We start from the raw sequence: 284309 nt of genomic DNA on the forward strand, positions 1-284309 counted from the left end.
AAACTTCAAATTTACTAATGCTTCAAAGGAATCTGGGAGATACTTGGGAGTATTTGGGGGTTGTGGGGTTTTTTGGTGGAATTGTCTCCATTTCTTGTCACTCAAAGAGACGAGAGAGTTCAATCTGTCACCTCAAAACCACTCAGTGCCATTGAAAACTACTCAATCCCACCAAAATTACTGCATTCCACAGCCCCTCAGGGTGTGATGCCTCAAGTTTTAGCTTTCATATCTTTCATATTCTGCACTGCCTAGGTTTGTAGTTTTGAACTTCACATTAGGTGTTAGTGGGCTCTCTTCACAGAGTAGGTAGACAAAGCAATTCATTTTCTAGCTTGATACCAAGGACAGTTGTTAGAAGTTTCAAGCCCAAAAACATAAACAAGGGTGGACTGAAGAGAGAAAACAAGAAGGGTGGGACTTCATCATCTGAAGCTGTAACTGGACAATGAACCCAAATATGCAGATGGAACTAAACTAAAAATGTGAGACCTTGTGATCACTTGTCCATTTTTGTGACCATTTCTGGTTTATCTTGGCTGTAGCCCTGGCCTGGCTCTTGTACTGCCCATGGTGTATTTAAATTCTTCTAATAAACTTTATTCTCAACTCTGTCCAGCCTCTGTTCTAGGTCAGCCTTCTGAAGGCATCAGGTGGAATGGGGTTGGAAGGGGATTGGGTGAAGTGGGATGCAAATCAGGATGGGTGAGATGGGCATTGGGTGAGGCAGGATGGGTGGGATGGAGTTTGGGAGGTGTGAAATGGGGGAAATTGGGCTTGGGAAGGGGGTCTTGATATCCAGCAGGGATGGGATGGGTTGGGGTTGGGACTGGGGAGGTGGGGTGGGGTCTGCAATGAGACAGCCAAAGTTTGGGGATGATGAAGGGAGGGAGAGCCCATTACTGAGTGAGGTTTTGTGTGAGGTGCCCCTGCCCAGGGAGGCAAAGATTTAGTTTCAAATTAATATTGTTAAAATGAGAGGTGTGGGCAAGAGGGAATTCCATCCCTCTGCCTCAGAGGATGGGCCCTGCAAGCCCAGGGAGAAACTCCACCCTGGACCCCTCGTGGGGAGGCAGCCCAGGGATTTCTGATTGGGTTTGGGCCCCTGGGGTTTCTCCCTTGCTGTGTTCCCAGTGGTCCCTGACCTTGAACTCCACCCTGGTTCTCAAACCCCATCTCCCTGCCTCTGTTTGGGGCTGTCTCTGGATCTGAGTTTGTTCCTGAGCTGAATAAATGTTTTCCTGAGCAGAATCCCATCTCGTTGGTGTCCCATGCCTGTTCCTGGTAGCTGTGGCCTCCCTGGACATGATCCTGCAGCCCTGGAATGCAAGACCCTGCGAACTTGAGACCTGACCCTGGACCCCCCCAAAAATCCTAAAATTCCCTAAAACTCACCAAAATCCCCCAAAATTCTCTTAATTTTCCTAAAATGCCCTTTTTGTCCCCCTCTAGGACCAGGTGCCTTGTCTGGATCTCACGGACACCCCCAGGAATTTGGAGAGGGTCTCTCCTCCCCTGCCACCCCCAAGAACCTGCTCCTTTTGGGAAAGAAATTTCTCAAAAATTCCTTGGATTCAAGGGGGAATTCCCCCAGTTTTGATGCATTATTGGGGGTTTTCCCCTAAATTTTTCACCCTTTTTTGCCTTTTTTTTTTTGCTATTTTTTGGTGGTTTTGGCATTCTTCAATGTGGGCTTTTTTTGGAGGGGGTTCCCCCAGTTTTTTTGAGGGGTCCCTCAATTTTTTTGAGGGCCCCTCCCTCAATTTTTGCCTCTGTCCCCCTTCCCCCAAATTGGGGTGGGGGGGTATTTTTTTTTTATTTTATTTTTGCCCTCCTTCCCCCCCTTTTTTTTTTCCCCTCTTTTTATTTATGTGCACTTAATTTGGGGGGGCTGAGGGGCAGGAATTTTGGGGAGGGGTCGCCTGGGCTGCTGGAAAAGTTGAGGGCACCCCCCTCCTCAAAAAAATGAGAAAAATCATGGGAATTCTGGGGTTTTCCCTCACACCCAAAGTGTGAAAAATGTGAAATAAAAAAATTATGTTATCAGCTTTTTTGGTGATTTTTTGGGGAGGGAATTGCAATTTTAGGGGGCTTCTTGGGAGAGGTCACTGGTTTTTTGGGGGGGATCTCCTGAGTTTTGGGGTTGAATTTGGGAAATTGGGGGGAATTTGGTGGTTTGGGGGAAATTTGGGATTTTGGGGAGAACTTTGGATTTTTTAAGGGGCGGATTTGGGGTTTTGGGAAAAAAATTGGGTTTTGGGGAGAAGATTTGGGGGTTTTGGAGGGGAATTTGGGGTCCATGGACAATTTTAAAGAGAGGGGATTTTGTTGCTTGGGGGCACCCCCCCATATTTTTGGGGAGGAATTTGAGAGTCTTGGGGGGGAATTTTGGCAATTTGGGATTTAATTTGAGGGTCTTGAGGGGGGATTTGGGATTTTGGGAGGATTTGGTGGCTTTGGGAGGAAAATTTGGGAGGTGGGGAGAATTTTGGGATTTTGGGGGGAAATTTAGAATTTTGGGGGGGAAATTTTGAGTTTTGGGGGAGATTTTTTAGTCTTTGGATGATTTGGGACTTTTGGGGTTGTATGGGGTTTTTTTGGTTTTTGGGGGGATTTGTGAGGAATTTTTGGATTTGGGGGGAGGAATTTGGTGGTTTTAGGGGGAAATTCTGGGGTCCTGGGCAGGGTTCTGATTTTGGGAAGTGTATTTGGGGAGGATTTTTTAGGTTTTGGGGGAATTTCCATTGATGGGGAGGGGCATTTTGGGGAGGCGTCCTGAATTTGGGGAGGGGTCTCAGGGGGGATTCCCGATTTAAGGGCGGGGTTTGGGGTGGATTTGGGGGGATTTTCCAGCGATGGGGAGGCATCTTGGGGATGGGATTTGGGGAGGGGTCTCAACAGAGCCCCATCCTGAGCTGGAAGTGGGGGGGATGTTGGGAGTGGAATCTGGGGAGGATCTGGGGGGAGATTTTCCATCCATAGGGAAGGGTCCCGATCCTGGGGCAGTTCCTGAATTTGGGGAGCAGTCTGGAATTTGGGGGGGTCTCATTGGGGCAGCAGGAGGGGCTGGAAGCGGGGCACGATGTTGGCGAAGCCGCTCTCCAGGGGGGCCGTGGGCAGCTCCTCGGGGGGTGCCGGGGGTCGCGGCCGCAGGCGCTGCAGCAGCGAGGTCAGGAACAGGAACAGCTCTGCCCGCGCCAGCGCCTCCCCCAGGCACAGCCACTGCCCTGTGGGGAGGGGGCGTCAGCACCGCCCCACCCCAAAGGGTCGGGGATCCCAAAAGGGCTGGGGGTCTCTAGAGGGACTGGGGTCCCAAAAGGGGCTGGGGGTTTCAGGGGTTGGGGATTCCAAAAGGGCCGAGGGGATTCCAAAGGGTCTGGGGACTCTGGGGGCTACAGGATCCCAAAAGGGTCTGGGGTCCCAAAAGGGTCTGGGCTACCCCAAAAAGGGTCTGGGGGGTCCCTAAAGGGTCTGGGAGCTTTGGGATTGGGGTCCAAAAATGGTCTGGGGGTTTCAGGGGTGGGGGTCCCAAATGGGCCTGGGGTCCCCACCCCGAGGAATTTTTGGATTCCAAAAGAATGTAGGGCCCCACCACAAAGGAATTTGGGGATTTTGGGGATTCCAGAAGGATTTAGAGCCCCACCCCAAGGATTTATGGGATTTTTGGGGTGCCCACTGGCCGAGAAGGGCACAAAGGCCTTGTTGTGCTGGAACTCACCCTGCTCATCCAGGAAGTTCCCAGGGTCAAATTTTGGGGATTTTTGAAGGATTTGGGGTTGTTTAGGACCGAGCTCAGCAGGGGGTAAATGTCTGCGTCCTGTGGGGTCAGGTGTGGGGTCATTGGGGTCATTTGGGGTCAGGTGAGGGGTCAGAGTTGTCCTTTAGAGTAATTTGGGGTTATTTGTGGTAATTTGGGGTCATTGGTGTCATTTGGGGTTACTAGGGTGTAAGAGACAGTCTGAAGTTACCCTCATCTGCCTCACAACCATTGCAAGAACAGAGACCGAGACCCTGAAGACCCCGAGGGAATTTGTGCAGGGGTTCTGGCCTGGTTGAGGTGGAAGCTTGCCAGGTGATGGTTTGCAGGTGTGCTTGTTGTGCTCTCAAGGTACACTGCCTTCATTCCTGCTGCTGAGCAGGGACTTGTAAGGAGCGGCCTGTTCTGTACCTTACACCTGCTTCCCAGAGCAAGGGGTCTCATCACAACAGCCGAGGAATTTCCCCACCTCTTGGCCAGCTGCCCCTTGCTTTGAAACAGACTGTAAAAATGACTTTTCCAAGTTACTTTCTTCAAGAGAGATCTCCCCATGGAAGAAGACACCAGCGACCCTGTCTTGTCCATTGGTAGCTATAACCCCCTTTTTTTCTTTTTTGCATTTTGCCTCTTTATCCCTCTCTCCCTCTCTCTCTCCCTCTCATCTATCACATAACCCATGTTTTTGCACTAAAATAAAGGTGCATTAGTGCTGTTGTGATTTAAACTGAAATCCCTTGGTGTCCTTTTTGCACTCTGAGATCAAACAAACCTCTCACGACTCCCACTTGTGTTAGGGGATTGTGACACTCGGCAGCGGGGTGACCCAAGGTGTGGCTTAGAGCAAATGCTCCACGGCACAAGGATATTGGTAGGTGCATGGTGGAGACAAGGATGAGGAGGAGACCTCCAGTATGGGTTCCAAAGGCTTTTACTCGGCAAAAATATATACTCTGCTCAGTTTTGGGAGCTTGTCTTACAGCAGCTAGAGAAACTTGCTTTAAGCAAAAAGGTGAGGAAAGAACTAGAATGGACTCCTTTCAAAACCCAGTTGAGATTTTGCAAAAACAATTAGATGAAGAAAGGAATGAGATCCATCTCTTGCCAGTGGCCCAAAGAGAGGAATGGGTTAAAAATTCAAAGAATGCTTACTCACCAAAGAAACAGTGGAGAGGGAAACCCCTCTCATTAATCAAATTTACCCTCAAAAAGAACTAACTGATGAAAAATTGTGGGGAGCACTGCTGTCCTAGCTTGAAACCTTTCATTAAAACAGAATATAATCATATCAATGATGAAGATCTTGATTTGCATACAACCACTAAAGAAATCCCGTACACTGCTGCTGAATTGGCTGAGCTGAAAAAGGAGCACGGGCGTCTCCCTCACGAGTCAGAGACAGAACACATACTGCATCTCTCACCGGAGGAGATCAGATTTGACTGACAGAACAAGAAGCCAGTGGGTACTGGGGACATGGGGTCTTCTCAACAGCAGGAGACAGATGTAACCCGTGGTCCCTAACTCAGCACGCAGCTCATTGGGTAGCAGGGCTTAATCCATTGGAAAGGGGAGACCCTGTAGCTATAGTTGGTACTCCTGACCAACTACTGCAAGACATGCACAAAGCTGCCTGCTTGCAAATGATACATGACAGAAAATTAACTACTGGCTATGAATCACCAATGCAATTACCTGTGAAATGATGACCCCTTTAATTCGAGCCCTTCCAGAATCACATAAACCTACAGCAATTTTCCTTCAAAAAACCATAGCAGCTAGAACTCCTGTTGTTGGCACTAAAATAAAAGTGCACTATTGCTGTGATTTAAACTGAAATCCCTTTGTGTCCTTTTGCACTGGGAGATCAAACGAATCTCTCATGACTCCTGCCTGTGTTAGCGGATCATGACAGAGCCCTCAGCAATCCAGGCAGCAACACAGGCAGCAGGACACAGAGGGCACTTCCTGGCTGGGACAGGGCTTGTGGCTTCAGCAGAACCACCAAAGGCCAAGGGGCTTCTGGCCATCTTCCCTGCACCACTGCATGCCTGGGCAGCTTGCAGAGCACAAGCCCCCTTTTCCCCCTCTTCCCCTATGTCCCACACACCCTGGGCAGCAAAAGAAAGCTCCTGGGAGTCTGACTATTATAACATATCCTACATTATTTACATCCTAAAGCAAAACAAAAAAGAAAAGAACAATCTTTGAAGGAAACAAAGTCCCTGCTGGCTGCTCATGTGGCCCCAGCAGACACAGCCTCCCAGATCAGCTCTCTGCAGAGCTCCAGCAGCGCAGCCAGCTGAGGCCCGACAGACGAGGCCGTGACCTCCATGCCCTGCGGAGCTGATCTCGCAGCCTCTGGAAGGTGGAGATAGGAGCGTGGTCTCCTGCCCTGAGAAGGCACAAAGTCTGAAGTGCCAGGCTTCCAACCTCCAGGCTGCTGTCACATGCTGTGTCTTCAAGGGCTGGAAGAGAGACGGACAGAGCCACGGTCAGATCCCAGACCTGCGGGGGCCCACGGAGAGCTCCCTGCCAGGGCCATCCCAGCCGGCTCTTGCCATGGCCAGCAGGGAGCAGGGACCGAGGGGATCAGCCCGAAGCTGCGGCCACGAATGCCCCAAGTGCCCCTGAAATCTCGGTGTGCTCTGCCCACGCCACCCCTCATCCACACAGGGAGCAGAGCCCTCCACAGCCAGGCCAGGGCTTGCAGCTCCCTCCGACAGCCCCGCTGACAGCCCGCTGCCCTCACTCACCCTCACAAATGAGCAGCATCTCTTTCTTCTGCCCCCTCAGGTGCTGCCCGGCCATCCCTGGGAACACAGAGCCTGTCAGGGCCCCGGCGGCACAGCTCCCTGCCAGCGGCGCTGCCAGCCCTGTGGCCACACGCCCTCCCGCCCCGGCAGGGCTCAGCCCGGGCCCTTGCCGCATCCTGACTCAGCCCAAGGGCACGGCTGCCAGAGGCCGGCAGCAGCCCCGAGGGCAGCCGGGGCTCCAGGGCGCCGGGCCCGGGTGCCGCTGCCGGGGCAGCAGCCGGGGCCGGGGCCGAGCTGCGGCGGGGCGGGGAGGGAGCCCGGGTTCGTGGCTCACCGATGAACCTGATGGCCGCCTCTCGCAGGGGCTCCTGTGGGCTCTGCAGGTACGGCAGGGCCCGGCGCAGCTGCTCGGCCGCTCGGTTCCTGTCCTGTGCCAGCTGGAGAGAGCGGCAGGAGGGAAGGGTTGGTGCGGGCTCTGCCCCTCGGCCGGGCACTGCCTGCGGCCAGCCCCGGCCTCCCGTGCCCGCCCAGCCCTGAGGCCCGGCCAGCAGCCGCTGGCGCCGGGCTCTGGAGGGGGCAGAGGGCCGGCTGCTGCCCGGGGAGCCGCGGTGCCGCCCTGCCCGACAGGCCAGCTGGGCCGGGGCTCCATGGGCACACGGCTCGGGGCCACAGGGGGCTGGAGTAGAGCCCGCGGGGCCCAGGGAAGGGAGCAGCGTGTGGGGCACAGGCTGGCGCCCCTGGGTGCGGCACTGGGCAGGGCACAGCTGCCAGCCACACACACTGAGCTTCTCCAGCCTGGGGCTGGGGCTTCCAGCCCGCCCTTACCAGGCCCTCGCCGAACCTCCAGCTCTGATCCACCCGCAGCATCTGCTGGAGATCCTTCCTCTTCAGGAATCGGGCGGAACAGAGCAGCGTTTCCCGGGAGGCCTGGAGAGCAGCAGAGACCCAGAGATGGCACCACAGCCCAGGGCGCAGGACCCATGTCCCTGGACCAAGAGCAGGAGGGAGCTGCAGCCTGCGAGGCAGCAGAGCAGGAGGCACTGAGCGCCCTGCCAGGGAGCCACGGCAGCTGCCGAGTCCTCACATCAACCACGCGCTGGTTCTCGTCATGGCAGTGCAAGGAGAGTGGGAGCAGACTCTGCTGCACGTGGGACTTCAGGGCCTTTTTTCCCTCCTTTGGCAATAAATCCATCATCTCTTGAAAGATGAACATGGAGCACAGCTGCACCTGGCTATCATCCTGTAGGAAAGGAAGAAATAAAGACGTCAGCATCAGCTGCTTCAGGCCCACCTGGGCACAGCCTGAAAATGCACAGGGCACAGTGCCTAGGCAGCAGCCAGCGGCCATGGCTGGAGACACAGAGCCTTACATTGTCGAAGAGCGGCAGGAGCGCCTCAGCCAGCTGCAGGCCGAGGGGGATGGTTATCGGGCCAGCGTTGTACAGGAACAAACGGCTGAGGAGAGCGATGCTCATCCCAAGCACATCGCTGTCATCTTCCCACAGGAGCTCCACGAGCCTTTCATGCAGGCTCCACATTCTTTTGGCCTGTGTGGAACACAAGTGTGTGAAATGCCACCCTGCTGCCACAGGGCCCAGAGGCCAAAGGCCTGTGCCAAAGCCCTGGGGCAGAAGGCAAGAGGCAGGAGGCAGGAGAGCTGGCAGCAGCTGCCTCAGTGGCCAAAGGCCAGCCAAGCGCAAGCCACTGCCTTCCCCAGCCCCACGCCGGCAGCCGCTGCCCCCTTCTCACCATGGAGGAATTCTTGCCGAGCACCACAAGGCCTCTGAGTGCCAAGCGACGCCTCTCCCTGCACTCGCTCTGCAGTTTGTTTGATGTGATCTCCAGGACGCTGTCACGGTATTCACTCGAGTCCAGGCACTCCAACATCTGAAGAGCACAGGCCGGTGATGGGGCAGCACCGCACAGGGCTGGGCCCAGGCAGCAGCACAGGGCGTGGGCACCGTCCCGGGCGGCTGCGGCACCGAGAGGGCAGAGAGCTGGGAGACAGCTCAGCGAGGCAGCGCTGGCCTTCAGGCTCACCTCCACAAGGAATGCCATGGCGGCCAAATCCCCATGTGCCATGTCTTTGCTGAGCAGCCCCAGCAGGTAGAATGCAATCGCAGAACACAAGGGTAGGGACACGTGACGCATTCCTCTGACGGGAGGAAAAAGGAACCAAGACCCTGAGCCAGCGGGACAAACCTCTCCATGGACTGACTCACAGGAGGAGCTTGGCCCTTCTCCACCACCCTGCAAGGGGACCCAGGCCCTTTGGGAGGCAGCTGCTCTTGGGAACCCTCCTCTCTCAGGCTTTTGCAGTGTCCTTGGCCATCCCTTGGTGACAAGGCCCTCTGGCCCATGACCACGGGGACTGTGTGGGGCACCCCAGGCACAGGGCACAAACGCTGTTTGGGGGCAGCTCACCTGGCCAGCACACCCACGGCACAGTGGTGCGTGCCAGCACAGAGCAGCGTGTCCCAGCCACACTCGTCTTCCACTGCCGCCACCACATCCTCATAGTGCAGTCGGCAGAGCAGGGCCTTCAGGGTCTGCACTGCAAACCTGTGTGCACAGCAAAGCCCAGGTGATGCTGGGAGCACGGGCTCCTGCCCTGGGGACATGGCAGGGACAGGAGGACTGGCATGGAGCACCTGTTGGGGCTGATGGCAAGGCCGTGTTGCTCCTGGCATCTCTTCCAGAAGGTATCGACCTCCTCTGGCATATCCAGTGTGCTGAAGAGCACTTGCAAGAGCAGATGCACCAAGAGGCGGGGGAAATACACTGCCACTGCATGTGGGACACAGGGCAGCTGCAGCATCTTCCACATCACCACAGTTGCCTGCGAAGGACAGAGCAGCCCGAGTCAGCGCTCAGTGCCCAGGTGTCCATGTGGCAGGGCCTGAGCGTGGGAGGGAGAGGCCAGTGGAGATGTAGGGACAGCAGCCAGCCTGGTGGCCCTGGAGCTGCTCCTAGGCCAGGTTTGAGCCCAGTGCCTGATGCAGGGAGATGCCATGGGAGGAGGGAGGATGGAGACCTGAGGGAGAGGTGACCTTGGGGTGAGCAAAGGTCAGTTGCAGAAACTCACAGCCAGGGCAGGGACAGCCGTGTGGTCCCCATCGGAGGTGCACATGCTGTGCTCTGGCCAGTTGCCCAGCACATCCAGGAGTATCAGCATGGCCGGCTCTGCAGCCCTGCACGAGCACATGATGCTCTTCCACATGGTGGTAGCAGCTCTGTGGGGTCAGAGTTCTGTGTCAGGGGGGTCTGGGACATGTCACTGTGGCCTGGGCAGCAGCAGGGAGCTGAACTGGCTGCCAGCCCTGCCTCTGCCCCCTGCCCCTCAGTGGCAGCCCAGCCCTGTGGGGACTGGCCCCTGAGGGCAGCAGGCTCGGGGGCTGCTGTGCCAGGGCTGACAAAGGGAGGAGCCACAGGGCCCTGGAATCCTCTGTTTGTCAGACACCTGGGCCAGGTTGTGAAGGGTGATGCCCTGAGCCCTCTGGGCACGTGGGCCCTGTACCTGTCACACGATGGGGCCACACGCAGGAGAGCCATCACCACGTCAGCAGGCTGTGCCTCTGTCAGATCCAGAAGGGGCCTGCACAGATTGTACTCAGGAAACTCATTAGCCTCGAGCCACTGGTGGATGTACCTCACCATGCTGGGCACCTGGAGAAGGCACAGGGAAACTTGGAAAGCTGCCAGCGGGAGTAATGTGCCCAGCTTCCCAGAGAAGTGCTTCCCTTCCCACCACACTGCTACGGCCTCAAAAGCTCACAGTGAGCAGCTGGCGTGGCCAAGCAATTCCTGGGAGGATGGAAGCCAGGCCACAGGCTGCTTACTTGCTTTGGACTGGAAGGACCCTCCTCCACAAGCATGTCCAGCAGGGCAGCACAGGTCTTGGTTTTGAAGATGGGAGAGTATGCTCTGACCACAGTGCCCATGGCACTGGTCTCTTCCTCCCGAATTCTCTTCATGAATTTGCAAATCATCTGCAGCAGAAGGGCAAGAAATGAGGGACATTGCATGGAGTGCTCCAAGCGTGGTGCTGGGCTGAGCAGGGACAGCAGGCCCAGCCCAGCTGGGGATGGCTGCAGGTACCTGCGCTGTTGTGCGGAACAGGCCACGGCTGCGTCCCTGCTCTCGAGTGCGCTCCATGGCTGCTCCTGGCAAAGAGCGAGCGCAGCCAGAGCTGAGGGGCTGCGGGAGAGGCCGGAGAACACAGCCCAGCCCTGCACTCCCCAGGCAGGGACAGCCCCGGAATGCCCCAGGGCACAGAGTACAGCTCCAGGGTGTCTGCCCCAGCCCCACTTCTGTCCTGTCCATGGGCATGTCCCCAGGGGATGGGATGGGATGGGATGGGATGGGATGGGATGGGATGGGATGGGATGGGATGGGATGGGATGGGATGGGATGGGATGGGATGGGGCGAGGCCAAGCTGGCTGCAGGCACCAGCCCTGTGGCCCAGGTCTGCCGCTCACCCTCCTGCGGTGGCTGGAATTGCTCCAGCTCTCCAGGCTGCTGTGCTGGGGCAGTCCCAGGGCCTTCTTTCTCCTCCTTCACCCCGGTCACCTTGGGGACACTTGGAGGTCTCTGCTCAACAGCACTGCCTGGATTCATGGCTACTTGCAGCAGAGGTGGCTCGGAAAAGGTCTGAGTTGGCAAGTCCTGCAGCCGTGCCTGGAAGGCACCTGCAGGAGTGAAGTCTTGGCAAGGCTGCAGGACAGCAAGTCCTGCACTCAGGTCTCAGGGGCTCGTGCCACAAGGACAAGAGACTCCTTGTCAAGGACCGTGGTGAGGAAATGCCACGGTCTGGCCTCGAGCACACCTGAGAAGTGTGGTGCTTCACCTCACCAGAAGTGAAGCCTCGGGAAGGCTGCAGGTCACCGAGTGCTGTGGTCTGGCCTCGAGGTGACCTGCAGGAGTAACGCCTCGGAAAGGCTGTGGGTCAGCAAGGAATGAGTGCGCCGTGCGGGGGCTCCTCACAGCACCACTCTGTCCCGTCCTGCCCTGTCACGTGCACCAAGCACTGTGGCGTGGCTGTGTCACTGCCAACACTAATGTCACCCCATGTCACAAAGGGCCCTTGGACACCCTGTCCCGTTCCATTCCACGGTTACCATGCTGCACCGTGTCACCAAGGGCCGTTGCACACGCTGCCCCCTGCCCTGGGGCCACACCCAGCCCAGCCAAAGTGGCCCAGGTTGGAAGCAATGCCTTGGCCCAAGTGTCTCAGACAGCCCAACAGGATCTTTAGGAACAGCTCAAACCATCAGCAAAGGCTGCCCTGCTCTGTGGGCTCAGGGCAGCAGAAGGAGCCCCTGGGCTGCCGATGCTAAATTTGCTGATTTCCAAAAAATTCTTCATTCACATACCCTTTTCCAAAGTAACTAATTCTTTCTGCATCCAGCTTTTTGCATAGCTGAAGCATTATCTCACTGCCTCGGCACCAGCGTGCCTGGTGTCCAGCCTAGTGTCAAACTAGGACACTCCAATAAAATGGAACAAGCCAGTGTTGGTACCTCCAACACAAGAGTGGCAGTAGAAAACAGGGCTGTTGTTATCCCAAGCCAACCATTTGTGTGTATCCACTGGAGTCACAGAAGCACCTGAGCATTTCTGCAGCTCATTTAGGATACAACTGGGAGGCTCCAACCAAAGTAGCAGGGCTGCAGTTGATTTGTGCCCTGCTCTAGGAACATCTGAAGCCACGGATGGCTGCTGAGGAGATGGGGCTGTGATGCTCGCATGCAGCCAGGAGAGCAAGAGCAGCACCTTTGCAGGGTGTGAAAGGGCTACAGAGAAGTGGGAGAGTGACTCTTTGTCAGGAACTGTAGTGACAGGACAAGGGGAAATGGGTTCCAATGGAGAACAGGAGTGGATTTGATGTTAGGAAAATATTCTTTGGTGTGAGGGGGTGAGGCCCTGGCCAGGCTGTGCAGAGAGGCATTAAAGGACAGGCTGAACAGGGCCCTGAGCAACCTGCTGAGGTGGGAGGTTGCTCAGGGCTGAACAAGAGGACCTTTAGGGTCCAAAACCCAAACCAAACCATTCCAGGATTCCATCATTCCAGGCCCTAATGGAAGTGGTCCCAGGACTCCTGTAACATCACTGCCCCCAGAGTTGTGATGTCTCAGCCCCTGTTCCAGCAGCAGAAACGCAAGCAGGGCAGGATCCCCTCGCTTGGCTTTTGTCCCTTGAACAATCTGAGCAAAGCAGAGGAGGGCCAGAGCTTTTGGGGGCTCCAAGCCCTTAATATCAGCCCCTGCAGCTGCAAAAGCTGCTCCCCAGATGCTGGCTCCAGCAATTCCCAAGGCCATAAAGGCCTTCAGAGCCTGAATGTGGATTTTGCATCCCTGCAGCTTGATGCCAGCTCTCAGCCCAGGAGTCCCTGTGGCTGCAGCAGGAAGGGTGGCAGAAGGTTTCCTGCCTGCTTTGCATTGCTGCAGGGGCTGCTCCTGTCAGAGCCCCCTCTCTGCTGGTGACAGCTTTGCTCTTGGGGACAGCGCTCTGCAGCAGCCCAGGAACACGAGCGGTGCCCAGTGCTGGGAGCACCGCCAGTGGTTCCCTCCTGTGCTCGGGGACCCAGCCCCAGGGTGGCTGTGCCAGCACCCCCAGGGACCTCCAGCCTCAGGAACCCAGGGCAAGGGGAAACCACAACTGTGCAAATGCTGCCTGTGCCCAAAGCAAATGCAAAGACAGACAGCCTGTGACAAACAAGGACAATTTATTTACACAACAGCACCACCACCAACAACAAACTACAGAATGTATTTACTTTATAAGAACCTTCATAGCAACAATCTGTAAAACGTATTTACAAATTAAAGGTCCTCTATAACAATTGCAATCTAAGAAATGTATTTACAGAAGAATCTAACTACGGCCTATAGAACATACATACTGAAGGGACTGTGTCCATCATCTCTGTTATTCCTGCAAGAGAAGGAGGCATCCTGGCCACTCCAGCCCAGCCCTGAGGGCTGTTCCTGTGCACGCTCTGCTGCTGTTTCTGCGCTGTCCAGAGCCGCTTCAGCAGCAGCGACTCAGCAGCGCTGCTCGAGGAGACATCACCACCCTCCCCATGGAGGCAGAAGCTGTGCAGACACAGAGCTCTGTGTCAGGGGAGCCTCAGTCTCAGCACCGTGGCCTGGGCAGGCGCGGGGGCCTGGGCTGGCCGCCAGCCCTGCCTCTGCCCACTGCCCCTTATCGCAGGCACCCAGTGGCCGTGGCCTGGCAGGGCCTCCTTGCCCTCCTTGTCCCCAGCCAGCCCAGCCTGGGCACCTCGGGGCTGCTGAGGCCCAGCCTCGAGGGCTTCTGCCGCAGGCATGGCAGTCTCTCAGGGGAAGCACCAGAGCAGCGGGTGGCAGGAACAAGGCGACTGCCTGGGGGCTGCTTGTGGCCTCTGACACCCAATTCCTCAGGGCTTTGTCTTGGTTCTAGAAGACAGGTGTCTGCTAGGGAGAGCAGGAGCCTCCCTTGGGATGAAAGAATGTAGACCCCCTCCCTCCGAATTATTCTAAATTTGAAATCAAGGGGCTTTCAGGCAGAGATCTGGGGATAGGAATAACAGTTCTTTACTAGTAGAACCAGGCAAACCGACAAACAATAACTACAGCAATAACAAGAACACAGAACCAGGGACCCCGTGACAGCTTTCTCGGCTGAGATGGGATGGAGGAGAGGTTTTGTTTTCATAAACCCCCTCAGGCAGTCAGTCCCGGTGCTCCTGCAGGGCTCTGAGGAACAGTCGGCTGGAACAGCAGGGACGAGCTGAGATCCTGGGCTGGTGGATGAGGTGGATCAGCAGCTCCGCGGCGGTGCCTGGCACTGCCACACGTCCCGGCAGGACAGGGGGTGCGAGGCCACCAACAAAGAGGGGAGAAGGAGAAGAAGCAGCAGCTCTGTCTGGGTGATGGTGAAATTCCCTTCTCTCCACCACAGCAGCTCCACGACCCAGCACACAAACGTCCTTCCCCGAAGCCGAGGAAAAGCCAGCTAAAAACTGTCCCCACCCTCCTTTTCTGCCCCCTTCCCCCCCCACCCTGGGCCCGGCTACTATTTGTCCTTTGTGAGCACCCCTAAGTACCGGTAGTTAGGTTGTCCCAGCACATAATGGGTAAAAATTCCCTGGGCAGGCCAGAACACAAAATAAAACAAAAAAAAGAACACCTAACCCTCAACAAGCCTCATCGGGACCAACAGTAGAGAAAGTGCTGCCAACACTGCTCTGTGTGATGGAGGATTGGCCTCTGCACAGCATCTGCACCTCTGATGGAGACAACAAGGATGTTTTTGCTCTGGCTGTGAGTTCCTGGAGCTGGCCTTTGATCACCCAGACGTTGCTTCTCCAGCAGCTCTCCATCCTCTCCCTGCTTCAGTTCCTGAGCTGAAACCTGGGCTAGTGGCAGGCTCAGGGGGTACCAGGCCTGCTGCTCCCCCTGTGTCTCCCCTCGGGCCCTGCCCCATGGACATCTCGGCACTGTGCGCTGTCTTTGGGTGCTTCTTTTGCAGGCAACTCTGGTGCTCTGGGTGATTGTCCAGATGCCTCAGTGCCGCGAGGCGATGATGCTTTATTCCTCCCACCTGTTTGTGGCTCTGCTGTTCCATGTTGTCATCACCACCCAGCTGATGCCACCAGTGGAAGTTGATAACTTCTGGAGAGCATGCCGGGAGGAACACTGCCTTCCCAGCAACCCCAACAGGTCCCAGTCCTCCTGTCCTTCCAATGCCTTTGTGACCAGCACCAGTGCACCCAGTGTGACCTGGGCTTTGCTCTGCACACAGGTTTGCAGTGCAGGCCATGAAGGCTCTGCTCTTCCGACTGCGGTGTGACAGTGTGATCATGGAAATGCTGTGCAAGCGTGGCTGGGACACGCTGCTCTGTGCTGACACCCAGCACTATGCTGTGGGTCTGCTGGCCAGGTGAGCCTCACTTCTCCCAACTGCCTCTGAAATTGTGCCCTGTACTTGGGGTGCCTCACACAGTCCCTGTGGTCCTGGGACAGAGGGCCTTGTCACTGAGGGATGGCCAAGCAGACTGGAAAATGCTGGCTGAGGGTGCCCAGAAGGTGCCTCCCCCCAAAGCACCCCCATCCCCTCCAGTGTGGTGAGGAAAGACCGGATCTCTGTGAATCAGTCACGGTCTCTTGTCCCTCCAACTCAGGGTCTTGGTGCCTTTTCCCTCTGACAGGGAGATGCACGGTGCCTCCCTCTCTTTGTGCTCTGGGATTGCACTCCGCCTGCTCCGGCTGCTCAGCAGAGAGGAGCCACCCTGGGATCTGCCCTTCCTGGCATTCTTTGTGGAGGTGAGCCTGATGGCCAGCACTACCTCGCTGAGCTGCCTGCCAGCCCTGTCCCCTTGCATAGCCACAGCTGCCTGGGACGGCACCCGCGCCCTGTGCTGCTGCCTGGGCCCAGCCCTGCACAGTTCCAGGCTCCTGCCGGCCGGCTCCGTGTCCCTTGGCTGTCACTGCCCTGTCCCTTTCAGGTCCTGGATTGCCTGAACTTGCATGAATGTGGTGACAGCATCCTGGAGATCACGTCAAGGCACCTGCAGAGCAAGTGCAGGCAGAGGCGTCACCTGGCACTCAGAGGCCTCGTGATGCTCAGCGAGTATCCCTTGATGGTGAGAACGGGGCAGCAGCTGAAGCTGTGCTGGGGAAAGCAGTCCCTTGGTCTGGCTGGGTTTTAGGAGCTCAGGCAGCTGCTCCCAGCTCTCCTGCCTCACCTGCCTGAGTGCTTTGGGACAGGCCTTTGGCCTCTGGGCCTGGCAGCAGCAGGGTGGGGTTGCAGTGCCAGGGTGGTGTTTGCTCTGCAGCCGTTCATGGTTTCCCAGCACAGCCTTGTGTTCCACACAGGCCAGACCTACATGCAGCCAGTCTCGAAGCCTTCTTGAGCTGCTGGGTGATGCAGATGAAGATGTGGTCGGCATGTCCCTCTCTGTGCTCAAAAATGTGCTCCAGAACAAATACATCCTGATATCCAGGAGCACTGCCCCAAAGCTGGCTCAGGCACTCCTGCTGCTCTTTAACCATGTAAGTGCCTGTGCCCCCAGCCACGGGCATTGGCTGCTGCCCAGAAACTCTGCCCTGTGGATTTTTCAGCCATTGTTCAAGTGAGCCTGGAGTAGTTGCAGCTGAGTCTTTTTCCTATTCTACAGGACAACAGCCAAGTGCAGCTCCTCTCCCTTTACCTTTTCTGCAAGGTGATGGATTTGGTAGTAGCCAAGGGAAAAAAGCCCCTTGAGTCAATTTTGTGCCAGAGCCTATGTCCACTATTATTCCACTACCATGATGAAAACCGGCACGTGGCAGAGGTGAGGAGCTGTGGGCTGCTGGTGTCCCCCTGCTAGAGGGCTTAGCTGCCTCTTGCCCTGGTCACCACCCAGGCTGCAGCCTCCTCCTGGCCTTCTCAAAGGGACACGTAACACGTGTCCTGGACTGTGCTACTATCTCTACTGCTCTCCAGGTCTCTCGGGAAACGCTGCTTCATGTGGCCAAGTTCCTTAAGAGAAGGAATCTCAAGCAGCTGGTGGAAAAAGACAAGATGGTGAAGTTTGCCGAGTGTCTGGTAAGGACAGCCTGGAGAATCCTCAACTTTGAGAAGCCCCCCGGCCCCAGCACTCAGTGTGTGGGGCCGGCAGCTGTGGCCCCTGCCCGGTGCTGCACCCAGGGGCACCAGCCTGCGCCCCACACGCCGCTCCCTTCCCTGGGCCACATGGCTTCTTCTCCAGGCTCCTCTGGCCCCGAGTGGGGATGCGGGGAGGGGTGACACCGCGGCTCCCCGGGCAGCAGCCGGCCCTCTGCCCCCTCCAGAGCCCGGCGCCAGCGGCTGCTGGCCGGGCCTCAGGGCTGGGCGGGCACGGGAGGCCGGGGCTGGCCGCAGGCAGTGCCCGGCCGAGGGGCAGAGCCCGCACCAACCCTTCCCTCCTGCCGCTCTCTCCAGCTGGCACAGGACAGGAAGCGAGCGGCCGAGCAGCTGCGCCGGGCCCTGCCGTACCTGCAGAGCCCACAGGACACCCTGCAAGAGGCGGCCATCAGGTTCATCGGTGAGCCACGAACCCGGGCTCCCTCCCCGCCCCGCCGCAGCTCGGCCCCGGCCCCGGCTGCTGCCCCGGCAGCGGCACCCGGGCCCGGCGCCCTGGAGCCCCGGCTGCCCTCGGGGCTGCTGCCGGCCTCTGGCAGCCGTGCCCTTGGGCTGAGTCAGGATGCGGCAAGGGCCCGGGCTGAGCCCTGCCGGGGCGGGAGGGCGTGTGGCCACAGGGCTGGCAGCGCCGCTGGCAGGGAGCTGTGCCGCCGGGGCCCTGACAGGCTCTGTGTTCCCAGGGATGGCCGGGCGGATCCTGAGGGGGCAGAAGGAAGAGCTGCAGGCCCTCACTGAGGGTGAGTGAGGGCTGGCAGTGGGGGGTTGGCACTGGGGGTGCTTCAGTCCCTGCCCTGGCTGCGGAGGGCTTTGCTCCCTGTGTGGACAAGGGGTGGTGTGGGCAGAGCACAGAGAGATTTCAGGGAAGGGGGGCGGGGGGTTTGGGAGGTGTGGATTCGTGACCAGGACCTTGCAGCTGATCCTATTTCCCCCTCCCCTCTTGTGGCCATGGCTAGAGCAGGCTGGGATGGCCCTGGTAGGACTTTCTCCTAGGATTCCCACAGATCCGCGTTCTGATTGTGGCTCCGTTCCCCTCTCTTCCAGCACTTCAAGCCCTGAGGAGAGATGACAACCCTTCCCATTCAAACACAGCACTTCAAGAGATACTTAGTAAAAGAGCTGCAGAAGTACGCTCATCTGCTGGCTCAGAAGAACCAGTGTTCATTTAAGACCTTCTGATGCCATGGAAGATGAGACTACATTAGACCAGAAGACACCAGCTAGAGCTCCAGGCACCACTGGCACAGCTGAGCCTGTGGGAAGCTCGCATGGCTTCAGCCCTCTCCCTCCCTTTTGACAGCTCCCTGCCTGCAGCCCTCAGACACTCCCCATCCCCTTTTTTGCCCCTCTGCTCATCCCTTTGCTTCGCATTTCATCAATAAACAGTTTTCCTTTTTCACTTGACCTGCATTTGTGTGGAGCTGAAGAGTCACAAATCCAGAGCTCTGTGACACACAGGCCCCTCCTGCCGTTCTCTCCTGTGCCGTGTTTTGTGCAGAGACGCAGAGGAACGAGCGCAGATCAGGCTGGAAAGGTCCCTGTGCTGAAGGCCCGGTTCCACAGCATTGTGGAGTTCAAGGTGTTACTGAAGGCCAGTAGTGGGACAAGGAGCCTGTGTGTGTCAGGGAGCAAAGTTGTGTCTAAGGCCCTGCCGTGTTTGGTCCTCTGTTGTGCACGATGAAAGGTTAATGAATAAAGCCAGGTTCAAAAACCCTCCTGGAAAGGCAAAATCCTGATTTTAGCAGCTTTTTCCACTTCCGCATTGCAGGTATTGATGGATCTACTGGAGAGGGAATGTTCATCCCAAATTTCTGCCTGTTTTACTAGGAACACTCCAATGACAGTACAATGCCACGTGTACTGATTCAGTCTTCTGAGGTTTTTTTGGTTATTCTTTTTTGGGATTCAGGGGTCTGGAAGGTGGGGAGAGAGGCAGGACACAATCCAGATCCGAAAAAAATCCCATACAGCACTGGAAATGAGGAAAACATAGTGGAAACAAGCAGAAAGGAACTGGGGGAAAAAAGGATTTTTAAGAAGGAAAAATAGGGAAAAGTAAGGACAAAATTCCAGAAAAATCCACTAGGAAAGAATAATTTGGAGGTGGAATAGGAGAAATTCCAGCCCAGCAGGCTACCAGGGCCTGGGAGGGCCCAAATTTATTTTATTTGGGAACTTTTTAGGGTTTTTAAAAAATATTATTGTTTTTTTTTCCAGGAAGATCCCCCTTTTCCATTCTGATGGGACTGGAAGTCAACTCCTGCTCCTGCAGTGCTGTTTTTGCCCATCCTCATTCCTGAATATTCTTAGAAACGTCTGTAAAACGGTGAAAATGATGATGGACTGTGGCCTTTTTTCATTCTCAATACTTGTGATGCTATTGGAGTGAAAACAAGAGGGGAAAAAACAATAAAAAATGGGAAAAAATATTTATAAATCAGAATTTTACCATCTATCAGTGCCTGGCTTTTTGTTACAAAGCTTATTAAAAAGAAAAAAAAAGGTGGTTGTAGTGGGTGACTCCCTTCTGAGGGGAACAGAGGGCCCCTTATGCTGACTGGACCCATCCCACAGGGAGGTCTGCTGCCTCCCTGGGACTCAGCTACGGGGTATCACTGAGAGACTTCCTGGGCTGATCCAGCCCTCTGGTTATTATCCACTGCTGCTACTCCAGGCTGGCAGAGATGAGATTGAAAAGAGGAGTGCCAGGGCAATTCAAAGGGACTTCAGGGCACTGGCTCAGTGGTTGATAGGGCAGGAGCACAGGTAGACTTTTCCTCAGTCCCTTTGGTGGCAGAAAAAAAGTGAAAGGAATAGGGGAGCCCACATTATCAACAAGTGGCTCAAGGGTTGGTGTCATCGGCAGAATTCTGGGTTCTCTGATCATGGGGCAACTTTTCTGGCACCCGGCCTGCTGGAACTGGATGGGCTGCATCTCTCTTAAGGGTAGAAGAATTTTGTGTTATGAAGTGGCAGAACTCATTGAGAGGGCTTTAAACTAGGTTTGAAGGGGGAAGGGGATGCAGCTGGGCTGTCTGGAAGCAGGCCCAAGGGTGGTGAGCCTGAGGTAGGGGTGAAATCAGTAGCCCAGCTGAGGTGCACGTACACTAATGCACACAGCATGGGTAACAAAGAAGAAGAGCTGGAGGCTGTGGTGCAACAGCAAAGCCGTGATGTAGTCACCAAACGTGGGGGGATGACTCAGATAGCTGAGTGCTGCACTGGGTGGCTACAAGCTCTTCAGAAGAGACAGGAAAGGGAGAAGAGGTGGAGGAGTGGCCCTTTATATTAGGGAGGTTTTGAAACCGTAAGTATTGAAGCTGATGATGATAAAGTTGAGTGCCTGTGGGTAAGAATTAAGGGGAAGGCCCACAAGGCTGATATCCTACTGGGAGTCTGTTATCGTCCACCCAACCAGGAAGAAGAGGCAGACAACTTATTCTATAAGAAGCTGGAGAAGGTTTCAGCATCACCAGCCCTTGTTCTTGTAGGTGATTTTAACCAACCAGACATGTGCTGGTAACTTAATACAGCAGAAAAGAGGCAGTTCAGGAAGATTTTACTATGTGGAGAACAACTTTTTGTCGCAGCTGGTGAGTGAGCCCAGCAGGGGAGGGACTATGTTAGACCTGTTGTTTGCAAATAGAGATGGGCTGGTGGGAGACGTGGTGGTTGGAGGCTGCTTGGGACGTAGTGATCATGAAATGATAGAGTTCTCCAGATCTGGTGAAATCAGGAGGAACATCAATAAGACTTTTATATTGGACTTCACTTACATTGGAGTGCAGATTTTGGCCTATTTAGGAGACTTATTGTCCCTAAACCAGGACACTTATTCAAAGAGTTCCTTGGGAAGTAGCCCTTAAAGACAAAGGAGTCCAGGAAGGATGGGTGGTCTTCAAAACAGAGATCTTGAGGGCACAGGAAGAGTCTGTTCCTGTGTGCTGAAAGATGAGTCGATGAGGCAAACATCCAGCCTGGATGGGCAATGAAGTTTTGAAGGCACTTAAGAATAAAAAGAGGATGTATCATCTTTGAAAGGAAGGTCAGGTCTCTCAAGATGTGTTTTAGGGGGGTTGCTAGGGCATGTAGGGAAAACATTAGGGAGGACAAAGCTCAGTTCAAACTTAATTTGGCAACTTTTGTAAAGGATAATAAAAAATGATTTTACGAATACATTAATGGTAAAAGGAAGGGTAAGAGCAACCCTTGTTCTCTATTAGATGCAGGAGGGAACTTAGTAACTGCAGTGAGGAGAAGGCAGAGGTGCTTAACACCTTCTTTTCCTCAATCTTTAGTGGAAAGTGGCTTGTCCTCAGGACAGCTATCCTCTTGGGTTGGTAGATGGTGTCAGGGAGCAGAACGGACCCCCTGTTGTCCAGGAGGAGGCAGAGAACTGCTGAGCCACTTGGATGTTCATAAATCTATGGGACAGGTGGGATCCAGCCAGGGTGATAAGGGAGCTGGCAGATGAGCTTGCAAAACCACTCTCCATCATTTACCAACAGTCCTGGCTCACTGGTGAGGTTCCAGATGACTGGAAACTGGCCAGTGTGACACCCATTCACAAAAAGGGTGGGAAGAAGGATCCTGGTGATTATAGGCCAGTCAGCCTGACCTCAGTACCTGATGAGATAATGGAGCAGTTTATCCTGTCATCACGCAGCACTTACAGGATGGCCAGGGTATCAGACCCAGCCAGCGTGGGTTCAGGAGGGATAGGTCTTGCTTTATGACCAGGTTATCTGCCTAGTGGATGCAGGAAAGGCTGTGGATGTTGTGTACCTGAACTTCAGCAAGGCCTTTGGCTCTGTCTCCCACAGCATTCCCTGGAAAAGCTGCAGCCCAGGCTTGGACAGGAGCACTCTTTGCTGAGTTAGGAACAGACTGGATGGGTGGGCCCAGAGAGTGGTGGTGAATGGTGCTGCATCCAGCTGGGGGCCAGTGAGCAGTGGTGTCTCTCAGGGGTCTGTGCTGGGGCCTGTTGTGTTCAATATCTTTATTGATGACATGGATGAGGGGATTGAGTCCACCACCAGTAAATTTGCAATGACACCAAGCTGGGAGCGTGTATTTATCTATTGGAGGGTAGAAGGGCTCTGCAGAGAGACCTGGAACTGTTGGATGGGTGGGCAGAGTCCAATAAGATGAAGTTTAGTAAATCCAAGTGCTGAGTCCTGCATTTTGGCCACAATAACCCCCTGCAATGCTACACACTGGGGACGGTGTGGCTGGACAGTGCCCAGGCAGAAAGGGACCTGGGGGTGCTGGTGACAGCAGCTGAACACAAGCCAGCAGCGTGCCCTGGTGGTCAAGACGGCCAGTGGCCCCTGGCCTGGATCAGGAATAGTGTGGCCAGCAGGAGCAGGGAGGTCATTCTTCCCCTGTGCTCGGCACTGGTGAGGCCACACCTCGAGTGCTGTGTCCAGTTCTGGTCCCTCACTTTGGGAAGGACGTTGAGATGTTTGAGCACGTCCAGAGGAGGCAATGAGGTTGGTGAGGGGCTGGGAACACAAACCCTGTGAGGAACAGCTGAGGGAGCTGGGGTTGTTTGTCCTGGAGAAAAGGAGACTCAGAGGTGTTCTTATCACTCCCTGAAAGGTGGCTGTGGGCAGGTGGGGTTGGTCTCTTTTATTGAGAGACCGCCAGCTATTCACCAGTCTTCACAGAAGTAATTGTGAATGCCGTTTATTTCTATCTTTAGCACACCTTTTATAGGGTTCTACAGGGTCTGCAGGCAGAGCAAGCTACTATTGGCTAACACACACAGTTTACATTTTTTCTCCTACACACAAGGATATTGTTTTGCTTTACTCTCTCTTCTGCATGAAGGTTTCAAGGACTTTAGCCTTTAATATCAAGACTTATTTCAAAGGCTGGTTTGTGCAGACAGGCCTTTACTAATATATAAAATATAGCAACAATTCCCCCTTTCTCTTTTTCCACAAACCAGGCTTTGGATGTGACTCATTCTATACTTTTATGAAGACAAGATAAAATACAATTTTAACTGTCATCCCGATTAACATTATAAGTAAAGTCCATCCCCCTTCTAGCACAAGAGACCTCAACCATCCAGTGATGCCCCAGCTGGCGAACCAACTTCTAATAGGGTCACTATCTTCTTTCAGGGCATGTAACCCATCCTGTAGCTGTTGTAGTTGCTCATGGATGGAAGCTGAATGATCATTAAGATTCAAGCAGCACATGCCTTCAAACTCCCCACAACCATGTCCTTGTGCTAAGAGCAAAAGTCAATTGCAGCTCGATTTTGTAATACTGCATGACATACACTACTCACATCGGCTGAAAGCTCACTTAACATTGTGGATATTAAATTTAATTCTTTCTTAGTCTAACAAGCGAGCCTTTTTAGAGTTGCTAAGCCTTAATTCATTCAGGCTTCGCTTTGACTGTTTGATGTTTTTCATTTTATCAGCTACATTCAGCAATTGGTGTAAGCTTGGGTGGAACAAAGTAAGTTTCCCAAGATAACAGGGTCCTCTATGTAGATTAGCAGGAATCTCATTCCATGCTCTATCTCCACAGATTAGGAATATGGAACTAGGTGATCGTTTTGGTAATTGTCTTGTGAGATTGCACCACGAATAAAGGCTTTACTTTCAATGGTAGTAATGAGATCAGCTATAGGGTTGACTGCAGCCCAGTGCCGCATTACTTTGTTAGAATGACTTTTTGTCGGGGGTTCAAACATTATCCATCCACCTGAGGTATTGGTGGAACTTAACAAATCTAATTCTTCTGAGGGTTCTATGGTAACATTAAGAACTTTGGTAATTTTTGCTTGCTAACAGGCTTCAAGTTGTCTTAATGTGAAGCCAACAGTGCGACTGCACTCTTGCAACATTGCCAATCGATTCAGTCGAGTCTCGTTACTAATTAAACCTTTAAATGCTGGAGGATCCCATTCAGGGACTCCTGGGAGACAGGTGCGAAAGGATCTCCAGGGGTGGCTAGGCTCAGACACATTGACCTTTGGCCAGTTCAATGTGCCAGAGTGACCCATATGTTCTGTCACTTTTGGATGTTAGTTAGCAGACAGTTGGTCATGACTATACACAACACAATTACCATAAGCATTTTACCATGTAAATGACACCATATTTGCAAACTCACAGCTAAAACTTCAAGTGTTAAATGAACTTTCAAAGATGCTTACACTACCTCTTGAAGGGGGAATGCTTATACTTTATACTAACATAACAATTACTATATAAGCTAAATACTTAAAATATTATCTAACTACTTTTAACACAGGTGCTCTGGTATATGTAGTCTTAAGCGTGAAAGCAATTTGCTGAAAGGGTAAACACACAACTACAATTTGCCTTATATACAATTAAATGGAGTCTCTACACTTCTTAGATCTTCTACAGAATTTCTCCAGCACGATTCAGTCCTGGAACGTTCACTGCTCCCATGATGTCAGCTGGCAGTTGATTGGTGACTGAGGGCTTTGATGTTCAAGTTGTTCTTCAGATCCTTCTAAATCTTAAAACAAAGGATACCTGAAAAATTGGTAGAGACACAACATCATAATAACAACATAAAAGTTCTGTTGGCAACTGTCTGTATAGTGTTCAGACACAACTGTCTCCTGACAGGTCCATTTCTGATCCATGTCTGGAGTACCAAGGCTGTGTGATGACATCTCTGTTCACTGGATCTCATGTGTTCAGAGGCAGACAGTCTGGTCAGATGGACAGGTGACCTTTTTGAACCTGCCAACAAAACACAGACACTTCTCTCCTTGAAGTTAATGAATTATACTAATTAAATGCTTGTGGGGCATCCATTTTCCCCCGTTTTTCTTAAAAAAAAATAAAAATGAGATGTACTTCTATTATAAACAACAATATCAACACAAAACCATATACACAATTAATAAGAACTTATACTAGTTAAAAATCAATTAAATCTTAAACATTATTAATAAGGTATATAATATAAAACTGCTATTAATTACTAAAACACTGCACCAGCATCCCATAGTTAGCAAACAAACAGAAACAAAAAATCAGTGAAGGATTGGGTAATCACCTCCGGAAATGATTCTCCAAGCCCACTTCAAAATTGATCCAGCTGTCATATTAATAGGGTCAAATTGCTGAGTCAAAAGGTGACTCAAATACTGATTTGGGACAGAAAATATCTGGATCTGTTGACAAACATTCTATCCAGGTAAAGTCAAGGCTTGGCCAGGGCCTGGCTTTAAACTGGAAAGATGCCTCTTAACTCATTTCTAAAACAAGGTTCTCAATAGTAGCAGCTATGAGATGCTTACAGCACAGCAAACTGTTAAAATGCATTTGTACAAAGCGAATGATCAGGAGCCTTAGGTACCAGACCAATTAAACCATGCAGCAGTTGGTTTAATCTGAAGCCTCCCCTATGGCAGCTGATCCTCAGCAATGGCACATCTTCTTAAAATTCTGGAAACACTGAAAAATAAGAAAGCTATGACAAACAAAACTGCAGAGATTGCAACAACCAATAGAACTCCCAATGAAGTCAAGGGTGTCACAGACTGCATTCACTTCTATCCACAAGCAGGTGTTCATCAGTGTTCCATCACAGCTGTCTCAGCTGTGGCCGTCCTCTTCACTCTAGGAAAACAACTATACTTTGCAGTTTAAACAAGTGTCTCCAAGAAAACATAAAACAATTTCAATCAAACAATATCTAAACCCAACAATAATTATATATGACAAAAGGAAATAACAAACTTAACCTTAAAAGAATATCTAAGTTAGAAAACTTAAAAACATTCAAGCCTAAACATTATAAAACTCGACTGTCCTTAATTCTGTTAACACTTAATCTATATTAAATAAAAACTTAACTTAATCTTATTCTGTTACTACAAAAAAGCAACTAAAAGTTTGATATATACCTTTTAAACACAATATAACAATAACATGGATTCACTATAAAGATTATAAAAATGTAACAAATACATCACAATTCTATGCCATCTAGCTTTGAGAATAACCCACAATAACTGCAAATGTTACTAAAAATACTTATTCATAACAGGAATTTGCCTAGTATATGCTTAATTGGTTAGGATTTTAAAGTGTAGTTCTTCTAGAGAAAAACCACCACAACAACATGGGATTTAGCAGGTTGCCATCCAGCTTTTATAGCACTTTTCAGAAGCATCAAGTCCAATTTTTAAACTAAAACGCAAAATCCAAATTGGGATATATGCAGTTATATGTGTTTTATATAACAAAAGGACTCACATTAAAATTACCTTATTAAAATTGTGGAAAAAACAAACAAATAGATAATATATACTTTTAACTTTGTCTTGTACAATAAAGTTCTCTTAACTAATTATTTTTTAAACCACAAATCTCTTCTGTAGATAACACTAATTGGAAGAAGGTTTTCCTAGAAGCTGTAAATCATAACCTTAGGTTCTAAGACCAATTATTGCAAGGCAACTTCTGCTAAGCACTTTTTTCCCTTTTTTTTTTTTTTAAACTTTCAAAGAACCACAATAATTTCTCTAGTAAAACTCTAAAAACTGCAATTGCATAAACTCATAATTACTTAAAACACAAAATTAACTCTACAATGGTATATAAAAACATTTCGAAAACCCAATAAATCATGACTTTTTAACAAACTGGGTACTATCCCCCTGCTTTTTCTTAGAGAGGGAGTGGGGGGGGGGGGGGGGTGAGCTGCCCACTCTGCTGCCGCTGCAGCTCTGCTCTTATCTTTCTTCAGATTCTCTACATACTCTTGCAGAGAGGAAAAACGGAGAGAAAGAAAAAAAAAAACTCACAAAGTTACCTTTAACAAATGCAGTTTTTTCTCTCAATCTCTCTTGTTGTTCGCCTATAGAGGAAAAAAGGGCACGATTTTACAAAAGCAGGCGATTTTACACGAAAAGTCTCTCACAACCAGGTGCTAACAATGGCGATCATTGCAGCTTATCAGCGTGGCCTTGGAACTTTTCTTGCGCTGCTTCTACCCCCAGAGTGCCTTTGTTCTCTATGCCCACATCGCTCCCCCATGTCCCCCTGGTTCGGGTGGAAACCAGTCTAAATTTGGCTTCTTTTCTTCCAGGGAGGTAAAGATGGAACTTAAATAAGGTTGTAGTGTTAAAAGTGACTCCAAAAATGAAGCAAATATTTCTGGATGTATCACATCCTGCCGTAACTGAATAGATTCTGTTTGTTGTTTCAGCGTTCACTGTGGAACTTTTTTCTCATTATTTTCTTCTCTCTGACTCTCCTTCCCTCTCTCTAAGGGCAGCATAGATAGGAGTGCTTGCCCAGCAGTGGGAGGTAAAGGCATCTGCCGCTGTGACGCAGGTAGAATTACAGGGCTCACAGCCTCAGCATATCTCGCTTTTCTGTTTTCTAAGGTATTAATTACAATCTGCCAAGTTCGACCGAGAGACACAGTGTCCTTGCTCTTTTCCATAATTGCCATTTCCCATATCAGAACCCTTATATCAGTCCATTCTTCGGCCGCAAAAAGCAGTGTGAGCACTGGAAAATGCACATGACAATTAGCCCATATAATGAGCATATCCAGGTCATTTTCCTGGGCTGCTTTGCCTCGTTTAACGAGGATGCTAAGAAGCAGTTTTTCCACCGCCGCACATTCTGCTTCCATGCTAGCGGCAAACCACGAGAGGGAAGGTTGCGACCCTTCTACTATGGCCTTGCCTCTCGGTCCCCCGCAGCAACCTGAATTTCCACGTCCAACGGCACCACGTCTCACCGCGTTCAGGCTGCCTATCCGGTGCCGATCCGCGCCCACAGCTTCCCGCGCCGGGATCCGCTGAGCCGGCTCCAAAGCCCCTCTGCCCACAGGGTGTCCCTGGTCGGAGCACCAAATATTGCGAGACCGCCAATTTATTCACCAGCCTTCACAGAAGTAAACGTGAACACCGTTTATTTCTATTATTAACACACCTTTTATAGGGTTCTACAGGCTCCGTGGGCAGAGCTACTATTGATTGGCTAGTACGCAAAAGTTTACATTTTTTCTCTTGTACACAAGAATATTGTTTTGCTTTACTCTCTCTTCTGCAGGCAAGTTTCAAGGATTTTAGCCCTTACTATCACGACTTATGTCAAAGGCTGGTTTGTACAGACAGGCTTTTACTAATATATAAAATATATCAACAGAATCCAAATTTTGGCCACAGGCACCTGCAGAAGGACAGCTCCTTCCCATGAGAAGGAGGGCACTGAGCATTCCCAATATTTTGAGGGTAGATGAGAGGTGACCCTCCTGAACCACTGCCAGACAGAGTTTTCCTGGCAATATTCCCATGGGAAAAATCCCTGGATATCAAGAAATTTGGAGGTAAAATCCCATATCTGGACATGGGTTCAGGGAGAAGAAGGACAGTTCTTTTCCATAGGAAGGAAAGCACAGGGCCCCAGTGTTCCAGTAGCAGATGAGAAGTGACCCTCAACTTGCCCAGGTCAGCTGAACCAGCCAGGCCAAGCCAGACCTGTTCCATGTTCCCTTGGTTCCATTGGGCCCTGCAGTGTCACAATGGTCTCTGTGGTTCCACAGGTCCCAAAATGTCACAATGGGCCCTTGGTCCCATGGAGCCCCCAGTGTCGCTGTGGTCCCCTTGCTTCCATGAGGCCCCGTGGTATCACAATGGATCCTTGACTCCATGGAGCCACACAGTGTCAGAATGTTCTGCTTGGTTCCATTGGGCCCTGTAGTGTCACAATGGTCCCTTGGTTCCATGGGGCCCTGTGCTGGTGCATTCCCCCCTCCCCTCCTCAGGCCACCCTGCCAGCTGAGAAATGCTCCTTGGACCTGGGCCTTGGCCAACAGCCCCTGGGCTCAGCTCCTCTGCAGCTCATCAGAAACACTGTCTGCTCCCAGGCACTGCTGCTGCCCAAGCAGCTCCTGCTTGCTTCAGGAGCAGCCCTGGGAACTGTTTCTGTTCCCTGCGTGGCACAACATCCCTGTTCTCAGCCTTGCAAAGAAAGCTGTTGATGCCAAGTGCGGCCAGGATGAAACATTGCTGTGCCTGAAGCCCCTCTCTTGGGGCCCTACAAACAGCGCTCCAAAAGGAGCCCCTTGCAGCTCTCCTGGGCCAGCCACCTCCCTCTGAGTGGGGCCTCTGTGAGCTGGGAACTCTCCCGTTTGCTGCACTCGGGGCATCCGCGAACAAGGACGGAGCCTGGGCCGATCCCCCCACTCCTCCAGGCTCAGCCCCTCGCCCGCTGGGGAGATGCCAAAGCATTCGCAGGGAGCATTTCCCTGCCCTGCAGGGGAATTTCTCACAGCTGCCTTGCACTGCCTCTTTGTGTCTGTGTGCACACACCAGTGCTGTGCCCTGGCAAATGTGGCAGAAATGCTGCTCTCGGAGGGGCTGGAGTGCCTTGGAGATCTGAGTCAGTCAGGCCTGTGAGAGAGGGTAAGTCATGAGGTACAAGCTAATGGTGCTCAGTATTTTTTTTTTTTAAATTAAGTTCAATATAAGTTAGAAGCTAAGTTGAATATTTTAAGTGTTATTCCACTGTTAAATCATAAAGTCATAGGTTATAAGTTAGGTTAACTACTGTTAAATCCTGATCCTTTGCTAAATTGTGACATTTGAGGTATAGATTAAGGTACAGGTGAATCCCGTTAAGATTGAGCTCTGTTAAGCTTTTAGGCTGTATTCCTTCAATCCTTGAGCTCACTGTCCTTTGTCACACACACACACACACACACACACACACACACACACACACACACACACACACACACACACAGACAAACACAGAGACAGTTCTGGGTTTATTTCTGTTTGGTTGCCTGGATTTTGTTTGGTTTTGCTGTTGCTTTGTTTCCTTGCTGTGCCTGAAGTGTCCAGTCAGGAGCAGAGTGACTCTTGCCAAGGAACTTTGTGCTGCTGGTGCTTAATATTAAATCTGTTTTTTTCTGCTCCCTTGCTGGGGATTTTTTAAGCGCTCTCAAGCCCTCGTTGGTGACAGGGTGAAGGAGCCCTGGCCCAGGCTCTGGCCCTGGGGGACACAGGGACACTGTCAGGGGTCCTTGTCCTGCTGTCCCAGGCCCCACAGCACTTGGGATGTCCCAGAGCCGTTCTGTGATGTCCCAGCCCCTCTGAGATAGCAGAAGTCACTCTCTGATGTCACAACCTTCTCTCTGACATCACACACTCTCCTCTGTGATATCACACAGCTTCTCTGTGATTTAACAGCCTGCTGTCTGATGTCACAGAGCCATCCTCTGCGATTGCTCTGTGACATCACACCCCACTCTGCGATGTCACAACACAGTTTCACAGCCCACTCTGGGATGTCACATCACCACCATGTGACTTCATAGCCGGTTCTGTGATGTCTCAGAACCAACCAGTGATGTCACAGTCCATCCTGTGGTGGCTCTGTGATGTCATACAGCAACTCTGAGCTGTCACAACCTCCTCTGTGATATCAGAATCCTCTCTGTGATGTGCATTCAACCTCTGATGTCATAGTCATGTCTGTGATGTCACAGCCCACTAAGTGATATCACCCAGCCCACACTGTGATGCCACAGCCCACTAAGTGATATCACCCAGCCCACACTGTGATGCCACAGCCTGCTTTCTGATGTCACAGAATCCCCTCTATGATGCCATAGCTGCTCAGTGACCTCACACAACAAACTCTGTGATGTCACAGCCCCATCTGTGACCTCACACAACCCACTCGGAGCTGTCACACAGCCCCTTTCTGACATCACAGCTGCTCTGGGGCTCCAGGACACAGCCACAGAGGTGCCACTGTGACACAGCCCCCTCTGGCACATCCCCCAGCCCCTGCCAGTGCTGAGCCCCTGGGAGCTCTGTCTGGGCCTGCTGGTGTCCCTGAGCTGCCCTGGCAGGGCCCCAGCCCTGCTGGGCTGTGCTCAGGAGCTGCTCCTGGCCAGAGCTGTCTCTCTGCAGCGCTGCCCTTGCCAGGAGCTGCCTCTGGGCCAGGAGTCCGGCCCAGCTCAGCAGCACAGACACAGCACCAGCACTTTCATCACCCTCTCAGGCCTTTGGGGCTCTTGGCATCACACTCAGTCCCTCAGAGTGTGCTCCAAAAACTTCTCAAGAACTCCAAGTCAGATGGAAACACTGAAGTTTCTTGTAGTTGAAATGAGAGACACGAGTGAGAAAGCGTCCCCAGGTTCCAGGTAGAGCAGAAGACTGGAGGCCCTGATGGCAGCTGGGGACAAGCAAGGGAAAGGTGTCTGTGGTGCTGAGCAAAGCTGGATGTGTTTCAGGAATGCCAAGGGCCAAGGGCTGAGCCCCAGCCCCTGGCAAGGCAGATGCTGTCCCTCCCTCATTGCTCAGGGCTCTTCCCGGGGCACTGGCATGTGGGGATGTGCAATGCCAAGGGCAGCACCATGGGGCGGCTCCTGCCAGGCTGCTGAGCAGGGACAAGGAGGCAATGAGGCCCCAGGGCTGCCAGGGTCACTTGTCCCCTGCTGGCCTCAGGCCCAGGGCCAGCAGCCATGGCCAAAGGGCTGCACAAGTTGCCTCTGGCAGGGCCTTGCAGCTGCTGCCCATCCCTGTGCCCTCTCCAGCCCAGGCTGCCCTGTGGTGTCCATGCCCTGCACCTCTGTCCCTGCAGGCTGTCGTCATCCCCCGACTGCCCCACCTTGCTGGCCCCTTCCTTTGCTGACAGCTCTGTGTCCTGCCTGCCTCTGCCTGGCCACACAAAGCCTTGGGCTGCTCCAGACTCCATCTGGGGGATGTGTTGCACCACAGCCCTGCCCTGGGACACAAATTCCTTCCTCCTGGTGTTCATACTGGGCCTCCCCAGCTGCACTTGGCATCAATTCTTTCTTTCTCTGGCTCTTTTCCACTATGTCAAGAGGATCCACCATCTCTAAAACCGCTCTTTAAACAATCTCATGGCTCTCCTCCACCATCCTCAGTCTCCACCCCACGGAGCACAGAGCTCCTTTGTCCCTATAGAGTGGTCATGTGCCTGAGGCCTCAAAACCCCACCTTGGGAGATCTCTGGGCAATCTCCAAGGGGTTTTCAAATGAAAACAGGCTGCTTATAGTCGAAGAAAATCACAAGAGGACAAGGCCAACCTAACCCCTCTGTCCTGGCTGCTTTTGTCTTGGAGCAATTCTTAGATCTATGGAATTTGGGATGCCAAATTCTAAATGGTCCCTGGACAAGGAGGCTGGAGCTTTTCCATAGGAAGGAACAGAGCCGCACTGTTTCAGGGACTGATGTGAGGTGACCACCAAAGGCCAAGGCCAGCCAGAGCTAGCAGGTTTTTTCTGGGAGATACCCTTGAATAAAAGAAATGTTTAAGGGAGAGTACCAATTTTGGCAATGGGCAACAAAAAAGATGGATGGTATTCCATTGTTAATTCTGTGGGACAAATTGCATTACGGTTCAATTCCACCTGTCCAGTCTTTTACACATAAACAAAGCCTGGGACCGGGATTGGAGTGGACAGTCACCCCAGTCTCCTCTCTTAGAAGGAATTTAAATGTCTAGGCATCCTAGAGGGTTTTAAGGATTCCTGGTGGCTGTTGGGTGTCATTTCTCCACCTCATGACTCAGCAGGTGTTTCTCCAATAAAGAAATAAAGCTTTTGCCTGAAGCTCCCACTCTGCCCATGACAGGAAGCCCTGGGAGTGTCTGTGACATCCCGGCACTTTGGCAGCCTGGGGACTCCTGGGATGTCACCGTGGAGCCCCCGGGAGTGCCTGTGACAGAGCGGTGCCTTTGCAGCCCAAGGTCCCCTGGGATGTCACCATGGAATTGCTGGGACAGTGTCTGACCACACGGCTCTTCAGCATCCCCAGAAACCCCTGGGAGGTCTCCATGGAACCCCTGTCAATGCCTGTGACATTCTGGCTCTTGAACAGCCTGGAGACTCTTGAAATGTCCCCATAGAGCCCCTCGGAGAGCCTGTAACAAATCTGATCCTTGGCAGGCAACCATCACTAGCCCCTGTAGCTATGGTCTGTTTCCATGACAACCATCACAGCCCCTGTTGCTATAATCAGTCCCTTGGAAGCTCCATGGAGACCCCACGCCAGGGGTGGTTGCCATGGACACCAGCTCAGGCCTGTTGCCAGATTCTGTTGCCATGGCAACCATTTGCAGTCCCATCCCCAGGCTCATGGGATCCCAGAGCCACAGAATTGGCTGAGTTGGGAGGGACCCATGGGGATCCTCCAGTCCAACTGCTGGCCCTGCACAGGACACCCCAACAATCCCAGCCTGGGCCTGGCAGCGCTGGCCAAACGCTGCTGGAGCTCAGCCAGCCCTGGAGCTGGGAGCCTTCCCTGGGGAGCCTGTTCAGTGGCCCAGCAGCCTCGCGGGAAAAACCTTTTCCTCACATCCAGCCTAAACCTGCCTGCCTCAGCTCCAGCCGCTCCCTCCACTCCTGTCCCTGGGCACCAGAGGGAAGAGGTTCCCACAGCCCCCAGCCAGGGACCCGCTCCCAAGGCTGCTGCTATGGCAACCAGGCCTGGCACCAGCTGGGATGCTCGGTTTCCACGGGCTGGGCTTCAGGAATGGCATTCCTCAATTTCCTGGTCTTGCTGAAACCGCGCTTCCGCTCTCTTCCCTCTTGCCTCCCATGGAAAGCAGAAAAGGCAAAGATGCCGGGCTGGGATAAGAACAATTTATTGAGAACAGCAACGAGATAATGAATGAAGAGGAGCAGAAACAACTTTGTATAACAGAAGGGATAACATAAACTACTTACAGGGAAAACTAAAAGACCACCGTCAGCTTTTTCCTGGCCACGTATTTCCTCCTGACAGGAAATGAAAACCTTTTTCTCTGGTGAGAGAGAGGGAGTCCTTTTCCTGCACCTGGAAACGACCTGAGATGGGACTGAATATAATGACAGGGCCATCTCCAGACCCACACCTTCTTTGATACCACATCATGTCACTGCCATAGGCAGGAAAAGGTAAAGGTGTCTTCCCAGCATGGATCCCAGGGAACATGGATCACCAGGTCTCTTCCCAACGTGGGGCCCTCAATGGGGGATGAAGCTGGAGCTGTGGAGAAAGCTCTTCCTGCACTTTGGGGCATTTGCAGAGCTTCCCTTACTGGTGCCTCCGTTGGTGTCTTGTCAAGCTAGAGCTGTGGCAGAAACTCCTCCCACACTGGGAACACTTGTAGGGCCTCTCCCCAGTGTGGATGCGGCGGTGGGTGATGAGGGTGCAATTTCGCTTGAAGCCCTTCCCACAGTCAGAGCATCGGAAGGGCCTCTCCTCTCTGTGAATCCGCTGGTGCAGGAGAAGACTGGAGTTGGTCTGAAACCTCTTCCCACACTCAGGACACTCGTAGGGCCTCTCCCCAGTGTGGATGCGCTGGTGAATGACGAGTTTGGAGTTGTAGCTGAAGCCCTTCCCACATTCCCCACACTCGTAGGCCCATTCCCCAGTGTGGATCATCTGGTGGCTGACCAGGTTTCTTCTGTGGCTGAAGCTCTTCCCACACTTCAAGCACTTGTAGGGCTTCTCCCCATCCTGAAGCTGCTCCTGGACCACCAGCTCAGAGCCCTGGCTGGATCTCTGCCCACCTTCCTGGCACAGGGTGGGTCTTTCCTCCTCAGAGCACCCTGGCATGGGTTTGGAGCTCCTCCTCCTGCGGGATCTCTGGAGCTTTTCCTCCCTGTTGGACTCCTTTACTGTGGAGCTGCTCAAAATGGCCTCTTCCATGAGGTTCTGCTGCAGGGATTTGTCCTCCCTGGTCTCCATCCTCAGCTCCTTGTCTGGGGGAGGAAGGACAAGGAGAGGATGGGATTTGCCTCCGTGCCAGAGGGAAGGGGAAGGAGATCCCCCCAGTGTGTCCCCGACAGGACGGCGTTGGCAGTGGGGTTGTCCTGCAGCCGGGGGCCAGGCTGGGCTGGGAGATGGAGCAGGAGAGAGGGGGAAAGGGGCACTGACTTCCTCCTCACCTGCCTGCGTGTCCTGGGGCATCTTCCTCTTTCTCACAGCCTCCTTCTCCATCCAGCCAAGCTTTGGGATTGGGAAATCCTGCTTTGGGAGAAAACAAGGAATGACCACATTGAGTTTGAAGGACTTTCTGTTCAAGTCCCTCTCTAGAAATCACCAGGGCATCTGGGGTGTCTTGGTTTGAAAGGAGAGGTGTTTGCTAAGGAAAGCAGGAGCCTCCATTGAAATGGATAAAAATGTAAACATCCCATCCCCTCCGAATTATTATAATCTTGAAATCAAAGTGCTCTCAGGTAACGATATGGGAAAAGGAATATAAGTTCTTTAATAATGAAGGAAAATGAAAATGCAGCAGTACAAAAAAAAAAAAAAAAACAAAAAAACCAACAAAAAAAAACCTCACCAACAGAATCAGAATGCAGAATGCAACCTTACACACTGTTGGTCAGGGTTTTGGAAGTAATTTGATTAAATGGTGTCTGCAGTCCTCCTGGAGTGACACATATGGTTCTGTTGAAGCAATGATCTCGTAGAAGGGTGTATCTTACCTCTGAAGTTCTGATGCTGTAGATGGGTCTGGTCTCTCCTCTGGGAATCCTGTGGAGAAAGACTGCCTGTGGTGTTCTAATTCTGAAATTATATCCAGTCAGGAATGCTTGGCTCCTCCCCCTGGGTGGAGCATCTCACAATGGGATGATGTCATTTTATCAGTCCTGCAGTGAGACTCAATGGCCCATTAACAGAAGATATCCCCCTGGAGGGAGGATGGGTGGTGGAAGAGATAAAGAACACTGCCCCACCTGGTTTTAACAGCTGGCCCATTAACAGAAGATATCCCCCAGTTATGAGGGATGGCTCATGAAAGAGATAAAGAAAATAGCTCTACCAGGTTTTAACAGATGGTGAAAGAATACATACTTTTGGTTACATCTTGCACTGCAACCCAGGACATGGGGTCCATAAAAACCTCCCAAACACCAAGGTTCAGCCCTGAAAATGCCTCCCAGGAGTTCCTCATCTCTGGTCTCTCCCCTTTGGTCTTCAAGGGTTCCTCCCTGTCCCAGATGCTGGGGGTCCGACTTGTACTGGGGGTCACCTGTCTACTCAGTCCCAGGCTGATGGGAGTGCCAGGAATCCAAAAAGTTCCCCTGGTTCCATCTCTCCACTTAGGAATGCTGGGACCCCACAGTGTCCCCACAAGGGGCATTTTCCACTCAGCTTTGGATTTCTTCATTCTCCAAACATCCCCTCCAAAAAAGCCAATCCAGGGACACCCCAGGATATCTGGGCCAAGCTCCCCCTCCCTGGTCACCTGTGGGATGGGGGGTGATGATCCCATGGGTGGAGGCTGTGAATTCAGGGAGTGCTTGACCTCGTGCTTCCTTCTCCTTTCCCTGATCCTCCTTTGTCTCTCCTTCAGTCTGAAGAAGCTGCTACAGGTGTCAGAAACAAAACTCCAAGTCCCTTGGAGCTTCAATCGTTCCCTCTGAGGGCAGGGACTGCCAAAGGCTCCCCAGGGACTGGCGAGAGCAGATCCTGGAGGCCAGGATTGCCGGGAGCCAAAGGCTCTGAGCAGGGAACTGCAATGCTGAGCAAGCCCTGGCTGGGTTGGAGGAAGCAGAAAGGCCAAGCCCTGAGCCCAGGCCTGGCACAGCAGGGCCTGTCCCTCACGGGTGGCTCGGGGCTCTTTGTGGGGCAGTGGGATGTGAGGGGCAGCAAGGACAAATGCCATAAACCTGTGTGACACTCCAGACCCTTATGGAACCAAGGGGCCAGAGTGACACCATGGGAAGTTGTGGAACCACGGGGATCATTGTGGCACTCTTGGACCCATGGAACCAAGGAACCAGTGGGACACTCTGGGGCCTCATGGAAACAAGAGGCCACTGTGAGCCTGCAGGTCTGTAATACCCCAGAACACTTCAATGCTGGTGGTAACCAAAGGTTCCTGTGCTTGAGTTTGGTGCACAGGAGAAACAACAACCAGATCTTCTCAAGATGGACAGATGTAAAGAATATTCTTGGTAGGAAGGGACCCACAAGGATCATCAAGTCAAGCTCTTAAGTGAATGGCCTGACAGGATTTCAGTCCTGAAAGGATTGAACCCACAGCCTTGGTGATACTGGCACCATGGTCTAACAACTGAGCTAAAAGGTCAAAATGACACAAAATTTAACTGTTAAAATATAGACAATCAAGGAATTTTGGCAAAGGGTTTAATACAGCATCCAATCGAACACAAAACGCTTACCATAGCATTAACTTTGCAAACTTAGCTCATTTAACCTAAAAACTGCTTACCCTTAAGATTTTAGGTAACATTAAGATATCCAAAAATAATCCAGGCACATTGGATAAGAAGGGGAATAAAAAGAGACCAGAAACACATAAGATCCACAGAAAAAGACTTTCAGGATGATCCCAGTCACTCCCTCTACAGTCCCAGTCCCTCCCAGAATGAGCTGTTGCACCCACTCACCCCTAGATCCTCCCAGTATGATTCCAGTCATGGCCAGAGTGACTCCCTCTCACTCCCAGAATGGGCCCAGTTGCTCCCAGTCACCTCCAGCATGGTTCCAGTCATAGCCGGCACCTTTCCAATCACTCTCAGTATAATCCCAGCTAGTTCCACTAGGATCCCAGTATTACCCCAGCATGGGCACAGCTGCTCCCAGGATTATCCAGTGTGGTTCCAGTTGCTCCCATTTACCTGCATTGTGGTTTCAGTCTCTCCCAGTCTATCCCAGTTGCTCCCAGCCACTCCCAGTCACCCTGAGTGCAGTCCCAGTTGCTGCCAGTATGGTCCCAGTCTTGCCCAGGATGGCCCAGCTGCTCCCACTGTGATCCCAGCAGGATCCCAGTTGTCCCCAGCATGGTTCCAGTTGCTCCCCGTTCCTCCCAGTGTGATCCCAGTTGCACCCAGTTGCCCCCAGTATAGTCCTAGTCACTCCCCAGATGGTCCCAGCTACTCCCAGCAAAGTTGCAGTCATTCCCAGTTGCACCCAGTGTAGACCCACTCACTCCCAGTTGCTCCCAGTTTTCCCCAGCATGGGGCCCAGTTGTCCCCAGCGTGGTTCCTATTTATTCCCAGTGTGTTCCCAGTCATCCCCAGTATGGTTACAAACTCTCCCAGTATATTGCAGTTGCCCTCAGCATACCCATAGCCATTTCCAGACACTCTTAGTAATCCCAGTCAGGTGCTTGTTATTCCAGTATGATCTCAGTCACTCCCAGTCTATCCCAGTCCAGCACTCCCTGAACTCACAGCCCCCCATCCGTGGGATCATCACCCCCCATCCCGAAGGTGACCATGGTTACCGAGCTTAGCCCAGATATCCTGGGGGGTTCCTGGGTTGGGTTTTTGGGGGTGATTATTGGAGAATGAAGAACTCCAAAGTTCTTCAGTGGAAAATGAGTTCTTTGAGTGGAAAATGCCCCTTGGGGGGACATTTGGGGTTCCCTGTGGCAGCTGCTGACAGAGGCAGCCTGAAGGAGCAGAGCCCTGTGTCCCCCAGGACCCCAAAGTGGGGAGCACAGAGAGAAGGAGTGCCGCAATTCATGGGACCCTCAACAGCCTGGAGAGAGGGAAGGGTGTCTCCATGGACCACCTGCACCCCCCAGAAGAGAATAAGGTGAGCAGGGACCCTAGGACCCCCCAAAACTTCCAGCATTCCTAAGTGGGGAGATGGAAACGGGAAAATCTTCAGATTCCTGGCACTCCCAGCAGCCTGGGCAGGGCAGGGACTGACTAGACAGGGGACGCCCAGTACAAGCGTGAACCCCAGAAGCTGGGACAGGAAGGAAACCCTGAACACCAAAAGAGAGAGAACAGAGATGGGGAACTCTTGGGAGGCATTTTCACAGCTGAATTTTTGTGGTGTAAAATTTTTATGGACTCCATGTACTGGGTTGCAATGCAAGATGTAACCAAAAGTATGTTTTCTATCACCATCTGTTAAAACCTGGTGGAGCAGTTTTCTTTATCTCTTTCATCACCCATTCCCTCATATCTGAGGGATGTCTTCTGTTAATGGGCCGGCTGTTAAAACCAGGTGGGGCAGTGTTCTTTATCTCTTCCACCACCCATCCTCCCTCCAGGGGGATATCTTCTGTTAATGGGCCATTGAGTCTCACTGCAGGACTGATAAAATGACATCATCCCATTGTGAGATGCTCCACCCAGGGGGAGGAGCCAAGCATTCCTGACTGGATATAATCTGAGACTCTAAACACCACAGGGAGTCTTTCTCCACTGGATTCCCAGAGGAGAGACCGGACCCATCTACAGCACCGGAACTTCAGAGGTAAGCTACAATCTTCTATGGAATCACTGCTTAAACAGAACCACATCTGTCACTCCAGGAGGACTGCAGCCACCATTTAATCAGACTGCTACCAACACCCTGACCAACAGGGTTTCAGGTTGTATTCTGACACTGGGAGGGCTGGTTTTTTGTTGTTGTTTTTTTCTTTTTTTTTTGTACAACTACATTTTCATTTTCAATTTTTTTTAGTAAAGAACTATTATTCCTATTCCCATATCGTAACCTGAGATCAATTTGATTTCAAGATTATAATAATTCGGAGGGGGATGGGATGTTTACATTTTTATCCATTTCAGTGGAGTTTTCTGCCTTCCTTAGCAAACACCTTTCCTTTAAAACCAAGACACCTTAGATGCCTGGGTGACTTCTAAAGATGGACTTGGTAAGAGGGACCATCAAACTCCATGTGCTTATTCCTTGTTTTCTCCCAAACCAGTATTTCTCATTCCAAGACCTTGGTTGGATAAAGAAGGCAGCTGTGAGGAAGAGGAAGATACCCCAGGACACCCAGGCAGGTGAGGAGGAAGTCAATGCCCCTTTCCCCCTCTCTCCTGCTCCATCTCCCAGCCCAGCCTGGCCCCCGGCTGCAGGACAACCCCGCTGCCGATGCCGTCCTGCTGGGCACACACTGGGGGGATCTCCTTCCCCTTCCCTCTGGCACGGAGGCAAATCCCATCCTCTCCTTGTCCTTCCTCCCCCAGACAAGGAGCTGAGGATGGAGACCAGGGAGGACAAATCCCTGCAGAAGAACCTCATGGAAGAGGCCGTTTTGAGCAGCTCTACAGCGCAGGAGTCAAACAGGGAGAAAAAGATTCAGAGATCCCGCAGGAGGAGAGGCTCCAAACCCATCCCAGGGTGCTCTGAGGAGGAAAGACCCACCCTGTGCCGGGAAGGTGGCCGGAGATCCAGCCGGGGCTCTGAGCTGGTGGTCCATGAGCAGCTTCAGGATGGAGAGAAGCCCTACAAGTGCTTGGAGTGTGGGAAGAGCTTCAGCCAGAGGAAAACCCTGATCCGCCACCAGATGATCCACACTGGGGAATGGGCCTATGAGTGTGGGGAATGTGGGAAGGGCTTCAGCTTCAGCTCCCAACTCATTATCCACCAGCGCATCCACACTGGGGAGAGGCCCTACGAGTGTCCCGAGTGTGGGAAGAGGTTTCAGACGAGCTCCCATCTCCTCGTGCACCAGCGGATTCACACAGATGAGAGGCCCTTCCGCTGCCCCGACTGTGGGGAGGTCTTCAAGCAAAACTCCCACCTTGTCAAGCACCGGCGCATCCACACTGGGGAGAGGCCCTACAAGTGTCCCCAGTGTGGGAAGAGCTTCTCAGTCAAATCTAACTTGACCCGACACCAACGGAGGCATCAGTAAGGGAAGCCCTGCGAGTGCTCCAAGTGCAGGAAGAGCTTTGTGCACTGCTCCCGCTTCATCCACCCTTGGAGGATCCACATTGGGAAGAGACCTGGTGATCCATGTTTCCTGTGATCCATGCTGGGAAGACACCTGTACTTTTTCCTGCTCATGGTAATGGCATGATGTGGGATCAAAGAACGTGAGAGTCTGACCGTGTCCCTGTCATTATATTCAATCCCATCTCAGGTTGCCAGGGGCAGGAAACGGACTCCCTCTCTCTCACCTGAGGATAAGAGTGTCCTTTCTTGGCAGGAGGAAATATGTGGCCAGGATGAGCCAGTCGGTGGCATTTTAGTTTTCTCTGTGAATAGTTTGTCTTATCCCTTCTGTTATCCAAATTGTTTCTATCTCTGTTTGTTCCTTATCCCATTGCTCTTCTCAATAAATTGTTCTTATCCCAGCCTGGGATCTTTGCCTTTTCTGCTTTCCATGGAAGGCAAGAGGGAAGTGAGCAGCAGTGCGATTTTAGCAGGAACATGAAATTGGGGAATGCCGTTCCTGAAGCCCAGCCCGTGGAAACCGAGCATCCCAGCTGGTGCCAGGCCTGGTTGCCATGGCAGCAGCCTTGGGAGCGGGTCCCTGGCTGGGGGCTGTGGGAACCTCTTCCCTCTGGTGCCCAGGGACAGGAGTGGAGGGAGCGGCTGGAGCTGAGGCGGGCAGGTTTAGGCTGGATGTGAGGAAAAGGTTTTTCCCGCGAGGCTGCTGGGGCACTGAACAGGCTCCCCAGGGAAGGCTCCCAGCTCCAGGGCTGGCTGAGCTCCTGCAGCGTTTGGCCAGCGCTGCCAGGCCCAGGCTGGGATTGTTGGGGTGTCCTGTGCAGGGCCAGCAGTTGGACTGGAGGATCCCCATGGGTCCCTCCCAACTCAGCCAATTCTGTGGCTCTGTGATCCCATGAGCCTGAGGATGGGACTGCAAATGGTTGCCATGGCAATGGGCCCTGGCTCCAGGCCTGAGCTGGTGTCCATGGCAACCACCCCTGGCATGGGGTCTCCATGGAGCTTCCAAGGGACTGACCATAGCAACAGGGGCTGTGATGGTTGTCATGGAAACAGACCATAGCAACAGGTCCTGGTGATGGTTGCCTACCAAGGATCAGATTTGTTACAGGCCCTCAGAGGAGCTCCATGGGGACATTTCAAGAGTCTCCAGGCTGTTCAAGAGCCGGAATGTCACAGGCATTGACAGCGGCTCCACAGAGACCTCCCAGGGGTTTCTGGGGATGCTGAAGAGCCGTGTGGTCAGACGCAGTCACAGCAATTCCATGGTGACATCCCAGGGGACCTTGGGCTGCAAAGGCACCGCTCTGTCACAGGCACTCTTGGGGGCTCCACGGTGACATCCCAGGAGTCCCCAGGCTGCCAAAGAGCCGGGATGTCACAGACACTCCCAGGGCTTCCTGTCATGGGCAGAGTGGGAGCTTCAGGCAAAAGCTTTATTTCTTTATTGGAGAAACTCCTGCTGAGTCATGAGGTGGAGAAATGACACCCAACAGCCACCAGGAATCCTCAAAACCCTCTAGGATGCCTAGACATTTAAATTCCTTCTAAGAGAGGAGACTGGGGTGACTGTCTACTCCAATCCCGGTCCCAGGCTTTGTTTATGTGTAAAAGACTGGACAGGTGGAATTGAACCGTAATGCAATTTGTCCCACAAGTTTAACAATGGAATACCATCTGTCTTTTCTGATGCCCATTGCCAAAATTGGTACTCTCCCTTAAACATTTCTTTTATTCAAGGGTATCTCCCAGAAAAAACCTGCTAGCTCTGGCTGGCCTTGGCCTTTGGTGGTCACCTCGCATCAGCCCCTGAAACAGAGCGGCTCTGTTCCTCCCTATGGAAAAGCACCAGCCTCCTTGTCCAGGGACCATTTAGAATTTGGCATCCCAAATTCCATAGATCTAAGAATTGCTCCAAGACAAAAGCAGCCAGGACAGAGGGGTTAGGTTGGCCTTGTCCTCTTGTGATTTTTAGACTATAAGCAGTCTGTTTTCATTTGAAAACCCCTTGGAGAGTCCCCAGAGATCTCCCAAGGTGGGGTTTTGAGGCCTCAGGCACATGACCACTCTATAGGGACAAAGGAGCTCTGTGCTCCGTGGGGTGGAGACTGAGGACAGTGGACAAGAGCCATGAGAGTGTTTAAAGAGCGGTTTCAGAGATGGTGGATCCTTTTGACATAGTGGAAAAGAGCCAGAGAAAGAAAGAATTGATGCCAAATGCAGCTGGGGAGGCCCAGTATGAACACCAGGAGGAAGGAATTTGTGTCCCAGGGCAGGGCTGTGGTGCAACACATCCCCCAGATGGAGTCTGGAGCAGCCCAAGGCTTTGTGTGGCCAGGCAGAGGCAGGCAGGACACAGAGCTGTCAGCAAAGGAAGGGGCCAGCGAGGTGGGGGAGCCGGGGGATGACGACAGCCTGCAGGGACAGAGGCGCAGGGCATGGACACCACAGGGCAGCCTGGGCTGGAGAGGGCACAGGGATGGGCAGCAGCTGCAAGGCCCTGCCAGAGGCAACTTGTGCAGCCCTTTGGCCATGGCTGCTGGCCCTGGGCCTGAGGCCAGCAGGGGACAAGTGACCCTGGCAGCCCTGGGGCCTCATTGCCTCCTTGTCCCTGCTCAGCAGCCTGGCAGGGGCCACCCCATGGTGCTGCCCTTGGCATTGCACATCCCCACATGCCAGTGCCCCGGGAAGAGCCCTGAGCAATGAGGGAGGGACAGCATCTGCCTTGCCAGGGGCTGGGGCTCAGCCCTTGGCCCTTGGCATTCCTGAAACACATCCAGCTTTGCTCAGCACCACAGACACCTTTCCCTTGCTTGTCCTCAGCTGCCATCAGGGCCTCCAGTCTTCTGCTCTACCTGGAACCTGGGGACGCTTTCTCACTCGTGTCTCTCATTTCAACTACAAGAAACTTCAGTGTTTCCATCTGACTTGGAGCTCTTGAGAAGTTTCTGGAGTACACTCTGAGGGACTGAGTGGGATGCAGAGAGCCCCAAAGGCCCGAGAGGGTAATGAAAGTGCTGGTGCTGTGTCTGTGCTGCTGAGCTGGGCCGGGCTCCTGGCCCAGAGGCAGCTCCTGGCAAGGGCAGCGCTGCAGAGAGACAGCTCTGGCCAGGAGCAGCTCCTGAGCACAGCCCAGCAGGGCTGGGGCCCTGCCAGGGCAGCTCAGGGACACCAGCAGGCCCAGACAGAGCTCCCAGGGGCTCAGCACTGGCAGGGGCTGGGGGATGTCCCAGAGGGGGCTGTGTCACAGTGGCACCTCTGGGGCTGTGTCCTGGAGCCCCAGAGCAGCTGTGATGTCAGAAAGGGGCTGTGTGACAGCTCCGAGTGGGTTGTGTGAGGTCACAGATGGGGCTGTGACATGACAGAGTTTGTTGTGTGAGGTCACTGAGCAGCTACAGCATCATAGAGGGGATTCTGTGACATCAGAAAGCAGGGTGTGGCATCACACAGAGGACTGTGACATCAGAGGTTGAATGCATGACATCACAGAGTGGGTTGTGACATCACAGAGTTTCTGTATGACATCACAGAGCCACCACAGGGTGGACTGTGACATTACTGAGTGGGCTGTGAGGTCACAGAGCAGACACCACAATCCCAGAGGGCGGCTCTGTGACATCAGACAGCAGATTGTGACATCACAGAGCAGCTGTGTGACATCAGAGAGAAGAGTGTGTGATGTCAGAGAGAAGACTGTGACATCAGATTGGCTTCTGCCATCTCAGAGGGGCTGGGACATCACAGTCCAGGCTGGGACATCACAGAATGGCTGTGGGACATCCCAAGGTCTGTGGGGCATGGGACAGGGGGACAGGGAATCCCTGGCAGCATCCCCATATCCCCCAGGGCCAGAGCCTGGGCCAGGGCTCCTTCACCCCGTCACCAACGAGGGCTTGAGAGCACTTAAAATATCCCCAGCAAGGGAGCAGCAAAAACCAGATTTAATATTAAGCACCAGCAGCACAAAGTTCCTTGGCAAGAGTCACTCTGCTCCTGACTGGACACTTCAGGCACAGCAAGGAAACAAAGCAACAACAAAAACAAACAAAATCCAGGCAATTCAACCAGAAATTAACCCAGAACTCTGTGTGTGTGTGTGTGTGTGTGTGTGTGTGTGTGTTTGAGCTTAACAGAGATCAAACTTAACAGGACTTCACTTATACCTTAATTTATTCCTCAAACATCACAATTTAGCAAAAGAACTTAACAGCATTTAAGCTAACTTATATGACTTCAGAATTTAACAGTGGAATAACACTTAACAATATTCAGCTTAGTTTACTGTTGGAGCCAGAGGCACTGAGAGTGTGCCCCTATCTCTGATACCTGGCTCTGACATCCAAGAAAACACTGAATGTCATAGAACACCGTGAAAGCAACTGTTAATAGAAAAACCAGGAGTGTAAGTGTGTAGATTAAAGAGATTTCTTATGTCACTGAGTGAAAAAGTTAAAGTTTGGAGTTTAAACTAGTTTAGAAAATAGAGGACAAGATGGAGGATTCAGGGTGTTGTCTCTTGTCCTTCTTTCTTCTTCATCTTCTTCTTCTAGAGGTTTTTGGGTAGTAGTAGGTGATTGGATAGAGAATGCTGCAGTGCAGCACACAAGTGTTGGGTCATTGGGTCACTAAGAAAAAATATTTCCTTGGCATTTGTTAATTGGGTAAATGAACATATAAAAATCCTTGAAGAAGATCTTTGTTAGTCATTTTGCACCTTTCTATCTTAGTGCACATAGCTGCTTGTGGCTCCTTGTACCCTGTATACATGTAATGGAGATAAAAGAAGAATAAACAACCAAGTCCAAACAAGAGAAAACTGCCTCTATCTCATCAATCTTCAGTCCAAGGGGGAAAAAGAACCCAACCACAAGTGTCCCATCAGGACACCAGGGCCACACTGCACCACTGCAGACGGGAGCAAACCCTCAAGGACTGTGTGCCTTACAAATCTGCTAAACCCATGTCACACACATCCCTGAATTCAGACATTTAAAATATGTACATTTATCCATGGATACCTTTTCATCAGCAATATGTGCTATAAAACACCCAAGAGAAAAGGGTCGGGATGCCATTGCACACTGGCAGTCAGCCTTTGCTGTTTTGAGCATCCCTCATAGCATCAAAACAACACACATCTCACAGAAAACAAAACATTTCCTGCATCCCTGGAGTGTAACACACCACACTGGCGTTCCTCAAATAACAATAAAACAGGTCATTGTGGGAAGAGCACATGGCACTTTAACAGGAATTACTGAAAACCAAAACGGAGGAATGTGTGGTGGGACCCCAGAAAGCAAAGTAGCTAAGGCTGTTCATACAATAAATCATTCAGCAGTGTCAGAAGATCCCCAAACCCAGGCTCGCTTGAACTCTGCAATTCTAACACAAGTGAAAGACTTAGCAATGTGAGCTCTAACAAAAATTACCAACTTGTCAGTGCCAACCCAAAGCTATTCAAGTAGAAGATAAAACCCCCATGAGCTATATATGCAGTGAAGCAAGGGGTCAATTAATGCTACAATTGGCACGAGATAATGCAAACCAAGACTGTAGAAAAATTATAGCTGCATTAACTCAAGAGAATCCATCTCTGGAGGAGATGATTACAGCATGTGCTAAGGTTGGGACTGGATCTCATCACATGGATATGCTGGCCAATTCTATTACAGCTGCTGTTAAACTCACACCCCATTGCTACAAGTGTGGACAACAAGGCCACAGGAAAATAAACTCTCCACACAAGCCCATTCCACAGGAGACAGCTCAGGGACAAAGAAGTGATAATGCAAGCTGCAACCAATGTGAAAGAGTTGAACATACAGCCAAAGGACACAAACAACACCCTCCTGACAGTACCTCTACGGATGTGATAGAGCAGATTAAAGAAGAGTAACCAGAACAACTTATTCACCATGAAAATCAGACTCTTGAAAAGACAGTTCATTTAAAAACTGTTTGCTTACAAATTGTTTTTCTGCTAAGTTGGGTTTTTCTCACGGTTCTAAATGTTGAATGTTTTTTGTTTCTTGTTTAAAGAGTTCAGGATAATCTCAGTTCTAAATACTTTCTTGTTTTTTAATGTTAAGTTGTAACTTTTAACTATAAGTAGTTAACCTGTGGCTTGTTAGCTTAAAGGATTGTGATCCTGTCTGCCAGCTCCTGGAAGGGAGTGTTCCAAACTCAATTTAGTACACAAAGCATATTGCTTGCTGAAGAGAATTAATTGTGTCAAGTTAACTAGAAAACTTCATTCAAATTAAACCCATGGTGTCCCTGTTATCATGTCTGCAAAGGGCCCTTGCAGATAGGGTAACAGAGAGCATTTTCTATTTTTTAATTTAACCAAAAAGGGTGAATTGTCACAGTATGGTCACAGTAGAGCTGCTCAGGACTGGACAAGGTAAATCTAGACATAACACAAATCTAATTTAGCAGTAAATCTACTTTAGCCATAACACAAATGTAATTTAGCAGTAAATCTACTTTAGCCATAACACAAATCTAATTTAGCAGTAAATTCTCTTTAGCCATAGATTTTAGCACAAATTTAATTTAGTGAGCCTAATTCATGTCTGAACCACTGCACACCACTGGCCAGGATGCAGGGCAGGGAGGGAAGTATCAGCCAATGGCTGTCTAGCTTGGGAAATTTGAATTTGGTATTCAAGTGAGTTCTGAATAATAAACGAGGCTGTTTTGTCTGATGAGCAACTGGAGCATGAATCGTGGATTTTGTCTCCTCACTCATGACCAGCATGTTACAGATACACCTTGGGCAGTACAAGAGCCTGGCCAGGGCTACACCCAAGATGGACCAAAAATGGTCATAAAAATGAACAATTCATCACGAGGTCCCATATTTTTAGAAGTTTAGGTCCATCTGCATATTGGGGTTCATTGTCCAATTACAGCTTCAGATGATGAAATCCCACCCTTCTTGTTTTCTCTCTTCAGTCCACCCTTGTTTATGCTTTTGGGCCTGGAACTTGTAACAACTGTTCTTGGTATCAAGGTAGAAAAGGAATTGTTTTGTCTACCTACTCTGTGAAGAGAGCTCACTAACACTTAATGTGAAGTTCAAAACTACAAACCTAGGCAGTGCAGAATATGAAAGATATGAAAGCTAAAACATGAGGCATCACACCCTGAGGGGCTGTGGAATTGAATAATTTTGGAGAGGGATTGAGAAGGTTTCAGTGGCATTAAGTGGTTTTGAGGTGACAGATCGATCCCTCTCACCTCTTTGAGTGCCAAGAAATGGAGACAACTCCACCAAATAACCCCACAACCCTCAAATACTCACAAGTATCTCCAAGATTGCCTTGAAGCACTAGTAAAATGTGAGGTTTTAGATGCCTTTGATGAATTTGTTGATTTTTACCACCATTTGTTGGATTTAAAGGGATGAGAATGAATCAAAAGATAATTGAAACCAAAATAAAATGACCTCCAGCCCAGTGTGTTCCCAACACTGATCACTGGGAACGTGGGTCATCAGGGCTCTGCCAAACGTGGGTCCTCTGATGGAGGATGGAGCTGGAGCAGAACATGAAGCTCTTCCTGCACTTGGGGCACTCGCAGGGCTTCCCTTACCGGTGCCTCTGTTGGTGTTGGGTCAAGGTAGAGCTCCTGGAGCAGCTCTTCCCACACTGGGGACACTCATAGGGCCTCTCCCCAGTGTGGACGCGCTGGTGGGTGATGAGGGTGGAGTTTTGCTTGAAGCCCTTCCTGCAGTCGGGGCAGCGGAAGGGCCTCTCATCCGTGTGAATCCGCTGGTGCAGGAGGAGAGTGGAGCTGGTCTGAAACCTCTTCCCACACTCACCACACTCGTAGGGCCTCTCCCCAGTGTGGATGAGATGGTGGATGGTCAGCTGGGACCTCTGGCTGAAGGTCATCCCACACTCCCCACACTCATAGGGACGTTCCCCAGTGTGGGTCCTCTGGTGGATGATCAGGTGGGATCTCTGGCTGAAGCTCTTCCCACATTCCCCACACTCGTAGGGCCTCTCCCCAGTGTGGATGCGCCGGTGACGGATGAGGTTGGAGCTGCAGCTGAAGCCCTTCCCACATTCCCCACACTCGTAGGGCCATTCCCCAGTGTGGATCATCTGGTGGCAGATCAGGCTGTTGCTCTGGCTGAAGCTCTTCCCACACTCCAAGCACTTGTAGGGCTTCTCCCCATCCTGAAGCTGCTCATGGACCACCAGCTCAGAGCCCTGGCTGGATCTCTGGCCGCCTTCCCGGCACAGGGTGGGTCTTTCCTCCTCAGAGCACCCTGGGATGGGTTTGGAGCCCCTCCTCCTGCGGGATCTCTGAAGCTTCTCCTCCCCGTTGCATTCCTGCACTGTGGAGCTGCTCAAAACAGCCTCTCCCACGAGGTTCTGCTGCAGGGATTTGTCCTCCCTGGTCTCCATCCTCAGCTCCTTGTCTGGGGGAGGAAGGACAAGGAGAGGATGGGATTTGCCTCCGTGCCAGAGGGAAGGGGAAGGAGATCCCCCCAGTGCGTCCCCGGCAGGACGGCGTCGGCAGCGGGGTTGTCCTGCAGCCGGAGGCCAGGCTGGGCTGGGAGATGGAGCAGGAGAGAGGGGGAAAGGGGCACTGACTTCCTCCTCACCTGCCTGGGTGTCCTGGGGCATCTTCCTCTTCCTCGCAGCCTCCTTCTCCATCTGGACAAGGTTTGGGAATGGGAAATCCTGGTTTGGGGAAAAATACAATTCATGAGCACATTGGATTAGAGGGTTCCTCCTGCCCAAGTCCATCTCTAGAAATTCCAAGCTATCCATAAAAACCTCCCAAACACCAAGATTCAGCCCTGAAAATTCCTCCCAGGAGTTCCCCATCTCTGGTCTCTCCCCTTTGGTGTTCAGGGGTTCCCCCCGTCCCAGCTGCTGGGGGTCACGCTTGTATTGGTGTTCCCCTGTCTACTCAATCCCTGTCCTCCCCAGGCTGCTGGGAGTGCCAGGAATCTGAAAAGTTCCCCTCATTTCCATCTCCCCACTTAGGGATGCTGGGACCACCCAGTGTCGCCCCAAGGGGCATTTTCCGCTCAGGTTTGCAGTCCTTAATTCTTAAATATCCCCCCCAAAAAACCCAACCCAGGGACCCCCCAGGATATCTGGGCTGAGCTCCCCCTCTCAGGGCACCTGTGGGATGGGGGGTGATGATCCCACAGGTGGGGGACTGTGAATTCAGGGAGTTCGTGACCTCTTGGTTCCTTCTCCTTTCCCTGATCCTCCTTTGTCCCTCCTCTTCCCGTTGAAGTTCATTTAAAAAATTATGGTATGTCCCAAGGGAAGAACTCACCCTTGGTGTTGTGTAAGGTCAGTCCCTACCTAACCTCCCTTTTCTTTTCCCTTTCCCATTGGCTGTAACCCCCCTGTATCCCCTGGCCACCCCCTCCCCCAAGTTTAAGAGAGCACCCGAGGAATCTCAGCCTCTGTCTTGTCCCAGGCGATCCACATACAATAAACCCAGGACCACGTCTCATAAGTCTGAGCCTTCTTTGTCTAAAATACCTTAGGTCCATGTTGGATATATTTTGAGACCCCTTCCCGCCCGTGTTCTGAGAAGGGCGGACACATCCCCATGGGGGACAAGAATGAAGGGGTTTGTGGAGTATTTACAACATCTTCCTCCCTCTCCTCCCCTTCTCCTCCCTAACACCAGCTTCTTCTCCTACTTCCATCCCTTCACTCTCTCCTTCTTCATCCCTCCTCTTCCATCCCTCCTCCTCCTCCCCCAGGAGCAGTGACACCCTCGGTGCCCCGTTCCCAAACCCCTCACAGCCCACGGCAGGAGCGGGGATGGAGCCGGGACAGGTCGGGATGGGCAGCGCGGGGCTCTCCGCTGCTCCCACCTGCTGGGGACGGGGGGAACCCGGCCCGGGGAAAAGGAGAGGGAAACTGGGAAAATTGGGGGCTGCAGATCCAACCTGGGGCTGGCTGGGGACCCTGGCTGGGGACTGCCAGCCCTTGGGGCTGCTCTGGGGAGATGCGGGAGGGGGGAACACAGAGAGGGCTGGGGGATCCCAGGAGTGGCAGCACTGGCAGGGACTGGTTTGTACTGGGATCATCCTGGCAGTGGCTGGGATTGCACTGGCTGTGTACTGACATCATACTGGGATCATACTGGGAGCAGCTGGGCCCATGCTGGCTGAGACTGGGATCCCACAGAGGGTGACTGGAGTCATACTGGGATCAGACTGGGCTGATACTGGCAGTGAGTAGGAGCCTCCAGGGGGCAACTGAGACCAGGTTGGGGGCAAATGTGGTATACTGGGAGTGAATGGGATCATGCTGACGCTGACTGGGAGTGGTTGAGAGCAAATGGGATCATGCTGGAAGGAATTCGGAAGGACTGGGAATATGCCCTGCGCTCCCCAGAACCCCGGGATCGCCCCCCATAGGTCCCATAAGTGTTCCCCAAACCCTCCAGGATCCCCGAGTGCCCCCTCAGCGCCCGTTCGGGACCCCCCAAAGCGTCTCTGGACCCCCGAATGCTCCCAACCCCACAGATTCCCCTTCCAGCCACTGCTGGGAATTCATCTCCCATCATCCCACAACACAGTTCCGCGCCCAAACCTCCTGCCGTGCCCCGCGCCCTAAAGAGCCCGGTTACAGCTCCCCAGGTTCCCCCCAAGTGCTCCCGAGCCGTATACATTCGCCCCGAGCACCTGCAGCCACGGCTCGGACGCAAAAGTTTTCTCCAAGCGCTTCCCCACACCGCCAAACGCGCCTTCTGAGCCACTTCCGGGACTACAGCTCCCATCATGCTCCGCGGCGCCCATAGAGCGCTATTCCAGCCGGGACTCCATCTCCCGTCATGCCCCGCGCCTCACCAGAACCCATTGGAGCTGCGCCTACAACTCCCGTGATGCTCCGCGGCCCCATTAAACCGTATTATACCGGCGCCTACAACTCCCATCATCCCCCGCGGCCCATAGATTCCCTGTTACAGCCCCCCAAGTGCCCGCCCGGACCCCGAAGGGCCCCCAGATTCCCCTCCCTGACCTCCAAGCGCCCCCCTGGACCCCCAAGTGCTCCCCCGGACCCCGAATTGTCCCACAGAATCCCTAAGTGCCCCTCCAAGTGCCCACCCGGCTCCCCCAAGTGTCCTCCAGACCCCCAGGTTCTCTCTAAATTCCCTCCCCAGACCCAAAACTGCCCCAAATGTTCCCCAGAAAAGTCCCCATGGATCCCAAAGTGGTCCCTTTTATCCTGTCTGAGAAAATTATTAAAATATATGATCAAAGGACTAAAAATAGGTGTAATTAGGATAAAGAGGGAGAAATAGTGATCAATTAATGAAGGGAATTGTAGTACTTTGAACCAAGGACTGATAATGTTTTTAGTTGCTAAAATTGTATCAATTCTTTCATATAAATATAAAAATTAGGTTATAAAAATGCAGAATAATATTATTGTAAAAATTAAATTTTTATTTTAATTAATTTATTAGATATTAATTATAAAGAAAAATTTATAAATGTTCTCAATGCTTTGGGATGTCAATCCCAGGTGGGCGATGTCAGACATGCTGAGGCTCGGGGATGAGGAGCAGGTTGTCCAAACAGGGGCAGCCCACAAGGGGCTCATTCTTCTCTGTGACCAGACCTCCTAAGGAGACATTCAGCATCAGGATTGTAAAGAGTAAATCCTGACCTCCTGATCAGTACACAAAGATGTTTTACAGTTTGAACAGTAGAATGTTGTCACCGTAAGGGGCCTTCTTTGTTAATATACCTCATGTTGTGCCATGTTTGGTAAATACCAGTCTTGTTGTAACAGCCTTCTTTGTTAAAATATTGTTATAAATGAAATTAGAATTTTGACAACTAGGTCCCTTTGGTTAATGGCAGTTTAATTAAAAATGAATACAATTTACTAAATTGAATAGTAATGTGGTATAAAAGAATTCAGTTTAGTAAAATAATACAGTTTAATAAAAAATTAAAATTTATATATAATCTGCTAGAAATTAAGTATGATTAAAGCATAAGCAAAACTGACCAGGCTATGGAGGCTTCCCACATTGCCTCATGTTCAAAACAAAGCACTTCTGGCTAAACTTACATACTGTATGCTTATACATATTCATTAATGTTTCCTGTAAGTTTCCTCCTATTTCCGACTTTTCTGACTTTATGTCACTTTTGTTCATGGCGCACGCCTCACTTGTTGTTAGGGGGTCTTCAGTCTTCTTTTGGTGGTCTTTTGGCAAAGGCTTCACCTCTTCCTCATCGTCCTTTGGATAACCTTACAGGTTTGTGTGTGTGTACTAAGCGTTGTGTTATGTTAGTCTACTAATTAGCCTTATGTTTACTAATCTTTAGGCCCAATGCCTAAATTTGTTCTAATTTTGGTCCATCTCAAGGCCATTTTGGTCTTGAGACACCATTTATCTTCTAAACTACATCCTGTACCTTGAATTTGACATGCAACATCTGCAAAGGGGTACATCTGTTTTGTAACACTGATTCTTGATTTTTTCTAGTAATAACAACTTTAGTAACAGTTACACTTTTGTTAGCACAAACCAATTCCATTTATTACAACTGCAAATACCCCTCATGTCCCTTTTCATTGGTTTCCATGCTAACGGCCTTGCTTTCTTCCTTATTATGGATAAACTTGTATTTTCTCAATTTCTTCTTTTGCTAACTCAATTGTTTGGCCTGCAGATCAGCTGCTAAGCCCATCCACATTCACCTCTTAGTCTTCAGAGGGAAACTTTGAGCACAGTGAGAATCTCCCAGTGTGCCAGAGGGTCCCTGTGTGCCAGCTGCAGCTGGGGCCTCAGCCATCTCCTCTCTCAACAGGTTCCCCTCTGCAGCTTCACAAGTCCAGCCAAACACCTCCCTCAGGGACACCTGCACCACACATTTCACATCTCCATGCCCATACGTGATGTCCCTGTCACAGCTGCATTACCAGCTTGCTGCTGTGCAGATGCTGCCACCACCCAAAGCAAGGCCCTGTGTCCCTGAAGGGACCCGCCCTGCTCTGTGGCCTGGACTGAAGGTGGGTCCCTCCTGCCAGGGCAGGGCCCAGCACAGCTCTTCTGTTCCAATAAAGAGATGGAGCTCTCACCCCAGTGTCTGGCTGGTACCACCAGCAAAGCCCACACAGCACCAGCCCTGGCTGAGCTTCATGTCCAGGAGCAGGCAGGGCTGACCATGGTGTGGGCAGGCAGGAGCCAGGCAGGGGCTACTGTGACCAGCGGCAGGGCACTGAGGGGCTGGGGGAGTCTGTGTTGAGCATCCCTGGGATGAGGGCACATTTCCTTCAGTGGCATCACCTGGGCCTGGACCTCCTCCAGTGCCATGCCCAGGAAAAGAGGCATCAAGAACCATCAAGAGCATCTCCTGGGACACCGCCTGACCAGCAATGTCAGCAGGCAAAAACAAGGTTTTGTTTATCAATGACCCTTTGATGAAGTCAAAAATTTACAATCAGTCCAGTACAGACTGGAGTGCAGATGGGAGTACACTCAGGGGGTACAGCCAAGGCCATGAGGTCACAGCAGCCTGTGGGGTGACAGCAGGCTGAGGTGACAGCAGGCTCTGAGGTCACAGAGGTCCCAGAGCCCCGTGGTTGCACAGCACCACAAGGACCGAGCAGTCAGTCCTTGACCACGACTGTTGTGGCAGCAGCGGCGGCGGCAGCAGCGGTGCTGACATTGGGACAGCGGTGTCAGGACAGTGGTGGCAGCAAGAGCTGCAGGACTGGCAGAGGGCAAGGCACCATGGCCTTTGCTCTGCGCCTCCTCCTCCTGCTCCTCCTGGCAGTGGCCCTGCCTGACAGGGCTGCCCAGGCTGCTCCGTGGCGAGCAGGGCGAGCAGGTGAGCCGGCGGCCTGGCTTCCCTTTCCTGGGACAGCACTTCCTTCTCCCTGGGAAGCTTTGGGGATGGTTTTCCTCAGGGCTTTAGGGGGGGTTTCCTCTGTGGGAGGGACAGAGGCTTCAGGGGCCCTGGGCTGGTCCCACTGCCCCTCCAGAGATGTTGCACAGGGGCTGAAAAGAGGGTGGAGAGTGACCAGAGCCAGCCCAGAGCTCCCCAGGCCTCTCTGCAGCTTTGGCCATGTCCATTGACATCTGGCTCCCACAGCCTTACCCAAACCCCTTGCAGTGCCCAGTTCCCTGAAGCAGAAGGGGGTCCCAGCACATCATGTAATGGTTCTGATCTGTGCCTAGCACAGCAGGAAGGGATCCATGTCAGCCTCGCTGCCCCACTGCTGCTTTCATGGCCTGCAGGGCTGTTTCCCAGCCTGGCCTGGCTGCAGCTTCTCCCCAGCCTCTGCAGGAAGGCATTTGGCATCAGCTGACAGGGAGCCCAAACTGCACCATGGTCCATGCACACCCAGAGATCCCCTGCAATTTCCCAGTCTTGGGGCAGATGTGGAATGGCAGCTCTTTGGAGGAGGGAGGGCCCTGGCCTGGCTCCAAAGTTTTGATGGCTTCCTCAACCTTATCCATGACTTTGACAAGGATTGCCTTTTGAAGATGCCACCTTCCTGTTGGGGAACAGCCCCACCTGATCCAGCTGTGGCTCTTCCTTTCTCCAGAGATGAACCCAAAGGCTGTGCTGAAGGCAGCGTTTCCCGGAGGAAGCAGTGGCTCATGGGCAGCCTCTGCTGCAGGAAGGGAGGCCATGCCAGGCACAGTCACAGTTCCAGGAGGTAATTGCTGTGTCTCTGGGCCTGAGCCCTGCTGGGGCCTGAGCTGCCATCGCTGCTGCTTGGCTGTGTGAGCACAGTGCAGAGGAATTATCCTGAGCAGGCTCAGGGCACTTGGCTACTGAGCAGTCCTGCTGGGATCCCTCCATGGGAGACACGTCCAAAAACCTGGCAGCTGCTGCAAGGGGTGCCCATGGTGGGGAAAGGGTTGAGGGGGAGGGTAAAGCTCCAGTGTGCTCTGAGAGGGCCTGGCTCTGTCCCCTTGGGCTGGGGGAGCTGTCCCAGCTGAAGGACGGAGGGCAGGAGAGAGGGCAGGAGGGAGGTTGGGATATCGGTGGCACTGAATGCTGCGGCTTGGCCCAGGGCTTAAAGGTTTCCTCTGTGGCAGGGAGAGCCCAATGAGAGTCCCAATGCCCCACCAGGGTTTTGCACAGGGCCTGCAAAGAGGGTGGAGAGTGACCAGGAGCCAACCCAGAGTTCCCCAAGCCCCTCTGCAGTTTTGGCCATTTTTATTGACCTTTGGCTCCCACAGCCTTACCTGACCCCCTTGCAGTGCCCAGTTCCCTGAGGCAGAAGGGGATCCCAGCACACCATGGAATGGTTCTGATCTGCGCTCCTTTCTAGACAAGCGTGGTAGGAAGGCTTCTCCAGCAGCTTGGCTTCATGAAGATTTTCTGCCTCTGGAGCCCCATGCAGGTATGTTCTCACTGTCCCAACAAGGAATAATCATTGACAACCTGTCACAAACCAGGTGACAGAAGCTGCTGTGGCTGTTGAGTTACAGGTGTGTCTGCAGCAAGGACATTTCAAGCTCCTTTGCTGGTTGCTGCACGCAAGCCCAGCTCCCATCACAGGGGTGAGTTGTGTGTCCCTGCTGATCCCACAGGCTGAGCCCTGGTTCTGTGGGATCCATTCATCTGAAATGGAAATACTTTCTGTTAAGTTTCTCCTAGAGGGAGGAACAAACCTACGGGAGACAAGATGCTGAGTGAACTGGATAGACGCCATGGTGGGTCCATGTCCCTCAGCCTTCTCCTGAGACTCAGCAGCCGGGGGCTTTCTCTGCACATCTGGACACACCGTGCCCAGCACAGCAGGAAGGGATACATGTCAGCCTCGCTGCCCCACTGCTGCTTTCATGGCCTGCAGGGCTGTTTCCCAGCCTGGCCTGGCTGCAGCTTCTCCCCAGCCTCTGCAGGAAGGCATCTGGCATCAGCTGTCAGGGAGCCCAAACATGCACACCCAGAGGTCCCCTGCAATTTCTCAGTCTTGGGCTAGATGAGGTGTAGGGGCTGTTTGGAGGAGGGAGGGCCCTGGCTAGCCCAAATAACCTGGCTTTTCTCCTGATCCGTATCCATGACTTTGACAAATATTGCCTCTTGAAGATGCCACCTCCCCAGTGGGGAATGGTTCTGTCTGATCCAGCTGTGGCTCTTCCTTTCTCCAGATATGAACCCAAAGGCTGTGCTGAAGGCAGCGTTTCCCGGAGGAAGCAGTGGCTCATGGGCAGCCTCTGCTGCAGGAAGGGAGGCCATGCCAGGCACAGTCCCAGGAGGTAATTGCTGTGCCTCTGGGCCTGAGCCCTGCTGAGGCTTGAGCTGTATATCTCTACTGCATGGCAGTGCCTGCCTTTCAGGGATTTTGCACAGAGCATGGAAAAGGTGTTGAGAGTGACCAGAGCCAGTCCAGAGCTTTCCTCAGGCCCCTCTGCAGCTTTGGCCATGTCCATTGACATCTGGCTCCCATGGCCTTACCTGACCCCCTTGCAGTGCCCAGTTCCCTAAGGCAGAAAGGGATCCCAGCACACCATGGAATGGTTCTGATCTGTGCTCCCTTCTAGACTGGGATCGTGACATGGAGCATCTGCAAGTGCTGGTAGATGGTGGTTTGAAGACCTTGCCAGATGCTGGAGGCAAGTTTTCAATGTCCCTTTCTACACAGAATAATCAGTGTCAAGGTGGCAAGAGCTCACTCATGTGCCATTCCCTTGAGAGTCTGAAGGTTGATGGATTCTGGAAATCTCGCCCTGCTCCCTTCTGGAGCCCTGAGTGATCCCACAGCATCGCTGTCAGTGGGAGGAAGGAGCATTTAGCTGTCAGTCTTCTTCCCGTGTGCAATGCCAATGTTCATTGTTCATGAAGAAGTTCAATGTGCTCTGTGCAGCCACGGAGAAGAGCAGAGAGGAAGGGGCCGGGCCCTGGGCTGTGCCCCGGGGCTGTGCCTTGTGTGGCTCATTTGCCGGCCGCACGGAGCCTGAGCTGTTCTGGCTGCCACTGCCAAGCCCTGGCCCTGCCTGGGGCTCAGTTCAGAGCTGCTGGCAGCTCCAGGGAGTCCTTTCTCTCCTGACTGCCATGCAAGGGGCTCCTTCCATCCCATTGTGGGGCCACTGCAGGCATGTGGTCCCCCTGCCCCTGCTGCTGAGTGGAAGGCAGAGATGAGGGAGTGCCTTGGAGGGCAGCAGTCACCCAGGTGCACTCACTGCCACTCCAGCCTGAAGAAGAATCTTCAGCAGTGTCACAGGAGCTGTTCTGTCCTGCCTTTCGTTGCAGATGAACTTGATTATGAGGATGATCTGGATTCCCGATCCATATCAATTACTGAGCCTGATGATGAGGAATATTCTGAGGGTAGGTGAAGGCCTTTCCCCCTGGGAGAGCTGCCAGCTCAGAGCCCAAGGCTCGGCCAGGGCAGCATCACTGCAGGTGCCAGGACAGAGCCGTGCACGTGTGTGCCCTCGCTCTGCGTGATCCTCTCACTGCTCCTGTGGCTCAGTGCTGCCTGTGCAGATCAGCAGAGATGAGAGAAGCTTCTGTGGCTGTTGAGTTACAGGTGTGTCTGCAGCAAGGACTTTCCCAGCTCCAGAGCTAAATTCTGCAAGCAAACCCAGCTCCCTTCACTGGGGTGTGTGGTGCTTCCCTGCTGACCCCACAGGCTGAGCACTGGTTCTGTGGGATCCATTCCTGGGAAATGGAAATACTTTATATTATAGTCCCCTGAGAAAGAAGAACAAACCTATAGGAGATAGTAATGTAGCAATGGGGGAACTCAAATATCTGGACATAATCCTGAATGATCTGGAGGGATGCCGTGGTGGGTCCATGTCCCTCAGCCTTCTCCTGAGACTCAGCAGCCGGGGGCTTTCTCTGCACATCTGGACACACCGTGCGTGGCACAGCAGGAAGCAGATCCATGGCAGCCTCGCTGCCCCGCTGCTGCTTTCATGCCCTGCAGGGCTGTTTCCCAGCCTGGCCTGGCTGCAGCTTCTCCCCAGCCTCTGCAGGAAGGCATTTGGCATCAGCTGACAGGGAGCCCAAACTACAGCACAGGCCATGCACACCTGAAAATTTCCGGTCTCGGGCTAGTTCACATTTAGGGTCTGTTTGGAAGAGGGGTGGCCCAGGAGCATTTCCAAAACCCTGGGCATTTTCCTGATCCTTATCCATGTCCTTGACAAGTATTGCCTGGAGAAGACCAGCACAGCACAGAGAAATTGTGCCATTCAAGCTCAGGGGGTTGAGCAGTCTTGTGCCAAGGGGTGGCAAGGTGCCTGCAGGCCCCAGCTCTGGGGGAAACAGAGAACGTCCTGGCTGTATCCAGCGTGCTGCCAGCTCAGCAGTGGAGCACAGCACGGCTCACGCTGCCCATTGCTCCCACAGATGCAGCTGGCACCACAACACATGCTCAGAATATCTGGGAAAGCATGAGAAGAGTTTTCTACCAGGGAACACATGGTTTGATTAAGTTAATGGCCATTGTGGCTGGTGGAGCAGTTTTCCTGATGATGTGCTGTGCTGGAATCTGGTATTGCTGGAAGAGAAAACGGTGAGTGTTTTGTGATCTCGGCCTCAAACAGTTTATTGAAAGGCTGCTCATAGTCAGGAAACATTCCCAGTGAGGCTGCTGTGGACTTGTGGATAGTCCTTGGTTGCCCAAATAACTCTGCTGAGAGTTCTGCTGCTGCCCAGGCCTTTCATTGGCCTCTTAATTGCTGGGCCTTGTCCTGGGGAGCCCGCTGGGGCTGCAGCCAGTGCTGGCTGCCACTGAGGCTGCCTGGCCAAGAGCAGCCCCAGGAGCAGCGGGCAGAGGCAAAGCAAGGTGGGCAGGAGAAAGAGCGGGGACGAGATTGCCCTTGAAAGGCAGAGGTGCTCTGGGGCCCACTCCTGGCCAGGGACCCTGCCCAGAGCCATCCCCTGCTCTCCAGGGCCTTGAGGGGCAGCTGTCCAGCTGGGCCAAGCTGTGCCAGCAGCTCCAGCCGTGCTGGGGAGCCTTGGCAGCTCTGGGCCCTGCTGTGCAGGAGGGTCCCTGTGTGCCAGCGGCAGCTGGGGGCCTCAGCCACCTCCTCTCTCCACAGGAGCACCTCTGCAGCTTCACAAGTCCTGTCAAACACCTCAGTTTGGGAGACCTGCACCTGTCATCCTGCATCTTCAAGCCAGTGTCCGTTGTCCCTGCCACAGCTGCATTATCAACTCATTGCTATGCCCATGCTGCCACCAACACACAGAACAGAAGTCTCTGTCCACAAAGAGTTTGGCCTTGGTCTCCAGACAGGACAGAAGGCAAGGGTCTCCTGCCAAGGCAGGGCTTGAGTCCAGCAGCACCTTTGGGCTTCAGCTCTGGTATCTGGCTGGTACTACCAGCAGTGGCAGAGCTGCTTGGTTGGGCACAGCCCAGACTGGGCAGGCAGCAGCCAGGCACATGGCTCCTGAAACACCATACTACCTTTCTTTTTTGTTTCGCAAAATTAGAAATTTTTAGAAATATTTAGATTTTTTTTTTTTTTTGTAGAATAAATCCACAAATATTTCTTCCCTATTTCCATGTCAGTTTAGGAATTTTCATTGTAGTTTTATAAATCTGATAAGAGTAGAATATTTTTACATTTCTGCAATAAAAAATAAAATTGCATTTAATTCTTAATGCTTACTGTTGCACCACCAGGACAAAGCCGGCCCAGCGCAGAGGAATTATCCCCAGCAGGCTCAGGGCACTCGGCTACTGAGCAATCCTGCTGGGGTCCCTCCATGGGAGACACTTCCTGAAACCTGGCAGCAGCTGCAAAGGGGTGCCCATGGTGGGGAATGGGCAGAGGGGGAGGCCAAAGCTCCAGTGTGTCCTGACAGGGCCTGGCTCTGTCCCCTTGGGCTGGGGGAGCTGTCACGGAGCAGGGAGGGTCAGGGGTGGCAGTGGCTGCTCAGGGATGGGTTTGGCCCATGTCCCTGGAAGGAGCCACTGCCCAAGCAGCTGCGCTGTCCCTGGGCTCTGCTCCCGGCCTTCTGGGCTTTGTTGGGTGGCACAGCCTGTGCCAAGGGGTGGCAAGGTGCCTGCAGGCCCCAGATCTGGGGGAAACAGGGAATATCCTGTCAGTATCCACCGTTCTGCCAGCTCAGCAGTGGAGCACAGCACGGACTCACGCTGCCCATGGCTCCCACAGATGCAGCTGGCACCACAGCACGTGTTCCCAATTCCCAGAAAGGCATTGGAGAGGTTTCTGTCATGGAACACACTGCTGGCTAGAGTTAATGGCACACCTGGCTTTTCTATGGCATGCAGGTGATGGGGGACCCCTGTAAGGCTGCCAGATGATTGGGGTCCATCGTGAGGCACGGGCAGGGTGTTGTGTTTTCCAGTAAGACAGGCACGCGTTTGGGTCTTTTGTAAGTGGTGCATGTGGCTGAGGTTTCCTCTTGAAATTCTTAGGGGAATTGGGATCACTTCTATGGCAACAGGTGACTGGAGAACCCTGTAAGACTGGCAGGGGGCTTGAGTTCCTCGTGATTTACGTGGTGGTTTAGTGGTTGCCATCAAAGCCTGGAGAGGAGCCGAGTCCTTCCTAAAGTGGGCCGGGGGCCGGATTCTTTTGTGAGGCACATGAGATTATTTTGGGGTCTCTCAAAAGGTGTGCACAGATTTCCTGTGAGGAACAAGGGATATTTTGGGGTCCCTGCCAAGGTTTGCAGAGATCCCTCATGAGGCACAAATGAATATGGTCTCTCCTAAGATTTGCAGAGATCCCTCATGAGGTGTGCAGTAGGGTTAAACTAGAGGGGTTTGTTAGTCTTCTCAGCACAGCAAAGGGACACTCTCGGTGGAGGTTGTGCAAAGCTGGCAGGAAGCTTCCTGCAGAGCCTCGGGCCTCGCCTGTGGGCTGTGCAGGCAGACAGAGCCCATCCCTTGGGGACCGGGGCCAGGCCGGGCCTCTGGACCCACCGCGCCCTTGTCGAGCCCTGCCCCATGGCTGGGCCGGGCCAGGTCAGTCCCCAACAGGGAAGGGCTGAGGCCCTGGGTCCGATGGGGCTGCCGAGCAGTGCCCGAGGCACAACAAGGGCCTTGCTAAGCCCTGGCTCTGTGCTGCAGACAAACACACATTTACAGCCACAGCTGCTCCCTGAGCCACAGGAGGCACCCGGGGTTACATCTCAGGCAGTGGCTTCTCTGCCACTGAGGACCTCCTTGCAGGGCCTCGTTCCCTAAACAGGATGGGGAGCCCAGCACACCATGAAAACGCTTCTGATCTGTGCTCCCGTACAGACTGGCATTGAGATATGGATTGACGTGCAGTCCCGGTCAATCACATTGTGAAGATCATGGTGCATGCTGGAGACAACTTCTCAATGTCCCTTTGCTGACAGAATAAGCAGTGATTATTAATCATGGCCAGGAGCAGTCCCAGGAGCTCCAGGCAGAGGCAAAGCAAGGTGGGCAGGAGAAAGAGTGGTGATAAGATTGCCCTTGAAAAGCAGACAGCAGGGACCCTGCCCAGAGCCATCCCCTGCTCTCCAGGGCCTTGAGGGGCAGCTGTCCAGCTGGGCCAAGCTGTGCCAGCAGCTCCAGCCGTGCTGGGGAGCCTTGGCAGCTCTGGGCCCTGCCGTGCAGGAGGGTCCCTGAGTGCCAGCGGCAGCTGGGGGCCTCAGCCACCTCCTCTCTCCACAGGAACGCCTCTGTAACTTCACAAGACTGGCTTCAATCTGGGAGAACTACACCTGTCTTTCTGCATCTCCAAGCCAGTTTCTGTTGTCCCTGCCAAAGTTGCATTATCAGCTTATTGCTCTGCCACTGGCATCTGGGCATGGGGCAACATGTTATCTTTGTTTTTCATTTTTAGAAATTTTTAGTGCTATTTAGAATAATTTTTGGTAGAGAGTAATCCCCAGATGTTTCTTCCCAATTTCCATATTAGTTTAGGATTTCTCAAAGGAATTTTAGAATTCGGCAAAGGTGACCCCATTTTTTTTTTTCTTATTTTTAGGAATTAAAAGTTTCTAGAAATATTTAGAAATATTTTTTATAGAAAGAAATCCACAAACACTTCTTCCTCATTTCCATGGTACTTTCAGAGTTATCAATGTAGTTTTAGACTTCCGAAAAACTTGGAATACTTTATACTTTTAGAATCAAAACTGAAACTGCATTCAATTGGAAATCTTTATTCTGGGAAGAGCTAAGACAACCCAAGGCACCCAGCCTACTAAAGAGGATTTTTTCCCACTGGAGATTTGTACCTAGTCTCAACAACCAATATAAAAGCTTTACCCAGATATATTCCAGGATTTCTGACCTGTCACTGTTGAGATGGACACGCTACACACACACACACTGACTTGTGCAGAGACTACAATGGCTTCTTCTGTATTACAAGGTGTTCTCAACTTTTATTCCCTTAAGAAAGCATGATTTAAGTCATTAGTTATATCAAAAGAGCTCATTATATTCATTGGACAAAGCAATGGCTCATTGTATTTTATTGGTACAAAGCAATTAATGTCAATAATTAATTGGCAAGAGTTTACAAGAGATTATTAAGGCACGTATGCTGATCACGTATCCCTGAACTGCAAATATTCCTTATGTATCTATTTTAGTAGTTTCTCTGTGTCCTGGGGTGACTTTATGATACTGGTATCCCCAATCGTCTGGTTTATGTTATATATTAAGTTCTGCACCTTTAAGACTGGATCTGAGAGCAAGAGAGGGGGTAGAAGAAGCCGCAGTTTGTGTTAAAGAAAAACATCACTCCCACACATCTCGCTCCTGGACTGTGGTGTCTGCAGCACGGACAGACAGCGGGACAGAGCTTCTCTCTGGCTTTTAGTTAGTTTTAGCTAGCTGAGGCAGAGGAGTTCCCTGGACCTTTGTTTTTTCCCTTTTTTCCTGGATCTGTGCAAGCCTGCTCTGGACTGAACACCCAGCCAAACCCCGGGAGCTCACGCCTGTGGCCCACCGGGGCCTGGGCCTCGGCACTTTCCAGCGCCGGAGGGACTGATAAGAAACTGAGCAAGCCGAGCTACACCACATGAAAAGGACTTTTCTTCCTAGACTTGCCATCCCATCGAACACCGAGAGGTTTTATTATTTAATATTACTCAATTGCTGTTAAATAAACAGCTTTTTCCACTTCTCTCCAAAGAATTTTTTTTTCTTTTCCCGGACTAGAAAGTGAGGAGGGGCATTTCCCTGGGGAAATCCCCATTTGGAGTTTTCCTTCCTAATCTGCCCTAAACTAGGACAAATACATTTTTGGCGCCCAGTGCGGGGCAAGAGAAAGTGGAAAAACCTGTACTGATTGTTGGTTGTATTTATTCTGTATTGGGATAAAGCAGTCAGTAGCCATGTTGTTTAGATACATAATATCTCTCAGGGTGGAGGCCTTCATGTCGATCTGGTCCCTAGAATTTTTTGACGTTTTAATACCTGTCTTTTCCCTCTTTCACAGTAGAGGGGCACAGATTAGAATGGTTATTGTGCTGGGCTTGGTGATAATTATTTATAGGAAGTTCATAGAACGACTGAAGTTTCTGTCAGGTATGTTTGGCTTATGGTTTCTTCGCCCGACCCTGCCTCCCAGTCCCAGTAGCACATTTTAGGAGTTTATTGGTAATTGTACCCAGTTTGTTAGAGGAAGAGCAGGGGATGAGGCTTTTCAGCCTTTTCTTTCCTTCTTCCCCTTTGAATCTGTTATGTCCCTCTTTGAGAATATCCAGTTTCCCCTGAGTGTTAAGGATACCACATTCCTGGTCACTTTCCTGGTAGTTCAGCTGTTAAGCTTCCTCTATATAGTCTGCAACTTCTCTAGAATGAGGGCTGAGATATCCAGAAGAGCCAATGAAACCCCTGCCCCAGAAGTAGACTCAGGTGTGAGAAATCCTGAGTGGTGTAGAGAATGGGAGAGAATTGGCCGAACTCTGAAGGAATTTTCTGATCCCCCAGAAAAGTCCTGTGATCCCCCAGCCTGGGAATTTTCACATGAACAAATTCAGAACCCAGATGAAGTAGGGAAATATCTGGAAGAGAATTGCTGTGATGATTTTAAGAAGAAAAATCTCAGTGCAATAAGCTGGGCCCTAGCGTATGCTTATCGCACGCTGCTAGATACTGTAGGGGCAGAATCTGTTTCTATTGCTGGTGTGACAGGGGGATCACAGGACTTTACTTTAGTGGAAGCAGATGTGAGCCTGACTGGAAATGAGTGGAAGAAACACCCCATTGTGACTGGCCCAGAGGCCCCATGCATTTTAGGCATAGACTACCTCCGAAGTGGGTATTTTAAGGACCCAAAGGGGCTTAGGTGGGCATTTGGGATAGCAGCTGTAGAGACAGGGGGCATCAAGCAATTGAACACCTTGCCTGGACTGTCAGAGAACCCATCTGCAGTAGGACTCCTAAAAGCGGAAGAACAGCGAGTACCAATTGCCACCTTGACGGTGCACCGCCGACAATATAGAACAAATCGAGATGCTGTGATCCCCATCCACAAGATGATCCGAGAACTGGAGAGCCAAGGGGTGCTCAGCAAAACCCACTCACCCTTCAACAGCCCCATCTGGCCTGTGCGTAAATCTGACAGAGAATGGAGATTGACTGTGGACTATCGTGCATTGAATGAAGTGACTCCACCGCTGAGCGCTGCCGTGCCAGACATGCTGGAGCTCCAGTACGAGCTGGAGTCCAAGGCAGTGAAGTGGTACGCCACTATCGACATTGCTAATGCATTTTTCTCCATTCCCCTGGCAGCAGAATGCAGGCCTCAGTTTGCCTTCACGTGGAGGGGAGTGCAGTACACCTGGAACCCACTGCCCCAGGGGTGGAAGCACAGCCCCACCATCTGCCATGGACTGATCCAGGCTGCACTGGAAAAGGGTGAGGCTCCAGAACATCTGCAGTACATTGATGACATCATTGTGTGGGGGAACACAGCAGTAGAAGTATTTGAGAAAGGAGAAAAGATCATCCAGATTCTGCTAGAAGCCAGCTTTGCCATCAAGAAGAACAAAGTCAAAGGACCTGCTCGAGAGATCCAGTTCCTGGGAGTAAAGTGGCAAGATGGACGGCGTCAGATTCCCACTGAGGTCGTCAATAAGATCACAGCAATGTCTCCACCAGCCAACAAAAAGGAAACACAAGCTTTCCTAGGTGCCATAGGTTTCTGGAGGATGCACATTCCTGAGTACAGCCAGATCGTGAGCCCTCTCTACCTGGTTACCCAAAAAAAGAATGATTTCCACTGGGGCCCTGAACAGCAGCAAGCTTTTGCTCAGATCAAACAGGAGATTGCTCATGCAGTAGCCCTTGGCCCAGTCAGGACAGGACCAGACGTGAAGAACGTGCTCTACTCTGCAGCTGGGAACAATGGTTTGTCCTGGAGCCTTTGGCAGAAAGTGCCTGGGGAGACTCGAGGCCGACCACTGGGATTCTGGAGCCGAAGCTACAGAGGGTCCGAAGCCAACTACACTCCCACAGAGAAGGAAATCTTAGCTGCCTATGAAGGAGTCCAAGCCGCCTCAGAAGTGATTGGCACAGAAGCACAACTCCTCCTGGCACCCCGACTGAGAGTGCTGGGGTGGATGTTTAAAGGAAAGGTTCCCTCTACCCACCACGCCACCAACGCTACATGGAGCAAGTGGATCGCCCTCATCACGCAGCGCGCCTGTATTGGAAACCCAAATCGCCCTGGGATTTTGGAGATAATTACAAACTGGCTGGAAAGGTGAAAACTTTGGTCTCACGGATGAAGAGGAGCAGGAACAAGTGACACGGGCTGAAGAAGCTCCACCGTATAACCAACTGCCAGCAGAAGAAACACGCTACGCTCTGTTCACTGATGGTTCCTGTCGCATCGTAGGGATGAACCGGAAGTGGAAAGCAGCCGTATGGAGCCCCACACGACAGGTCACAGAGGCCACTGAAGGAGAAGGTGGATCAAGCCAACTTGCTGAACTCAAAGCTGTTCAACTAGCCCTGGACATTGCTGAAAGAGAGAAGTGGCCAAAGCTCTACCTCTACACGGATTCATGGATGGTAGCCAATGCTCTGTGGGGATGGCTGGAAAGGTGGAAAAAGGCCAACTGGCAACACAGAGGAAAGCCAATCTGGGCTGCTGATGAGTGGAAAGACATCGCCACCAGGGTAGAGAAACTGTCTGTGAGGGTCCGTCATGTAGATGCCCATGTCCCCAAGAGTAGGGCTAATGAAGAGCACCGAAACAATGAGCAGGTGGATCAGGCTGCAAAGATAGAGGTGTCAAAGACAGACTTAGATTGGCAACACAAGGGAGAGTTGTTCCTAGCTCGATGGGCCCATGACGCCTCAGGTCATCAGGGTAGAGATGCCACCTATAAGTGGGCACGAGACCGAGGGGTGGATCTAACCATGGACAGTATTTCTCAGGTTATCCATGACTGTGAGACGTGTGCCACGATCAAGCAGGCCAAGCGGTTGAAGCCCCTCTGGTACGGTGGGTGGTGGTCCAGATACAAGTATGGGGAGGCCTGGCAGATTGACTACATCACACTGCCCCAAACCCGCCAAGGCAAGCGCTACGTGCTCACCATGGTAGAAGCCACCACTGGATGGTTGGAAACCTACCCTGTGCCTCATGCTACAGCCCGGAACACCATCCTGGGACTTGAAAAGCAGGTCCTTTGGAGGCACGGCACCCCTGAGAGGATTGAGTCAGACAATGGGACTCATTTCAAGAACAGCCTTATAAACACCTGGGCTAGGGAACATGGCATTGAGTGGGTGTATCATATCCCCTACCATGCACCCGCTGCTGGAAAAGTTGAACGGTGCAATGGCCTGCTTAAAACCAGCTTGAAGGCACTGGGTGGGGGAACTTTCAAGAACTGGGGGATTAATTTAGCAAAAGCCACATGGTTGGTGAACACCCGAGGTTCCACTAACCGAGCAGGCCCTGCCCAATCTGAGCCCTTTAGAACGACAGATGGAGATAAGGTTCCAGTGGTACATATGAGAGGTATGCTGGGAAAAACTGTTTGGGTTAATTCTGCCTCCAGCAAAGACAATCCAATCCATGGGGTTGTTTTTGCTCAGGGACCGGGTTGCACTTGGTGGGTGATGCAAAAAGATGGAGAGACCTGATGCATACCCCAAGGGGACTTGGTTTTAGGGTGAACTACCCATGACACTGTGCTTGTATCTGTATCTGTATGTACATATGTATATAGTTAAAGTAGTATGTGTTTGTGTATAATTTAAAGGTTTAATATTTGATGTAACATTTTGGTATGGGAAAAAATTCGGGGTGGATAGTGTTGAGGGTTAGGTGTTCTTTTTTTTGTTTTATTTTGTGTTCTGGCCTGCCCAGGGAATTTTTACCCATTATGTGCTGGGACAACCTAACTACCGGTACTTAGGGGTGCTCACAAAGGACAAAGAGTGGCCAAGACCAGGGTGGGGGGGGGAGGGGGCAGAAAAGGAGGGTGGGGACAGTTTTTAGCTGGCTTTTCCTCGGCTTCGGGGAAGGACGTTTGTGTGCTGGGTCGCGGAGCTGCTGCGGTGGAGAGAAGGGAATTTCGCCATCACCCAGACGGAGCTGCTGCTTCTTCTCCTTCTCCCCTCTTTGTTGGTGGCCTCGCACCCCCTGTCCTGCCGGGACGTGTGGCAGTGCCAGGCACCGCCACGGAGCTGCTGATACACCTCATCCATCAGCCCAGGATCTCAGCTCATCCCTGCTGTTTCCAGCTGAGTGTTCCTCAGAGCCCTGCAGGAGCACCGGGACTGACTGCCTGAGGGGGTTTGTGAAAACAAAACCTCTCCTCCATCCCATCTCAGCCGAGAAAGCTGTCCCGGGGTCCCTGGTTCTGTGTTCTTGTTATTGCTGTAGTTATTGTTTGTTTGTTTGTCTGGTTCTACTAGTAAAGAACTGTTATTCCTATCCCCAGATCTCTGCCTGAAAGCCCCTTGATTTCAAATTTAGAATAATTCGGAGGGAGGGGGTCTACATTCTTTCATCCCAAGGGAGGCTCCTGCTCTCCCTAGCAGACACCTGTCTTCTAGAACCAAGACAAAGCCCTGAGGAATTGGGTGTCAGAGGCCACAAGCAGCCCCCAGGCAGTCGCCTTGTTCCTGCCACCCGCTGCTCTGTTGCTTCCCCTGAGAGACTGCCATGCCTGCGGCAGAAGCCCTCGAGGCTGGGCCTCAGCAGCCCCGAGGTGCCCAGGCTGGGCTGGCTGGGGACAAGGAGGGCAAGGAGGCCCTGCCAGGCCACGGCCACTGGGTGCCTGCGATAAGGGGCAGTGGGCAGAGGCAGGGCTGGCGGCCAGCCCAGGCCCCCGCGCCTGCCCAGGCCACGGTGCTGAGACTGAGGCTCCCCTGACACAGAGCTCTGTGTCTGCACAGCTTCTGCCTCCATGGGGAGGGTGGTGATGTCTCCTCGAGCAGCGCTGCTGAGTCGCTGCTGCTGAAGCGGCTCTGGACAGCGCAGAAACAGCAGCAGAGCGTGCACAGGAACAGCCCTCAGGGCTGGGCTGGAGTGGCCAGGATGCCTCCTTCTCTTGCAGGAATAACAGAGATGATGGACACAGTCCCTTCAGTATGTATGTTCTATAGGCCGTAGTTAGATTCTTCTGTAAATACATTTCTTAGATTGCAATTGCTATAGAGGTCCTTTAATTTGTAAATACATCTTATAGATTGTTGCTATGAAGGTTCTTATAAAGTAAATACATTCTGTAGTTTGTTGGTGGTGGTGGTGCTGTTGTGTAAATAAATTGTCTTTGTTTGTCACAGGCTGTCTGTCTTTGCATTTGCTTTGGGCACAGGCAGCATTTGCACAGTTGTGGTTTCCCCTTGCCCTGGGTTCCTGAGGCTGGAGGTCCCTGGGGGTGCTGGCACAGCCACCCTGGGGCTGGGTCCCCGAGCACAGGAGGGAACCACTGGCGGCGCTCCCAGCACTGGGCACCGCTCGTGTTCCTGGGCTGCTGCAGAGCGCTGTCCCCAAGAGCAAAGCTGTCACCAGCAGAGAGGGGGCTCTGACAGGAGCAGCCCCTGCAGCAATGCAAAGCAGGCAGGAAACCTTCTGCCACCCTTCCTGCTGCAGCCACAGGGACTCCTGGGCTGAGAGCTGGCATCAAGCTGCAGGGATGCAAAATCCACATTCAGGCTCTGAAGGCCTTTATGGCCTTGGGAATTGCTGGAGCCAGCATCTGGGGAGCAGCTTTTGCAGCTGCAGGGGCTGATATTAAGGGTGTCGTGGTTTACAGCTAGTAACAAAAAACTACTTATTTTTTGTTAGAGATATGGATTAAAATAAGAGCAAAACAGGCTTAAAACTTAAAAGGAATAAAGACAGTTTATTAACAAACTACTAGAATAAGAATACCAAAATAAACTTTCAGAGAACCCTTTTACTTTTCACTACTTGATCATTTCTTTGTACACATAACAACATAGAGACAAAAAAAAAAAAAAAATAGTTTTACAATCTTGGTGGTCAAAAACAGTCTCAATTTTAGAGTCTTTTCATCAGTCCCCGTAGAGAAACAGAAGTCTCTTTCTGCTAATCCATGGAGTTTCTAGAGTCCACTCCTCCCATTTCACACTATTCTGAAGTGTGCAATGGGTCAAATTGAATTTAGGGATGTTATTTTTAAGGATAAGTGATTCAAAAGTAAAAATCTTCTTCAGTTGTCTCTGTGAGCCTTCCTGGAAAACAGCCATCCCTTTGGCTCCTTTAAGGCTTTAAAATCTTCACTCACAAGTTCCAGCAACTCACAGCATCATAACTACTCTTCTTTTTTTAAAGTCCACTCTTTGAATACTCTATTCCTCCCATACTCTAGTCATGAATTAAAGGAGTCTTTAAACTACTGTCCATCTCCATAGCTGCAACAGAAAGACTTTTCAGCAACAAGCATCTCCTTTTCTCTCTTTCTTATTTAAACTTAACTCTTGTCTTCACTGTTTTTGGTGGTTTTATGATGTCTTACATGTTAATTGTCTCTCTCTGTCTTTTCTAAGAAAAAGGAGTAATCTGTTTGTTTATTCAGGTAGTAAAAGAATTAAAAGTTTTAAGAAAGCTGCAAAAGTTCATAGTGTCAGGTTTCAGTTTAACAGCAGACCTTGAAAACTAAACAAAAGCGTTAAGCTCGGCTTTTTCTGTCCTCCTCCCCCCCCATCCCTGCGGCCTTGTCCCGGGCCTGGGGGGGGGGGGGGGGGTAACCAACACAAAGCTTGTTACCTCTCAAACGCCGGAAACCAGAAAGAGCGTGAGATAGCTCAGCATGTACTTCTTAAGGGGGTGTTTACAAGTTGAATTCACTTTTTAATGGTCAGATCTGCTATCAATTCTTGGAAATGGCTGGTAATTGGTCAGGAAGAAAACTCCCATCAGTCACCAGTAGCTTCAACTTCCTTTTTTTTTTCACTCGGTCTTAAAGGTGAAGCTAACCCATGACAAAGGGCTTGGAGCCCCCAAAAGCTTTGGCCCTCCTCTGCTTTGCATTGCCCCGTGCTCAGATTGTTCAAGGGACAAAAGCCAAGCGAGGGGATCCTGCCCTGCTTGCGTTTCTGCTGCTGGAACACGGGCTGAGACATCACAACTCTGGGGGCAGTGATGTTACAGGAGTCCTGGGACCACTTCCATTAGGGCCTGGAATGATGGAATCCTGGAATGGTTTGGCTTGGGCGGGACCCTAAAGGTCCTCTTGTTCAGCCCTGAGCAACCTCCCACCTCACCAGGTTGCTCAGGGCCCTGTTCAGCCTGTCCTTTAATGCCTCTCTGCACAGCCTGGCCAGGGCCTCACCCCCCTCACACCAAAGAATATTTTCCTAACATCAAATCCACTCTTGTTCTCCATTGGAACCCATTTCCCCTTGTCCTGTCACTACAGTTCCTGACAAAGAGTCACTCTCCCACTTCTCTGTAGCCCTTTCACACCCTGCAAAGGTGCTGCTCTTGCTCTCCTGGCTGCACGCGAGCATCACAGCCCCATCTCCTCAGCAGCCATCCGTGGCTTCAGATGTTCCTAGAGCAGGGCACAAATCAACTGCAGCCCTGCTACTTTGGTTGGAGCCTCCCAGTTGTATCCTAAATGAGCTGCAGAAATGCTCAGGTGCTTCTGTGACTCCAGTGGATACACACAAATGGTTGGCTTGGGATAACAACAGCCCTGTTTTCTACTGCCACTCTTGTGTTGGAGGTACCAACACTGGCTTGTTCCATTTTATTGGAGTGTCCTAGTTTGACACTAGGCTGGACACCAGGCACGCTGGTGCCGAGGCAGTGAGATAATGCTTCAGCTATGCAAAAAGCTGGATGCAGAAAGAATTAGTTACTTTGGAAAAGGGTATGTGAATGAAGAATTTTTTGGAAATCAGCAAATTTAGCATCGGCAGCCCAGGGGCTTCTTCTGCTGCCCTGAGCCCACAGAGCAGGGCAGCCTTTGCTGATGGTTTGAGCTGTTCCTAAAGATCCTGTTGGGCTGTCTGAGACACTTGGGCCAAGGCATTGCTTCCAACCTGGGCCACTCTGTCTGGGCTGGGTGGAGCCCCAGGGCAGGGGGCAGCGTGTGCAACGGCCCTTGGTGACACGGTGCAGCATGGTAACCGTGGAATGGAACGGGACAGGGTGTCCAAGGGCCCTTTGTGACATGGGGTGACATTAGTGTTGGCAGTGACACAGCCACGCCACAGTGCTTGGTGCACGTGACAGGGCAGGACGGGACAGAGTGGTGCTGTGAGGAGCCCCCGCACGGCGCACTCATTCCTTGCTGACCCACAGCCTTTCCGAGGCGTTACTCCTGCAGGTCACCTCGAGGCCAGACCACAGCACTGGGTGACCTGCAGCCTTCCCGAGGCTTCACTTCTGGTGAGGTGAAGCACCACACTTCTCAGGTGTGCTCGAGGCCAGACCGTGGCATTTCCTCACCGCGGTCCTTGACGAGGAGTCTCCTGTCCTTGTGGCACGAGCCCCTGAGACCTGAGTGCAGGACTTGCTGTCCTGCAGCCTTGCCAAGACTTCACTCCTGCAGGTGCCTTCCAGGCACGGCTGCAGGACTTGCCAACTCCGACCTTTTCCGAGCCACCTCTGCTGCAAGTAGCCATGAATCCAGGCAGTGCTGTTGAGCAGAGACCTCCAAGTGTCCCCAAGGTGACCGGGGTGAAGGAGGAGAAAGAAGGCCCTGGGACTGCCCCAGCACAGCAGCCTGGAGAGCTGGAGCAATTCCAGCCACCGCAGGAGGGTGAGTGGCAGACCTGGGCCACAGGGCTGGTGCCTGCAGCCAGCTTGGCCTCGCCCCATCCCATCCCATCCCATCCCATCCCATCCCATCCCATCCCATCCCATCCCATCCCCTGGGGACACGCCCATGGACAGGACAGAAGTGGGGCTGGGGCAGACACCCTGGAGCTGTACTCTGTGCCCTGGGGCATCCCGGGGCTGTCCCTGCCTGGGGAGTGCAGGGCTGGGCTGTGTTCTCCGGCCTCTCCCGCAGCCCCTCAGCTCTGGCTGCGCTCGCTCTTTGCCAGGAGCAGCCATGGAGCGCACTCGAGAGCAGGGACGCAGCCGTGGCCTGTTCCGCACAACAGCGCAGGTACCTGCAGCCATCCCCAGCTGGGCTGGGCCTGCTGTCCCTGCTCAGCCCAGCACCACGCTTGGAGCACTCCATGCAATGTCCCTCATCTCTTGCCCTTCTGCTGCAGATGATTTGCAAATTCATGAAGAGAATTCGGGAGGAAGAGACCAGTGCCATGGGCACTGTGGTCAGAGCATACTCTCCCATCTTCAAAACCAAGACCTGTGCTGCCCTGCTGGACATGCTTGTGGAGGAGGGTCCTTCCAGTCCAAAGCAAGTAAGCAGCCTGTGGCCTGGCTTCCATCCTCCCAGGAATTGCTTGGCCACGCCAGCTGCTCACTGTGAGCCTTTGAGGCCGTGGCAGTGTGGTGGGAAGGGAAGCACTTCTCTGGGAAGCTGGGCACATTACTCCTGCTGGCAGCTTTCCAAGTTTCCCTGTGCCTTCTCCAGGTGCCCAGCATGGTGAGGTACATCCACCAGTGGCTCGAGGCTAATGAGTTTCCTGAGTACAATCTGTGCGGGCCCCTTCTGGATCTGACAGAGGCACAGCCTGCTGACGTGGTGATGGCTCTCCTGCGTGTGGCCCCATCGTGTGACAGGTACAGGGCCCACGTGCCCAGAGGGCTCAGGGCATCACCCTGCACAGCCTGGCCCAGGTGTCTGACAAACAGAGGATTCCAGGGCCCTGTGGCTCCTCCCTTTGTCAGCCCTGGCACAGCAGCCCCCGAGCCTGCTGCCCTCAGGGGCCAGTCCCCACAGGGCTGGGCTGCCACTGAGGGGCAGGGGGCAGAGGCAGGGCTGGCAGCCAGTTCAGCTCCCTGCTGCTGCCCAGGCCACGGTGATGTGTCCCAGACCCCCCTGACACAGAACTCTGACCCCACAGAGCTGCTACCACCATGTGGAAGAGCATCATGTGCTCGTGCAGGGCTGCAGAACCGGCCGTGCTGATACTCCTGGATGTGCTGGGCAACTGGCCAGAGCACAGCATGTGCACCTCCGATGGGGACCACACGGCTGTCCCTGCCCTGGCTGTGAGTTTCTGCAACTGACCTTTGCTCACCCCAAGGTCACCTCTCCCTCAGGTCTCCATCCTCCTTCCTCCCATGGCATCTCCCTGCATCAGGCACTGGGCTCAAACCTGGCCTAGGAGCAGCTCCAGGGCCACCAGGCTGGCTGCTGTCCCTACATCTCCACTGGCCTCTCCCTCCCACGCTCAGGCCCTGCCACATGGACACCTGGGCACTGAGCGCTGACTCAGGCTGCTCTGTCCTTTGCAGGCAACTGTGGTGATGTGGAAGATGCTGCAGCTGCCCTGTGTCCCACATGCAGTGGCAGTGTATTTCCCCCGCCTCTTGGTGCATCTGCTCTTGCAAGTGCTCTTCAGCACACTGGATATGCCAGAGGAGGTCGATACCTTCTGGAAGAGATGCCAGGAGCAACACGGCCTTGCCATCAGCCCCAACAGGTGCTCCATGCCAGTCCTCCTGTCCCTGCCATGTCCCCAGGGCAGGAGCCCGTGCTCCCAGCATCACCTGGGCTTTGCTGTGCACACAGGTTTGCAGTGCAGACCCTGAAGGCCCTGCTCTGCCGACTGCACTATGAGGATGTGGTGGCGGCAGTGGAAGACGAGTGTGGCTGGGACACGCTGCTCTGTGCTGACACGCACCACTGTGCCGTGGCTGTGCTGGCCAGGTGAGCTGCCCCCAAACAGCGTTTGTGCCCTGTGCCTGGGGTGCCCCACACAGTCCCCGTGGTCATGGGCCAGAGGGCCTTGTCACCAAGGGATGGCCAAGGACACTGCAAAAGCCTGAGAGAGGAGGGTTCCCAAGAGCAGCTGCCTCCCAAAGGGCCTGGGTCCCCTTGCAGGGTGGTGGAGAAGGGCCAAGCTCCTCCTGTGAGTCAGTCCATGGAGAGGTTTGTCCCGCTGGCTCAGGGTCTTGGTTCCTTTTTCCTCCCGTCAGAGGAATGCGTCACGTGTCCCTACCCTTGTGTTCTGCGATTGCATTCTACCTGCTGGGGCTGCTCAGCAAAGACATGGCACATGGGGATTTGGCCGCCATGGCATTCCTTGTGGAGGTGAGCCTGAAGGCCAGCGCTGCCTCGCTGAGCTGTCTCCCAGCTCTCTGCCCTCTCGGTGCCGCAGCCGCCCGGGACGGTGCCCACGCCCTGTGCTGCTGCCTGGGCCCAGCCCTGTGCGGTGCTGCCCCATCACCGGCCTGTGCTCTTCAGATGTTGGAGTGCCTGGACTCGAGTGAATACCGTGACAGCGTCCTGGAGATCACATCAAACAAACTGCAGAGCGAGTGCAGGGAGAGGCGTCGCTTGGCACTCAGAGGCCTTGTGGTGCTCGGCAAGAATTCCTCCATGGTGAGAAGGGGACAGCGGCTGCCGGCGTGGGGCTGGGGAAGGCAGTGGCTTGCGCTTGGCTGGCCTTTGGCCACTGAGGCAGCTGCTGCCAGCTCTCCTGCCTCCTGCCTCTTGCCTTCTGCCCCAGGGCTTTGGCACAGGCCTTTGGCCTCTGGGCCCTGTGGCAGCAGGGTGGCATTTCACACACTTGTGTTCCACACAGGCCAAAAGAATGTGGAGCCTGCATGAAAGGCTCGTGGAGCTCCTGTGGGAAAATGACAGCGATGTGCTTGGGATGAGCATCGCTCTCCTCAGCCGTTTGTTCCTGTACAACGCTGGCCCGATAACCATCCCCCTCGGCCTGCAGCTGGCTGAGGCGCTCCTGCCGCTCTTCGACAATGTAAGGCTCTGTGTCTCCAGCCATGGCCGCTGGCTGCTGCCTAGGCACTGTGCCCTGTGCATTTTCAGGCTGTGCCCAGGTGGGCCTGAAGCAGCTGATGCTGAGGTCTTTATTTCTTCCTTTCCTACAGGATGATAGCCAGGTGCAGCTGTGCTCCATGTTCATCTTTCGAGAGATGATGGATTTATTGCCAAAGGAGGGAAAAAAGGCCCTGAAGTCCCACGTGCAGCAGAGTCTGCTCCCACTCTCCTTGCACTGCCATGACGAGAACCAGCGCGTGGTTGATGTGAGGACTTGGCAGCTGCTGTGGCTCCCTGGCAGGGCGCTCAGTGCCTCCTGCTCTGCTGCCTCCCAGGCTGCAGCTCCCTCCTGGTCTTGGTCCAGGGACATGGGTCCTGCGCCCTGGGCTGTGGTGCCATCTCTGGGTCTCTGCTGCTCTCCAGGCCTCCCGGGAAACGCTGCTCTGTTCCGCCCGATTCCTGAAGAGGAAGGATCTCCAGCAGATGCTGCAGGTGGATCAGAGCTGGAGGTTCGGCGAGGGTCTGGTAAGGGCGGGCTGGAAGCCCCAGCCCCAGGCTGGAGAAGCTCAGTGTGTGTGGCTGGCAGCTGTGCCCTGCCCAGTGCTGCACCCAGGGGCGCCAGCCTGTGCCCCACACGCTGCTCCCTTCCCTGGGCCCCGCGGGCTCTACTCCAGCCCCCTGTGGCCCCGAGCCGTGTGCCCATGGAGCCCCGGCCCAGCTGGCCTGTCGGGCAGGGCGGCACCGCGGCTCCCCGGGCAGCAGCCGGCCCTCTGCCCCCTCCAGAGCCCGGCGCCAGCGGCTGCTGGCCGGGCCTCAGGGCTGGGCGGGCACGGGAGGCCGGGGCTGGCCGCAGGCAGTGCCCGGCCGAGGGGCAGAGCCCGCACCAACCCTTCCCTCCTGCCGCTCTCTCCAGCTGGCACAGGACAGGAAGCGAGCGGCCGAGCAGCTGCGCCGGGCCCTGCCGTACCTGCAGAGCCCACAGGAGCCCCTGCGAGAGGCGGCCATCAGGTTCATCGGTGAGCCACGAACCCGGGCTCCCTCCCCGCCCCGCCGCAGCTCGGCCCCGGCCCCGGCTGCTGCCCCGGCAGCGGCACCCGGGCCCGGCGCCCTGGAGCCCCGGCTGCCCTCGGGGCTGCTGCCGGCCTCTGGCAGCCGTGCCCTTGGGCTGAGTCAGGATGCGGCAAGGGCCCGGGCTGAGCCCTGCCGGGGCGGGAGGACGTGTGGCCACAGGGCTGGCAGCGCCGCTGGCAGGGAGCTGTGCCGCCGGGGCCCTGACAGGCTCTGTGTTCCCAGGGATGGCCGGGCAGCACCTGAGGGGGCAGAAGAAAGAGATGCTGCTCATTTGTGAGGGTGAGTGAGGGCAGCGGGCTGTCAGCGGGGCTGTCGGGGGGAGCTGCAAGCCCTGGCCTGGCTGTGGAGGGCTCTGCTCCCTGTGTGGATGAGGGGCGGTGTGGGCAGAGCACACCGAGATTTCAGGGGCACGTGGAGCATTCGTGGCCGCAGCTTCGGGCTGATCCCCTCGGTCCCTGCTCCCTGCTGGCCATGGCAAGAGCCGGCTGGGATGGCCCTGGCAGGGGGCTCTCCGTGGGCCCCCGCAGGTCTGGGATCTGACCGTGGCTCTGTCCGTCTCTCTTCCAGCCCTTGAAGACACAGCATGTGACAGCAGCCTGGAGGTTGGAAGCCTGGCACTTCAGACATTGTGCCTTCTCAGGGCAGGAGACCACGCTCCTATCTCCACCTTCCAGAGGCTGCGAGATCAGCTCCGCAGGGCATGGAGGTCACGGCCTCGTCTGTTGGGCCTCAGCTGGCTGCGCTGCTGGAGCTCTGCAGAGAGCTGATCTGGGAGGCTGTGTCTGCTGGGGCCACATGAGCAGCCAGCAGGGATGTTTTTTTCCTTCAAGATTGTTCTTTTCTTTTTTGTTTTGCTTTAGGATGTAAATAATGTAGGATATGTTATAATAGTCAGACTCCCAAGACCTTTCTTTTGCTGCCCAGGGTGTGCAGGGCATAGGGGAAGAGGGGGAAAAGGGGGCTTGTGCTCTGCAAGCTGCCCAGGCATGCAGTGGTGCAGGGAAAATGGCCAGAAGCCCCTTGGCCTTTGGTGGTTCTGCTGAAGCCACAAGCCCTGTCCCAGCCAGGAAGTGCCCTCTGTGTCCTGCTGCCTGTGTTGCTGCCTGGATTGCTGAGGGCTCTGTCATGATCCGCTAACACAGGCAGGAGTCATGAGAGATTCGTTTGATCTCCCAGTGCAAAAGGACACAAAGGGATTTCAGTTTAAATCACAGCAATAGTGCACTTTTATTTTAGTGCCAACAACAGGAGTTCTAGCTGCTATGGTTTTTTGAAGGAAAATTGCTGTAGCTTTATGTGATTCTGGAAGGGCTCGAATTAAAGGGGTCATCATTTCACAGGTAATTGCATTGGTGATTCATAGCCAGTAGTTAATTTTCTGTCATGTATCATTTGCAAGCAGGCAGCTTTGTGCATGTCTTGCAGTAGTTGGTCAGGAGTACCAACTATAGCTACAGGGTCTCCCCTTTCCAATGGATTAAGCCCTGCTGCCCAATGAGCTGCGTGCTGAGTTAGGGACCACGGGTTACATCTGTCTCCTGCTGTTGAGAAGACCCCATGTCCCCAGTACCCACTGGCTTCTTGTTCTGTCAGTCAAATCTGATCTCCTCCGGTGAGAGATGCAGTATGTGTTCTGTCTCTGACTCGTGAGGGAGACGCCCGTACTCCTTTTTCAGCTCAGCCAATTCAGCAGCAGTGTACGGGATTTCTTTAGTGGTTGTGTGTGAATCAAGATCTTCATCATTGATTTGATTATATTCTGTTTGAATTAAAGATTTCAAGCTAGGACAGCAGTGCTCCCCACAATTTTTCATCAGTTAGTTCTTTTTGAGGGTAAATTTGATTAATGAGAGGGGTTTCCCTCTCCACTGTTTCTTTGGTGAGTAAGCATTCTTTGAATTTTTAACCCATTCCTCTCTTTGGGCCACTGGCAACAGATAGATCTCATTCCTTTCTTCATCTAATTGTTTTTGCAAAATTTCAACTAGGTTTTGAAAGGAGTCCATTCTAGTTTTTTCCTCCCCTTTTTGCTTAAAGCAAGTTTCTCTAGCTGCTGTAAGACAAGCTCCCAAAACTGAGCAGAGTATACATTTTTGCCGAGTAAAAGCCTTTGGAACCCATACTGGAGGTCTCCTCCTCATTCTTGTCTCCATCATGCACCTACCAATATCCTTGTGCCGTGGAGCATTTGCTGTGAGCCACACCTTGGGTCACCCCGCTCCCGAGTGTCACAATCCCTCGGGGTGGGGACCCCAGACCCATTTCGGACCTCCACCCCTGAAACCCCGAGACCATTTTTGGACCCCAATCCCAAACCTCCCAGACCCTTTAGGGACCCCCAGCCCCTCTAGAGACTCCCAGCCCTTTTGGGACCCTCGGACCCTTTAGAGATCCCCAGACCCTTTTGGGACCCCCGACCCTTTGGGGTGGGGCGGTGCTGACGCCCCCTCCCCACAGGGCAGTGGCTGTGCCTGGGGGAGGCGCTGGCGCGGGCAGAGCTGTTCCTGTTCCTGACCTCGCTGCTGCAGCGCCTGCGGCCGCGACCCCCGGCACCCCCCGAGGAGCTGCCCACGGCCCCCCTGGAGAGCGGCTTCACCAACATCGTGCCCCGCTTCCAGCCCCTCCTGCTGCCCCAATGAGACCCCCCCAAATTCCAGACTGCTCCCCAAATTCAGGAACTGCCCCAGGATCGGGACCCTTCCCCATGGCTGGAAAATCTCCCCCCAGATCCTCCCCAAATTCCACTCCCAACATCCCCCCCCACTTCCAGCTCAGGATGGTGCCCTGATGAGACCTCTCCTCAAATCCCACCCCCAAGATGCCTCCCCATTGCTGGAAAATCCCCCCAAATCCACCCCAAACCCCACCCTAAAATCGGGAATCCCCCCTGAGACCCCTCCCCAAATTCAGGATGCCTCCCCAAAATGCCCCTCCCCATCAATGGAAATTCCCCCAAAACCCAAAATATCATCCCCAAATCCCCTTCCTAAAATCAGAATACCCCTGGGACCCCAGAATTTCCCCCCAAAACCACCAAATTTCTCCCCCAAAATCCCAAAATTTCTCCCAAATCCCCCTAAAAACCCCAAAACCCGCATACCCCCCCAAAAGTCCCAAATCCTCCCAAGACTCAAAATCCCCCCACAAAACTCCAAATTTCCCCCCAAAAATCCCAAATTTTTCCCCAAAACCCCCAAATTTCTCAAAATCCCCAAAATTCTCCCCACCTCCCAAATTTTCCCCCCAAAACCACCAAATGCTCCCAAAATCCCAAATCCCCCCTCAAGATTCTCAAATTACACCTCAAATCACCAAAATTTTCTCCCCCAAGAATCCCAAATACCTCCCCAAAAATATGGGGGGGTGCCCCTAAGCAACCAAATCCCTTCTCCCCAAAATTACCCCTGAACCTCGAATTCCCCCCAAAACCTCCAAATTTTCTCCCCCAAACCCAGTTTTTTTTTCCAAAATCCCAAATCCTCCCCTAAAAGACCCAAAATTCTCCCCAAAATCCAAAATTTCCCCCAAACCCCCAAATTCCCCCCAAATTCCCAAATTCCACCCCAAAACTCAGGAGATCCTGCCCAAAAAACTGGTGACCCCTCCCGAGAAGCCCCCCAAAATTGCATCTCCCTCCCCAAAACTCACCAAAAAACCTGAGAACATGAATTTTTTATTTCACATCTTTCATACTTTGGGTGGGGGGGAACCCCCAGAATTCCTGGGATTTTTCCCATTTTTTGGGGAGGAGGTTGTCCCCAACTTTTCCAACACCCCCCAGGCGACCCCTTCCCAAAATTCCTGCGCCTCAGCCCCCCAAATTAAGTGCACATAAATAAAAAGAGGGAAAAAAAATAGGGAGGAAAAAAGGTAAAAATAAAAAAAAAGACACCCCCCCCCCCCAACCCAAATCTGGGAGAAGGGGGACAGAGGAAAAATTGAGGGAGGGGATGATTCCCCCCTAAAAAAATTGAGGGACCCCTCAAAAAATTGGGGGAACCTCCTCCAAAAAAACCTCACATGCCAAAACCATCAAAAAATAGCAAAAAAAGGCAAAAAAAACATGAAAGATTTGGGAGAGAACCCCCCCCCAAAAATGTGTCAAAATGGGGGACCTCCCCCTTGAATCCAAGGAATTTTTGGGAAAATTTTTTTCCCAAAAGTAATGTGTTTTTGAGGGTGGCAGGGGAGGAAAGATCCCCTCCAAATTCCTGGGGGTGTCCCTGAGATCCAGTGGAGGCACCTGGTCCTAGAGGGAGACAAAAAGGGCATTTTAGGGAAATTAAGGGAATTTTGAGGGATTTGGGTGAATTTTAGGGAATTTTGGGGGGGTCTGGGAGCAGGTCTCAATTTTGTGGGGTCTTGCGTTCCGGGGCCGCAGGATCATGTCCAGGGAGGCCACAGTTACCAGGAACAGGCATGGGACACCAACGAGATGGGATTCTGCTCAGGAAAACATTTATTCAGCTCAGGAACAAACTCAGATCCAGAGACAGCCCCAAACAGAGGCAGGGAGATGGGGTTTGAGAACCAGGGTGGAGTTCAAGATCAGGGACCACTGGGAACACAGCAAGGGAGAAACCCCAGGGGCCCAAACCCAATCAGAAATCCCTGGGCTGCCTCCCCACGAGGGGTCCAGGGTGGAGTTTCTTCCTGGGCTCTCAGGGCCCAACCTCTGAGGCAGAGGGATGGAATTCCCTCTTGCCCACACCTCTCACTTTAACAATGTTCATTTGAAACTAAATCTTTGCCTCCCTGGGCAGGGGCACCTCACACAAAAACTCACTCAGTAATGGGCTCTCCCTCCATTCATCATCCCCAAACTTTGGCTGTCTCATTGCAGACCCCACCCCACCTCCCCAATCCCAAGGCAAACCCATCCCATCCCTGCTGAACATCAAGACCCCTTCCTAATCCCTATTTCCCCCATTTCACACCTCCCAAACTCCATCCCAACCATCCTGCCTCACCCAATTCTCATTTCACCCCTCCCCTGATTTGCATCCCACTTCACCCAATCCCCTTCCAACCCCATTCCACCTGATGCCTTCAGAAGGCTGACCTAGAACAGAGGCTGGACAGAGTTAAGAATAAAGTTTATTAAAAGGCCTTCAAGGATACACCTTGGGCAGTACAAGAACCTGGCCAGGGCTACACCCAGGATGAACAAGAAATGGTCACAAAAATGGACAAGTGATCACAAGGTCTCACATTTTTAGAAGTTTAGGTCCATCTGGATATTGCAATCTGTTAACTGTCCAATTACAGCTTCAGATGATGAAGTCCTGTACTTCTTGTTTTCTCTCTTCAGTCCACCCTTGTTTATACTTTTGGACCTGAAACTTCTAACAATTGTCCTTGGTATCAAGCTAGAAAAGGAATTGTTTTGTCTACCTACTCTGTGAAGAGAGCTCACTAACAATTAATATGAAGTTCAAAGCTACAAACCTAGGCAGCGCAGAATACGAAAAATATAAAACTTAAGGCATCACACCCAGAGGGGCTGTGGAATTGAATAATTTTGGAGAGGGACTGAGTAGGATTCAGTGGCACTGAGTGGTTTTGAGGTGACAGACCAAACCCTCTCGTCTCTTTGAGTGCCAAGAAATGGAAACAACTACACCAAATACCCCCAAATACTCCCATGTATCTCCCAGATTCCATTGTAGCACTAGTAACATGTGAGGTTTTAGATGCCTTTGATGAATTTCTTGATTTTTACCACTATTTGTTGGTTTTAAAGGGATGAAGATTAATCAAAAGATAATTGAAACCAAAATATAATGACCACTAGCTCAGTGTCTGCCCACCACAAATCACTGGGAACGTGGATCATCAGGTCCTGCCCCGTGGGTCCTCTGATGGGGGATGGAGCTGGGGCAGCGCACGAAGCTCTTCCTGCACTTGGGGCACTCACAGGGCTCCCCTTAGTGGTGCTTTTGTTGGTGTTGGGTCAAGTGAGATTTCTGGATGAAGCTCTTCCCACACTGAGGACACTCGTAGGGCCTCTCCCCAGTGTGGATGCGCCGGTGCCTGATGAGGGTGGAGTTGTCCTTGAAGCCTTTCCTGCACTCGGGGCAGCAGAAGGGCCTCTCATCCATGTGAATCTGCTGGTGCTTGAGGAGACTGGACCTGGTCTGAAACCTCTTCCCACATTTCCCACACTTGTAGGGCCTCTCCCCAGTGTGGATGTGCTGGTGGGTGATGAGGTGGGAGTTTCGCTTGAAGCCCTTCCTGCACTCAGGGCAGCGGAAGGGCCTCTCATCCGTGTGAATCCGCTGGTGCCTGAGGAGAGTGGAGCTGCTCTGAAACCTCTTCCCACACTCAGGACACTCGTAGGGCCTCTCCCCAGTGTGGATCATCTGGTGGATGGTCAGATGGAACCTCTGACTGAAGGTCATCCCACATTCCCCACACTCATAGGGATGCTCCCCAGTGTGGGTCCTCTGGTGAATGGTCAAATTAGAGCTGTTTCTGAAGCTCTTCCCACACTGGGGACACTCGTAGGGTCTCTCCCCAGTGTGGATGCGCTGGTGGGTGATGAGGTTGGAGTTTCGCTTGAAGCCCTCCCCACAGTCGGGGCAGCGGAAGGGCCTCTCATCCGTGTGAATCCGCTGGTGCACACGGAGAGTGGAGCTCCTCTGAAACCTCTTCCCACACTCAGGACACTCGTAGGGCCTCTCCCCAGTGTGGATGCGCTGGTGGATGACGGGTTGGGAGTTGAAGCTGAAGCCCTTCCCACATTGCCCACACTCGTAGGGCCATTCCCCACTGTGGGTCCTCTGGTGGAGGATCAGGCTGTTGCTCCGGCTGAAGCTCTTCCCACACTCCAAGCACTTGTAGGGCTTCTCCCCATCCTGAAGCTGCTCATGGACCACCAGCTCAGAGCCCTGGCTGGATCTCCGGCCGCCTTCCCGGCACAGGGTGGGTCTTTCCTCCTCAGAGCACCCTGGGATGGGTTTGGAGCCCCTCCTCCTGCGGGATCTCCAGGGCTTTTCCTCCCCGTTGGTTTCCTGCACTGTGGAGCTGCTCAAAATGGCCTCTTCCATAAGGTTCTGCCGTGGGGATTTGTCCTCCCTGGTCTCCATCCTCAGCTCCTTGTCTGGGGGAGGAAGGACAAGGAGAGGATGGGATTTGCCTCCGTGCCAGAGGGAAGGGGAAGGAGATCCCCCCAGTGCGTCCCCGGCAGGACGGCGTCGGCAGCGGGGTTGTCCTGCAGCCGGGGGCCAGGCTGGGCTGGGAGATGGAGCAGGAGAGAGGGGGAAAGGGGCACTGACTTCCTCCTCACCTGCCTGGGTGTCCTGGGGCATCTTCCTCTTCCTCGCAGCCTCTTTTTCCATCGGGCCAAGATTTGGGAATGCAAAATCCTGGTTTGGGTAAAACAGGGGAAGAGTATCTTCAGTTTGAAGGTCCCTCAACCCAAGTCCATCTCTAGAAGTCACCAGCTTCACCCGGAGAACTGGCCTATAAAAACCTCACAAACACCAAGATTCAGCCCTGAAAATGCCTCCCAGGAGTTCCCCATCTCTGGTGTCTCCCCTTTTGGTGTTCTGGGCTTCCCCCTGTCCCAGCTGCTGAGGGTCCTGCTTGTACTGAGGGTTCCCCACCTACTCAGTCCCTGCCCTCCCCAGGCTGCTGGGAGTGCCAGGAATCTGAAAACTTCCCCCTGTTTCCATCTCCCCACTTAGGGATGCTGGGACCCCCCAATGTCCCCCCAAGTAGGATTTTCTGCTCAGCCTTGGAGTCCTTAATTCTTAAATATCCCCCCTGAAAAAATCCAACCCAGGGACCCCCCAGGATATCTGGGCTGAGCTCCCCCTCCTCGGTCACCTGTGGGATGGGGGGGTGAGGGGCTATGAATTCGGGGAGTGCTTGACCTCGTGGTTCCTTCTCCTTTCCCTGATCCTCATTTGTCCCTCCTCTTCCTCCCTCTCCTCCCCCCCTTCCATCCTTCCTCCTCCTCTTCCTCCCTAACCCCACCTCCTTCTCCTACTTCCATCCCTTCTCTCTCTCCTTCTTCATCCCTCCTCTTCCATCCCTCCTCCTCCTCCCCCAGGAGCAGTGACACCCTCGGTGCCCCGTTCCCAAACCCCTCACAGCCCACGGCAGGAGCGGGGATGGAGCCGGGACAGGTCGGGATGGGCAGCGCGGGGCTCTCCGCTGCTCCCACCCGCTGGGGACGGGGGGAACCCGGCCCAGGGAAATGGAGAGGGAAACTGGGAAAATTGGGGGCTGCAGATCCAACCTGGGGCTGGCTGGGGACCCTGGCTGGGGACTGCCAGCCCTTGGGGCTCCTCTGGGGAGATGCGGGAGGGGGGAACACAGAGAGGGCTGGGGGATCCCAGGAGTGGCAGCACTGGCAGGGACTGGTTTGTACTGGGGTAACTGGAACCCTACTGGGGTAACTGGGAATGACTGGGAATGAGCACAAGCATGCTGAGGGCAGCTGGGATATACTGGGAGTGACAGTGACCATACTGGGAACAGCTGGAACCACAGTGGGGGCACTGGGAGTGAGTGGGACCATGCTGAGATGGACTGGGACTATTCCAGGGACAACTGGGATCATACTGGTAGGAACTGGGAAGAATTGCAACTATTCTGGGATCATACTCAACTGGGATCATACTGGGATCACAGTGGGAGCAGCTGGGTCCCTGGCTGAGACTGGGATCCCACTGAGGGTGACTGGAATCATACTGGGATTGACTGGGAGTGGCTGTGAGCAACTGGAATCATGCTGAGAGGAACTGGGAGGAAGTGGGAATGACTGGGAGCGTGCTGGGGCTGACTGGGATATACTGGGAGAGACAGGGAGTCCCAGGGATCACACTGGAGGCTACTGGGGTTATACTGGAACTGACAGGGAGCAACTGGGGGCCACTGGCCTCATACTGGGGGTGACTGGGATCAGACTGGGAGTGCAAAGGAAACTAGAAAAATGGGGAAATAATGGGAATAAAACCAGGGTAAATTCAAGGAAAATAAAGGTGAAATATCAGGGAAAAAACAGAAAAAAAAAACCCAGGGCGAAATCAAAAAAATTTGGGGAAAAAGCAGGGAAAAAATGGGAAAAATTTGGGAAAAACAGGGAAAAATTTGACAAAAAGTTGGCAAAACCAGGAAAAATTTGGGGGAAAAAAAAAGGAGAAACCTCAAGGAAAACTCAGGGAAAAAAATCAGGAAAGAAAGCAGAAAAAAAATGGGAAAATCAGGAAAAATCAGAAAACATGAGGAAAAATCAGGAAAAATAGGAAAAGAAAGAAAAAATCAAGAAAAAACAGGAAAAATTTGGGGAAAATGGGAAAATCAGGAAAAAAAACTGGGAAAGAACTGGGAAAAATTGGGGAAAATCAGGAAAAGAAAGAGGAATAAAATCTGGTAAAATGGGAAAAAAAATGGGAAAAACCAGGAAAATTTGGGAAGAAACTGAGAAAAAACTAGAAAAATTTGGGAGAAGAAGAGGAAAAAAATCAGGAAAAAGTGGGAAAAGCATGAAAAAAATTGGGAAAAAATCAGGTACAATATCAGGAAAAGAAAGACGAAAAGACCCTGGGAAAAAAATCAGGGAAAAATTTGGAAAAAAATTGAAAAAATCAACGGAAAGCCAGACATATTTGGGGAAAAACTGCATAAAAATCAGAAAAAGAATTGAGAAAAAAATCAGAAAAAATTGTAAAAAAAAAGGAAAATCAGGGGAAAAAAAATCAGGGAAAGGATAAAAAAACCTGGAAAAATCAAAAAAAATTAATGAAGAAAAATCAGGAAAAATTTGGGGAAAACCAGAAAAATTTGGGAAAGGAAAATGGAAAAATCTAGGGAAAAAAATGGGAACAAAACCACAAAAAAATCAAGGAAAATTTTTGAAAAAATTGGGAAAATATTGGGAAAAAATCAGAAATAGAAAGAGGAAAAATCAGGAAAAGAAATCAAGAAAAATCAGGAAAAAAATGGGGAAAATCAAGAAAAGAGAGAGGAAAGAGACTTGGAAAAAAATCAGGAAAAATCAGGAAAAAAAATTAGGAAATACAGGGAAAAATCAGGGGAAAATTTAGAAAAAAAATAGGGAATAACCTGAAAAAAACTGGGAAAGGAACAGGGAAAAATCAGGAAAAAATGGGGGAAAATCTGGACAAAAATGGGGGAAAAAAATTTGGAAAAAACAGGGGAAAAATCAGGAAATCAAGGAGGAAGAAGACCAGGAAAAATCTGGGAAAAAATCCAGGAAGAAATCAGGGAAAAAATGAGGAAAAGAAGGCAGGGAAAAAAACCCTTGGAAAATGGAAAAAAAATGGGAAAAAGCCAAGAAATATTTAGGTAAAGAACAGGCAAAAATCAGGAAAAAATGGGGAAAAATTGGGACAAATCAGAGGCAAAAATCAGGAAAAAAATGGGAAAAAAATTGAAAAAAAATTTGAAAAATGAGGGAAAAATCAGGAAAAGAAATAGGAAAAAAAACCAGGAAAAAAACAGGAAAAATTTGGGAAAAAAATAGGCAAAAATCAGGAAAAATGGGAAAAAAGGGAGGAAAAAAATTGGGGAAAATATTGGGAAAAATGGGAAAAAATCCAGGATTAAGTGAGGAAAAGAAAGAAAAAAATAATCTGGAAAAAGCTGGAAAAAATGGGAAAAAAGAGAAAAATGGAGGAAAAATGGAGCAAAAATGAGAGAAAAATGGGGAAAATGCTATAAAAATAGGAAAAAATGCTGGAAATGGGAGAGAAATGGAGGAAAAATTGGGGAAAAAATGGAGAAAAAAATGGAAGAAAATTGGGAAAAATGAGAATAAATTGGGATAAAAATGGGGAAAAAAAGGAGGAAACTGGGAGAGAAATGGAAGAAAAAGGGAATAAAAATGGTAAAAGTGAAGGAAAAATGGGAGAAAAATGGCAGAAAATGGAGAAAATAGGAGAGAACATAAGGAAAAAATTGGGGAAAAATGGAGCAAAAGTGGTGTAAAATGGGGAAATTGAGAAAAAGTAGATTAAATATTGGGAAAAAAAACTGAAAAAATGAGAAAACATGAGGAAAAAGTTAAGGGAAAGTGGAGGAAAAATGGGGGGAAAAATAGGGAAAAATAGAGAAAAATTGAGATAAAAAAAGGGGGAAATGGAGGAAAAAAGGAGAAAAATGGGGAAAAACTTGGGGAAAAATAAAAAAATAGGATAAAATGGGGGAAATATATGAAAATGGGATAAAAATGAGGAAAAATGGAGAAAAAATAGAGAAAAAACGAAATAAAAATGGGGGAAAATTGGGGAAAAATTAAATAAAACTGTGCAAAAATGGGAATAAATTGGGGGGAAATGGAGCAAAAGTGGGGGAAATAATTGAGACAACATTTGGGGAAAATGGAGACAAATTGTACCCTAATAGTGAATGACTGGGAGTGATTTGGCTCGTCCTGCGGTGCCGAGGACACTGGAACCACACGGGGGGAGCAACTGGGCTCCCACTGCCGGCACCGGGAGCCCCGAACCCCTTTCCCGGCCGTGCCGCCCCTCCAGCCCCAGCACCCCCCGCCGGGGTCCCGGCAATCCCAGGGGTCCCCCCCTCTCGGGGTCCCCGCTCAGGGAAGCCGCGGCTCTCCCGGGTTTCCCCAAAACCGGGGTCCCCCCGCCCCCGCGGCCCCGGCAGAGTTTGGGGGGCCCGGCCCGGGAAGCCCAACCCCCACCGCGGGGGGACCCGCATCCCCCCGGCCCCTTTGCCGGAGCTCTGCTGCCACCGGGACCCCCCCAAAAACACCTCCCGGGGACCCCCGGGGTCCTCCCGAGGGGCATCTGCGGCTCGGCTCTGGAGCCCTGCCATCCCCAAACATCCCCCCCAAAAACCCCAAACCCAGGGAGCCCCGGGGTATTTGGGGCGAGCTCCCCCTCCCCGGGCACCTGCGGGATGGGGGGCGATGGTCCCGAAGGAGCTGCAGATCCAGAGAGCGGGGAGCGCACGTGGAGCCTCCTCTGCCTGCTCCAGCTCTTCCTCCTCCTGCTCCTCCTCTTCCTCCTCCTCTGTCCCTCCTCTGTCCCTGGGCGTGGTTCGGAGCCCTCGGGTGAGCGGGGCCGGGCCGGGACACGATGGGAAAGGGCTGGGTCCCCCCCAAACCGAGCTGGGGGCAGCGGAGGTTTGGGGGAACAATGGGAACGGGGCGGGACAGGGGGACAGGGGGAGGTGGGAGCACTGAGGGTCCCCCAGTTCACCCCAGGACCCCCAAGCCCCGTCCCAGCCCCCCCAGTTCCCCCCGCAGCCCCGGCTGAGGGGGGCTCAGCCCAGGAGCCGCCGTCGTTCGGGGCTCCCCCGAGTGCAGGAACGGGAGAGTTCCCGGCTCGGGGAGGCCCCAGCAGAGGAGGGGATCTTGTCCCTCTTCCAGGGCCTTTCAGGGTCTTCAGGCCGCTTTAAAGAGGAGTTTTTCTCTTTTTCAGGCTTTTTTGGGGAGATCCCACCACTACAGGGGTGTTTCTTCCTCCACATTTTAGGGTGTTTACACAGCTGCAGCCCCACAAACCCCATTTTAGGGGGGGATCATGACGGCTTTAAGTGACATTTTTAGGGGTGTCCCCACCCCAAGCCCCTGTAGGGGATGTTTTGTCCCCCAGGGTGGATTTTGGGGGTTCTCTCTACCATGGCCGCTTTAAGGGCTCCCGGTATTGTCGGGTCCCACTCTAACTCCTCTTAAAAGGGCAACACCACTCCCGTTGGTTCCGGCAGTGGAGCCCCGGGAGGAGTTGGGGGTCCCGGGAGGGGTTGGGGGTACCTGGGTGATGCCGATGGTGTCCATGGGGATCCCGTGCTGGGTGTAAACCTTTGTGAGGGGTTCCTGGGGGTTTTCAGAAGTTCTGGGTGTTTTTGGGGCCGCGGTGTTTTTTTGGAGTTCCCAAGGGGGTTTACAGGAATCCCGATGAGGGAATTTGGTTGATCCTGGGGGTGGAATTGAGGGTCCCAAGGCTGTTTTGGGGAACCTGCTGGTGATGGAGATAGGGACCCCATGCCAGGTATGAACCTTCTCAATGTCTGTATGGGGTTTTGCAGTCTTGGGGAGTTTTTGGAGCATCCAGGGATGTGTTTGGGATCCCGGGGAGGTTGGGGTGTCCCGGGGGATTTGGGGGCTCTCGGCAGGTTTGGGGGTACCTGGGCAATGCGGGTGGCAGTGCTGGGGACCCCGTGCCGGGTTTGAACCTTCTCACTGTGCACGGGCAGCGTCAGCGTGTTCAGGGAGATCCTGGGGGACCCGGGGGGTCACCCCAAATCCCAGGGACCCCAAATGCTGAGGGACCCCCCGAACTGCCCTCACCGCTGGATCTGCTGCAGGCAAGGGGGCACCAGCGCTCGGCCCCCGCCCTCCACCATCACAGGGGGGCTGTGGAAGAAATCTGGGGGTGCACGGACAGGTCGGGTGGGACCCCCAAAGTCCTGGGGGAGGGGACACGGGGGGACTTCCAGGAATTCCCATTGTGAGGGGATGAGGGGGGACCCAGGAAGAGCTTGGTGGGGCTGGGTGGGTCATGGTGGGACCCCCAAGAGTCTTGTGGGGGGTGGGGATGGCAAAAAACAGGGCGATCCCTAGGATGGGGTTAGGGGGGGAACCGGATTGGAGCTCCCATGGCAGTGGGATGGGGAGATCTGCCCATAGAATTCCATGGGAATGGCATGGCAGTGAGATCCATCTACAGAATTCCCATGCGAATGGGACAGCAGTAGAATCCATCCATGGAGGTCCCATGGGAATGAGATGTCTGAGATCCATCCATGGAATTTCCGTGGGCATTCCCAGGTTCCCAAATTTTGCCCTCCCAAATCCCACATTCCCATTCCCATATTCCCATGGGAATTCTGCCCTCCCCACCTTTACACTCCAGCACCTCCCGCCCATATCTGACATATTTCTGGAGACATTCCCTGCAGCTGTGAGCCAGGGAATTTGTTAATCCCTCAGCCTGGATCTCAGGGATCCCCATGGCGGTGCCACAGTTGCCATCGCAGCCCCACAGATCCCCCAGCCCCGGCTCCCCCCGCTCAGCCCCGCTCTGGCTGTGCCGCTGCTGCAGCATCTGCAGCTCCCCGCTGGCCCCGTGCCGGTGCCGCTCCTTGTGCCGGCCCTGGCTATCCCAATATTCCAGCCCTGGCTATCCCAATATCCCAGCCCTGGCTATCCCAATATCCCAGCTCTGGCTATCCCAATATCCCAGCCCTGGCTATCCCAATATCCCAGCTCTGGCTATCCCAATATCCCAGCCCTGGCTATCCCAATATCCCAGCTCTGGCTATCCCAATATCCCAGCCCTGGCTATCCCAATATCCCAGTTCTGGCTATCCCAATATCCCAGCCCTGGCTATCCCAATATCCCAGCCCTGGCTATCCCAATATCCCGGCCCTGGCTATCCCAATATCCCGGCCCTGGCTATCCCAAGATCCCGGCCCTGGCTATCCCAATATCCCGGCCCTGGCTATCCCAATATCCCAGCCCTGGCTATCCCAATATCCCAGCCCTGGCTATCCCAAGATCCCAGCCCTGGCTATCCCAAGATCCCAGCCCTGGCTATCCCAATATCCCAGCTCTGGCTATCCCAAGATCCCGGCTCAGCTCCGGCCGCCATCCCCGGCGGCTGCGGCTCCGCCCGGCCCCGCTCGCTGCGGCGGCACTGGAAGGGGATCCCAGCCAGGGACCCCATGGACATGGACTGCGGGAAGCCCGGGCCGGGCTCCGACAGCGCCGCGTGCAGGGAACGCAGGGAGAGGAGAACTGGGGGGACATTTGGAGATTTGGGATCGGGTGGGTCATGGCTGAAGGAAAGGGGGAACGGGGAAGGGCCTTTGGGGATGCCAGGACTGACAAGAGGGGAGGCTGGGGCTGGCTAGATGTGGCATGGCTGGAGTTCAGGGCGTTCCTGTACCCAGGAAAGGGAGCTCCAAGGGTCCCCGGTGTTCCCATTGCCAGGACAGGGCAGGGAAAGCCGGGATGGCTGGGAATAGGGGTCCCGGGTGTCCTCAGTGCTGAGGAAAGGAGGGGCTGGGTGCTGGAAGAGGCAGGAATAGGGGTCCAGGGGGTAAATGGGTCAAGGAGAAGGGGGCTCTGGGGCTGCGAGAAGCGGGATGGCCGGGAAAGGGGTGCAGGCGTTCCTGGTGCCGGATAAGGGGGTGCAGGGTGGGACCCACGGCCGGGAATGGGGGTTCGGTGGGATGGCGGCGCCCAGGAATGGGGGTTTAGGGGCCCCTCGGCGCTCCGGAGTGGGCGATCAAAGAGTCCCGGTGCCGGGGGTCCCCCTCACCTCTCGCCGCCCCCCGGGAGCGCCCCCGGCCCCAGCGCTGGAGCCATCGCGCTGCTCCGCTGCGGCCCCGCCCACAGCCCCGGCCCCGCCCCCAGAGCCGCCTCCGGCCCCGCCATTGGCGCCGCTCTTTGCTGCCCGCCAGTGGCAGCCCGAGGCTGCAGTGACGTCACCGGTCGCCGGGCAGATCCCGGCGGCGCAGGGCGGCCAAGGCGGAAGCGAAAGTGCCGAGGGAGCGCGGGGGGAGGGGACGGGGCAATTCCAGGGAATTCCCCGGGATCCCCTCCCGGGATCCCCCGGGACCCTCCTCGGCCGCGCACTGCGGGACCCCCGGGACAAACTGGGCTGAACTCCCGGGCCCTGCGCTCAACCTCTGCCTGGAACCCGCCGGCTTCGGCCCAAAGCGGGGGAAGCCCCGGGATCCGCGGATCCCATTTTTCCTGCGGCTGCGGCTCCCCAGCCCCGGCGGAGCAGGAGCGGGCGCTGGGAGCCCGAGCCCCGATTCCCAATCTCCTTCTCCCTCTCTCTGCTGCTCTCTGCCTCTCCTTTGGGTGATCAGAAATCCCAGAGCGGCTGGAGAGCCCCGTGCCCAGCTCGGCTTTCCCTGGAAAGGGAGGCCTGGGGGTGCGGTGCCCCGGGATGGCCGGGAATGGGGCTCCGGGGGTCCCCGGGCTGACGGAACCGGGGGATCCAGGGGCTGGCAGGGGAGGATCCCCGGGAAAGGGGTTGCAGGGCGCTGTTGGTGCAGGAGAAGGGGGTGCAGGGGGTCCCGGAGCTGGGGAAGGAGATGCGGGGGGGTCCCAGGGCCCAGGAATGGGGATCCAAGGGGGTCCCAGGGGGGCTCCCCAAAGCCCCTCCCAGGGCACAGCAGGAGCTGGGTCAGGAGCTCTGGCAGAGACAAAAGGGGGTGAGCCCGGCATGGGGGGGACATGGGGGAGTCACAGGTGCTCCCGAGGGGGGACACGACCCCTGGGGACCCCTCCTCACCTTCTCCCACGTACCCCAACAGAGCCTCTAAATGGATGAGCAGAGCTCGGTGACTGCAGTATGAAACTTGTTCAGCAGCACAGGAGGATTTAGAATTGAGGACAGGGGAAGGGTTTAACCCAGCCTCCTGTTTGAACAGCCTGGAGAGGGGGCTGGGAAGAAACCCATGCCTGCATTGAATTGAGAGAGATCCCGACCGGGGCTGGGAGAGATTTGAGACACACCCACCTTTGGACTTTGCTGTTCACAACACCCTGTCACATTAAGGTAAAACCTTACAAAAGAAAGGACTTGTAAAATCATGGTTTAGGATTTGTTACTTCAGCTAAGTGTAGCTAGCAGCTAGCCTGATAAGTTCCCATGCAAAAACATCTTGAGAATGAAAAGTTTTTTAGCATAAAAAACTATTCCTGGGGAGAAAAACAAGTGCACCTGTAGTAACAAGGGATCTGTCCCATGGGAATCAGTAGAAAAAGTATGTAAACATTGTTAGAGAGAAAAGTTTGGATTGACGTGTACACTCACCATTACCAACCAGTGAACTGAGTTCCCAACCAACTGGAATTAAGCACGGTGCCTTCTGATAACCATGTAAATATAAGCTGTGTGCAATAAAGCTTTGGCTATGATGGAAGAAGAAACAGGTGTCATTGTCCATCTCTACTACGACACACCCAACCAGGACATCGGGTCCTGCCGAAGCAGTGGAAAGAAGCAGCTCTGGTGGCCAAGTGGCACGGCCCATTCCAAGTGTCCCTGAGCACAGAAACAGCCCCAGCACAGCTGAACACGGGGGGACCCCTCAGCCTCGGCTCAAGGGCTCTGAAGCCCCAGAGATTTGGATTTCCCGGCTGCAGCAGGAGGATGGGAGGCCACCTCTGAGCCTGCACTGAAGGCAACGCAGCAGCAGCCAGGGCTCCCCAGCGGGGGAAGCTCCTGGGCCTGCCCACAGATCCTCTGCTCAAATCCTCGGCCTGGGCACCCTCCTTTGGCATCTCCAGCCCCTGCGGGACAATCCTGGCTGGCACTGCTGGAGCTTCAGGGCTTTCTGTGCCTGCCCTCGCCACAGCTGCTGGGGAAGGCACCGGGAGAATTCCACTCTGGCTCTCAATTACACTCTGGGCTGGCTGGGATTAGAGTATTAGAAAATAGACCAAGTGTAAAATTATTTTTTATTTGATTTCTCCAGTCAGGCTTGGTTTGCATTTGCCTTGGGGAAAGGAATTTTAAAGGGTTTTTCTTTTAAGGGATGTTCCACCACTCAGCAGAGATGAGCTTAACATCTCAACAGACTGGGAATAGCCCAAAAGATTCCCACAAAGACAACGACCATCAACAAAACATCAAGGCCCAGCAGCAAACATCAACCAACATCTACCCCAGACACTGCCCCAGGCACAGCTGGAGACACCTGGTCTGGAAAAGGCTGAGCAGGAAATCCAGGAGTGCAGACCTAATTCACATCAGAGGCACAGAAATCCAGGTGCAACAGGAAACCAAACACTAAGAACTCCACAACATGGAAACAATGAACACTAAACAAATGGATTTCTATGGGTTCAGACTGTATAAAGTTTAGGAAACGTCTAATAAAACTCACATGTCATGGAATGATTTTCTCTGCACATACAGACTATGTGTGGTTGAAATGATTCTGTTCAGAATCAAGTAATGCTTTATTTCTCTAAAGACATTTTGGAAAGTTTTTGCTTTTCACAGTTTCAGTGGAAGGATTACAGCATTAGAAGAATTTTTTGTAATAATTCTACTTTTATAGTGTCAGTTCTGTTTGGGCCAGGGATGTGACAATCAGTTTTTAGTCAGAGGAGAAGAAAATACTTGATTGCTTTCTAATTTTTGTTTTTATGTTTGTACATAGCTCTTAGTGATGGCAAAATTATGGGATGGGTTTTTCCATGTTCACCTTTAAGCTGCATTTTGAAAACCAGAAGACCTTGAAATGTGGCCTTTTAAAAGGTAAACAGTTAATAGAAAATTCTCCTAAAAAAAAAAAAAAAAAGAAAACAAAATGGGGGGTGTGCTCCATGTGAGCCATCCCCTGGCTTCCCTGGAAGAGAAGCCTCATTCCAGGCAGCCAGCAGAGGAGCTTTAGAAATGCAAATTAACGCCACTGGGGCAAAGCCTGGACAATGTACCAGGGTCTTCCTGCCTGGGGGAGGAATTGTCCTGAATTCCTCTGCCCCTCACCCCAAGCTCTGCCTGCTGGCACAGATGGAATTTGCACAGCTGAAGGCAGAGCCCATGGTGAGGATATCTGACTGACACAGAAATTGGTTAAGCTGCAAAGGAAAACAGCAAATGGAGATTGTTGTGAAAACTTCACTATAAAAAATGGGCGGGAATCATCCCAGTCCCCACCTTAACTTGTGCTCTCACTTTCTGTGTTATATAGGGTGAATTAGAGCAATGGGGGTTTTGTTACCCCAAGGGAAATCAGTTGGGAATCCAAGTATGTGCTGATTTAATTAGAGAAAAGCCAAAAATTGATGGAGCCCTGGCTGGAGGGAGCACCCAAAAATGGGGAAAAGATGAACAGCCACCAGAACAAATCCTGCAACACCATGGACCAGGCCCTGGGAACCCTGACAAATTCATATCAGGAGCCAGAGAAACCATTTACGATTTCCATGGCATAATTAGATTACAGGATGTCCTCAAAATAATACCCAACCAGACAGCTCCAGCTCCTGACCTTCCTGCTCACCAATCCACTCAGGATTGTCACCCCAGGACAATGAGGAACACAACATTTCACCATGGGATGGGATCAATTATCTTTTAAGAGGAAAGGAGGCAGAGTTTGTGGAAAGTTAAATGACTCAAACTGCTGTTGGCAAATAGATCACAAAGGAAAAGTGGTGAAACAGATAATAAAGGCTAGAAGAAAGGAGCTCATTACTGGTCCCAACATGGAACAGGTGGGAATGGAACACATCTCCATGTTTCCCTGGCAGACCATGGGTTAAACGAATGCACTTTCTCCTCTTAGGTTCTACAGCAACTCTCATCTTTTCACCATGCAGGACACCTTGCTGAGTGCAGCTCATTCAGCAGCTGAGCAAGGGGATGCAGGGGGCAGCCAGGCCTCCTGAGCCACAAACGGCTACAAAAGGACAGAGAATGAGGGCACTGAGAGCAATCCCAAAACCAAAGAACACCCAGGAAGAAAAAAAAGAGTCAGTGAGTGAATCTGCTTGCAGATATGGATTTGTACATAAGGAAGCAATGGGAGAAAGCATCAGTTTCAGAAAATGTTACTAATTGACAAGGAACGCTGCTCTGACAAAGTCCCGCTAAATTCCTGAATTCCATAAGAACAAAGACTTAACAGAGCCATCAATATCAGATGTTATACAAAAGTGGGGGGTACATATTAACCGGGACATGCAGGAGGCAGATGGGGAAGTCTGAACCTTCCAAGCACCTCCGCCAGTGGGGAAAGGGACAGGGACACGCGGCCGGGAAAATCAGGACAAAAACGAGGCCGCGTCCTCCAGCAGCTGGAGAGAGCGCACGGCAAATGCCCCATGGCCTCTCCCTTTGGGCAGCAATAAAGTCACTTTGACACCACTCCTCTGGCTCCTTTGGCCACACAAACCTCTGGCGCCGGGAATTTTCCCGCCCAGCCCCGGGCACAGCGCAGCCACCTCCGGGCTACCGACACGAACCAGGACGAGCCAGCGCTGCTCCGGCACCGGCTCCTGCCGAGGCCCCAGCGGGAAGGAGACCGCGGGCAGCCGCTCTCGCAGCGCCCTCACGCCAGGGCCAACACGGGCCGGCCACGGCACAACCCACCCGCCACAGCCCCCTGCCGCCTCCTCCCGGGCCCGCAGCGAGCCCCGAGCCCCCGCAGAACCGAGCGCGGCTCCCACCTGCGATGGCCGGGGCCGCCTCCGAGCTCCGCCGCCGCCTCACCGGGCTCCGGCCGCTGCCGCCGCCTCACCGGGCTCCGGCCGCTGCCGCCGCTGCCGGGCCCGCACAGACGCTCCGGCAATGGCGGCTCTCCTGCCCCACGGCCGCCCTGGGGGCGCCAGCGGGGCCGGGCTTGTCCCCGCTCTGCCCAATCAGCGCGCGCCAGAACCACGAGTGACGGCAGCAGCAGCCAATCGCAGCCAGCGGCGGGCTCTGCACACGGCACAGCCCCGCCCCGCGCCCTCAGGGCCCCCCGGGCTGTGTGAGGGGAAGGGCGGAGATGAGGAACAGCCCTGGAACGGGCCCGGCCCGAGCCGCCATTGAGCTCCCAACACAAACAAAGTTCTCCGCAGCTCCCGGCCCACCTTTCCCAGCCCTGGGTGTTCGGTGTCTCCGGCTCAGGGGGAAGCCCTGGAGACTCACTTCTCCCAGCGCTAATTAGAAGCATCAGTGCATCGCTCATATTTCCCCCAAAAAGGGAAAATTGCCCCAAATTCCTGTGGATGAGTGGGGGAGGAGAGAGATTTCTGTCAGAAAACTCCAAAAACTCAGAGCAGGATCATGAGAAGTAAAGGAAGATCCTTAAAACCAGCTTCCCTCCACCCCTCCCTCCTCCCAGCTGTGCCTCCTCCCCCGGCAGTGCAGGGACACAGGGAATGGGGCCATGGTCACTCCATCCCCCGGGGCTTTTCCCCCTGTTATGAACGGGGGAAAAATGGGCCAGGAGACCGGCTCCTTTTAAAAAGGCCTTTATTAAACAGGACAGCTCTGGGGTGGGGGCCAGAGGGGTCACGCACACCGCCACTGCTCCCAGAACACCGCAGAAGAGGAGGATCCGTGCAGCTTTGTCACTGGGACAGAGCTGGGCCTTCCGTTCTCACGGGAGTCCCTAGGAAAATTGCTTTCACTGGCTCGTAGTCCAGGGGGTCAGTCCTTTCTAGTTCTTTCGGTCATGGTGACCACTTCTAAGCATGTTCAGGTGGTGTAGAAAGATGGTCCTCCTTCTTACTACATCAGGATATGTTCTCTTGGTCCTTTATTTTCCTTTTGGCTCGTTGTTGTTTGGGGTTTTTGTTTCCCGGCAGCACTCAGTCCAGCCCCATTTGCGTGCAGCCTCAGGCGCCATTTTGGGGAGCAGTGGCGTCACTACCCAAGGGAAGGGGATACGATGTGAGGGAGAAATAACCACGGGTGAAGCACGGACAAAACAGCCAGGGGTAAAGGCACTAAAAACTCCAGCAATTGATCAATCAAATATTAACAACAACCAACTCTTAATTTAACAACTAATAACCTCAGAATTCCATTTCCCACAAGATGTTTCTGGAATTTGGTAGGGTTTTGAGGAGATTTCTGCAATTTTGTGGTATTTTTCTGGAATTTTGTGGGATCTTTCTTAAATTATGTGGGATTTTGTGGGGACTTGAAGAATTTTGTGTGATTTTTCTTAGATTTTGCAGAAATTTGTGGAGATTTGGTGGGATGTTGTGGAAATTTGTTAGGGTTTTCTCAACATTCAGGAAATTCTGTGGGATTTTTCTGGAATTTTGTGGGAATTTTCTGGAATTTTGTAGGATATTGAGGAGATTTTGTGGGATTTTTGTGGAATTTTGAGGGATTTAGAGGAGACATGAAGAATTTTAAGGTATTTTCTTAGATTTTGTGGAAATTTGTGGGGATTTGGTGGGATGTTTCTGGAATTTGGTGGGCTTCTGAGAAGATTTCTGCAATTATGTGGGATTTTATGGGATTTTTCTTTATTTTTGTGGGATATTGAGGAGGTTTTGTAAGATGTTTCTGGAATTTGGTAAGGTTTTGAGAAGATTTCTGCAATTTAGTGGGATTTGTCTTGAATTTTGTAGGATATTGAGAAGATTATGTGGGAGATTTCTGGAATTTTGAGGGATTTTGAGGAAACATGAAGAATTAGGGGGTATTTTCTTAGATTTTGTGGAAATTTGTGGGGATTTTGTGGGATGTTTCTGGAATTTGTTGGGCTTTTGAGAAGATTTAGGGAAATTTTGTGGGATTTTTCTTGAACTTTGTAGGATTTTGTGGAGATTTGATGAATTATGAGGTATTTTTCTTAGATTTTTTTTGTTCTGGGATGTTTCTGGAATTTGGTAGGATTTTGGGAAGATTTTGTGGGATTTTTTTAAAATTTTTGCACTTATGTGGGATTTTTTGGGAATTTTGTGGCATTTTTTTGATTTTTGTGGGGTATTCAGGAGATTTGGTGAGATGTTTCTGGAATTTGGGAGGGTTTTGGGAAGATTTAGGCCTTTTTTTTAGTTTCTCTCAATTTCATGAAATTTTTTTGCAATTTTGTGGGATTTTGCAAAAGTTTAAATATTTTTGTGGGATTTTTTTCTGGAATCTTGAGGCATTTTGAGGAGACTTGGAAAATTTGATGGGATTTTTCTTAGATTTTGTGGAAATTTGTAGCGATTTGGTGGGATGTTTCTGGAATTTGGTGGGATTTTCAGAACATTTAGGGAATTGTGTCAGATTTTACCGCAAATTTGTGGGATTTTTCTTGAATTTTGTAGGATATTGAGGAGATTTTGTGGGAGTTTTGTGGAATTTTTTGGCATTTTGAGGAGGCATGAAAAATTTTGAAATATTTTCTTAGATTTTGTGTTATTTTGTGGAGATGTGGGATGTTTCTGGAATTTGGTGGCATTTTGAGAAGATTTGTGCAATTTTGTAAGATTTTGTGGAATTTTGTGGTATTTTTCTTAGATTTTTCTAGGATATTTAAGAGATTTTGTGAGATGTTTCTGGAATTTGGTAGGGTTTTGGGATGATTTAGGGATGTTTTTTAGTTTTTTGCAATTTCGTGGGATTTTTTTGCAATTTTGTGGGATTTTTCTGGAATCTTGAAGGATTTTCTGGAGACTTGAAAAATTTTGTGGGATTTTTCTTAGATTTTTGGAAATTTTTGCGATTTGGTGGGATGTTTCTGGAATTTGGTGGGGTTTTCAGAACATTTAGGGAATTGTGTGGGATTTTTCTGCAATTTGGCGGGTTTTTTCTTGAATTTTGTAGGATATTGAGGAGATTTTCTGGGAGTTTTGTGGAATTTTGAGGAATTTGAGGAGACATGAAGAATTTTGAGGTATTTTTCTTAGATTTTGTGGAAATTTGTGGGGATTTTTTGGGATGACACTGGAATTTGGTGGCATTTTGAGAAAATCTCTGCAATTTTCTGGGATGTTTCTGGAATTTGTTGGGATTTTTCTTGATTTTTCTAAGATATTCAAGAGATTTTGTGAGATGTTTCTGAGATTTGGTAAGGTTTTGGGAAGATTTAGGGATTTTTGTTTTTGTTTTTTCAATTTCGTGCGATTTTTTTGAGATTTGTGGCATTGTGCATAAGTTTCAATGATTTTGTGCGATTTTCGTGGAATTTTGAGGAATTTTGAGGAGACATGAAGAATTTTGTAGGATGTTCTGGAATTTTATAGAAATTTCTAGGTTTTTGGTGGGATGTTTCTAAAATTTGGTGGGGTTTTGAGAAGATTTCTGCAATTTTGTGGGATTTTTCTTGGATTTTTTGGGATTTTGTGGAGACTTGAAGAATTTTGTGGGATTTTTATTGGATTTTGTGGAGATTTGGTGAGATGTTTCTGGAATTAGGTAGTGTTTTGAAAAGATTTAGGGAATTTATGGAAGTTATGGAACAAGTTTAATTTTTGGGGGGTGTCATGTTTTCCCTTGGAGGTGGACACTCTGCAGTCTTGAGCTGCATTGCCAAAATGCTCCAGTCTCTGCTGCAGGTCACACCGTTTCTTCTTTGGCTGATCCCGGCCCGGTGCTGAGCCCAGCAGAGCCCTGGCAGAGCCCAGAGCAGCCTCAGCATCCGCAGAGCCCGGCTGCAAGGAGAGAAAGCAGAAACCGCCCGTCAGCTGAAGGCTCCTGTCCCCTTGTCCCAGCCAGCCGCGGTGCCCAGGCCATGCTGGCCGTGCTCAGAGCTGGGCCCAAAGCTGCCCATCACTGCTGCCTTTGGGAGCAGAGCAGGAGGGCAGGACATGTGCCCAGCCTGCAGCCAGCCACGGCAGATCCAGCCCCTCAGCAGCTGCCCAGAGCGGGATGCTCCTGTGCCCGCTGCCATCTCCCAAAAGCTCTTGTCCCACCCATGCCAAGGAGATGAGGACCCACCTCACACCATCCGCTGCCAGAAGAAAAGCTGGTCCCAAACGATGTCCTCAGTCTTCTCCAAGGGCACGGCCCATCCACGCCACAGCTGGTCCCAAGCACTTCCTGATCCAGACTGGACCCCACCTAGAACGCTTCCTTTAGAAAAACAAACAACAAATTAATGAAAATAGATTACAGACAAAAAGGGGAAACAAGAAAAATGGTAAAAAATCTTATCACTGTCAGAAGCTTGAGCAAGGCCCAACCCCTACATTCTGGGGAAAAACCCACCCATGGGTGAGGCAAGCCCATGCTTTCTCCCTTTCCCCTGCACTGTCCCCCAAAATCACGGTGATCCCAAAGCAAAGCAGGGGAGTGGAGCAGCCCAAGCCCTTCCTTGCCTGCACAGCAAAGCAGCCGTGCTCAGGTTCTGGAGTCCCACCTGTGCTCCTGCCATGGGGGTTTGTTTGTGTCGGGCTGGCTGCCCCAGCCCCAGCCCGGGGCACGGTGGGTGGTGGGGGCTGTTGGCAGGGCCAGGATCCCACTCCCATTTCGTAACCACCCCAGCCCACGTCCCCAGCCCTGCCAAAAACCAGCTGGGCAGCCACTGAGGAATCAGTTGCATCTGCCCCAGCAAAGGGGAAACCTTTGGTTCCCGGCCAATGCTCAAATCTGGGAGCATCCCCCTGGGTCTGGACTGACCTGAAAATTCACTGTGGGGCCTGGCTTTGAAGAAGGTGCCAGAATCAAAGTCCATCATCGCCAGCTCCCAATGGCCAGGTGGAGGAAGAGGATGTCATCCTTGCTGTTTTCCTCCATGTCTCCAGCAGCAGCAGCAGCCCCACCTGGTCCAGCTTCTCCAGGGGCTCCTTCTTCCCTGGGGTGACCCCAGGCTGTCAGGGTTCTGCCCAGGGCCCGGCTGTCAGTGAACCAGGACAAGCAAAACCAGCTCAGATGGTGCCCACCAGTGCTGGGCAGAGCAGCTCAGCTCCAGCACAAGGGCTGTGTGTTCCCATTTGATGAGCCCAGTGCAGTGACACAGGCAGGACAAAAAAGTCTGGGTTTCTTTGCTGCTGATTGCCAGGGCATGTGTGGAGCTGTAACTTACCAGGTCCCTGCATCACTGTGCCTGTGGCTCTCTCCCTTCTTCTAGGGCTGATGAATATCCTGCATCCAGGGATCATGGAACAGGTCTTCTAATGAGGGCCTGTCCAAGGAGTTCAGGGATAAACACCACCTGATCAGAGCTTGGCAGTCTGGGGAGAGAAACCACAAACCACTGGTCAGTTGGAGAAGGCTCCTGTCTGCTTTGTCCCACTATTCCCGTGCCCAGGCCATGCTGGATGTGCTCAGAGCTGGGCCTAAACTTTCCCATCAATTTTTTGTTTTGGAGGAGAGCAGGAGAGCAGGACATGTGCCACCTCCTCAGCAGCTGCCAGAGCGGGATGCTCACAAGCCTGCTGCTGTCTCCCAACACTGGTGTTCCCCCTGTGCCCAGAGATGAGGATTCACCTTGGGAGAGCCGTTGTGGCAGCGGGAGCTGGCCCCATCTGATGTTCCTGCCCCTCCTGAAAGGGTGCTCCCCGCAGACCATCTCGTGCAGCAGGATGCCCAGGGTCCAGACGGTCGCTGCCTCACCATGGTACCACCCGAAGTCGTTCCATTCCGGGGGGCTGTATGATGGTGTTCCTATGGAATATGGATGGAGCTCATCAGGGGATGCTGCTGCTCCCAGAGCCTGACCCCAGCATCCCTGGGCATGTGGGGGCTTCCCCAGTGGCCCATGGGGTGACCTGCTGCCCTCTCGCCAGCACCTGGGACTTGGGTACAAACCCAGGGCTGGAAACGAAGTCACTGGTGCTGGAAGAGGGCAGCAGAAACCCTGGCAAGGCCCGACCATGACACACAAAGGGAAATACCCACTCAGTGCTGGGGAAAAACCATACCCACATCCTCCCTGCTGGCATTGCCTAAAACATATTTTGAACCAAAGCAAACCAGGTGAGCAGAGCAGTCCAAGCCCATTCTCAACTGCACACCAAACCAGCTGGTGCACAGGTTCTGCCTCCCCCTCTCTGTCACCCCTACCCATGGAGGATTTTGTCAGGCTGGCTGCCCCAGCCCCAGTCCTGGGAGAATCCCTCCTGCCACACCCTTGTTGCGCCAGGAGATGTTGGGCCAGGAGATGCTGGGACCAGAAGCCTACCCCTGTGTGGGCTCACCTGCAAATTGAGTGTAGGCTGTCTCCTGAAGGTAGGTGCCACAGCTGAAGTCTATCAGTTTTGCCTCGCCGGTGTCCAGGTCTACCAAGATGTTCTCCGGTTTTATATCTCTGTGCAGGACCCCGCAGCTGGTGCAGTGCCGCACGGCTGCCAGGACCTGCCGGAACAGCTCCCGCGCCTCTTCCTCGGACAGGAACCTCCGTGCCCGAATGAAGTGCCGCAGGTCCTGACACCACTCCGGGCGCTCCAGCACCATAACAATGTAGCTGGAGAGCTCAAGCCACTCCAGCAGCTGCACCACACCGGGGAAGCCTGTGGACACCTTGTCCAGCAGCACTATCTCCAGTGGTGCGCTGGTGCCGTCGGGCTGCGGGAGGAGCACGGTGCTGTCAGTGGGGCTGAGGCCGTGCCAGGGCTCGGGAAGCCCTCAGCCAGCCCGGGATGCTCTGTGCCCTCCGCTGGCCCCATGCCCGCTCTCCCTCCAGGTGTCCTGGCAGCTCCCACCCTGCCGGGTCCTGGCTCATCCCCGCCCGGCACGCCCCGGCTTCTGCCGCTGGCCCCGCTCACTCACCAGCTCGCCCCAGTGCCGGACGCGGTTCCGTGGCACCTTTTTGATGGCCACCTGTAAGCCAAAGGGAACAGCGAATTCAGCTCAGCGCCTGCCGTGTCCAGACCCATCCTACTCCTCCGCCCCCTTCTCCTCCTCCGCCCCCTCCGCCCGCTCCTCCTCCTCCGCCCGCCGCTGGCCCCACCGCTCACCGGGAGTCCGTCCGAGAGCCGAGTGGCTGCGAAAACTCTGCCAAAGCCGCCGCGTCCCAGCAGTGAACCCACTCGGTACCGCTGCTGCAGGGCCTCCTGCGCCTTCCCTGGGGAAGAGACGCGGCCGTCAGTGCTCGGCCCGGGGCCAGGAACGGCCCCCGAGCGCTCCCCGACCTCCCCGGGCCGGGCATCCGCAGGCGTTCGCTCTTTGGAACGCGACAGCGGCGGCTCGGGGCCGGCGGCCGCGCTGCTGAGCGGCGGAGCTCGGGCCGGGGAAGCCGCAGCGGAGGCGGCGGCAGCGGCCGCGCCGCCTGTGTCCTCCGCGGTCCCCGGGAGGAGCCGGGGCTGGGGCTGGGGCCGGGGCCGGGGTCGGAGCCGGAGCCGGGGCCGGGGCCGGGGCCGGGGCCGGGGCCGGGGCCGGGCCAGGTGGAGCCAAAGGGCAGTGATGCCGCCCCAGCCCCAGGCAATGATGCCTGCCCAGCAGCGCCAGCGCCAGCACAGCCAGAGCTGGGCGGAGGCGAGACCGCGGAGGGATGCTCGGGGACGGGGACGGGGACGGGGCCGGGGCAGCCCCGCCCGGGGCCGGGGGCGGACCGGGGGCATGGCCCGGGTGGGTACGGGGAGAGGGAAACTGGAAGAGGAGGGGGACACCGGGAAAGGGAGACAGGGATAGGGTGCGGGACCACGGGAGAGGGACAAGGGACTCAAGGGAGTCAAAGAATTCGACTAGGAGATGAGGGGACGCAGGGGAAGGGAGACCGAGAGAGGGAGAGGGTGAGGAGGAGAAGAATCGAAGAAGTCTCTAAAGCTGCTGCTTCCACTGCTGCCGCTGCCGCTGCTGCCGCTGCAACTGAAGCACCGGGACCGTTTGTCCCCGTGTCCGTTTGTCCGTTGCCCGCTCGGCCCCGCCCCGAGCCCCGCGCTCCCCGGGCAGCCCCTGAGCCTGGCCAAACACGGGAACTTTGCCCTGGTGAGCCAAGAGCCAGAGTCTTGACTCCTGCACAGGGGCACAGCAATGCCCTTGGCTGCTGCTGTGCCTTGTCCCTGCTGAGGGTCAGACACTGTCTGAGCACATTCCCTGAATGCAGAATTTGTACCTGAGCCAAGCACTGCACTTGTGTCTCCAGCATTGCTTTCCAAGTAAAACAGGGGGAGTAAAACTGGGTGTAGCTCATGGTATTTTACAGTGTCTAAAACTTGCCAAGTCTCAGATCTTAGAGGTGAGATCCATTTGGAATGAATGGGATGGAGAAAGTGCAAGATGGAAAAGGGAAACATAAAAATTAAATAGAGAAAAATAGAAAAAAACATATTGGTTGTTCCTTTGCAATTTATTTTCATTTCTTAAAAAAGCTGTTTCAGTTTTCCCAGAATCTTCTCCCCAGTCCTGTCTGTTCTTTCCAAAAACCTGTCCTGGAGATCAAGGCGCAGCTCCTGTCACAAGATGTGCCCCCAGCTGCAGCTTCTCTTGGCTTCCCACACTGTGAGTGCAGCACAACTCTTGCAGCAAAGCAGGACAAATATTTGAAGAACTTGACAACTTGTTCTTTCTTTTCCTTGTGCACTGGGGAGTTGTGCCATTGGTAAGGTTTTCATTGTTCCTCTTCTAGCCAAAGAAAACATGATGGGCTACCAGGAATTGTTGGGGAATACAAGCCTGGCTGAATGTGGAGAAAGAATCTCCAGAGCCTGCAGCCAGCAGTGGAGAGCTCATCATTCCAATAGCCCCATGGACATCTTGAAAGTGATCTGGAATGTGAAGATGGGCTGACAGAGGGAGTTTGTTTCTGTGTTCAGTTTAGATGATTCTACATGTCTTGCAGTGGTAGAAATCAAGAGCACAATCAGTTGATGATAAGCACCAGAACATGATAAGCTGGACCTCTGAGTGGATGAGAGAAAGAATGTGAAAAGGAGAAATGCATGGAATGACTTGGTGAACTTTGTGTGTAAGAAGGGTAATTTTTTTCTAATAATTCCCAATTCATTCCCTTTGCTTTTGTCCTTTTTAGCAAGGCCAGTTGTATCTTAGATTCCCCAGGAAATGAGAACCCTGAGCTTGTGGAACTGCCTGAAAGGTGCCCTGTTCCTTTTTCTTCTGCTGCTCAGAAGAAACAATGAAGCGAGTTGGAAAGTTCTGTTTTTTCTTTCTCCTGGTGGATTTTTTCATTTGCCACTGCAGAGGCAATTTCTGTGATGGCCTCTGTCAGTTGATTCTATTTCAGCAGCAGCAGCAACAGGGCTGTGTTTGAGCACTGCAAATGTGACCTGTGTGGCTTTAATTCTCCTTGATTTATTGCTCAGGGACGTGGGAGCATTTTGATGTCTGCTACTGATCGTGATGCCTGAAACAAAAATCCTGAGTTCCCTGTGACAAAAGCACAGTGGGTAGCAGTGATTGAAAGAGGCAATTGCAGCTGTACTGCTAAAATTCAAGTGGCAAGCAGAAGAGGGGCAAGAGCAGCCGGGTTCTACAACTCCCAAGACAAATGTAGATGAAATAATTTTGTGGGATTTTTCTGGAATTTTGTGGTATTTTTCTTGAATTTTATGGAATTTTTGTGGAATTTAGTGGAAATCTGAGGTGATTTTGTGAGATGTTTCTGGAATTTGGTGGGGTTTTGAGAAGATTTAGGGAATTTTGTGGGATTTTTCTGCAATTTTGTGGGATTTTTCTTAGATTTTCGGGGGGTTTTTCTTAGATTTTGTGGAAATTTGTGGAGATTTTAAGAGATGTTTTTGGAATTAGATGGGGTTTTGAGAAGACTTAGGCAATTTTGGGAATTTTTCCTGGAATTTTGAGGTGTTTTGAGAAGACAAGAAGAAATTGGTGAGGGCTTTTTCTTAGATTTTGTGGAAATTTGTGGAGGTTTTGTGCGATTTCGCTGGAATTTCCTGGAATTTTGAGAAAATTGAAAGAATTTTGTGGGATTTTTCTGGAATTTTGTGGGATTTAGAAGAGACATAAAGAATTTTGTGGTATTTTCTTAGATTTTGTGGTATTTTGTGGAGATTTCGTGGGATATTTCTGGAATTTGGTAGGGTATTGGGAAGGTTTAGGGAATTTTGTGGGATTTTTTTTTGGTAACTTGTGGGATTTTGACGAAACTTGAAGAATTTTGTGGGATTTTTTTTTAGATTTTGGGGAAATTTGTAGAGATTTGGTGGGGTGTTTCTAGAATTTGGTAGGGTTTTTTCTTGAATTTTATAGGATATTGAAAAGATTTTGTGAAAGTTTTGTGGAATTTTCAGGGATTTTGAGGAAACATTAAGTATTTTGAGGTATTAGATTTTGTGGAAATCTGTGAAGATTTTGTGGGATGTTTCTGGAATTTGGTAGGGTTTTGAGAAGTTTTTCGGGCTTTTTTTTAATTTTTTGCACTTTTGTGGGATATTTCGGGAATTTTGTGGCATTTTTCTTGATTTTTGTGTGATATCCAGGAGATTTTGTGAGATGTTTCTGGAATTTGGTAGGGTTTTGAGAAGATTTCTGCAATTTTGTGGGATTTGTCTTGAATTTTGTAGGATATTGAGAAGATTTTGTGGGAGTTTTCTGGAATTTTGAGGAATTTGAGGAGACATGAAGAATTTTGACGTATTTTCTTACATTTTGTGGTATTTTGTGGAGATGTGGGATGTTTCTGGAGTTTGGTGGCATTTTGAGAAGATTTCTGCAATTTTGTAAGATTTTCTGGAATTTTGTTGTATTTTTCTTAGATTTTTCTAGGATATTCAAGAGATTTTGTGAGATGTTTCTGGAATTTGGTTCGGTTTTTGGAATATTTAGGGATTTTTTTTACTTTTTGCAATTTCGTGGGATTTTTTTGCAATTTTGTGGGATTTTGCAAAAGTTTCAATAATTTTGTGGGATTTTTCTGGAATCTTGAAGGATTTTCTGGAGACCTGAAAAATTTTGTGGGATTTTTCTTAGATTTTTGGAAATTTGTGCGATTTGGTGGGATGTTTCTGGAATTTGGTGGGGTTTTCAGAACATTTAGGGAATTGTGTCAGATTTTTTCTGCAATTTGGTGGGTTTTTTCTTGAATTTTGTAGGATATTGATGAGATTTTGTGGGAGTTTTGTGGAATTTTGAGGGAATTTGAGGAGACGTGAAGAAATTTGAGGTATTTTGTTTGATTTTGTGGAAATTCGTGGGGATTTTGTGGAATGTTTCTTGAATTTGGTGGGTATTTGTGAAGATTTCTGCAATTTTGTGGGATTTTGTGGAATTTTGTGGGATTTTTCTTGATTTTTCTAGGATATTCAAGAGATTTTGTCAGATGTTTCTGGGATTTGGTAGGGTTTTGGGAAGATTAAGGGGTTTTTGGTTTTTGTTTTTTCAATTTTGTGCGATTTTTTTTGAGTTTTGTGGGATTTTGCAAAATTTAAATAATTTTGTGCGATTTTTGTGGAATTTTGTGGTATTTTGTGTAGACTTGAAGAATTTTGTGGGATTTTTCTTAGATTTTGTGGAAATTTATGGAGATTTTGTGGGATGTTTCTGGAATTAGATAGGGTTTTTTCTTGATTTTTGTAGGATATTGAGGAGATTTTGTGAGATGTTTCTGGAATTTGGTAGGGTTTTGAGGAGATTACTGCAATGTTGTGGTATTTTTCTGGAATTTTGTGGTATCTTAAATTATGTGGGATTTTGTGGAAACTTGGAGAATTTTGTTGGATTTTTCTTAGATTTTGTGGAAATTTGTGGAGATTTTGTGGGATGTCGTAGAAATCTGATAGGGTTTTCTTGCCGCGGCGGCGGAAAGCCCGGAGCACCGCGACTTCTCCAGAAGCACCCTTGAGAAAGGCTGGCCCGAAGCGCATGTGAGCAGCTTCGAGCAGTCGAGTGATTCCAGCTCAGCTCAGTAATAGTATAGTGATTTCAGCTCAGCTCAGTAATAGTATAGTGATTTCAGCTCAGCTCAGTAATAGTATAGTGATTCCAGCTCAGCTCAGTAATAGTATAGTGATTCCAGCTCAGCTCAGTAATAGTATAGTGATTCCAGCTCAGCTCAGTAATAGTATAGTGATTTCAGCTCAGCTCAGTAATAGTATAGTGATTCCAGCTCAGCTCAGTAATAGTATAGTGATTCCAGCTCAGCTCAGTAATAGTATAGTGATTCCAGCTCAGCTCAGTAATAGTATAGTGATTCCAGCTCAGCTCAGCTCGGCAGCGGCGGCGGCAGGCAACACAGGAAGCAGGGACGAGACAGCTGGTCCAGCGTTCCACCGAGGCACAAGCCTTTATTCAGGCAAAGCTTCGGCAAAGGGTGCCGGTAACAGCGAATCTCCCGAACAGAGGAAAACCCAGGATATTTATGGGGAAGGAGAGGGGCGGGGGGAAGCCCGAGATACCTGTATCGGGGTGGGACAGCAGGGGGGAACACCAATGAAACACAACAGTTTAACATAACTAACTCAAAGACCCCTGTGAGTGACATTGTGTCGCTCTTACAGAGAAGTATCTCCTCGCCAGGGGAGAGCCAGTATCTCGGGCCCAGCGGGCTCCTCTGTACCCTCACTTCCCCATATTAACATAGAGTGTTGCATTTTAAACTCTAAAAAGCTTTACAAGTTCTTTCCTTGCTTCTTGACCTTTGGACTTTCTATCAGCAGAAGGACATTGTTTTACCAATCAGGGATTCTCCTTTAGCTGGCTAGGCTATTGTTCTTTGGTCATATAGTAACTAGTACTCAGTATCTTATGACTCAAAGCAAGCTTTCATTTCTATTTCAATTCTAGGCTTCATACCTTCAGAATCTGTTGTTAAACAATCGTATTCGCAAGGTTTCCCTGTTTCATCTTCCCCAACATAAACTGTCACTTTTAATATAAATTAGAAGCTAATTTGAATATTTTTAAGTGTAATTCCTCTGTTAAATCAAAAAGTCATAGGTTAAAAATTAGATTAAATACTGTATAACTGCTGTTCTTTTGCTAAACTGTGAAGTTGAAGGTATCAATTAATGGTTAAGGTATAAGTGAAGTCCTGTTAAGTTTGACCTCTGTTAAGTTTTTAGGCCATATTCCTTTTATCCTTGACCTCACTGTCCTTTTGTCACAGACACACACACATACGGACAGTTCTGGGTTCATTTCTGGTTGGATTTGGATTGCCTGGATTTTGTTTGGTTTTGTTGTTGTTTGTTTCCTTGCTGTGCCTGAAGTGTCCAGTCAGGAGCAGAGTGACTCTTGCCAAGGAACTTTGTGCTGCTGGTGCTTAATATTAAATCTGGTTTTTGCTGCTCCCTTGCTGGGGATTTTTTAAGCGCTCTCAAGCCCTCGTTGGTGACAGGGTGAAGGAGCCCTGGCCCAGGCTCTGGCCCTGGGGACACAGGGATGCTGACGGGGGTTCCCTGTCCCCCTGTCCCATGCCCCACAGACCTCGGGATGTCCCACAGCCATTCTGTGATGTCCCAGTCTGGACTGTGATGTCCCAGCCCCTCTGAGATAACAGAACCTACTCTCTGATGTCACAGCCTTCTCTCTGACATCACACACTCTTCTCTCTGCTGTCACACAGCTGCTCTGTGATGTCACAATCTGCTGTCTGATGTCACAGAGCTGCCCTCAGGGATTGTGGTATCTGCTCTGTGACCTCACAGCCCACTCAGTAATGTCACAGCCCACCCTGTGGTGGCTCTGTGATGTCATACAGAAACTCTGTGATGTCACAACCCACTCTGTGATGTCATGCATTCAACCTCTGATGTCATAGTCTTCTCTGTGATGTCACAGCCCACTAAGTGATATCACCCAGCCCACACTGTGACATCACACCCTGATTTCTGATGTCACAGAATCCCCTCTATGATGCCGTAGCTGCTCAGTGACCTCACACAACAAACTCTGTGATGTCACAGCCCCATCTGTGACCTCACACAACCCACTCGGAGCTGTCACACAGCCCCTTTCTGACATCCCAGCTGCTCTGGGGCTCCAGGACACAGCCACAGAGGTGCTGCTGTGACACAGCCCCCTCTGGGACATTTCACAGCCCCTGCCAGTGCTGAGCCCCTGGGAGCTCTGTCTGGGCCTGCTCGTGTCCCTGAGCTGCCCTGGCAGGGCCCCAGCCCTGCTGGGCTGTGCTCAGGAGCTGCTCCTGGCCAGAGCTGTCTCCCTGCTGTGGTCTGTTCCCATGGCAACATCTGCCCCATTGCTATGGTCTGTTACCATGGCAACCATCACAGGCCCTCTTGCTATGGTCAGTCCCTTGGCAGCTCCATGGAGACCCCATGCCAGGGATGGTTGCCATGGACACCAGCTCAGGCCTGGAGCCAGAGCCCATTGCCATGGCAACCATTTCCAGTCCCATTCCCAGGCTCATGGGATCCCAGAGCCACAGAATTGGCTGAGTTGGGAGGGACCCATGGGGATCCTCCAGTCCAACTGCTGGCCCTGCACAGGACACCCCAACAATCCCAGCCTGGGCCTGGCAGCGCTGGCCAAACGCTGCTGGAGCTCAGCCAGCCCTGGAGCTGGGAGCCTTCCCTGGGGAGCCTGTTCAGTGCCCCAGCAGCCCCACGGGAAAAACCTTTTCCTCACATCCAGCCTAAACCTGCCCACCTCAGCTCCAGCCGCTCCCTCCACTCCTATCCCTGGGCACCAGAGGGAAGAGGTTCCCACAGCCCCCAGCCAGGGACCCGCTCCCAAGGCTGCTGCCATGGCAACCAGGCCTGGCACCAGCTGGGATGCTCGGTTTCCACGGGCTGGGCTTCACGAATGGCATTCCCCAATTTCCTGCTCCCGCTAAAACCGCGCTGCTGCTCGCTTCCCTCCCACCTCCCATGGAAAGCAGAAAAGGCAAAGATCCCAGGCTGGGATAAAGAACAATTTATTGAGAACAGCTACGAGATAAGGAACAAACAGGAACAGAAACAACCGTGGTAACAGAATAGATAAGAAAAACTATTTACAGGGAAAAATAAACCACCACAAACTGGCTCTTTCTGGCCACGTATCTCCTCCTGCCAGGAAAGGACACTCTTCTCCTCTGGTGAGAGAGAGGGAGTCCTTTTCGTGCCCCTGGCAATGACCTGATATGGGACTGAATATAATGACAAGGACATGGTCAGACTCTCACATTCTTTGATACCACATCATGACATTGCCATGGGCAGGAAAAGGTACAGGTGTCTTCCCAGCCTGGACCACAGGGAACATGGATCACCAGGTCTCTTCCTGACCTCGGTCCTCCAAGGCGGGATGAAGATGGAGCAGTGCACAAAGCTCTTCCTGCACTTGGGGCATTTACAGGGCTTCCCTTACCGGTGCCTCCGTTGGTGTTTGGTCAAGCTAGATTTCCAGGTGAAGCTCTTCCCGCACTGGGTACACTCGTAGGGCCTCTCCCCAGTGTGGATGCACCGGTGGGTGATGAGGGTGGAGTTTCGCTTGAAGCCCTTCCTGCACTCGGGGCAGCGGAAGGGCCTCTCATCCGTGTGAATCCGCTGGTGCAGGAGGAGATTGGAGCTGCTGTGAAACCTCTTCCCACACTCAGAACACTCGTAGGGCCTCTCCCCAGTGTGGATGCGCTGGTGGATGGTGAGTTGGGACCTCTGGCTGAAGGTCATCCCACATTCCTCACACTCATAGGGACGTTCCCTGGTGTGGGTCCTCTGGTGGAGGATCAGGCTGGAGCTGTGGCTGAAGCTTTTCCCACATTCCCCACACTCGTAGGGCCTCTCCCCAGTGTGAATGCGCCGGTGGGTGATGAGGTGGGAGTTTTGGTTGAAGCCCTCCCCACAGTCGGGGCAGCGGAAGGGCCTGTCATCCGTGTGAATCCGCTGGTGTATGAGGAGACTGGAGATGGTGTGAAACCTCTTCCCACACTCAGGACACTCGTAGGGCCTCTCCCCAGTGTGGATGCGCTGGTGACTGATGAGGTGGGAGTTGTGCTTGAAGCCCTTCCTGCACTCGGGGCAGCGGAAGGGCCTCTCATCCGTGTGAATCCGCTGGTGCCTGAGGAGATGGGAGCTCCTCTGAAACCTCTTCCCACACTTGGGACACCCGTAGGGCCTCTCCCCAGTGTGGATGCGCCGGTGACGGATGAGTTGCGAGTTGTAGCTGAATCCCTTCCCACATTCCCCACACTCGTAAGGCCATTCCCCAGTGTGGATCATCTGGTGGCAGATCAGTTTGGTGCTCTGGCTGAAGCTCTTCCCACACTCCAAGCACTTGTAGGGCTTCTCCCCATCCTGAAGCTGCTCATGGACCACCAGCTCAGAGCCCTGGCTGGATCTCCGGCCGCCTTCCTGGCACAGGGTGGGTCTTTCCTCCTCAGAGCACCCTGGGATGGGTTTGGAGCCCCTCCTCCTGCAGGATCTCTGGGGCTTTTCCTCCCCATTGGATTCCTGTGCTGTGGAGCTGCTCAAAACAGACTCTTCCACGAGGTTCTGCTGTGGGGATTTTTCCTCCCTGGTCTCCATCCTCAGCTCCTTGTCTGGGGGAGGAAGGACAAGGAGAGGATGGGATTTGCCTCCGTGCCAGAGGGAAGGGGAAGGAGATCCCCCCAGTGCGTCCCCGGCAGGACGGCGTCGGCAGCGGGGTTGTCCTGCAGCCGGGGGCCAGGCTGGGCTGGGAGATGGAGCAGGAGAGAGGGGGAAAGGGGCACTGACTTCCTCCTCACCTGCCTGGGTGTCCTGGGGTATCTTCCTCTTCCTCACAGCCTCCTTCTCCATCTGGCCAAGGTTTGGGAATGAGAAATCCTTGTTTGCGGAAATATGCAATGCATGAGCACATTGGGTTAGGGTGTTCCTCCTGACCAAGTTCATCTTTAGAAGTTACCGGGCGTCTGGGGCCCCATAAAATCCTCCCAAACACCAAAATTCAGCCCTGAAAATGCCTCCCAGGAGTTTCCCATCTCTGTTCTCTCTCCTTTGCGGTTCAGGGATTCCCCCCTGTCCCAGCTCCTGGGGGTCATGCTTGCACTGGGGTTCCTCTGTCTACTCAGTCCCTGCCCACCCCAGGTTGCTGGGAGTGCCAGAAATCCAAAAAGTTCCCCCCATTTCCATCTCCTCATTTAGGGATGATGGGGCTTTTTGGATTCCTATGGTCCCTTCTCCCCTTACTCTCTGCTTTGGGGTGCAGAAGGTCCAAGGAGTCCCCCCTGCCCCTCTCCAGGCTATGGAGGGTCCCATGAATTGCAGTGCTCCCCCTCTCTGGCCTCCCCACTTTGGGGTCTGGGGGGACACAGGGCTCTGCTCCTCCAGGCTGCCTCTGACAGCAGCCACCACCAGGACCCCCCAATGTCCCCCCAAGGGGCATTTTTCACTCAGGTTTGGAGTTCTTCATTCTCCAAACATTTCCCAGTAAAACCCACCCAGGTACCCCCCAGGATATCTGGGTCAAGCTCCCCCTCCCTGGTCATTGCTGGGATGGGGGGTGATGATCCCATGGGTGGGATCCCATTGGTGAGGGGCTGTGAATTCAGGAGTGCTCGACCTCGTGTTTCCTCCTCCTTTCCATGATCCTCCTTTGTCCCTCCTCTTCTTCTTCCTCTGGCTCCTCCTCTTCCTCCTCCCTAACACCAGCTTCTTCTCCTACTTCCATTCCTTCTCTCTCTCCTTCTTCACCCCTCCTCCTCCTCCTCCAGGAGCAGTGACACCCTCGGTGCCCCGTTCCCAAACCCCTCACAGCCCACGGCAGGAGCGGGGATGGAGCCGGGACAGGTCGGGATGGGCAGCGCGGGGCTCTCCGCTGCTCCCACCCGCTGGGGACGGGGGGAACCCGGCCCGGGGAAAAGGAGAGGGAAACTGGGAAAATTGGGGGCTGCAGATCCAACCTGGGGCTGGCTGGGGACCCTGGCTGGGGACTGCCAGCCCTTGGGGCTCCTCTGGGGAGATGCGGGAGGGGGGAACACAGAGAGGGCTGGGGGATCCCAGGAGTGGCAGCACTGGCAGGGACTGGTTTGTACTGGGGTAACTGGAACCCTACTGGGGTAACTGGGAATGACTGGGAATGAGCACAAGCATGCTGAGGGCAGATGGGATATACTGGGAGTGACTGTGACCATACTGGGAACAGCTGGAACCACACTGGGGGCAACTGGGAGTGAGTGGGACCATGCTGAGATGGACTGGGACTATTCCAGGGACAACTGGGACCATACTGGTAGGAACGGGGAAGAATTACAACTATTCTGGGATCATACTCAACTGGGATCATACTGGGATCACAGTGGGAGCAGCTGGGTCCCTGCTGGCTGAGACTGGGATCCCACTGAGGGTGACTGGAATCATACTGGGATTGACTGGGAGTGGCTGTGAGAAACTGGGATCATGCTGAAAGCAACTGGGAGGAGCTGGGAATGACTGGGAGCGTGCTGGGGCTGACTGGGATATACTGGGAAAGACAGGGAGTCCCAGGGATCACACTGGAGGCTACTGGGGTTATACTGGAACTGACAGGGAGCAACTGGGGGCCACTGGCCTCATACTGGGAGTGACTGGGATTAGACTGGGAGTGCAAAGGAAACTAGAAAAATGGGGAAATAATGGGAAAAAAACCAGGGTAAATTCAAGGAAAATAAAGGGGAAATATCAGGGAAAAACAGAAAAAAAAACCCCAGGGCGAAATCAAAAAAATTTGGGGAAAAAATGGGAAAAAATGGGAAAAATTTGGGAAAAACAGGGAAAAATTTGACAAAAAGTTGGCAAAACCAGGAAAAATTTGGGGAAAAAAAAAAGGAGAAACCTCAAGGAAAACTCAGGGAAAAAAATCAGGAAAGAAAGCAGAAAAAAACTGGGAAAATCAGGAAAAATCAGAAAACATGAGGAAAAATCAGGAAAAATAGGAAAAGAAAGAAAAAATCAAGAAAAAACAAGAAAAATTTGGGGAAAATGGGAAAAATCAGGAAAAAAAACTGGGAAAGAACTGGGAAAAATTGGGGAAAATCAGGAAAAGAAAGAGGAATAAAATCTGGTAAAATGGGAAAAAAAATGGGAAAAACCAGGAAAATTTGGGAAGAAACTGAGAAAAAACTAGAAAAATTTGGGAGAAGAAGAGGAAAAAAATCAGGAAAAAATGGGAAAAGCATGAAAAAAATTGGGAAAAAATCAGGTACAATATCAGGAAAAGAAAGACGAAAAGACCCTGGGAAAAAAATCAGGGAAAAATTTGGAAAAAAATTGAAAAAATCAACGGAAAGCCAGAAATATTTGGGGAAAAACTGCATAAAAATCAGAAAAAGAATTGGGAAAAAAATCAGAAAAAATTGTAAAGAAAAAGGAAAATCAGGGAAAAAAATCAGGGAAAGGATAAAAAAACCTGGAAAAATAAAAAAAAAATAATGAAGAAAAATCAGGAAAAATTTGGGGAAAACCAGAAAAATTTGGGAAAGGAAAATGGAAAAATCTAGGGGAAAAAATGGGAACAAAACCACAAAAAAATCAAGGAAAATTTTTGAAAAAATTGGGAAAATATTGGGAAAAAATCAGAAATAGAAAGAGGAAAAATCAGGAAAAGAAATCAAGAAAAATCAGGAAAAAAATGGGGAAAATCAAGAAAAGAGAGAGGAAAGAGACTTGGAAAAAAATCAGGAAAAATCAGGAAAAAAAATTAGGAAATACAGGGAAAAATCAGGGGAAAATTTAGAAAAAAAATAGGGAATAACCTGGAAAAAACTGGGAAAGGAACAGGGAAAAATCAGGAAAAAATGGGGGAAAATCTGGACAAAAATGGGGGAAAAAAATTGGGAAAAAACAGGGGAAAAATCAGGAAATCAAGGAGGAAGAAGACCAGGAAAAATCTGGGAAAAAATCCAGGAAGAAATCAGGGAAAAAATGAGGAAAAGAAGGCGGGGAAAAAAACCCTTGGAAAATGGAAAAAAATTGGGAAAAAGCCAGGAAATATTTAGGTAAAGAACAGGCAAAAATCAGGAAAAAATGGGGAAAAATTAAGACATATCAGAGGCAAAAATCAGGAAAAAAATGGGAAAAAAATTGAAAAAAAATGTGAAAAATGAGGGGAAAATCAGGAAAAGAAATAGGAAAAAAAAAACAGGAAAAAAACAGGAAAAATTTGGGAAAAAAATAGGCAAAAATCAGGAAAAATGGGAAAAAAGGGAGGAAAAAAATTGGGGAAAATATTGGGAAAAATGGGAAAAAATCCAGGATTAAGTGAGGAAAAGAAAGAAAAAAATAATCTGGAAAAAGCTGGAAAAAATGGGAAAAAAGAGAAAAATGGAGGAAAAATGGAGCAAAAATGAGAGAAAAATGGGGAAAATGCTATAAAAATAGGAAAAAATGCTGGAAATGGGAGAGAAATGGAGGAAAAATTGGGGAAAAAATGGAGAAAAAAATGGAAGAAAATTGGGAAAAATGGGGAAAAATGAGAATAAATTGGGATAAAAATGGGGAAAAAAGGCAGGAAACTGGGAGAGAAATGGAAGAAAAAGGGAATAAAAATGGTAAAAGTGAAGGAAAAATGGGAGAAAAATGGCAGAAAATGGAGAAAATAGGAGAGAACATAAGGAAAAAATTGGGGAAAAATGGAGCAAAAGTGGTGTAAAATGGGGAAATTGAGAAAAAGTAGATTAAATATTGGGAAAAAAAACTGAAAAAATGAGAAAACATGAGGAAAAAGTTAAGGGAAAGTGGAGGAAAAATAGGGGGGGAAAATAGGGAAAAATAGAGAAAAAAATGAGATAAAAAAAGGGGGAAATGGAGGAAAAAAGGAGAAAAATGGGGAAAAACTTGGGGAAAAATAAAAAAATAGGATAAAATGGGGGAAAATTATATGAAAATGGGATAAAAATGAGGAAAAATGGAGAAAAAATAGGGAAAAAATGAAATAAAAACGGGGGAAAATTGGGGAAAAATTAAATAAAACTGTGCAAAAATGGGAATAAATTGGGGGAAAATGGAGCAAAAGTGGGGGAAATAATTGAGACAACATTTGGGGAAAATGGAGACAAATTGTACCCTAATAGTGAATGACTGGGAGTGATTTGGCTCGTCCTGCGGTGCCGAGGACACTGGAACCACACGGGGGGAGCAACTGGGCAATGCTGGGAGCAGCCACTGCCGGCACCGGGAGCCCCGAGCCCCTTTCCCGGCCATGCCGGACCCGCATCCCCCCGGCCCCTTTGCCGGGGCTCTGCCGCCACCGGGACCCCCCAAAAACACCTCCCGGGGACCCCCGGGGTCCCCCCGAGGAGCATCTGTGGCTCGGCTCTGGAGCCCTGCCATCCCCAAACATCCCCCCCAAAAACCCCAAACCCAGGGACCCCCGGGGTATTTGGGGCGAGCTCCCCCTCCCCGGGCACCTGCGGGATGGGGGGCGATGGTCCCGAAGGAGCTGCAGATCCAGAGAGCGGGGAGCGCACGTGGAGCCTCCTCTGCCTGCTCCAGCTCTTCCTCCTCCTGCTCCTCCTCTTCCTCCTCCTCTGTCCCTCCTCTTCCTCCTCCTCTGTCCCTCCTCTGTCCCTGGGCGTGGTTCGGAGCCCTCGGGTGAGCGGGGCCGGCCGGGACACGATGGGAAGGGGCTGGGTCCCCCCCAAACCGAGCTGGGGGCAGCGGAGGTTTGGGGGAACAATGGGGACAGGGCGGGACAGGGGAACAGGGGGAGGTGGGAGCACTGAGGGTCCCCCAGTTCACCCCAGGACCCCCAAGCCCCGTCCCAGCCCCCCCAGTTCCCCCCGCAGCCCCGGCTGAGGGGGGCTCAGCCCAGGAGCCGCCGTCGTTCGGGGCTCCCCCGAGTGCAGGAACGGGAGAGTTCCCGGCTCGGGGAGGCCCCAGCAGAGGAGGGGATCTTGTCCCTCTTCCAGGGCCTTTCAGGGTCTTCAGGCCCCTCTGAAGAGGAGTTTTTCTCTTTTTCAGGTTTTTTGGGGGGGATCCCACCACTACAGGGGTGTTTTTTCCTCCCCATTTTAGGGTGTTTGTGCAGTCACAGCCCCACAAACCCCTTTTGAGGGGGGATCATGACGGCTTTAAGTGACATTTTTAGGGATGGGTTGTTTTAGGGAACCTGCTGGTAATGCAGATAGGGACCCCATGCCAGGTATGAACCTTCTCAATGTCTGTATGGGGTTTTGCAGTCTTGGGGAGTTTTTGGAGCATCCAGGGCTGTGTTTGGGATCAGAGGAGGTTGGGGTGTCCCGGGGGATTTGGGGGTTCTCGGCAGGTTTGGGGGTACCTGGGCAATGCGGGTGGCAGTGCTGGGGACCCCGTGCTGGGTTTGAACCTTCTCACTGCGCACGGGCAGCGTCAGCGTGTTCAGGGAGATCCTGGAGAGCCCGGGGGGTCACCCCAAATCCCAGGGACCCCAAATGCTGAGGGACCCCCCGAACTGCCCTCACCGCTGGATCTGCTGCAGGCAGGGGGGCACCAGCACTCGGCCCCCACCCTCCACCATCACAGGGGGGCTGTGGAAGAAATCTGGGGGTGCACGGACAGGCAGGGTGGGACCCCCATAGTCCTGGGGGAGGGGACACGGGGGGACTCCCAGGAATTCCCGTTGTGGGGGGATGAGGGGGGACCCAGGAAGAGTTTGGGGTGGATGGGTGGGTCATGGGGGGTCCCCCAGGATGGGTTTGGGGGGAACCGGATTGGAGCTCCCATGGCAGTGGGATAGGAAGATTTGCCCATGGAATTCCATGGGAATGGCATAGCAGTGAGATCCATCTACAGAATGGGACAGCAGCTGGATCCATCCGTTGAGGTCCCATGGGAATGGGATGATGTCTGAGATCCATCCATGGAATTTCCATGGGAATTCAAATGTTCCCAAATTTTGCCCTCCCCGATCCCACATTCCCATTCCCATATCCCCTGGGAACTCTGTCCTCCCCACCTTTACACTCCAGCGCCTCCCGCCCATATCTGACATATTTCCGGAGACATTCCCTGCAGCTGTGAGCCAGGGAATTTGTTAATCCCTCAGCCTGGATCTCAGGGATCCCCATGGCGGTGCCACAGTTGCCATCGCAGCCCCACAGATCCCCCAGCCCCGGCTCCCCCCGCTCAGCCCCGCTCTGGCTGTGCCGCTGCTGCAGCATCTGCAGCTCCCCGCTGGCCCCGTGCCGGTGCCGCTCCTTGTGCCGGCTCTGGCTATCCCAATATCCCAGCCCTGGCTATCCCAATATCCCAGCCCTGGCTATCCCAATATCCCAGCCCTGGCTATCCCAATATCCCAGCCCTGGCTATCCCAATATCCCAGCCCTGGCTATCCCAATATCCCAGCTCTGGCTATCCCAATATCCCAGCTCTGGCTATCCCAGTATCCCAGCCCTGGCTATCCCAATATCCCAGCCCTGGCTATCCCAATATCCCAGCTCTGGCTATCCCAATATCCCAGCTCTGGCTATCCCAGTATCCCAGCCCTGGCTATCCCAATATCCCAGCCCTGGCTATCCCAATGTAATAAATGTAGTTATGAATAAAAATTCGTAAAGGCCTAAATAAATATATCTGTAGTATAATAACATGAGAAAATATAAAATATAGTGTGGCCAAGGATTCCTCCCTAGATCCAGCCACAAACATCCATTTTAGAGATAACAATTCTACCGGCATCGGGATAATGATCCTAGCCAGCCCCCATCAGCCTAAAAGAATAAGCAGGACACGGGCCATCAGGCTGGACAAAAGAAACAGACAAGATACTCATCACCGGACCTGAACACCCCACCTGACAAGCTACAGGTGGGGAGCAATCAAACTAGACAAAGAAAGAAGCCCAGCCGAGATATTCATCGGCCCCAACCCCGGAGCCAACCACTCCATCCTGATGGCCCAAACCAGGATGAAATCAAGGAACATCCAGGACCTTTTTACATATGAGGAGACTCTGCCCCACTGTCTATTGATTCAGTTCACCGGTTCCAGGAAATCCATTCAACCAACCATCAAGACTCTTTGTTGAACAGTGACTGCTCGGAGTTTTGGCCTCAGGGCACAAAACCCCTATAAGAACCCCGGACTGCAGCCCATACAGTGTGGATTTGGGAACACCTATACCTCTGGGTATAGATCCCTGTCCACCCAGCGCTGCGCTGACCTATTTATTGTGGTTTTTCTCTTTTGTTGCAGGTGCTTAAATTGTTTTATAATAAATTGCTTTTTATTGACCTTATTTTGCCATTGCATTTATAACACCAATATCCCGGCTCTGGCTATCTCAATATCCCAGCCCTGGCTATCCCGTTATTCCAGCCCTGGCTATCCCAATATCCCGGCCCTGGCTATCCCAATATCCCAGCCCTGGCTATCCCAATATCCCAGCCCTGGCTATCCCAATATCCCAGCCCTGGCTATCCCAATATCCCAGCCCTGGCTATCCCAATATCCCAGCCCTGGCTATCCCAATATCCCAGCCCTGGCTATCCCAATATCCCAGCCCTGGCTATCCCAATATCCCAGCTCTGGCTATCCCAATATCCCGGCTCGGTTCCGGCCGCCATCCCCGGCGGCTGCGGCTCCGCCCGGCCCCGCTCGCTGCGGCGGCGCTGGAAGGGGATCCCAGCCAGGGACCCCATGGACATGGACTGCGGGAAGCCCGGGCCGGGCTCCAACAGCGCCGCGTGCAGGGAACGCAGGGAGAGGAGAACTGGGGGGACATTTGGAGATTTGGGATCGGGGGGGTCACGGCTGAAGGAAAGGGGGAACGGGGAGAGACGGGAAGGGCATTTGGGGATGCCAGGACTGACAAGAGGGGAGGCTGGGGCTGGCTAGATGTGGCATGGCTGGAGTTCAGGGCGTTCCTGTATCCAGGAAAGGGAGCTCCAAGGGTCCCCGGTGTCCCCATTGCCAGGAGAGGGCAGGGAAAGCCGGGATGGCTGGGAATAGGGGTCCCGGGTGTCCTCAGTGCTGAGGAAAGGAGGGGCTGGGTGCAGGGAGAGGCAGGAATAGGGGTCCGGGGGGAAAATGGGTCAAGGAGAAGGGGGCTCTGGGGGCTGCGGCAGGCGTGATGGCCGGGAAAGGGGTGCAGGCGTTCCTGGTGCCCGATAAGGGGGTGCAGGGTGGGACCCACGGCCGGGAATGGGGGTTCAGTGGGATGGCGGCGCCTCCGCGCTCCGGAATGGGCGATCAAAGAGTCCCGGTGCCGGGGGTCCCCCTCACCTCTCGCCGCCCCCCGGGAGCGCCCCCGGCCCCAGCGCTGGAGCCATCGCGCTGCTCCGCTGCGGCCCCGCCCACAGCCCCGGCCCCGCCCCCAGAGCCGCCTCCGGCCCCGCCATTGGCGCCGCTCTTTGCGGCACCAATGTCATACGTGGCGCAATGATGTCATACAGCCATGCCATGATGTCACAGCCTTCTCTGTGATGTCACACAGTCCCCTCTATGATGCCATAGCTGCACAGTGACGTCACACAACAAACTCTGAGCTGTCACACAGCCCCTTTCTGACATCACAGCTGCTCTGGGGCTCCAGGACACAGCCACAGAGGTGCCACTGTGACACAGCCCCCTCTGGCACATCCCCCAGCCCCTGCCAGTGCTGAGCCCCTGGGAGCTCTGTCTGGGCCTGCTGGTGTCCCTGAGCTGCCCTGGCAGGGCCCCAGCCCTGCTGGGCTGTGCTCAGGAGCTGCTCCTGGCCAGAGCTGTCTCCCTGCTGTGGTCTGTTCCCATGGCAACATCTGCCCCATTGTTATGATCTGTTTCCATGGCAACCATAACCAGCCTCTTGTTGCTATGGTAAGTCCGTTGGCAGCTCCATGGAGACCCCATGCCAGGGGTGGTTGCCATGGACACCAGCTCAGGCCTGGAGCCAGAGCCCGTTGCCATGGCAACCATTTCCAGTCCCATCCCCAGGCTCATGGGATCCCAGAGCCACAGAATTGGCTGAGTTGGGAGGGAGCCATGGGGATCCTCCAGTCCAACTGCTGGCCCTGCACAGGACACCCCAACAATCCCAGCCTGGGCCTGGCAGCGCTGGCCAAACGCTGCTGGAGCTCAGCCAGCCCTGGAGCTGGGAGCCTTCCCTGGGGAGCCTGTTCAGTGCCCCAGCAGCCTCGCGGGAAAAACCTTTTCCTCACATCCAGCCTAAACCTGCCCGCCTCAGCTCCAGCCGCTCCCTCCACTCCTGTCCCTGGGCACCAGAGGGAAGAGGTTCCCACAGCCCCCAGCCAGGGACCTGCTCCCAACCAGGCCTGGCACCAGCTGGGATGCTCGGTTTCCATGGGCTGGGCTTCAGGAATGGGATTCCCCAATTTCCTGCTCCGGCTGAAACTGTGCTGCCACTCGCTTCCCTCCCACCTCCCATGGAAAGCACAAAAGGGAAAGATCCCATGTGTTGGGGAAGGTGAAACAGGGAAACCTTATGAATGTGATGGTTTAACAAAAGATTCTGGAAATATGAAGGCTAGAATCAAAGTGGAAATGAAAGCCTGCTTTGAATCATAGGATACTGAGTACTGGTTAACCAAAGAACAATAGCTTAGCCAGCTAGAGGAGAATCCCTGTTGATAAAACAATGTCCTTCTGCTGATAAAGAATGCAAAGGTCAAGAAGCAAGGAAAGAAGTTGTAAGGTTTTGTAGAATCTAAAATGCAACACTGTATGTTAATAGAGGGAAGCGCATAGGCTGAATGTAAATTCTTTAGTGGGTGTGTCTCATGGTGATTGGTTACTAAGAATTAGAATATTCACGATAGAAAAAGATATATTGAATTGTAACAAGAACTTCGCTCTCTTTACTCTTTACTCTTTACTCTGACCTCTTTACTCTTCTCTCTTCTCCCTGACCCCATACCCTTTCCCTCTTACCCCATTACCCCTCTCCCCCACTCCTAACTCTCAGCCCCCTCTCCCTGCTCCTACCCCTCTCGTCTTCCCTGCTCTCTCCCTCTGCCTTTTCCCTCTTTCCCCCTGCTGCTCTCTTACTCCCTCCCTCCCTCATCCAACCTCACGTCCCCTGCTCAACCTGTTCTCTCTCCCCTCCCCCGGACCACGTGGACGCCAAGGCTGGTGGCGGACACGGGTCTCCCCTCCTTTCACCCTTATAATAAATTGCTTATACTTGAACAGCTTGACCCTGGAGAAGTCTCTCACCGTGAGCGAGAATTTATTACTCTCCAATACCCATGCTGGGATAAGAACAATTTATTGAGAAGAGCAACGGGATAAGGAACAAACAGGAATGGAAACAATTTAGATAACAGAAGGGATAAGACAAATTATTTACAGGGAAAACTAAAACACCACTGACTGTTTCTTCCTGACCATGTATTTCCTCCTGCCTGGAAAGGACACCCTTCTCCTCTGGTGACAGAGAGGGAGTCCTTTTCCTGCCCCTGCCAATGACCTGAGATGGGATTGGATATAATGACAGGGACATGGTCAGACTCTCACATTCCTTGATCCCACATCATGACATTGCCATGGGCAGGAAAAGAGACAGGTGTCTTCCCAGCATGGATCCCAGGGAACATGGATCACCAGGTCTCTTCCCAACGTGGATCCTCCAAGGGTGGATGAAGCTGGAGCAGTGCACAAAGCTCTTCCTGCACTTAGAGCACTCGCAGGGCTTCCCTTACTGGTGCCTCCGTTGGTGTCTGGTCAAGTTAGATTTGTCTGAGAAGCTCTTCCCACACTGGGGACACTCGTAGGGCCTCTCCCCAGTGTGGACACGTTTGTGGGTATTGAGGTGGGAGCTGCAGCTGTAGCTCTTCCCACATTCCCCACACTCATAGGGCCTCTCCCCAGTGTGGATGCGCTGGTGGGTGATAAGGTGGGAGTTCTGCTTGAATCCCGCCCCACAGTCAGGGCAGCGGAAGGGCCTCTCATCCGTGTGAATGCGCTGGTGCAGGAGGAGATTGGAGCTGCTGTGAAACCTCTTCCCGCACTCAGGACACTCGTAGGGCCTCTCCCCAGTGTGGCTACGCTGGTGGATGATGAGTTGAGAGCTCCACCTGAAGCTCTTCCCACACTCAGGACACTCGTAGGGCCATTCCCCAGTGTGGATCATCTGGTGGCAGATCAGGCTGTTGCTCTTGCTGAAGCTCTTCCCACACTCCAAGCACTTGTAGGACTTCTCCCCATCCTGACATTGCTCATGGACCACCAGCTCAGAGCCCTGGCTGGATCTCAGACCGCCTTCCTGGCACAGGGTGGGTCTTTCCTCCTCAAAGCACTCTAGGATGGGTGAGGAACCGCTCCTCCTGTGGGATCTCTGAATCTTTTCCTTCCTCCTTGACTCCTGTGCTGTGGAGCTGCTCAAGACGGCCACTTCCACGAGATTCTGCTGCAGGGATTTCTCCTCCCTGTTCTCCATCCTCAGCTGCTTGCCTGGAGGAGGAAGGACAAGGAGAGGATGGGATGTTCCTCCATGCCAGAGGGAAGGGGAAGGAGATCCCCCCAGTGCGTCCCCGGCAGGACGGCGTCGGCAGCGGGGTTGTCCTGCAGCCGGGGGCCAGGCTGGGCTGGGAGATGGAGCAGGAGAGAGGGGGAAAGGGGCACTGACTTCCTCCTCACCTGCCTGGGTGTCCTGGGGTATCTTCCTCTTCCTTGCAGCCTCCTTCTCCATCCAGCCAAGGTTTGGGATTGGGAAATCCTGGTTTGGGAGAAAACAAGGAATGAGCACAATGAGTTTGATGGTCCCTCTTTTCAATTCACTCTCTAGAAGTCGTCAGGGCATCTGATGCATCTTGGTTTGAAAGGAAAGGTGTTTCCTAAGGAAGGCAGAAATCTCCATTGAAATTGATAAAAATGGAAACAACCCACCCCCTCCGAATTTTTATAATCTTGATATCAAAGTGCTCTCAAATAAAGATATAGGAATAGAAATAATAGTGCTTTATTAAAGAAAGGAAAATGAAAATTCAGCAGGACAAAAAACAACAACAACAAAAAAACAAAACAAAAAAACAAAACAAAACAAAACCCCCACACAGAAACCACCCACTGACAGAGTCAGAATACAACAAAGCACTCCGATTAAAATGGTGGCTGCAGTTTTCCTGGAGTCACAGATGTGGTTCTGTTTAAGCAATGATCCCGTAGAAGATTGTAGCTTACCTCTGAAGTTCTGGTGCTGTAGATGGATCCGGTCTCTCCTCTGGGAATCCAGTGGAGAAAGGCTGCCTGTGGTGTTCTGATGCTCTGATTATATCCAGTCAGGAATGCTTGGCTCCTCCCCCTGGGTGGAGCATCTCACAATGGGATGATGTCATTTTATCAGTCCTGCAGTGAGACTCAATGGCCCATTAAGAGAAGATATCCCCCTGGAGGGAGGATGGGTGGTGGAAGAGATAAAGAACACTGCCCCACCCGGTTTTAACAGCTGGTCCATTAACAGAAGATATCCCCCAGTTATGAGGGATGGGTCATGAAAGAGATAAAGAAAACTGCTCTACCAGGTTTTAACAGATGGTGAAGAATACACACTTTTGGTTACATCTTGCATTTCAGCCCAAGACATGGGGTCCATAAAAACCTCCCAAACACCAAGATTCAGCCCTGAAAATGCCTCCCAGGACTTCCCCATGTCTGGTCTCTCCCTTTTGGTGTTCAGGGGTTCCTCCCTGTCCCAGCTGCTGGGGGTCCTGCTTGTACTGGGGGTCCCCTGTGCATTCAGTCCCTGACCTCTTCTGGCTGCTGGGAGTGCCAGGAATCCAAAAATTTTCCCCCATTTCCATCTCCCCACTAAGGGATGCTGGGACCCCACAGTATTCCCCAAGGGGCATTTTCCACTCAGCTTTGGAGTTCTTCATTTTTCAGACATCCCTCCCAGAAAACCCAACCCAGGGATCCCCCGGGATATCTGGGCTGAGGTCCTTCTGTCCGGTCACTTGTGGGATTGGGGGTGATGATCCCATGGGTGGGAGGCTGTGATTTCAGGGGGTGCTCGACCTGGTGGTTGTTTCTTTCTTTCCCTGATCCTCCTTTGTCCCTCCTTCAGGCTGAAGAAGCTGCTCAAGGAGTCAGAAGCAAAACTCCAAGTCCCTTGGAGCTTCAATGGACCCCACTGAGGGCAGGGACTGCCAAAGGCTCCCCAGGGACTGGCGAGAGCAGATCCTGGAGGCCAGGATTGCCGGGAGCCAAAGGCTCTGAGCAGGGAACTGCAATGCTGAGCAAGCCCTGGCTGGGTTGGAGGAAGCAGAAAGGCCAAGCCCTGAGCCCAGGCCTGGCACAGCAGGGCCTGTCCCTCACGGGTGGCTCGGGGCTCTTTGTGGGGCAGTGGGATGTGAGGGGCAGCAAGGACAAATGCCATAAACCTGTGTGACACTCCAGATCCTTATGGAACCAAGAGGCCAGTGTGACACTGTGGTAAGTTGTGGAACCACGGGGATCATTGTGGCACTCTTGGGCCCATGGAACCAAGGGGACAGTGGGACACTGTTAGGCCTCATGGAAACAAGAGGTCACTGTGAGCCTGCAGGGCTGTAACACCCCAGAACACTTCAATGCTGGTGGTAACCAAAGGTTCCTGTGCTTGAATTTGGTGCACAGGAGAAACACCCACCAGATCTTCTCAACATGGACAGATGTAAAGAATATTCTTGGTAGGAAGGGACCCACAAGGACCATCAAGTCCAACTCTTAAGTGAATGGCCCACACAAGGATTGAACCCACAGCCTTGCTGATACTGGCACCATGCTCTGACCAACTGAGCTAAGAGGTTAAAATGACACAAAATTGAACTGGCAAAATATAGACAATCAAGGAACTATGGCAAATGGTTTAATACAACATCCAATTGAACATAAAACTCTTACCATAGCATTAACTTTGCAAGCTTAGCTCCTTTAACCCAAAAGTGTTAACCCTTAAGATTTTGGGAAACATTAATATATCCAAAAATGTTCCAGGTACGTAAGAGAAGAAGGAGAATAAAAGGAGACCAGAAAGACAGAAGATCTACAGAAAAATACTTCCCAGATGATCCCAGTCACTCTCACTGCAATTGCAGTCATTCCCATGAATGAGCTGTTGCACTCAGTCACCCCCAGTATGGTTCCAGTCACTCCCAGATCCTCCCAGCATGATTCCAGTCATGGCCAGAGTGACTCCCTGTCACTCCCAGGATGGGCCCAGTTGCTCCCAGTCACCTGCAGTATGGTTCCAGTCACAGCCAGCACCTTTCCATTCCCTCCCAGTATGATCCCAGCTAATTCCACTAGGATCCTTGTATGTCCCCAGCATGGGCACAGCTGCTCCCAGGATTATCTTGTGTGTTTCCAGTTGCTCCCATTTACCTGTGGGACTGTGGTATCAGTCTCTCCCAGTCTATCCCAGTTCTTCCTACTCACTCCTCAGGTGCTTCCAGCCTGATCCCAGTTGCTCCCAGCCACTCCCAGTCACCCTGAGTGCAGTCCCAGTTGCTGCCAGTATGGTCCCAGTCCTTCCACACATGGCCCAGCTGCTCCCAGTTGCTCCCAGTAGGATGCCAGTTGACCTCAGCGTGGTTCCAGTCACTCCCTGTTCCTCTCAGTGTGATCCCAGTTGCACCCAGTTGCCCCCAGTACAGTCCCAGTCCCTCCACAGATTATCCCAGCTGCTCCCAGCACAGTCCCAGTCATGCCCAGTTGCCCCCAGTGCAGACCCAGTCACTCCCAGTTGTTCCCAGTTGTCCCCAGCATGGTTCCCATTGTTCCCAGTGTGTTCCCAGTCATCCCCAGTATGATCACAGACACTCCCAATATGTCCCAGTTTCCCTCAGCATGTCCATAGCCATTCCCAGACACTCCCAGTAATCCCAGTCAGGTGCTTGTTATCCCAGTATGATCTCACGCCCAGTATATCCCAGTGGAGCTGGGATTCACTGCCTGAATTTACAGCCCCCCATCCGTGGGATCATTACCCCCCATCCCACAGGTGACCAGGGAGGGGGATCTTGGCCCAGATATCCTGGGGGGGTCCCTGGGTTGGGTTTTTGAGCGTGATGATTGGAGAATGAAGAACTTCCAAAGCTGAGTGGAAAATGCCCTTTGGGGGACATTTGAGGTTCCCAGTGGCAGCTCCTGGCAGAGGCAGCCTGGAGGAGCAGAGTCCTGTGTCCCCCAGGACACCAAAATTGGGAGCCCAGAGAGGGGGAGCGCCACAATTCGCGGGAGCCTCAATTGCCTGGAGAGGGGCAGGGGGCCCTCAATGGACCCCCTGCAACCCCAAGAAGGGAATAAGGGGAACAGGGACCCTGGGACCCCATAATCTTTCAGCATTCCCTAAGTGGGGAGATGGAAATGGGGGAACTGTTTAGATTCCTGGCACTCCCAGCAGCCTGGGCAGGGCAGGGACCGAGTAGATGGGGGACCCCCAGTACAAGCGTGACTCCCAGGAGCTGGGACAGGGGGGAAACCCTGAACACCAAAAGGGAGAGAACAGAGATAGGGAAATCCTGCATGGCCTTTTTAGGGCTGAATTTTGGTGGTGTAAAAGTTTTAAGACCCCATGTCATAGGTTGCAATGCAAGATGTAACCAAAAGTATGTATTCTATCACCATCTGTTAAAACCTGGTAGAGCAGTTTTTTTTATCTATTTCATGACCCATCCCTGGGGGATGTCTTCTGTTAATGGGCCAGCTGTTAAAACCAGGTGGGGCAGTGTTCTTTATCTCTTCCACCACCCATCCTCCCTCCAGGGGGATATCTTCTGTTAATGGGCCATTGAGTCTCACTGCATGACTGATAAAATGACATCATCCCATTGTGAGATGCTCCACCCAGGGGGAGGAGCCAAGCATTCCTGCATGGATATAATCAGAGCATCAGAACACCACAGGCAGTCTTTCTGCACTGGATTCCCAGAGGAGAGACCGGACCCATCTACAGCACCAGAACTTCAGAGGTAAGCTACAATCTTCTACGGGATCATTGCTTAAACAGAACCACATCTGTCACTCCAGGAGGAGTGCAGCCACTTTTTAATCGGAGTGCTTCCAAAACCCTGACCAATGGGATGTAAGGTTGTATTTGCATCTGTCAGTGGGTTGCTTCTGTGTGTTTTTTTATTTTTTGTTGTTGTTCTTGTTTTTTTGTCCTGCTGCATTTTCATTTTCCTTTCTTTAATAAAGAACTATTATTTCTATTCCTATATCTTTATTTGAGAGCACTTTGATATCAAGATTATAAAAATTCGGAGGGGGTGGTTTGTTTCCATTTTTATCAATTTCAGTGGAGATTTCTGCCTTCCTTAGCAAACACCTTTCCTTTCAAACCAAGCCACCCCAGATATCCGGTGACTTCTAGAGATGGACTTGGAAAAATGGAACTTCAAACTGAATGTTGCTCATTCGTTGTTTTCTCCTAAACCAGGATTTCTCATTCCCAAACCTTGGCCAGATGGAGAAGGAGGCTGCGAGGAAGAGGAAGATGCCCCAGGACACCCAGACAGGTGAGGAGGAAGTCAGTGCCCCTTTCCCCCTCTCTCCTGCTCCATCTCCCAGCCCAGCCTGGCCCCCGGCTGCAGGACAACCCCGCTGCCGACGCCGTCCTGCCGGGGACGCACTGGGGGGATCTCCTTCCCCTTCCCTCTGGCACGGAGGCAAATCCCATCCTCTCCTTGTCCTTCCTCCCCCAGACAAGGAGCTGAGAATGGCGACCAGGGAGGACAAATCCCCACGGCGGAAACACGTGGAAGATGCTGATTTCAGCAGCTCTGCGATGCAGGAATCCAATGCGGAGGAAAAGCCCCACAAAACTGCACGGGAGGAGTGGCTCCACACCCAACCCAGGGTGTCCTTTCTAAGAAGGAGGTAATATGTGGCCAGGATGAGCCAGTAGGTAGTGTTTAGGTTTTCCCTGTAAATACTTTGTCTTATCCCTTCTGTTATCCAAGTTGTTTCTGTTCATGTTCATTCCTCATCTCACTGCTGTTCTCAATAAATTGTTCTTATCCCAGCATGGGATCTTTGCCTTTTCTGCTTTCCATGGGAGGTGGGAGGGAAGCGAGCGGCAGCATGGTTTCAGTGGGAGCAGGAAATTGGGGAATGCCATTCCTGAAGCCCAGCCCATGGAAACCGAGCATCCCAGCTGGTGCCAGGCCTGATTGCCATGGCAGCAGGCTTGGGAGTGGGTCCCTGGCTGGGGGCTGCAGGAACCTCTTCCCTCTGGTGCCCAGGGACAGGAGTGGAGGGAGCGGCTGGAGCTGAGGCGGGCAGGTTTAGGCTGGATGTGAGGAAAAGGTTTTTCCCGCGAGGCTGCTGGGGCACTGAACAGGCTCCCCAGGGAAGGCTCCCAGCTCCAGGGCTGGCTGAGCTCCAGCAGCGTTTGGCCAGCGCTGCCAGGCCCAGGCTGGGATTGTTGGGGTGTCCTGTGCAGGGCCAGCAGTTGGACTGGAGGATCCCCATGGGTCCCTCCCAACTCAGCCAATTCTGTGGCTCTGTGATCCCATGAGCCTGGGGATGGGACTGCAAATGGTTGCCATGGCAACGGGCTGTGGCTCCAGGCATGAGCTGGTGTCCATGGCAAACAACCCTGGCATGGGGTCTCCATGGAGCTGCCAAGGGACTGACCATAGCAACAGGGGCTGTGATGGTTGCCATGGAAACAGGCCACTGCAATGGTGCAGATGTTGCCAAGGGAACAGACCACAGCAGAGAGACAGCTCTGGCCAGGAGCAGCTCCTGAGCACAGCCCAGCAGGGCTGGGGCCCTGCCAGGGCAGCTCAGGGACACGAGCAGGCCCAGACAGAGTTCCCAGGGGCTCAGCACTGGCAGGGGCTGGGGGATGTCCCAGAGGGGGCTGTGTCCCAGCAGCACCTCTGTGGCTGTGTCCTGGAGCCCCAGAGCAGCTGTGATGTCAGAAAGGGGCTGTGTGACAGCTCAGAGTGGGTTGTGTGAGGTCACAGCTGGGGCTGTGACATGACAGAGTTTGTTGTGTGAGGTCACTGGGCAGCTATGGCATCATAGAGGGGACTGTGTGATGTCACAGAGAAGGCTGTGACATCATGGCATGGCTGTATGACATCATAGACCTGGTTGTGAGGTCAAAGTATGTGCAGTGACATTACAGGGTATCTGTATGACATCACAGAGATGGTTGTGTGTCATCACTGATGGGGTTATGACATCACAGAGTTGGCTGTGACATCATGAAGGATGGTGTGAGGCCACAGAACAGACACTGCCATCATAGAGGGTGGCTCTGTGACATCACAGACCAGGATGTGACATCACAGAACAGACTGTGACATCACAGGTTGAATTTTTGACATCATAGTCTTCTGTGACATCACAGTACAGCTGTATGACAACACATGACAACATCCCAGAGTTGGCTCACTTAACAGAGCTCAAACTTAACAGGACTTCAGTTATACCTTAACCTTAACTGAAACCTGAAATGTCACAATTTAGCAAAACAACAGCATTTACTGTATTTAACCTAACTTATAACCTATGACTTAGCGAAGTAGCAGAGGAATAATACTAAACAGTATTTAAATTAGCTTATAATTTATATTAAACATAACAATGGAGCAAAAGAAGAACACTAGGCAGCATTTAACTTATCTAGGTTATACCTCATGACTTACCCTCACTCACAGGCCTGACTGACTGAGATCTCCAAGTCACTCCAGCCCCTCTGAGAGCAGCATTTCTGCCACATTTTCCAGGGCACAGCACTGGTGTGTGCACACAGACACAAAGAGGCAGTGCAAGGCAGCTGTGAGAAATTCCCCTGCAGGGCAGGGAAATGCTCCCTGTGGATGCTTTGGCATCTCCCCAGCGGGCGAAGGGCTGAGCCTGGAGGAGTGGGGGGATCGGCCCAGGCTCCGTCCTTGTTCGGGGATGCCCCGAGTGCAGCAAACAGGAGAGTTCCCGGCTCACAGAGGCCCCACTCAGAGGGAGGTGGCTGGCCCAGGAGAGCTGCAAGGGGCTCCTTTTGGAGCGCTGTTTGTAGGGCCCCAAGAGAGGGGCTTCAGGCACAGCAATGTTTCATCCTGGCCACACTTGGCATCAACAGCTTTCTTTGCAAGGCTGAGAACAGGGATGTTGTGCCACGCAGGGAACAGAAACAGTTCCCAGGGCTGCTCCTGAAGCAAGCAGGAGCTGCTTGGGCAGCAGCAGTGCCTGGGAGCAGACATTGTTTCTGATGAGCTGCAGAGGAGATGAGCCCAGGGGCTGTTGGCCAAGGCCCAGGCCCAAGGAGCATTTCTCAGCTGGCAGGGCGGCCTGAGAAGGGGAGGGGGGAATGCACCAGCACAGGGCCCCATGGAACCAAGGGGCAGTTGTGACACTGTGGGGCACCATGAAATAAACAAAGCATTGTGACACTGTGAGGCCTCATGGAACAGTGAGACCATTGTGGTCCCCACAGAACCAAGAGGACCATTGGGATACTGTGGGGCCTCGTGAAACCAAGAGGCCTTTGTGACACTGCAGGGCTGCATGGAACCAATGGTCCATTGTGACATTGAGGGGCTGTAAGAGACAGTCCAAAGACTCTGTCATCTGTCTCACAACCGTCTCAAGAACAGAGACTGAGACCCTGAATATCACAAGGGACTTGGTTTGGGGGTTTGGGCCTAGCTGAGGTGGATGTTTGCTAAGTGATTGTTTGCAGGTGGTTGCACGGTACACTGCCCTCGATCCTGCTGGCGAGCAGAGGTTTGTGAGTGGTACCCTGTGCAATGGGTTTCTATGACTCATGGCCCTCATTCCTGCTGGTGGACAAAGGCTTGCAAGGTGTGGTTTGCTCTGTACCCTACACCTGCCCCCTGCACCATGGAATCCATCACAATGCTCATCAATCTCCTCTGGTTTTGGCCCTGCGCCCCTCGCTTTGCAAAAGACTATAAAATTATACCCCAAACTTACCTTCCTTTGAGATCTCCCCAACAAACAGAAGACTCTGGGTTGTTGGACGGCTGAGTGGACTTCGATGTTGGTAGCTATAATCCCCTTACTCTCTGTTCCTTATGCTTTGCTTTCTCTTCTTTTAGCTCTATTGCATATTAGTGCTGATGAGCACTCAATAAAGTGTGTTTTCTTGTTTAAGTCCTTGGTTTGCTGATAATCTTTTGTACTCTAAGATCCAACAAAAGAATCCCACTTTGCAGATTGTGACGGGGCCACTGTGGCACCGTGGGGCTACATGGAAGCACAGAGTCCATGGTGACAGTCGGGGTCCTCGTGGAACCACAGAGGCCACTGTGACACTGCTGGGCCTTGTGGAACCAAGGGGTCACTGTGGAACCAAGGAGACCCTGGTGAGACCCTGGGCCCCAGTGGGATCAAGGGGCCATTGTTCCATTGCAAGGACGGCTGGAACTAAGGGAACACCTGTGACACTGTGGTGCCCCATGGAACCAAGGGTCCCTGGTGACACTGCAGGATCTTGTGTAACCAGGCCCCATGTCCTGGTGACACTGCAGGATCTTGTATAACCAGGACTCCATTGTGGCACTGCACCACCAAGGGATTCATTGTGACACTCTGAGGCCTCATGGAACCAAGAGGCCCCTGTGACACTGCAGGGCCTTGTGGAACCATGCAGAGCATTGTGACAGAGCAGGACCTCGTGTCATGATGGGCCCATTGGGACACTGCAGGGCCCCATGGAACCAAGGGGCCAGTGTTGCTCCTCAGGGACTCCTGGAATGAAGGAAAATTGTTTGACACTGTGGTGCCCCTTGGGACCAAGAAGCCATGGTGACACTGTGGAACCAAGGAGAGCATTGCTGCACTGAGAGACCTCATGGAACCAAGGATCCACTGGGACACTGCAGAGCCCAAGGATCCAAGAGACTTTGTGATACTGAGGGGTCCTATGGAACCAAAGGGACACTGTGACCCTGGGAGGCTTCATGGAATCTTGGAGACCATTGTGACACTCTAGGGCCCCATGGAACCGTGGTGACACCAGGTTGTCTGGGAGTGTTGATGTGCTGCAGGGTAGGAGGGCTCTGCACAGGGACCTGGACAGGCTGGATCCAGGGCCCAAACCCAACAAGGTGAGGTTTAACAAGTCCAAGTTCCAGGTCCTGCACTTTGGCCCCAACAACCCCTGCAGTGCTACAGGCTGGGGACAGAGTGGCTGGACAGCAGCCAGGCAGAAAGGGACCTGGGGCACTGATGGACAGCAGGCTGGGCATGAGCCAGCAGTGTGCCCAGGTGGCCAAGAAGGCCAATGGCCCCTGGCCTGGATCAGGAACAGTGTGGCCAGCAGGAGCAGGGCAGGGATTCCTCCCCTGTACTTGGCACTGGTTGGGCAGCACCTCGAGTGCTGTGTCCAGTTCTGCTCACCCCCAATTTAGGAAGGACATGGAGGGGCTGGAACATGTCCAGAGAAGGGCAACAAGGGTGGTGAGGGGTCTGGAGCACATGTCCTGTGTGGACAAGCTGATGGAACTGGGATTGTTTATCCTGCAGAAGAGGAGGCTCAGGAGAGACAAGGTGATGTCAGAGCACAAGTTGGACTTAATGATCTCCAAGGTCTTTCCAGCCTCTCTGATTCTGTGATTCCCTGAAACCACCGTTGGAGCAGGTACAAGATGAGCCCTGGGCCTCTTCTTCAGAAGGACCAGCAGCCCAGGTCCCTCAGCTTCTCCACACAGGCCCCAAAGCTCATCCTGTCAGTCCTGCAGGGCCTCTGCAGCTCCGCCTCATTGCCCAGAACAGGGAGCCCCACAGCCAGATATGGCAGCCCAGATGTGCCCCCCTGGCCTGTGCTACCTCCGGCAAGGGAGCAGCACGAGGCACTGCAGGACCCTGCAGACAATTCCTGGAGCACTTGTAGGATGATCCTGCTCCCCAAGGGACGTTCCCATGGTGCCAAGTGGGGAACTGAAATGGGCAGTGGGGCCAGAGAGGAAAGGGCAAACAGGGATGGGCTGTTTGCAGGGCAGGGAAGAGGGGTGTAAAATAATAAGAAATCTGGAGCAGGAAGAGTAAAGAAAGCAAAAATGAAGCAAAAAAAATGCTCAGGGCAGTTTGGGGGTGGCTGCCAGACAGCCCTGGCTCTGAGCTACAACATCTGCAGTGGCACAGGAAACTCACAGCTCATGGGAACAAACTTTCTGTGTGACTTCAGAGGCCACTACAACCCTGAGTGGTTTCCCTCCCGTCCCCCAGCCCTTCCTGGCCCCAGGGGCTGATGGCATTTGTGCTCCCTCAGGTTCATCTCCCCACAGCAGCACCATGGGGGTGCTGACGCCTGCTCTGGGCAGTGCAAACAGGGGCTCCTGAGCCAGTGCTGCCGTGTCTGTGCCTGCAAGGATGCGGCACCTCTCTGAGCTGGGGGAGAGCCCAGGGCTGCACAGGGGGGATGTTGTTGGCAGCTCCATGAGGACGCTCTGGGACGCTGCCCTGGGGTGTCCAGCACAGTGGGGATGGATCAGCCCCTGCTCTGCTGCTCCTTCCCATCTCCCCCAGGGACCTTGCAGAGCCCCAGCCATGCTGTTTGCCCCCAGCCTGCCCACGGCCACCCTGGGTCTGCTCACGGGGGTTTTCTGAGCTTTGGCCTGGGCGTGTTCTTGAGAGAGCCTGGGCAAGGAGCCTGGAGCCCCCAGGCCCTGCCCTGAGGCGTCAGCGCTGCCCCAGCAGTGCCCATGGCCTGTCCCTGCTGCAGCCCCGGCACTGCCACCCCCAGGGCTGTGCCCGGCCCCGAGAGCACTCAGGCCCTGCAGCAACACCAGGGCCAGGAGGGCAGCGGGGCAGTGGCACGGGAGCAGCACTGGCAACACCAAGTGCTGCTGCTCCTGGGCACAGCTGCTGTGCCAGCACTGATCTGCCCCAGCTCTGCACACAGACACTGCTGCTGCAGCTCCAGAGAAGGGAACAAAAGGGGGATCTCTGGAGAAAACTTTGCTGGGAGATCCTTTACTTCATTTAAAAGCACCAAAAGCACAGCCCCTCATGAACACAGTCTGTGGCCACAGGGATGGTGGAGAGAAACAAAATGAGAAATGGCACAAACAATGGTATTTTATTTTGGACAAGATCTATAAATTAAAACAAAGGAAACATCCAAAATGAGACGAACAAGAAGTATCAAACATTACTTTTATTACAAGTGACTGGCAGAAACTGGCCAGCAGTTTAATGTTTCCGAAACCATCCAGTCATCAGTGTCCACACTGCAGCCTTGAGCTCCTGGTTCCTCAAGCTGTAGATGAGGGGGTTCAGGGCTGGAGGCACCACTGAGTACAGAACTGACACTGCCAGATCCAGGGATGGGGAGGAGATGGAGGGAGGCTTCAGGTGAGCAAACATGATAGTGCTGAGGAACAAGGAGAGCACGGCCAGGTGAGGGAGGCAGGTGGAAAAGGCTTTGTGCCATCCCTGCTCAGAGGGGATCCTCAGCACAGCCCTGAAGATCTGCACATAGGAGAAAACAATGAACACAGAACAACAAAATGATAAACTGGCAGTAATCACAAGAAATCCAAGTTCCCTGAGGTAGGATTTGGAGCAGGAGAGCTTGAGGATCTGTGGGATTTCACAGAAGAACTGGCCCAGGGTATTGCCATGGCACAGGGGCAGGGAAAATGTATTGGCTGTGTGAAGCAGAGCATTGAGAAAGCCACTGGCCCAGGCAGCTGCTGCCATGTGGGCACAAGCTCTGCTGCCCAGGAGGGTCTCATAGTGCAGGGGTTTGCAGATGGACACGTAGCGGTCGTAGCACATGATGGTCAGGAGAAAATACTCTGTTGCAGCACAGAAAACCAAAAAAAATACTTGTGCCACACATCCTGTGTAGGAGATGTCTCTGGTGTCCCAGAGGGAATTGTGCATGGCTTTGGGCACAGTGGTACAGATGGAGCCCAGGTCAGTGAGGGCCAGGTTGAGCAGGAAGAAGAACATGGGGCTGTGCAGGTGGTGGCTGCAGGCTACGGCGCTGATGATGAGGCCGTTGCCCAGGAGGGCAGCCAGGGAGATGCCCAGGAAGAGGCAGAAGTGCAGGAGCTGCAGCTGCTGCGTGTCTGCCAGTGCCAGCAGGAGGAAGTGGCTGATGGAGCTGCTGTTGGACATTTGCTGTGGCTGCACATGGGGACCTGTTCATGGACAAAGGACAGTGGCAAGTCAGGAGAGGCTGCTTTGAGTCAAACTTGGGCCATTCCCTGTAGACTGTCCCGCTGGGACTCACCCACCCTTGTTCCTGCTCTGGGAAAACTTCACCCAGGTCCCTGACTGAGCTCCAGCTGTGCTGTCTGAGTGTGCCAGGAGCAGCCAGGCCTGTGCCTGGGGGCTCTCCAGGAGCCATCCCTGCCCTGCTGCCCTGGGTTTGTAGCCATGCTGGAGAGGGACATGGCTGGAAATTCAGGATATGTCGGGGCATTACTCCTAATGCAGATGGGCCTCTTGCCATCTGCATACACACTTCTCAAGTATAGCAGGAGTTGGTTTTACAAATTGTTTTCCTACCCACAAATCATTCCTGTTTCTCTGAGGTTAGAAATCCCCAGCATTTCTGCTGCACTCAGAGTTTCCCACTGAGAGATGTGAGAGGCAAAGGATTCCTTGTGCCTTAGGGAAGGTGAGGGGCTGGATGGGCTTGTTCCCAACTGCCCTGGGTTTGCACCTTTGGCTGGAATCAGAGCACAATCACACTCCTGTGTCACCCTGGCATAAACCAGAGCCTGCCCAGAGCAGAGGGATCCCTGAATGTCTCATCCTCTCTAAAGGTCTCTGGGCAAGGTCTCAGCACCCCCGTCTGCCAAGGACACTCACAGCTCCCTTGGCAGAGCCAACAGCATTTCCTCACCTGTGGCATCTCTGCCCTTCCCCGTGGGACATTCAGGGAACTCTGAGAGGCTCTGGCACAGATTTGCAGCCAGGAGGGCAGCTCAGAGCTTGGAAGGACACAGCAAGGAGATCCCCAGGTGTGCCCATGATGGGATCTCAGGGAGGGAGGCTCAGCTCATTCCCCTTTCCCATGGACTGCTTTGCCCACAGCCCCACAGGTCACAGGGAAGCTGGGACACCCCATTCCCATGGACACACCTGCCTGGCAGCAATCCCAAGGGCAGGGCCTGACTCAGCTGCTGCAGATGCCAGAGGCTCCCTGAGAGCCCCAGATACCAATGACAATATCAGAGCAGTGCATTTAGGCTGTTTAGGAGGCTCCCAGCAGAGAGACTGAGCACCCAAACTTACAATTCTGGCAAATCTGTAAATGTTCAGATATTACTTTGATAATCCTGGCGTATCTCTTTCAACTCAGAATGTTCTGTGATTCTGGGATTACAATTTCTCTTCTGCTTATCCCTTGTTATCTAAAATAAAAAGAGAAAAAAACTCCTTGCAACAGTGTTAGAACAGTAAAGTAAGAAACAGACTTTTATTGAAAGCTTCCAGGTGTCCAAGTGGAGATGTGGGACACCCGGCCCCTTATTTCAACAATTTATTAAGGTTGACTAATTAGGATATTTAACAGAAACATTCAATAGGAGATTCAGTTGCCCCAGTTACACACCCTAGGGTCAACCCACTGGAGCAGGTCCAAGGGCTACTTTGCCCCACTTTCTGTTATGACTGTTCATATTCTGGTTAAAAAACAATATGTTCTTCTTGTAGCTCCTCTCCCTGATGATAAGACTATTTAGTATTTCAGAAATGTATTTAGAAGATGAGATTATTGTTCTAAAATCTAAGAGAAAGGTTAGGAAACATACTAGAGTTAATTAAGGATAATAGTTATATAAGTATATAATAGTAGTTTAATAGAGTTAATTAAGGATTCTAATTTTATATCTATATAGTAATAGTTTACAGACCTAAAAATATATTAAAAAATTATAAAAAGCAAAAATCTTTTTGTCATCATCCCAGCTTTCCCACCCTGCTTAAAGAAAGAAATTGAAAACAATCTCAGGAAAGCTCCTGATCTTGACAGCAATCCGAGTCTCAGCTTCTTTTGGGAAGTGTCCTCCGGAGCTGTGCCCAGGCAGGTCTGGAGCTGGAAGCAGCCCTGCCCCACACAGCCCCTCTCAGCAGCAGCACCTGCCCTGCTCAGGGTGGCTCCTTCCCCCCACAGCTTCTCCCCAGCGCTGGGAGCAGCTCCCCGGGTCGGCTGAGAGCTGTCCCTGGCAGGCAGCAGAGTCCCTGCCCCAGCACAGCGCCCTGGGCTGCAGGACCCTGCTCTGCAGGACAGCCCTGGGCACCCCTGGCTGCTCTACACAAGGGACAGGCAGAGAATGTACTCACAGAGTCTGTAGGCACTGGGATGTTCCAGCTTGAGGAGATGCCTCCAGGAGCTGCAGCTGCATTGTCCTGCAGCCAGAGGCTTCCTGTGTCAAGGGCTGGCAGTGATTCTGCCCCAGGCACTTCTCAGCACCTTCCCAGCCCTGACTGATTGAAGCTCTCTGTGCCTCTGGGCTGTGCCCAGGGTGGCTGCAGGCAGTGCCCCAGCCCTGCTGGGCTGGCAGAAGAGCTGCTCAGCAAGAGAAATGTGCTTTTGAAGCTCTTCTTGGTTTCCAGGAGCTGCCTCTGTGCCAGGAGCCTGGCCCAGCTCAGCAGCACAGACACAGCATCAGGACTTTAATGAGCCTCTTGGGGCTTTGTGCTGAGGCCCTGAACATCAGTCCCTGAGAGGGAGGGGAAGAAAGCTCTCAAGAACTCCAAGTCAGAATCCAACTCCAAAGTTTCTTTCACTTTTAATGGGTCCCACTGAGGGACATGACTGAGAAAGTGTCCCCAGGCCCCAGGCAGAGCAGAGAACTGGAGGCACTGATGACAGCTGGGGACAAAGAGAAGCCAAGTCTTGGTGCCCTGGGCCACAGCAGCCAATGCTGTGCCAGCAAGGGCTGTGAGGAGACACCTTGTCCTGAGGCCCTGGGGCCTCCTGGCACAGCCCCAGCAAGGCTGGCCACTGTCACCCCCTTGGCCTGCCCTCAGCATCCCCACTAGCCCACATGCCAGTGGCCTCAGGGATCTGCTGGAAGGAGTCCCTGGGGAGCCTTGCTCAGGAATGGCCCTGGGGGGCTCCTTCATGCTCCCAGGGACTGCAGCTTTTTCAAAGGACTTTGGCTTTTGCTTTGGAGTCTTTGAGAGCTTTGTGCAATCCTGGCCTCCAATTATCTGCTGTAATTAGTCCCTTGAGAGGCTTTGTCAGTAACAACACTCAGTGGGCTCATTAATGCTTCAAGGTACTTCAGGTTCTTAAGGTACTTTCCTTTTTCCTTCCCACACTGAGTCTCTGAGAAGTTTGTGCAATCATGGCTCCAATTATCTGCTTTAATGAGTCCCTTGGGAGCTTTGCATTGACACTCAGTGGGGCTCATCAATACTTTGAGATACTCAGGGTTTTTTCAGCTACTTTGGATTTTCCATCCCACACTGAGTCTCTGAGAGGTTTTTGTGCAATCCTGGCCTCCAGTTCTCTCCTCCAAGGAGTCCATGAGGAGCCTGTGTTGGGGATGGACCTCAGTGGGAACCATTAATGCGTCAAGAAACTTTGGGTTTTTCCTCTGACTTTGACTCCAGGAAAAGTTTCTGCAATCTCCTCTCAGGCCCTGAGGTTCAAGGGCTCAGCTCCAAATGCACCACGGGGCTCATTAAGATCAAAGAAATCCTAACAACCCATGTCTGTGCCTTGATTTCCCTCTGGTCTGGTGCAGTTCTTAGGAAAGTTTCTTACAATAGTTCTGTATAAATAGTTCAAAGAACTTCTAAGAAATATGTGTTCCTATTTTAAAGGTGTCTTTTATTCCTGTTCTCTTTAGAGCAGAGATGATTGCAGCATTCATTGGATATTGATCCAGGGTCTCTCCTAAGGAGGTCTGGACAGGTCAGAGAAGCTGTGCCTTGAGGTCTGACCCAGTGGGGACAACCTTGCTCCACATTCCCCAGCCCCATCCTGTCTCTCCTCACTCCCCTGGGACCTGCTTTGCTCACAGAACTGGCTGCACTCAGGCAAAGAGGGGTTTTCCTTCTTTGATTTTAGCAATCTAAAACTGCTGAGTTTCCCCATGGAAAACAGACACTCTCCTCAAGTGTGTGCCAAGTCCAAGGTGCCACCAAGGAGGTTCCCCTTCCCCAAGGCAGAACCACACAAGGAATGTTTCAGACACACAGGGAGTTCTACAATAAACACAAACCCAGAGTTGGCTGAAGGCAGAATTAGAGCAGCTGCTGAAGGACAGAGAAGCTTTGAACTCCTTGCAGCTGAAAGCACCAAGTGTGTTTTTGGGAGGTGAGTGAGTGAGGCAAGAGTGAGGGAAGGGAAATGCAGAGAGCCCTGGAAGTGTTTCTGTGCAGACAGGCTGCTGCAAGGGCAGCGTTGGACTTCTCTGGGGGGAACTGTGAGGGGGGTTTGGTGGAGAGTGACTTCCCCAGTGACCTCGAGATGTCACACAGCCACCTGTGATGTCACAGCCCACTCAGTGGTGTCACACAACCTGCCCCGGGATATCACACCACCTTTCTGTGATGTCACATCTCTTCCTATATGCCACAAAACTATCTCGTGATGTCACATAGCCTCCTGTGATGTCACACAGCCACATTTGATGTCATTGTTCACTCTATGATGTCACAGTCAGCACTGTGATGTCATACAACCTGTCCTGAGATGTCACATGGCTCTTCTATGATGTCATTGCCCACTCTAGGATTTCATATCACAACCATGTGGTGTCACAGTCTGCTCTGTGATGTCACAACCCTCTCTGTGATGCTGTACAACTAACCTCTAATGTCACAGTGCTCTCTGACATCACAACCCACTAAGTGATATCACCCAGCCCACACTGTGATGTCATAAAGCCACACTGTGATGCCACACCCTGCTTTCTGATGTCACAGAATCCCCTCTATGATGCTGTATCTGCTCAGTGACCTCACACAACAAACTCTGTCATGTCACAGCCCCATCTGTGACCTCACACAACCCACTCGGAGCTGTCACACAGCCCCTTTCTGACATCACAGCTGCTCTGGGGCTCCAGGACACAGCCACAGAGGTGCCGCTGTGACACAGCCCCCTCTGGGACATCCCACAGCCCCTGCCAGTGCTGAGCCCCTGGGAGCTCTGTCTGGGACTGCTCGTGTCCCTGAGCTGCTCTGGCAGGGCCCCAGCCCTGCTGGGCTGTGCTCAGGAGCTGCTCCTGGCCAGAGCTGTCTCTCTGCAGCGCTGCCCTTGCCAGGAGCTGCCTCTGGGCCAGGAGCCCGGCACAGCTCAGCAGCACAGACACAGCACCAGCACTTTCATCACCCTCTCGGGCCTTTGGGGCTCTTGGCATCACACTCAGTCCCTCAGAGTGTGCTCCAGAAACTTCTCAAGAACTCAAACACAGACAGAAACACTGAAATTTCTTGTAGTTGAAATGAGAGACACGAGTGAGAAAGCATCCCCAGGTTCCAGGTAGAGCAGAAGACTGGAGGCCCTGATGCCAGCTGGGGACAAGCAAGGGAAAGGTGTCTGTGGGTGCTGAGCAAAGCTGGATGTGTTTCAGGAATGCCAAGGGCCAAGGGCTGAGCCCCAGCCCCTGGCAAGGCAGATGCTGTCCCTCCCTCATTGCTCAGGGCTCTTCCCGGGGCACTGGCATGTGGGGATGTGCAATGCCAAGGGCAGCACCATGGGGCGGCCCCTGCCAGGCTGCTGAGCAGGGACAAGGAGGCAATGAGGCCCCAGGGCTGCCAGGGTCACTTGTCCCCTGCTGGCCTCAGGCTCAGGGCCCTCAGCCTCTACCTGCTGCTTATGTGATGAGGCCTCCAAACCTGATCCTGAGAGATTTTTGGGTCCTCTGCATGGTCTGTGAAAATGGAAACACTGGTCAAAGTGATTTTCTCCCAAATCTTGCAGTGACAGAACAAGGATGAATATCTTTAAAGTGAACTAGAGTGGATTTGGTTGTTTTTAGAAGGAGGAAATATTGTACAATCAGAGTAGCACAAAACTGCAACTGCTTTTGCAGACAAATGTATGCCTCATACCAGGATTGCTCCAAGAGCAGCAGCATCTCTGTTCCACCTGACACAGTGAAAGCCCCTCCCATCCCCAAGGCTGGAATTCCTGTTGTGTGGGTTCTCTGATGTGCTGGGTGACCTCACAACCCTCCTGGCCAGAATGTCTGCTGAGGGCCAGCCAGGCTGCTGCAGTGGCACTGACCTCACAGCCATCACCACTGCAGCCATGTCCCCTGGGCCTGGCTCTCCCCTTTCCTCTGCCCCTGCCTTGTCTCTGCTGCCATGAAGAGTTGTTTCATTATTATCTTGTCCCCAGGGTGCTGGGGCCAATTGCTTCCCAGTCAGGCTCCTGGAGCAGCAGTGGCTTTTCAGAGCCCAGCCAGAAATGAGCCCTGAAGCAGCAGCTCTGCAGTGCTGGCCACCAGGCCGGGGTGCCAAGGGAGCCTTCTGGCCATGGCCTGGAAGCAGCTGCTGCTGCCAAGGTGCCTTTGGTGCCTCAGGCTGTCCCTGGCACAGCTCCCAGCATGGCACTCTGCACTTGTGCCCGAGCCCTTCCCTGGGTTGGGGCTGGCCTGGGGCTTTTCCTGCAGCAGGATCTGCCCTGGCCATGGCACAGGAAAGGCAGTTCCTGCTGGAGCAGGAGGCTGTGCCTGGAATGGGCTCAAACAACTCCAGCAAGGCCCTGTTTACTTCAAAATTGCTTCCTAGAGCACTATAGTCTAATAATTGTTATAGCTCCTATACTGTGGACTAAATAACTCTTTTTCTTTATTTACTCTGTGGTGTAAATAAATCATCTTCAGAATCAGTCACAGTGGTATTTATATAAATATATCTGATATTCCATTGTTAATCGTGTGGGACAAATTGCATTACGGTTCAATTCTACATGTCCAATATTTACACATAAACCTCTGACAAACTCGGGCTGGGATTGAATCCAGCTGCTCCCAGTCTCCTCACTTAGACGAAATTTAAAAGTCTAGGTGACTTGGAGGAGTTTGAGAATCCATGGTGGCTGTTTGGTGTCATTTCTCCACCTCATGACTCAGCAGGAGTTTCTCCAATAAAGAAATAAAGCTTTTGCCTGAAGCTCCCACTCTGCCCATGACAGGAAGCCCTGGAAGTGTCTGTGACATCCCGGCTCTTTGGCAGCCTGGGGACTCCTGGGATGTCACCGTGGAGCCCTCGGGAGTGCCTGTGACAGAGCGGTGCCTTTGCAGCCCAAGGTGCTCTGGGATGTCACCATGGAATTGCTGGGACTGCATCTGACCACACGGCTCTTCAGCATCCCCAGAAACCCCTGGGAGGTCTCGGTGGAACTCCTGTCTGTGCCTGTGACATTCCGGCTCTTGAACAGCCTGGAGACTCTTGGAATGTCCCCATGGAGCCCCACTGAGGGTAACAAATCTGATCCTTGGTAGACAACCATCACCACGACCTTTTGCTATGGTCTGTTTCCATGGCAACCACAGCCCCCTGTTGCTATGGTCTGTTTCCATGACAACCATCACAGCCCCTGTTGCAAGGATCAGACCCTTGGCAGCTCCATGGAGACCCCATGCCAGGGCTGGTTGCCATGGACACCAGCTCAGGCCTGGAGCCAGAGCCCGTTGCCATGGCAACCATTTGCAGTCCCATCCCCAGGCTCATGGGATCACAGAGCCACAGAATTGGCTGAGTTGGGAGGGACCCATGGGGATCCTCCAGTCCAACTGCTGGCCCTGCACAGGACACCCCAACAATCCCAGCCTGGGCCTGGCAGCGCTGGCCAAACGCTGCTGGAGCTCAGCCAGCCCTGGAGCTGGGAGCCTTCCCTGGGGAGCCTGTTCAGTGCCCCAGCAGCCTCACGGGAAAAACCTTTTCCTCACATCCAGCCTAAACCTGCCCGCCTCAGCTCCAGCCGCTCCTCCACTCCTGTCCCTGGGCACCAGAGGGAAGAGGTTCCCACAGCCCCCAGCCAGGGACCCGCTCCCAAGGCTCCTGCCATGGCAACCAGGCCTGGCACCAGCTGGGATGCTCGGTTTCCATGGGCTGGGCTTCAGGAATGGAATTCCCCAATTTCCAACTCCTGCTAAAACTGCATCGCTGCTCTCTTCCCTCCCACCTCCCATGGAAAGCACAAAAGGCAAAGATCGCAGGCTGGGATAAGAACAATTTATTGAGAACAGCAACGAGATAAGGAACAAACAGGAACAGAAATAATTTTGATAACAGAAGGGATAAGACAAACTATTCACAGAGAAAACTAAAATGCCACCGACTGCCTCTTCCTGGCCATATATTTCCTCCTACCTGGAAAGGACACTCTTCTCCTCTGGTGAGAGAGAAGGAGTCCTTTTCCTGCCCCTGGCAATGACCTGAGATGTGATTGAATATAATGACAGGGCCATGGTCAGACTCTCATGTTCTTTGATCCCACATTATGTCATTGCCATGGGCAGGAAAAGCTACAGGTGTCTTCCCAGCATGGATCACAGGGAACATGGATCACCAGGTCTCTTCCCAATGTGGATTCGCCAAGGGGGGATGAAGCTGGAGCTGTGTAGAAAGCTCTTCGTTCACTTTGGGGCATTTACAGGGCTTCCCTTACTGGTGCCTCCGTTGGTGTCTGGTCAAGTTAGAGCTCTGGGTGAAGCTCCTCCCACACTGGGGACACTCGTAGGGCCTCTCCCCAGTGTGGATGCGCCGGTGGATGATGAGGGTGGAGTTGTGCTGGAAACCCTCCCCACACTCGGAGCAGCGGAAGGGCCTCTCATCCGTGTGAATCCGCTGGTGCACAAGGAGAGTGGAGCTGACCCGAAACCTCTTCCCACACTCGGGACACTCGTAGGGCCTCTCCCCAGTGTGGATGCGCTGGTGGACGATGAGGTGGGAGTTGTAGCTGAAGCCCTTCCCACATTCCCCACACTCGTAGGGCCATTCCCCAGTGTGGATCATCTGGTGGCAGATCAGGGTTTTCCTCTGGCTGAAGCTCTTCCCACACTCCAAGCACTTGTAGGGCTTCTCCCCATCCTGAAGCTGCTCATGGACCACCAGCTCAGAGCCCTGGCTGGATGTCTGGCTGCCGTCCCGGCACAGGGTGGGTCTTTCCTCCTCAGAGCACCCTGGGATGGGTTTGGACCCCCTCCTCCTCCGGGATCTCTGAATCTTTTCCTTCCTGCTTGACTCCTGCGCTGTGGAGCTGCTCAAAACAGCCTCTTCCATGAGGTTCTGCCGTGGGGATTTGTCCTCCCTGGTCTCCATCCTCAGCTCCTTGTCTGGAGGAGGAAGGACAAGGAGAGGATGGGATTTGCCTCCATGCCAGAGGGAAGGGGAAGGAGATCCCCCCAGTGCGTCCCCGGCAGGATGGCGTCGGCAGCGGGGTTGTCCTGCAGCCGGGGGCCAGGCTGGGCTGGGAGATGGAGCAGGAGAGAGGGGGAAAGGGGCACTGACTTCCTCCTCACCTGCCTGGGTGTCCTGGGGTATCTTCCTCTTCCTCACAGCCTTCCTCTCCATCTGGACAAGGTTTGGGATTGGGAAATCCTGGCTTGGGAGAAAACAAGGAATGAGCACAATGAGTTTGATGGTCCCTCTTTTCAATTCACTCTCTAGAAGTCGTCAGGGCATCTGAGGTATCTTGGTTTGAAAGGAAAGGTGTTTGCTAAGGAAGGCAGAAATCTCCATTGAAATTGATAAAAATGGAAACAAACCACCCCCTCCGAATTTTTATAATCTTGATATCAAAGTGCTCTCAAATAAAGATATAGGAATAGAAATAATAGTTCTTTATTAAAGAAAGGAAAATGAAAATGCAGCAGGACAAAAAAACAAGAACAACAACAACAAAAAATAAAAAATTACACAGAAACAACCCACTGACAGAGTGAGAATACAACTTTACATCCCGTTGGTCAGGGTTTTGGAAGCACTCCGATTAAAAAGTGGCTGCACTCCTCCTGGAGTGACAGATGTGGTTCTGTTTAAGCAATGATCCCGTAGAAGATTGTAGCTTACCTCTGAAGTTCCGGTGCTGTAGATGGCTCTGGTCTCTCCTCTGGGAATCCAGTGGAGAAAGACTGCCTGTGGTGTTTAGATTCTCAGATTATATCCAGGCAGGAATGCTTGGCTCCTCCCCCTGGGTGGAGCATCTCACAATGGGATGATGTCATTTTATCAGTCCTGCAGTGAGACTCAATGGCCCATTAACAGAAGATATCCCCCTGGAGGGAGGATGGGTGGTGAAAGAGATAAAGAACACTGCCCCACCTGGTTTTAACAGCTGGCCCATTAACAGAAGATATCCCCCAGTTCTGAGGGATGGGTCATGAAAGAGATAAAGAAAAGTGCCCCAGCAAGTTTTAACAGATGGTGATAGAATAAGTAAGTTTGGCTATATCTTGCATTGCAACCCAAGACATGGGGTCCAAACAAACTTCCCAAATGCCAAGATTCGGCCCTGAAAATGCCTCCCAGGAGTTCCCCATCTCTGGTCTCTCCCCTTTGGTGTTCAGGGGTTCCTCCCTGTCCCAGCTGCTGGGGGTCAGGTTTGTACTGGGGGGTTTCCTCTCTACTTGGTCCCTGACCTCTTCAGGCTGCTTAGAGTGCCCAGAATCCAAAAAGTTTCACCTGTTTCCATATCCCCACTTAGGGATGCTGGGTCTCCCAGGGTCACTTCTCCCCTTATTCCCTTCTTGGGTCTGCAGGGGGTCCAAGGAGTTCCCCCTGCCCCTCTCCAGGCAATTGAGGGTCCCATGAATTGTGGTGCTCCCCCTCTCTGGGCTCCCCACTTTGGGGTTCTGGGGGTCACAGGGCTCTGCTCCTCCAGGCTGCCTCTGCCAGCAGCTGCCACTGGGACCCCCGATATCCCCCCAAAAGGCATTTTCCAGTCAGTCTTGCAGTTCTTCATTCTCCAAACATCCCCCCCAATAAAACCCAACCCAGGAACCCCCCAGGATATCTGGGCCAAGCTCCCCCTCCCCGATCACCTGTGGGATGGGGGGGTGATGATCCCACGGATGGGGGGGCTGTGAATTCAGGGAATGCTCAGCTGGGATATACTGGGCCTGAGATCATACTGGGATAACAAGCACCTGACTGGGATTACTGGGAGTGTCTGGGAATGGCTATGGACATGCTGGGGATGACTGGGAACACATTGGGAACAATGGGAACTGTGCTGGGGAAAACTGGGAACAACTGGGATTGACTGGGTCTGCACTGGGGACAACTGGGCATGACTGGGACCATGCTGGGAGCAGCTGGGATAATCTGGGGAGTGACTGGGACTATACTGGGGGCAACTATGATCACACTGGGAGGGACGGTGAGCAACTGGACCATCCTGAGGGCAACTGGCATTCTACTGGGATCACAGTGGGAGCAGCTGGGCCATGCTGGGCAAGACTGGGACCATACTGGCAGCAACTGGGACTGCACTCAGGGTGACTGGGAGTGGCTTAGAGCAACTGAGATCAGGTTGGAAGCACCTGAGGAGTGACTAGGAACAACTGGGATAGACTGGGAGAGACTGAAACCACAGTGCAGGTAAATGGGAGCAACTGGAACCACACTGGATAATCCTGGGAGCAGCTGTGCCCATGCTGGGGTCATACTGGGATCCTACTGGAACTAGCTGGAATCATACTGGGAGTGAATGGAAAGGTGCTGTCTGTGACTGGAACCATGCTGGAGGTGACTGGGAGCAACTGGGCCCATCCTGGGAGTGACAGGGAGTCACTCTGGCCATGACTGGAATCATGCTGGGAGGATCTGGGAGTGACTGGAACCATACTGGGGGTGACTGGGTGCAACAGCTCATACTGGGAATGACTGAGATTGAAGTGAGAGTGACTGGGATCATCCTGGAAGTGTCTTTTTGTAGATCTTCTGTCTTTCTGGTCTCCTTTTATTCCCCTTCTTATCTTACGTACCTGGAATATTTTTGGATATTTAATGTTTCCCAAAATCTTAAGGATTAACACTTTTAGGTTAAAGGAGCTAAGCTTGCAAAGTTAATGCTATGGTAAGAGTTTTATGTTCAGTTGGATGTTGTATTAAACCCTTTGCCATAGTTCCTTGATTGTCTATATTTTGCCAGTTAAATTTTGTGTCATTTTGACCTTTTAGCTCAGTTGGTCAGAGCATGGTGCCAGTATCACCAAGGCTGTGGGTTCAATCCTTGTGGGGCCATTCACTTAAGAGCTGGACTTGATGGTCCTTGTGGGTCCCGTCCTACCAAGAATATTCTTTGCATCTGTCCATGCTGAGAAGATCTGGTTGGTGTTTCTCCCGTGAACCGAATTCAAGTACAGGAACCTTTGGTTACCACCAGCATTGAAGTGTTCTGGGGTGTTACAGCCCTGTAGGCTCACAGTGACCTCTTGTTTCCATAAGGCCCCAGAGTGTCCCACTGGTTCCTTGGTTCCATGGGCCCAAGAGTGCCACAATGATCCCTGTGGTTCCACAACTTCCCATGGTGTCACATTGGCCTCTTGGTTCCATAAGGATCTGGAGTGTCACACAGGTTTATGGCATTTGTCCTTGCTGCCCCTCACATCCCACTGCCCCACAAAGAGCCCCGAGCCACCCGTGAGGGACAGGCCCTGCTGTGCCAGGCCTGGGCTCAGGGCTTGGCCTTTCTGCTTCCTCCAACCCAGCCAGGGCTTGCTCAGCATTGCAGTTCCCTGCTCAGAGCCTTTGGCTCCCGGCAATCCTGGCCTCCAGGATCTGCTCTCACCAGTCCCTGGGGAGCCTTTGGCAGTCCCTGCCCTCAGTGGGGCCGATTGAAGCTCCAAGGGACTTGGAGTTTTGCTTCTGACTCCTTGAGCAGCTTCTTCAGCCTGAAGGAGGGACAAAGGAGGATCAGAGAAAGGAGAAGGAAGCACGAGGTCAAGCATTCCCTGAAATCACAGCCTCCACCCATGGGATCATCATCCCCCATCCCACAGGTGACCAGGGAGGGGGAGCTTGGCCCAGATATCCTGGGGTGTCCCTGGATTGGCTTTTTTGGAGGGGATGTTTGGTGAATGAAGAACTCCAAAGCTGAGTGGAAAATGCCCCTTGGGGGATACTGGGGGGTCCCAGCATTCCTAAGTGGAGAGATGGAATAGGGGGAACTTTTTGGATTCCTGGCACTCCCAGCAGCCTGGGCCTGAGTAGACAGGCGACCCCCAGTACAAGTCTTACCCCCAGCAGCTGGGACAGGGAGGAACCCCTGAAGACCAAAGGGGAGAGACCAGAGATGGGGAACTCCTGGGAGGCATTTTCAGGGCTGAACCTTGGTGTTTGGGAGGTTTTTATGGACTACATGTCCTGGGTTGCAGTGCAAGATGTAACCAAAAGTATGTATTCTATCACCGTCTGTTAAAACCTGGTGGAGCAGTTTTCTTTATCTCTTTCATGCCCCATCCCTCAGAACTGGGGGATGTCTTCTGTTAATGGGCCAGCTGTTAAAACCAGGTGGGGCAGTGTTCTTTATCTCTTCCACCACCCATCCTCCCTCCAGGGGGATATCTTCTCTTAATGGGCCATTGAGTCTCACTGCAGGACTGATAAAATGACATCATCCCATTGTGAGATGCTCCACCCAGGGGGAGGAGCCAAGCATTCCTGACTGGATATAATCAGAGAATCAGAACAACACAGGCAGCCTTTCTCCACTGGATTCCCAGAGGAGAGACCAGACCCATCTACAGCACCAGAACTTCAGAGGTAAGCTACAATCTTCTATGGGATCATTGCTTAAACAGAACCACATCTGTCACTCCAGGAGGACTGCAGCCATCATTTAATCAAATTACTTCCAAAACCCTGACCAACGGTGTGTAAGGTTGCATTCTGACTCTTGGTGTGTTGTTTTTTTGTTGTTGGTTTTTTTTTGTACTGCTGCATTTACATTTTCCTTCATTATTAAGGAACTTATATTCCTTTTCCCATATTGTTACCTGAGAGCACTTTAATTTCAATATTATAATAATTCGGAGGGGATGGGATGTTTACATTTTTATCCATTTCAGTGGAGATTTCTGCCTTCCTTAGCAAACACCATTCCTTTCAAACCAAGACATCTCAGATGCCCGGTGACTTCTAGAGAGGGACTTGAACAGAGGGACGTTCAAAGTCTATGTACTCATTCCTTGTTTTCTCTCAAACCAGGATTTCCCAATCCCAGACCTTGGCCGGATGGAGAAGGAGGCTGCGAGGAAGAGGAAGATACCCCAGAACACCCAGGCAGGTGAGGAGGAAGTCAGTGCCCCTTTCCCCCTCTCTTCTGCTCCATCTCCCAGCCCAGCCTGGCCCCCGGCTGCAGGACAACCAAGCTGCCGATGCCGTCCTGCCGGGGACGCAGTGGGGGGATCTCCTTCCCCTTCCCTTTGGCACGGAGGCAAATTCCATCCTCTCCCTGTCCTTCCTCCCCCAGACAAGAAGCTGAGGATGGAGACCAGGGAGGACAAATCCCCACAGCAGAACCTCATGGAAGAGGCCGTTTTGAGCAGCTCCACAGTGCAGGAGTCAAGCTGGGAGGAAAATCCCCAGAGATCCCACAGGAGGAGGGGCTCCAAACCTATCCCAGGGTGCTCTGAGGAGGAAAGACCCACCCTGTGCCAGGAAGGTGGCCAGAGATCCAGCCGAGGCTCTGAGCTGGTGGTCCATGAGCAGGTTCAGGATGGGGAGAAGCCCTACAAGTGTTTGGAGTGTGGGAAGAGCTTCAGACAGAGCAACAGCCTGATCTGCCACCAGATGATCCACACTGGGGAATGGCCCTACGAGTGTGGGGAATGTGGAAAGGGCTTCAGTTTCAGCTCCCAACTCATCATTCACCAGCGCATCCACACTGGGGAGAGGCCCTACGAGTGTCCTGAGTGTGGGAAGAGTTTTCAGACCAGCTCAAATCTCCTCCTGCACCAGCGGATTCACACGGATGAGAGGCCCTTCTGCTGCCCCGACTGTGGGGAGGGCTTCAAGTACAACTGCACCCTCGTCAAGCACCGGCGCATCCACACTGGGGAGAGGCCCTACAAGTGTGGGGAATGTGGGAAGAGCTTCAGCCGGAGCTCTCATTTGACCAGACACCAACGGAAGCACCGGTAAGGGAAGCCCTGCGAGTGCCCCAAGTTCAGGAAGAGCTTTGTGCACTGCTCCAGCTTCATCCCCACTTGGAGGATCGACATTGGGAAGAGACCTGGTTATCCATGTTCCCTGTGATCCGTGCTGGGAAGACACTTGTACCTTTTCCTGCCTATGGCAATGACATGATGTGGGATTAAATAACATGAGGGTCTGGCCATGGCCCTTTCATTATATTCAATCCCGTCTCAGGTCGTTGCCAGGGGCAGGAAAACGACTCCCTCTCTCTCACCAGAGGAGAAGGGTGTCCTTTCCAGGCAAGAGGAAATATGTGGCCAGGAAGAGCCAGTTGTGTGGTGGTTTAGTTTTCCCTGTAAATAGATTTTCTTATCTATTCTGTTACCAAAATTATTTCTGTTCCTGTTTGTTCCTTATCCCGTTGCTGTTCTCAATAAATTGTTCTTATCCCAGCCTGGAATCTTTGCCTTTTCTGCTTTCCATGGGAGGTGGGAGGGAAGTGAGCAGCGGCACGGTTTTAGCAGGAGCAGGAAATTGGGGAATGCCATTCCTGAAGCCCAGCCCATGGAAACCGAGCATCCCAGCTGGTGCCAGGCCTGGTTGCCATGGCATCAGTTTTGGGAGTGGGTCCCTGGCTGGGGGCTGCAGGAACCTCTTCCCTCTGGTGCCCAGGGACAGGAGTGGAGGGAGCAGCTGGAGCTGAGGCGGGCAGGTTTAGGCTGGATGTGAGGAAAAGGTTTTTCCCCCGAGGCTGCTGGGGCACTGAACAGGCTCCCCAGGGAAGGCTCCCAGCTCCAGGGCTGGCTGAGCTCCAGCAGCGTTTGGCCAGCGCTGCCAGGCCCAGGCTGGGATTGTTGGGGTGTCCTGTGCAGGGCCAGCAGTTGGACTGGAGGATCCCCATGGGTCCCTCCCAACTCAGCCAATTCTGTGGCTCTGTGATCCCATGAGCCTGGGGATGGGACTGCAAATGGTTGCCATGGCAACGGGCTCTGGCTCCAGGCCTGAGACAGGCACAGACAGGGGTTCCATGGAGACCTCCCAGGGGTTTCTGGGGATGCTGAAGAGCCGTGTGGTCAGATGCAGTCACAGCAATTCCATGGTGACATCCCAGAGCACTTTGGGCTGCAAAGGCATCGCTCTGTCACAGGCACTCTTGGGGGCTCCACGGTGACATCCCAGGAGTCCCCAGGCTGCCAAAGAGCCGGGATGTCACAGACACTCCCAGGGCTTCCTGTCATGGGCAGAGTGGGAGCTTCAGGCAAAAGCTTTATTTCTTTATTGGAGAAACACCTGCTGAGTCATGAGGTGGAGAAATGACACCCAACAGCCACCATGGATCCTCAAACCCTTCCAGGTCACCTAGACTTTTAAATTCTTTCTAAGAGAGAAGACTGAAAGCAGCTGGATTCAATCCCAGCCCCAGACTTTGTCAAAGGTTTATGTGTAAATATTGGACAGCTGGAACTGAACCGTAATGCAATTTGTCTCACAGGATTAACAGCGGAATACCAGATATATTTATAATAATACAACTGTGACTGGTTCTGAAGATGATTAGACAGATTTATTTACACCACAGAGTAAATAAAGAAAAAGAGTTATTTACTCAACAGTAAAGGAGCTATAACAATTATTAGACTATAGTGCTCTAGGAAGCAATTCTGAAGTGAACAGGGCCTTGCTGGAGTTGTTTGAGCCCATTCCAGGCACAGCCTCCTGCTCCAGCAGGAACTGCCTTTCCTGTGCCATGGCCAGGGCAGATCCTGCTGCAGGAAAAGCCCCAGGCCAGCCCCAACCCAGGGAAGGGCTCGGGCACAAGTGCAGAGTGCCGTGCTGGGAGCTGTGCCAGGGACAGCCTGAGGCACCAAAGGCACCTTGTCAGCAGCAGCTGCTTCCAGGCCATGGCCAGAAGGCTCCCTTGGCACCCCGGCCTGGTGGCCAGCACTGCAGAGCTGCTGCTTCAGGGCTCATTTCTGGCTGGGCTCTGAAAAGCCACTGCTGCTCCAGGAGCCTGACTGGGAAGCAATTGGCCCCAGCACCCTGGGGATAAGATAATAATGAAACAACTCTTCATGGCAGCAGAGACCAGGCACGGGCAGAGGAAAGGGGAGAGCCAGGCCCAGGGGACATGGCTGCAGTGGTGATGGCTGTGAGGTCAGTGCCACTGCAGCAGCCTGGCTGGCCCTCAGCAGACATTCTGGCCAGGAGGGTTGTGAGGTCACCCAGCACATGAGAGAACCCACACAACAGGAATTCCATCCTTGGGAATGGGAGGGGCTTTCACTGTGTCAGGTGGAACAGAGATCCTGCTCTTGGAGCATTCTTGGGATGGGGCATCGACTTGTCTGGAAAAGCAGCAGTTTTGTGCCACTCTCATAAAATACCTGATTAAAATTTTTCCTCCTTCTAAAAAATATAAATTAACTCTTGATCACTTTAAAGATATTCATCCCTGTCACTGCAAGATTTGGGAGAAAATAACTTAGACCAGTGCTTCCATTTTCACAGACCATGGAAAGGACCCAAAAATCTCCAATGATGGGGTTTGGAGGCCTCATCACATAAGCAGCAGGTAGAGGCTGAGGGCTCAGGGCTGTGCAGCTGCAAGGCCCTGCCAGAGGCAACTTGTGCAGCCCTTTGGCCATGGCTGCTGGCCCTGGGCCTGAGGCCAGCAGGGGACAAGTGACCCTGGCAGTCCTGGGGCCTCATTGCCTCCTTGTCCCTGCTCAGCAGCTTGGCAGGGGCCTCCCCATGGTGCTGCCCTTGGCATTGCACATCCCCACATGCCAGTGGCCCGGGAAGAGCCCTGAGCAATGAGGGAGGGACAGCATCTGCCTTGCCAGGGGCTGGGGCTCAGCCCTTGGCCCTTGGCATTCCTGAAACACATCCAGCTTTGCTCAGCACCACAGACACCTTTCCCTTGCTTGTCCCCAGCTGGCATCAGGGCCTCCAGTCTTCTGCTCTACCTGGAACCTGGGGATGCTTTCTCACTCGTGTCTCTCATTTCAACTACAAGAAACTTCAGTGTTTCCATCTGACTTGGAGTTCTTGAGGTGTTTCTGGAGCACACTCTGAGGGACTGAGTGTGATGCAAAGAGCCCCAAAGGCCCGAGAGGGTGATGAAAGTGCTGGTGCTGTGTCTGTGCTGCTGAGCTGGGCCGGGCTCCTGGCCCAGAGGCAGCTCCTGGCAAGGGCAGCGCTGCAGAGAGACAGCTCTGGCCAGGAGCAGCTCCTGAGCACAGCCCAGCAGGGCTGGGGCCCTGCCAGGGCAGCTCAGGGACACCAGCAGGCCCAGACAGAGCTCCCAGGGGCTCAGCACTGGCAGGGGCTGTGGGATGTGCCAGAGGGGGCTGTGTCACAGCAGCACCTCTGTGGCTGTGTCCTGGAGCCCCAGAGCAGCTGTGATGTCAGAAAGGGGCTGTGTGACAGCTCCGAGTGGGTTGTGTGAGGTCACAGATGGGGCTGTGACATCACAGAGTTTGTTGTGTGAGGTCACTGAGCAGCTATGGCATCATAGAGGGGACTGTGTGACATCACAGAGAAGGCTGTGAGATCATGGCATGGCTGTATGACATCATAGACCTGGTTGTGATGTCAAAGTATGTGCTGTGACATTACAGGGTATCTGTATGACATCACAGAGATGGTTGTGTGACATCACTGATGGGGTTATGACATCACAGAGCTGACTGTGACATCATGAAGGATGGTGTGAGGCCATTTAGCAGAGACTGCCATCATAGAGGGTGGCTCTGTGACATCACAGACCAGGATGTGACATCACAGAACAGACTGTGACATCACAGGTTGAATTTTTGACATCATAGTCTTCTGTGACATCACAGTACAGCTGTATGACAACACATGATAACATCCCAGAGTGGGCTCAGTAAACAGAGCACAAACTTCACAGGACTTCGATTATCCCTTAACCTTAACTGAAACCTCAAATGTCACAATTTAGCAAAACAACAGCATTTACTGTATTTAACCTAACTTACAACCTATGACTAGCAAATTCACAGAGGAATAATACTAAACAGTATTTAAATTAGCTTATAATTTCTATAAAACATAACAATGGGCAAAAGGAAAACACTAGGCAGCGTTTAACTTAGCTTATACCTCGTGACTGAACCTTCCTCACAGGCCTGACTGACTCAGATCTCCAAGGCACTCCAACCCCTCCGAGAGCAGCATTTCTGCCACATTTTCCAGGGCACAGCACTGGTGTGTGCACACAGACACCAAGAGGCAGTGCAAGGCAGCTGTGAGAAATTCCCCTGCAGGGCAGGGAAATGCTCCCTGCGGATGCTTTGGCATCTCCCCAGAGGGTGAAGGGCTGAGCCTGGAGGAGTGGGGGGATCGGCCCAGGCTCCGTCCTTGTTCGGGGATGCCCCGAGTGCAGCAAACGGGAGAGTTCCCAGCTCACAGAGGCCCCACTCAGAGGGAGGTGGCTGGCCCAGGAGAGCTGCAAGGGGCTCCTTTTGGAGCGCTGTTTGTAGGGCCCCAAGAGAGGGGCTTCAGGCACAGCAATGTTTCATCCTGGCCGCACTTGGCATCAACAGCTTTCTTTGCAAGGCTGAGAACAGGGATGTTGTGCCACGGAGGGAACAGAAACAGTTCCCAGGGCTGCTCCTGAAGCAAGCAGGAGCTGCTTGGGCAGCAGCAGTGCCTGGGAGCAGACAGTGTTTCTGATGAGCTGCAGAGGAGATGAGCCCAGGGGCTGTTGGCCAAGGCCCAGGTCCAAGGAGCATTTCTCAGCTGGCAGGGTGGCCTGAGAAGGGGAGGGGGGAATGCACCAGCACAGGGCCCCATGGAACCAAGGGACCATTGTGACACTACAGGGCCCAATGGAACCAAGCAGAACATTCTGACACTGTGTGGCTCCATGGAACCAAGGATCCATTTTGATATAACAGGGCCTCATGGAAGCAAGGGGACCACAGTGACACTGGGGGCTCCATGGGACCAAGGGTCCATTGTGACACTGTGGGGCATCATGGTATCATGGACACCATTGTGACAATGTGTGGCTTTGTTGAGCCAATGAGTCCTGCACACTCACACAGGCTGAGATGGACACTGCTGGTTTCTCTGGCAGGCTCTCTGAGCCCAGCCCAGCTCCCTCCAAGCTGTCCCAGCTGCCCTGAGCTCTCGGCAGCAGCCAGGGCCTCTCCCCAGCACAGCCCAGCCGGCTCTGGCCCCACAGCTCTGCTCAGGGCAGGCTGCTCTGGGCACTGCCCCACAGCCTCAGCCCCTCTGCAGGGCACAGCAGCAGCTGCAGCTCAGAGAGGTCTCAGCCCCAGCCATGGGGGAAGGTGCTTGGCCAAGGGAAAAGGAGGCTCCCTGGGTGCCCTGCTCCCCTCTCCCTGAGGTGCTGAGAGCTCTGCAGCCCCTCCTGCCATCCCATCTGCCCAGGCCAGCACAAGAGCCCCAGCCTTGGAGCCCTCAAAGCTGCTCCTGCTCCAGGCCCAAAGCTGGGCCAGCCAGAAAGCTGTGCCCATTTCTGTTCATTCCTGCTCTGATGAGGAGGGATCCTCAGCCACTTGGAGGTTGCTGATGAATTTTGCTACTCCAGAGGCCATCTCTTCCTTGGGCTCATGGAACCAAGAGGCCCTGTGACACTGCAGGGCCTTGAGGAACCATGCAGAGCATTGTGACAGAGCAGGGCCTCATGTCATGATGGGGTCATTGGGACACTGCAGGGCCCCTAGGAAAAAAGGGGCCAGTGTTGCTCCTCAAAGACTCATGGAATGAGGAAACATGTTTGACACCGTGGTGCCCCTTGGGACCAAGAGGCCATGGTGACACTGTGGAACCAAGGAGAGCATTGCTGCACTGAGAGACCTCATGGAACCAAGGATCCACTGGGACACTGCGGGGCCCAAGGATCCAAGGGACTTTGTGATGCCAAGGGTTCCCATGGAACTAAAGGGACATTGTGACATTGGGAGGCCTCATGGAATCATGGAGAACATTGTGACACTCCAGGGCCCCATGGAACCACGGTGACACCAAGTTGGCTGGGAGTGTTGATGTGCTGCAGGGTAGGAGGGATCTGCACAGGGACCTGGACAGGCTGGATTCAGGGCCCAAACCCAACAAGGTGAGGTTTAACAAGTCCAAGTTCCAGGTCCTGCACTTTGGCCACAACAACCCCTGCAGTGCTACAGGCTGGGGACAGAGTGGCTGGACAGCAGCCAGGCAGAAAGGGACCTGGGCACTGATGGACAGCAGGCTGGGCATGGGCCAGCAATGTGCCCAGGTGGCCAAGGAGGCCAATGGCCTGGATCAGGAACAGTGTGGCCAGCAGGACCAGGGCAGGGATTCTTCCCCTGTACTTGGCACTGGTTGGGCAGCACCTGAAATGCTGTGTCCAGTTCTGGGCCCAAAATTTCAGAAGGAGATGGAGGGACTGGAGCATGTCCAGAGAAGGGCAACAAGGCTGGTAAGGGGTCTGGAGAACAAATCATGTGAAGAGTAACTGAGGGAGCTGGGGTTGTTTCTCCTGCAGACGACAAGGCTCAGGGAAGACAAGGTGGTGTCAGGGCACAAGTTGGACTTGATGACCTCCAAGGTCTTTTCCAGCCTTGCTGATTCTGTGATTCCCTGAAACCACCCTTGGAGCAGGTACAGGATGAGCCCTGGGTCTCCTCTTCGGAAGATCCAGCAACCCAGGTTCCTCAGCTTCTCCACACAGGCCCCAAAGCCCATCCTGTCAGTCCTGCAGAGCCTCTCCAGCTCCTCCTCATTGCCCAGAACAGGGAGCCACACAGCCAGACACAGCAGCCCAGATGTGCCCCCCTGGCCTGTGCTGCCTCTGGCCAGGGAGCAGCACGAGGCACTGCAGGACCCTGCAGACAATTCCTGGAGCACTTGTAGGATGATCCTGCTCCCCAAGGGACGTTCCCATGGTGCCAAGTGGGGAACTGAAATGGGGAGTAGGGCCAGAGAGGAAAGGGCAAAACAGGGATGGGCTGTTTGCAGGGGAGGGAAGAGGGGTGGGCAATAGGAAGAAATCTGGAGCAGAAAGATGAAAGAAAGCAAAGGTGAAGCAAAGGAAATGCTCAGGGCAGTTTGGGGGTGGCTGCCAGGCAGCCCTGGCTCTGAGCAACAACGTCTGCAGTGGCACAGGAAACTCACAGCTCATGGGAACAAACTTTCTGTGTGACTTCAGAGGCCACGACAAACCTGAGTGGTTTCCCTGCCGTTCCCCAGCCCTTCCTGGCCCCAGGGGCTGATGGCATTTGTGCTCCCTCAGGTTCATCTCCCCACAGCAGCACCATGGGGGTGCTGACGCCTGCTCTGGGCAGTGCAAACAGGGGCTCCTGAGCCAGTGCTGCCGTGTCTGTGCCTGCAAGGATGCGGCACCTCTCTGAGCTGGGGGAGAGGCCAGGGCTGCACAGGGGGGATGTTGTTGGCAGCTCCATGAGAACGCTCTGGGACACTGCCCTGGGGTGTCAAGTGCAGTGGGGATGGATCAGCCCCTGCTCTGCTGCTCCTTCCCATCTCCCCCAGGGACCTTGCAGAGCCCCAGCCATGCTGTTTGCCCCCAGCCTGCCCACGGCCACCCTGGGGCTGCTCATGGGGGTTTTCTGTGCTGAGCTTTGGCCTGGGAGTGTTCTTGAGAGAGCCTGGGCAAGGAGCCTGGAGCCCCCAGGCCCTGCCCTGAGGCGTCAGCGCTGCCCCAGCAGTGCCCATGGCCTGTCCCTGCTGCAGCCCCGGCACTGCCACCCCCAGGGCTGTGCCCGGCCCCGAGAGCACTCAGGCCCTGCAGCAACACCAGGGCCAGGAGGGCAGCGGGGCAGTGGCACGGGAGCAGCACTGGCAACACCAAGTGCTGCTGCTCCTGGGCACAGCTGCTGTGCCAGCACTGATCTGCCCCCAGCTCTGCACACAGACACTGCTGCCGCAGCTGCAGAGAAGGGAACAAAAGGAGGATCTCTGGACAAAACTTTGCTGGGAGATCCTTTAGTTCATTTAAAGCCACCAAGAGCACAGCCCTTCATTGACACAGTCTGTGGCCACAGGGAAAGTGGAGAGAAATGGCACAAACAATGTCATTTTATTGAAGACAATTTAAAAAAGTTAAACAAAGAAAAAGAGCCTCCAAAATTAAACAAACCTGCCAGAACTATCCAAGATGACTTTTATTACAAGTGATTTGGAGAAATTGGCCAGCTGTTTAATGTTTCTGAAACCATCCAGTGATCAGTCTCCACACTGCAGCCTTGAGCTCCTGGTTCCTCAGGCTGTAGATGAGGGGGTTCAGGGCTGGAGGCACCACTGAGTACAGAACAGACAGGGCCAGATCCAGGGATGGGGAGGAGATGGAGGGAGGCTTCAGGTAGGCAAATGTGCCAGTGCTGATAAACAGGGAGACCACAGCCAGGTGAGGGAGGCAGGTGGAAAAGGCTTTGTGCCGTCCCTGCTCAGAGGGGATCCTCAACACAGCCCTGAAGATCTGCACATAGGAGAAAACAATGAACACAAAACAGCCAAGTGCTAAACAGATGGAAAAAAAAAGAAGCCCAAATTCCCTGAGATAGGATTTGGAGCAGGAGAGCTTGAGGAACTGTGGGATTTCACAGAAAAACTGGCCCAGGGTATTGCCATGGCACAGGGGCAGGGAAAATGTATTGGCTGTGTGCAGCAGAGCATTGAGAAAGCCACTGGCCCAGGCAGCTGCTGCCATGTGGGCACAAGCTCTGCTGCCCAGGAGGGTCTCATAGTGCAGGGGTTTGCAGATGGACACGTAGCGGTCGTAGCACATGATGGTCAGGAGGAAATACTCTGCTGAGATGAAGAACACAAAACAAAAAACCTGTGCAGCACATCCTGAGTAGGAGATGTCTCTGGTGCCCCAGAGGGAATTGTGCATGGCTTTGGGCACAGTGGTGCAGATGGAGCCCAGGTCAGTGAGGGCCAGGTTGAGCAGGAAGAAGAACATGGGGCTGTGCAGGTGGTGGCTGCAGGCTACGGCGCTGATGATGAGGCCGTTGCCCAGGAGGGCAGCCAGGGAGATGCCCAGGAAGAGGCAGAAGTGCAGGAGCTGCAGCTGCCGCGTGTCTGCCAATGCCAGCAGGAGGAAGTGGCTGATGGAGCTGCTGTTGGACATTTGTTGTGGCTGCACATGGGGACCTGTCTGTGAAGAAATAGACAGAGAAGATTTAGAGGAGAAATCAAAGCCATTTCTCATCCACCATCCTCTGTAACACACATGAACACACTTTTGTGTATAGGAATTCTGAGATTTTCTTTGAAGCTTCCCCTGTGTCTCTCCTGGTATTTTTTGATATCAGAAGTTCTCAGCATTTCTGCTACCATCTGGTAGAACAGAGTGAGTTCCCTGAGGCAAGATGATGAGTGGAGACTGAGGGGAGATGATCTGTCACTCCATTCTGCTTGGAGATTCGCTGGGCTTTCCCTTTTTTCAAAAGAGGGATGTTCACACTCCCATGTTTTCCTTAAAGATCATCAGATACTGCTGAGAGCAGATGGATGCACCATGCACCAGCTCCACATTTGTCTCTAAGGACTCACGTTGCTCATTTCACCAACCCAACAGCATTTTCACTGTCAGAACACTTCTGCCTTTCCCCATGGGTCTTTCAGATAACACAAAGATGCTCTAGGACAGGTTTGCATCCAGGATTGAAGCTCCCAGCTGGGACTGAAATCTCAGGGACACTTCCAAGTGTCCTTATGATGGCATTGGATGAAGGGAGCTGTAGCTCCTTCCCTGGCTGCACTGCCAGCATTGCCCACAGCCGGGCACTGGGGACAGCGTCACCCTGAGCCAGCTGTGCCCCCTGCCAGAGCCCCCAGTGCTGGTCAGCTGCTCCCAGCCCTGTGCTCTGCAGAGGGAACTGGGCTCGGGGCTGCAGAGCTGCCCCACGGCTCTGCTGCAGCTCTGCCTGCACAGGAGGGGCTTCACACCTGGGAGCCTGGCCCTGAGGGCAGAGGCTGGGCTGGGGGGACAGGAGGGAGGGGGCTTGTCCAGAGAAAGGGGCTGCACTGCAGGGGCTCCTATGGAGATCTCTAAACTCTCTCTGACACAGGATTTCTGGGGTTTTCTTTTCTCTCATTCCGTGATTTTCTCTGGTTCCTGGAGATGTTCCTCCTGCAGGTGTTTCCCTGTGCCTGATCTCTCCCTGCCAGCACCCACAGACCCCAAATATCTGTGCAGTCTCCTTGGCCTGACAGAACCCTGCCTGTTTGCAGGGCTCTGGCTGGGGACAGGTTCTGTTTGCAGCTTGGAGAAAGGACAGCTCAGACAAAACCTGATGGGTCCAGCAAAGGTGATGCTGCTGCTGTCCATAGGAAGAGTGGCTGAAAGCACATTAGGAATCTCCTCTGAACCCATTGATCACTAAAAGTAACAGTTTGGATGTCTTAGGCACTGGTCAAAATTCATAATACCTTTAATATTTATTCCCCCTCCCTGCCATTCCCAATAGAAGGAAACTGAATACAAAGTCTTAGGAAATGTCCTCATTTTTATTCAAATCCTTACCTTGGAAATATGCCATGACTGATGAGAAACCAGCATATCAGAGCTTCATGAGCCTTCACCTCCCCTGCACCAGGAATACTCAGAGTTCTACTCACAGAGTCTGTAGGCACTGGGATGTTCCAGCTTGAGGAGATGCCTCCAGGAGCTGCAGCTGCATTGTCCTGCAGCCAGAGGCTTCCTGTGTCAAGGGCTGGCAGTGATTCTGCCCCAGGCACTTCTCAGCACCTTCCCAGCCCTGACTGATTGAAGCTCTCTGTGCCTCTGGGCTGTGCCCAGGGTGGCTGCAGGCAGTGCCCCAGCCCTGCTGGGCTGGCAGAAGAGCTGCTCAGCAAGAGAAATGTGCTTTTGAAGCTCTTCTTGGTTTCCAGGAGCTGCCTCTGTGCCAGGAGCCCGGCCCCGCTCAGCAGCACAGACACAGCATCAGGACTTTAATGAGCCTCTTGGGGCTTTGTGCTGAGGCCCTGAACATCAGTCCCTGAGAGGGAGGGGAAGAAAGCTCTCAAGAACTCCAAGTCAGAATCCAACTCCAAAGTTTCTTTCACTTTTAATGGGTCCCACTGAGGGACATGACTGAGAAAGTGTCCCCAGGCCCCAGGCAGAGCAGAGAACTGGAGGCACTGATGACAGCTGGGGACAAAGAGAAGCCAAGTCTTGGTGCCCTGGGCCACAGCAGCCAGTGCTGTGCCAGCAAGGGCTGTGAGGAGACACCTTGTCCTGAGGCCCTGGGGCCTCCTGGCACAGCCCCAGCAAGGCTGGCCACTGCCACCCCCTTGGCCTGCCCTCAGCATCCCCCCTAGCCCACATGCCAGTGGCCTCAGGGATCTGCTGGAAGGAGTCCCTGGGGAGCCTTGCTCAGGAATGGCCCTGAGGGGCTCCTTCATGCTCCCAGGGTCTGCAGCTTTTTCAAAGGACTTTGGCTTTTGCCTTGGAGTCTCTGAGAGGTTTGTGCAATCCTGGCCTCCAATTATCTGCTGTAATTAGTCCCTTGAGAGGCTTTGTCAGTAACAACACTCAGTGGAGCTCATTAATGCTTCAAGGTACTTCAGGTTCTTAAGGCACTTTCCTTTTTCCTTCCCACACTGAGTCTCTGAGAAGTTTGTGCAATCAAGGCCCCAATTATCTGCTTTAATGAGTCCCTTGGGAGCTTTGCATTGACACTCAGTGGGGCTCATCAATACTTTGAGATACTCAGGGGTTTTTCAGCTACTTTGGATTTTCCTTTCTACACTGAGTCTCTGAGAGGTTTTTGTGCAATCCTGGCCTCCAGTTCTCTCCTCCAAGGAGTCCATGAGGAGCCTGTGTTTGGGATGGACCACAGTGGGATCCATTAGTGCCTTGAGAAACTTTGGGTATTTCCTCTGACTTTGACTCTTGGAAAGGTTTGTGCAATCTCCTCTCAGGCCCTGAGGTTCAAGGGCTCAGCTCCAAATGCACCACGGGGCTCATTAGGATCAAGCAAGTTCTGAGAAACCATGGCTGTGTCTTGATTTCCCTTTGGTCTGGTGCAGTTTTAGGAAAGTTTCCTCCAATAATTATGGAGAAATAGTTCAAAGAACTTCTAAGAAATATGAATTCCTATTTTAAAGGGTGTCTTTTATTCCTGTTCTCTTTAGAGCAGAGATGATTGCAGCATTCAGTGATGGATATTGATCCAGGGTCTCTCCTAAGGAGGTCTGGCCAGGTCAGAGAAGCTGTGCCTTGAGGTCTGACCCAGTGGGGACAACCCTGCTCCACATTCCCCAGCCCCATCCTGTCTCTCCTCTCTCCTGGGACCTGCTTTGCTCACAGAACTGGCTGCACTCAGGCAAAGAGGGGTTTTCCTTCTTTTATTTTTGCAATCTAAAACTGCTGAGTTTCCCCATGGAAAACAGACACCCTCCTCAAGTGTGTGCCAAGCCCAAGGTGCCACCAAGGAGGTTCCCCTTCCCCAAGGCAGAACCACACAAGGAATGTTTCAGACACACAGGGAGTTCTACAATAAACACAACCCCAGAGTTGGCTGAAGGCAGAATTAGAGCAGCTGCTGAAGGACAGACAAGCTTTGAACTCCTTGCAGCTGAAAGCACCAAGTGGGTTGTTGGGAGGTGTGTGAGTGAGGCAAGAGTGAGGGAAGGGAAATGCAGAGAGCCCTGGAAGTGTTTCTGTGCAGACAGGCTGCTGCAAGGGCAGCGTTGGACTTCTCTGGGGGAAACTGTGAGGGGAGGTCAGGACAGAATGACCTCCCCAGTGACCTCAAGATGTCACAAAGCCATCAGGGATGTCACAGCCCACTCAGTGACGTCACACAACCTGTCCCGGGATATCACACCACCTTTCTGTGATGACACATCTCTTCCTAAATGCCACAAAACCACCTCATGATGTCACATAGCATTCTGTGATGTCACACAGCAACATTTGATGTCATAGTTCACTCTATGATATCACAGTCAGCACTGTGATGTCATACAATGTCCTGAGATGTCACATGGCTCTTCTATGATGTCACTACCCACTCTAGGATTTCCTATCACAACCATGTGGTGTCACAGTCTGCTCAGTGATGTCACAACCCTCTCTGTGTTGTTGTACATCTAACCTCTGGTGTCACAGTCCTCTCTATGATGCCACAACCCACTAAGTGATATCACCCAGACCACACTGTGATGTCATACAGCCACACTGCGATGTCACACCCTGCTTTCTGATGTCACAGAATCCCTTCTATGATTCTGTATCTGCTCAGTGACCTCACACAACAAACTCTGTGATGTCACAGCCCCATCTGTGACCTCACACAACCCACTCGGAGCTGTCACACAGCCCCTTTCTGATATCACAGCTGCTCTGGGGCTCCAGGACACAGCCACAGAGGTGCCGCTGTGACACAGCCCCCTCTGGCACATCCCACAGCCCCTGCCAGTGCTGAGCCCCTGGGAGCTCTGTCTGGGCCTGCTGGTGTCCCTGAGCTGCCCTGGCAGGGCCCCAGCCCTGCTGGGCTGTGCTCAGGAGCTGCTCCTGGCCAGAGCTGTCTCTCTGCAGCGCTGCCCTTGCCAGGAGCTGCCTCTGGGCCAGGAGCCCGGCACAGCTCAGCAGCACAGACACAGCACCAGCACTTTCATCACCCTCTCGGGCCTTTGGGGCTCTTTGCATCACACTCAGTCCCTCAGAGTGTGCTCCAGAAACTTCTCAAGAGCTCAAAGTCAGATGGAAACACTGAAGTTTCTTGTAGTTGAAATGAGAGACACGAGTGAGAAAGCGTCCCCAGGTTCCAGGCAGAGCAGAAGACTGGAGGCCCTGATGGCAGCTGGGGACAAGCAAGGGAAAGGTGTCTGTGGTGCTGAGCAAAGCTGGATGTGTTTCAGGAATGCCAAGGGCCAAGGGCTGAGCCCCAGCCCCTGGCAAGGCAGATGCTGTCCCTCCCTCATTGCTCAGGGCTCTTCCCGGGGCACTGGCATGTGGGGATGTGCAATGCCAAGGGCAGCACCATGGGGCGGCCCCTGCCAGGCTGCTGAGCAGGGACAAGGAGGCAATGAGGCCCCAGGGCTGCCAGGGTCACTTGTCCCCTGCTGGCCTCAGGCCCAGGGCCAGCAGCCATGGCCAAAGGGCTGCACAAGTTGCCTCTGGCAGGGCCTTTAAGCTGCTAAGCCCTGAGCCCTCAGCCTCTGCCTGCTGCTAATGTGATGAGGCCTCCAAACCCCATCCTGGGAGATTTTTGGGTCCTCTCCATGGTCTGTGAAAATGGAAGCACTGGTCAAAGTTATTTTCTCCCAAATCTTGCAGTGACAGGGATGAATATCTTTAAAGTGATCAAGAGTTAATTTATATTGTTTAGAAGGAGGAAAAATTTTAATCAGGCATTTTATGAGAGTGGCAGAAAACTGCAATTGCTTTTCCAGACAAGTCGATGCCCCATCCCAAGAATGCTCCCAGAGCAGGATCTCTGTGCAACCTGACACAGTGAAAGCCCCCTCCCGTCCCCAAGGATGGAATTCCTGTTGTGTGGGTTCTCTGATGTGCTGGGTGACCTCACAGTGCTCCTGGCCAGAATGTCTGCTGAGGGCCAGCCAGGCTGCTGCAGTGGCAGTGACCTCACAGCCATCACCACTGCAGCCATGTCCCCTGGGCCTGACTCTCCTCTTTCCCCTGCCCTTGCCTTGTCTCTGCTGGCATGAAGAGTTGTTTCATTATTATCTTGTCCCCAGGGTGCTGGGGCCAATTGCTTCCCAGTCAGGCTCCTGGAGCAGCAGGGGCTTTTCAGAGCCCAGCCAGAAATGAGCCCTGAAGCAGCAGCTCTGCAGTGCTGGCCACCAGGCCGGGGTGCCAAGGGAGCCTTCTGGCCATGGCCTGGAAGCAGCTGCTGCTGACAAGGTGCCTTTGGTGCCTCAGGCTGTCCCTGGCACAGCTCCCAGCACGGCACTCTGCACTTGTGCCCGAGCCTTTCCCTGGGTTGGGGCTGGCCTGGGGCTTTTCCTGCAGCAGGATCTGCCCTGGCCATGGCACAGGAAAGGCAGTTCCTGCTGGAGCAGGAGGCTGTGCCTGGAATGGGCTCAAACAACTCCAGCAAGGCCCTGTTTACGTCAAAATTGCTTCCTAGAGCATTATAGTCTAATAATTGTTATAGCTCCTTTACTGTTGAGTAAATAACTCTTTTTCTTTATTTACTCTGTGGTGTAAATAAATCATCTTCAGAATCAGTCACAGTGGTATTTATATAAATATATCTGATATTCCATTGTTAATCATGTGGGACAAATTGCATTACGGTTCAATTCTACATGTCCAATATTTACACATAAACCTCTGACAAACTCGGGCTGGGATTGAATCCAGCTGCTCCCAGTCTCCTCTCTTAGAAGGAATTTAAAATCTAGGTGACTTGGAGGAGTTTGAGGATCCATGGTGGCTGTTTGGTGTCATTTCTCCACCTCATGACTCAGCAGGAGTTTCTCCAAAAAAGAAATAAAGCTTTTGCCTGAAGCTCCCACTCTGCCCATGACAGGAAGCCCTGGGAGTGTCTGTGACATCCCGGCTCTTTGGCAGCCTGGGGACTCCTGGGATGTCACCGTGGAATTGCTGGGACTGCGTCTGACCACACGGCTCTTCAGCATCCCCAGAAACCCCTGGGAGGTCTCTGTGGAGCCCCTGTCTGTGCCTGTGACATTCCGGCTCTTGAACAGCCTGGAGACTCTTGGAATGTCCCCACGGAGCCCCACTGAGGGTAACAAATCTGATCCTTGGTAGACAACCATCACCACGACTTTTCACTATGGTCTGTTTCCATGGCAACCACAGCCCCCTGTTGCTATTATCTGTTTCCATGACAACCATCATCAGCCCCCTGTTGCTATGATCAGACCCTTGGCAGCTCCATGGAGACCCCATGCCAGGGGTGGTTGCCATGGACACCAGCTCAGGCCTGGAGCCAGAGCCTGTTGCCATGGCAACCATTTGCAGTCCCATCCCCAGGCTCCTGGGATCACAGAGCCACAGAATTGGCTGAGTTGGGAGGGAGCCATGGGGATCCTCCAGTCCAACTGCTGGCCCTGCACAGGACACCCCAACAATCCCAGCCTGGGCCTGGCAGCGCTGGCCAAACGCTGCGGGAGCTCAGCCAGCCCTGGAGCTGGGAGCCTTCCCTGGGGAGCCTGTTCAGTGCCCCAGCAGCCTCACGGGAAAAACCTTTTCCTCACATCCAGCCTAAACCTGCCCGCCTCAGCTCCAGCCGCTCCCTCCACTCCTGTCCCTGGGCACCAGAGGGAAGAGGTTCCTGCAGCCCCCAGCCAGGGACCCGCTCCCAAGGCTGCTGCCATGGCAACCAGGCCTGGCACCAGCTGGGATGCTCGGTTTCCATGGGCTGGGCTTCAGGAATGGGATTCCCCAATTTCCTGCTCCCGCTAAAACCGTGCTGCCGCTCTCTACCCTCCCGCCTCCCATGGAAAGCAGAAAAGGCAAAGATGCTGCACTGGGATAAGAACAATTTATTGAGAAGAGCAACAGGATAAGGAACAAACAGGAACAGAAACAATTTAGATAACAGAAGGGATAGCAAAATTGATTCACAGGGAAGACTAAAATGCCACCAACTGGCTCTTCCTGGCCACATATTTCCTCCTGCCAAGAAACGACACTCTTCTCCTCTGGTGAGAGAGAGGGAGTCCTTTTCCTGCCCCTGGCAATGACCTGAGATGGGATTGAATATAATGACAGGGACATGGTCAGAGCCTCATGTTCTTTGATCTCACATCATGTCATTACCATGGGCAGGAAAAGGTACAGGTGTCTTCCCAGCGTGGATCCCAGGGAACATGGATCACCAGGTCTCTTCCCAACGTGGATCCTCCAAGGGGGAATGAAGCTGGAGCAGTGCACAAAGCTCTTCCTGCACTTGGGGCACTCGTAGGGCTTCCCTTACTGGTGCATCCGTTGGTGTCTGTTCAAGTTAGATTTGTCTGAGAAGCTCTTCCCACACAGGGGACACTCGTAGGGCTTCTCCCCAGTGTGGACGCGTTTGTGGGTATTGAGGCGGGAGCTGCAGCTGAAGCTCTTCCCACATTCCCCACATTCATAGGGCCTCTCCCCAGTGTGGATGCGCCAGTGGGTGACAAGGGTGGAGTTCTGCTTGAATCCCTCCCCACAGTCAGGGCAGCGGAAGGGGCTCTCATCCGTGTGAATCCGCTGGTGCACGAGGAGATTGGAGCTGCTGTGAAACCTCTTCCCACACTCAGGTCACTCATAGGGCCTCTCCCCAGTGTGGCTACGCTGGTGGATGATGAGTTGGGAGCTGCAGCTGAAGCCCTTCCCACATTCTCTACACTCGTAGGCCCATTCCCCAGTGTGGATCATCTGGTGGTGGATCAGGGTTTTCCTCTGGCTGAAGCTCTTCCCACACTCCAAACATTTGTAGGGCTTCTCCCCATCCTGAAGCTGCTCATGGACCACCAGCTCAGAGCCCCGGCTGGATCTCTGGCCACTTTCCCGGCACAGGGTGGGTCTTTCCTCCTCAGAGCACCCTGGGATTGGTTTGGAGCCCCTCCTCCTGCGGGATCTCTGCGGCTTTTCCTCCCCATTGGATTCCTGCACTGTGGAGCTGCTCAAAATGGTCTCTCCCATGAGGTTCTGCCGTGGGGATTTGTCCTCCCTGGTCTCCATCCTCAGCTCCTTGTCTGGGGGAGGAAGGACAAGGAGAGGATGGGATTTGCCTCCGTGCCAGAGGGAAGGGGAAGGAGATCCCCCCAGTGCGTCCCCGGCAGGACGGCGTCAGCAGCGGGGTTGTCCTGCAGCCGGGGGCCATGCTGGGCTGGGAGATGGAGCAGGAGAGAGGGGGAAAGGGGCACTGACTTCCTCCTCACCTGCCTGGGTGTCCTGGGGCATCTTCCTCTTCCCTGCAGCCTTCTCATCCATAGGGCCAAGGTTTGGGAATGAGAAATCCTGGTTTGGCAGAAAACAAGGAATGAGCAAAATTAGTTTGGAGGTCCCTCTGTTCAAGTCCCTCTCAAGAAGTCACCCCAGCGTCTGGGGTGTCTTGGTTTGTAAGGAAAGGTGTTTGCTAATAAAAGCAGAACCTCCATTGAAATGGATAAAAATGTAAAGCAACAACCTCCTCCTAATTATTATAATCTTGATATCAAAGCCCTCTCAGATAAAGATATAGGAATAGGAATAATAGTTGTTTTCTAGAAAGGAAATTGAAAATGCAGCACTACAAAGAAAAAAACAACAAAAAAACAACACTCTGAGAGAGTCAGTATACAACTGGACACCCTGTAGGTCAGGACGCTGGTAGCAGTCCGATAAAATGGTGGCTGCAGTCCTCCTGGAGTGACAGATATGGTTCTGTTTTATCAGTGATCCCGTAGAAGGGTGTAGCTTACCTCTGAAGTTCCGGTGCTGTAGATGGGTCTGGTCTATCCTCTGGGAATCCAGTGGAGAAAGACTGCCTGTGGTGCTCTGATGCTCTAATTATATCCAGTCAGGAATGCTTGGCTCCTCCCCCTGGGTGGAGCATCTCACAATGGGATGATGTCATTTTATCAGTCCTGCAGTGAGACTCAATGGCCCATTAACAGAAGATATCCTCCTGGAGAGAGGATGGGTGGTGGAAGAGATAAAGAACACTGCCCCACCTGGTTTTAACAGCTGGCCCATTAACAGAAGACATCCCCCAGTTATGAGGGATGGGGCATGAAAGAGATAAAGAAAACTGCTCTACCAGGTTTTAACAGATGGTGATAGAATACATACTTTTGGTTACATCTTGCATTTCAGCCCAAGACATTGGGTCCATAAAAATTTCACACCACAAAAATTCACCCCCAAAAATGCCTTCCAGGAGTTCCCCATCTCTGTTCTCTCCCTTTTGGTGTTCAGGGGTTCCTCCCTGTCCCAGCTCCTGAGGGTCACGTGTGTATGGGGGTCCCCTGTCTACTCAGTCCCTGCCCTGCCCAGGCTGCTGGGAGTGCCAGGAATCTAAAAAGTTTCCCCCATTTCCACCTAAACACTTTGGGATGCTGGAAGTTTTTTGGGTTCCGGTGTCACTTCTCCCCTTATTCTCTGCTTTGGTGTGCAGGGGGTCCGTGGAGACTCCCCTGCCCCTTTCCAGGCTGTTGAGAGTCCCATGAATCACAGTGCTCGCCCTCTCTGGGGTCCCCACTTTGGGGTCCTGGTGGTCACAGGGCTCTGCTCCTCCAGGCTGCCTCTGCCCGCAGCTACCACTGGGAACCCCCAATGTCCCCCCAAAGGACATTTTCTACTCAGCTTTGGAGTTCTTCATTCTCCAAACATCCCGCCCAAAAAAACCCAACTCAGGGACCCCCCCAGAATATCTGGGCCGAGCTCCCCCTCCCTGGTCACCTCTGGGATGGGCGTGATGATCCCATGGGTGGGGGGCTGTGAATTCAGGGAGTGCTCAATTGGGATATACTGGGAGTGACTGAGATCATACTGGGATAACAAGCACTTGACTGGGATTACTGGGAGTGTCTGGGAATGGCTATGGACATGCTGAGGGCAACTGGGATGTACTGGAAGTGTCCATAACCGTACTGGGGATGACTGGGAACACGCTGGGAACAATGGGAACCATGCTGAGGACAACTGGGAGCCCATGCTAACAACAACTGGGAGCGAGTGTGATCGACTGGGTCTACACTGGGGGCAATTGGGCATCACTGAGACCATGCTTGGAGCGGCTGAGATCATCTGGGGAGGGATTGGCACTATACTGGGGGCAACTGGGTGCAACTGGAATCACACTGGGAGGAACAGGGAGTAACTGGAACCATGCTGAGGGCAACTGGCATCCTACTGGGATCACAGTGGGAGCAGCTTGGCCATCCTAGGCAAGACTGGGACCATACTGGCAGCAACTGGGACTGCACTCAGGGTGACTGGGAGTGGCTGGGAGCAACTGGGATCAGGTTTGAAGCACCTGAAGAGTGACTAGGAGCAACTGGGATAGACTGGGAGAGACTGAAACCACAGTGCAGGTAAATGGGAGCAACTGGAACCACACTGGATAATCCTGGGAGCAGCTGTGCCCATGCTGGGGTCATACTGGGATCCTAGCGGAACTAACTGGTATCATATTGGGAGTGACTCAAAAGGGGCTGGCTGGGACTGGAACCATGCTGGAGGTGACTGGGAGCAACTGGGCCCACCCTGGGAGTGACAGGGAGTCACTCTGGCCATGACTGGAATCATGCTGGGAGGATCTGGGAGGGACTGGGCTCATAGTGGGGGTGACTACGTGCACCAGCTCTTACTGGGAGTGACTGCAATTGTAGTGGGAGTGACTGGGATCATCCTGAAAGTGTTTTTCTGTAGATCTTCTGTCTTTCTGGTCTCTTTTTCTTCTCCTTCTTATCCTACGTACCTGGAACATTTTTGGATACCTTAATGTTACCAAAAACCTTAAGGGTTAACACTTTTTAGGTTAAATTAACTAAGTTTGCAAAGTTAATGCTAGGGTAAGCGTTTTATGTTCAGTTGGGTGTTGTATTAAACCCTTTGCCAAAATTCCTTGATTGTCTATATTTTGCCAGTTAAATTTTGTGTCATTTTGACCTCTTAGCTCAGTTGTTAGAGAATGGTGCCAGTATCACCGAGGCTGTGGGTTCAATCCTTTCAGGACTGAAATCCTGTCAGGCCATTCACCTAAGAGCTTGACTTGATGATCCTTGTGGGTCCCTTCCTACCAAGAATATTCTTTACATCGGTCCATCTTGAGAAGATCTGCTTGGTGTTTCTCCTGTGCACCAAACTCAAGCAGAGGAACCTTTGGTTACCACCAGCATTGAAGTGTTCTGGGGTGTTACAGCCCTGCAGGCTCACAGTGACCTCTTGTTTCCATAAGGCCCCAGAGTGTCCCACTGGTCCCTTGGTTCCATGGGTCCAAGAGTGCCACAATGATCCCCGTGATTCCACAACTTCCCATGGTGTCACTCTGGCCCCTTGGTTCCATAAGGATCTGGAGTGTCACACAGGTTTATGGCATTTGTCCTTGCTGCCCCTCACATCCCACTGCCCCACAAAGAGCCCCAAGCCACCCGTGAGGGACAGGCCCTGCTGTGCCAGGCCTGGGCTCAGGGCTTGGCCTTTCTGCTTCCTCCAACCCAGCCAGGGCTTGCTCAGCATTGCAGTTCCCTGCTCAGAGCCTTTGGCTCCCGGCAATCCTGGCCTCCAGGATCTGCTCTCACCAGTCCCTGGGGAGCCTTTGGCAGTCCCTGCCCTCAGTGGGGCTGATTGAAGCTCCAAGGGACTTGGAGTTTTGCCTCTGACTCCTTGAACAGCTTCTTCAGCCTGAAGAAGGGACAAAGGAGGATCAGAGAAAGGAGAAGGTAGCACGAGGTCAAGCACTCCCTGAATTCACAGGTCCCCACCTGTGGGATCATCACCCCCATCCCACATTTGACCAGGGAGGGGGAGCTTGGCCCAGATATCCCGGGGGGCCCTTCTTGGTTTGTGTTTTTTGGGGGGAATGTTTGGAGAATGAAGAACTCCAAAGGTGAGTGGAAAATGCCCCTTGGAGGGATAGTGGAGGGTCCCAGCATCCCTAAGTGGGGTGATAGAAACACGGGAAGTTTCCAGATTCCTGGCACTCCCAGCAGTCAGAAGAGGTCAGGGACCAAGTAGACAGGGGACCCACAGTACATGTGTTACCCCCAGCAGCTGGGACAGGGAGGAACCCCGGAACAGCAAAGGAGGGAGACCAGACATGGGGAAGTCCTGGGAGGCATTTTCAGGGCTGAATCTTGGTGTTTGGGAGGGTTTTATGGACCCCATGTCTTGGGTTGCAGTGCAAAATGTAAACAAAATTATGTATTCTTTCACCATCTGTTAAAACCTGGTAGAGCAGTTTTCCTTGTCCCTTTCATGATCCATCCCTCATATCCGGGGGATGTCTTCTGTTAATGGGCCAGCTGTTAAAACCAGGTGGGGCAGTGTTCTTTATCTCTTTCACCACCCATCCTCCCTCCAGGGGGATATCTCCTGTTAATGGGCCATTGAGTCTCACTGCAGGACTGATAAAATGACATCATCCCATTGTGAGATGCTCCACCCAGGGGGAGGAGCCAAGCATTCCTGACTGGATATAATTAGAGCATCAGAGCACCACAGGCAGTCTTTCTCCACTGGATTCCCAGAGGATAGACCAGACCCATCTACAGCACCGGAACTTCAGAGGTAAGCTACACCCTTCTACGGGATCACTGATAAAACAGAACCATATCTGTCACTCCAGGAGGACTGCAGCCACCATTTTATCGGACTGCTACCAGCGTCCTGACCTACAGGGTGTCCAGTTGTATACTGACTCTCTCAGAGTGTTGTTTTTTTGTTGTTTTTTTCTTTGTAGTGCTGCATTTTCAATTTCCTTTCTAGAAAACAACTATTATTCCTATTCCTATATCTTTATCTGAGAGGGCTTTGATATCAAGATTATAATAATTAGGAGGGGGTTGTTGCTTTACATTTTTATCCATTTCAATGGAGGTTCTGCTTTTATTAGCAAACACCTTTCCTTACAAACCAAGACACCCCAGACGCTGGGGTGACTTCTTGAGAGGGACTTGAACAGAGGGACCTCCAAACTAATTTTGCTCATTCCTTGTTTTCTGCCAAACCAGGATTTCTCATTCCCAAACCTTGGCCCTATGGATGAGAAGGCTGCAGGGAAGAGGAAGATGCCCCAGGACACCCAGGCAGGTGAGGAGGAAGTCAGTGCCCCTTTCCCCCTCTCTCCTGCTCCATCTCCCAGCCCAGCCTGGCCCCCGGCTGCAGGACAACCCCGCTGCCGACGCCGTCCTGCCGGGGACGCACTGGGGGGAATCTCCTTCCCCTTCCCTCTGGCACAGAGGCAAATCCCATCCTCTCCTTGTCCTTCCTCCCCCAGACAAGAAGCTGAGGATGGAGACCAGGGAGGACAAATCCCCACGGCAGAACCTCATGGGAGAGGCCATTTTGAGCAGCTCCACAGTGCAGGAATCCAATGGGGAGGAAAAGCCGCAGAGATCCCGCAGGAGGAGGGGCTCCAAACCCATCCCAAGGTGCTCTGAGGAGGAAAGACCCACCCTGTGCCAGGAAAGTGGCCAGAGATCCAGCCGGGGCTCTGAGCTGGTGGTCCATGAGCAGCTTCAGGATGGGGAGAAGCCCTACAAGTGCTTGGAGTGTGGGAAGAGCTTCAGCCAGAGGAAAACCCTGATCCACCACCAGATGATCCACACTGGGGAATGGGCCTACGAGTGTGGGGAATGTGGAAAGGGCTTCAGCTGCAGCTCCCAACTCATCATCCACCAGCGTAGCCACACTGGGGAGAGGCCCTATGAGTGTCCTGAGTGTGGGAACAGGTTTCACAGCAGCTCCAATCTCCTCGTGCACCAGCGGATTCACACGGATGAGAGGCCCTTCCGCTGCCCTGACTGTGGGGAGGGATTCAAGCAGAACTCCACCCTTGTCACCCACTGGCGCATCCACACTGGGGAGATGTCGGAGAAGGGAGACGCAGACACCAGGTGGTCGTCAAGCAAATCTCGTTTATTGATCATTACACTCGTGTTTAAATACATGATTTAATTAGCTCATACATATTGCAAAAGTATAGCTCATCATTGGTTATTCTGCTATCTACGACACTGCGAAACATAGCTATGTGCTTCTGCATTCTTGCGGTTACCAGACCGTCCCTGGTCCTTCTTTTTCGTTCTGTTTACCACATTCTTCTTCTCCTCCCCATATCTCAAGGGCAATCCGTCCTTGAGACTTTCTCTGCACTAGTTATGTTTTATCTCTAGCAAGTTTGTACAGTCATGGCCTTTCTCGCCTAACCATTCTGCCACAAAAGTCTCCACAGGGAGAGGCCCTACGAGTGTGGGGAATGTGGGAAGAGCTTCAGCTGCAGCTCCCGCCTCAATACCCACAAACGCGTCCACACTGGGGAGAGGCCCTACGAGTGTCCCCTGTGTGGGAAGAGCTTCTCAGACAAATCTAACTTGACCAGACACCAACGGAGGCACTGGTAAGGGAAGCCCTGCGAGTGCTCCAAGTGCAGGAAGAGCTTTGTGCACTGCTTCAGCTTCATCCCCACTTGGAGGATCCTCGTTGGGAAGAGACCTGGTGATCCATGTTCCCTGGGATCCATGCTGGGAAGACACCTGTACCTTTTCCTACCCGTGGCAATGTCATGATGTGGGATCAAGGAATGTGAGAGTCTGACCATGGCCCTGTCATTATATTCAATCCCATCTCAGGTCATTGGCAGGGGCAGGAAAAGACTCCCTCTCTCTCACCAGAGGAGAAGGGTGTCCTTTCCAGGCAGGAGGAAATACATGGTCAGGAAAAAACAGTCAGTGGTGTTTTAGTTTTCCCTGTAAATAATTTGTCTTATCCCTTCTGTTATCTAAATTGTTTCTGTTCCTGTTTGTTCCTTATCCTGTTGCTCTTCTCAATAAATTGTTCTTATCCCAGCACGGGTTCTTTGCCTTTTGTGCTTTCCATGGGAGGTGGGAGGGAAGAGAGCGGCGATGCAGTTTTAGCGGGAGTAGGAAATTGGGGAATGCCTTTCCTGAAGCCCAGCCCATGGAAACCGATCATCCCAGCTGGTGCCAGGCCTGGTTGCCATGGGCAGCAGCCTTGGGAGCGGGTCCCTGGCTGGGGGCTGTGGGAACCTCTTCCCTCTGGTGCCCAGGGACAGGAGTGGAGGGAGCGGCTGGAGCTGAGGCGGGCAGGTTTAGGCTGGATGTGAGGAAAAGGTTTTTCCCGCGAGGCTGCTGGGGCACTGAACAGGCTCCCCAGGGAAGGCTCCCAGCTCCAGGGCTGGCTGAGCTCCAGCAGCGTTTGGCCAGCGCTGCCAGGCCCAGGCTGGGATTGTTGGGGTGTCCTGTGCAGGGCCAGCAGTTGGACTGGAGGATCCCCATGGGTCCCTCCCAACTCAGCCAATTCTGTGGCTCTGTGATCCCAGGAGCCTGGGGATGGGACTGCAAATGGTTGCCATGGCAATGGACTCTGGCTTCAGGCCTGAGCTGGTGTCCATGGCAACCACCCCTGGCATGGGGTCTCCATGGAGCTGCCAAGGGACTGACCATAGCAACAGGAGGCTGGTTATGGTTGCCATGGAAACAGACCATAACAATGGGGCAGATGTTGCCATGGGAACAGACCACAGCAGAGAGACAGCTCTGGCCAGGAGCAGCACCTGAGCACAGCCCAGCAGGGCTGGGGCCCTGCCAGGGCAGCTCAGGGACACGAGCAGGCCCAGACAGAGCTCCCAGGGGCTCAGCACTGGCAGGGGCTGTGGGATGTCCCAGAGGGGGCTGTGTCACAGCAGCACCTCTGTGGCTGTGTCCTGGAGCCCCAGAGCAGCTGTGATGTCAGAAAGGGGCTGTGTGACAGCTCCGAGTGGGTTGTGTGAGGTCACTGTGCAGCTATGGCATCATAGAGGGGACTGTGTGACATCATTGAGAAAGCTGTGACATCATGACATGGCTGTATGACATCATAGCGCCACGTGTGACATTGGCGGGCAGCAAAGAGTGGCGCCAATGGCGGGGCCGGAGGCGGCTCTGGGGGCGGGGCCGGGGCTGTGGGCAGGGCCGCAGCGGAGCAGCGCGATGGCTTCAGCGCTGGGGCCGGGGGCGCTCCCGGGGGGCGGCGAGAGGTGAGGGGGACCCCCGGCACCGGGACTCTTTGATCGCCCATTCCGGAGCGCCGAGGGGCCCCTAAACCCCCATTCCTGGGTGCTGCCACCCCACTAAACCCCCATTCCCGGCCATGGGTTCCACCCTGCACCCCCTTATCCGGCACCAGGAACGCCTGCACCCCTTTCCCGGCCATCCCGCCTCCCGCAGCCCCCAGAGCCCCCTTCTCCTTGACCCATTTCCCTACTGGACCCCTATTCCTGCCTCTCCCAGCAGCCACCCCCTCCTTTCCTCAGCACTCAGGACACCCGGGACCCCTAATCCCAGCCATCCCGGCTTTCCCTGCCCTCTCCTGGCAATGGGGACACCCAGGACCCTTGGAGCTCCCTTTCCTGGATACAGGAACGCCCTGAACTCCAGCCATGCCACATCCAGCCAGCCCCAGCCTCCCCTCTTGTCAGTCCTGGCATCCCCAAATGCCCTTCCCGGCTCTCCCCGTTCCCCCTTTCCTTCAGCCGTGACCCCCCCGATCCCAAATCTCCAAATGTCCCCTCAGTTCTCCTCTCCCTGCGTTCCCTGCACGCGGCGCTGTCGGAGCCCGGCCCGGGCTTCCCGCAGTCCATGTCCATGGGGTCCCTGGCTGGGATCCCCTTCCAGCGCCACCGCAGCGAGCGGGGCCGGGCAGAGCCGCAGCCCCGGGGATGGCGGCCAGAGCCGAGCCGGGATCTTGGGATAGCCAGAGCTGGGATATTGGGATAGCCAGAGCTGGGATATTGGGATAGCCAGAGCTGGGATATTGGGATAACCAGAGCTGGGTTATTGGGATAGCCAGGGCTGGGATATTGGGATAGCCAGAGCTGGGATATTGGGATAGCCAGGGCTGGGATATTGGGATAGCCAGGGCTGGGATATTGGGATAGCCAGGGCTGGGATATTGGGATAGCCAGAGCTGGGATATTGGGATAGCCAGGGCTGGGATATTGGGATAGCCAGAGCTGGGATATTTGGATAGCCAGGGCCGGGATATTGCTGTTATAAATGCAATGGCAAAATAAGGTCAATAAAAAGCAATTTATTATAAAACAATTTAAGCACCTGTAACGAAAGAGAAAAACCACAATAAATAGGTCAGCGCAGCGCTGGGTGGACAGGGATCTATACCCAAAGGTATAGGTGTTCCCAAATCCACACCGTATGGGCTGCAGTCCGGGGTTCTTATAGGGGTTTTGTGCCCTTTGGCCAAAACTCTGAGCAGTCACTGTTCAACAAAGTGTCTTGATGGTTGGTTGAATGGATTTCCTGGAACCGGCGAACTGAATCAACAGACAGTGGGGCAGAGTCTCCTCATATGTAAAAAAGTCCTGGGTGTTCCTTGATTTCATCCTGGTTTGGGCCATCAGGACGGAGTGGTTGGCTCCGGGGTTGGGGCCATGAATATCTCGGCTGGGCTTCTTTCTTTGTCTAGTTTGATTGCTCCCCAACTGCAGCTTGTCAGGTTGGGTGTTCAGGTCCGGTGATGAGTATCTTGTCCGGGCTTGTTTTTTTTGTCCAGCCTGATGGCCTGTGTCCTGCTTATTCTTTTAGGCTGATGGGTGCTGGCTAGGATCATTATCCCAATGCCGGTAGAATTGTTATCTCTAAAATGGATGTTTGCGGCTGGATCTAGGGAGGAATCCTTGGCCACACTATATTTTATATTTTCTCATGTTATTATACTACAGATATATTTATTTAGGTCTTTACGAATTTTTATTCATAACTACATTTATTACATTGGGATAGCCAGGGCTAGGATATTGGGATAGCCAGAGCAGGGATATTGGGATAGCCAGAGCAGGGATATTGGGATAGCCAGAGCCGGGATCTTGGGATAGCCAGGGCTGGGATATTGGGATAGCCAGGGCTGGAATATTGGGATAGCCAGGGCTGGGATCTTGGGATAGCCAGAGCTGGGATCTTGGGATAGCCAGAGCTGGGATCTTGGGATAGCCAGAGCTGGGATATTGGGATAGCCAGGGCTGGAATATTGGGATAGCCAGGGCTGGGATATTGGGATAGCCAGGGCTGGAATATTGGGATAGCCAGGGCTGGAATATTGAGATAGCCAGGGCCGGCACAAGGAGCGGCACCGGCACGGGGCCAGCGGGGAGCTGCAGATGCTGCAGCAGCGGCACAGCCAGAGCGGGGCTGAGCGGGGGGAGCCGGGCCTGGGGGATCTGTGAGGCTGCGATGGCAACTGTGGCACCGCCATGGGGATCCCTGAGATCCTGGCTGAGGGATTAACAAATTCCCTGGCTCACAGCTGCAGGGAATGTCTCCGGAAATATGTCAGATATGGGCGGGAGGTGCTGGAGTGTAAAGGTGGGGAGGACAGAGTTCCCAGGGGATATGGGAATGGGAATGTGGGATCGGGGAGGGCAAAATTTGGGAACATTTGAATTCCCATGGAAATTCCATGGATGGATCTCAGACATCATCCCATTCCCACGGGACCTCCACGGATGGATCCAGCTGCTGTCCCATTCTGTAGATGGATCTCACTGCTATGCCATTCCCATGGAATTCCATGGGCAGATCTTCCTATCCCACTGCCATGGGAGCTCCAATCCGGTTCCCCCCAAACCCATCCTTGGGGACCCCCCCATGACCCACCCATCCACCCCAAACTCTTCCTGGGTCCCCCCTCATCCCCCCACAACGGGAATTCCTGGGAGTCCCCCCCGTGTCCCCTCCCCCAGGACTTTGGGGGTCCCACCCGTCCTGTCCGTGCACCCCCAGATTTCTTCCACAGCCCCCCTGTGATGGTGGAGGGTGGGGGCCGAGTGCTGGTGCCCCCCTGCCTGCAGCAGATCCAGTGGTGAGGGCAGTTTGGGGGGTCCCTCAGCATTTGGGGTCCCTGGGATTTGGGGTGACCCCCCGGGCCCCCCAGGATCTCCCTGAACACGCTGACGCTGCCCGTGCACAGTGAGAAGATTCAAACCCGGCACGGGGTCCCCAGCACTGCCACCCGCATTGCCCAGGTACCCCCAAACCTGCCGAGAACCCCCAAACCCCCCAGGACACCCCAACCTCCCCGGGATCCCAAACACATCCCTGGATGCTCCAAAAACTCCCCAAGACTGCAAAACCCCATACAGACATTGAGAAGGTTCATACCCGGCATGGGGTCCCTATCTGCATTGCCAGCAGGTTCCCCAAAACAACCCACCCCTAAAAATGTCACTTAAAGCCGTCATGATCCCCCCTCAAAAGGGGTTTGTGGAGCTGCGGCCTCACAAACACCCTAAAATGGGGAGGAAAAAACCCCTGTAGTGGTGGGATCCCCCCAAAAAAAACTGAAAAATAGAAAAACTCCTCTTGAGAGGGGCCTGAAGTCCCTGAAAGGCCCTGGAAGAGGGACAAGATCCCCTCCTCTGCTGGGGCCTCCCCGAGCCGGGAACTCTCCCGTTCCTGCACTCGGGGGAGCCCCGAACGACGGCGGCTCCTGGGCTGAGCCCCCCTCAGCCGGGGCTGCGGGGGGAACTGGGGGGGCTGGGACGGGGCTTGGGGGTCCTGGGGTGAACTGGGGGACCCTCAGTGCTCCCACCTCCCCCTGTTCCCCTGTCCCGCCCCGTTCCCATTGTTCCCCCAAACCTCCGCTGCCCCCAGCTCGGTTTGGGGGGGACCCAGCCCTTTCCCATCGTGTCCCGGCCCGGCCCCGCTCACCCGAGGGCTCCGAACCACGCCCAGGGACAGAGGAGGGACAGAGGAGGAGGAAGAGGAGGGACAGAGGAGGAGGAAGAGGAGGAGCAGGAGGAGGAAGAGCTGGAGCAGGCAGAGGAGGCTCCACGTGCGCTCCCCGCTCTCTGGATCTGCAGCTCCTTCGGGACCATCGCCCCCCATCCCGCAGGTGCCCGGGGAGGGGGAGCTCGCCCCAAATACCCCGGGGCTCCCTGGGTTTGGGGTTTTTGGGGGGGATGTTTGGGGATGGCAGGGCTCCAGAGCCGAGCCGCAGATGCCCCTCGGGGGGACCCCGGGGGTCCCCGGGAGGTGTTTTTGGGGGGTCCCGGTGGCGGCAGAGCCCCGGCAAAGGGGCCGGGGGGATGCGGGTCCGGCACGGCCGGGAAAGGGGTTCGGGGCTCCCGGTGCCGGCAGTGGCTGCTCCCAGCATTGCCCAGTTGCTCCCCCCTTTGGCTCCAGTTTCCTCTGCGCCCCACGATAAGCCAAATCACTCCCAGTCCTTCCCTATTAGAGTACAATTTGTCTCCATTTTATCCAAATGTTATCTCCATTTTTCCCTCATTTTTACTCTATTTTCCCCCAATTTTATCCCATTTTCCCTCATTTTTATCCAGTTTATCCCAAATTTTCCTTATTTTTATCCCAATTTATTCTTTATTTTTGCTCTATTTTTCCTTTATCTTATTTTCATATAATTTTTTCCCATTTTCCTCATTTTTTCCTGCATTTTCCCCTTTCTTATCTCATTTTTCCTCAATTTTTCCCAATTTTTCTGAATTTTTTTCTTATTTTTCCTCCATTTTTACTCAAATTTCCCCCGTGTTTTCCTATATTTTTCCAATTTTTTCCCCATTATTAATCTATTTTTATGCATTTCCTCATTCTACCCTCTTTTTGCTCCATTTTCCCCCATTTTTTTCCCCATGTTCTCTCCTGTTTTCCTCATTTTCTTCAATTTTTCACCCACTTTCACTTCATTTTTACCATTTTTATTCCCATTTTCCCTTCATTTTTCTCCCAGTCTCCCTCATTTTTTTCCCCATTTTTATCCTGGTTTTATCTCGTTTTCCCATCATTTTATCCCCATCTTCTTCCATTCCTTTCTCCCATTTTTCCCAATTTTTCACCCATTTCCATCTCATTTTTCCCTATTTTTATCCCATTTTTTCCCTATTATTGTCCCATTTTGGCTCCAATTTCCCCCATTTTTCCTCCATTTCCATCCTATTTTTCCCTATTTCCCCCTAATCTTCCCCATTTAATTATTCCAAAAAATTAATATTTTGGCAGGGAAAAATAGAAATTTTGGTGGGAAAAGAGGGTGTTTTGGGGGCAAAACTCCATGAATTTGAGTCACAGCTTTCCCATGATTTTTCCATGATTTTTCCATGATTTCTAGCCAGAAGGAGGAGTGGGATTCATCTGAACATTCTGGAAGCTGGAATAGGACCAGGCCATCTACCTTCCCAAAAATCTGGAGCAGCTCATCTGCAATTCCACCTTTCCCCATTCCCTGGATTCCCAGGTCTGGAAATTCTTTTACGACCTCCCAGGTAGGCAATTCCCAAAATTCCATGGAAAAATGAGATAGGGGGATTTCATCCTATTTTTTTCCTGATTTTCTCCATTATTTTCCCCAATTCTTTTCTTTCTTTTTTTTTAATTAATTTTCCTGATTTTTCCTGAATTTTTCCCAGTTTTTTCCTGATTTTTTTGTTTTTCCTGATTTTTCCCTCTTCCCAAAATTTTTTTGTCTTTTCCCCAACTTTTTCTCAAATTTTTCCATAATTTTTCTGGTTTTTCCCATTTTTTCCCAATTTTTTCCTTGTTTTTCCCATTTTTTTTCCTGATTTCCCCCAATTTTTTTCTTTTTTTTTTTCTGATTTTTTCCCTGTTTTTTTCCAGGTTTATTCCCTTTTTCTTATTTTTTTCCTGATTTTTCACAAATTTTTTCAGAATTTTTTTCACATATTTTTCAATTTTTTTTTCCTGATTTTTCCCTCTGATTTGTCCAAATACTTCCCTTTTTTTCCTATTTTTTCCTGATTTTTTCCTCTTTGTTTCCTTGATATTTCCTATTTTTTTCCCAATTTTTTTCCCAATTTTACAAAGTTTTTCCCCACTTTCTTGTACTCTTTTTTTTTCCTTGATTTTTCCCAATTTTTTCCCAGTCTTCTTCCTCTTTCTTTTCCTGATTTTTCCCTGGTTTTTTTCCCATTTTTTTTCCTAAACTGGATTTTCCCCAATTTTTCCAAGTTCTTTCCCAGTTTTTTTCCTGATTTCGCAAATATTCTTTCCAAATTTCCCTAGTTTTTAAATGACTTTTCCTTCTTTTCCTATTTTTTCCTGATTTTCTCCCCATTTTTTCTGACTTTTCCTGATTTTTCCCAGATTTTTTCCACTGTCTTTTCCTGATTTTTCCCCAATTTTTTCACATTTTTTTCCTTGAGTTTTCTCTTTTTTTCCCCAAAATTTTTTGTGGTTTTCCCCAAATTTTTCCCAATTTTTTCCTGATTTTTCCCTGATTTTTTTTGATTTCACCCTGATATTTTTCTGGTTTTCCCCTGAATTTTCCCTTCCATTTTCCTTGAATTTATCCTGGGCTTTTTTTCCATTTTTTCCCCAATTTTCCAGTTTCCTTCACACTCCCAGTCTAATCCCAGTCACTCCCAGTATGAGGCCAGTGGCCCCCAGTTGCTCCCTGTCAGTTCCAGTATGACCCCAGTAGCCTCCAGTGTGATCCCTGGGACTCCCTGTCTCTCCCAGTATATCCCAGTCAGCCCCAGCACACTCCCAGTCATTCCCACTTTTTCCCAGTCACTTTCAGCATGATCCCAGTTGCTCACAGCCACTCCCAGTCAATCCCAGTATGATTCCAGTCACCCTCAGTGGGATCCCAGTCTCAGCCAGCAGGGACCCAGCTGCTCCCAAGGTGATCCCAGTATGATCCCAGTTGAGTATGATCCCAGAATAGTTGCAATTCTTCCCAGTTCCTACCAGTATGATCCCAGTTGTCCCTGGAATAGTCCCAGTCCATCTCAGCATGGTCCAAATCACTCCCAGTTTCTCCCACTGTGGTTCCAGCTGCTCCCAGTATGGTCACAGGCACTCCCAGTATATTCCAGCTGCCCTCAGCATGCTTGTGCTCATTCCCAATCATTCCCAGTTACCCCAGTAAGGTTCCAGTTACCCCAGTACAAACCAGTCCCTGCCAGTGCTGCCACTCCTGGGATCCCCCAGCCCTCTCTGTGTTCCCCCCTCCCGCATCTCCCCAGAGGAGCCCCAAGGGCTGGCAGTCCCCAGCCAGGGTCCCCAGCCAGCCCCAGGTTGGATCTGCAGCCCCCAATTTTCCCAGTTTCCCTCTCCTTTTCCCCGGGCCAGGTTCCCCCCGTCCCCAGCGGGTGGGAGCAGCGGAGAGCCCCGCGCTGCCCATCCCGACCTGTCCCGGCTCCATCCCCGCTCCTGCCGTGGGCTGTGAGGGGTTTGGGAACGGGGCACCGAGGGTGTCACTGCTCCTGGGGGAGGAGGAGGAGGAGGGATGGAAGAGGAGGGATGAAGAAGGAGAGAGAGAAGGGATGGAAGTAGGAGAAGGAGGTGGGGTTAGGGAGGAAGAGGAGGAGGAAGGATGGAAGGGGAGGAGAGGGAGGAAGAGGAGGGACAAATGAGGATCAGGGAAAGGAGAAGGAACCACGAGGTCAAGCACTTCCTAAATTCACAGCCCCTCACCCGTGTGGGATCATCACCCCCATATTCCACAGGTGACTGGGGAGGGGGAGCTCAGCCCAGATATCCTGGGGGGTCCCTGGGTTGGATTTTTTCAGGGGGAATATTTAAGAATTAAGGACTGCAAAGCTGAGCGGAAAATCCTACTTGGGAGGACATTGGGGGGTCCCAGCATCCCTAAGTGGGGAGATGGAAACGGGGAACTTTTCAGATTCCTGGGAATCCCAGCAGCCTGGGGAGGGCAGGGATTGAGTAGGTGGGGAACCCTCAGTGCAAGCATGACCCCCAGCAGCTGGGACAGGGGGGAACCCCTGAACACCAAAGGGGAGAGACCAGAGATGGGGAACTCCTGGGAGGCATTTTCAGGGCTGAATCTTGGTGTTTGGGAGGTTTTTATGGACTCCAGATGTCCAGTGACTTCTAGAGATGGACTTGGACAGGAGGAACCCCTTAAGCCAATATGCTATGAACTGTATTTTTCCCCAAACCAGGATTTCTCATTCCCAAACCTTGACTGGATGGAGAAGGAGGCTGCGAGGAAGAGGAAGATGCCCCAGGACACCCAGGCAGGTGAGGAGGAAGTCAGTGCCCCTTTCCCCTTCCCTCCTGCTCCATCTCCCAGCCCAGCATGGCCCCCGGCTGCAGGACAACCCCGCTGCCGACGCCGTCCTGCCGGGGACGCACTGGGGGGATCTCCTTCCCCTTCCCTCTGGCACGGAGGCAAATCCCATCCTCTCCTTGTCCTTCCTCCCCCAGACAAGGAGCTGAGGATGGAGACCAGGGAGGACAAATCCCCGCAGCAGAACCTCGTGGAAGAGGCCGTTTTGAGCAGCTCCACAGAGGAGGAATCCAATGGGGAGGAAAATCCCCAGAGATCCCACAGGAGGAGGGGCTTCAAACCCATCCCAGGGTGCTCTGAGGAGGAAAGACCCACCCTGTGCCAGGAAGGCGGCTGGAGATCCAGCCAGGGCTCTGAGCTGGTAGTCCATGAGCAGCTTCAGGATGGGGAGAAGCCCTACAAGTGCTTGGAGTGTGGGAAGAGCTTCAGCCAGAGGAATACCCTGATCTGCCACCAGATGATCCACACTGGGGAATGGCCCTATCAGTGTGGGAAATGTGGGAAGGGCTTCAGCTTCAACTCCCAGCTCATCACCCACCAGCGCATCCACACTGGGGAGAGGCCCTACGAGTGTCCCGAGTGTGGGAAGAGGTTTCACAGCAGCTCCAATCTCGTCCTGCACCAGCGGATTCACACGGATGAGAGGCCCTTCCGCTGCCCTGACTGTGGGGAGGGCTTCAAGTACAACTGCAACCTCATCACCCACCGGCGCATCCACACTGGGGAGAGGCCCTATGAGTGTGGGGAATGTGGGAAGAGCTTCAGCCACAGGTCCAAACTGATCATCCACCAGATGATCCACACTGGGGAGAGGCCCTATGAGTGTCCCGAGTGTGGGAAGAGGTTTCAGACCAGCTCAGATCTCCTCAGGCACCAGCGGATTCACACGGATGAGAGGCCCTTCCGCTGCCCTGACTGCAGGAAGGGCTTCAAGCACAACTCCCACCTCATCACCCACCGGCGCATCCACACTGGGGAGAGGCCCTACGAGTGTCCCCAGTGTGGGAAGAGCTTCTCCAGGAGCTCTAACTTGACCCAACACCAGCGGAGGCACCGGTAAGGGAAGCCCTGCGAGTGCCCCAAGTGCAGGAAGAGCTTTGTGCACTGCTCCAGCTCCATCCCCCATCAGAGGACCCACGTTGGGCAGAGCCCTGATGACCCACGTTCCCTGTGATCTGCGTTTTGAGGACACTGGGTTGGTTGTAATTTTCTTTTGTTCCGATTATCTTTTGATTCATCTTCATTCCTTTAAAACAGACAAAATTGGGGTAAAAGTCTACAAATTCATCAAAGGCATCTAGAGCCTCACATTTTACTAGTGCTTCAAGGTAATCTGGTATTCAGGGAAATACTTAGGGGTTGTGGGTGTATTTGGTGTAGTTTTCTCCATTTCTTGGCACTCAAAGCAACGAGAGTTTGAACTGTGATCTCAAAACCACTCAATGCCACTGAAAACTGCACAGTCCCACTCAAAACTATTGGATTCCACAGCCCCTCAGGGTGTGATGCCTCAAGTTTTAGCTTTCATATCTTTCATATTTTACACTGTCTAGGTTTGTATTTTTGAACTTCCTGTTAAGTGTTAGTGAGCTCTCTTCACAGAGTAGGTAGACAATTTCTACCTTGATACTAAGGGCAGCTGTTACAAGTTTCAGGCCCAAAAGCATAAACAAGGGTGGACTGAAGAGAAAAAACAAGAAGGACAGGACTTCATCATCTGAAGCTGTAATTGAACAATGAACCTCAATATGCAGATGGACCTAAACTTCTAAAAATGTGAGACCTCATGATGAGTTGTCTATTTTTGTGACCATTTCTGGTCCATCTTGGGTGTAGCCCTGGCCAGGTTCTTGCACTGCCCAAGGCGTATCCTTTAAGGCCTTTTAATAAACTTTATTCTTAACTGTCCAGCCTCTGTTTTAGATCAGCCTTCTGAAGGCATCAGGTGGAATGGGGTTGGAAGGGGATTGGGTGAAGTGGGACGCAAATCAGGAGGGGTGAGATGGGCATTGGGTGGGGCAGGATGGGTGTGATGGAGTTTGGGAGGTGTGAAATGGGGGAAATAGGGCTTGAGAATGGGGTCTTGATGTCCAGCAGGAATGGGATGGGTTGAGGTTTGGATTGGGGAGGTGGGGTGGGGTCTGGAATGAGACAGACAAAGTTTGGGGATGGTGAAGGGAGGGGAAACCCGTTAGTGAGTTTTGGATATTCCATGTTCCCAACGAGATTTTAAGGTATCTCACATTTCTCAGGAGGTTTTGGGGCACTCCCCAGCTCTTGGGGTGTTCCTGAGAGCAGCTCCATGGAGCTCCATTGCCAGGGGTGGTTGCCATGGGCACAATCTCAGAGCTGTAGCCAGAGTGCGTTGCCTCGGTGCTGGAGAGCAGAGAAATGATGAACAGCCCCAGACATCTCCAGGGTGTGTTTGGGGGGCAGAGCAAGTTCTGCCTAGGTGGGGCAGTCACTGCCCCAGCCCAGCCACTGCAGCCTCTGCTCCAGCCCCAAAGTGGCTGCCAAGCCCCTGGCACCCCAAAAACCCCAGCTGGGAGAGGGAGCAGAGCAGGTGAGGCTGTGACATGGGTGTGACACTGACATGTGCCATGGCCCTGGAGCTCACAGCAGATGAGATGGTGCTGAATCCAAGGCTGACTGTGGATCTCTGTCCCTCTCTCTCCTTCCCTTACTTCCAGTTTTCAAAATCTGGATAGCTTGAAGTTGGATGGGTTGGACGAGTTGGCTCAGTCAGTGCTTAGTGAAGTGATTTCCTCTAATTGCATGCAGATTTATGATTTCCCGAGTACCTCATTCTCTAAAGTTTGCAGCTGAAGGTTTGTTCCCCCCTCCTGAGAAGTTTGTTGTTTTCTCCCATGCACTGCCCGAGGGGATCGAGGTACCTCAGGTCCCTTTCCAGCAGGGCCCGAGCGAGCTTGGGGCACAGCACAGGGAGCTGCAATGCTGAGCCAGCCCTGGCTGGGTTGGAGGAAGCAGAAAGGCCAAGCCCTGAGCCCAGGCCTGGCACAGCAGGGCCTGTCCCTCACGGGTGGCTCGGGGCTCTTTGTGGGGCAGTGGGATGTGAGGGGCAGCAAGGACAAATGCCATAAACCTGCAAGCCCTGCCAGCCTCCTCAGGGAGGGCCGAGGGAGGAGCAAAGACCTTCCTGGGGCTGTGCCCTGCGCCAGGAGGGATTGTGCCAGTGGAGTTGACCCTAAATTTCTTCTCCCAGGCAGCTTTAGGACATGGAACGTGGAGAAGCCAGAGCCAACTCTCAGCTTTCCACAGTCCTCCAGTAGAATCCTGTGTGGGGAGCAGCCTGGGAGCAGGGTTTGTGTGTCAGGGGAGGGGAATTCAGAGCCCTTTTCTCCCCCATGGCCTGAGGGTCTGCATTTTCAATGGCCCTGCAGCTGCCAAAGGGGCCTTTTTCACCCAGCCTAGAACAGTTCTGCTGATAGCCTGTCCTAAACCCGTTTTTCCTGCAAATGTGCCTATGAAGCCTCATTTTTTGCAGCCCCAGGTCTTGTGTGCATGCAGGTGTTGCCATTTAATTCAATAAAATGCAATATTAAGATAGTAGCAAACGTTAACAGTTAGCATTAGTTGACATTAGTAGTAGTTATGCTAAGGTTCGGTAGGCCGCATGTAACCTGCAGATGAACTGTATAGCAGATATTGCAATGTAAGCAGTGTAACTAGGAGATAATCTAAGGAATGTAGATGTTGGCAGAATTTAAAGGTTAAAGAGATAATCGTACCAAGTAGTGAAAGTTTGTGATGATGAAGAAATCATGTAGAAAACATATAAAACCCCTGTGATTTTTCTGTGAAATGGGGCTCTGTCTTTGGACGCTAGTCCACAGGCTCCCGGGCCCTCAATAAAGCACCGCATAAATGACTTCGGTTGTTTGTGTTTTCTTCGGATCGGGCAACAGTTTTCTGGCGACCGCGGCAGGACTCCGAAGGTGGCTGGGGCGGTTCGCGTTCTGATCCACTCCACGCCGGCACCGAGTGATTCTCGGGGAGTCATCGGTTCGTGCCCGACCCCCGCACCTGGCGGACGACTGCAAAAGGTAAGCCCGAAGGTGCTTTATTTTTCTGGTTCTGGTTTGGGTGCCTGCTCATAAGACGAGGCGGCGATCCTCGCAGGGTTGGGCTAAGACGTCTGGTTGGTCTGGGAAGCCTAGGCGCCGGCTGTCAGACGCGGCGAAAGCTGCGCAGGTCCGGCACTTGCCCCTCGCGGCGTCGAGAAGCGGCAAGTTGGATTGGTCTGGTATTTATTTGGTATTTAATCCCTTTTATTTGCTGTATGTGGTTTGCTTAAATTTGTGTAAATATTGATTGTGGTTTTGTATATTGCTGCTTATTGGTTGATATGATAGTGTGTTGTTGAATTATTGTTTAGGTGTCTGTAAGTCGTTGCTGCTAAAAGTTAAACTACCTCAGTATTGGAGAGATTGTGTGTGAGTGTGTGGTATGATAGATTTTGTTGGGCTGTCAGTATTGATTGTGTTTTTTATTGTTTCGTATATTGCTGTATACTGGCTGTTGTTACTGGGTACTGAGTTTTTGTACGGCTGTAAGTAAGGTTTAAAATGGCATTTAAGGCACTTAAATTTATGGTTCAGTCTGATAAGTCTGTGGTTCAATCTGATAAAGGTATCCCAGAAAATACCCCGCTGGGATGTTTACTAAAGAGGTGGAAAAGTGAAGGGTTTTTCCAGGAGATGAGTAAAGATAAAATGATTGATTATTGTAATCATTGGTGGCCTGAATATAAGCGAGAGGGGCCGTCATGGCCAGAGAATGGTACTGTGGACTTTGACACCATAAATTCGTTAATGCGCTATTTGGAGGACAGTGAAAAATGGGATGAAATACAGTATTTAGACTTGTTTCATTTACTGCGTTGTAAAAAGGAGTGGCAAACCGAGTGCGGAATAATGGTGCTGGAGATGAAAGAATCTGAGTGCGGGGGGGAGAAGTGTTGTAAAAAGGAATCTAAATGTGTGCAGTGTTTAGCTTTAAAATCCCGGACAGAAGAAGATTTGTCTTTACTGGTGTCACCAGGCGCGCCTTCCACTGCACCCCTCCCTTCTGCTTCACCCCTTCCTACCGCTTCACCCCTCCCTTCTGCCTCACTTCATCCCTCACTGTATCCACCGTTACCTGAAAGTAGTTCGGAGGAGGAGGATGGGGAGGATGAGGAGGCGACAAACATTACAGTGGCACCCGAGAATGCTAAAAAGGTTGCTATACGTCTTCCAATCCCTTCCCCGCGAAATACTCCCCTCGCGGCACGAACCAGACAGGGACGTAAAAATCATGGGGGACCCCAGTTTATCGCCCCTTTAAGGCAAGCGGTGGGACCCCAAAAAGAGAAAGTGGTTGTAAAAGTACCTTTCTCTCCAGGAGATTTGGTGATTTGGAAGCAGTCAGCAGGTAATTACCGTGAGAATCCTGAAAAGGTGGCACGGGTGGTTAAGATGATTGTTAGAACTCAGAACCCGGACTGGAATGACATGCAGGTTTTATTAGATACCCTAATGGATTCCACGGAGAAAGAGATGGTGTTGCGGGCAATGAAAGAGCGTGCTCGGGAAATGATTAGACTGTATTGAGCTGGGGGAACTGTGAGTGACTTGGTTCCGAGTGATGATCCGGGATGGGACCCGAACAAGGTTGAAGGGATGGAATCTATCAGGGCGTACCAGGAGTTGTTGGTGGAAGGAATCAGGACCGGGATGCCTAAAACACTAAATTGGTCAAGGTTGTATTTGGTCAAGCAGGATAAGAATGAATCTCCTTCGGCATTTTTAGGACGCCTTAAGGAGACTGCTAGTCGCTTCACTGATTTAGATATCAACAGTGAAGCAGGAAAGTTGCAGCTTGCTTTAATCTTTTTGGGTCAGGCACAGGAAGATATACGTAAGAAACTGCAGAAATTAGAAGGTCAGGATACTCGGGATTTGGATAAAATACTAGAAGTGGCTTGGAAGGTTTATAATAACAGAGAGAAAGAAACGGCCAAGAAACAGCAGGCGAATCTATTAGCTATAATGCAGCAAGCCGGTAATAGGGGAGGAGGCAGAGGTGGTTTTGGGCGCGGTTGTGGCTCTGGACGTGGCAGGGCAGGATTCCAGAATGTCAATTTCGGGGGACGGGGGATAACCCCTCCTGGTCCCCAACAAGGAGGAATTGCTCCTAATCAATGTGTGTTCTGTCGTCAGATAGGACATTGGAAAAATGAGTGCCCAATGAAAGCTGGACTGGGAGGAATGCCAGTGAATGGATCAACAGGTTACTCCGTGACTCCGGAAGGTGGCGCCCAAGCATTTGTGTTGGGGAATTATCAGAATCAAAGCTGACTAGACCAGGACTTAAAGGTCAGGATTGATATTGATGGGAAAGAACAAGAATTTATTGTGGATACAGGGGCAACACATTCAGTTTTAAACAAAAGGTTGGGACCTATTAGTGATACTACCATACAGGTGGTGGGAGCAATGGGACAATTAGAAGAAAGACCCTTCTTACAACCATTAAATTTGAGATTTGGAGGAAAAGAATTAGACCATCAGTTTTTGTATATGCCCAATTGCCCCAAACCATTGCTTGGCAGAGATTTGTTGTCATCGTTAAATGTCAGAATTATATTCGAAAATGGGAGGGTAAAATTAGAGGTTCCAGGAGAAGAAATTGCTAAATTGTTTGTAATAAAAGAAATTGATCCCTCTCCTATTCCTATTGAAGTAGATCACGCTGTGGTACCTTGGGTATGGGAGTCGGGGAACCCGGGGAAATCAAAAGCTGCTCAGCCGGTGGTAGTAGAATTAAAAGAAGGTGCTCAGCCAGTGAGAATAAAACAATACCCAATCAAATTAGAAGCTAAACAGGGTGTCGCTCCTTTGATAACTCAGTTTTTAGCACAAGGAATTTTGCAGGAATGTGAATCAGACTTTAACACTCCTATTTTTCCAGTTAGAAAACCAAATGGTAAGTATCGGCTAGTGCAGGATTTAAGGGCAATTAATAATATTGTCAAAGACATTCACCCAGTGGTTGCCAATCCGTATACTCTATTAACATCTGTGTCAGAAAAATTTAAATGGTTCTCTGTTATTGATTTGAAAGATGCTTTCTTCTGCATCCCTCTGGCATTGGAAAGTAGGAAATATTTTGCATTTGAATGGGAAAATCCTGACACTGGAAGGAAGAGACAGCTCACCTGGTCTCGACTGCCGCAAGGATTCAAAAACAGCCCTACAATATTTGGAAATCAATTAGCAAAGGAATTAGAAGAATGGAAGACTGCTGAGGTAAGAGAGTTACCCTCCTCTTATGTTGTTCTCCAGTATGTGGATGATATCTTTTTGGCAACAACAGAAAAAGGATTGTGCCTGAAATTGACTATTGCTTTGTTGAATATGTTGGGCCAGGCTGGCTACCGAGTGTCAAAAGAAAAAGCACAGCTGATAAAAGAGAGTGTAATATATTTGGGATGTGAAATCACCCAAGGCCAGAGACGATTGGGAGTCAATCGAGTGGAAGCTATTTGTGCTATTCCCCTTCCCAGGAACCATCAGGAACTAAGGTCTTTTCTGGGAATGGTGGGATGGTGCAGGCTGTGGATTCTGAATTTTGGACTTCTAGCCAAACCATTATATGAAGCTCTGAAAGAACCGCAGTTGAGCTGGGATCGACCGAGGAAAAAGGCCTTTGAAGACTTGAAACAAGCCTTGAGAGAAGCTCCGGCCTTAGGCCTTCCCAATTTAAATAAAGACTTTCAGTTGTACGTAAATGAAAGACAGAAACTGGCACTGGGAGTGCTAGCTCAGAGACTTGGTTCATGGAAATGCCCGGTAGGGTATTTTTCGAAACAACTAGATACGGTAAGTGCTGGCTGGCCGTCATGCTTGCGGGCAGTTACGGCCACAGTGATCCTCATCCAGGAAGCCAGGAAATTAACTTTGGGCAGGAAAATAGAGGTATTTGTGCCTCACATGGTACTGGCAGTCCTGGAACAAAAGGGGGGTCACTGGCTTTCATCCAGCAGGATGCTGCAATACCAAGCAATCCTGAGAGAACAAGATGATGTGGATCTAAAAATGACTAATCATGTTAACCCAGCAGAATTTCTCCGCAGTGAGCAGGAAGAAGGAGAATTGGCACATGACTGCATGGAAGTGATTGAACAAGTGTATGCCAGCCGAATGGATTTGAAAGATGTTCCAATGGAAGATCCGGATTGGGAACTGTTTACCGACGGGTCCAGCTTCGTAGAAAATGGTACCAGGTATGCGGGATATGCAGTGGTAACAGTTACCACTGTAGTGGAAGCAAAGGCCTTGGTCCCTGGAACGTCAGCTCAGCGAGCTGAGATCATTGGACTCACTAGAGCCCTAATATTAAGTTCCGGAAAGAAAGTGAATATATGGACTGATTCTAAATATGCTTTCGGGGTTGTGCATATTCATGGTGCCCTGTGGAAAGAACGAGGGTTATTGAACTTTCAGGGAACTACCATCAAATATAGAACTGAAATTCTAGCCTTGCTAGATGCAGTACACCAACCTGAAAAGGTTGCAATAATGCATGTGAGAGGTCACCAGAAGGAAGAAGGAAAAATATATCGAGGAAACAGATTGGCTGATGTCACAGCACGAGAAGTGGCCAGAGAAGTGTGGACCCAAATGGCCCTGATACCCACTAAGGTGAGTCCTGTAACTCCACATTTGACTCAAGAACCGAAGTATTCCCCAGATGATGAAAAACTAGCGTCACTGCTGAGAGCACAGAAGAATGCAACTGGATGGTATGTAACAGCCATGGGACAAGTTGTGGTTCCCACCCGAATTATGAGAGCCATCTTAGAGACTGAACATAATAAATGCCATTGGGGAGCAGAAGCATTGGTAAAATTTCTAAAGAAAGAAGTAATTTCTAACCAGATGTTAACATTGGCAAAACGGGTGAATGCCACGTGTCCAACTTGTTTAAAGAATAATCCAATAGTTAGGAAGCAGATCCAGTTGGGAAAATTAGAGGTGGGACCAGAACCAGGAGATTTGCACGTGCAGGGTGATCAGACAATATTTAGTTATATCATGTCACTAAGCAAAACTCTTAATGCTTTAAGGGGAACCTTGCAGTAGAACCGACCTTTACCACTGGAAAATCCGGTGCATGACATTCAACCAGGAGACCAAGTCTATGTGAAGAATTGGTCCACCCACCCCTTGAAAGAGACATGGGACGGGCCCCGCTAAGTGATCTTGACAACTTACACTGCAGTAAAGGTCGAAGGAATCGACTCATGGATCCACTACACCCGAGTCAAGAAAGTCCCTGTACAATGGGAGACTCAGATAGTCTCTCCAACTCGGGTGATCTTTCGCAAAAAGTAGCCTTTTTGATTGTATTGTTGCTGGTAGTAACGAAACCAATTCCTGTTAACAGCTCTACTGTGGTTGCAGTTACCGAACCAGTGGTTGGTGTTATGGAAAGAATGGATGTGAACCTGACCCATAACCAGAAAACTGAAGTCCAGAATGTGCAAGCAACCTGGAAGGAAGGTGCTGATTATCCAGAAGCAAATATTGTCACAGTTTGGGGTAAGGATGCACAAAAGACCAGGCCTAGAGAGCTGAGAGATACAGAAGTAGCTGTACATCAAAGTCACGAACAAGAGAATTTAGTAGTAGGATTGATTAGAGATTTTGGAAAAGTCCAAAATGTGTCTCGAATTACAGCATGCTTGCCCCTCCCACAAGCAGCAGGAGAACCAATTCCGTGGGGAATAATTCCCATTCCATTACTACCTGAGACGACAGACAACACATCTACAGTATGTCAAAAGACTGTCCAAAAGGTAATTGTCCGACCTGAGGAAGATTGTATGAAACTGCCCAATAGCAAATTTACCCGCATAAGAGGGTTTAACAATGTAGGGTGGTGTCAGTATAATGAGTTGCAAGATTGCCAAAATATCACAAGCCAGACTACACAGTGGGATGAGTGGAAAACCGTATGGGGTCCGAGTTTATTAGAACATTATAGTTATATTGGAGCAGTGGACTGGTGTATACAATGGACAGGAAGTAAAAATCAAACCCCGGAAGAAGTCTATAGAACAAGGACCTCTACAAGAGACATTAAAGCAGCTAAAGAAAATTGGAATTGTACTAAAGTCATTACATGTGATACCCCTGGAAGCCAGATTAGCCTGGCTCCTCTTAGAGTACTACTTAAGTGGGGATGTGAATGCAGGAAATTTAATCATACAATTACAGGAGAAGCATCCGGCAACAGTGGAATCAGACGAGCGGTAAGTTGTAGAGTTACTACTGTCAAAAGTCCAGGGAATTTAGTCTGGGTAATGGGACATGGACAATGGACTACGCATATTCCTATAGATGGGCCTGTGACACAAATCACTCTGGGAGTCCCGACCCTCTGCCCCCTGTGGAAACAATCGAAATTAAAACCTAAACGAAAGAAAAGAGAAGTAGATGAATTTGCTGAATTAGAAGATGAATGGCATGAACCTGATGGTGGAGTTAAATTTGGGTGGGCTTTAGAATCACTATTTGCACCTATAGCCTCCTATAGGAACAGAGAGATGCTATACAAATTGCTAGGGCAGACTGAGAGATTGGCAGCAGCCACTAAGAAAGGATTTAAAGACATGAATCTGCAATTACAAGCCACATCCCGAATGACTTTACAGAACAGTATGGCACTGGATATGCTATTGTTAAAAGAGCATGGAGTGTGTCAGTATCTAAAAAGAAAAATTGACCATTGCTGCATCCATATTCCAAACGTGACCATTGAAGTAGAAAAAGACATTTCTCAATTGGAAATGACTGAATCCAAAACAAAAGAAATTGAAAAAGAAGCACAACATAATTGGATCGGAGCAATATTTGAGTCTTTAGGACTTCAGGTTTCTGGATGGGTTTCGTCAGTGATACAGTATATTTTGTTATTTGCAGTCTTGTTACTAATCATTTGGTTAGCCTATAAGTGTGTTTTAGGAGTCGTCGAAAAGGAAACAAGACGCACCAGAAGAGTGATAAAAGCCTTGGCAAGAACCAATGAGATACGTCTCAATGAAAGACGCCGACCTCCCCCGAAATATGAAGATGTCGTTGGGCAAGATAATCCAGCATTTGAGAGAACCCACGAGGACTAAGGGTTGAGCATTCTTGCAGAAGATTGAAGAATGCTCAAAAGGGGGGAAATTGTTGCCATTTAATTCAATAAAATGCAATATTAAGATAGTAGCAAACGTTAACAGTTAGCATTAGTTGACATTAGTAGTAGTCATGCTAAGGCTTGGTAGGCCGCATGTAACCTGCAGATGAACTGTATAGCAGATATTGCAATGTAAGCAGTGTAACTAGGAGATAATCTAAGGAATGTACCTGTTGGCAGAATTTAAAGGTTAAAGAGATAATCGTACCAAGTAGTGAAAGTTTGTGATGATGAAGAAAGCATGTAGAAAACATATAAAAACCCTGTGATTTTTCTGTGAAATGGGGCTCTGTCTTTGGACGCTAGTCCACAGGCTCCCGGGCCCTCAATAAAGCACCGCATAAACGACTTCGGTTGTTTGTGTTTTCTTCGGATCGGGCAACAGTACTGAGTTGGATTCAGTGACATTGAGTGGTTTTGAGGTGAAAGATCGAACCCTCTTGTCTCTTTGAGTGCCAAGAAATGGAGACAACTACACCAAATAACCCCACAACCCCCAAATACTCCCAAGTATCTCCCAGATTCCCTTGAAGCACTAGTAAAATGTGAGGTTTTAGATGCCTTTGATGAATTTATTGATTTTTACCACTATTTCTCTGTTCTAAATAGAGAAAGATGAATCAAAAGATAATTGAAACCAAAATAAAATGATCTCCAGCCCAGTGTGTGCCCAACACAGATCACTGGGAACGTGGGTCATCAGGGCTCTGCCCAACGTGGGTCCTCCCATGGGGGATGGAGCTGGGGCAGCGCACGAAGCTCTTCCTGCACTTGGGGCACTCACAGGGCTTCCCTTACCGGTGCCTCTGTTGGTGTTGGGTCAAGTGAGATCTCTGGGTGAAGCTCTTCCCACACTGGGGACACTCGTAGGGCCTCTCCCCAGTGTGGATGCGCCGGTGGGTGATGAGGTGGGAGTTTCGCTTGAAGCCCTTCCTGCACTCGGGGCAGCGGAAGGGCCTCTCATCTGTGTGAATCCGCTCGTGCCTGAGGAGAGTGGAGCTCCTCTGAAACCTCTTCCCACACTGAGGACACTCGTAGGGCCTCTCCCCAGTGTGGATCATCTGGTGGATGATCAGTTTGGACCTCCGGCTGAAGGTCATCCCACACTCCCGACACTCATAGGGACGTTCCCCAGTGTGGATCCTCTGGTGGCAGATCAGGCTGGAGCTGTGGCTGAAGCTCTTCCCACACTGGGGACACTCGTAGGGCCTCTCCCCAGTGTGGATGCGCCGGTGGGTGATGAGGTAGGAGTTTCGCTTGAAGCCCTCCCCACAGTCAGGGCAGTGGAAGGGCCTCTCATCCGTGTGAATCTGCTGGTGCTTGAGGAGATTGGAGCTGCTGTGAAACCTCTTCCCACACTCAGGACACTCGTAGGGCCTCTCCCCAGTGTGGATGCACTGGTGGATGATGAGCTGGGAGTTGAAGCTGAAGCCCTTCCCACATTCCCCACACTCGTAGGGCCATTCCCCAGTGTGGATCATCTGGTGGCAGATCAGGCTGTTGCTCTGGCTGAAGCTCTTCCCACACTCCAAACACTTGTAGGGCTTCTCCCCATCCTGAAGCTGCTCATGGACCACCAGCTCAGAGCCCTGGCTGGATCTCTGGCCGCCTTCCCGGCACAGGGTGGGTCTTTCCTCCTCAGAGCACCCTGGGATGGGTTTGGAGCCCCTCCTCCTGCGGGATCTCTGGGACTTTTCCTCCCCATTGTATTCCTGCACTGTGGTACCGCTGAAAACGGCCTCTTCCATGAGGTTCTGCTGTGGGGATTTCTCCTCCCTGGTCTCCATCCTCAGCTCCTTGTCTGGGGGAGGAAGGACAAGGAGAGGATGGGATTTGCCTCCGTGCCAGAGGGAAGGGGAAGGAGATCCCCCCAGTGCGTCCCCGGCAGGACGGCGTCGGCAGCGGGGTTGTCCTGCAGCCGGGGGCCATGCTGGGCTGGGAGATGGAGCAGGAGAGAGGGGGAAAGGGGCACTGACTTCCTCCTCACCTGCCTGGGTGTCCTGGGGCATCTTCCTCTTCCTCACAGCCTCCTTTTCCATCCAGCCAAGGTTTGGGAATGGGAAATCCTGGTTTGGGGAAATACAAGGGATGAGCACATTGAGTTGATGTCCCACATTGTCCACACATTGATGTCCCTCTGCCAAAGTCCATCTCTAGATGTCACCGAACATCTGGCGTCTATAAAAAGCTCCCAAACTCCAAGATTCAGCTCTGAAAATGCCTCCCAGGAGTTCCCCATCTCTCCTCTCTCCCCTTTGGTGTTGAGGGGTTCCCCCTGTCCCAGCTGCTGGTGGTCACGCTTGCACTGGGGTACCCTGTCTGCTCTGTCCCTGCCCTCCCCAGGCTGCTGGAAGTGCCAGGAATCCAAAAAGTTCCCCGTTTTTATCTCCTCACTTAAGGATGCTGGGACCTCCCAATATCATCCCAAGGGGCATTTTGTGCTCAGCTTTGGAGTTCTTCATTCTCCAAACATCACCCTCAAAAAAACCCCAACCCAGGAACCCCCCAGGGTATCAGGGCTGAGCTCCCCCACCCTGGTCACCTGTGGGATGGGAGGGTGATGATCCCACGGGTGGGGGGCTCTGAATTCAGGGAGTGCTCAACCTCTTGGTTCCTTCTACTTTCCCTGATCTTCATCTATTCCTCCTCTTCCTCCTGCTCCTCCTCCCTAACTCCACCTTCTTCTTCTACTTCCATCCCCTCTCTCCTTCTTCTTCATCCCTCCTCTTCCATCCCTCCTCCTCCTCCCCCAGGAGCAGTGACACCCTCGGTGCCCCGTTCCCAAACCCCTCACAGCCCACGGCAGGAGCGGGGATGGAGCCGGGACAGGTCGGGATGGGCAGCGCGGGGCTCTCCGCTGCTCCCACCCGCTGGGGACGGGGGGAACCCGGCCCGGGGAAAAGGAGAGGGAAACTGGGAAAATTGGGGGCTGCAGATCCAACCTGGGGCTGGCTGGGGACCCTGGCTGGGGACTGCCAGCCCTTGGGGCTGCTCTGGGGAGATGCGGGAGGGGGAACACAGAGAGGGCTGGGGGATCCCAGGAGTGGCAGCACTGGCAGGGACTGGTTTGTACTGGGATCATCCTGGCAGTGGCTGAGATTGCACTGGCTGTGTACTGACATCATACTGGGATCATACTTGGAGCAGCTGGGCCCATGCCAGGAGAGATTGTGATCACACTGAGGGAAACTGGGATCATACTGGGATCATACTGGGATGATACTGGCAGTGAACAGAAGCCTGCAGGGGGCAACTGAGAACAGGTTGAGGGCAAATGGGATATACTGGGAGTTACCAGGATCATGCTGAGGCTGACTGGGAGCACCTGTGAGCAACTGGGGTCATGCCAGGAGCAACTGGCAGGAACTGGGAGTTCCTGGGTGCATGCAGGGGCTAACTGGAAGTAACAGGACTTATACTGGGATGAACTGGGATTCTGCTGGAGGTGAATACGATCATACTGGCAGGGAGTCCAACTCCACTGAGGCTGACTGGGAGTGGTTGTGAGCAAATGGGATCATGCTGGAAGGAATTGGGAGGGACTGGGAATATGCCCTGCGCTCCCCAGAACCCCAGCATCGCCCCCCATGGGTCCCATGTGTCCCCCAGACCTTTCAGGATCCCCGAGTGCCCCCTCAGCGCCCGTTCGGGACCCCCCAAAGCGTCCCTGGATCCCTGAATGCTCCCGACCCCACAGATTCCCCTTCCAGCCACTGCTGGGAATTCATCTCCCATCATCCCACAACACAGTTCCGCGCCCAAACCTCCTGCCGTGCCCCGCGCCCTAAAGAGCCCGGTTACAGCTCCCCAGGTTCCCCCCAAGTGCTCCCGAGCCGTATACATTCACCCCCAGCACCTGCAGCACGGCTCGGACGCAAAAGTTTTGTCCAAGCGCTTCCCCGCACCGCCAAACGCGCCTTCCGAGCCACTTCCGGGACTACAGCTCCCATCATGCTCCGCGGCGCCCATAGAGCGCTATTCCAGCCGGGACTGCATCTCCCATCATGCCCCGCGCCTCACCGGAATCCATTGGAGCTGCGCCTTCAACTCCCGTGATGCTCCGCGGCCCCATTAAACCGTATTATACCGGCGCCTACAACTCCCATCATCCCCCGCGCCCCATAGATTCCCTGTTACAGCCCCCCAAGTGCCCGCCCGGACCCCGAAGGGCCCCCAGATTCCCCTCCCTGACCTCCAAGTGCCCCCCTGGACCCCCAAGTGCTTCCCCGGATCCCGAATTGTCCCACAGAATCCCTAAGTGCCCCTTCAAGTGCCCACCCGGCTCCCCCAAGTGTCCTCCAGACCCCCAGGTTCTCTCTAAATTCCCTCCCCAGACCCAAAACTGCCCCAAATGTTCCCCAGAAAAGTCCCCATGGACCCCAAAGTTGCTCCTTTTACACTGTCTGAGAAAAATTTAAAAAATATGACCAAAGGACTAAAAATAATAATTAGCATAAAGAGGGAGAAATAGTGGTCAATTAATTAATGAAGGGAATTGTGTTACTTTGAACCAAGGACAGATACTATTTTTAGTCGCTAAAAATTTATCAATTCTGTTATAGAAATATAAAAATTAGGTTATAAAAATACAGAATTATTATAAAAAGTAAAATTTTATTTTTATTAATTAATTAGATTTTAATTATAAAGAAAAGTTGATAAATGTTCTCAATGTTTTGGGATGTCAGTCCCAGGTAGGCAATGTCAGACATGCTGAGGCTCGGGGTGAGGAGCAGGTTGTCCAAACAGGGGAAGCCTGCAAGGGGCTCATTCTTCTCTGTGACCAGACCTCCCAAGGAGATTTTCAGCATCAAGATCACTTGGGGAATGCTTCTGTCACCTCTTCTCTCAACTAAAAAATAAAAAAAAATATCTCCTTGATTGTAAAAAAAAAAAAAAAGTGGTGGATTTTCAAATCTTCCTCCTTAACAGAACTCCAAACTGACTCCAAGCAGCTGCACAAGCCTTGGACTTGAAGACAATGGAAGGAAGAGAAAGAGCCCCCGAGGCTTTCTGTATTTTAATGAACCCCAGGCTGGATTTGGGGCTGAGTCCAGGACCCTCAGGCACTGAGAGAAGGTTGAAGGAGCTGCTCAAGGAGTCAGAAGCAAAACTCCAAGTCCCTTGGAGCATCCCTGGGCCCCACTGACTGCCGGCTCCTGGCACACTCAGCCATGGCATGGTCCAGTCTCACGCTGGGACACCTCCTGCACCAAAATTCTACCCTGGCAGGGACTTTTCTTTCTTCTCCCCTCCAGGCTGAACCTGCCAAGCTGCACTTTGGGGAGGTTTCCTTCTCTTGCCACTGCCCAGGAAAGCTGTGTCTCCTGCTGTTCACAAACAGAGAAGGGCTGCTGGGGGATGTGGGGGTTGGAGGCTGCCTGGGGTACAGTGACCATGAAATCATCGAGTTTTGAAATATTCTGTGAAAGAAGGAGGGGCATCAACAAAACTCCTACACTGGACTTAGGAATAACAGACTTCAGCCGACTAAGGATACAGATTTGGGGAGTACCAAATCAGATAGTGATTTTTTTAAGGGCAACAGCCTTTTAAATCAAAGCATTCCGGGAAGGATGGACACACTTCAAGAAAGAAATCTTGAAGGAGCAGGAACAGCCTGAACTTCTCTGATGAAAAATGAGCTAGTGAGGAAAATGATTGGCCTGAGTGGGCAAGGAGCTTTTGGAGGAACTCAAGGAAAATATGAGGATGAATCACCTTTGGACAGAGGGGCAGGGAAATCAGGAAATGTTTAAGGATGTCATTAGGTCATGCAGAAAGAAAAGGAGAGAGGTGAAAGCTCAATTAGAACTTAACCTGGATCCCTCTATGAAGGATAATAAAAATGTTTTTATAAATACATTAATGGCAAAAGGAAGGCTATGGACAACCTCCATTCCTTAGGGGAGATATGGTTACCAAAGATGAGGAAAAGGCTGAGGTACTCAACACGTTCTTTGCCTCAATATTTAATAAAACATAAACATGAAATTTTAAATATTTAATAAAGATTAAATAAATAAAACCACCTTTTCAATATTAAGACAGGTTTTCCTCAGGACAAGTGTTCTCCTGAGCTGGTAGATGGGGACAGGGAGCAGAACAGCCCCCTGTAATCCAGGAGGAAGCAGTCAGAGACCTGCTGAGCCACTCTGATGCTCACAGGTGGATGGGATGGGATGGGATCCATGCTAGGGGGATGAGGGAGCTGGTGGATGAGCTCCCCAAGCTGCTCTCCATCATTTCTCCTCATCAGTCCTGGCTCACTGGGGAGGTCCCAGAGGACTGGAGGTGCCAGTGTGAGCCCATCCCCAAGAAGGGCTGGCAGGAGGCTCTGGGGAACTGCAGGCCTGTCAGCCTGAGCTCGGTGCCTGGTGAGGTTTTGGAACAGATCCCCTTGAGTGCCATCCCATGGCACCTCCAGGATGGCCCAGGGCTCAGACCCAGCCAGCGTGGCTTTAGGAGGGGCAGGTCCTGCCTGACCAACCTGATCTCCTTTTATAACCAGCTGACCCGCCTGGTGGGTGTGGGAAAGGCTCTGGATGTGTCGAGCTGGACTTCAGCAAGGCCTTGGACACGGAGAGCCACAGCATTCCCTGGAAAAGCTGCAGCCCACGGCTTGGACAGGAGCACTCTTTGCTGGCTGCAGAACTGGCTGGAGGCCGGGCCCAGAGAGTGGTGGGGATGGTGCTGCATCCAGCGGGTGTCCGGTCCCTGGTGGTGTCCCCAGGGATCTGTGCTGGGCCCAGTCCTGGTTAATATCTTCACTGAGGGTCTGGCTGAGGGGGTCGAGTCCAGCACTCACAAATTGCAGATGACACCAAGCTGGCTGCGAGTGGGGATCTGCTGGAGGGCAGGACAAGGAGACACAGCCTTAAGCTGCACCAGGGCAGGTTTAGGCTGGACAATAGGAAGGAGTTCTTCCCAGAAAGGCTGATTGGGAATTGGAATGGGCTGGCCAGGGGGGAGGTGGCAGAGTCACTGTCCCTCTCTAGTGGTCTGGGGGAGTGACATCAATCTCTGCTTAATAACTGATTTTGCTTTAAAACAATTGCTTCAGAATTTCTTCCTGTTACACCCTGAGTGTGGTGGTTTTGTATTAGTTGATATTTGGTGAGGAGGGAAGAAGCCACCCATGCAAATGATTTTTCTAGGAGGTGGCTGCTAAGAGCTTCCTCTGTGCTTAGCAAAACCAATAGCTGGCTGGCTCTGAGAATTGACAACCTATGAAACCATTTAGAAGCTGTATCCTCCTGTGTGAAATCCCCATTTTAAAGACAGGCAAGGCCAGGAAAGCTCTCTGTTGTTTCCAGCTGTGAAGAGTTAACTGGGTGCTGGTCAGGCCGGCCCTGCTCCAGCCTGGCCTGCACCGAGCCGGGCTCCGCCAGGCCCCGGGAGCGGCTCTGGGCTGGGCCAGGCCCCTTCACCACGGCCCGTGCGGCCCCAGCGGCTGCCGGGCACAGGGAGGGGAAGCCATCGGCCCGCAGCTGGAATTGAAGGGAGCAGGGGCCTGGGACCAGCCATGGGGGCAGAACAGCCACGACTGTTCTGGCCGGGCCCCCTGAGATCTTGGCACAGCCCCAGCGCTGCCTGAAATCCATCACCGTGACTGCTTTGGCCACTGCCCGGCAGAAACCATCATGAGCATCTGCAGGTGTGGGTGAGATATTAACTCTTTCTGTGCACAGATGAGACCTGCAGACCTCGATCCTCCCCTTGGGTGAGAGGAAAGGACAGAGTGGGAGACTAATGCCACAAGTATGGTAGGCTACACCTGTCTTCATATGTCATTGAATTAGAGAAAAACTCTCTCCAGGGCAAATTATGCAACACTGTGCCTCACAATCCATCAACCTTAATTAAAGTGAGAGGTAGGTCTTAATTACAATCCAATTAGAGCAAATCAACTTTGTGTGAATGGCAAGAAGAATTTGCTTGTCAACAGATGAATATGTCCCACTCAAGAATGAACAAAATCTGCCTTTACTTGGAAGAAAGTAGACATGGAGCAATGCAGTATTTGGGTTTTATCCAGTGATAAATGGGGCAAGAAGCTGTAACAACTCATCTGTTTTGCAGAACACAAGTACTGATACAGCCAACAGTGCACCCACATTGAAGGGATCTTCAGGACATTCCTTTATTTTTTAGAAAGGAATGGGCAGTAAAACGCTGGCATTTATCTGAACTGGAAGCCATGTTCCTCTCCTGTTTCTCCTTGAGCACACTGTTCTCTGCAGACTTCACTGTGCAGCCCATCAATCCTCTCTTGGCCAACAGCTAAATGGCACAACTACCAAAACACAGGTGCCAGCATCATCACCCCAGCATTATTCCAGCACTGCTCTGCTGGTGCACAGGAGCACAGAATGGCTTGGCTTGGAAGGGACATTTAAAGGCCATCTAGTGCAGTGAGCATGGACAACTTTAGATCAGGTTGCTCAGAGCAGGAGCTTGAATGTCAGCAGGGATGGATGCCCACCTCTCTGGGCAACCTGTTCCAGGGTTTCAAAACCCCCAGTGTAAAAAATGTGAGTTTCTTTCTTATATCTAGTCTGAGGCTATTGTCTTTTAGATTGATAACATTCCCCCTCAGTCTTATCACAACAGGCCCTACTAAAAATTCTGTCCTGTCTTTTTTACAAGCCCCCTTAAAGTACTGAAAGGTAGCAATCAGGTCTCTGTGGAGCCTTCTCTCTTCCAGGCTGAACACCCCCAGCTATCCCAGCCTGTCTCCAAAGCAGAGGGGCTCCAGCCCTCAGAGCGTTTTGTCCCTCCTCTGGACCAGCTCCAACAGGACCATGTCCTTCCTGTGCTGGGCACCCAGAGGTGGATGCAGTACTCCAGGTGGGCTCGCAGCAGAGCAGAGGGGTGGTGGAATCACCTCCTTCAAGCTGCTGGGCACCCTCCTTTGGATGCACATGGCTGGCTCATGTCCAGCCTCTCACCTTGCAGCAGCCACAAGTCCTTCTCAGCAGGGCTGCTCTCCATCCCTTCATCCCCCAGCCTGTGAGATCAGCTGGGCTGGGACCCTGTCATAGCCCTTGGACAGAGCTGCAGGGCAGGATGAGCTCCCTAGTGAAGAAGGCAGATCCCACTCCCCACACAATTCCACCCTGGCCATGAGGTCACAGCAGCCTGTGGGGTGACAGCAGGCTGAGGTGACAGCAGGCTCTGAGGTCACAGAGGTCCCAGAGCCACGTGGTTGCACAGCACCACAAGGACCGAGCAGTCAGTCCTTGACCACGACTGTTGTGGCAGCAGCGGCGGCGGCAGCAGCGGTGCTGACATTGGGACAGCGGTGTCAGGACAGTGGTGGCAGTAAGATCTGCAGGACTGGCAGTGGGCAAGGCACCATGGCCTTTGCTCTGCGCCTCCTCCTCCTGCTCCTCCTGGCAGTGGCCCTGCCTGACAGGGCTGCCCAGGCTGCTCCATGGCGAGCAGGGCGAGCAGGTGAGCCCGCGGCCTCGGTCCCCTTTCCAGGGACAGTGCTCCCTTCACCCTGGGAAGCATTGGGGATGGTTTTCCCCAGGACTGAAGGGAGGGTTTCCTCTGTGGGAGGGAGAGAGGCCTCAGGGGCCCTGGGCTGGTCCTGCTGCCCCTCCAGAGATGTTGCACGGGGCCTGCAAAGAGGGTGGAGAGTGACCAGAGCCAGCCCAGAGCTCCCCAGGCCCCTCTGCAGCTTTGGCCATGTCCATTGACATCTGGCTCCCACAGCCTTACCCAATCACCTTGCAGTGCCCAGTTCCCTAAGGCAGAAGGGGGTCCCAGCACACCATGGAATGATTCTGATCTATGCTCCCTTCCAGATGAGGGCGGTAGGAAGATTTCTCAGGCAGCTTGGCTTCATGATGATTTTCTGCCTCTGGAGCCCCATGCAGGTATGTTCTCACTGTCCCAACAAGGAATAATCATTGACAACCTGTCAGGAACCAGGTGACAGAAGCTTCTGTGGCTGTTGAGTTACAGGTGTGTCTGCAGCGAGGATGTTTCAAGCTCCTTTGCTGGTTGCTGCACACAAGCCCAGCTCCCATCACAGGGGTGAGTGGTGTGTCCCTGCTGATCCCACAGGCTGAGGCCTGGTTCTGTGGGATCCATTCATCTGAAATGGAAATACTTTCTGTTAAGGTTCTCTTAAAGGGAGGAACAAACCTACAGAAGACAAGATGCTGAGTGAACTGGATAGACACCATGGTGGGTCCATGTCCCTCAGCCTTCTCCTGAGACTCAGCAGCTGGGGGCTTTCCCTGCACATCTGGACACGCTGTGCCCAGCATGGCAGGAAGGGATCCATGTCAGCCTCACTGCCCCACTGCTGCTTTCACGGCCTGCAGGGCTGTTTTCCAGCCTGGCCTGGCTGCAGCTTCTCCCCAGCCTCTGCAGGAAGGCATTTGGCATCAGCTGACAGGGAGCCCAAACTGCACCGTGGTCCATGCACACCCTGAGATCCCCTGCAATTTCCCAGTCTTGGGGTAGATGTGGAATGGCAGCTCTTTGGAGGAGGGAGGGCCCTGGCCTGGCTCCAAAGTTTTGATGGCTTCCTCAACCTTATCCATGACTTTGACAAGTATTGCCTCTTGAACATGCCACCTTCCTGTTGGGGAACAGCCCCACCTGATCCAGCTGTGGCTCTTCCTTTCTCCAGAGATGAACCCAAAGGCTGTGCTGAACGCAGCGTTTCCCGGAGGAAGCAGTGGCTCATGGGCAGCCTCTGCTGCAGGAAGGGATGCCATGCCAGGCACAGTCACAGTTCCAGGAGGTAATTGCTGTGTCTCTGGGCCTGAGCCCTGCTGAGGCTTGAGCTGCCATCTCTGCTGCTTGGCCGTGTGAGCACAGTGCAGAGGAATTATCCTGAGCAGGCTCAGGTCACTTGGCTACTGAGCAGTCTTGCTGGGGTCCCTCCATGGGAGACACGTCCCAAAACCTGGCAGCTGCTGCAAGGGGTGCCCATGGTGGGGAATGGGCTGAGGGGGAGGGTAAAGCTCCAGTGTGTCCTGACAGGGCCTGGCTCTGTCCCCTTGGGCTGGGGGAGCTGTCCCAGCTGAAGGAGAGAGGGCAGGAGGGAGGTTCCGTTACCTGTGGCACTGAATGCTGCGGTTTGGCCCAAGGCCTTGGGGTTTCCTCTGTGGGAGGGAGAGCCCATGGGCCCTGGGCTGGTCCCACTGCCCCACCAGGGATGTTGCACAGGGGCTGCAAAGAGGGTGTTGAGAGTGACCAAAGCCAGCCCAGAGCTCCCCAAGCCCCTCTGCAGCTTTGGCCATGTCCATTGACATCTGGCTCCCACAGCCTTACCCAAACCCTTTGCAGTGTCCAGTTCCCTAAAGCAGAAGGGGATCCCAGCACACCATGGAATGGTTCTGATCTGTGCTCCTTTGTAGACAAGCGTGGTAGGAAGATTTCTCCAGCAGCTTGGCTTCATGAAGATTTTCTGCCTCTGGAGCCCCATGCAGGTATGTTCTCACTGTCCCAACAAGGAATAATCATTGACAACCTGGCAGGAACCAGGTGACAGAAGCTTCTGTGGCTGTTGAGTTACAGGTGTGTCTGCAGCAAGGACATTTCAAGCTCCTTTGCTGGTTGCTGCACGCAAGCCCAGCTCCCATCACAGGGGTGAGTGGTGTGTCCCTGCTGATCCCACAGGCTTGAGCCCTGGTTCTGTGGGATCCGTTCATCTGAAATGGAAATACTTTCTGTTAAGGTTCTCTTAAAGGGAGGAACAAACCTACAGAAGACAAGATGCTGAGTGATCTGGATAGACGCCATGGTGGGTCCATGTCCCTCAGCCTTCTCCTGAGACTCAGCAGCCGGGGGATTTCTCTGCACATCTGGACACGCCATGCCCAGCACAGCAGGAAGGGATCCATGTCAGCCTCACTGCCCCACTGCTGCTTTCATGGCCTGCAGGGCTGTTTCCCAGCCTGGCCTGGCTGCAGCTTCTCCCCAGCCTCGCCAGGAAGGCATTTGGCATCAGCTGACAGGGGGCCCAAACTGCAGCACAGGCCATGCACACTTAGAGATCGCTTGCAATTTCCCAGTCTCAGGGTCGATCTGGTGTAGGGGCTGTTTGGAGGAGGGAGGGCCCTGGCCAGCCCAAATAACCTGGCCTTTCTCCTGATCCTTATCCATGACTTTGACAAACATTGCCTCTTGAACATGCCACCTCCCCAATGGGGAATGGTTCTGTCTGATCCAGCTGTGGCTCTTCCTTTCTCCAGATATGAACCCAAAGGCTGTGCTGAAGGCAGCGTTTCCCGGAGGAAGCAGTGGCTCATGGGCAGCCTCTGCTGCAGGAAGGGAGGCCATGCCAGGCACAGTCCCAGGAGGTAATTGCTGTGTCTCTAGGCCTGAGCCCTGCTGAGGCTTGAGCTGCCATCTCTGCTGCTTGGCAGTGCCTGCCTTTCAGGGATTTTGCACAGAGCATGGAAAAGGTGTTGAGAATGTCCAGAGCCAGTCCAGAGCTCTCCTCAGGCCCCTCTGCAGCTTTGGCCATGTCCATTGACATCTGGCTCCCATGGCCTTACCTGACCCCCTTGCAGTGCCCAGTTCCCTAAGGCAGAAGGGGATCCCAGCACACCATGGAATGGTTCTGATCTGTGCTCCCTTCTAGATTGGTATCGTGGCATGGAGCATCTGCAAGTGCTGGTAAATGGCGATTTGAAGACCTTGCCAGATGCTGGAAGCAAGTTCTCAATGTCCCTTTCTGCACAGAATAATCAGTATCAAGGTGGCAAGAGCTCACTCATGTGCCGTTTCCCTCAAGAGTCTGAAGGTTGATGGATTCTGGAAACCTTGCCCCATTCCCTTCTGGAGCCCTGAGTGATTCCACAGCATCGCTGTCAGTGGGAGGAAGGAGCATTTAGCTGTCAATCTTCTTCCCGTGTGCAGTGCCAGTGTCTCCTTCCGTTTGCTCTGTGCAGCCACGGAGAAGAGCAGAGAGGGAAGGGCTGGGCCCAGAGCTGTGCCCCGGGGCTGTGCCTTGTGTGGCTCCTTTCTGGCCCCAGGGAGCCTGAGATGCTCCCACTCTAGCTGCCAAGCCCTGGCCCTGCCTGGGCCTCAGTTCAGAGCTGCTGGCAGCTCCAGGGAGTCCTTTCTCGCCTGACTGCCATGCAAGGGGCTCCTTCCATCCCATTGTGGGGCCACTGCAGGCACGTGGTCCCCCTGCTCCTGCTCCTGAGTGGAAGGCAGAGATAAGGGAGTGCCTTGGAGGGCAGCAGTCACTCAGGTGCACTCACTGCCGCTCTGGCCTGAAGAAGAATCTTCAGCAGTGTCACAGGAGCTGTTCTGTCCTGACTTTCTTTGCAGATGAACCTGATGATGAAGATGATCTGGATTCCCCGTCCATATCGGTTACTGAGCCTGGTGATGAGGAAGATTATGAGGGTAGGTGAAGACCTTTCCCCCTGGGAGAGCTGCCAGCTCAGAGCCCAAAGCTCGGCCAGGGCGGCATCACTGCAGGTGCCAGGACAGAGCTGTGCACGTGTGTGCCCTCGCTCTGTGTGATCCTCTCACTGCTCCTGTGGCTCAGTGCTGCCTGTGCAGATCAGCAGAGATGAGAGAAGCTTCTGTGGCTGTTGAGTTACAGGTGTGTCTGCAGCAAGGACTTTCCCAGCTCCTGAGCTAAATTCTGCAAGCAAGCCCAGCTCCCATCACTGGGGTGTGTAAGTGCATCCCTGCTGACCCCACAGGCTGAGCACTGGTTCTGTGGGATCCATTCCTGGAAAATGGAAATACTTTATATTATGGTCCCCTGAGAAAGAAGAACAAACCTATAGGAGATACTAATGTAGCAATGGGGGAACTCAAATATCTGGACATAATCCTGAATGATCTGGAGGGACGCCGTGGTGGGTCCATGTCCCTCAGCCTTCTCCTGAGACTCAGCAGCCGGGGGCTTTCCCTGCACATCTGGACACAGTGTACCCAGCACAGCAGGAAGGGATCCATGTCAGCCTCGCTGTCCCGCTGCTGCTTTCATGCCCTGCAGGGCTGTTTCCCAGCCTGGCCTGGCTGCAGATTCTCCCCAGCCTCTGCAGGAAGGCATTTGGCATCAGCTGACAGGGAGCCCAAACTGCAGCACGGGACGTGAACACCCTGAGATCCCCTGAAATTTCCCAGTCTCGGGGTAGATCAGGTGTAGGGGCTGTTTAGAAGAGGGAGGGCCCTGGAGCATTTCCAAAACCCTGGGCATTTTCCTGACCCTTATCCATGTCCTTGACAAGTATTGCCTGGAGAAGACCAGCACAGCACAGAGAAATTGTGCCATTCAAGCTCAGGGGGTTGAGCAGTCTTGTGCCAAGGGGTGGCAAGGTGCCTGCAGGCTCCAGCTCTGGGGGAAACAGAGAACGTCCTGGCTGTATCCAGCGTGCTGCCAGCTCAGCAGTGGAGCACAGCACAGGCTCACGCTGCCCATTGCTCCCACAGATGCAGCTGGCACCACCAGACAAGCTGACAAGATCTGGAGAAGCATGAGAAGAGTTTTTTGCTGGGGAACACAGTGTTTGATTAAGTTAATGGCCATTGTGGCTGGTGGAGCACTTTTCCTGATGATGTGCTGTGCTGGAATCTGGTATTGCCGGAAGAGAAAACGGTGAGTGTTTTGCTGATCTCTGCCTCAATCAGTTTCTTGAAAGGCTGCTCATAGTCAGGAGACATTCCCAGTGAGGCTGCTGTGGACTTGTGGCTTAAGTTCTTGGTTGCCCAAATAACTCTGCTGAGAGTTCTGCAGCTGCCCAGGCCTTTCATTGGCCTCTTAATTGCTGGGCCTTGTCCTGGGGAGCCCGCTGGGGCTGCAGCCAGTGCTGGCTGCCACTGAGGCTGCCTGGCCAAGAGCAGCCCCAGGAGCAGCGGGCAGAGGCAAAGCAAGGTGGGCAGGAGAAAGAGCGGGGATGAGATTGTCCTTGAAAGGCAGAGGTGCTCTGGGGCCCGCTCCTGGCCAGGGACCCTGCCCAGAGCCATCCCCTGCTCTCCAGGGCCTTGAGGGGCAGCTGTCCAGCTGGGCCAAGCTGTGCCAGCAGCTCCAGCCGTGCTGGGGAGCCTTGGCAGCTCTGGGCCCTGCTGTGCAGGAGGGTCCCTGTGTGCCAGCGGCAGCTGGGGGCCTCAGCCACCTCTTCTCTCCACAGGAGCGCCTCTGCAGCTTCAGAAGAGCAGGCAAAGATTTTAGTCCAAGAGAAGCTGACCTGTTATCCTCGCTCTTCACATCTCTCCCCATCTGCTGTGCTGCAGCTGCATCCCCGTCTTGAGGGCATCCCAAGACCCACACCTCTCAAGCGAGACCCTCTGCCCCTGAGTCCCCTGGCCCTGGTCCCTGGCCAGGACTGAAATTGGGCAGCCCCTGTGCACCAGAGCAGGGGTTGGCCCATGTTTTTTGTTCTAATAAAGAGATGGAGCTGTCACCCCAGTGTCTGGCTGGTACCACCAGCAAAGCCCACACAGCACCAGCCCTGGCTGAGCTCCATGTCCAGGAGCAGCCGGGGATGCCCATGGTGTGGGCAGGCAGGAGCCAGGCAGGGGCTGCTGTGACCAGTGTTGGGGCCCCGAGGGGCTGGGGGAGCCCATGCTGAGCGTCCCTGGGCTGTGAGGGCAAATTTCCTTCAGTGGCATCACCTGGGCCTGCACCTCATGAGGCACACAGGGAAAATTTGGGCTCTCTCCTAAGGTGTGCAGGGATCCCCCATGAGGAGTGCAGTGGGGTTAAATTGAGAGGGTTTTTTACTCTTCTCAGCACAGTAAAGGGGACACTCTTGGCCGAGTTTTGCAAAGCTGGGAGGAAGCCTCTTGTGAGCCTTTGGGTCTGGCCTGTGGGCACAGCGGGCAGGTGGAGCCCATCCCTTGAGGTCAGTCCGGGCTGCTCGGGCCGGGCTGGGCTGGGCCAGGTGAGCCGGGCCATTCTCTGGGGCACAGGAGGCACCCGGGGCTGTAACTGAGGCCGTGGCTTCTCAGCCTGAAGGGAGACTGGCTCTGTTGGTTCAGAGGGCACAGCTCAGATCCCAGTTCCCTTTGTAAAGCTGCTGGGGAAGTGTTGAGGGCAGAGAGTTCCAACCCTTCTCACTGGGAAGCTGGGCTGATGCTGTGGGTTTTTTTAATTTTTTTCCCTCTAAATTTGTGTCCTGGCAGAAAGTTAAGTTTGCTTGCTCTCAGTAAGGCCCTTTTCTGCTTGGTGCTATTATAAATGAAATTAAAATAAGACAACAAGAGCTATTAGGTTAACAGCAATTTAATAACAAGGGAAAAAAAAGATACAATTTAGTGAATTGAATAGAAGGATACAATTAAATAAAAGAATACTGTTTAGTTGCTTGAATAGCAATTTGGTATAAAAGGAAAACAATTTAGTAAAAGAGTACAATTTAGTGAATAACTTCAGATACATAGATATATATTTGTGAATATAATTTGCCAGTAATTATGATTAAAGTATAAGCAAAACTGACCAGGGTACAGGGAGGGCTTCTCACCCCACCTCACATACCAAAACAAAGTAATTCAAACTAAAATTATATACTGTATGCTTATACCTATTCATTAATGTTTCCCATAAGTCTCCTCCTATTTCCAATTCATTGATTTAATATCACTATTCTTCATGGCACATGCTTCACTTGTTGCTAGGGGGTCTTCTGTCTTGTTTTGGTGGTTTTTTGGACGAAGGCTTACACTCATCCTCGTTGTCCTCTGGATAACCTTACAGGCTGTGTGTGCGTACTAAGCGTTGGGTTATGTAAGTAAGCATTGTGCCCCACTAATTAGTCTTATATTTTATAATTTTCAGGCCCTATGCCTAAAGTCGTTCCAACTTCATCCATCTCAAGGTCAATTTTGTCTTAGGGCATTTCTTATCTCAAAACTACATTCTGTACCTTAATTTTAACATGTAACATCTGTAGAGGGCTACATCTGCCTTGTAACACCAATTCCCTTGATTGCTCCTAATAATAACTTTCCAAATAGTTACAATTTAGTTAGCACTAATCATTTCCATTTATTACAGGAGGGTGTGAAAACAGGAGCATTGTTTGGTGTGGCCTCCTCTCTGCCTTTCACACCTTTCAGTGCTTTGACCCAGCCAAGAGCTTTCTCCAAGAGTGCAATGAAGCAGCTGTTCCTGCTCCCAGTTCTGGCTTTTCCCAGTCTCTGACCCTGACTGGTTTTGTCCCTCTTGCTGTGCCCTCTGTTCCCCCAGGGGCTGCCCCAGGCTGAGGGATCAGATCCAGGCACTGCTGCTGCTCCCTGGGGACCAGCCCCAGTTTGGTTGTTGCTGTCAGTGCCAGCAGAAGCGGTGGCTGGAGCAGCGGGTGCTGACAGTGCCCCAAGGCCCGGGGCTGGAGGGGTCCCTGGGCTGGGGCTGGGAGGGAGCTGCCCCTTGTTCTCCCTCTGCCTCACGCAGAGCTGGGCCGGGCACAAGTGGGGCAGCAGAGCCAACAGGGAGCCTGCGAGTCTCTTCCAGCCGTGCCTGCTCAGAGTTTGGCCTTGGAGCTTCAGGTGGGCAAAGGCAGCTGCTCTGCTCCCTCTGCGTGTGCCCGTGTTCAGCAGTGCTGCTCCATCAGTCTGTGCCCAGCAACGGGGAAAAGCCTCAGCCCTGCAGGGCCAGGAGCTGCCGGGCTCTGCCTGAGCAGCTCAGCCAGCGGGAAGGGAGCTGCTCCACACGGGAACCAGGAGCAAAGGACATGCCTTTTCTAGGACATGCTTTCTGTAAAAAAAAACCCAAATAAACAAAACAAAAAAACAAAACAAAAAAGAAAACATGAAAAAATATGAAAGATAAAAATTACCCCCAAATGTGTAGTGAAAAATGATCTATAACACTGGAGTAAGAAAGAGGTAACTGATCTTTTGAAAAAGAGAACTCAGCTTTGATTTTAGTTACTGAGTTTGTACATGTGCTAGTGGAAAGTGTTATAAATTCACTCGAGAGAGTGTTAAAGTTTAATAAAGGGAAATTTTATTAATTATAGCAAGCAAGCAATAAGCAAATTACAGCGCTGGACAGCCGGGAAGCGATCCCGCTTTGCCGCGGCCGTGCTTCCGTTTTCTTTGTGTCCCCTTTTAATCAGTCCGGCTCTCCGGGCTCTCCTGTGACGTGTCCTTTCTCGGGTCTTTCTACGCATGCGCCTTCATCGGTCTAGGGGTCCGATCATTCGGTCTTTACCTTATCTTCCTTTAACCTTTCTTCACTGTTCTTTGTAAAGGCTTAGCTCAGTAATTTTTTGGAATTCAAGGAATCTTAGCAAGGCCATGATAAACGTCAGTAGCTATACAAGCATCAGATACTATGCATACGTCAGTAACTATCGTAAGTAAGTAAGGGGTAAGTAACAATCTTGATTTAACAGAACATAACATTACAGAATATCTGCATGTTTAGTCGAACAAAAGGGTCTCTGTTTATCACAATCCCTCCTTTTTCTATTCCCTACTTTTGTTCGTTAAATCTTTGCAATTCTTTTTTTTTAGTTCTAAATAATCCTCGGTTTCTTCCCCATTTAAGGTTTCATATTTGGTTTGTATTAACATAAGATGAGCTGCTTCTAACCTGCTTTTTACGATGTTAATAACTTTATTAAGAATGCAAGGGCCAAAAGTAAGTCCTAAGATTAGTAAAATTAGTGGTCCTGCTATAGTAGATAGTAAAGTTGTTTGCCAGGGAGAATAATTAAACTAGGATTCGTATCAACTCTGTTGCATTTGTTCTTTCTTTCTCTTTTCCAGTTCTTTTTGTGATTTGGCCATGGTTTCTCTTACTATCTCGCTTTTATTTACATATACACAACACTCTTCTTTAAGTGTAGTACACAGGCCCCCTTGTTGTAAAAATAATAAGTTTAATCCTCTTCTATTTTGCAAGACTACTTCAACCAGTGAGTCTAGGGAGTCTGTGAGGTCTTTTATGGATTCATCAATTCTTCTTAAATTTTCATCTACTGAAATTTTAAGCTCTTTAAGCCCCTGGTGTTGATTAACTAAGGATGCTACACCTGTTCCTAATCCAGCTCCTTTTATGCTTAGTAATACGGCTATTGTTAATACTGTGAGGGGTTCTCGTTTTACCAAATGGTGTTCTGAGTTTTGGTATTGTGTATACATATATTCTTCAGAATGATAAATAATTTGGGGAACTATTATAACTTGTATACAAAATTCATAGGTTTCATTAAAGGCTGTTACAGAGACACATGGGGTTACTCCTAAAGTGTTACAAACTCATTTAGTATTAGGTGCTGGAATCAGCTACTGAGCTGGCTTGCGAGGGTCATTAATCTGTATTTTTGTCTGACATAAGTGTTTCTTATCTGGGGGCACATTTCCCACACATTTCCCTTTTCCAGTGACTCTAGATAATGTTATTCCTGGAGTGTTTTCCCTTTCCGATTTCCATAAACAGGCAGCAGGATTAGTGCCATTTACTCTTTTTGGTTCTGCTGTGGAGCCTATGGCCTCATAAAAGGGTGGGTTAATGTTATAGCATAACTAACATTCTCTAGTTAAATTTGGGTGTGTATCATTTAATACTTTAAAGGTAGCTTGCAATATTTTCCAAAGAACTTCATTTCCATATTCTTGGGGTGTTTCTACTGTAGTTGTTACTTGTGTGCTATTTTCTAAATTTTCTGAATAGTTACTCTGATCTCTTACTTTGGGATCTATTACTCCCCACACCACTGGATTTGGTCCAACAGATCTCGAATCATGTGGAACCATTTCTTTCTTTATAAGAATGTGCACTCCCCGATCTTTTCTGGGTTCCCATACCCTGAGACCCCAGGTTCGTCCCAGTAACCACCCAGGGTCTTGGGACTGTGTAATATTGATGTAATGAAATTTACATTCCAGTATATGTTACTTCCCCTGAGGGGCCTATCCAGGCCTTTATACATCCATGTGGACCCTGTTCAACCTTTAGATACTTATCTGGGTTCTGTACTTTCCACCCCATGGAAATTGTTTCACAGCCCCAATATCTACAGTAAAATTCCCCAGGATAATTACAATATCCTCTGCCTGGATTAGAAGCTGGGCACATATATAGTACTCGCCGGAGCGGGATATTACTAGTACTCTTCCATTTAATAAGAGAATCTAGTGTAACTTGAAAGCTAGGGTCTCCAGAGGTGATCTGTGATTGGATAATAGCCTGGTCTTCCCATCGAATTATAGACCAATTAAAGGGTTCGTGAGTCTTACCTATACAAATGTCAAATGTGCTAATTAAGATTGTAAATGTTATTAACTTCTTTAATGAGCATTAGCTTCCCCTGCTATAATAGAGGCTTTTCTTTTGTATAGTGTTAGTTTTGATTTTCTAAAAATTATTTCGCTGGGTTGTATCATTTCCATTCTTGTGGCATTTCCAGGTCTATGACCTTTTGGTCCCATGTATATTGGAGTGTTTCCCTCCACAGTTTATTACTCCTCTGCCTCTCCCATCGTCGACCCGGTTGCCACGGGACACGGGGTGTACCATCTTCTCGGCAGCAAGAGTATTCTTCGGGAGGGAAATTACTCCTTCTCTTATTAATTCTTTGTATGTATTTTTTTCAACTTTTATGCTTTACTAAAGGGGTATTACACCTCAATTCCTGGAGACACTGTCTGCACAACCCAGCTACTATATTTACTATAAAAGGTGCAGGTTCGTTTGGATGGTAATAATACAAGGGGTTAACTCCTCTGGCATAAATAGTCCACCACTCCTCTGATTTTGTCTCAAATTTTTTTTTTTCGCTCGTATTCTAGTTATTAAGGGCCAATCCGTGAGTTTTCTCTGGGCAGTGTAGCAGGATCTACACACCCCTCTTAGTGGGTAGCCTCTATGACAGTGGGTCCACTAATGTTCTTTACATATTATACATTTAAAACAAACAAAAAGATAACAATTCTGACATAAAGTACAGCCTATTCTAACACTTCTATTATATATTTCTTTACTACTAGATGGGGGTATTTTATATTCTATATAAAAATCTTTATGAAACTTTACTATTTATAAGTTTTTAAGCCGGTTAATAGTCCTTGGATGTTACTTTGTTCGGGATATCTTAAGTCTCAGGTTCCCAGCCGGGCTAACCACTTCTCAGTTATTAGTCTTTTGTGGCTTCACAGGTCTCTTTATACGACTGGCATGTGTCCACTCCTTTTCAGCTGTTCGAACTACAGAGTCAGTTGTTAATAACACTTGGTACGGCCTTTTTCACTTCGGTGTTAGGGATTTTCTTTCTAGTGTCTTATCAGCGCTTACTCTCCGGGTTGTACCTGAGAGTGTATGGCAGTTGAAGATAACTCCATTCTCAGTCACTATTAAAAACTCAGAAATCTCAGTTAGAATAAAACAGTATCTTTTGTCACTTGAGGGACGAAGAGGGTTGAAACCAGAAATTGATAGATTGTTAAATAAGGGACTATTAGAACCATGTATGTCACTTTTTAACACACCCATACTGCCAATAAAGAAGCCAGATGGGACTTATCGTTTGGTACAAGATTTTAGAGAAATTAATAAGAATTTAATAAACGTACAGTGGCACGGTTCCCTGAAATAGCAAATTCGTATACATCATTAAGCAAATTGGGACCTGACAGTCTATAGTACAGTGTTATAGATTTAAAGGATACATTTTGGGCCTTGGTCTCATCTCTTGATGAGACTAGTCGAAATTATTTTACATTTGAATGGGAAGATCCAGACACAGAGAGGAAACAACAATTGAGATGGACACTATTGCCCCAGGGATTTACAGAACCTCTCAACTTGCCTGGACAAGCACTAGAACAGATTCTACAGGATTATCAGACAGACCCAGGAGTGACCCTGATACAATACGTGGATGATTTGCTTTTAGCTGGAAAGAGGAGAAAGATGTAAGGAGAGAGAGTATTAAATCGTTAAATTTCCTGGGTTTAAAAGGATTGCAAGTATCTAAGGCAAAGCTCCAATTTGTGGAAAAGAAGTAAAATATTTAGGCCATTACTTTAGAAAAGGGGAAAAAAAATAGACTCTGAAAAAAATACAAGGAATTTTGTCACTACTAATTCCTAAAAATAAAAGACAGATACGTCAAATCTTGGGATTAACAGGGTATCGTAGACAGTGGATTGAAAACTATAGTAGTAAAGTATAATTTTTATATCAAAAATTGACACAGGAGGGAGTAATAAAATGGAGTTTAGAAGATACAGAAAAATTCCGGGAACTACAAGAAAGTTTAATTCATGCTCCTGTCTTGAGTCTCTCAGATTTAAAGAGACCCTTTTACTTGTTTGTAAATGTAGAAAATAGGGTCGCCTCTGGAGTCCTAACTCAGGAGTGGGCAGGGAGGAAGAAGCTAATAGGGTATTTATCAAAGATCTTAGACCTTGTGAGTAAAGGCTGGCCAGCCTGTTTACAAGTAGTAGCAGGATGTACCTTACTGGTAGAAGAAGCTAGCAAAATCACCTTTAATAGCAATTTGAAGATAATGTCCCCTCATAACATTCGGGGTGTGCTACAACAAAAAGTGGAAAAATGGATTTCAGATGCTAGACTTTTAAAACATGAAGGAATTCCAACTGAAGCCCTAAACTTAATATTAAAAACCACAACTGTACAAAACCCGGCTGCCTTTTGTATGGAGAACCTGAAAGTAAATCTTTGACACATGACTGTATAACTACAATTGAGGAACAAACCAAAATTAGACTTGATCTGGAAGAAGAGGAATTAGAAAGCGGAGAAAAGCTGTTTGTGGATGGGTCCTCCAGAGTGATAGAAGGAAAGAGGAAAACAGGCTATGCTATAATAAGAGGACCTGATATTCAAGTTTTAGAATCAGGTCCATTAGACAAATCTTGGTCAGCCCAAGCCTGTGAATTGTATGCAGCATTAAGGGCATTGAAATCACTAGAAGGAAAGGAGGGGACAATATATACAGATTCCAGATATAGTTATGGGGTGGTGCATATGTTTGGTAAACTGTGGGAAGAAAGAGGTTTAATAAACTCTCAAGGGAAAGATTTGGTTCATCAAAAACTTATAATTGCAGTATTAAAGGCCCTGAGAAGGCCCAAGAGGTTAGCAGTGTTTTATTTGAAAGGACACCAGAAGGGAATAGACTTGAGGAGTAGAGGAAATAATGCTGCTGATTAGGAGGCAAAACAGGCGGCATTACAAACAATGGTCATAAAAGAAAAAAAAAGGGAGGGACAGGAAGAAACTTTAGAACATAAGAATAGTGACTTAAGAAGTAGATTTACTGAGGAAGAAAGGCCAAAACTCCCAGAGACAGGAGCAATAGAAAACTCAGAGGGGAGATAGCCTCTCCCAGATGGCCGGGAAGTACTACCAAAAGCCATAGCTCAAAGAATATTAGAAAAATACATCAAAGAACACATTGGGGAGCACAAGGGTTAATAGATTATTTTGCAGCAAAGTATATGAGGTATTCAAAACTTAGCTAAGCAAATTACTAGAAGCTGCCTCCCATGTTTAAAAACAAATAGGAAAAATCTCTGAAAATTACCTTATGGAGGGAGACCCTTAGCAAAAGACCCTTTGCAAATATTCAAATTGACTTCACAGAACTACCAAAGGTAGGAAGATTTAAATACTTCTTGGTCCTAGTGGATCTTAGTAGATCAAAATCCTAGTGGATTTTCTACTCAGGTCTTTGCATAAGCACTTTCCTCTGGGTTAAAGGGGATTCTTTGTTCCCAGGAATTTAATTTTTGTTTAACCCACTCTTCAGTTGATCCAAATATAGGCCAAAATACATTCTTTGAAATTTCTTTCCCTCTCTATATTACTACACAATAATTACTACACAAAATCATTTTTGCCCTATCTTTATTTTCTGTCCCCGGGAAATGTTTCCAATTATCTAGTATAAAACTCAACGGACTATCTTTAGGTATCGGTGGGAGTTTAACAGGTACAGGAGGCTTGCTCTTCCCCTGTCCCATTCCTCCGGAGTGCCTTCAATCACACAATTCCTTTTGCTTCCCCTCGTTCGTACCGCTCTTGCTCGGGGAATCCAGCTGCCGGTTCCCTTCTCAGACACACACACTCACCACACTCCGGGATCCCGACCCCGCCCAGACGGATCCCCGTTATACTCACGCGTCCCACGTCCCGCGTCTTCGTCCGGACTCTGTGCACAGAATTTAAGGGGTCGACCAGTCTCCCTTTTGCTTATTGCCTTAATTTTAGGTTCGTCGGTGCAATTGAGGCAGAAACCGGCCCCCCCGGGCCGCTAAACCTTAGAGCGGGGCGCCCCCCGGAAGTGCCGATCCGTCCTACGAATTGCATCCGAGTCACGGGCACCAAATTGTTATAAATTCACTCGAGAGAGTGTTAAAGTTTAATAAAGGGAAGTTTTATTAATTATAGCAAGCAAGCAATAAGCAAAAGACAGCGCTGGACAGCCGGAAAGCGATCCCGCTTTGCCGCGGCTGTGCTTCCGTTTTTCGTGTGTCTCCTTTTAATCAGTCCAGCTCTCCAGGCTCTCCGGTGACGTGTCCTTCCTCGGGTCTTTCTGCGCATGCTCCTTCATCGGTCTAGGGGTCCGATCGTTCAGTCTTTACTTTATCTTCCTTTAACCTTTCTTCACTGTTCTCTGTAAAGGCTTAGCTCAGTAATTTTTTGGAATGCAAGGAATCTTAGCAAGGACATGATAAACGTCAGTAGCTATACAAGCATCAGTTACTATGCATACGTAAGTAACTATCGTAAGTAAGTAAGGGGTAAATAACAATCTTGATTTTACAGAACATAACATTACAGGGTATCATATCTGCATGTTTAGTCGAACAAAAGGGTCTCTGTTTATCACATTTAAGGCGCGGGGCACGGCAGGAGGTTTGGGCGTGGAACTGTGTTCCGAATGGCTCAAATAGCACGAGGGATTGAGCGGGAGATGGGGTTAGGGAAGAAGTGGAGGAGGGAGGAAGAGGGGGAGCAAGAGGAAGAGGAGGGACGAAGGAGGATCAGGGAAAGGAGAAGGAACCACGAGGTCCAGCACTCCCTCAATTCACAGCCGCCTACCTATGGGATCATCACACCCCATCCCACAGGTGACCGGGGAGGGGGACCTCAGCCAAGATATTTTAGGTGCTCCCTATTTTGGGCTGCTTGAGGGGACGTTTGGAGAATGAAGAAATCCAAACCTGAGCAGAAAATGCCCCTTGGGGGTAAATTGGGGGTCCTGGCATCCCTAAGTGGGGAGCTGGTAACCGGGGGAACTTTTTGGATTCTTGGCACTCCCAGCAGCCTGGGGAGGGCAGGGACCGAGTAGACAGAGGACCCCCAGTGCAAGAGTGACCCCCAGCAGCTGGGACAGAGAGGAACCCCTGAACACCAAAGTGGAGAGACCAGAGATGGGGAACTCCTGGGAGACATTTTCAGGGCTGAATCTTGGTGTTTGGGAGGTTTTTATGGACTCCAGATGCCCGGTGACTTCTGGAGATGGACTTGGGTAGAGGGACCTTCAAACTCAATGTGCTCATCCCCTGTTCGCCCCAAACCAGGATTTCCCATTCCCAAATCTTGTCTGGATGGAGAAGGAGGCTGCGAGGAAGAGGAAGATGCCCCAGGACACCCAGGCAGGTGAGGAGGAAGTCAGTGCCCCTTTCCCCCTCTCTCCTGCTCCATCTGCCAGCCCAGCCTGGCCCCCGGCTGCAGGACAACCCCGCTGCCGACGCCGTCCTGCCGGGGACGCACTGGGGGGATCTCCTTCCCCTTCCCTCTGGCATGGAGACAAATCCCATCCTCTCCTTGTCCTTCCTCCCCCAGACAAGGAGCTGAGGATGGAGACCAGGGAGGAAAGATCCCCACAGCAGAACCTCGTGGAAGAGGCCATTGTGAGCAGCTCCATGGCTGAGGAATGTAATGGGGAGGAAAATCTGCAAAGATCCCGCAGGAGGAGGGGCTCCAAACCCATCCCAGGGTGCTCTGAGGAAGAAAAACCCACCCTGTGCCGGGAAGGCGGCCGGAGATCCAGCCAGGGCTCTGAGCTGGTGGTCCATGAGCAGCTTCAGGATGGGGAGAAGCCCTACAAGTGCTTGGAGTGTGGGAAGAGCTTCAGCCGGAGCAACAGCCTGATCCGCCACCAGATGATCCACACTGGGGAATGGGCCTATCAGTGTGGGGAATGCGGGAAGGGCTTCAGCTTCAACTCCCAGCTCATCATCCACCAGCGCATCCACACTGGGGAGAGGCCCTACGAGTGTCCTGAGTGTGGGAAGAGGTTTCACAGCAGCTCCACTCTCCTCAGGCACCAGCGGATTCACACGGATGAGAGGCCCTTCCACTACCCCGACTGCAGGAGGGGCTTCAAGAAAGACCCCCACCTCATCAGGCACCGGCGCATCCACACTGGGGAGAGGCCCTACGAGTGTCCCCAATGTGGGAAGAGCTTCAGCGAGAGCTGTCACTTGAGCAAACACCAACGGAGGCACCGGTAAGGGAAGCTCTGCAAATGCCCCAAAGTGCAGGATGAGCTTTCTCCACAGCTCCAGCCTCATCCCCCCTTGGAGGACCGACATTGGGAAGAGACCTGGTGATCCATGTTCCCTGTGATCCATGATGGGAAGACACCTGTCCCTTTTCTTGCCCGTGGCAATGACATGATTTGGGATCAAAGAATGTGAGAGTGTGATCATGGCCCATTATATTCAGTCCCACCTCAGGTCACTGCCAGGGGCAGGAAAAGGACTCCCTGTCTCTCACCAGAGAAGGGTGTCCTTTCCTGGCAGGAGGAAATACGTGGCCAGGAAGAGCCGGTCGATGACATTTTAGTTTTCCCTGTAAATAGATTGTCTTATCTTTTCTGTTATCCAAATTGTTTCTGTACCTATTTGTTCCTTATCCCATTGCTGTTCTCAATAAATTGTTTTTATCCCAGCCTGGGATCTTTGCCTTTTCTGCTTTCCATGGGAGGTGGGAGAGAAGCGAGCGGCAGAGCTGTATTAGCAGGAGCAGGAAATTGGGGAATGCCATTCCTGAAGCCCAGCCCATGGAAACCGAGCATCCCAGCTGGTGCCAGGCCTGGTTGCCATGGGCAGCTGCCTTGGGAGCGGGTCCCTGGCTGGGGCTGTGGGAACCTCTTCCCTCTGGTGCCCAGGGACAGGAGTGGAGGGAGCGGCTGGAGCTGAGACGGGCAGGTTTAGGCTGGATGTGAGGAAAAGGTTTTTCCTGTGAGGCTGCTGGGGCACTGAAGAGGCTCCCCAGGGAAGGCTCCCAGCTCCAGGGCTGGCTGAGCTCCAGCAGCGTTTGGCCAGCGCTGCCAGGCCCAGGCTGGGATTGTTGGGGTGTCCTGTGCAGGGCCAGCAGTTGGACTGGAGGATCCCCATGGGTCCCTCCCAACTCAGCCAATTCTGTGGCTCTGTGATCCCATGAGCCTAGGGATGGGACTGCAAATGGTTGCCATGGCAACAGGCTCTGGCTCCAGGCCTGAGCTGGTGTCCATGGCAACCACCCCTGGCATGGGGTCTCCATGGAGCTGCCAAGGGACTGACCATAGCAACAGGGGCTGTGATGGTTGTCATGGAAACAGACCACAGCAGGGAGACAGCTCTGGCCAGGAGCAGCTCCTGAGCACAGCCCAGCAGGGCTGGGGCCCTGCCAGGGCAGCTCAGGGACACCAGCAGGCCCAGACAGAGCTCCCAGGGCAGCTCAGCACTGGCAGGGGCTGTGGGATGTCCCAGAGGGGGCTGTGTCCCAGCAGCACCTCTGTGGCTGTGTCCTGGAGCCCCAGAGCAGCTGTGATGTCAGAAAGGGGCTGTGTGACAGCTCCGAGTGGGTTGTGTGAGGTCACAGATGGGGCTGTGACATCACAGAGTTTGTTGTGTGACGTCACTGTGCAGCTACAGCATCATAGAGGGGACTGTGTGACATCATGGAGAAGGCTGTGACATCATGACATGGCTGTATGACATCATAGCGCCATGGATGACATTGGCGGGCAGCAAAGAGCGGCGCCAATGGCGGGGCCGGAGGCGGCTCTGGGGGCGGGGCCGGGGCTGTGGGCGGGGCCGCAGCGGAGCAGCGCGATGGCTCCAGCGCTGGGGCCGGGGGCGCTCCCGGGGGGCGGCGAGAGGTGAGGGGGACCCCCGGCACCGGGACTCTTTGATCGCCCATTCCGGAGCGCCGAGGGGCCCCTAAACCCCCATTCCTGGGCGCCGCCATCCCACCGAACCCCCATTCCCGGCCGTGGGTCCCACCCTGCACCCCCTTATCCGGCACCAGGAACGCCTGCACCCCTTTCCCGGCCATCCCGCCTCTCGCAGCCCCCAGAGCCCCCTTCGCCTTGATCCATTTACCCCCCGGACCCCTATTCCTGCCTCTCCCTGCACCCAGCCCCTCCTGTCCTCAGCACTGAGGACACCCGGGACCCCTATTCCCAGCCATCCCGGCTTTCCCTGCCCTGTCCGGGCAATGGGGACACCGGGGACCCTTGGAGCTCCCTTTCCTGGGTACAGGAACGCCCTGAACTCCAGCCATGCCACATCTAGCCAGCCCCAGCCTCCCCTCTTGTCAGTCCTGGCATCCCCAAATGCCCTTCCCGGCTCTCCCCGTTCCCCTTTTCCTTCAGCTGTGACCCCCCCAATCCCAAATCTCCAAATGTCCCCCCAGTTCTCCTCTCCCTGCGTTCCCTGCACGCGGCGCTGTCGGAGCCTGGCCCGGGCTTCCCGCAGTCCATGTCCATGGGGTCCCTGGCTGGGATCCCCTTCCAGCGCCGCCGCAGCGAGCGGGGCCGGGCGGAGCCGCAGCCCCGGGGATGGCGGCCGGAACCGAGCCGGGATCTTGGGATAGCCAGGGCTGGGATATTGGGATAGCCAGGGCTGGGATATTGGGATAGCCAGTGCTGGGATATTGGGATAGCCAGAGCTGGGATCTTGGGATAGCCAGAGCTGGGATATTGGGATAGCCAGAGCTGGGATATTGGGATAACCAGGGCTGGGATCTTGGGATAGCCAGGGCTGGGATATTGGGATAGCCAGTGCTGGTACATTGGGATATCCAGGGCTGGGATCTTGGGATAGCCAGGGCTGGGATCTTGGGATAGCCAGGGCTGGGATCTTGGGATAGCCAGGGCTGGGATATTGGGATAGCCAGAGCAGCGATATTGGGATAGCCAGGGCTGGGATATTGGGATAGCCAGGGCTGGGATATTGGGATAGCCAGGACTGGGATATTGGGATAGCCAGGGCTGGGATATTGGGATAGCCAGGGCTGGGATATTGGGATAGCCAGGGCTGGGATACTGGGATAGCCAGGGCTGGGATATTGGGACAGCCAGGGCTGGGATATTGGGATAGCCAGAGCTGGGATATTGGGATAGCCAGGACTGGGATATTGGGATAGCCAGGGCTGGGATACTGGGATAGCCAGGGCTGGGATATTGGGATAGCCAGAGCTGGGATATTGGGATAGCCAGAACTGGGATATTGGGATAGCCAGGGCTGGGATATTGGGACAGCCAGGGCTGGGATATTGGGATAGCCAGGGCTGGAATATTGGGATAGCCAGGACTGGGATATTGGGATAGCCAGGACTGGGATATTGGGATAGCCAGGGCTGGGATATTGGGATAGCCAGGGCTGGGATATTGGGATAGCCAGAGCTGGGATATTGGGATAGCCAGAACTGGGATATTGGGATAGCCAGGGCTGGGATATTGGGACAGCCAGGGCTGGGATATTGGGATAGCCAGAGCTGGGATATTGGGATAGCCAGGACTGGGATATTGGGATAGCCAGGGCTGGGATATTGGGACAGCCAGGGCTGGGATATTGGGATAGCCAGGGCTGGAATATTGGGATAGCCAGAGCTGGGATATTGGGATAGCCAGGACTGGGATATTGGGATAGCCAGGGCTGGGATATTGGGATAGCCAGAGCTGGGATATTGGGATAGCCAGGGTTGGGATACTGGGATAGCCAGAGCTGGGATATTGGGATAGCCAGAGCTGGGATATTCGGATAGCCAGAGCCGGCACAAGGAGCGGCACCGGCACGGGGCCAGCGGGGAGCTGCAGATGCTGCAGCAGCGGCACAGCCAGAGCGGGGCTGAGCGGGGGGAGCCGGGGCTGGGGGATCTGTGGGGCTGCGATGGCAACTGTGGCACCGCCATGGGGATCCCTGAGATCCAGGCTGAGGGATTAACAAATTCCCTGGCTCACAGCTGCAGGGAATGTCTCCGGAAATATGTCAGATATGGGCGGAAGGTGCTGGAGTGTAAAGGTGGGGAGGGCAGAATTCCCATGGGAATATGGGAATGGGAATGTGGGATTTGGGAGGGCAAATCCATGGATGGGAAATCCATGGAAATTCCATGGATGGATCTCAGACATCCCATTCCCATGGGACGTCCAAGGATGGATCCCACTGCTGTCCCATTCCCATGGGAATTCTGTAGATGGATCTCACTGCCATGCCATTCCCATGGAATTCCATGGGCAGATCTCCCCATCCCGCAGCCATGGCAGCTCCAATCCGGTTCCCCCCCAATCGCATCCTGGGGGTTGCCCTGTTCCTTTCCCTCCCCACCCCCCCACAAGACTCCTGGGGGTCCCCCCATGACCCAATCCGGTTCCCCCCAAAATTCTTCCTGGGTCCCCCATCATCCCCCTATAACAGGAATTCCTGGGAGTCCCCCCGTGTCCCCTCCCCCAGGACTTTGGGGGTCCCACCCGTCCTGTCCGTGCACCCCCAGATTTCTTCCACAACCCCCCTGTGATGGTGGAGGGTGGGGGCCGAGTGCTGGTGCCCCCCTGCCTGCAGCAGATCCAGCGGTGAGGGCAGTTCAGGGGGTCCCTCAGCATTTGGGGTCCCTGGGATTTGGGGTAACCCCCCCGGGTCCCCCAGGATCTCCCTGAACACGCTGACGCTGCCCGTGCGCAGTGAGAAGGTTCAAACCTGGCACGGGGTCCCCAGCACTGCCACCCACATTGCCCAGGTACCCCCAAACCTGCCGAGAACCCCCAAACCCCCCAGGACACCCCAACCTCCCCGGGATCCCAAACACAGCCCTGGATGCTCCGAAAACTCCCCAAAACTGCAAAACCCCATACAGACATTGAGAAGGTTCATACCTGGCATGGGGTCCCCATCTCCATCACCAGCAGGTTCCCCAAAACCACCCACCCCTAAAAATGTCACTTAAAGCCGTCATGATCCCCCCCTCAAAAGGGGTTTGTGGAGCTGCGGCCGCACAAACACCCTAAAATGGGGAGGAAAAAACACCCCTGTAGTGGTGGGATCCCCCCGAAAATACCTCAGAAAGATAAAAACTTCTCTTGAGAGGGGCCTGAAGACCCTGAAAGGCCCTGGAAGAGGGACAAGATCCCCTCCTCTGCTGGGGCCTCCCCGAGCCGGGAACTCTCCCGTTCCTGCACTCGGGGGAGCCCCGAACGACGGCGGCTCCTGGGCTGAGCCCCCCCTCAGCCGGGGCTGCGGGGGGAACTGGGGGGGCTGGGACGGGGCTTGGGGGTCCTGGGGTGAACTGGGGGACCCTCAGTGCTCCCACCTCCCCCTGTTCCCCTGTCCCGCCCCGTTCCCATTGTTCCCCCAAACCTCCGCTGCCCCCAGCTCGGTTTGGGGGGGACCCAGCCCTTTCCCATCGTGTCCCGGCCCGGCCCCGCTCACCCGAGGGCTCCGAACCACGCCCAGGGACAGAGGAGGGACAGAGGAGGAGGAAGAGGAGGGACAGAGGAGGAGGAAGAGGAGGAGCAGGAGGAGGAAGAGCTGGAGCAGGCAGAGGAGGTTCCACGTGCGCTCCCCGCTCTCTGGATCTGCAGCTCCTTCGGGACCATCGCCCCCCATCCCGCAGGTGCCCGGGGAGGGGGAGCTCGCCCCAAATACCCCGGGGCTCCCTGGGTTTGGGGTTTTTGGGGGGGATGTTTGGGGATGGCAGGGCTCCAGAGCCGAGCCGCAGATGCCCCTCGGGGGGACCCCGGGAGGTGTTTTTGGGGGGTCCCGGTGGCGGCAGAGCCCCGGCAAAGGGGCCGGGGGGATGCGGGTCCGGCATGGCCGGGAAAGGGGTTCGGGGCTCCCGGTGCCGGCAGTGGCTGCTCCCAGCATGAGCTTAGTTTCTCCCCCCGTGTGGTTTCAGTTTCCTCGGCAGCAGGATGAGCCCAGTCTCTCCCAATCCTTCCCTATTAGGGTCCAGCTTGTCTCCATTTTTCCCAAATGTTATCCCCATTTTCCCACAATTTTATCCCATTTATCTCAAATTTTCCCCGTTTTTATCCCGTTTTTATCCCATTTTTTCCATTTTTCCTCATTTTATCTCGTTTTCATATATTTTTTCCCCATTATTATCCTATTTTTTTTTATTTTTCCCTAATTTTCACCCATTTTTCTCTTTTTTTCCTCTATTTACTCCCTTTTAAACTCATTTTCCTTAATTTTTTTCTTAATTTTTCTGATTTTTTTCCTATTTTTTCTTGCATTTTTACTCAATTTTTTCTCCATGTTGTCCTAATTTTTCCCAATTTTTTTTCCCATTTTTAATCTATTTTTTCCCCATTTCCCCATTTTACCTTCTTTTTGTTCTATTTTTCCCCGGTTTGTTCCCCATGTTCTCTCCTGTTTTCCCCATTTTCTTCCATTTTTCTCCCACTTTCACTTCATTTTTACCATTTTTATTCCCATTTTCCCTTCATTTTTCTCCCAGTTTCCCTCATTTTTTCCCCCCATTTTTTTCCTGGCTTTATCTCATTTTTCCATCATTTTATGCCCATCTTCCATTCCTTTCTCCCATTTTTCTCAATTTTTCCTCCATTTCCATCCCATTTGTCCTTATTTTTATCCCATTTTTTCTCTATTTTTTCCCATTTTGGCTCCAATTTCCCCCATTTTTACTCCATTTCCATCCTATTTTTCCCTATTTCCCCCTAATCTTCCCCATTTAATTATTCCAAAAAATTAATATTTTGGGGGGGAAAAATAGAAATTTTGGTGGGAAAAAAGGGTGCTTTGGGGGCAAAACTCCATCAATTTGAATCACAGCTTTCCCATGATTTTTCCATGATTTTTCCATGATTTCTAGCCGGAAGGAGGAGTGGGATTCAGCCGAACATTGTGGAAGCTGGAATAGGACCAGGCCATCTACCTTCCCAAAAATCTTGACCAGCTCATCTGCAATTCCACCTTTCCCCACTCCCTGTATCCCAGGCCTGGAAATTCTTCTACAACCTCCCAGGTAGGCAATTCCCAAAATTCCACGGAAAAATGGGATGGGGGAATTTCATCCTGGTTTTTTCCTGATTTTTTTCTCTTTTTCTTTTTTTTTTTCTTAATTTTCCTGATTTTTCCCTCATTTTTTCCCTGATTTTTTCCCTGTTTTTCCCCCATTTTTTTCCTGATTTTTTTTCCTGATTTTTCCCTCTTCTTTTCCCAAAATTTTTTGTCTTTTCCCCAACTTTTTCTCAAATTTTTCCATAATTTTTCTGGTTTTTCCCATTTTTTCCTGATTTTTTCCCATTTTTTTTCCTGATTTTCCCCCAGTTTTTTTCAGGTTTTTTTCTGATTTTTTTTCCCTGATTTCTTCCAGGTTTTATTCCCTTTTTCTTATTTTTTTCTTCATTTTTCACATTTTTGTTCACATATTTTTCAAATTTTTTTTCCTGATTTTTCCCTCTGATTTGTCTAAATACTTCCCTTTTTTTTCTATTTTTTCCTGATTTTTTTCCTGTTTGTTTCCTTGATATTTCCTAGTTTTTTCCCAATTTTTTTCCCAATTTTCCAAAGTTTTTTCCCCACTTTCTTTTCTTCATTTTTTTTTCTTTTTTTCCTTGATTTTTCCCATTTTTTTCCTAGTCTTCTTCCTCTTTCTTTTCCTGATTTTTCCCTGTTTTTTCCCAATTTTTTTCCTAAATTTTTTTCTTGCTTTTCCCCCACTTTTTCCTGATTTTTCCCTCTTCTTTTCGCAATTTCTTCCTGGTTATTCCCCATTTTTTTTTCACAATTTGTCCCTGATTTTTCCCTGTATTTCCTAATTTTTTTACTGATTTTTCCTGATTTTTCCAGGTTTCTTCCCTCTCTTTTCTCGATTTTACCCAATTTTTTCTCAATATTTTTCCAGATTTTCCCCATTATTTCCTGATTTTTATTGATTTTTTTAATGATTTTTTAATGATTTTTTTCATGATTTTTTTATTTTTCTGATTTTTTTTTTTTAATTTTTTCCCATTATTTTCTTAAACTTTTCCTTGATTTTTGTGCTTTTTCCTGTTTTAATCCCATTTTTTTTCCTGATTTTTCCCTTTTCCTTTCCCTAATCTTTCTGGTTTTCCCCAATTCTTTCCTGATTTTTTTCATTATTTTTTTCTGACTTTTCCAGATTTTTTTATCATTTTCCTGTTTGTTTCCCTGATTTTCTTTTTTTTCCACATTTTTTCTCTGATTTTTTCCAAATTATTTTCCTTATTTTTTTGCAATTTTTTCTCAAATATTTCTGTTTTTTCCTTCATTTTTCCAATATTTTTCCAATATTTTTTCCTGATTTTTCCCAGGGTCTTTTTGGCTTTTTTTTCCTGATATTTTCCCTGATTTCTCACAATTTTTTTCATGTATTTCCCATTTTTTCCTGATTCTTCTCTCTTCCTATCCCAAATTTTTTCTAGCTTTTTCCCAATTTCTTCTCAAATTTCCCTAGTTTTTACCTGATTTTTCCTGGTTTTTTTCCTATTACTTTTCAGATTTTATTCCTCTTTCTTTTCTGGATTTTCCCGAATTTTTCCAAGTTCTTTCCCAGTTTTTTTCCTGATTTGCTCAATATTCTTTCCAATTTTTCCTGGTTTTTCATGATTTTTCCCCATTTTTTCTGATTTTCCCCAATTTTTTTCAAATTTTCCCATTTTTCCCAAATTTTTCCCAATTTTTTCCTGATTTTTCCCAAATTTTTTTGGATTTCACCCTGATATTTTTGTAGTTTTTCCCTGAATTTTCCCTTCCATTTTCCTTGAATTTATCCTGGGGTTTTTTTCCATTTTTTCCCCAATTTTCCAGTTTCCTTCACACTCCCAGTCTCATCCCAGTCACAATCTAATCCCAGTAACTCCCAGTCTGATCCTAGTCGCTTACAGTCTAATTCCAGTCACTCCCAGTATGAGGCCAGTGGCCCCAGTTGCTCCCTGTCAGTGCCAGTATGACCCCAGTAACCTCCAGTGTGATCCCTGGGACTCCCTGCCTCTCCCAGTATATCCCAGTCAGCCCCAGCACGCTCCCAGTCATTCCCAGCTCCTCCCAGTTGCTTTCAGCATGATTCCAGTTGCTCACAGCCACTCCCAGTCAATCCCAGTATGATTCCAGTCACCCTCAGTGGGATCCCAGTCTCAGCCAGCATGGACCCAGCTGCTCCCAGTATGATCCCAGTATGATGTCAGTACACAGCCAGTGCAATCTCAGCCACTGCCAGGATGATCCCAGTACAAACCAGTCCCTGCCAGTGCTGCCACTCCTGGGATCCCCCAGCCCTCTCTGTGTTCCCCCCTCCCGCATCTCCCCAGAGGAGCCCCAAGGGCTGGCAGTCCCCAGCCAGGGTCCCCAGCCAGCCCCAGGTTGGATCTGCAGCCCCCAATTTTCCCAGTTTCCCTCTCCTTTTCCCCATGCCGGGTTCCCCCCGTCCCCAGTGGGTGGGAGCAGCGGAGAGCCCCGCGCTGCCCATCCCGACCTGTCCCGGCTCCATCCCCGCTCCTGCCGTGGGCTGTGAGGGGTTTGGGAACGGGGCACCGAGGGTGTCACTGCTCCTGGAGGAGGAGGAGGAGGGATGGAAGAGGAGGGATGAAGAAGGGGAGACAGAAGGGACAGGAGTAGGAGAAGGAGGTGGGGTTAGGGAGGAAGCGGAGGAGGAAGGATGGAAGGGAAGGAGAGGGAGGAAGAGGAGGGACAAATGAGGATCAGGGAAGGGAGAAGGAACCACGAGGTCCAGCACTCCCTGAATTCACAGCCCCTCACCCGTGGGATCATCATCCCCCATCCCACACGTGCCTGGGGAGGGGGAGCTCAGCCCGGATATCCTCGTGCATCCCTGGGTTGGGTTTTTTTGGGGGGGATGTTTGGAGAATGAAGAACTCCAAACCTGAGCAGCAAATGCCCTTTGGGGGGACCGTGGGGAGTCCCAGCATCCCTTATTGAGGAGATGGAAAAGGGGAGAACTTTTCAGATTCCTGGCACTCCCAGCAGCCTGAGGAGGCCAGAGATCAAGTAGCCAGGGGACCCCCTGTACAAGTGTGACCGTGAGCAGCTGGAACAGGGTGGAACCCCTGAACAGCAAAGGGGAGAGACCAGAGATGGGGAACTCCTGGGAGGCATTTTCATGGCTGAATCTTGGTGTTTGGGAGGTTTTTATGGATGGCTGGTGACTTCTAGAGATGGACTTGGGCAGAACAAACCCCCTAACCCAATGTGCTTGTGAATTGTATTTTTCCCCAAACCAGGATTTCTCATTCCCAAATCTTGGCCAGATGGAGAAGGAGGCTGTGAGGAAGAGGAAGATGCCCCAGGACACCCAGGCAGGTGAGGAGGAAGTCAGTGCCCCTTTCCCCCTCTCTCCTGCTCCATCTCCCAGCCCAGCCTGGCCCCCGGCTGCAGGACAACCCCGCTGCCGACGCCATCCGGCCGGGGACGCACTGGGGGGATCTCCTTCCCCTTCCCTCTGGCACGGAGGCAAATCCCATCCTCTCCTTGTCCTTCCTCCCCCAGACAAGGAGCTGAGGATGGAGACCAGGGAGGACAAATCCCCACAGCAGAACCTCATGGAAGAGGCCGTTTTGAGCAGCTCCACGGTGCAGGAATGTAATGGGGAGGAAAAGCTTCAGAGATCCCGCAGGAGGAGGGGCTCCAAACCCATTCCAGGGTGCTCTGAGGAGGAAAGACCCACCCTGTGCCGGGAAGGCGGCCGGAGATCCAGCCAGGGCTCTGAGCTGGTGGTCCATGAGCAGCTTCAGGATGGGGAGAAGCCCTACAAGTGCTTGGAGTGTGGGAAGAGCTTCAGCCAGAGCAACAGCCTGATCCGCCACCAGATGATCCACACTGGGGAATGGCCCTACGAGTGTGGGGAATGTGGGAAGGGCTTCAGGTGCAAATCCAACCTCATCATCCACCAGCGCATCCACACTGGGGAGAGGCCCTACGAGTGTCCTGAGTGTGGGAAGAGGTTTCAGAGGAGCTCCACTCTCCTCAGGCACCAGCAGATTCACACGGATGAGAGGCCCTTCCTCTGCCCCGACTGTGGGGAGGGCTTCAAGCAAAACTCCCACCTCATCACCCACCGGCGCATCCACACTGGGGAGAGGCCCTACGAATGTGGGGAATGTGGAAAGTGCTTCACTCAGAGCTCCAGCCTGATCCTCCACCAGAGGATCCACACCGGGGAACGTCCCTACAAGTGTGGGGAATGTGGGATGACCTTCAGCCAGAGGTGCCAATTTACCATCCACCAGATGATCCACACTGGGGAGAGGCCCTACGAGTGTCCCGAGTGTGGGAGGAGGTTTCAGAGGAGCTCCACTCTCCTCGTGCACCAGCGGATTCACACGGATGAGAGGCCCTTCCGCTGTCCTGACTGCGGGGAGGGCTTCAAGCGAAACTCCACCCTCATCACCCACCGGCGCATCCACACTGGGGAGAGGCCCTACGAGTGTGGGGAATGTGGGAAGAGCTTCATCCAGAAATCTCACTTGACCCAACACCAACAAAAGCACCACTAAGGGGAGCCCTGTGAGTGCCCCAAGTGCAGGAAGAGCTTCGTGTGCTGCCCCAGCTCCATCCTCCATCAGAGGACCCACGTTGTGCAGAGCCCTGATGACCCACGTTCCCAGTGATCTGTGTTGGGAACACACTGGGCTGGTGGTCATTCTGCTTTGGTTCTATCTTTTGATTCATCTTCATCCCTTTAAAACAGACAAAATTGGAATAAAAGTCTAGAAATTCATGAAAGGCATCTAAAACTTCAAATTTACTAATGCTTCAAGGGAATCTGGGAGATACTTGGGAGTATTTGGGGGTTGTGGGGTTTTTTGGTGGAATTGTCTCCATTTCTTGGCACTCAAAGAGACGAGAGAGTTCAATCTGTCACCTCAAAACCACTCAGTGCCATTGATAACTACTCAATTTCACCAAAATTACTGCATTCCACAGCCCCTCAGGGTGTGATGCCTCAAGTTTTAGCTTTCATATCTTTCATATTCTGCACTGCCTAGGTTTGTAGTTTTGAACTTCACATTAGGTGTTAGTGAGCTCTCTTCACAGAGTAGGTAGACAAAACAATTCCTTTTCTAGCTTGATACCAAGGACAGTTGTTAGAAGTTTCAAGCCCAAAAACATAAACAAGGGTGGACTGAAGAGAGAAAACAAGAAGGATGGGACTTCATCATCTGAAGCTGTAACTGGACAATGAACCCAAATATGCAGATGGACCTAAACTTCTAAAAATGTGAGACCTTGTGATCACTTGTCCATTTTTGTGACCATTTCTGGTCTATCTTGGCTGTAGCCCTGGCCTGGCTCTTGTACTGCCCATGGTGTATTTAAATTCTTCTACTAAACTTTATACTTAACTCTGTCCAGCCTCTGTTCTAGGTCAGCCTTCTGAAGGCATCAGGTGGAATGGGGTTGGAAGGGGATTGGGTGAAGTGGGATGCAAATCAGGAGGGGTGAGATGGGCATTGGGTGGGGCAGGATGGGTGGGATGGAGTTTGGGAGGTGTGAAATGGGGGAAATAGGGATTGGGAAGGGGGTCTTGATGTCCAGCAGGGATGGGATGGGATGGGGTTGGGATTGGGGAGGTGGGGTGGGGTCTGCAATGAAACAGCCAAAGTTTGGGGGTGATGAAGGGAGGGGGAGCCCATTACTGAGTGAGTTTTTTGTGAGGTGCCCCTGCCCAGGGAGGCAAAGATTTAGTTTCAAATGAACATTGTTAAAGTGAGAGGTGTGGGCAAGAGGGAATTCCATCCCTCTGCCTCGGAGGATGGGCCCTGCAAGCCCAGGGAGAAACTCCACCCTGGACCCCTCGTGGGGTGGCAGCCCAGGGATTTCTGTTTGGGTTTGGGCCCCTGGGGTTTCTCCCTTGCTGTGTTCCCAGTGGTCCCTGACCTTGAACTCCACCCTGGTTCTCAAACCCCATCTCCCTGCCTCTGTTTGGGGCTGTCTCTGGATCTGAGTTTGTTCCTGAGCTGAATAAATGGTTTCCTGAGCAGAATCCCATCTCGTTGGTGTCCCATGCCTGTTCCTGGTAACTGTGGCCTCCCTGGCCATGATCATGTGGCCCCGGAATGCAAGACCACAAAAAATCAAGACCCCCCCCGAGACCTCAAAAAATCCCAAATTCCCTAAAATTTGCCCAAATCCCCCCAAATTCCCTTAATTTTTCTAAAATAGCCTTTTTGTCCCCCTCCAGGACCAGGTGCCTTCGCTGGATCTCGAGGACACCCCCAGGAATTTGGAGGGAGTCTCTTCTCCCCTGCCACCCTCAAAAACCCACAGCTTTTGGGAAAAAAAATTCCCCCAAATCCCTTGGATTCAAGGGGGAATTCCCCATTTTTGACACATTTTTGGGGGGTTCCTCCCTAAATTTTTCAGGTTTTTTGCCTCTTTGCCATTTATTTAATGGTTTTAGCATTTTTCAAAATGAGCTTTTTTGTGGTGGTTCCCCCAATTTTTTTAGTGGTCCCTTAATTTTTTTCTGGGGGTTCGACCCCTCCCGCAATTTTACCTTCATCCCCCTCCCCCCAAATTGGGGTGAGGGTGTCTTTTTTTCCTGTTCTTTTTTACCTTTTTCCCTTTTTTTTTCTTTTTTTTCCTCTTTTTTTTATTTATGTGCACTTAATTTGGGGGGGCTGAGGGGCAGGAATTTTGAGGAGCTGTTGCCTGGGGGGTGCTGGAAAAGTTGGGAAGACCCCCTCTCTCCAAAAGAATGTGAAAAATCCTGAGAATTCTGGGATTTCCCCCCCTATACCCCTGCCCAAGGTGTGAAAAATGTGAAATAAAAAGATATACATTCTCAGCTTTTTTGTTTATTCTTGGGGAGGGAGTTGTGATTTTGGGGGGGGTTTTGAAGAGGCGTTGGTATTTTTTTGGGAGGTTCTCCCAGTTTTTGGGGGGAATTTGGGAGGAATTTGGGGGTTTGGAGGGAAATTTGGGGTTTTGGGGGGAAACTTCAGGGGTCCTGGGAGGAATTCTGGGGTTTTAGGGCAGGAATTTTAGGATTTTTTTGTAACATTTGGGTGCTTGGGGGAGAAATTTGGGGTTTTGGGGAGAACTCTGGGTTTTTTAGGGGGAGGATTCTGGGTTTTGGGGAAAAAAAACTGGGTTTGGGGGGGGAAATTTGGGAGTTTTAGGGGAAATTTGGAGTCCAGAGGGGAATTTTGGGGAGAAGGGATTTGGTTGTTTAGAAGCACTCCCTGTATTTTTGGGGAGAAATTTGAGAGTCTTGGGGGGGGGAATTTTGGCGATTTGGGGTGTAATTTGAGAGTCTTGGGGGGGGGGGGATTTGGGATTTTGGGAGGATTTGGTGGTTTTGGGGGAAAATTTGTGGAGTGGGGAGAATTTTGGGGGTTTTGAGAAAATTGGGGGTTTGGGGGAAAAATTTGGGATTTTTGGGGGGAAATTTGGAGCTTTGTGAGGAGATTTTGAGTCTTGGGATGATTTGGGACTTTGGGGGGAGTATGGGGGTTTTCTGGTTTTTTGGGGGGATTTGTGAGGAATTTTGGGATTTTTGGGGAGGAATTTGGTGGTTTTTGGGGGAAATTCTGGGGTCCCAGGGGTGTTCTGATTGTGGGAAGGGGATTTGGGGAGGATTTTTTGGGTTTTTGGGCAATTTCCATTGATGGGGAGGGGTCCTGATCCCAGTGAGGAGGGGCATTTTGGGGAGGCGTCCTGAATTTGGGGAGGGGTCTCAGGGGGGGATTCCTGATTTTGGGGTGGGGTTTGGATTGGATTTGGGGAGATTTTCCAGCAATGGGGAGGCATCTCAGGGGTGGGATTGGAGGAGAGGTCTCATCAGAGCCCCATTCTGAGCTGGAAGCGGGGGGGATGTTGGGAGTGGAATCTGGGGAGGATCTGGGGGGAGATTTTCCAGCCATGGGGAAGGGTCCCGATCCTGGGGCAGTTCCTGAATTTGGGGAGCAGTCTGGAATTTGGGGGGGTCTCATTGGGGCAGCAGGAGGAGCTGGAAGCGGGGCACGATGTTGGCGAAGCCGCTCTCCAGGGGGGCCGTGGGCAGCTCCTCGGGGGGTGCCGGGGGTCGCGGCCGCAGGCGCTGCAGCAGCGAGGTCAGGAACAGGAACAGCTCTGCCTGCGCCAGCGCCTCCCCCAGGCACAGCCACTGCCCTGTGGGGAGGGGGCGTCAGCACCGCCCCACCCCAAAGGGTCGGGGGACCCAAAAGGGTCTGGGGATCTCTAAAGGGTCTGGGCTCCCAAAAGGGGCTGGGGTCCCAAAAGGGGCTGGGGGTCTCAAAAGGGGCTGGGGCCCCAAAAGGGGATGGGGGTTTCAGGGGTTGGGGATCCCAAAAGGGCCTAGGGGATTCTAAAGGGTCTGGGAGCTTCAGAGTCTGGGGGGTCCCTGAAGGGTCTGGGAGCTTTGGGATTGGGGTCCCAAAATGGTCTGGGGGTTTCAGGGGTGGGGGTCCCAAATGGGTCTGGAGTACCCACCCCGAGGATTTATGGGATTTAGGGGATCCCAAAAGGATGTAGGGCCCCTCCACAAAGGAATTTGGGGATTTTTGGGATTCCAGAAGGATTTAGGACCCCACCCCAAGGATTTATGGGATTTTTGGGGTGCCCACTGGCCGAGAAGGGCACAAAGGCCTCGTTGCGCTGGAACTGACCCTGCTCATCCAGGAAGTTCCCAGGGTCAAATTTTGGGGATTTTTGAAGGATTTGGGGTTGTATAGGACCAAGCTCAGCAGGGGGTAAATGTCTGTGTCCTGTGGGTTCAGGTGTGGGGCCAGAAGGGTCATTTGGGGTCAGGTGTGGGGCCAGAGGGGTCCTTTAGAGTAATTTGAGGTTATTTGTGGCAATTTGGGGTCATTGCAGTCATTTGGGGTTACTAGGGTGTAAGAGACAGTCTGAAGTTACCCTCATCTGCCCCACAACCATCGCAAGAACAGAGACCGAGACCCTGAAGACCCCAAGGGACTTTGTGCAGGGGTTCTGGCCTGGTTGAGGTGGAAGCTTGCCAGGTGATGGTTTGCAGGTGTGCTTGTTGTGCTCTCAAGGTACACTGCCTTCATTCCTGCTGCTGAGCAGGGACTTGTAAGGAGCGGCCTGTTCTGTACCTTACACCTGCTTCCCAGAGCAAGGGGTCTCATCACAACAGCCGAGGAATTTCCCCACCTCTTGGCCAGCTGCCCCTTGCTTTGAAACAGACTGTAAAAATGACTTTTCCAAGTTACTTTCTTCAAGAGAGATCTCCCCATGGAAGAAGACACCAGCGACCCTGTCTTGTCCATTGGTAGCTATAACCCCCCCCTTTTTTCTCTTTGCATTTTGCCTCTTTAGCCCTCTCTCCATCTCTCCCTCCCTTTCCCTCTCTCTCTCCCCCTCTCATCTATCGCATAACCCTTGTTGCTGGCACTAAAATAAAGGTGCATTATTGCTGTTGTGATTTAAACTGAAATCCCTTGGTGTCCTTTCTGCACTCTGAGATCAAACGAACCTCTCACAACTTCCACTTGTGTTAGGGGATTGTGACACTCGGCTGCGGGGTGACCCAAGGTGTGGCTCAGAGCAAATGCTCCACGGCACAAAGATATTGGTAGGCGCATGGTGGAGACAAGGATGAGGAGGAGATCTCCAGTATGGGTTCCAAAGGCTTTTACTCGGCAAAAATATATACTCTGCTCAGTTTTGGGAGCTTGTCTTACAGCAGCTAGAGAAACTTGCTTTAAGCAAAAAGGTGAGGAAAGAACTAGAATGGACTCCTTTCAAAACCCAGTTGAAATTTTGCAAAAACAATTAGATGAAGAAAGGAATGAGATCCATCTGTTGCCAGTGGCCTGAAGAGAGGAATGGGTTAAAAATTCAAAGAATGCTTACTCACCAAAGAAACAGTGGAGAGGGAAACCCTTCTCATTAATCAAATTTACCCTCAGAAAGAACTAACTGATGAAAAATTGTGGGGAGCACTGCTGTCCTAGCTTGAAACCTTTAATAAAACAGAATATAATCATATCAATGATGAAGATCTTGATTCACATACAACCACTAAAGAAATCCCGTACACTGCTGCTGAATTGGCTGAGCTGAAAAAGGAGCACGGGCGTCTCCCTCATGAGTCAGAGACAGAACACATACTGCATCTCTCACTGGAGGAGATCAGATTTGACTGACAGAACAAGAAGCCAGTGGGTACTGGGGACATGGGGTCTTCTCAACAGCAGGAGACAGATGTAACCCGTGGTCCCTAACTCAGCACGCAGCTCATTGGGCAGCAGGGCTTAATCCATTGGAAAGGGGAGATCCTGTAGCTATAGTTGGTACTCCTGACCAACTACTGGAAGACATGCACAAAGCTGCCTGCTTGCAAATGATACATGACAGAAAATTAACTACTGGCTATGAATCACCAATGCAATTACCTGTGAAATGATGACCCCTTTAATTCGAGCCCTTCCAGAATCACGTAAACCTACAGCAATTTTCCTTCAAAAAACCATAGCAGCTAGAACTCCTGTTGTTGGCACTAAAATAAAAGTGCACTATTGCTGTGATTTAAACTGAAATCCCTTTGTGTCCTTTTGCACTGTGAGATCAAATGAATCTCTCATGATTCCCGCCGGTGTTAGCGGATCATGACAGAGCCCTCAGCAATCCAGGCAGCAACACAGGCAGCAGGACACAGATGGCACTTCCTGGCTGGGACAGGGCTTGTGGCTTCAGCAGAACCACCAAAGGCCAAGGGGTTTCTGGCCATTTTCCCTGCACCACTGCACGCCTGGGCAGCTTGCAGGGCACAAGCCCCCTTTTCCCTCTCTTCCCCTATGCCCCACACACCCTGGGCAGCAAAATAAAGGTCCTGGGAGTCTGTCTATTATAACATATCCTATATTATTTACATACTAAAGCAAAACAAAAAAGAAAAGAACAATCTTTGAAGGAAACAAAGTCCCTGCTGGCTGCTGATGTGGCCCCAGCAGACACAGCCTCCCAGATCAGCTCTCTGCAGAGCTCCAGCAGCGCAGCCAGCTGAGGCCCGACAGACGAGGCCGTGACCTCCATGCCCTGCGGAGCTGATCTCGCAGCCTCTGGAAGGTGGAGATATGAGCGTGGTCTCCTGCCCTGAGAAGGCACAAAGTCTGAAGTGCCAGGCTTCCAACCTCCAGGCTGCTGTCACATGCTGTGTCTTCAAGGGCTGGAAGAGAGACGAACAGAGCCACAGTCAGATCCCAGACCTGCGGGGGCCCACGGAGAGCCCCCTGCCAGGGCCATCCCAGCCGGCTCTTGCCATGGCCAGCAGGGAGCAGGGACCGAGGGGATCAGCCCGAAGCTGCGGCCACGAATGCCCCACATGCCCCTGAAATCTCGGTGTGCTCTGCCCACACCGCCCCTCATCCACACAGGGAGCAGAGCCCTCCACAGCCAGGCCAGGGCTTGCAGCTCCCCCCGACAGCCCCGCTGACAGCCCGCTGCCCTCACTCACCCTCACAAATGAGCAGCATCTCTTTCTTCTGCCCTCTCAGGTGCTGCCCGGCCATCCCTGGGAACACAGAGCCTGTCAGGGCCCCGGCGGCACAGCTCCCTGCCAGCGGCGCTGCCAGCCCTGTGGCCACACGCCCTCCCGCCCCGGCAGGGCTCAGCCCGGGCCCTTGCCGCATCCTGACTCAGCCCAAGGGCACGGCTGCCAGAGGCCGGCAGCAGCCCCGAGGGCAGCCGGGGCTCCAGGGCGCCGGGCCCGGGTGCCGCTGCCGGGGCAGCAGCCGGGTCCGGGGCCGAGCTGCGGCGGGGCGGGGAGGGAGCCCGGGTTCGTGGCTCACCGATGAACCTGATGGCCGCCTCTTGCAGGGGCTCCTGTGGGCTCTGCAGGTACGGCAGGGCCCGGCGCAGCTGCTCGGCCGCTCGGTTCCTGTCCTGTGCCAGCTGGAGAGAGCGGCAGGAGGGAAGGGTTGGTGCGGGCTCTGCCCCTCGGCCGGGCACTGCCTGCGGCCAGCCCCGGCCTCCCGTGCCCGCCCAGCCCTGAGGCCCGGCCAGCAGCCGCTGGCGCCGGGCTCTGGAGGGGGCAGAGGGCCGGCTGCTGCCCGGGGAGCCGCGGTGCCGCCCTGCCCGACAGGCCAGCTGGGCCGGGGCTCCATGGGCACACGGCTCGGGGCCACAGGAGCCTGGAGAAGAAGCCGTGCTGCTCCCGGGTGCAGCACCGGGCAGGGGCGCAGCTGCCAGCCCCACACACTGGGCACCATGGACAGGGAGCTTCTCCAGGCTGAGGCTGGGCCGTTCAGGCCGTCCTTACCAGGCCTTCGCTGAACTTCCAGAGTTTCTTATCCAGCTGCAGCATCTGTTCAATATCTCTCCTCTTCAGGAATCTGGCTGAAGAATGCAGCGTTTCCTGGGACACCTGGAGAGCAGCAGAGACTGGAGATGGCCCCACAAGCCCAGGCACAGGACCCGCATTCGTGTGCCAAGGCCTGGAGGTGCCAGGGCAGGAGGCAGCCGAGCCCTCTCCCAGGGTGCCACCGGCAGCCCAGGTGTCCTCACCTCTGCCACATGCTGGTTCTGCTCATGGCAGTGGAAGAAGAGTGGGAGCAGGCTCTGGTGCACGTGTGACTTCAGGGCCTTTCTTCCCTCTTCCATTAATAAATCTATCATCTTTTTAAATACAAACATGGAGCACAGCTGCACCTGGCTATCATCCTGTATGAAAGGAAGGAAAAAAGACTTCAGCACTGGGTGCTTCAGGCCCCCTCCAGTCTGGCCTGTGAATACACAGGGCACAAAGTGTCTGGGCAGCACCCAGTGGCTGTGGCTGAGGGCACAGAACCTTACATTGTCAAACAGTGGCAGGAGCACCTCAGCCAGCTGCCGGGCTATGGGGATGGCTATCGGGGCACTATTATACAGGAACAAATATTTGAGTAGAACCATGGTCATCCTGACCACGTCACTATCATTTTCCTGCAGGAGCTCCAGCAGGTTTTCAGTCAGGCTCCACATTTTCTTGGCCTGTGGGGAAGAGAAGTCTGTGAAACCCCACCCTGCTGCTGCAGGGCCCATAGACCAAAGGCTGGTCCTAAAGCACTCGGGCAGCTGAGCCAGGAGGCAGGAGAGCTGGGAGCAGCTGCCTCAGTGTCTGAAGCTCAGCTAAGCCCAGGGACTGCGTTCCCCATCCCTATGCTGCCTGCATGGCTTCAGCCATTGCCCCCTTCTTACCATCAGGGGATTCTTGCCAAGCACTAGGAGGCCTCTGAGTGCCAAGCGTTGCCTCTCCCTGCACTCGCTCTGCAGATGGTTTGACAGGATGTCCAAGATGCTGTCACTGCATTCAGTCAAGTCCAGGCATTCCAGGACCTAAAAGGCACAGGGCAGTGACAGGGGAGCTGGCTGGCAGGAGGCTGGAACCACACAGAGCTGGGCCCTGGCAGCAGCACAGAGCACGGGCAGTGAAATCCCAAGCAGCTGCAGCTGTGAGAGGGCAGAGAGCTGGAAAGCAGCTGGCCTTCAGGCTCACCTCTACAAGGAATGCCAGGGCAGCAAAATCCCAGAATGGCATCTCTTTGCTGAGCAGGCTGAGCAGGTAGAATGCTACCCCAGAACACAAGTGTACGGATGAAGAGCACATTTCTCTGAATGGAGGAAAAAGGAAGCAAAACTCTGAGCCAGCAGCAGTAAAGCTGTCCCAGGAATGACTCACAGAAGGCTGATCTTTCCCCACCAGCCTGCAAAGGGACATGGGCCCTTGGGGAGGTGGCAGCTCCTGGGCACCCTCCTCTCCCAGCCTTTTGAAGTCTCCTTGGTTGTTCCTTGGTGACGAGGCCCTTGGGCCCACAACCACTGGGATGGTGTGGGGCAACCAGACACACAGGGCACAAATGCCAGAGGCAGTGGGGAGAAGGGGGTCTCACCTGGCCAGCAGACCCACGGCATAGTGGTGGGTGTCAGCACAGAGCAGCGTGTCCCAGCCACACTTGCGTTCCACTTCCAGAACCACATGGTCACACCGGAGAAGGCAGAGCAGGGACTTCAGGGTCTGCACTGCAAACCTGTGTGCACAGCAAGGCCCATGTCACGCTGGGAGCACAGGCTCCTGCCATGGGGACATGGCAGGGACAGGAGGACTGGGATGGAGCACCTGCTGGGGCTGGTGGGAAGGCTGTGTTGCTCCTGGCATCTCTTCCAGAAGGTATCAACTTCTTCTGGCATATCCAAAGTGCTGAAGAACACTTGAAAGAGCAGATGCACCAAGAGGTGGGGGAAATACACATTCACTACACGTGGGACACAGGGCACCTGAAGGAACTTCCACATCACCACAGTTGCCTGCAGAGGACAAAGCACCCTGAGACAGAGCTCAGTGCCGAGGTGTCTCTGTGGCAGGGCCTGAGCGTGGCAGGGAGAGGCTGGGGGAGACACAGGGGGAGCATCGGGCCTGGTGCCCCTGAAGCTGCCCCTAGGCCAGGTTTGAGCCCGGTGCCTGAGGCAGGGAGATGCAGTGGGGGAAGGAGGAAACAGAGCTGCTGAAGACACGGCTGGCCATGGGGTGAGCAAAGGTCAGTTGCAGAAACTCACAGCCAGGGCAAAGACACCCGTGTTGTCCCCATCGGAGGTGCACGTGCTGTGCTCTGGCCAGTTCCCCAGCACATCCAGGAGTATCTGCACCACTGGCTCCACAGTCCTGCTCGAGCACATGATCGTCTTCCACATCGTCATAGCAGCTCTGTGGGGTGACAGCTCTGTCTCACGGGGGTCTCAGACACATCCCCGTGGCCTGGGCAGCAGTGGGGGGGGGGAGCTGGCTGCCAGCTCTGCCTCTGCCCGCTGCCCCTCGCCAGCAGCAGCACCCAGGCAGCCCAGCCCTGTGGGGACAGGGCCCTGAGGGCCATGGCATGGCAGCAGGCTCAAGGGCTGATGTAGCAGGGCTGGGAAAGGGAGCAGCCAGAGGGCCCTGGAACTCTCTGTTGGTCAGACACCTGGGCCAGGCTGGTCAGGGGCCCCATACCTGTCACATGCTGGGGCCACACGCAGGAGAGCAATGACCACATCAGCAGGCTGTGCCTCAGTCAGATCCAGCAGTGTCCTGCCCAGCCTGTGCTCAGCAGACTCATTGGCCATGAGCTGCTGGTGGATGTACCTCACCATGGCAGGCACCTGGAGAAGGCACAGGGAGACTTGGAAAGCTGCCACAGGGAGTCAGGAATGTCCCCAGCTTACCCAGAGAAGTGCTTCCCTTGTCACCACTCTGCAATGGCCTCAAAGGCTTACAGTGATCAGCAGGCATGGCTTGGGAGGCCAAGCGATCCCTGGAGGATCAAACCCTGGCCACAGGCTGCTTACTTGCTCTGGAATGGAAACACCCTCCTCCAAAATCAATTCCAGCATGGCAGCACTGGTGTCGGTGGTGTAGACGTCACCGTTTTCCATGGACCCGGTGCCCATGGCACTGGTCTCTTCCTGCCAAATGCACTTGATGAATTTGCAAGTTAGGCAGGAGAAGGAAGTGTGGGAAGAGAGGGATATTGCATGGAGAGCTCCAAGCATGGTGCTGGGCTGAGCAGTGCCAGCAGGCCCAGCCCAGGTGGGGATGGCTGCAGGTACCTGCGCTGTTCTGCGGAAGAGGCCACAGGCAAGGTCCTGCTCTTGTGTCTGGTCCATGGCTGCATCTGTCAAAGAGCAGCCAGAGCTGAGGGGCTGCGGGAGAGGCCGGAGAACACAGCCCAGCCCTGCACTCCCCAGGCAGGGACAGCCCTGGGATGCCCCAGGGGATGGAGTGTGGCCACTGCTGGGGGGGTAGCCCCAGGCCTTCTTCCGTCCTTTCTGTGGGCACATCCCCAGGGGATGGGAAGGGGCGGGAGGGGACGGAAAGGGACAAGACATGATGGGATGGGATGTGGCCAAGCTGGCCACGGGCTGAGCCCTGATGCCCAGTTCTGCCACTCACCCTCCTGCAGTGGCTGGAACTCCTGCACCTCTTCAGTCTCCTGTGCTGGGGCAGCTCCAGGGCCTTCTTCTTCCTCCTCCTCCACCCAGGCCAACTTGGGCACTCTTGGGGGTCGCTGCTCCATGGCAGGGACTGGATTTATGGTACTTGCAGGAGGGATGGCTCGGAAAAGCTCCGAGGCAGCAAGTCCTGCAGTCGTGCCTGGAAGGCGCCTGCAAGACTGAAGTCCTGGCAAGACTGCAGGACAGCAAGTCCTGCACTCGGGTCTAGAGGGCTCCTGCCACAAGGACAGGAGGCTCCTCGTCAAGGATGGTGCTCTGGTCTCAAGGGCAGCGACTGCAGGGATGGGCGATGCCTCAGAAAAGTTCCGGGACACCAAGTCCCACGGTCTGCCCTCGAGGGCACCTGCAGAAGAGAAACCTCAGCAAGGCCACAGGTCAGCAATTCCTGTGGTCTGGCCTCGAGGTCACCTGCAGGAATGACGGCTCAGAAAAGCTCCGGGTCAGACACAAACGAGTGCGCTGTGCGGGGGCTCCTCACAGCACCGCTCTGGCGCGTCCTGTCCCGTCGCGTGCACCGAGCACTGTGGTGTGGTCCTGTCACCGCCAGCTCCTATGTCACCACGTGTCACAAAGGGCCCTCTGACACCCTGTCCATTTCCATCCCATGGTGACCATGTGTCACAAAGGGCCCTTGCACACACTGTCACGTACCCTGGTTCCCCCCGCACCCATCTCCCCTAAGTGGCCCAGGTTGGAAGGAATCCCTTGCCCAAAGTGTCTAAGACAGCCTGACAGGATCTTTAGGAACACCTCAAACCATCAGCAAACGCTGCCCTGCTCTGCAGGCTCAGGGCAGCAGAAGGAGCCCCCAGGGCTGCCGACGCAGCCGCAGCAGGAAGGGAACGGGGCCTTGCACAGAAGCTGGCACAGCCTCCTTGGGACACGTCCCGGCTGGTGGCCATTCCAAACTCACAGGTGTGACACAGACAAGGAACATCTGGTCCAAGGCACGAAGAGTCCACTAGAATGTATTTTAGCACATTAGAAAGACTTGGGAGGAATCCCAGAGGGTCATTTTTTGAAGCAAAGTGATCTGATTAAATACTGTAACCAACAGTAGGCTTGGTAAAAATTAGAAAGTGGTGAAAATGGACTGCCTAATGGAACTTTAAATGATCATCCACTGTTACAGTTGATGTTATTTTTAAGAAAAAAAGACAAATGAGACCAAGTGATATGTGCAGACACATTTTTTTACCCTGAAGAATAAACCTGAGTGGCACCAAGAATATGGCTTTGATTTGGACCCCCAGGAGACTTTGGTCCTTCCTTTGGAAAGAGATAACAGGTGGAAAATAAAGAGATGTTGTTCAGCATGTAGTTTAGGGCAGAGATGTTTGAAATTGGCAAAAAAGCGCGAGGAAGACACTGTTATAGATGTCCAAGACTCACAGCCGAGTTATTCCAGACCAGCTCTACCTTCCCCCTCAAGCAACCACTCCTCTCCCTCAATTAAATGAAAGTGAGAATGAGATGAATAATCCTGGTGAGGGGACAAGTGTGGGGATGCCAGTGACAACACGTACAAGGAATAAAAACAAGAAAGCTTTGCCTTTAGTCACCCCCTTAAGGCAAGAAGTGGGTCCCACAGGAGAAGCTGTGTGGGTGAAGATCCCCTTTTCTACTGGTGACCTGAATAACTGGCAGGAAGAAGTTCATAATTATAGAGAAAACCCTAGCAAAGTGGCAAAAAGATTGGAGTTCATAGTCAAGAACCGAGACCCAGACTGAGGTGATTTCATGATGACAGCGCTAAGGAAAACAGATAAAGAGTTGGTGATGAAGATGGTCAGAGCACATGTGCAGGGAGAAATTGCTAGTGGAGCCTTACAAGGTACAGTGGACCAGTTGTTTCCTATTGTAAACCCTTTGTTGGGCCCGAATGATGCAAAGAACTATGAGATGTTAACTAGATACTGGGAACTGAGGGGGCCAAGGAAGCAGCCAATACTTACTGTAGCCACTCTCCCCTGGAGGAAGAGCCCATAGGAGGTTTTCACTTACCACTCTCCCCCAGAGGCTAAAGGCCTCGATGGGGAGCTTTTATTTTTACAGCCACATGTTAAGTGGTTCCCAACATGTCTTTCCCCCTGTATGCATATTATTTTTACCCTGTTGGCCCTTCCCCCTTGTTCCACCCCTGAATCCTCAGACCATTGTCCCTGTTGCTCCACCCCACCCCCTGCTTTTCCTATATAATCCCTGCTCTCACTGAGCCCAGGCCAGTTGTTGTCTCTGGGACCCTTCTGGAGAGAAGAATAAAGACCTCCTTGGAACCCCACACGGTGCCTCCCGTCTCTTTTCTTCGGCAGCACCCGAGGAACAGCGGCCATTCCAAAAGCCCTTTGAAGGGCTCGCAGCTGAATCACGGGGGCAAGGCAAGCGTGCCTGTGCGCCCAGGGGAAGTGCCACAGGAGACGCTTCCCTGGGAAGGTCGCGGCACCCTGACCACCTCCGCTCACTGCGACAAGTGGTCCCAACAGGGAGCTCTGCCAGCGGTTCCCTGGTTCCCTGGATCCCGGGAGAAGCGTCTCCTGCAGCACCAGCTGCAGAAAGCAAGTCACTCTCGGGTCTGTCACTTCCCTGAGGAAACCCCCTCGCGTTTTAGCAAGGGCTATCCAAGGGGACACCGGGACCCTCCTAGGACCACCTGGGGAACGAGGAGAAGATCTCCCGAAGGACCAGTTGGTGGGTGACACCGTGCCCAGCAGTTTTTGTTCACCCAGTGGAGGTGGAAAAAGCTGCAAAAATTGGGATTTGGCCTTTCTGGGAGGGTTTTAGAGCCAGTTTTATTCCCACGGGGAACAAAATCCTTCCTGGTTTTAACCAATCCCTTTGGAATGCTGCACACAGCTCACCTGGGCTGGGAAAAAATGGGAAAAAAATCTGGGAAAATCATAGATTTCCCACTTAACAGCTCAATCCCTTTGGAATGCTGCACATGGCTCACCTGGGCTGGGAAAACCTGGGAAAATCCTGGAACACACACCTGAGGGAGGGGTTTGTTAGTCCTGGCTCATCCCAGGAACTTCCATTCCTCAATTTGGAATTGATGGATTACGGAGTCCCCCAGTCTGGGACTGCCTATGACACTGCCTAAAAAACCATTTCCTTGCTTTTCCAATTCCAGGAATGAAATTCCTGGATTATTTTCCATCAGGAAATTGGGTTAATTAAAGTGCAGGCTTTTCCACCAGCATTCCAGTCCATGTCATTCCGGCAGTTCCACTAATCCCTATCCCAGGTGCGATTCAGAGAGTTGGGATTTCCTGGCTCTGAGCAACAACATCTGCAGTGGCACAGGAAACTCACAGCTCATGGGAACAAACTTTCTGAGGCCACGACAACCCTGAGTGGTTTCCCTCCCATTCCCCAGCCCTTCCTGGCCCCAGGGGCTGATAGCATTTGTGCTCCCTCAGGTTCATCTCCCCACAGCAGCACCATGGGGGTGCTGACGCCTGCTCTGGGCAGTGCAAACAGGGGCGCCTGAGCCAGTGCTGCCGTGTCTGTGCCTGCAAGGATGCGGCACCTCTCTGAGCTGGGGGAGAGGCCAGGGCTGCACAGGGGGGATGTTGTTGGCAGCTCCATGAGGACGCTCTGGGACGCTGCCCTGGTGTGTCCAGCGCAGTGGGGATGGATCAGCCCCTGCTCTGCTGCTCCTTCCCATCTCCCCCAGGGACCTTGCAGAGCCCCAGCCATGCTGTTTGCCCCCAGCCTGCCCACGGCCACCCTGGGTCTGCTCACGGGGGTTTTCTGTGCTGAGCTCTGGCCTGGGCATGTTCTTGAGAGAGCCTGGGCAAGGAGCCTGGAGCCCCCAGGCCCTGCCCTGAGGCGTCAGCGCTGCCCCAGCAGTGCCCATGGCCTGTCCCTGCTGCAGCCCCGGCACTGCCACCCCCAGGGCTGTGCCCGGCCCCGAGAGCACTCAGGCCCTGCAGCAACACCAGGGCCAGGAGGGCAGCGGGGCAGTGGCATGGGAGCAGCACTGGCAACACCAAGTGCTGCTGCTCCTGGGCACAGCTGCTGTGCCAGCACTGATCTGCCCCCAGCTCTGCACACAGACACTGCTGCTGCAGCTCCAGAGAAGGGAACAAAAGGGGGATCTCTGGTGAAAACTTTGCTGGGTGATCCTTTAGTTCCTTTAAAACCACCAAAAGCACAGCCCCTCATGGACACAGTGTGTGGGCACAGGGAAGGTGGAGATAAACAAAATGAGAAATGGCACAAAACAATGACATTTTATTGAAGACAATTTTAAAACATAAAACTAAAAAAAAGAACCTCCTAAATTAAACCACCAAGAAGTATCAAAGATAATTTTTATTACAAGTTATTAGCAGGAACTGGCCAGCAGTTTAATGTTTCTGAAATGATCCAGTCATCAGTGTCCACACTGCAGCCTTGAGCTCCTGGTTCCTCAGGCTGTAGATGAAGGGGTTCAGGGCTGGAGGCACCACCGAGTACAGAACTGACACTGCCAGATCCAGGGATGGGGAGGAGATGGAGGGGGGCTTCAGGTGAGCAAACATGATAGTGCTGAGGAACAAGGAGAGCACGGCCAGGTGAGGGAGGCAGGTGGAAAAGGCTTTGTGCCATCCCTGCTCAGAGGGGATCCTCAGCACAGCCCTGAAGATCTGCACATAGGAGAAAACAATGAACACAGAACAACAAAATGATAAACTGGCAGTAATCACAAGAAATCCAAGTTCCCTGAGGTAGGATTTGGAGCAGGAGAGCTTGAGGATCTGTGGGATTTCACAGAAGAACTGGCCCAGGGTATTGCCATGGCACAGGGGCAGGGAAAATGTATTGGCTGTGTGAAGCAGAGCATTGAGAAAGCCACTGGCCCAGGCAGCTGCTGCCATGTAGGCACAAGCTCTGCTGCCCAGGAGGGTCTCATAGTGCAGGGGTTTGCAGATGGACACGTAGCGGTCGTAGCACATGATGGTCAGGAGAAAATACTCTGTTGCAGCACAGAAAACCAAAAAAAATACTTGTGCCACACATCCTGTGTAGGAGATGTGTCTGGTGTCCCAGAGGGAATTGTGCATGGCTTTGGGCACAGTGGTGCAGATGGAGCCCAGGTCAGTGAGGGCCAGGTTGAGCAGGAAGAAGAACATGGGGCTGTGCAGGTGGTGGCTGCAGGCTACGGCGCTGATGATGAGGCCGTTGCCCAGGAGGGCAGCCAGGGAGATGCCCAGGAAGAGGCAGAAGTGCAGGAGCTGCAGCTGCCGCGTGTCTGCCAATGCCAGCAGGAGGAAGTGGCTGATGGAGCTGCTGTTGGACATTTGTTGTGGCTGCACATGGGGACCTGTTTGTGAAGAAATAGACAGAGAAGATTTAGAGGAGAAATCAAAGCCATTTCTCATCCACCATCATCTGTAACACACATGAACACACTTTTGTGTATAGGAATTCTGAGATTTTCTTTGAAGCTTCCCCTGTGTCTCTCCTGGTATTTTTGATATCAGAAGTTCTCAGCATTTCTGCTCCCATCTGGTAGAACAGAGTGAGTTCCCTGAGGCAAGATGATGAGTGGAGACTGAGGGGAGATGATCTGTCACTCCATTCTGCTTGGAGATTCTCTGGGCTTTCCCTTTTCTCAAAAGAGGGATGTTCACACTCCCATGTTTTCCTTAAAGATCATCAGATACTGATGAGAGCAGATGGATGCACCACAGCCCAGCTCCACATTTGTTTCCAAGGACACAAATTGCTCATCTCACCAGCCCAACAGCATTTTCAGTGTCACAAAACCTCTGCCTTTCCCCAGAGGTCTTTCAGATAACACAAAGATGCTCTAGGACAGGTTTGCATCCAGGATTGGAGCTCCCAGCTGGGACTGAAATCTCAGGGAGACATCCAAGTGTCCTTATGATGGCATTAGATGAAGGGAGATGTAGCTCCTTCCCTGCCTGCACTGACAGCATTGCCCACAGCCAGGCACTGGGGACAGGGTCACCCTGAGCCAGCTGTGCCCCCCGCCAGAGCCCCCAGTCCTGGTCAGCTGCTCCCAGCCCTGTGCTCTGCAGAGGGAACTGGGCTCGGGGCTGCAGAGCTGCCCCACGGCTCTGCTGCAGCTCTGCCTGCACAGGAGGGGCTTCAAACCTGGGAGCCCAGCCCTGAGGGCAGAGGCTGGGCTGGGGGAACAGGAGGGAGGAGGCTTGTTCAGAGAAAGGGGCTGCACTGCAGGGGCTCCTATGGACATCTCTAAACTCTCTCTGACACAGGATTTCTGGGGTTTTCTTTTCTCTCATTCCCTGAGCTTCTCTCTGGTTCCTGCAGATTTTCCTCCTGCAGGTGTTTCCCTGTGCCTGATCTCTCCCTGCCAGCACCCACAGACCCCAAATCTCTGTGCACTCTCCTTGGCCTGACAGAACCCTGCCTGTTTGCAGGGCTCTGGCTGGGGACAGGTTCTGTTTGCAGCTTGGAGAAAGGACAGCTCAGACTAAGACTGATGGGTCCAGCAAAGGTTATGCTGCTGCTGTCCATGGGCAGAGTGGCTGAAAGCACATTAGGAATCTCCTGTGAACCTACTGATCACTAAAAGTAACAATTTGGATATATCAAGCACTTGTCAGAATTCGTAATATCTTTAATATTTATCCCCCCTCCCTGCCATGTCCTAGTAGTAGGAAACTGAATACATAGTCTTAGGAAATTTCCTCATTTTTATCAAAATCCTTGTTTGGAAATATTCTGTGACAGATCAGAAACCCTCAGCAGGACAGAGCTTCATGAGCATTCACCTCCCCTCCACCAGAAATACTCAGAGCTGTACTCACAGAGTCTGTAGGCACTGGGATGTTCCAGCTTGAAGAAATACCTCCAGGAGCTGCAGCTGCATTGTCCTGCAGCCAGAGGTTTCCTGTGTCAAGGGCTGGCAGTGATTCTGCCCCAGGCACTTCTCAGCACCTTCCCAGCCCTGACTGATTGAAGCTCTCTGTGCCTCTGGGCTGTGCCCAGGGTGGCTGCAGGCAGTGCCCCAGCCCTGCTGGGCTGGCAGAAGAGCTGCTCAGCAAGAGAAATGTGCTTTTGAAGCTCTTCTTGGTTTCCAGGAGCTGCCTCTGTGCCAGGAGCCTGGCCCAGCTCAGCAGCACAGACACAGCAGCAGGACTTTAATGAGCCTCTTGGGGCTTTGTGCTGAGGCCCTGAACATCAGTCCCTGAGAGGGAGGGGAAGAAAGCTCTCAAGAACTCCAAGTCAGAATCCAATTCCAAAGTTTCTTTCACTTTTAATGGGTCCCACTGAGGGATGTGACTGAGAAAGTGTCCCCAGGCCCCAGGCAGAGCAGAGAACTGGAGGCACTGATGACAGCTGGGGACAAAGAGAAGCCAAGTCTTGGTGCCCTGGGCCACAGCAGCCAATGCTGTGCCAGCAAGGGCTGTGAGGAGACACCTTGTCCTGAGGCCCTGGGGCCTCCTGGCACAGCCCCAGCAAGGCTGGCCACTGTCACCCCCTTGGCCTGCCCTCGGCATCCCCCCTAGCCCACATGCCAGTGGCCTCAGGGATCTGCTGGAAGGAGTCCCTGGGGAGCCTTGCTCAGGAATGGCCCTGGGGGGCTCCTTCATGCTCCCAGGGACTGCAGCTTTTTCAAAGGACTTTGGCTTTTGCCTTGGGATCTCTGAGAGGTTTGTGCAATCCTGGCCTCCAATTATCTGCTGTAATTAGTCCCTTGAGAGGCTTTGTCAGTAACAACACTCAGTGGGCTCATTAATTCTTCAAGGTACTTCAATGATTTTAAGATACTTGCTATCTCCTTTTGATACAGACTCTAAGAGAAGTTTGTGCAATCAGGGCTCCAATTATCTGCTTTAACGAGTCCCTTGGGAGCTTTGCATTGACACTCAGTGGGGCTCATCAATACTTTGAGATTCTCAGGGGCTTTTTCAGTTACTTTGGATTTTCCTTTCCACACTGAGTTTCTGGGAGATTTTTGTGCAATCCTGGCCTCCAGTTCTCTCCTCCAAGGAGTCCATGAGGAGCCTGTGTTGGGGATGGACCTCAGTGGGACCTATTAATGTTTGGAGAAACTTCGGGTGTTTCCTCTTACTTGGACTCCTGGAAAGGTTTGTGCAATCTCTTCTCAGGCCCTGAGGTTCAAGGGCTCAGCTCCAAATGCACCATGGGGCTCATTAGGATCAAGCAAGTCCTGAGAAACCATGGCTGTGCCTTGATTTCCCTCTGGTCTGGTGCAGTTCATTAGGAAAGTTTCCTACAATAGTTATGGAGAAATAGTTCAAAGAACTTCTAAGAAATATGTATTCCTATTTTAAAGGTGTCTTTTATACCTGTTCTCTTTAGAGCAGAGATGATTGCAGCATTCAGTGATGGATATTGATCCAGGGTCTCTCCTAAGGAGGTCTGGCCAGGGCAGAGAAGCTGTGCCTTGAGGTCTGACCCAGTGGGGACAACCTTGCTCCACATTCCCCAGCCCCATCCTGTCTCTCCTCACTCCCCTGGGACCTGCTTTGCTCACAGAACTGGCTATACTCAAGCAGAGGGATTTTCCTTCTTTTATTGTAGCAATCTAAAACTGCTGAGTTTCCCCATGGAAAACAGACACCCTCCTCAAGTGTGTGCCAAGCCCAAGGTGCCACCAAGGAGGTTCCCCTTCCCCAAGGCAGAACCACACAAGGAATGTTTCAGACACACAGGGAGTTCTACAATAAACACAACCCCAGAGGTGGCTGAAGGCAGAATTAGAGCAGCTGCTGAAGGACAGAGAAGCTTTGAACTCCTTGCAGCTGAAAGCACCAAGTGGGTTGTTGGGAGGTGTGTGAGTGAGGCAAGAGTGAGGGAAGGGAAATGCAGAGAGCCCTGGAAGTGTTTCTGTGCAGACAGGCTGCTGCAAGGGCAACGTTGGACTTCTCTGGATTTCTCACCTCCCCAGTGACCTCACAGAGCCCCCTGAGGTGTCACACAGACACCTGGGATATCACAGCCCACTCAGTGGTGTCACACAACCTGCCCCAGGATGTCACACTACCATTCTGTGGAGTCACAACACTTCCCATATGCCACAAAACCACCTCCTGATGTCACATTGTCTCCTGTGATGTCACACAGCCACATTTGATGTTTGAGTTCACTCTGTGATGTCAGTCGGCATTGTGATGTCATACAACCTGTCCTGAGATGTCACATGGCTCTTCTATGATGTCACTGCCCACTTTAGGATTTCATATCACAACCACGTGGCTTCACAGCCTGGTCTATTATGTCATACAATCAACCAGTGATTTCACAGTCCACCCTGTGGTGGCTCTGTGATGTCACAACCTGCTCTGTGATGTCAGAATCCTCTCTGTAAATTATGTACATTCAACCTCTGCTGTCATAGTCATGTCCCTGATGTCACAACCCACTAAGTGATATCACCCATGCCACACTGTGATGACCCAGTGTCCTAGTTTAGGGCAAATTAGGGAGGAAAACTCCAAATGGGGATTTCCCCAGGGAAATGCCCCTCTTCACTTTCTGGTCCGGGAAAAGAGAGAAAAAAAAAATTCTTTGGAGAGAAGTGGAAAAAGCTGTTTATTTAACAGAAATTGAGTAATATTAAATAATAGTAATAAAACCTCATGCTTTTCGATGGGGTGGCAAATCTAGGAAGAAAAGTCCTTTTCATGTGGTGTAGCTCGGCTCGCTCAGTTTCTTATCAGTCCCTCCAGCGCTGGAAAGTGCCGAGGCCCAGGCCCCGGTGGGCCACAGGCGTGAGCTCCCGGGGTTTGTCTGGGTGTTCAGTCCAGAGCAGGCTTGCACAGATCCAGGAAAAAAGGGAAAAAACAAAGGTCCAGGGAACTCCTCTGCCTCAGCTAGCTAAAACTAACTAAAAGCCAGAGAGAAGCTCTGTCCCGCTGTCTGTCCGTGCTGCAGACACCACAGTCCAGGAGCGAGATGTGTGGGAGAGATGTTTTTCTTTAACACAAACTGCGGCTTCTTCTTCCCCCTCTCTTGCTCTCAGATCCAGTCTTAAAGGTGCAGAACTTAATATATAACATAAACCAGACGATTGGGGATACCAGTATCATAAAGTCACCCCAGGACACAGAGAAACTACTAAAATAGATACATAAGGAATATTTGCAGTTCAGGGATACGTGATCAGCATACGTGCCTTAATAATCTCTTGTAAACTCTTGCCAATTAATTATTGACATTAATTGCTTTGTACCAATAAAATACAATGAGCCATTGCTTTGTCCAATGAATATAATGAGCTCTTTTGATATAACTAATGACTTAAATCATGCTTTCTTAAGGGAATAAAAGTTGAGAACACCTTGTAATACAGAAGAAGCCATTGTAGTCTCTGCACAAGTCAGTGTGTGTGTGTGTAGCGTGTCCATCTCAACAGTGACAGGTCAGAAATCCTGGAATATATCTGGGTAAAGCTTGTATATTGGTTGTTGAGACTAGGTACAAATCTCCAGTGGGAAAAAATCCTCTTTAGTAGGCTGGGTGCCTTGGGTTGTCTTAGCTCTTCCCAGAGTAAAGATTTCCAATTGAATGCAGTTTCAGTTTTGATTCTAAAAGTATAAAGTATTCCAAGTTTTTCGGAAGTCTAAAACTACATTGATAACTCTGAAAGTACCATGGAAATGAGGAAGAAGTGTTTGTGGATTTCTTTCTATAAAAAATATTTCTAAATATTTCTAGAAACTTTTAATTCCTAAAAATAAGAAAAAAAAAAATGGGGTCACCTTTGCCGAATTCTAAAATTCCTTTGAGAAATCCTAAACTAATATGGAAATTGGGAAGAAAAATCTGGGGACTACTCTCTACCGAAAATTATTCTAAATAGCACTAAAAATTTCTAAAAATGAAAAACAAAGATAACATGTTGCCCCATGCCCAGCTGCCAATGGCAGAGCAATAAGCTGATAATGCAACTTTGGCAGGGACAACAGAAACTGGCTTGGAGATGCAGAAAGACAGGTGTAGTTCTCCCAGATTGAAGCCAGTCTTGTGAAGTTACAGAGGCGTTCCTGTGGAGAGAGGAGGTGGCTGAGGCCCCCAGCTGCCGCTGGCACTCAGGGACCCTCCTGCACAGCAGGGCCCAGAGCTGCCAAGGCTCCCCAGCACGGCTGGAGCTGCTGGCACAGCTTGGCCCAGCTGGACAGCTGCCCCTCAAGGCCCTGGAGAGCAGGGGATGGCTCTGGGCAGGGTCCCTGGCCAGGAGTGGGCCCCAGAGCACCTCTGCCTTTCAAGGGCAATCTCATCCCCGCTCTTTCTCCTGCCCACCTTGCTTTGCCTCTGCCTGGAGTGCCTGGGGCTGCTCCTGGCCATGATTAATAATCACAGCTTATTCTGTCAGCAAAGGGACATTGAGAAGTTGTCTCCAGCATGCACCATGATCTTCACAATGTGATTGACCAGGACTGCACGTCAATCCATATCTTAATGCCAGTCTGGACGGGAGTACAGATCAGAAGCGTTTTCATGGTGTGCTGGGCTCCCCATCCTGTTTAGGGAACGAGGCACTGCAAGGAGGTCCTCAGTGGCAGAGAAGCCACTGCCAGAGATGTAACCCCGGGTGCCTCCTGTGGCTCAGGGAGAGGCTGTGGCTGTAAATGTGTGTTTGTCTGCAGCACAGAGCCAGGGCTTAGCGAGGCCCTTGTTGTGCCTCGGGCACTGCTCGGCAGCCCCATCGGACCCGGGCCCTCAGCCCTTCCCTGTCGGGGACTGACCTGGCCCAGCCCAGCCATGGGGCAGGGCCCGACAAGGGCGCGGTGGGTCCAGAGGCCCGGCCTGGCCCCGGTCCCCAAGGGATGGGCTCTGTCTGCCTGCACAGCCCACAGGCGAGGCCCGAGGCTCTGCAGGAAGCTTCCTGCCAGCTCTGCACAACCTCCACCGAGAGTGTCCCTTTGCTGTGCTGAGAAGACTAACAAACTCCTCTAGTTTAACCCCACTGCACACCTCATGAGGGATCTCTGCAAATCTTAGGAGAGACCATATTCATTTGTGCCTCATGAGGGATCTCTGCAAACCTTGGCAGGGACCCCAAAATATCCCTTGTTCCTCACAGGGAATTTGTGCACATTTTTTGAGAGACCCGAAAATAACCTCATGTGCCTCACAAAAGAATCCGGCCCCCAGCCCACTTTAGGAAGGACTCAGCTCCTCTCCAGGCCTTGATGGCAACCACTAAATGGTCACGTAAATCACGAGGAACTCAAGCCCCCTGCCAGTCTTACAGCGTTCTCCAGTCACCTGTAGCCATAGAAGTGACCCCAATTCCCCTAAGAATATCAAGAGGAAACCTCAGCCACATGCACCACTTACAAAAGACCCAAACCCGTGCCTGTCTTACTGGAAAACACAACACCCTGCCCGTGTGCCTCACAATGGACCCCAATCATCTGGCAGCCTTACAGGGGTCCCCCATCACCTGCATGTCATAGAAAAGCCAGGTGTGCCATTAACTCTAGCCAGCAGTGTGTTCCATGACAGAAACCTCTCCAATGCCTTTCTGGGAATTGGGAACACGTGTTGTGGTGCCAGCTGCATCTGTGGGAGCCATGGGCAGTGTGAGTCTGTGCTGTGCTCCACTGCTGAGCTGGCAGCACGGTGGATATGGCCAGGATATTCCGTTTCCCCCAGGTCTGGAGCCTGCAGGAACCTTGCTGACCCCTTGGCACAGGCTGTGCCACCCAACAAAGCCCAGAAGGCCGAGAGGAGAGCCTGAGGGCAGCAGGAAGAAGCCCCTGCTCTAGAACTGAGAGAGTTCTTCCAGAAGCCAAGATGGTGAATTTAAGTGATTTCCACTGTGCTCAAAGTTTGCCTCTGAAGACTAAGAGGTCAGCTTGTCAGTAATCCCAGAAAATATCTGGAAAAATATTTTATGCTTTTTTTTTTTTTTTATTAGATCCAAATCTCCATTGGGAAAAGAGCCTCCCCAGTACGCTGGGTGTCTTGGGATGTCTCAGTTCTTCCTAGAGTAAACATTACCACTTAAACGAAATTCCATGTTTTATTGAAGAAATGGAAAAAATGTTCCAGAATTCTAAAACTACTTTGAAAAACATTTTACTACTCTCTAGAAAAAGAAAAGAAACATTTGAGGACTTCTTTCTACCAAAAAAAAAAAAATTTACATATTTCTAATAATTTCTAGTTTCTAAAAATTGAAAACAAAGATATGCCCCATGCCCAGCTGCTTCCTGCCCATCCAAGGCTGTGGCTAGCCAAGCAGCTGTGCCAGTGCTGGTGGTACCAGCCAGACCCCAGAGCAGAAGCCCAAAGGTTTTGTTCAAGCCCTTCCCTGGCAGGAGGGGCCCACATTCAGGCCTGGCCAGGCACCAGGGCCAAAACCTTCAGGGACAGAGGGTTCTGTTCTGGGTGGTGGAAGCACAGCAATAAGCTGATAATACAGCTGTGGTGGGGACAACGGACACTGGCTTGGAGATGGAGGAAGACAGGTGTAGTTCTCCCTGATTGAAGCCTTTGGCCAGTCTTCTGAAGCTGCAGAGGTGCTCCTGTGGAGAGAGGAGGTGGCTGAGGCCCCCAGCTGCCGCTGGCACACAGGGACCCTCCTGCACAGCAGGGCCCAGAGCTGCCAAGGCTCCCCAGCATGGCTGGAGCTGCTGGCACAGCTTGGCCCAGCTGGACAGCTGCCCCTCAAGGCCCTGGAGAGCAGGGGATGGCTCTGGGCAGGGTCCCTGGCCAGGAGCGGGCCCCAGAGCGTGTCTGCTTTTCAAGAGCAATCTCGTCCCCGCTCTTTCTCCTGCCCACCTTGCTTTGCCTCTGCCCACTGCTCCTGGGGCTGCTCTTGGCCAGGCAGCCTCAGTGGCAGCCAGCACTGGCTGCAGCCCCAGCGGGCTCCCCAGGACAAGGCCCAGCAATTAAGAGGCCAATGAAAGGCCTGGGCAGCAGCAGAACTCTCGGGAGAGTTATTTGGACAACCAAGGACAACCCACAAGTCCACAGCAGCCTCACTGGGAATGTTTCTATTCTACAACAGACTTTCAAAAGAAGCTGTTTGAGGGAAAGATGAACAAAATACTCACCGTTTTGTCTTCCAGACATACCAGATTCCAACACAGCATAAAATGAAGACAAGCACCAAACAAAACAGGCCTGACATTAATTCTAGCCAACAGCGTGTTCCCTGACAGAAACCTCTTCTGATGCCCTTCTGGGAATTGGGAACACGTGTTGTGGTGCCGGCTGCATCTGCAGGAGCAATGGGCAGCGTGAGCCCATGCTGTGCTCCACTCCTGAGCAGGCAGCATGGTTGGTATGTCCAGGATATTCCCTGTTGCCCACAGAGCTGGGGCCTGCAGGCACCTTGCCAACCCCTGGCACAGGCTGTGCCACCCAATAAAACCCAGAAAGCTGAGAGGAGAACCTGGGGCCAGCACAGCTTCTTGGGCGGGTCCCTTCAATAGGGCCTTGCTTTGGGTGGTGGCAGCATCTGCACAGCAGCAAGCTGGTAATGCAGCTGTGACAGGGACATCACGTATGGGCATGGAGATGTGAAATGTGTGGTGCAGGTGTCCCTGAGGGAGGTGTTTGGCCTTTCCTGTGAAGCTGCAGAGGGGAACCTGTTGAGAGAGGAGATGGCTGAGGCCCCAGCTGCAGCTGGCACACAGGGACCCTCTGGCACACTGGGAGATTCTCACTGTGCTCAAAGTTTCCCTCTGAAGACTAAGAGGTGAATGTGGATGGGCTTAGCAGCTGATCTGCAGGCCAAACAATTGAGTTAGCAAAAGGAGAAATTGAGAAAATACAAATTTATCCATAGCAAGGAGGAAAGCAAGGCCATTAGCATGGAAACCAATAAAAAGGGATATAAAGGGGTATTTGCAGTTGTAATAAATGGAATTGTTTCCTGCTAACTAAATTGTAACTGTTATTAAAGTTGTTATAATTAGAAACAATCATGAATCAGTGTTACAAAGCAGATGTACCCCTTTGCAGATGTTACATGTCAAAATTAAGGTACAGGATGTAGTTTAGAAGATAAATGATGTCTCAAGACCAAAATGGCCCTGAGATGGACCAAAATTAGAACAAATTTAGGCATTGGGCCTAAAGATTAGGAAACATAAGGCTAATTAGTAGACTAACATAACACAAGGCTTAGTACACACACGCAAACTTGTAAGATTATCCGAAGGACAATGAAGAAGAGGGGAAGCCTTTGCCAAAAGACCACCAAAAGAAGACTGAAGACCCCCTAACAACAAGTGAGGCATGCGCCGTGAAGAAAAGTGACGTAAAGTCAGAAAAATTGGAAATAGGAGGAAACTTACAGGAAACATTAAAGAATATGTAAAAGCATACAGTATATGAGTTTAGCTTGAAGTGCTTTGTTTTGAATGTGAGGCAGTGTGGGAAGCCTCCGTACCCTGGTCGGTTTTGCTTATGCTTTAATCATACTTAATTTCTAGCAGATTATATATATAAATTTTAATTTTTATTAAACAGTATTATTTTACTAAACTGTATTCTTTTATACCACATTACTCTTCAGTTCAGTAAATTGTATTCATTTTTAATTAAACTGCCATTAACCCAAGGGACCTAGCTGTCAAAATACTAATTTAATTTATAACAATATTTTAACAAAGAAGGCTGGTACAACAACATTTTTTATTTAACAAACATGACACAACATGAAGTATATTAACAAAGAAGGCCCCTTACGGTGACAACATTCTACTGTTCAAACTGTAAAACATCTTTGTGTACTGATCAGGAGGTCAGGATTTACTCTTTACAATCCTGATGCTGAATGTCTCCTTAGGAGGTCTGGTCACAGAGAAGAATGAGCCCCTTGTGGGCTGCCCCTGTTTGGACAACCTGCTCCTCACCCCGAGCCTCAGCATGTCTGACATCGCCCACCTGGGACTGACATCTCAAAACATTGAAAAAATGTCTCTTTATAATATTTCTTTATAATTAAAATCTGATTAATTAATAAAAAAAAAAAGGTATTTTTGATAATAATATTATTCTGTATTTTTATAACCCAATTTTTTATGTTTATATAAAAGAATTGATACATTTGCAGGGACAAAACCCACTATTGGTCTTCGGTTCTAAGTACCACAATTCCCTTCATTAATTAATTGAACACTATTTCTCCCTCTTTATGCCAATTGCTCCTAATTTTAGTCCTCTGATCATCTTTTTTATAATTTTCTCAGACAGGGTAAAAGGGGCCACTTTGGGGTCCACGGAGACTTTTCTGGGGAACATTTGGGGCAGTTTTGGGTCTGGGGAGGGAATTTAGAGAGAATTTGGGGGTCTGGAAGACACTTGGGGGAGCCGGGTGGGCACTTGGAGGGGCACTTAGGGATTCTGTGGGACAATTCGGGGCCCGGGGGAGCACTTGGGGGTCCAGGGGGGCACTTGGAGGTCAGGGAGGGGAATCTGGGGGCCCTTCGGGGTCCGGGCGGGCACTTGGGGGGCTGTAACAGGGAATCTATGGGCCGCGGGGGATGATGGGAGTTGTAGGCGCCGGTATAATACGGTTTAATGGGGCCGCGGAGCATCACGGGAGTTGTAGGCACAGCTCCAATGGGTTCCGGTGAGGCGCGGGGCATGACGGGAGATGGAGTCCCGGCTGGAATAGCGCTCTATGGGCGCCGCGGAGCATGATGGGAGCTGTAGTTCCGGAAGTGGCTCGGAAGGCGCGTTTGGCGGTGTGGGGAAGCGCTTGGAGAAAATTTTTGCGTCCGAGCCGTGGCTGCAGGTGCTGGGGGCGAATGTATATGGCTCGGGAGCACTTGGGGGGAACCTGGGGAGCTCTAACCGGGCTCTTTAGGGCGCGGGGTACGGCAGGAGGTTTGGGCATGGAACTGTGTTGTGGGATGATGGGAGATGAATTCCCAGCAGTGGCTGGAAGGGGAATCTGTGGGGTCGGGAGCATTCAGGGATCCAGGGACGCTTTGGGGGGTCCCGAACGGGCGCTGAGGGGGCACTCGGGGATCCTGGAGGGTTTGGGGGAGAATTACGGGACATACGAGGGGCGATCCCGGGGTTCTGGGGAGCGCAGGGCATATTCCCAGTTCCTCACAACCTGGTCTCAATTGCCCCCTGCAGGCTCCTACTCACTGCCAGTATCATCCCAGTCTGATCCCAGTATGATGTCAGTACACAGCCAGTGCGATCTCAGCCACTGCCAGGATGATCCCAGTATGATCCCAGTACAAACCAGTCCCTGCCAGTGCTGCCACTCCTGGGATCCCCCAGCCCTCTCTGTGTTCCCCCCTCCCGCATCTCCCCAGAGGAGCCCCAAGGGCTGGCAGTCCCCAGCCAGGGTCCCCAGCCAGCCCCAGGTTGGATCTGCAGCCCCCAATTTTCCCAGTTTCCCTCTCCTTTTCCCCGGGCCGGGTTCCCCCCGTCCCCAGCGGGTGGGAGCAGCGGAGAGCCCCGCGCTGCCCATCCCGACCTGTCCCGGCTCCATCCCCGCTCCTGCCGTGGGCTGTGAGGGGTTCGGGAACGGGGCACCGAGGGTGTCACTGCTCCTGGGGGAGGAGGGGGAGGGATGGAAGAGGAGGGATGAAGAAGGAGAGTGAGAAGGGATGGAAGTAGGAGAAGAAGCTGGTGTTAGGGAGGAGAAGGAGGAGGGATGGAAGGGGAGGAGAGGGAGGAAGATTTTGTAAATATCCACAAATCCCTTCAGTCTTGTCCCCCATGGGGATGTGTCCGCCCTTCACAGAACACGGGCGGGAAGGGGTCTCAAAATATATCCAACATGGACCTACGGTATTTTAGACAAAGAAGGCTCAGACTTACGAGACGTGGTCCTGGGTTTATTGTATGTGGATCGCCCGGGGCAAGAAAGAGGCTGAGATTCCCCGGGTGCTATCTCTTAAACTTGGGGGAGGGGGTGGCCATGGGATACAGGGGGGTTACAGCCAATGGGATAGGGAAAAGAAAAGGGAGGTTAGGTAGGGACTGACCTTATACAAAACCAAGGGTGAGTTCTTCCCTTGGGACATACCATAATTTTTTAAATGCACTTGAACAGGAAGAGGAGGGACAAAGGAGGATCAGGGAAAGGAGAAGGAACCAAGAGGTCAAGAACTCCCTGAATTCACAGTCCCCCACCTGTGGGATCATCACCCCCCATCCCACAGGTGCCCCAAGAGGGGGAGCCCAGCCCAGATATCCTGGGGGGTCCCTCGGTTGGGTTTTTTGGGGGGGGATATTTGTGACTTAAGGACTGCAAAGCTGAGCGGAAAATGCCCCTTGGGGGGACACTGGGGATCCCAGCCTCCCGAAGTGGGGAGATGGAAATGGGGGGAGCTTTTTGAATTCCTGGCACTCCCAGCAGCCTGGGCAGGGACCGAGCAGACAGAACCCCAGTACAAGCATGACCCCCAGCAGCTGGGATTGGGGGAACCTCTGAACACCAAAGGGGAGAGACCAGAGATGGGGAACTTCTGGGAGGCATTTTCAGGGCTGAATCTTGATGTTTGGGAGGTTTTTGTGGAAGGCTTGTGATTTCTAATAATGGATTTGAGGAGGAGGAACTCCCTAATCCAATGTGCTTATGAATTGTATTTTTCCCCAAACCAGGATTTCCCATTCTCAGACCTTGGGCAGATGGAGAAGGAGGCTGTGAGGAAGAGGAAGATGCCCCGGGACACCCAGGCAGGTGAGGAGGAAGTCAGTGCCCCTTTCCCCCTCTCTCCTGCTCCATCTCCCAGCCCAGCATGGCCCCCGGCTGCAGGACAACCCCGCTGCCGACGCCGTCCTGCCGGGGACGCACTGGGGGGATCTCCTTCCCCTTCCCTCTGGCACGGAGGCAAATCCCATCCTCTCCTTGTCCTTCCTCCCCCAGACAAGGAGCTGAGGATGGAGACCAGGGAGGACAAATCCCTGCAGCAGAACCTCGTGGACAAGGCCATTTTGAGCAGCTCCACAATGCAGAAATCCAACAGGGAGGAAAATCCCTGGAGATCCCTCAGGAGGAGTGGCTCCAAACCCATCCCAGGGTGCTCTGAGGAGGAAAGACCCACCCTGTGCCAGGAAGGCAGCCAGAGATCCAGCCAGGGCTCTGAGCTGGTGGTCCATGAGCAGCTTCAGGATGGGGAGAAGCCCTACAAGTGCTTGGAGTGTGGGAAGAGCTTCATGTTGAGCAACAAACTGATCTGCCACCAGATGATCCACACTGGGGAATGGCCCTATCAGTGTGGGGAATGCGGGAAGGGCTTCAGCTTCAACTCCAACCTCGTCACCCACCAGCGCATCCACACTGGGGAGAGGCCCTACGAGTGTCCCGAGTGTGGGAAGAGGTTTCGGATCAGCTCCAGTCTCCTCGTGCACCAGCGGATTCACACGGATGAGAGGCCCTTCCGCTGCCCTGACTGTGGGGAGGGCTTCAAAAAAAGCTCCCACCTCATCAGGCACCAGCGCATCCACACTGGGGAGAGGCCCTATGAGTGTGAGGAATGTGGGAAGAGCTTCAGCCAGAGCTTTAGCCTGATCTGCCACCAGAGGACGCACACCGGAGATCGGCCCTATGAGTGTGGGGAATGTGGGATGACCTTCAGCCAGAGGTCCCAGCTGACCATCCACCAGATGATCCACACTGGGGAGAGGCCCTACGAGTGTCCCAAGTGTGGGAAGAGGTTTCAGACCAGCTCTACTCTCCTCAGGCACCAGCGGATTCACACGGATGAGAGGCCCTTCCGCTGCCCTGACTGTGGGGAGGTCTTCAAGTACAACTCCCACCTCACTGTCCACCGACGCATCCACACTGGGGAGAGGCCCTACGAGTGTCCCCAGTGTGGGAAGAGTTTCATCCAGAGCTCTGACTTGACCAGACACCAGCGGAGGCACCAGTAAGGGAAGCTCTGCAAATGCCTCAACGTACAGGAAGAGCTTTGTGCACTGCTCCAGCTTCATCCCCCCATGGAAAATTCAAGTTTGGCAGAGACCTGGTAATCCATGTTCCCTGTGATCCATGCTGGGAAGACACCTGTACCTTTTCCTGCCTATGGCAATGAGATGATGTGTGATCAAAGAAGGTGAGGGTCTGGCCATGGCCCTGTCATTATATTCAATCCCATCTCAGGTCATTGCCAGGGGCAGGTGTTGGGGGTTAGGTGTCTTTTTTTTTTTTTTTTTTTAATTCTGGATTGCCTGTGGAATTTTTACCCATTAGTTGCGGGGACAACCTAACTATGGGTACTTGGTGGGTGATAGACAAAAGACAAAGAGTTTGGCTGGGCCCAGGGGGGGAAGGGGGCAGGAAAAAAGGAGGGTGGGGACAGTTTGGTGGACTTTTCTTCTGCTTCAGAGAAGGACACTTTGAGCGCAGAGCTGTTGCGGTAAGGAGAATGGAATTTTGCCTTCACCCAGATGGAGCTGTTGCTTCTTCTCCTTCTTTCGTCTTTGTTGGTGGCCTCGCACCCCCTGTCCTGCCAGGACATGTGGCAGTGCCAGCCACCGCCATGGAGCTGCTGATACACCTCAGCCACCGGCCCGGGATCTCAGCTCGTCCCTGCTGTTCCAGCTGAGTGTTCCTCAGAGCCCTGCAGGAGCACCGGGACTGACTGCCCAAGGGGGTTTGTGAAAACAAAGCCTCTCCTCCATCCCTTCCCGTCTCAGAGAAAGCTGTCACAGGGCCCCTGGTTCTGTTTTCTTGCTAATGCTGTAGTTCTTGTTTGTTTGTTTGCTTTGTTATAAATACTAATAAAGAACTGTTATTCCTATCCCCAGATCTCTGCCTGAAAGCTCCTTGTTTTCAAAACTATAATAATGTAGAGAGAGGGGGTCTAAATTTTCTTTCCAGGGGAGGCCCCTGCCCTCCCTAGCAGGCACCTGTCTTCCAAAACAAAGACAGATGGGGAGTTTCTCCATCCTCCTTACCTTTGTGGGGCCAGCAGTGGCCTTGGTTCCTCATGCTCTTTTTGTGGGGCTTTTTGGGTCTGTGCCCCTCCAACTTAGGGGGACATGGGATATTTGCTGCCCCCTTTCTCCTTCTGGGAAGCCTGTGCAGGCTCTTTATCCCCCTCTGATTTGGGGTTGCCAGTGTTATCACCATTCCGGCAGCCCCCAGCCGCTCTTTGCCCTTTGCCAGGCCAGGGGTGTTCTCTATCCCCTTGCAATTTGCGGGGCTGGCACAGACACAATTCCCCTCCTCTTTGGTGGGGCTGGCAGTCTCCCCCTTCTGACTTGGGGGCTGCTGTGGGCTCCATCCATCTCTTATTTTGGGCTGGGGTGGGTATTTATCTCCCTCCAGTTTGGGAGGCCCAGGGATAGTGTCCATCCTCCTCCAGTTTTGAGGGGCCTGTGAGTCGTCTCTGCCTCCCAGCGATTTGGGGGGACTGGTGCAGGCTCCACCCCCCTCTGATTTTGAGGGACAACCTGGAGGAAAGGCATCAAAATCTTGACAAAGGCTGAAGGGAACGCTCTGATTACCCCTTTTGCCAAGAGGTTCCCTTAGCTGAAGTTGCTAACAAGGACCAGACTCGCCAGCCTGCAATGGGTTTTGGGTTGTTTTATTTCCTGGGCCCTCAGTCCTGTGTGGGACACGGGAACTGGGTGCTGCAGAGGCTGCGGCAAGGCATCAGAAATGGCCACCCAACACCCAAGGGTGGTAGAAGATCTGCTCCAGCACCGGCCGATCCATGGGGTGCTTGGACAAACAGCAGCGGATCAGATGGTGGCACTCTGGGGAGAGAAGGCAGAAAGCGGCGCTCACTTGCAGAAGGCTCCTGCCCAGCTGCTCCCGGCGCCTGCAGAAGCTGGGCCACGCTGCGTGTGCTGGGAGCTGCCCTTGGTGGGAGAGCGGCACGGCAGGACAAGCGTCCCCTCCTTCAGCCAAGCGTGCCACACCCAGCCTGCCACGGGCCACCTGCTGCAGCCGGCCCTTGAGGGCACATGGACGTCCCGCGCAGCTGCGGGAGGGCCGGGCTGGGCTGCGCGGTGCCACCTGCCAAAGCCTGCCTTCTTCAGGCTGTGTGCCAACCTGGAGAGACCTCCTGTGGGAAGAAGAACTGCCCCAACACCATGTCACGCTCGTTCTCGAAGGGCAGGAACCCGCACACCATCTCAAACAGCAGCACGCCCAGGGACCACATGGTCGCCCCATCGCCGTGGTAGCAGCGCAGGCCGATCCACTCGGGTGGGCAGTACGTGCGTGTTCCTAGGGGAGACGGGCGGCGCTGCTCAGGTGCAGGCTGCTGCCTTCCAGAGCCTGGCGCCAGCCTCCTGCCAGAGGCAGGGGCTGCAGCCGTGGCCACAACTTCCCCCCAAGGCCTGCCTGCCTCCCCCTGACAATGGGCCAAAGCCAAGAAACCATTCTGCAAGGCTGAGAACGCCAGCGGAGCAGCCCAAGGCCTTGCGGGCCTGCCAAGCCCAGGAGCCGGGGCCCGGCTTTTGCAGCCCCTTTCTGTCGGCAGGGCCGGCAGCCGGCTCCTGGGGCACAGCACCTGCCCCGTGCCACAGGGCAGCCGGCAGCCGGCTGAATGCCGCACCCCGCGGCCCAGGAGGGAATGGGGCCGTGCAGTGCCTGGCACTGGGAGCAGGGCCCGCGCTCTGGGCTCACCGGCAAAGGTGTGAAGGCCCGCTCCTGGAGGAAGGTGCCGCCACCGAAGTTGATCAGCTTCAGCTTGCCAGTGTCTGGGTTGATGAGGAGGTTCTCTGGCTTGATGTCCCGGTGCAGGACGCCACAGGCGGTGCAGTGCCACACAGCCTCGAGCACCTGCCAGAAAAGCCAGCGCACCACCTCCTCACTCAGGAACTCTTGCTCCAGCAGGATGTGCAAGAGATCCCGAGATTGCTCCGGAACCTCCATCACCAGCACGAAGCTGTCAGGCAGATGGAACCACTCGAGGAGTTGGATGATTCTGTGGCAGCCAAAGCTCACCTTCTCCATCAGCACGATCTCCGTTGGAACACAGGTGCTGTCAGGCTGTGAGGAGGAGACAATGCCTCCATCACAGGGCCTGATGCCGCCAGGAACCCCCTGAGTGTCCGCCAGTGCAGTGGCCACAGCCAGCGCTGGTCACCTTGTTCTGACCTGCTTCTAGGCTGCTCTCAGAAGCCCTGGCCTGGCCTGGGAATGCCCCTCAAGAACCCCATGGGAGCCTCAGACAGCTCCTCAGGTCTCACCTGCTGGTACAGAAGTCTTGTTGGTAGTTGGTGGCTGTATTGGGAGCAGCTTCCTGGAGATGGAGGAAACTCCCTGGTCCCTTGGGAATTGTCTCCTCCACCAGGCACAGGCTGTTGCCAGCTGGCACGTCCAGCACCGTCACCTGGGAGCTGTGGTCCGGCAGCTGCTGGCTCCAGGACACTTGCTGCTCCTCCACCTGCTCCTGAGATGGCTCCCCTGGATCGGGCTGGGCTCCCACTTGGACCTGTGGGCTTTCCCTGGCCATGTCAGTGCTCAGGGTTGCGACTGTGTTGTTGAGGTCCAAGGGTCCAAGGGAGCTGGGAGACCTGTCCCTGGGCTCTGCACCTTCTGCAGGCTGACAGGTCTGGCTGAGCCTCTCTGAGGGATGGAGGCTGTCAGAGATAGCGGAGGCTCCTGGCACCATGGACGTTCTCTGACAGCCTGAGCTTCTTGCATGGATGGCGGGTCTTCTCTACTGTGCCATCCTTGCAAGGGTTGAGGCTCTCCCATGGATGGTGAATCTTGCTGGGAGCAGCCTCCTGAAGGGATGGTGGCTTCTGGAGAAGCTGGGCGAGCCACAGCAGGGCAGGTGGCCTCACCTCATCAGCTTCTCCAGTTCTTTCCACAACGCCAGCCACATCCCAAAGTAGAGCGGCACAGATGTCCCATTGTGCGCCCAGTGCCGGATCATCACTTCCTGCAGCTGTTGGGCCACTGCCATGCAGGGACCGCAGCTGCAGGAGCTCTCCAGAGGGCTTGCGGGAGCACCTGGCCGCTGGCGAGGGGTCACCCGAGGCCTGGAGAACCTGGGAGCCGCAGGGGCTGCTCGGTTCCTCCATGGGCCTCTGGGCCTAACCCTGGGGTGCTTCCTCGTCTGCTGCCTTTGTGGTTTCCAGTGGCCACTGGCCCACCAGACAGCCACAGCGGCCAGCAGCAGGACAAGGGCAGGCATCAGGACGCCACCGTCACACATGGCTACGGCACGTCCCATGGCGACTGCACTGGCAGCTGTGGGGGCTGGCCCGGTTTATATAGGGCTGGCACGGTGATGTCACAGTGCTGTGGCCAGGACAGCTGTGTGACATCATGGCCCTGCATCACCCCACTCACGGGAGCGAGGAAGGGGCTCCCTGTGGGCACTCGAGCACCCTCTGGAGCAGAGGAGAAGGAGGATTCTTCTCTAAATAGGACACGGGGATGAGGAGGGGAACGGTGATGGTGTCACCTCCTTGCTGGCTGAGCATGGGACATGGATTGTCCAATAGGGGATTGCAAAGTCCTTGAACAGGACAAGCCCTGCTCAGCAACATGGAAACCATCGGTGTGCTGTCCACTACATTCCCATGCTGAATCAGAATTTGGATTCAAATCCAGCTCTGTGCCTCTTTCTGGGATTTAAATGGATCCTATCCCATTGCAAACCAGTACCTTTAATCCTTTAGGGTTCCCTGACTTCAGGGAATTGAGGCATAAATAAAAGGAAAGGGTATTGAAAGACCCCCGAGCTGTTCACCAGTCTTCACAGAAGTAATTGTGAATGCCATTTATTTCTATCTTTAGCACACTTTTATAGGGTTCTACAGGGTCTGCGGGCAGAACAAGCTACTATTGGCTAACACACACAGTTTACATTTTTTCTCTTACACACAGGGATATTGTTTTGCTTTACTCTCTCTTCTGCGTGACGGTTTCAAGGACTTTAGCCCTTAATATCACGACTTATTTCAAAGGCTGGTTTGTGCATACAGGCCTTTACTAATATATAAAATATAGCAACAATTCCCCCTTTCTCTTTTTGCACAAACCAGGCTTTGGATAAGATAACATACAACTTAGATTGTCGTCCCAATTAACATTATAAGTAAAGTCCGTCCCCCTTCTAGCACAAGAGACCTCAACCATCCAGTGATGCCCCAGCTGGTGAACCAACTTCCAATGGGGTTACTATCTTCTTTCAGGGCATGTAACCCATCCTGTAGCTGCTGTAGTTGCTCATGGATGGAAGCTGAATGATCAGTAAGATCTAAGCAGCACATGCCTTCAAACTCCTCACAACCATGTCCTTGTGCTAAGAACAAAAGGTCAATTGCAACTTGATTTCATAGTACTGCATGACATACACTACTCACATCGGCTGAAAGCTCACTTAACATTGTGGATGTTAAGTTCAATTCTTCCTTAGTCTAACAGGTGAGCCTTTTTAGAGTTGCTAGGCCTTAATTCATTCAGGCTTCGCTTTGACTGTTTGATGTTCTTCACTTTGCTAGCTACATTCAAGAATTGATGTAAGCTTGAGTGGAACAAAGTGAGTTTCCCAAGATAACAGGGTCTTCTATGTGGATTAGCAGGAATCTAATTTCCATGCTCTATCTCCACAGATTAGGAATATGGAACTAGGTGATCGCTTTGGTAATTGTCCTGTGAGATTGCACCACGAATAAAGGCTTTACCTTCAGTGGTAGTAACGAGATCAGCTATAGGGTTGACTGCAACCCAGTGCTGCATTACTTTGTTAGAATGACTTTTTGTTGGGGGTTCAAACATTATCCATCCACCTGAGGTATTGGTGGAACTTAACAAATCTAATTCTTCTGAGGGTTCTATGGTAACATTGAGAACTTTGGTAATTTTTGCTTGCTAACAGGCTTCAAGTTGTCTTAATGTGAAGCCAACAGTGCGACTGCACTCTTGCAACATTGCCAATCGATTCAGTCGAGTCTCGTTACTAATTAAAGCTTTAAATGCTGGAGGATCCCATTCAGCGACTCCTATGAGACAGGTGCGAAAGGATCTCCAGGTGTGGCTAGGCTCAGACACACTGACCTTTGGCCAGTTCAATGTGCCAGAGTGACCCATATGTTCTGTCACTTTTGGATGTTAGTTAGCAGACAGTTGGTCATGACTATACACAACACAATTACCATAAGCATTTTACCATGTAAATGACACCATATTTGCAAACTCACAGCTAGAACTTCAATCGTTAAATGAACTTTCAAAGATGCTTACACTACCTCTTGAAGAGGGAATACTTATACTTTATACTAACATAACAATTACTACACAAGCTAAACACTTAAACTATTATCTAACTACTTTTAACACACATGCTCTGGTATATATGTAGTCTAAGCGTGAAAGCAATTTGCTAAAAGGGTAAACACATAACTACAGTTTGCTTTATATACAGTTAAATGGAGTCTCTTCTTAGATCTTCTACAGAATTTCTCTAACACGATTCAGTCCTGGAACGTTCTCTGCTCCTGTGATGTCAGCTGGCAGTTGATCGGTGACTGAGGGCTTTGATGTTCAAGTTGTTCTTCAAATCCTTCTAAATCTTAAAACAAAGGATACCTGAAAATTGGTAGAGACACAACATCATAATAACAACATAGAATTTCTGTTGGCAACTGTCTATATAGTGTTCAGACACAACTGTGTCCTGACAGCTCCACTTCTGATCCATGTCTGGAGTACCAAGGCTGTGTGATGACTTCTCTGTTCACTGGATCTCGTGTGTTCAGAGGCACACAGTCTGGTCAGATGGACAGGTGACCTTTTTGAACCTGCCAACAAAACACAGACACTTCTCTCCTTGAAGTTAGTGAATTACACTAATTAAATGCTTGTGAGGCATCCATTTTCCCCCGTTTTTCTTTAAAAAAAATAAAAATGAGATGTACTTCTGTTATAAACATCAATATCAACACAAAACCATATACACAATTAATAAGAACCTATACCAGTTAAAAATCAATTAAATCTTAAACATTATTAATAACATATATAATATAAAACTGCTATTAATTACTAAAACACTGCACCAGCATCTCATAGTTAGCAAACAAACAGAAACAAAAAATCAGTGAAGGATTGGATCATCACCTCTGGAAAATGATTCTCCAAGCCCACCTCAAAATTGATCCAGCTGTCATATTAATAGGGTCAAATTGTTGAGTCAAAAGGTGACTCAAATACAGTTTTGGTACAGAAAACATCTGGATCTGCTGGCAAACATTCCATCCAGGTAAAGTCAAGGCTTGGCCAGGGCCTGGCTTTAAACTGGAAAGATGCCTCTCAACTCATTTCTGAAACAAGGTTCTCAATAGTAGCAGCTATGAGATGCTTACAGCACAGCAAACTGTTAAAATGCATTTGTACAAAGCAAATGATCAGGAGCCTTAGGTACCAGACCAATTAAACCATGCAGCAGTTGGTTTAATCTGAAGCCTCTCCCATAGCAGCTGATCCTCAGCAATCGTACATCTTCTTAAAATTCTGGAAACACTGAAAAATAAGAAAACTATAACAAAAAAAACTGCAGAGATTGCAACAACCAATAGAACTCCCAATGAAGTCAAGGGTGTCACAGACTGTATTCACTTCTATCCACAAGCAGGTGTTCACCAGTGTTCCATCACAGCTCTCTCAGCTGTGGCCATCCTCCTCTCTCTAGGAAAACAACTATACTTTGCAGTTTAAACAAGTGTCTCCAAGAAAACATAAAACAATTTAAATTAAACAATATCTAAACCCAACAATAATTACATATGACAAAAGGAAATAACAAACTTAACCTTAAAAGAATATCTAAGTTAGAAAACTTAACTTAAAAACATTCAAGCTTAAACATTATAAAACTTGACTGTCCTTAATTCTATTAACACTTAATCTATATTAAATGAAAACATAACTTAATCTTATTCTGTTACTACAAAAAAGCAACTAAAAGTTTAATATATACCTTTTAAACACAATATAACAATAACATGGATTCACTATAAAGATTATAAAAATGTAGCAAACACATCACAATTCTATGTCATCTAGCTTTGAGAATAACCCACAATAACTGCAAATGTTACTAAAAATACTTATTCATAATAGAAATTTGCCTAATATATGCTTAAATTGGTTAGGATGTTAAAGTGCAGCTTTTCTGGAGAAAAACCGCCACAACAACATGGGATTTGGCAAGTTGCCATCCAGCTTTTGTAACACTTTTCAAAAACATTAAGTCCAATTTTTAAACTAAAACCCAAAATCCAAATTGGTATATATGCAGTTATATGTGTTTTATATAACAAAAGGACTCCCATTAAAATTACCTTATTAAAATTGTGGAAAAAACAAGCAAATAGATAATATATACTTTAACTTAACTTTGTCTTGTACAGTAAAGTTCTCTTAACTAATTATTTTTTAAACCACAAATCTCTTCTGTAGATAACATTAATTGGAAGAAGGTTTTCCTAAAAGCTGTAAATCACACCATATTTTAACCTTGGGTTCTAAAACCAATTATTGCAAGGCAACTTCTGTTAAGCACTTTTTTCCCTTTTTTTTTTTTTTTTTTTCTTTTTTAAACCTTCAAAGAACCACAATAATTTCTCTAGTAAAACTCTAAAAACTGCAATTGCATAAACTCATAATTACTTAAAACACAAAATTAACTCCAAAAGGGTATACAAAACCACTCAGAAAACCCAATAAATCACGACCCTGCAACAAACCAGGCACCATCCCAGTGCCCCCCCCGAGAGAGGGAGCGGGGGGGTGAACTGCCCACTCTGCTCCTGCTGCAGCTCTGCTCTTATCTTTCTTCACATTCTCCACATACTCTCGCAGCGAGGAAAAACGGAGAGAAAGAAAAAAAAAGCCTCACAAAGTTAACTTTAACAAATGCAGTTTTTTCTCTCAATTTCTCTTGTTGTTTGCTGATAGAGGAAGAAAGGCATGATTTTGCAAAAGCAGGCGATTTTACACGAAAAGTCTCTCACGGCCAGGTGCTAACAACGGCGATCAGAGGCCTTGGAACTTTTCTTGCGCTGCTTCTACCCCCAGGGTGCCTTTGTTCCCTGCGCTCACCTCGCTCCCTCATATCTTCCTGGTTCGGGTGGAAACCAATTTAAATTTGGCTTCTTTTCTTCCAGGGTGGTAAAGATGGAACTTAAATAAGGTTGTAGTGCTAAAAGTGACTCCAAAAATGAAGAAAATAGTTCTGGATGTATCACATCCTGCCATAACTGAACAGATTCTGTTCGTTGTTTCAGCGTTCCCTGTGGAACTTTTTTCTCATTATTTTTTTTTTTCCCTAACTCTCCCTCCCTCTCTCCATGGGCAATATAGATAGGAGAGCCTGCCCAGCAGTGGGAGGTAAAGGCATCTGCCGCTGTGACGCAGGTAGAATTACAGGGCTCACATCCTCAGCATATCTCGCTTTTCTGTTTTTTAAGGTATTAATTACAATCTGCCAAGTTCGACCGAGAAACACAGTGTCCTTGCTCTTTTCCGTAATTGCCGTTTCCCATATCAGAGCCGACATATCAGTCCGTTCTTGCACCGCAAGAAGCAGTGAGCACTGCAAATGCTCACGACAATTAGCCCATATAATGAGCATATCCAGGTCCCTTTCCTGGGCTGCTTCGCCTCGTTTAACGAGGATGCAGAGAAGCAGTTTATTTACTGCCGCAAATCCACATCCATGCTGACAGTACCCGCAAGAGGGAAGGTTGCGACCCTTCTACTACGCCCTTGCCTCTGGGCCCCCCCCCAGCAGCCCTACTTCCACGTCTAACCGCTCCGCGTCTCATCGCGCTCAGGCTGCCTATTTGGTGCCGATCCAAGCCCACGACGTAGAGCCCAGATCCACTCCGATGACTCCAGAGTCCTTCTGCCCGCAGGGTGTCTCTGGTCGGTGCGCCAAATATTGAGAAGACCCCCGAGCTGTTCACCACTCTTCACAGAAGTAATCGTGAATGCCAGTTTATTTCTATCTTTAGCACACTTTTATAGGGTTCTATAGGGTCTGCGAGCAGAACGAGCTACTATTGGCTAACACACACAGTTTACATTTTTCCTCTTACACACAAGGATATTGTTTTACTTTACTCTCTCTTCTGCATGAAGGTTTCAAGGACTTTAGCCCTTAATATCACGACTTAGTTCAAAGGCTGGTTTGTGCATACAGGCCTTTACTAATATATAAAATATAGCAACAGTTGTCCATTTTTGTGACCATTTCTTGTTCATCCTGGGTGTAGCCCTGGCCAGGTTCTTGTACTGCCCAAGGTGTATCCTTTAAGGCCTTTTAATAAACTTTATTCTTAACTCTGTCTGGACTCTGTTCTAGGTCAGCCTTCTGAAGGCATCAGGTGGAATGGGGTTGGAAGGGGACTGGGTAAAGTGGGATGCAAATCAGGGGAGGGGTGAAATGAGAATTGGGTGAGGCAGGATGGTTGGGATGGAGTTTGGGAGGTGTGAAATGGGGGAAATAGGGATTAGGAAGGGGGTCTTGATGTTCAGCAGGGATGGGATGGGTTTGCCTTGGGATTGGGGAGGTGGGGTGGGGTCTGCAATGAGACAGCCAAAGTTTGGGGAAGATGAAGGGAGGGAGAGCCCATTACTGAGTGAGTTTTTGTGTGAGGTGCCCCTGCCCAGGGAGGCAAGGATTGAGTTTCAAATGAATATTGTTAAAGTGAGAGGTGTGGGCAAGAGGGAATTCCATCCCTCTGCCTCAGAGGTTGGGCCCTGCAAGCCCAGGAAGAAACTCCACCCTGGACCCCTCGTGGGGTGGCAGCCCAGGGATTTCTGATTGGGTTTGGGCCCCTGGGGTTTCTCCCTTGCTGTGTTCCCAGTGGTCCCTGACCTTGAACTCCACCCTGGTTCTCAAACCCCATCTCCCTGCCTCTGTTTGGGGCTGTCTCTGGATCTGAGTTTGTTCCTGAGCTGAATAAATGGTTTCCTGAGCAGAATCCCATCTTGTTGGTGTCCCATGCCTGTTCCTGGTAGCTGTGGCCTCCCTGGCCATGATCATGTGGCCCCGGAATGCAAGACCACAAAAAATCAAGACCCCCCCCGAGACCTCAAAAAATCCCAAATTCCCTAAAATTTGCCCAAATCCCCCCAAATTCCCTTAATTTTTCTAAAATAGCCTTTTTGTCCCCCTCCAGGACCAGGTGCCTTCGCTGGATCTCGAGGACACCCCCAGGAATTTGGAGGGAGTCTCTCCTCCCCTGCCACCCTCAAAAACCCACAGCTTTTGGGAAAAAAAATTCCCCCAAATCCCTTGGATTCAAGGGGGAATTCCCCATTTTTGACACATTTTTGGGGGGTTCCTCCCTAAATTTTTCAGGTTTTTTGCCTCTTTGCCATTTATTTAATGGTTTTAGCATTTTTCAAAATGAGCTTTTTTGTGGTGGTTCCCCCAATTTTTTTAGTGGTCCCTTAATTTTTTTTTGGGGGTTCGACCCCTCCCGCAATTTTACCTTCATCCCCCTCCCCCCAAATTGGGGTGAGGGTGTCTTTCTTTTCTGTTCTTTTTTACCTTTTTCCCTTTTTTTTTTTTCTTTTTTCCTCTTTTTTTATTTATGTGCACTTAATTTGGGGGAGCTGAGGGGCAGGAATTTTGGGGAGCAGTTGCCTGGGGGGCTGCTGGAAAAGTTGGGAAGACCCCCTCTCTCCAAAAGAATGTGAAAAATCCTGAGAATTCTGGGATTTCCCCCCCTACACCCCTGCCCAAGGTGTGAAAAATGTGAAAAAAAAAAATATACATTTTCAGCTTTTTTGTTTATTCTTGGGGAGGGAGTTGTGATTTTGGGGGGGGTTTTGAAGAGAGGTTGGTATTTTTTTGGGAGGTTCTCCCAGTTTTTGGGGGGAATTTGGGAGGAATTTGGGGGTTTGGAGGGAAATTTGGGGTTTTGGGGGGAAACTTCAGGGGTCCTGGGAGGAATTCTGGGGTTTTAGGGCAGGAATTTTAGGATGTTTTTGTAACATTTGGGTGCTTGGGGGAGAAATTTGGGGTTTTGGGGAGAACTCTGGGTTTTTTAGGGGGAGGATTCGGGGTTTTGGGGAAAAAAAACTGGGTTTGGGGGGGAAATTTGGGAGTTTTAGGGGAAATTTGGAGTCCAGAGGGGAATTTTGGGGAGAAGGCATTTGGTTGTTTAGAAGCACTCCCTGTATTTTTGGGGAGAAATTTGGGAGTCTTGGGGGGGGGAATTTTGGCGATTTGGGGTGTAATTTGAGAGTCTTGGGGGGGGGATTTGGGATTTTGGGAGGATTTGGTGGTTTTGGGGGAAAATTTGTGGAGTGGGGAGAATTTTGGGGGTTTTGAGAAATTTGGGGGTTTGGGGGAAAAATTTGGGATTTTTGGGGGGAAATTTGGAGCTTTGTGAGGAGATTTTGAGTCTTGGGATGATTTGGGACTTTGGGGGGAGTATGGGGGTTTTCTGGTTTTTTGGGGGGATTTGTGAGGAATTTTGGGATTTTTGGGGAGGAATTTGGTGGTTTTGGGGGGAAATTCTGGGGTCCCAGGGGTGTTCTGATTGTGGGAAGGGGATTTGGGGAGGATTTTTTGGGTTTTGGGGGAATATCCATTGATGGGGAGGGGCATTTTGGGGAGGCATCCTGAATTTGGGGAGGGGTCTGAGGGGGGATTCCTGATTTTAGGGCGGGGTTTGGGGTGGATTTGGGGGGATTTTCCAGCGATGGGGAGACATCTCAGGGGGGGGATTTGAGGAGAGGTCTCATGAGAGCCCCATCCTGAGCTGGAAGCGGGGGGGATGTTGGGAGTGGAATCTGGGGAGGATCTGGGGGGAGATTTTCCAGCCATGGGGAAGGGTCCCGATCCTGGGGCAGTTCCTGAATTTGGGGAGCAGTCTGGAATTTGGGGGGGTCTCATTGGGGCAGCAGGAGGGGCTGGAAGCGGGGCACGATGTTGGTGAAGCCGCTCTCCAGGGGGGCCGTGGGCAGCTCCTCGGGGGGTGCCGGGGGTCGCGGCCGCAGGCGCTGCAGCAGCGAGGTCAGGAACAGGAACAGCTCTGCCCGCGCCAGCGCCTCCCCCAGGCACAGCCACTGCCCTGTGGGGAGGGGGCGTCAGCACCGCCCCACCCCAAAGGGTCGGGAGTCCCAAAAGGGCTGGGGGTCCCAAAAGGGTCTGGGCTACCCCAAAAACGGTCTGGAGGGTCCCTAAAGGGTCTGGGAGCTTTGGGATTGGGGTCCAAAAATGGTCTGGGTGTTTCAGGGGTGGGGGTCCCAAATGGGTCTGGGGTCCCCACCCCGAGGAATTTTGGGATTCCAAAAGGATGTAGGGCCCCACCCCAAAGGAATTTGGGGACTTTTGGGATTCCAGAAGGATTTAGGACCCCACCCCAAGGATTTATGGGATTTTTGGGGTGCCCACTGGCCAAGAAGGGCACAAAGGCCTCGTTGTGCTGGAACTGACCCTGCTCATCCAGGAAGTTCCCAGGGTCAAATTTTGGGGGTTTTTGAAGGATTTGGGGTTGTATAGGACCGAGCTCAGGAGGGGGTAAATGTCTGTGTCCTGTGGGGTCAGGTGTGGGGCCAGAAGGGTCATTTGGGGTCAGGTGTGGGGTCAGAGGGGTCCTTTAGAGTAATTTGGGGTTATTTGTGGTAATTTGGGGTCATTGGTGTCATTTGGGGTTACTAGGGTGTAAGAGAAAGTCCAAAGTTTCCCTCATCAGCCCCACAACCGTTGCAAGAACAGAGACCGAGACCCTGAAGACCCCAAGGGAATTTGTGCAGGGGTTCTGGCCTGGTTGAGGTGGAAGCTTGCCAGGTGATGGTTTGCAGGTGTGCTTGTTGTGCTCTCAAGGTACACTGCCTTCATTCCTGCTGCTGAGCAGGGACTTGTAAGGAGCGGCCTGTTCTGTACCTTACACCTGCTTCCCAGAGCAAGGGGTCTCATCACAATAGCCGAGGAATTTCCCCACCTCTTGGCCAGCTGCCCCTTGCTTTGAAACAGACTGTAAAAATGACTTTTCCAAGTTACTTTCTTCAAGAGAGATCTCCCCATGGAAGAAGACACCAGCGACCCTGTCTTGTCCATTGGTAGCTATAACCCCCCTTATTTTCTTTTTGCATTTTGCCTCTTTATCCCTCTCTCCATCTCTCTCTCTCTCTCCTCTATCACATAACCCTTGTTGCTGGCACTAAAATAAAGGTGCATTAGTGCTGTTGTGATTTAAACTGAAATCCCCTGGTGTCCTTTTTGCACTCTGAGATCAAACGAACCTCTCACAACTCCCACTTGTGTTAGGGGATTGTGACACTCGGGAGTGGGGTGACACAAGGTGTGGCTTAGAGCAAATGCTCCACGGCACAAGGATATTGGTAGGCACATGGTGGAGACAAGGATGAGGAGGAGACCTCCAGTATGGGTTCCAAAGGCTTTTACTCGGCAAAAATATATACTCTGCTCAGTTTTGGGAGCTTGTCTTACAGCAGCTAGAGAAACTTGCTTTAAGCAAAAAGGTGAGGAAAGAACTAGAATGGACTCCTTTCAAAACCTAGTTGAAATTTTGCAAAAACAATTAGATGAAGAAAGGAATGAGATCCATCTGTTGCCAGTGGCCTGAAGAGAGGAATGGGTTAAAAATTCAAAGAATGCTTATTCACCAAAGAAACAGTGGAGAGGGAAACCCTTCTCATTAATCAAATTTACCCTCAAAAAGAACTAACTGATGAAAAATTGTGGGGAGCACTGCTGTCCTAGCTTGAAACCTTTAATTAAAACAGAATATAATCAAATCAATGATGAAGATCTTGATTCGCATACAACCACTAAAGAAATCCCGTACACTGCTGCTGAATTGGCTGAGCTGAAAAAGGAGTACGGGCGTCTCCCTCACGAGTCAGAGACAGAACACATACTGCATCTCTCACCGGAGGAGATCAGATTTGACTGACAGAACAAGAAGCCAGTGGGCACTGGGGACATGGGGTCTTCTCAACAGCAGGAGACAGATGTAACCCGTGGTCCCTAACTCAGCACGCAGCTCATTGGGCAGCAGGGCTTCATCCATTGGAAAGGGGAGACCCTGTAGCTATAGTTGGTACTCCTGACCAGCTACTGGAAGACATGCACAAAGCTGCCTGCTTGCAAATGATACATGACAGAAAATTAACTACTGGCTATGAATCACCAATGCAATTACCTGTGAAATGATGACCCCTTTAATTCGAGCCCTTCCAGAATCACATAAAGCTACAGAAATTTTCCTTCAAAAAACCATAGCAGCTAGAACTCCTGTTGTTGGCACTAAAATAAAAGTGCACTATTGCTGTGATTTAAGCTGAAATCCCTTTGTGTCCTTTTGCACTGTGAGATCAAACGAATCTCTCATGATTCCCGCCGGTGTTAGCGGATCATGACAGAGCCCTCAGCAATCCAGGCAGCAACACAGGCAGCAGGACACAGAGGGCACTTCCTGGCTGGGACAGGGCTTGTGGCTTCAGCAGAACCACCAAAGGCCAAGGGGCTTCTGGCCATTTTCCCCGCACCACTGCACGCCTGGGCAGCTTGCAGAGCACAAGCCCCCTTTTCCCTCTCTTCCCCTATGCCCCACACACCCTGGGCAGCAAAAGAAAGCTCCTGGGAGTCTGACTATTATAACATATCCTATATTATTTACATACTAAAGCAAAACAAAAAAGAAAAGAACAATCTTTGAAGGAAAAAAGTCCCTGCTGGCTGCTCATGTGGCCCCAGCAGACACAGCCTCCCAGATCAGCTCTCTGCAGAGCTCCAGCAGCGCAGCCAGCTGAGGCCCGACAGACGAGGCCGTGACCTCCATGCCCTGCGGAGCTGATCTCGCAGCCTCTGGAAGGTGGAGATCGGAGCGTGGTCTCCTGCCCTGAGAAGGCACAAAGTCTGAAGTGCCAGGCTTCCAACCTCCAGGCTGCTGTCACATGCTGTGTCTTCAAGGGCTGGAAGAGAGACGGACAGAGCCACGGTCAGATCCCAGACCTGCGGGGGCCCACGGAGAGCCCCCTGCCAGGGCCATCCCAGCCGGCTCTTGCCATGGCCAGCAGGGAGCAGGGACCGAGGGGATCAGCCCGAAGCTGCGGCCACGAATGCCCCACGTGCCCCTGAAATCTCGGTGTGCTCTGCCCACACCGCCCCTCATCCACACAGGGAGCAGAGCCCTCCACAGCCAGGCCAGGGCTTGCAGCTCCCCCCGACAGCCCCGCTGACAGCCCGCTGCCCTCACTCACCCTCACAAATGAGCAGCATCTCTTCCTTCTGCCCCCTCAGGTGCTGCCCGGCCATCCCTGGGAACACAGAGCCTGTCAGGGCCCCGGCGGCACAGCTCCCTGCCAGCGGCGCTGCCAGCCCTGTGGCCACACGCCCTCCCGCCCCGGCAGGGCTCAGCCCGGGCCCTTGCCGCATCCTGACTCAGCCCAAGGGCACGGCTGCCAGAGGCCGGCAGCAGCCCCGAGGGCAGCCGGGGCTCCAGGGCGCCGGGCCCGGGTGCCGCTGCCGGGGCAGCAGCCGGGTCCGGGGCCGAGCTGCGGCGGGGCGGGGAGGGAGCCCGGGTTCGTGGCTCACCGATGAACCTGATGGCCGCCTCTCGCAGGGGCTCCTGTGGGCTCTGCAGGTACGGCAGGGCCCGGCGCAGCTGCTCGGCCGCTCGGTTCCTGTCCTGTGCCAGCTGGAGAGAGCGGCAGGAGGGAAGGGTTGGTGCGGGCTCTGCCCCTCGGCCGGGCACTGCCTGCGGCCAGCCCCGGCCTCCCGTGCCCGCCCAGCCCTGAGGCCCGGCCAGCAGCCGCTGGCGCCGGGCTCTGGAGGGGGCAGAGGGCCGGCTGCTGCCCGGGGAGCCGCGGTGCCGCCCTGCCCGACAGGCCAGCTGGGCCGGGGCTCCATGGGCACACGGCTCGGGGCCACAGGGGGCTGGAGTAGAGCCCGCGGGGCCCAGGGAAGGGAGCAGCGTGTGGGGCACAGGCTGGCGCCCCTGGGTGCGGCACTGGGCAGGGCACAGCTGCCAGCCACACACACTGAGCTTCTCCAGCCTGGGGCTGGGGCTTCCAGCCCGCCCTTACCAGGCCCTCGCTGAACCTCCAGCTCTGATCCACCCGCAGCATCTGCTGGAGATCCTTCCTCTTCAGGAATCGGGCGGAACAGAG

General features: G+C 52.1%; 4 protein-coding genes and 3 pseudogenes across 4 annotated transcripts; 3 read left to right on the plus strand and 4 right to left on the minus strand.

Moving 5' to 3' along the window:
* The first annotated feature begins 32496 nt into the window (after window positions 1-32496).
* Window positions 32497-40789, plus strand: LOC131586343 (zinc finger protein 22-like). Its single transcript, XM_058853164.1, has 3 exons — window positions 32497-32572; window positions 32634-32659; window positions 40364-40789. The coding sequence occupies exons 1-3, from the start codon at window positions 32497-32499 to the stop codon at window positions 40787-40789; spliced, it is 528 nt and encodes a 175-aa protein (XP_058709147.1).
* A 7651-nt stretch (window positions 40790-48440) lies between these two features.
* Window positions 48441-125464, minus strand: LOC131586389 (zinc finger protein 208-like; annotated as a pseudogene).
* A 21217-nt stretch (window positions 125465-146681) lies between these two features.
* LOC131586421 (zinc finger protein 239-like) lies at window positions 146682-147177 on the minus strand (the record flags this gene model as incomplete). The annotated part of the gene is made up of 1 exon (XM_058853250.1): window positions 146682-147177. A coding segment is annotated over one exon (411 nt), but the record flags the coding sequence as incomplete, so codon positions are not given.
* A 14254-nt stretch (window positions 147178-161431) lies between these two features.
* LOC131586415 (olfactory receptor 14J1-like) lies at window positions 161432-162364 on the minus strand. Its single transcript, XM_058853243.1, has one exon. The coding sequence runs from the start codon at window positions 162362-162364 to the stop codon at window positions 161432-161434; it is 933 nt and encodes a 310-aa protein (XP_058709226.1).
* Window positions 162365-176725: 14361 nt separating this feature from the next.
* Window positions 176726-188006, plus strand: LOC131586344 (zinc finger protein 239-like; annotated as a pseudogene).
* A 10993-nt stretch (window positions 188007-198999) lies between these two features.
* LOC131586345 (uncharacterized) overlaps window positions 199000-284309 on the minus strand; it is a 982094-nt pseudogene continuing 896784 nt past the window's right edge.
* Window positions 224241-235869, plus strand: LOC131586393 (zinc finger protein 239-like). The gene is made up of 3 exons (XM_058853223.1): window positions 224241-224573; window positions 225283-225296; window positions 235084-235869. The coding sequence occupies exons 1-3, from the start codon at window positions 224267-224269 to the stop codon at window positions 235867-235869; spliced, it is 1107 nt and encodes a 368-aa protein (XP_058709206.1). The 5' UTR covers window positions 224241-224266.

Source organism: Poecile atricapillus, chromosome 19 (genome assembly GCF_030490865.1).
Source record: "Poecile atricapillus isolate bPoeAtr1 chromosome 19, bPoeAtr1.hap1, whole genome shotgun sequence".
Taxonomy (NCBI): domain Eukaryota; kingdom Metazoa; phylum Chordata; class Aves; order Passeriformes; family Paridae; genus Poecile; species Poecile atricapillus.

Excerpts from the sequence above, each read along its gene's own strand:
- LOC131586343 (XM_058853164.1), top strand. The coding sequence starts at position 32,497 with ATGGGCAACAAAAAAGATGGATGGTATTCCATTGTTAATTCTGTGGGA. Across the intron at positions 32,573-32,633 it reads ATTACGGTTCAATTCCACCT|TCTCCTCTCTTAGAAGGAAT; the intron begins GTCCAGTCTTTT and ends CAGTCACCCCAG. Across the intron at positions 32,660-40,363 it reads CTCTTAGAAGGAATTTAAAT|GATGGAGAGAAGCCCTACAA; the intron begins GTCTAGGCATCC and ends GAGCAGCTTCAG.
- LOC131586415 (XM_058853243.1), bottom strand. The coding sequence starts at position 162,364 with ATGTCCAACAGCAGCTCCATCAGCCACTTCCTCCTGCTGGCATTGGCA.
- LOC131586393 (XM_058853223.1), top strand. The coding sequence starts at position 224,267 with ATGATCCACACTGGGGAATGGGCCTATCAGTGTGGGGAATGCGGGAAG.